This window comes from Strigops habroptila, chromosome 8 (genome assembly GCF_004027225.2).
Source record: "Strigops habroptila isolate Jane chromosome 8, bStrHab1.2.pri, whole genome shotgun sequence".
NCBI classification, from domain to species: Eukaryota; Metazoa; Chordata; class Aves; order Psittaciformes; family Psittacidae; genus Strigops; species Strigops habroptila.
The window spans coordinates 13,459,293-13,666,342 of NC_044284.2; the positions used below are offsets into that span (position 1 = coordinate 13,459,293).

Here is a 207,050-nt window from a genome sequence, read left to right on the forward strand (position 1 = left end):
TCTTCCATAAATGTCTAGATACTGACACAGTTAGGTTTTGATACATAGATATTTCTGCTTACTGGAAATCTGGTGACAGAAAGACTCTACATTTTGAATGGGCTCATAAATATATATTGAATTTAATTTTTTAATACACAAAATCCATTTTCCTATTGTTTGGTTGGTTTGGTGGCTGCTTGAGAGAAATATTTTCGATAAATATTTTTGTTTTGTACAACTAATTAGTCCATAAATCAGTACGTTGTAATATGGCAGAGATTACTCTCAAGCCAACAGAGAGCAACTGATTGAATGTACTTACCTTCTTCATAATTCAGCTATCACTAATGTCTCTGCATTTTCTTCTGCTGATTTCAGACACTGTCTTGCCACTTTTTTCTCTCTTCCCATCCTTCAAATATATACACCAGCCTAACCAATAAGCATACTTCCTAGTAAACACCAGTTTTTTCCTGTGTTTTGAACCAAGTGCAGTGGGGCTGGTGAAGTACATAAATAAGCAATAACCAGATAATCATAGATTAATCAGTTTGATTTTGTAGTAAGAATTTTTACATGCTTTCCATTTTCACATTATTTATTAGGGCCATTTACTGATATTAAAAATGTGCCAAATCTCACGCAAAAATGGTCTGTAAAAGAGGGGAAAGGAAAAGTACAAATGTAAAATTCCTGTAACAGATGTCAAAGACTAATTTAGAAGTCAGTTCAGCATGGCAACCATATTAAAAAGAAGTGTAAGCACTTGTTGAACTTGAAGCAAGTATTTTAATAACACGGAAGATCTCTTTCTCTTATTTTTTTCATCCTGATCTATAAAGCCTACTTTATTTTCCTCAAATAGCTTGCAATAGTTAAGAAGAGGTAGGACTGTTCTGAGGCAGTATCACTTGTGAGTTGCATGCTAGTCAGCCAGCCCTCTACAACTTTAAAAAACAAAACAACAAAACCCGAACAAACCGACAAAGACAGTCATGGCTTTGTCATTATTTCTGCTGACTTAAGTTCCCGAGTGGTAATTCTTGTGTGGCAATTAGTTGTCAGTCTTAGTACAGCTGCTAATGGAGACGTGCACACAAAAGCTATCAGTGTTTTTTCCCTAGCTGTCAATCTTGGCAAAGGCAGCCAAGTGGAACTGGAACTAGCCTTGCATCTCTCGAAGCCAAGCCTCAGAGAAGGAGGAAATAGATTGACAAAACAGTATTAGAAAACATAGAACTTCAGTGTACATGATGCATCTATTCTGTGGACAATTAGGATTCGTTCTCCACGGACTGACCAGTTTGCATTCGTTAATGACCTGCTCCAGAATCCACCAAATGCAAAGGAAAGCCTCACCTTGATTTCAACAAAATAGAATCAGGTTTTAAATTTGATTGAAAACTAATTTCAGGAAAGGAAAAAATAATCCCTTAGGCATTATCTCTCTGATCCTACTATAATCTGCAACATTTGTACAGTTCCATGTACTATTTATCATGCATTATTCTATCACAGTACTTAAATTATTCGCATTCGAATGTTTCCTCAGACCCAGCAGTTATGGTGATAAATGTCTTAATTTTAAAAGCTGGTCTGCATGGCAGGCACCATTTCTATCCAACAGAGAAAGGAACTCCCTAGCTGAAGCTGTTTTCACCAACAATTTTTTTGCCAGCAGCATGTTTTCCTGTTTAATCCGTGTTAACGTTTTGTTCAGAGTTACCCTAACTGGCACGTATTCTATCTGATAAGCAACTCCTCTCTTCCCTCACAGAAACATTATTTATTTATGATATTATTGTTACAGACAACTAAACATCCAAGAGGGAAACACATTTGCTTTTCTACAAATACCTGTAGAAAAACATGCTGTTGAACCTGCATCATTTTTCTTACAGAAACATCTAAAACTTGGTAAAAGGCTTCCTACCATGTCTTTGGTATCCACTGAGAACAAGAAACAGGGACAGACACATGCAGCAATACAAAATCAGCAAGGGTTCAGTAGAACAGAAGGAAAATAATGATGTTTCAGGTTGTTAGGCTGATATATGAAGCCTTCTCCTTTCCAGCCCAATTTGTCATGACTCCATGACTTAGTGAACTAAATGGACCCAACATAAAATGACTCAAATCAAGAGCAGCTTTCATTCATGTTCTATCTTTGCCAACATAGAAACTAGCTACTGTATTATCAGGAAACCAGTACCCAAACATACACACACAGAAATAGTATGAATCAAAATTACTAAAGTGGCAGAGAAGCAAATACCCTCAAATTCCCTCTCGCTTCATGAGTTAGTAGCACATGTTGGATCCTTGGTGACTTAAACACATATTCATTTACAAAAGGACTTGAAGACCTCCATCTGTTTCATGAATGATGCTGAAAGGTATAATGGGTCATCAATTTAAGTCACTATTCTGCTCCAGATTGAGACTGGAAAGATCCCATTTTGGAATCTTCACACCTTTAAAGATCCCATTCCATTCAGGGTTTGTACTTTTATCAATATATAAAGATTTTAGTGTGTCTACCTGTAGGTTTTTTACCAGTATTTTGATATGATCTTTGTCTCAAAGTGCAAGCTTCTTTACACATACATGTCTTCAAACTATGTGGCACAGCTCAAGACATAGCACATATCCTCAATTATTATTAACTGACATATTCTTGAATCTTCTGGCACTGGGGTCAGAGTTTTTCAGGTACAGAAAGGATAGTCTCAGCAAAAAGGCTAAAGTCAAAGGAGCAAAAAGACAAAAACTGGAAGAAATGGAATGCATAGACTTTTCACAGCAGGAAAAAGGCAACCTTTAAAGATGGACTCAACCGTAGGTGTATTATTTGAATAATACATACTTACATGCATTAGAATTATGTAGGTGGTATACTTGCATGCTCATGTGCTCATAGTATTTGCTAACCAATGATTTTACAGGGCTTACCAAATATTTCAATTCTGTTACCAAATGTTCAATTCAATATTTCAATTCAATATGCAAATACTTTCCTATGCAATACATAGGAAAGTATTTGCATATTATGTGAACATACACAGGTAATAACTGTGTTTGAGTATCTACCCACCTGCTTATTTGCAAATTACTTTCTAAGTTAAATCAACCTCATCCAATGTACTTTTTCTCAGCTAAAGGATGTTTTCCCCGTTATCTGCTGATCGGTGTAGAAGATTGAGACACCTTATAAAGTCCCTCATCAACAGAATCTGTTTCATCTGTATGGTCCTTTGGAGCAAAAAAGCAATGCAGCCTGGGAATATTAAATACAAGAGTCACCAAATACCCTTATTCATCCAAAATTATAGCTGCAGCATATAATGGTAGGATGGCAGCAAGCGTAAGAAGAAATTCTGTGTAAAACCTGAGTGCATACCCATTGTCTGTGACAGTTTTATGAACTGATGTCTGTCATTCTGAGCCTGTGCCTTGATTATAGTTACCTATGTTAATTAAAACAGAGAAAGAAAGTAGTGCTGATCTGTGCCACCAAAGCTGCACTCCTCAGAAACCGAGCCTGTATAGTACAGAGGAGCCACTGCACCACCTTTCAGCCAGGGATCACCATCAGCAGTGTGGGGCAAGGTGGAGAGGGTGAAAAGGGCCTGCCACGTGGACGGCAGAAATAATGGTTATTGGCCAGCCAAGGGGGGAACAGGTACACTTTTCAAAAACATCACAAGCGTCACTGACTAATCTAGAAAATTTTTAGTTTAGCCCCCAGTTAAATTTTTTTGCAGCACACACTACTCCTGAGAACAGGTCAGGTTGCTGATTGATAAGTCGTGTCAGCTTAATGTTTTTCTGCTAAATTAGAAGGGCCATGGAGCAAGTCTTACAAAATCTCAAAAAAAAAAAAAAAAACCCAAAAGAACTGCCACCCCTCACCTCCCTGTACAATCTAGAAAAACACACCTTGTTTCTAATACAACTTTCTAAGCTTCTTACAGCAGTGCTGAGCAAGTGGGAGATGAAGGAGGGGTGGCATGTGTTTATAAAACCTTCTTAGAACCAAGTGTTTTTGCATTTTCAGACTCATTGTTCGCATACCTCCACTCCCAACTGAAGTCACTGGGGCCACTGACTCAAAGGACAACAAGGCCAAACTCAAACTCGTTGCATTCAGTGCGCAGAACTCAGCACTATGCAGGCTTTCTGCCTATTGTGTCCTAGCACAAAAGAGGAAGGGCTGAGAGTTTTAAATCATTCTGAGGAAAGTGAGTATCCAAGTCTTTGGGCTTTAGAAAGAACTGATTGTCTGGCTTCCTTATATCCCTTTAAAAATCAAATATTTAGTCATTAACTTGATCATCATTTTTACTTCTATATACATACGCACAGATATACATAAATATATATGCATATATAGACCCACACCGTGCTCTAACCCCCAAGCACTGCTCCTTACTCAGAGTAGCCTGACATCTTGTGGCTATAGGGAACAGAACACTCCGTTTAGCCAAACCTCTCAACCAAACCATACCACCCGGATGGCACGGAAGCATAATAGTGCCTGTATAATTTAGGCAAATATAAAACAGCTCTTGAGCAATGCAAGACAATTATTTCACTTAATTAGATATGACGTGGTGTCAGCATCATGTTCTGATAAGGCAAGCTGGCATGGAATTGTAAAGACAAACGACAGCTACAAATAATGCAGAGCTTTGGTCAACTGGCCTACGGCAGGTAATATTTTGCAGGTAATATTTCACATTATTATCTAATCTGAAATAAGAACTGCCAGGCTCTCTGCAGTTGTTGTTCTGATACTGCCATGCTAAATATTACTTTGTGTTTTGTCACAGGAACCAAACCACTCCTGCTGCAAGAGCAGAACATTGGTGCAGCAGGCTACATGGGAAAAATAAACATCATCTTGGACGGGAAGATAAATTACTAAAAGAAGAATGCTTTGCTTACATATGCAGGCATAGCACAGGTATGTATGTGGTGGGGGGGGGGAAGGAAAACACCCATCCTGTGAAAAGTAGCTGTTTTTTCTTTTACTAAAAAAGTTGGTCTACTGCTTAATTTTCAAGAAAAATAACTTGAATCTCAGGGGAATAAAAAGATTTTTCCTGTAAGAAGGATTTGCTGCAGTGTCTGAAGGGGTCTGACGCTCACCTCCTGTTCTCCTTTCTGGCATAGAGAAGAACAATCAAGCAATAACACAGAGAAGATAATTTGTGCAGTTTGATTAGTTTCCACGCCAGATGTTCCCACATATACTCACATCCCCCTCACTTTCTCCAGCCAAGAGTGTGTGTGCAGCTGGCACATCTGTAGTCAACTCTAAAGCTATTTAACAGAGCTATTAGCAGTGGGGTTTACATTACGGATCCCACCACCCTTCTCTGGGGGCCTGCGCCTGTTACCATTGAGGCTAAGGCATCACCGTGCTTATTGACTTCAGAGAGAGCCAGAAAAGGTTGCTGGAAAAATTTTTACTCCTCTGTTACAGACACGCACTTTCACCTCTTCTAGCCTACGATTTTAATTTCATTTTCTCACTGGTACAATGAGGCACTGCAGCCGTTCACTGACCAACTCTGGACTTTCTTTTTTGGGATTTCAAGTAGATTCCAATGACAAATAATTTTATAAAGAATTGCAGCAGCTAAGAACTGTTGCTTATTTGTTATTGAAGTTTTAATGAAGACAGATCTCAGGAAATGGCAACTACAAAGATGCATCTGATTAATGTACCAGTGACTGAATAAACCTCAAAAATGGTGTCAGATGGACGTGAGTGTTCCCAGGTGAAAACAAGTCATGAGTTCAGACAAAATCCCCCAGGGCAAGGACTGGCTGTAAAGTTAGACCCCCATCTTTCAAATGGCTACATTACAAGAAATCCTAAATTCCTAAATCAGCTCATGTTAATTTATTAAAAAAACCCAACCCCTTAATAGTGACAGAAACACTGCCATAGCCTTGGAGTATTGGGGTTTGTTCTAATTACTCTGCTTGCAAGTGAGAGGTTTACTGTAAGATGCAGAAAGGAAAGGTTTACTACCCCCTCATATCTTATTAAGAAGGAAATTAGAAGGTTATGTACATTTGCATTTATAGGAACTCAGTACCTGTGCAAATTTTGCAGCCAGTTTTTCTTCACAACTTCTGTGTCTTGTTGCAGAAGACTCACACATAGGATTCTTTCATGAATGATTTATGCTTTCTTGATGCAAATTAAAGGTGATCTGAGGTGGAAACATGCTGGTGGAAACATTGCACTAACAGTTGGGAAGAAATCATCCTGTATACCTAGAATGCTGTCCATGAGGATGTTTTTCCACTAGGTTCTCAGTGTATGCACCCGAGGATCAGTCTTTTCCATGTGGATGATCACTTGGAAAATAATGTTGACAACAGCTGAAGGGCTCTGTTTATCAGCTGAAAACTGCTACTCTCCAAAAAGGAGATTTTGAATGTTTAGGTGCCAGGTTAGCTAGATTACTTTAGATGACTAAAAGCATAAATAACAAATACAGCTTTTAGAATGCAAGCAACTGCAGGAACTGGTCAATAAGAAATACATGATTTGAGAAGGTGGCGTGGTCTTTACCTACCCCTAAAGAGACAAGATGTGATACTGCACTATATCAGCACAGTAAGACTGGTCAAGTGCTGACAAGAGATTGAGGCCTGCCAGTGTGTTAGGATGCTTGGAACACTGCATACCCTCAGTCTTAAAATACATAAAACATCTTTGCCATGAGAATTTTTCTCTTCATAGGGAAATAAAATACATTTGCATCATACCAGCACAGTAGCTTATTCCCCTCCCTCATACACAGCTGATGCAAACTCCCACTCTTCTTGTTACAACAGAGAAAGCACCTGGGCCTTTTTCAGCTATATTAGCAGAACCTGATTTTTAAAGCTCCAAAGATGCAGATATGACATGGGATTCCCAAGTGCACTTGAATACTCTAAAATCTGGCCCCAGGTCCACTGGCAATGAAACAAGACACAGAATGTTTTATCATGTTGCAAGCCATTCTTGAGAGGTAGCAAGTGGAAACAAACATAATGTGAGCAGGGTAGTAGCATCTGGACAAAGCAAAGGCTATCTTGTGCAAGCTGAAACAGTGGAAGAAAATATTTGCTCCTTTCGTCCAAGTAAGCAGAAAGCTTTGTCATCACAAAGGCTTACAGAGACTATGTGGCAATCAAATGCTCCCCATTTTGCCCCCTTCAGCAAGCTCATTTCAGCTGCAGTTATAAAACACAACATAAAGACTTCAGTGAACCCAGGAGAGAGCAGATGTTAATTATAGCAAAATGGTATCAATGCCAAAGTGAAATTTGCTTTGGTTTGGTTTCACATGCTTAGTTCGGCAGTGCTCCTAAATAGTGTAAACTGCAGGGTATGAAAACCCTGACCACTTGACAAAGATACATGTAGGCTTGCCTATCCTCTGTAACCAAATGTCACCTACGTAGTTATTAGCAATTGCCCTTAAGCTAATGCATCATATGTCTTTTTGACAAGAGTAATGGCTGGGTTCTGACAAAGAATAATTGCCATTTCAATTGAAAATGTTAAAATGTAACTGAAATCAAACATGAAATTATTAGTGAAAAATGTAGGAGACATGGCAGAAGTGTATAACTTTGCTGGAATTATCAGTAGCTTGACTGACCTTAATTTAGTTCTAATAAGCCTTCAATGCAGTACCAGCCACAAAAGCAAATGGAAATGGTAGTTACAGGGCTTTGAGAGTAGGGTGCCCTCAGTGCCCAGTGAGCTTCAATGCTAACCAGAGAACAGAAGTCCTCCTAGTGATTTTCCATTACTACCAAATGTAGGCCTTAAAGGCCTAATTCTTCGGTTTTAAACCAATTTTAAACTGTTAAGCTATTGAAAACACCAAAGCTATACAGTGCACCAAAATGAGGAATAAGGCCATGTCCCCCACGGACAACTGCTGTGCTCCCCCAGCACACCCCTTCTGGGAAGAGGAAGAGGGCTGAACAGTGAGTACTGCAATTCTCTCCTTCCAAACCTCAGACTTTTACAGTATGCCATCATTTCACTTTCAGTAATTGAAATTAAGGTCTCTAAATATTCCAATCAATTAATTTTTGATTTACTGCCTTCCATGGCATTTTCCTCTTTCATTTATTGGTGCACTTGACTTGTATTTCCTATGGGGACATTGTGTGCTAGAATTATATGTCATTCTTTTAAAATGTCTCTTTCCTTCCAGTACAAGTTTAGGCTGTACCCTGTAGGGTGCCCCTGAACTAATCTCTTCTCTCCCCAGTCCTAGGCAGAGATCTCTGCCTCTCTGGATAGCAGTTTTTCCACCACAGTAATGATTAGAATATTGATCAAAAGCTTCACCTGAATCCCGTCTCTGCAGGACTGCACTAGGCATAACAAGTTAACAGTATTAAACATCTTCCAGCACGCATTTAAAACACAGCAGCGTCCAATTTCCTACATTCAAATGCACTGGTTGTAGTCCTTGCCTCCCTCTGAGGAATAATGGATATAAATCATGAGTTAACTTTAACCATGTATCCATAGTACTGGGCAATCCAGACTTTGAGACTGTTCCTTTTATGCTGGCCACTTAATCATTGCCAAACAAGCCAGAAGATCCTCCTGCCACCTGTGGGGCAACTGGGTGATGGAAATATCATTTGAGCAGTTCTTCACAATGCACTGACTACACATCACGTTAACGGATCAACTGTTGTTGGAAACTTCAGTGATTTCCTAAAAGTGAATTTAAAATATCCCTTTCCATTCTAACCAGCCTTCAAAATATTCTGTCATTCAGGCCCCTTGCTTTATCATCGTAACTCCCATAGATCATTTTTCTTGTGCACACACAGCCCTCACAACCCATCCCTCACAATATTAGGGGTCTTTCCAGCAATAGAATTCTCAAATTCTCTAAATCAATCAATTTCCAATATTATTATGAAGTGGAAGACCTTAAAAAAGAAAAAGCCTTTAGGATACTAACCTCTTCACTACAAGTATCTATTTTTCCCATGTATAAACGTTGCAGAATATATCCTTAAGTCTAAGCATGATGTTACTTGTTCTAGAAGTACCAGAAACTAATAAGGAAACCATGTCTGCTACTGTATTGATAATTCACAGGGCCAAAGGAAGAGACAGGATGGGGATTTTCTGAAATTTTAATTAAACTTAAGAGAATCAATAAAACCATTCGTTTAATTCTAGCACCTGTTTTTAGGCAATAATATCTTCATGCTGCTGCTTGTTCAGTTATGTTAGAAATTACACGATCTGCTCAGCTGCAAAAAGACTATTGATTTCTATGTAAAACCAGGCAAAAGTACTGCCTGTTTACAAGGGATTCAGTTACTGTGAATGGTGTCTGTAAACAGACACCTGACTCCCGTGCAACATGTCAGCATGACTCAAAGGAAGCAAGCTAAACAAATCAGCAGTTCCTATAGCACATAGGAACCACTAAGCTACTTTGTCAGTTAAGAACCTGGTGGAAAATGAATTGGCTGGATGGCCACATGCAGAAAGTTGCGGTTAGCAGCTCAGTGTCTCAGTGGAGACCAGTAACAAGTGGTGTCTCTCAGGGGTCAGTGTTGGGACCAATACTGTTCAACGTCTTTGTCAGCGACACGGATGGGTGAATTGAGCGCTCCCTCAACAAGTTTGCCGACGACACCAAGCTGTGTGGTTTGGTTGATACACTGGAGGGAAGGGATGCCATCCAGAGGGACCTTGACACGCTTGTGAGGTGGGCCGATGCCAACCTTATGAAGTTCAACCAAGCCAAGTGCAAGGTCCTACACCTGGGTCGGGACAATCCCAGGCACTGCTACAGGTTGGGCAGAGAAGAGATTCAGAGCAGCCTGAGGAGAAGGATTTGGGGGTGTTGGTTGATGAGAAACTGAACATGAGCCAACTTCAGTATGTGCTCACAGCCGAGAAAGCCAACAGTATCCTGGGCTGCATCAAAAGAAGCGTGACCAGCAGGCCAAAAGAGGTGCACCTATAGTAGGTATACAGGAAGGGCAACATGACAGAAAGCTGTCTGAAAGGTGATTATGTTTATCAAATTACTCTTAGGTACATGCAGAATCCTAAAAATATGAAAGCACTTATCTAACTACTAACCACTGAGTACTCACTGGTCCAAGGCACTCCAGGAAGCAGCACTCACTGGTCAGAAGTTTTTTGCCACTGAAAGAATAATAGTCTGCCCTTAACCTCTTCTGCCAATACTAGAGGAAGGAAACACAGTCAATGCAAGTGGAATCTGTCACAACCATTACCCTGGAGAGTAGAACTGTTCTCTGTGGGATTTAAACAGTGTCTTAGAGTCCTTGCTGACCATTTCTGCAATACCGATAAATTACGAATTCCCAGCAATATATAGTGTCTTTAAAAGTGAACATCTTGTCAGAGACTACAGTAACTGCAGTATCATAAAGAAATCTGAGTTCCATTCAAGTAAGCAAACTGCCCAAACACCTGTAGATTAAAATCATCAAATTTCATACTTCTGTTCACGTGGTGAGCGCATAACATTTCGACAAATAGAGCTACAGCTTTTTACTACTGGTAACTGCATTTCATTTCAGTATGTTCGGATCAAGTTAAAAGCTTAATTTGAACCTCTCGACTTGGCTACATGTAAGATAGTTGTTGACCATCTTTTACTACTGTGAAAGTAGATAGATTGGGGGATGGTTTGGTTGTTTTGGTTTTTTGTTGTTTTGTTTGGTTGGGGTTGTTTTCATTCATAACACTAATATGTTTAGTAAGAATGACATTAGTTTCTCAATGATTCAAGAACAGAGAAACAGAGCAGACTCTTCAGCTAACAGGGCTTTATTGCCCTTTGGGTAAATCATAAATGAATCATAGAATCCAACAAATGTGGAAATACTGGGGTTTGTTCTGCATTTACTCTTGGAATCAGAAACCCCAAGCAAGTAATACTCAGTGGGGGGATGCAGTCACAGTTAGTGCTTCTCAATTTTTTTAGCAGATTCTTCATCCTAGAGAGTTTTGTCAAAAATATCAGGCATCCAAATTCCTAAAAGCTGTTCTCAAAGGATTTCCTTTAATGGATGACAGAGCTGGGTAAAAGCAATAGATGATTTTTCGTCTACTTTATTTCTGACACTAGGATTACTGTAGCTTTTAGGCTCAGGCTTACGAATGCTTAGCTCCTACTGCAGTAATTGAAGTTGAGGTCTCTGTGCAACTTTGGGGTTATGTCTTTAACCTCAGCTTTCATGCATGTGGTAAAAGAATGCTGACATGTTCCTCCCTATGCACTGAAGATGAGTCTGCTTGAGATGCAGCTGGAATATAACCTTCTGGACAGTTATTTCATGTGATTGGCAGAAAACTATCTTAGACTTACTCTAAGACATGGCCTCAGGCACCATCGCTTCTCAGACTCATGCAGCTGAATAATTCTCAAGAACACACATCACAACTGATCCATATGCTTTCAGTTTGTACCAGTCTGTGTCCTCTTGCAAATGAAGGGTCCACAGTTACAACTAAATGTATCTGGTCAAGCTTGAGCTGCTTCTGAGGTTGTTGGTTATATTCTACATCTCTCATGGTCTGTGCTTCAGGCGTGTATTTCGTCTTAGAAGCTTAAAAGAAAATATGATTCTAGTGTTATACTAGGAAGTGTAAAAGTGAATTATGATCTTGAAAAGTAACCAGATATATTTAAAAGAGACTTCAGTTTAGAGTCTTTCCCCTCCTTATAAGAAACTATGCTGTTGCACAATCACAACAGATCACTTAAGTAGAACAACTATACAAAATATTTTGAAGTCCTATAAAATATCTGGAAAGTTCTATTACTTGATAGATTGTTGTTAAAATGAAGTCAAACCCAGAGTGTAGGTGAAACAGCAATTCTATTTTGGATTCTATTCTTATCAAAACAGTCAATATAGAATGTTAAAATAAATAAATACAGTATCTACAAGAAATGTTCACTTTCAAATAAAGAGGAAATGTTGATTATACTTGATTAAGTCTGTGTTTTGTCACTAACTTTGCTACTACCTCTATTTCATGGGGTTTCTAATATTTTATATAAATACACCTGTGTTACTATGATGGAAAGTGTTCCAAGCTACTTGGATGTGTATACTTGAAGTTGAAGTTAATGCTCTACTAAACATTTTTCTGACTGTAAACCACCAAACTTTAAATGTTTCTTTCACTGGTAAGTATAATAAGGGATGACTGAAGTATTCTTTTGCTCCTGTCATTAGAGGAGAAGGAGAGGAAGAAAGGAAACAAAAGAGTGTAAAAAACCAGGGAAGCAATACACAGGCAGTCAAGAGGCCTGCAAATTACATTAAAAGGGTGGGGGTTTTCAACAAGGTATTCACCAGGAACCTCAATCTCTGGAAAGAAAACCGATTCCTGGTCTGAAAAATGGAAAAATTTGTATACTTTTCGTAAGCATACTGGCTGCTCCAGTAAAATACTTAACTTTTTTCCCTAAAAGCAGCAAGATTCTAAATACCAGCTAACTACACAGACTGCGAAGAATGTTCTGTATGCACGTATGAATGCGTACTACATAATGTAATCTTACCAAACAGATACTGCAATCTTATCAAACAGATACAGCTGTAACTTCAGTATCCAGATAATACAGTTTTTAGAATTTAAAAAAAACAATAATAGATTAGTAGAGCAAATCCTGACATTTTACCAACTGTCTGAAGGCAGGGTAGAGCCACACAAGGACGCATTAATGTGAGCTCCAAAATAAGCAGCCAAAATGACAAGAGGTTCAAACACCATGTCAAAGCTCAGGCTGATGTGTCGTGAACCACGTCAGTACAGGTTCCAAACACCAGTCATGTTAACGGGTTCTGGATTTTGAACCCAGTTTAATTTTACGAGTGCAGACAGGCCAAACTCCAATGACACAGGGAAGAACAAACACGTCACATCTCATGCCAGTTGTTCTCCAGGCACATTCTGTTATGTCACAGGTTAATCATTGTCACTTCATGCAGCCACGCATCACATGGTCTATTAATTATTACTTAATGTCACTACACTACTAAATGGTTTGATGAATTCGATTAGTAATTAGAACTGCTAGTGCAGTGACATTCAAATAAAACATTTCTCTTCACAGTGCATTCCTGATGAACAGCCAGAAAGAGAAAATACCTGTTTATTAGTCTTACTGACTTGATGCTTTTTATCTGGACTACAGCTGTTTTCTGTGCTTGTTATTTCACCGATAAGTACAAAATACTCATGACAATCCAAAAATTGAGACTAAAATCAGCTCTGTGTAAGACAAAACATTGCATCTTTCTATACACAATTAGAACAGAGAGAAAGGATGCCATGCCAAAAGCTAACAATGTTATTTGTTATTTATTTAGAAAAAAGTCAAACAAGAAAAAGATGCATTCTGACACCAGGTAAAATTAATCTTAGCACTTGTGTTCAATCATTTGACATTTTAAAAAAATTGCAGTCAAGCTGATAGTTTCTTTGCCACTCTCTTTTATGGAGAAATTTTAATATTATAGTACTTTTGCAAATTCTGCAAGAGAACTAAATCAACTGGGTTTGGTTTGTAAAAATATAGTTTCTGATGACTTTGGGGAAGTATGCTTGAAGCAATCTCTCTCAGATCTTTCATTTGCCATCTGTTTGGAATTGAGTAGAAAGACATGGTACCTGAGCTGCCTTCCTCATTAACCTTCTCTGAAAACAATGCGTATTCAAGTAAAATTTTGATTTTGACAACACTGCATATGCTGCAGCACCTCTATGTTCCATCGAAAATAAACTTAGAAACTGTAATAATGATGTTTAGCTCATGCTTCTCATTGTGAACCACCTCCCAAGACTGGTTTTACACCATTTTTACACTACTGCGAGGTAAGTATGAGCCAACTGCATCCCCTGAAGAAACTGTTTTAATTCATAAACATTCAAACTCATTACATATTTAGCAACCTGCTAGCTCCGTGTTGGATGTTCACCTTATTACTTTTCCTGTATCTTTTCCTCTTCACATGGGTATAATATTTCTATGGGATTTTGGCAAACGCCAGCAGTTGGTTGAAGTGCTGCACAGCTGAAAGGCAATTACAGAAAGGTAGTACAGCAGGAGCTCCAAAAGAACATGTGGTATGTATCTTGGGAACCTCTACCTATATGTAAACTGTCCTTGACATACGTTTTGTTATCCATATCTTAAAAACCTCCAATGTTGGACATTCCACAATTTCCCCAGACAACCTGTGTCTAGGCAGCTTGATATTCAGAAAGCTTCCCTAAAGACTAAATTTCCTTGCTCCAGTTTAAGCTTGTTTTATTCTGGTATTATTTACACTGACTATAGAGACCAGTTCAGTCTCTTTTAAAGTTACATAGAACCTTTCACTTCTTTGGACACTATTACCACTACACCCCCTTAGCCTGAGCTGTATTTCAGTTCAAACAACTCCAGTTTCTTCACGCTTCCTTGTTAGTCTCTTCACGAGTATTTTCAATGAGACTATATATTATACAAAATTTAGTGCCCAAAGCCGGACAAAGGTTTTCAGCTGAAGCCTTACCAGAAATTAACAAGTTACTTCACATTATAGATCATGTTCCCATTACTGTACAACAAGACAGTATTTACCTTCTCCACAGTAAAATCCTGTTAACTTATGTTCTGTCCATGGTTCACTTTTACTTTTCTCCTTCAGTCCTTTAATACAGTACTGCTGCTTAGCCTTAGTCTTAACTGGTGTAGACATTTTTTCCACCTGTAAATGTAATTTCATAGATATTCTTATTTATGTCCTGTTTTCTATATTACCAATTTATCAGTATCTGGGTGAGTTAAAATCCTATCCTCCAGCCAACTTGCAACCCATGCTTGCACGACATCACCTGAAAATATTTTAAATATCTCTTCTAGACAAGAAAAAGTAGTGTTTGTCAAGAGTGTTTCTTGGCAGAAGGTCATATTTGAAACGGACATCGCTGAGCACAGTATAAAACTTAACCCCCTAGAGACAGACTGAGACCCTCAGAGATTTGCAAGTGAAGAATGTGCAAGTGGGGGGATCATTGATTTTGTAAGCTTATTTATTCTAAAGCCATATAGTTCTTTGGGGTAGCAGGCAAAAGAAATAATGTGATCAGATATATTTTCCGTAGAAATCTTTTCTATATTTGAGTGTTTACTAGCATGCCCCATAAGATAAAAAGGATTTTGTGCATCTGGCCTTATTGTATAAATGGAGAGGAGCTCTGAACAACTGTAATCAACCTCTGGTGTCAGGAAGATGAAGCTTGCATTCCCATTCATGTTCAGGAGAATGTGTAACAAAAGGTATGTTCCCCCAAAGTGTGAATCAAAGTTGCAAAGACCGGAAAGCTGTATCTTGATTTTTTTTTAAGGTTGCTGGGTCTTGATTTTCCACAACTTAGTATCTGGAAAAAGTCACAGTGACATACTGATTCGGAGAGCAAACTGCCTTTTAATATTCTAGTTCATATTTTTTACCCAATCCAACTGGATATGCTTACATTGCTACACAATTGCAGAAGCAGTAGATGTCTTTTTAAAATAAAAACTGAATGGAAGACCTGCTATTGTGTACTCTACTTGGAATTGTTCTTGGGAATACAGCAGTTGATATAATGGATAACGAAAGTCCCGTTCCATCCTTACTTCAACAAAAAAAATTAAGATTACCAAAATAAAAATTAGGCACGATTGCTTTTATAATTTGCCCATCTTTTTCTTCACTCCGTATTAATATTCCTGATAACTTATATACTTACGGGGTTAGGCATGTTGAGTTGTACCACACCTTAGTTGAATTTTATAACAGTCTTTATGATTTTGGGGGGGGAGAGGGAATGAATGAAAACAAGCCTCCCTGTCAGCATGTAGTACATTCAAGTGTTCTTTCAGCCAAAACACTCAGACGACACTGAAAAGTCACACCCAAAACATTATAGAACACAAAGTTCCAGGGAATTTAATCTTTCATCTGTCACAAACACCAGGCAGTCCAAGTTTAATGAATCTATATTCAGAGCTGTATCAGATCGAGAGAGTAAAACTGGCCTACAAATTCCTTTGAAGGTAGGTATTCTTCCCTCCTGCATTAAATCAAAACGTTTTCTCTATCATCCTTACAGGCATTCTGAATCTACTTAAGCAGTATGGAAGCAAATGGAAAAAGCTCCCAGGCCACTGTGTTCACACTGTATTTAGCTAACTGGCCTTTCTGAGATATCAACTAAGTAGCACTTGACAAGAAGGGGAAGGGAAAACAATGTCAGGATTAAAAAAAAAAAATAAATAAATAAAAAATATATATATATTTATCTGGGAGAAGAGATACAAAAGATGTTTGTATATTACCCAGCAACTTAGCAAGGTGGGGGCCTCCTGGTACATTCTGCATTATTAATAGCTTACAACCTACAGGGACACTGACTGTAAAACTACCAGAGAAAAAGGTTCCTTCAATAATACATATTTCTGTTAGGCTTACGCATGAGTAATAATTCTAATCCTAGAAACAATATTGTATCTCCTGAGGAAATCTTTTAATTGTTTTGGGGGAAAAATACAACTAACTGAAGACAGATTTATGGAGTTTTCTGGTAAGACTGGGACCAAGTCCAAGGGTCCTTGGTCCCTCTGTTGCATTAGCAAAGTCTTCTCATAGAGAAGCATTAGAGAAATTCTGTTTCCAATCCAATGCTATCAATAGGCATTTAATATTTTGGGCAATCAGCTAGAAAAGATATCACACACCAGTTTTTTTCTAACATATATGGCATGGTATCAACATTTTACTTCTTCTCTGATCTTCTCTATTTCTGTTCTATCTAAAGCCACATATTATGCTATTAATATGAAAAAAGAAAAAAACCAGTTCTGAAAGAAGCAAACCAGACTCATGCCCCTTGGCAAACAGCCACCTCCAAACCTGCCATTTCTTGTAACTGTGGGTTTATTTAAGGTCATATCGCAACATTTTAAAATTGACTCAGGTATTTTCTGAAAAGCATATTACCAGGTAAAACATTGTAACCCAGAAAAAGCCAGCAATAACTCAAACATTTCAGAAGGCTTACTAAATAAAATCTAAGTTCACAGTCATGTAAGCAGCAGAGATCCTTGTAATGAATGGACAGAATACACCACAGCAGATCAGGAATTATAAAACCAAATTAGAAGCCCAAATCTCATTTGCTATAAAAACAAACGGCTCTTTGTTCTTGAAAAGGAAGCTGCAAGACAATGCAATGAATCACCCTTCTGCAATTTCTGATGCTTAATCCTTTCTGTATTTCTATTAGCTAATTATACATGCATCATACATTTCAGCATTTTGTGAAAAAGCGGGTATGATTAACATCTCATCTCACAGCTTTATAAAGTTAAATTACTCAAAATTACTGTTCCCCCGTATAGCAGACATCTAGTTAAGAGTTAAATTTGCAAGGCACACTTCAAGAAAGGCTAGAGAATGTATTAACTTCTTTCTCTTAAATAAACACATTCCAAGAATCAAACTTGTATGCCAGCGATGACTCTACCTGAATTTGATGAGAACAGATACTGCTGTGGCTTGCTAAAGCACCCTGCATTACATACACACACAGCATCTCTGCCTGTCATTTTACCTTTATGCCTGCCGTACTGGGGCTGGTCAAGATGGTGTTAAACTTCCTTCATACCAGCTCTTACACTGCTGTGTTTTACATCCATGACAAAAACCATGCAGACAACACACTGATGCTTTAGCCTTCTCTGTTTCTTACTCTGTGCTCTGCTCCCCAGAGAATAGAAGTTGGGAGGGCACACAACCAGGTATATGACCCAGACTGACCAACGAGATACTCCACGTCATATAATGTCATGCTCAGCAATAAAATGGGGATGAGGGAGTACTTCATCTGTCACTTATATGGAATAAGCAGTGCCCTCTGAACAGAACAACTTGAATATCAGATAAAACTGATATAAGACTCTCAGCAGTGCAGTTTCTAGCAAAGAGACAAGAGTTAATTTACTGTTGTGTCAATACAGTTGGTGAAACTGTATGACAGTGCTGGTGCATAAATTATATCTGCCACTGCAGCTCTTTTTCTGAATTGTTGCAATACTGATCAGGAAATAGAAACAAACATTTTTACACTGAACATCAAAGTCAACAGAACAAAACCTGGGTCTGAGGCTGAGTATTTTGAATAAACAAGCCCTGCTTTTTTCTAGACAGCACCTCTCTCGCCTTTATGAACTGCTAAAACCTTGAAAATTGACCTTTTTTTCTCCTTTGTAGAGCACCTAGAATTTGCCTGTGAGGCAAAAGAGAAAGGTACCCTTGCTGGCATAATGTTCATTGTTCAACTCAGATTTTTTTTTTTCTTCACACTGAGATTTTCAAATAATCTTCCAACCCTTACAACTGAAAAAATTATTCAGAACACAGTCACAAGTGGTTCTTACGCCCTAATTACAGTGCTTTCTCAATTTCTCACCCATCAGAGGACACACGTCTCTTCTCGCATGTAAGGGGAAGGAGAACATTTGTGACAGAGTATGATATTATTAACAGGAGAATTTAATTGAGAAACATTTTTGCATCCCGCATTAGGTGTGACTCAGTTATGTGATATGTTCACGGGTGACAGGAAAATTATGCCTTACATCTGTAGAGATGTGTAAATGCCTCATTAAGTTTAATAATTGTCTGTTAGAAGGACAGTTCCAGAAGATAATCTCTGCTACTGAAAAAGTAGAATGAACAGAAAATAGAAAAAACAATGAAACAATATTGCAATTGTATCATCTCTGACCTCTCTGAATTAATTCACCTGTCCAGAAATTTTTTTATAAACATATTAAAAATGAAATACTATTAAAAATGCATGACTGGGTTACACCATGAAAAGGTTATCAAGTACTCCAAGAAATTAGACACAGACTATATTTTCAGGTTTGAGCTCAATTCAACCTAAATTTTTAAGTTAATTCACATATGACAGAGGAAGAAAGCAGAATGTGGGAGAGAAAGGACATTGCTATGAAACATGACACATAAAAGGAAATTTAAGAACAACTTTTAAATCAAAAAACTACAGGTATCATCTTTGACAGACAAAAATCAATACAATATGACTGATTCCACAATGTTCTCTATTAATAGAAAACAAAAAACTAACAAAACCAAACAAAAACAACAAAACCAAACAAAAACACAACAAAAACAACAACAAAAAAAGACCAAAAAAAAAAAAAAAGAAAAACAAAACTGAACAAACTAAAGAAACCCACAAAACAAAACAAAAAACCTCAACCGAACAAACAACTAAACAAAACCCAAACAAAAATCCCCACCACCTTCCTGGATGTGGCAGAAGGCAAGTTATCCTGACAACAAAAAGCTCTCAAGCAAAGCTATGCCATTCCATTTATATTGACAGCTCGGTTTTACAGCTAAACAAGGGTTATACAAAGCTGGGAAACCAAAACTGAACATTATCAACATCTCCTCACAATGAGGTGGTTAGACAAATGAAGCACAAACTTCATGCTAGCCAACTACGCATTTTGACACATCATTAAACAAAAAATTAGCCAGTTTATTATATTTAACATATTTACAAAATAGTACAAATTAAAGTACTGTAATTCCATTATCGCATGACAACAAAACTTCCATACAGGCAAAAGCAGCACATGAAAGAGACACTCCAGAATATTTAGGAAGTCTTTGGTACTCAAAATATAGTTTAAGATGCAGCATTAACTCAATCAATACAGGGCATTAAACACAGACAATGATGCATAGATTTATGCCAGAAAATAAGTTTAGCTATGGCTTTCATTCTTCTTAAAGGCTGATTACTGGACTCAGGAATTGCTTAAAAGCTTTACAGCAGCTTTAGAATGGAGACACTATTCAAAATTATTCTAAAACCAAGCTGTTGAAAACGACTGATATATTTCTCAACTCATATTCAATTAAACTGCATCTTCCCAGAACTATACGACAGCAAAGCACTAAACACTTCACAAGCCTAGAGCCTATTCCTCTACTCCTTAAGCAGGCAAAACTGTTAAAGAAGCAACTTTGGCTACTTAAGGAAAGTAGGGTCAAGCTCACAAGAGACAATAAAACTGCATGGCACAACATGATTAAAGACAGTATACTCTAGTCTACACTGCTGTACACATCATTTACAAAATATGTTTTATGCATAATCTACATATTTACAAATGCTCTCAATTATTCCATCAAGTAATGTACTCAACATAATCACAGTTTACAAAATTTTGAGGTAAATCTTTGAAAAGTTAGAGCATCAGCAAAGTTTCATCTGCAAGGCTGAATCTCACAAGTGGAGGATTTGTAATTAGAAGATCCTCTCTTCACCTGGTCACTCAGCAGTGTATGCTAGGTGTAGCAGATGGGTAAAATGGTTGCAGAGACTAAGGGGATTATTGTGCTGTGCTTGGTTCTTCGTGATGGCCAGAAGGAGGTCAGAAAGAAGCAAAAAACATGGAAAACAGCCAAAAAGAATCTGAAATATGTACTAGCGGATTCTGCTTTGCAGACAAACAGTGGATATTACGTTGCTTGTAGAGCAGGAAAAACTGCGGTGTTAAATTGTGCAGTGCCTATGCATGCTAATTGCAAGATGCCTATGTGAAAAGGGGATGGGGAAAGGCAAAAGAGAGGATGTGGGACAAAATGAATTAGCTTTCTTGATTGGTCCACATTACCCTAGAAGAAAATGCATTCAAGACCTTCATTTTCTTAGGAGTTTTTGATTCAATTTAGACATAATCTAAACATTCAAAACTGCACATCTGAAGACATCACCCACATTTATTTTAGCTTATAACTGCAGCACTTCTGACTCTCCATAAATATAATAAAACACTGTCTCCCAAAGGAGTGGACACTACTATACGAGGCTTGATGTTTCAAGCGGGCTAGCCTAGATGTATTTTTCCTTAGTAATGTTCATAAGAAGGCAACAAGACCACTCAGTCATTGAAATGCTGTTAACATCCCAGGGAACAAGAGAGGAAAGGGCAAAAAGAAGTCTGCAAGTTTCCTTTGCATTACCTTTTAAGAGCACAGATGGTGATAGAAACTCCTTTCTAACTAGAAGACAGTTTGCAGTTGAAAGCATCAGAGTTCATCTGAATCAATCAAGAGGTTAAGAGAAACAGTTTTGTTCTTGAGAAGTGGCATCATCTTGCATTAGCATATTCTCTTACAAAATAGGTTTACAATATTTAATGTTAGCAATGAAAAGTTTAAAACTCATCTTGTCATGAGTTTTAAAGTCCTCAGTTGCACTTTATGGTCAGCTGCTTAAATGAAAAAAACACTCACACAAAAGGACTTGGGATAACGAAGAAAGCATCCCACACTTCGACTTCGTGAATGCTTTTTTAAGCAATAATATACCACTACATACTTTTAAGATGTTGTCTTTAAACAATTTGGTAGATTTAGGCAAGACCTCAAAGTAGTCAGTCAACTAATTATATATGCAAATTATTCATGTTTACTACGTATTTCCTTCAGAATGTTTTTATGAGTGTAAAACTGTTTGTAAGGTGATAAGTAAAGTAGTTTGATGTTTCAAGACAAGTCTACTGACTATATTTTATACCCACTAGAATGACTGAACTCCATTTTCTGCATGCAGTGATAAGGAATAATAAGACTTCATCTTATACAATCACAGATGCTAGCTAGAAGAAAAGAGACATTAAATATTCAGCCATAGCTAGTATTTCATGGTGTAGTACAGGGTGAAATGAAAAGGAGGATAAAGAAATTTGTTTTCCAGAGATCTTGCAGGAAGGTAAGGGTTGGACTTTGTACTGATCCCCAGTGGTGGCAAACCAGCAGGTTGTTTCTTGCACAGCTCTGGGCAAGGTAATAATCTGTCAGCACAGACTTCTGTATAAATCCTAACATTAAGACTGTAAGGTTCAGACAGACAAAAAATGTTGCTCTTTAAATACTTAACAAGACCAATAATACTTTGAAGATATTAAATTTTTACAATCCCTGAAACTGCTGGTCAGCAGAGCAAAGTTTTTAATTCATTCGTCCTCTTCTACATAAGTTGATGGAAACCAGCCCACCTAAAAAAGAGAAAAGCAGAACAAAATACTACATGAGATGCACCTAAAAAAAAAAAAAAAAAAATTAAGACAAAAAAAAGGCTGAACTAGGCAAAACAAGGATAAGATTAAGAAGACAAACTTGACTGACCTGCTACAGGTCAGTATCTTAAATAACAGAACAACTTGCAGATATGATGATTTGGAGACTAAACACACACACAACCCCCACACCCCTATCCCCAGCCCAAAATATGCCCAACTTAGTGTTCAGAAAGATGCCTAGAAATGCCAGGTGCAGTAGTTTTACTACAGGCAGGATGCTGCTATTCTTTGAATGAGTTAAATATTTAACAGGCTTCAGTCAGGCCCAGGGAATCCTGTTACAAAGCAAATAGTGAGTAATTTGATTGCATTACTTGAAGTTAAATTCCATTGCCACCAAGAGGAGTTTTAAATATGACAAAACTGAAAGGCAATGTCCAGTGTTTTATACTTCATATGTTATAATACTATCTCCATTCTGAAATTATTTATGTGTCAAATAAGGATTATATGGGACATACAGGGAAGCATTGTCATGTATTTCCTCTTGTCTTATCTATTTGCTTTAGGTTTTTCACTCAGACTTCTTTATACCTAAGTCAATTTAACACTCATGAAAGACCTGAAAACCAAACCTAGAGAACTATTGGAAGGAGCAACTGCATAAATTTTGTTTGAGACACCTTTGCCAAAATATCTCCAGAAGCGAACTTAACGATCTCAAGTCCAGTCTGTGAAAGCTATAGGAAAGAATGCTGGCATACAACAGGGCATCCTTTAGTATGTGAGTAGCTGCATTAGAATGAGATGTTGTTTTCTTCACATGTAAAATGTATATATGGGATGACCACTACTTCTGCTTCCCTACTTCTTCTTGTCCAATTGACTTTTAAGATCATAACCAGGCTCATGTACATAAGAAAGTTCTTCAAATTGCATAAAGCAGTAAATCTGGACATCTACTTCAGCAGGACTTGCAACTTTAATTTCCACCTTCCAGCCAATCTTCTTTCTTCCACCTTGCATTCCTTGACCCTGCATCTCTGTGCTTTAGACATAGAAACAGTAGTCTCAAATACCTCTGACTAATCTGTATTAAGGAGCAACATACTAAGATTGAAACAATATAGCCTTTACAAACTAAAACTGAAACCTCACTTGCATGCAAGTCTTAGAGTGAAGTGCGAAGTGACTTTGTGAAAATACCTGCTAAATATGCCACTTCCTATGAGCCACATTCTTTGAGACCAAAGAAGCAGCCTCTATAAAAAGGTGGCTGATTCCAATACGCTGTAGTCTGATAGAAAGGTGTGGAAATCCTTCTGTCTTCAACTGCTAAATAGACTTCCACAGCACCAGAAACATGAGCTTTTGACCGCAAATACAAAGCAACACAGTTCAAAAAAGTTCAGCTGTAGATGCATTATTAATCCTGGATATTTTCCAACCATATTATCCTGCCCCAATATTCAGCCTGGTAGTTCACATTAAATAATCAGTTAATTTAGATGCTGGGAAAGCTGCCTGGCAAGAATTCTGCCTGGCTTGTATGAAACAAGGATGAGAACATGTTCTATCTTGTGAATTTAAATATACAAAGAAGGTTTGTAATTTAGGAACACACATTTTTTTTACAAAATCACTCAGTGAAGGCAGAAATAAGACAAAGGAAAAAAAACAAACAACCTTACCCTTCCATTTACTTCACCTCTCCACCAGCCATTCGCACTCATCTTGGTATAAATTTTCACAACATCCCCTTTTAGCAAGGATAGTTCTCTCATGTCTCTTGCACAGAAGTCATACCTGGCTATGGCAATGCCTATCACCTTTGGGCTTAGCACTGAAATGAAACAGATGTTGATACTATTAGAGTTTGTTAATTGAAGGCTACCGAAATAATGTAGAGAGCAATATTGTAAAATATAAAACAATGATTTTGCAGCAACGTACATGGCATTATTTTTATGAAAATAAGAAAGCATCTGTGCTAAACAGATCAAGGTTTAAACATAGGTGAATGGAGCAAAATTTGATAGGATTTTATATTGTTTTTATTCAATTGTCCTTTTTATTTTTAGAGAAGAATCAAACTACATGAACAGTAACTAAAATCTCCCACCCCACAATTGCTGAACATGTTCACAATTGTATTTTTGTGCTTCATAGTAAAACTTGCTACCAGTTACATGCAGCAACTTATTTTACAGGTCACTAGCTTCTTTCCAAAAGAATTATTAGTATTTATAGTTGATTTAACTTTAAACCTCTAATGAAGCAAAACAAACAGAATAAGGTGCTGTTCTTTCAAAGCCAACTCCAAGTTAAATATTAATGTACTTATAATTGGAAGCTAACATCAGCATGAGCAAAAAAAAGTAAAGAGTTTCCACGAGAAATTTGTATGGATCATTTGCTACAATCTGCATTAACATTGGCTGACATAAATCTACTCCTTTCAGGAGTTTATTCTGTAAATCACCAATGAATTTGTGCTACAAAACTTTTCATGAAGAAAAAAAATCCATATAAATTTTTTCCTAAGTTGCATTGAAATACTTTAAAATGCTAAGCTTCATCAATATGTAAGCATTTTGCCAACATAAAGCCAAGACATTTCAAAAAGTTGTGAAAAGTTATTAAATGCAAACGTGGGGGGGGGGAAGGATAATTTAAAAAAAACAACCCCCTACTCCCAATGTTATAGAAAATGATGATTTTAACCCTGCTATAGAATGTCCAAAGTTGCAAAAGAAATCCTTGAATCTTCCAATGAGAGGCAAGTGGGCATGGCACCTGAGAAGTAAAGGTCTTTGTCTTCAACAGTCAAGATTTTAGTTTTAGGAATGCCTTCAATGATGTAACACTAAAAGTTCATAGCTAGTTTCCTTTAATTCAAATTAGGAACACAAAACATGGCAAATGAGCTAGAAAACCTTGACAGTTTCATCTCTGTATTTAAGACTTCTTCTGACCCCACATTTCATGGAAACAGAGGCTTTTGCATAATTGTATTGAATATATGAAAATCATTATATACCCCAATATTTTTATCTTATAGAGACAATATAAACAATTTATTTTAAAATGAAAAATACTTTTCAAAATATTATTAGATATATCTAATAATAAAAATAATATTCAAAATAGTATTAGATATATCACAAAAGTGGAATACCTTAAAATCTGGTTTGGAGACATATTACGCCCTCTTTATATCATGCCATTAAAAGTTCATTCCAACATATCAGACTGCTTATGTGATCTATACTTATCAGATACTTGAAAGGATGTACAGGATGCTGTGTAAAAGAACCAGCATCTCCATTTATTGCTTATATTTTTCATTAAAAAAATCTAGGTGATATAACATTAAAGTTAAAACATATTTTTTCTCCTCTAAGCAAGTCAGATGTAAATGCTGCTTGCTTAGATCCTGACATCAATGTTATGCCCTATATCTTATCATCGCTGCAGTAATCAATTTTACAGGGAAAGAGCACGTCATGGGCAGGAATTGTTTTGGAGAAAGAAAACAAAAACAACACAAAAAGAGCAGTTATTGATTTTAAGGTCAGTAACCACTTATAGGTGTGCAGCAGTATCACTGGCAGATTTGGGGAAGCATCACAGGTTGGAAGGAGTGAATCTGGGGAGCGAGGTATTATTTCAGATTCTAGAAAGGAGATAAAGGGGCAAGGAAAATTACATGAGGCAAAGATGACAAATTTGGAAAAACATAGAAGAAAAGTACTAAGGAGGGAAGAAATGCATGGAAGATTCATGACAGGGAAAATATTGAGGAAAATTAGGATAGAAAATAGGGGCAGATCTGGGGGAAAGAAGGACTTTAACTCTTTTTCAAGTTGTGAAGCCCTAGAGGAAAAGGAGAAAGGAGCAGAAGAAATCAAGGAAATCAAGAGAAATCATGATAGGAAATATATAAAAGGAAGTCAGATGAATGGTGGAATACAGGAAAATGACAGTCTCAATTTTAGAAAAATTATCAACCATCTTTCTCTGGTGACATAGTCACAAAACCAACTTGAGTTGAGACTATCACTCCTGAATTCCCAATCAGAGCTCTCCCAAGATAAATGAAACTTGAGGGACAACACTCAGCATGTGGAAAGGACATCTGTACAGATGAGAGAGAGAACAAACACTGAGTGAATGAGAGAAAGAGCATAGCTGCAGAGAGAATGAGGAGACAGAGAATGGGATTAACAGCAGACACTGATGTAAAGAAAGTGCCCAACAGGAGAATGTGAATGAGAAATTAAAGATGAGAAAAAACAGACAATGAGAAAAGAAAGAAAATAAGCTATTGAGAAAGCAGTAATAAATAAACCTTGTGTATTAGGAGGGAGATACTCAGAGGATTAACAGGAAACAGACTGAGAAATCTCAGGGAGGTGAGTAAAAAGTACGGATGTGAATAAGAAAAACACACTTTTGCTTAACCTAGCCCTTTCTTCTGCAAGCAGGAGGAGGAAAAGAAAGGGAACTATTTACACCAGAATATGTTGGAAAAGTTTCTTATTGACAGGCAGATAGACGTGCTGCAAATGAATTTCAATACTAGTCTGGGCCACTGATGAAGGAACTGGGATACAAATAAAAGAGACCCCATGTGATCACAGAAAGCTGGTCTAGCTCAACATTTCTGCCTGTGCTTAAATTCCACAAGGGTCAATGTATCATTTTAAAATCTGTGAGCAGTTTTTTCTCTCTCCCTGTGGTATGGCCTCCTCATAATTCTGCAGCCATATGCCCTAAGGGTTGCTCTTGTGTATTAGTTTCCATGCTCCTTGAAGTAATGTGCATTTACTTGCACTGTTTAACCAAACCTCAGTTCTACTATACATGCATGGGCAGCACCTCCAGCAGTGCTCAGTAGTCAGCTTAACCCTTCTCCTGTGCTACCAGATTCCATATCAGCAGAACTAAGTCAGCTCTGAAGATCCTTCTGAAAAAAGTATTTGATATCATGAAATAAGTATTTGTTCAGTTATGTGAGCATGTTATTTGGCTATTTTTGAAAAGCTGGTTTTACTAAGAACTTTTTAAGTCATGTAGCCTATCTATTAGAATGAAATCCCATTCAAACAGGTAGATAAGCTTAAACTTAGGAAATTCTTAAATGAAGAATTACTAACCAACATTTTCCTTTAATATTTTGTACTTGTATAAAGCAATATTTTACACAGCTTATTGTGAATGCAGGAAATTGACTCTGTTACAGTTACTTCAGAATATTCTGATAAAGAAGTTTTTCACAGAAAAAAGGAATATAAATATAATTTGTTGAATCCATATTGGGAATATATGGCAATGTGTGATAGGCTTAAAGTAATACTGAGTCTCGTTTGCTGTTCTATTATTGTAGGCCACTTCACAATGGAACATATGGAACATGTTTTCATGGAACAGATACCAGTTTCACTAAGAATGGACTTTACAATCAAGTTTTCTGCAGCTGTATGAAAAAGGTCATCTTCTATCCTCACCCAAAAGGATAGAAACGCACAGTATTTACCTACAATCAAGAGCCAGAACTTAAGCCCTTTGTGTTCTTCAATTCAAATAAGGTGAGCGCTTTAGACGTTCCACTGAATGTCATGACCATAAAGTAAACAGCTATAACAGCATTCTATTAATCTTTTCTATAGATGTGTCCCTTTATATGTCAACTGAAAGAATGCCTGAAAGCTTGAATTCTCTGTCAATGTTGTGACTACTGAAAGGAAGGAGAAGTATCTGCCTCAAAAGAATCTGTATGTAAGGTGATAGAAATGGAAGAAAAGACTCCAAAACAGTGAACAACTGAGGGGCAAAAAATTCAAGAGCACTACAGGACATCAAGATTGAAATCCCTGGCATGAATCGAGGGAGGGCTCATTAGAGATAATCTCAGCACAAGTAAGCACACTACCCGTTCTACTACTGAGCTGCTACCTGCATCCTTTTACCTTCTAAAAACCCTAGAAAACCTTTAAAATCCATCTCTGAGCACTAAATAATTTGGATGACTTCCGTGGGGAAGGTGTAAAACTGCCCGCTCAGACCTTATGACTACATCCACATTCATGCGTACTAGAGAACTCCCTTTACCTAGGGCAAAAGCCAGCCTCAGTCCCAATTTGCACAATCTAGTTCTCCACCCCCTGTACACAGAGTTGTGTCAGTGTAACCTGAGTGAACACTGCATTCCCAACAGTAGTAGCTCCTTCAATATGCTCCTGAAAGGCATTCACCTTCCTACTAGCAAAATCCTTCTTCATTTGTCCAGCAGTGCAGTTCTCCTCTTTGAAGCACAGAGCAATTCACAGACATACTGATGCACCAATCAAGATTACCACTGCTACCACTTAAAGCATTTTTATGCAGTCTCTTAGTTTAAAACGTTTGCATCTATTAAAGCCAAAGATGGTTAAATGAGAATAAAGAAAACAGTATTTAGAAAAGTATTTAGATGGGTAAAATTAGTTAACAGTGTTAATGTAGAATTTAAAGAAAACATTTTCTACAAAAAGAAAAGAAAAAAAAGGCTATTGCATTCTAAGATGCTGCTGCAGTATGGTTTGCTGCAGGGAGGGGACGAATATATTATTTGTCTACGAGCAGTGAAATTTTCAGGTTTGTGCATTTGAGCAAATACATTAAAATACATATAGCTTATAGATGTCAACTACATAGCAAATTAACACGGTGTGTTTAAGTGATCATTAATTGAATCTGCTGTGACTATTGAGTTTTGCAACACCTATTCAAACTGCTTATTGTAATAGACACTTTTCAAAAGTTTAAGAGTTTGATTTTCGTTACACTCCAAGAATAACATGTAATAACTCAGGTTTTGGAGGCTGAGAAGAACTGAAGTATTAGATTCGTCCCTTCCCTCACTTGCTGCACACAAAAACAACAGAAACAAATTTAGAAGAAATATAAAAGCAGTAAAGCAGTACCTGACCAGAAAGGAGTGGAAGAAGGGGGAACAAAGCTGTAGTCTGGAGGAGTTACAAAAGAAAACCCACAGAACAAAGAAGGGGCTTAGAGAAAGAAAGAGAAAAAGAGAAAAGCAGAAGAACATTGAAATATTGGCACAAGATTTAAATAATAGTTTTTTAACTATATAATTCATCGATAATAAGGAAACTAAGGTTCCCTACTAAGGATGTCTGGAAGGAAATTGACTATAATAACTAGAAAATTTGGATCTATGATTTAATTTTTAATAATTGCATTTTTCAAAGAGTAAAGTAGAAAGAAGACACCCACATTCAGGGTTTCAGAGAAACAAATTAAACTGCAGACTCCTGCAAATATTTTCAGATTTAACAGATAATATTTTCTTCTTTGATTTTGTGTGTACCACTTCTTAGCAGTACAAAAGCAGGAACTCGTGCATAGGAAAGAATTCCTCTTGAGCCCAGGAAGACTAATCACACACCCTTAATTAGGAATACAGTTTAAGTACCAGTTGAATTGGGGTCTCATAATATGCATGGGAAAAACTATGTATTTTGCCCTGCCAATTACCAACATCAATAGGAATTCCACAGCTAAACTACATCCTCTAAGGCCCAAACAGTATTGCTCATCTTTGCAGTTTTTTCTGACCTGAGAGAAAAACCCTGAGCAAGCAAAAAAAGGATAAGTTTGGCCTAGGCAGAACCAGCACATCATTCTAGGCCGTATAACAGCTCTCTCAGATGAGAAGTCTGAGGTGCGCTCTACTGCTAACAAGCCTAGGGTCAACATATTTTTAAATACAAAATTAGATCAAATGAACTAAAATATCTTCAAATGGAACTACAGTTTGTTGACATGTTCTCATATTTTATTCCTCTTTTGAAGAGGCAATGAAAATATGTAATGTACAAAGTCTAATAAATTTGGAATCTTTGCTCCCAGCTGTGATTTGGAAAGGGAAGTCCATCCTCAAAAGGACAAATGATAAAAGTAGCCTCTAAATTTTGCCTAATAATACCCATAATTACTGATCAAGAGCGTTCCTTAAAAATGCAGCAGGTTATATGCATCACATATGGCTGCTTCCCTAAAATTATTCTTGTGACTACACATGAAACAAAACCACTTTGCTTCAAAATAGCTATTTTCAGGAATAATGACTAGAACTATTTCATGCAAAGAATTAACAAAGAATCCATGGCGGAAGTAATGATACAGTTTTGTGCCTCTTACCTGAATGAGAATAGATACATTTGTGAGAATGAAACTACCAGCCTGAATAAAAAACAAGACCAATGCTGTATTTTAATGTTCATAAGCTACGGGTTATTTGTTCAAAAATAATTTAAAAAAAACCCTACAACACAAACCAACAGCAGTTTAGGTTAGTATCCTGTAATAATACAAAAGAAACATACTCAAGGGCCTCTTGCACACTATAAACTCCCTTCTGATCCTTCATAGTGGTGTTCTTTTCCCCATCTGTAATACCCAATGGACTACCTGAGAATGCATGAAGTAACCTGAGGCGGTACTTTACACTAGGGGTAGTAACCCCAGGTGACAGCTGTGTGTGGAAATATTACACAAACCAAAAGGGCAACTCAACTGAAGTAGTGTGCCCATTCTTAGAGACAAGTAGCTGCCTTTGTTTCCACAGAAGTACAATGATAGAGTGCAAAAGCAGTGCACAGGAATAAAGACAGCTTATGTGCTATACAGGGGGTGGCTGATCCTTTCCTGTGTATACATTATCTTAATTTTTTGAGAATTTTTCTATCTGATATAACTGAAGGTTTGGGTTTATGTGTGAAATTCTGGACAACTAAATCTATGTGGGCAAGGAAATCCTACTAGACTTTTACAGATAACTAGTCTACTTTTAAACATCACTGATCAGGGTTTTGGAGTTGGCTTTTAAGGAGAAAGGCTGGGTTCTTTTGTTTCCCTAAAGATCAGGGTGATTTTTTTTTTTTCATTTTACTTTATTAACAGAGACTTTTGCACAGTTTATGCATTAAGTAGTAGAATGACGTGAAATAATTAGTTACTGTCCCTGGTCCATAGGTGATGAAAAATGGTCACTCAGTATTTGGCTTCATGATTTAAGTTACATTACAATCTAAATTTCATAAAGACTCTGTTTTCTTGATATGACTCTGCTCTGCATCAGCAGAATGGAATAAAGTGCCAAAAACTATTCTGTAGAAGAATGTCAACTTTTCTTCCATTTTTGTCTTTATTTCATTAAATGGTCGATCCCCACTCTAATGTAAGAATTAGTACTTTTCTGTGTAGCAAACTAAAATTTGATCATACTATGTCTAGAAAAACCTAGGACTGGAAAATTAAGAAGAACAAATGTACTCATTTCCCAGAATATCTTCACAAATAAATTGAATTTCTAGATTGAAAAAACTTTATGTCTGACAGCTTTTACAGCCGCATTAAAAATGTACAATAAATATCAGAATAGAGTGGGTGACTTATTCAAGACCAGGAAACTAAAAAGTAAAGTTCTAATTAAAGGCGGAAGTCAAGTTAACTGTCTTCATAAAATTAATTTTTGTTCTAAAAATCTAGTAGTTGTTGAAAGGAGAATCAAATTTGCTGAAAATTTAAGAAGTTTCAAGGTGATATATTATGATTCATATCAGAAACAAGTAAACTGAAATGATACTTGATTTTCTTTCCTTTGATGGGTAAATGAAAAACATGACAATTACAAAAGGTTAATATAATCCTCACATTATTCTAGAAAGTGGAATTTGATATTGCCGTTCAATTTCACAGCAGCACAAAGATTTTGGCAGCAGAGAATGATACAACGCTGTCAAAGTCTACAGTGGTTCAATTTATGTTTTTTAGAAGTACATTTGTTCTGTCAATTGTATAGGCTAAAGACCAGCTGCTTTGAATATGAAGCTAATGTTTTTTCAGAAGATGACCTCATTGAAAAATCCAGATACAGTCATGTGAGCAGTATAGTGCAAAATACTGAGCCGAAACCCTAAACCTCCTTGAAATCAGCTTCAAACTGCCAAAGTCCATTGCATTCACTGGTTTCAGCCCTGTGCTTGTTAAAGTATGGTGAATGTGACACTGAGTAGTTGCCCAACAGAAATAAAAAAAGGAAAGCACCCCTCTCTCTCTTCCACTGGCTTCTCTGGCTTCCTTTAAACAACTGTTTTTCTTGAACTCAGATTAAGTGGGAAGAGGTCAAAACCACAGCTGTGTGACAGTTCTCACCGAGAGCTGTGAAGTCAACTCAATGTCTAACTCTGCCTCATGAGTTTTTTCCTCTACTAAACAAAACTGCAGCCTAACGTTTACCAACTTCTTTCCAAATTCAGCTCAGCAGGATTCACACAGCCTAGGTATATAGTTATTCCAACATCAACTTGGTAAAAAAGTAACAGGATAGCTTTAAAATTGAGCAGTGTAACTCACAGGCACACTTAATCATGGAAATTTTCCTTGGAAAAAAAAGCAAGGGTTATAACATGTCCCCACACCCATGGAGACATGCCAACATGTTAAAAGAAAAATTGTCAAATCCATTAAATGAAAGTGCCATCCAGAGACAATACAGCTAGAAATCTATTAGATTTTATATGAGGCACTTGAAAATTGGGAGGTTTTTTGATCAGTTTGTCCTAAGACAAAACCAGCCAGTTCCCACCAGCATTGTTTGTAACATTAAATGACTGATATTTACTGCAGCAGAGAGGTACTTTCTCATCCCCTTGACTAAAGTAAGAGCATCCCACACTTATTTCTCTTACTCTTCCATATACTACCTATAAGACCTTGTCAAAGGAGATGTGTTCTTTTCTTTTGTATGTGGACTGAAGATAATGAAGATGTACCATAAGTCTTGTATCCTGTAAAGCATGAAACAATTGAGCTAATGCTCTTGCACACTGGTAAGTTGGTGGACAGTACAAATACATTTTAACTGGCCTAAGAAAGGAAAAAACACAAATTGGTTCTGCTTGCAGTCAGTAATAATTCAAACAAATGCAAAGCAAACTAAGTGGGGCATATCTTCTCAACAGTTAAAGGCTCAATGCTATGAAGAGGCAGGGGATGAAGAAAGCATGAGAGATGACAAGAGGAGGAAAGAGTCAAAGTGAGATTGCAAGCTAAAGGGAGAAAAAAGGATGGGACAGACAAATCACCAAGAAGGGAGATGTACTAAGATACAGCATAGCAGAGAGACAACTGGGAAGTCCAGGAAGCAGTGAAAGAAAACAGAAATGGAAGGAATAAAGAGGAGGTGGGAGATAGACTAAGTGAAATGCACCGAGACACACTGGTATCCTACAGTATCATCTGTCCTAAATTATCTTCATTTTAATTAGAAGAGGAAGAATGTCTCTAAAGTTATAGGAATGTTACGGAACAGAGGCAAGCAAGTAAACAAAAGCTCACAAACACAGCAAATGATAAGAACACATCCAACTTTATCATCACAAAGACAAGACTGGACTCTATGGTCTTTCACAGCAGTCTTCATATTGTTAAAATCCCCATTAATTTTTATTTTCCTCTTATTATCTGTTGCAGTACAAAGATACAGCCATTGTCTGCAGAACTACAAATCTAATATTTGCTTTTTGACAGAAACATTATATACTTTCCAGAGACCAGCCATGTGGTAGTTTTTACCATTAACACTGAACTTGTACATGTCCTAAAAATCATGCTAAATTCCACTGAAGTTATAACGCATTAAATAAAGGATAGCATGTGCATTGTAGATCTTCTGTATTTCTAAACTTCAAAACTTATGAACTGTTATTTACATTGTACAGTAGCTCATGAACTTTCAAAGCTTAGAGGCCTGTAATAAACATTTAAGGTTAACAGGCAGGCATAGAAATAATTATGATACAGTAAATCTAATGGTGGTTTTGAGAAGTTTATGTAATATTATTGAGAAGATACTGCATAAGGCTACACTACAAGACTGATTTATTTAAATCTCTTTTTAAGGATTAGAAATTGTCACAGATATTATTAACGCTCATAGCTGTATGTATGCAAATGTATGAAAAAACCTAGGCAGGATGCAAATTAATCTCTCACCAGCATGCTTAATAGATTTTTGACAATCAGGAAGATTTTAAATTTGGCAGAAAGACAAACTTGCTAGACATGTTTATAAACCTCCTGGCAGATCTGAATCTGCTTAGCTTCAGAAATTCCTAGCTAAAAGCATTACCACATTAATTCGTTATATGTCAAAAATGGAAAATGAAGATGTTCAAAGTACCTTGTCCTTTTAATATTTATATGATAGAAAATAATATACAAAAATTCATAATACTCACAGTTGCCGCCTGTTCTGTTACTCCTTTGTCCTGCTGAATTTTCAGGTTCTTTGTAGGGAAACTGAAGAGTAGTATCCAAACTTCGAAAGCCTTCTTTGAGAGAGTGGTGCTTATAGTATTCCACAAGTTCCTTTCAGAAAGGAAAAGTACTAGGTCATTGGAAACTGAAATCACATCCCTTTCAACATTCTGGTGTACAGTCAATGACAGTTTTATCACACAAGTAACCTTATTTTATAATACAACACCCCACAGTACATGTTTATTTTTTTCAAATCAAGTATCCTAAATATTGACTGCTTTTACACTTCCTTAACTGGTTTTTTTTAGTCTGGGGGTTTGTTGCGGCAAGGGGAGTAAATAAGTAAAACCTCATTGTCAGAGTCAACACTTACTGTGCCAGGCTGAGCATGTATTTACTTTTCTGAATTCAGGCAGAAGGCAAGGTCAGCTGCTCGGTAAGTATATAATGTATAATGGTAACTGTCTTTGTTTTCTCAAATTTCTTTTGCGGTGATAAGTGATGTTTATCCACAAATGCATTTGTAAGTATACACAGATCCAAAATAAAGCATAAGGCTTGCATATAAATCAACAGCAACTTAATTAACAGATACATGGACCATATAAAACTTTCAAGGCTCTGCCATTAAAATTCCGGGGAGCGGATGGTTGTGGAGGTGTTGTTGGTTTTTTATTGGTATTCTGGGGTTTTGGGGGTTTTTTTTGAGGGGTAGTTCTTTTAGATACTACGCACTGGCTGAAAAATACAACATTTCACAATCTCCTTGAGCCCAATCCAAAAATTTTTCTGTATGTGTGCACATATATATGAACATACATATGCACACATCGACAAATTTTGTATATATATATGCACAAATTTTAAATATATGCATGCACACATAAACAAAAATATAAAACTGTCTCAGTTTATGTAACCAGGAAGGTAAGTTACTTTAGTTTCTATTTTAAAGACCACCCGTTTTAAAGAAACTGATAGTTTATGCTATTTCCTTTGCAATCTTCAACCCCTGTTATTATCTCATACATTTGAATTAGCCCTAATAACGTCAATATCACGCAGTTTGTACACAGAGTAGAATAAAAGTGACCAGACAATTCAAAGCAAATTGTTTAATTTGATTAATAATATTTCAACTGTGGAATTTCACTGTTCAGAAATGCAAGCACAAAACAATGTATTTACTGTGAATCCTTCACTCCTACCAGTAATTCAGTCATTCCATTCTACTTACTTACATTTAGATTTCCAAAACCAAAGTTGACCAAGCTAAGCTTAGGTCAAAATAAAGAAATAGTACTGTGTTCAATCATTTCCTTTTAGTTAAAAATTAACATAATTATTAGCCTACAAGAGCCTACATCAGTGATATATTAATTCCAGCCAAATAAAATAACTCTCAAATTATTTAGTTTAAGATCTAGTACATAAACTGTAAGTTCTAGATAACAGTCTGAAGATAATCTTCTGAACTCTGGAGCACTTCACTCCCTGCACTGTGAGCTGTTGCATGTCTCTGAGCCTGCTTCTAAGGCAGAGTCCAAAGCTAAGTAAAATCTACACCTGCTGTAACAGTTCATAATCACAGACCTGCCAGGCAATAAAAGTGAGCAGAAAGGCCAAGAGACTAAGAACTGTTTGGGCTTTGTTGTCCAATATCAGCACAGCATGCAAGCTATAATGTCAGCAGCCAAATTTTCTGTCACATATAATCACCAAGTACCCAGACGTTCAAATAACCAAGGCAACAGAGAGGGTGATTTGCAAGTAAGCAGCATTCAAAATAGGATTTCTGGATAAACGGAAAAATTTACTCGTATGAAAATTTTGGGTAAGTCTGCAAAAATTATGCTGTTTGGTAAATTTAGTAACAATTTCAACTGGACGGATTTTATTTGTTGGCAAAATAAGTAAAATGGTTTCAAACTAAGAAAATTTTTACTTTGGGTCACAAAGATTAAGTTGCTTTTAAAAGCTAGTTTTTAATGCCATTCTTCCATGAAAACAGTAGACAAACAACCGGCCTCTAAAACATTCATTACACAAACTACAGTAGCAAGCTTACAGATAAGCAAGGTAAGTAGCCTCTGCCACTGTGGACGGGGTTCCTCAAGAGTCTGTCACGTTACTATGATTCACATCAGCAGCAAAGCTGAGCTTTCACTACACGTTGGCCTGCTTTACATACTCAGCACATTTTAATTACCCATTTGAAAGTTTTTCAAATGTACTGTGGAAACTATATACAACAGCTGTTCTACTTTTGTTACCTCCAAAGTAGAACAGAACACTGTGTCACTGCAGATCACTACTTCAGGCTTCCCTGGCTGCTGGCTTTGCCTCCCTTCTGCTCCTTGTTCTACTAAGACTGGATTTTTTTCCCCCTCTCTTCTTCCAGACAGTTTCTTTTTCTCTTGCATCTACCCAAACAAAGCAATTGTTCCACAGCACATGCAAACAGTACTTACGCTACCACTTGTCTACTTAACTCCCAAGGGCAGATTTCATAATACCCTAAAAACTGAGTTACGAAATGACTTTTTCGCAATTGAATATTAGCAAGGCTATATGAGCAGCGATGAGGCTTTAACACTAGAAATTTCTTTTATCCTTTCAATTCTTTAATGTAATGCATATGGGGTTTTTGTTTCATTATTGTGCAAGTTTGTGTCCTGTACTTCTATCTCTGATCATTGAGCTCTATTTTGAAACCTAAATCATTGCATTAAACTGCATCACTGCCACAAGCACATATCTGGCAGCATGCGACTCCAGCTCACACGCTTTGTCAAGATCCTGAGAGCACTCATATGTCCGACAAATCCATTAAGTAGTGTTTGCAGACTAAATAACCACCTCTTTCTTGCATTTGAGGAATACTGTGATTTCTGTTGCTACACATGATAAGGTCCCCAGCCCTAACACTAAACATTTGCTGGTTTTTAAGTGTCAAATGAAGACATTAGAGTGTGGAAACAGTTTGGTGCATTCTTTATCAGTAAATTTATGTTCTTCCCACTCTAACGAGCACTTATTTCAATAGGGTCAGGAAAAGCATAGATTTCTGCTTGATTTACCATAACTTGTAGGATGTTCTTGCTTTACAGAGTATCAGTGGTTAAATTAAAATAATTTCTAAGGCTTTCTGATTTTAAAGCTTCTTTTCCTACTGTTATTTTGCACTGTCCTTAATTTTTATTTATGGTTTTAAAGTACCCTGATGGGCTACAGTGTAAGTTTTAATCCAATTGATTGCACTAAATATATCGAATGAGCTTTCTTTAACCATGCATCAGAAAATGCTTAAGCAGTAAAATTTTACAAAGGCACTAAGGTAATTTATTCAGACACCTTGTGGTTTTGAGTCTTGTCTGAGCAAAATGAGCTATCAAGAAATTATTTCAAATTAAAGTTACCAAAAAAAGAAAAAAAGCAATTTCTTACCCGTACATCATGACTCTGACATAACATCGAAAACTGGGCAGTTACAACACCAAACTCTGATTTCCAGGAATAAAATATTCCTATAGTTAGAATGAAAGCTAGCAAAAGCCTACGTTTTGTGTGTGAGCAGTTTGCTGCCACAGAGTATTAAGTTTGAAGTAGCCACACAGTTGCTTTAATTTAGACTCATTGATATTGACTCCTGATTGCTATCATTCCGACAAGGATTTCTGAGCTATTAGCAGTTTAGACAGTCCCGTTCTCTAGCTGCACCTCTTTGCCTGGTGCATCAGGACCAGGAAGACTAGTCTCCCCTGAGCTTTTCTGAGCTCTCTGACACAGCTACACCTTATACCCTTCTCTCTCTGAACTTACACATTTATAGGCATCATTATGACCAACAGTACACGTGTACATGTGCTAGGCTAGGAAGGAACCTTCACCTAGCTACTTTTAGGGATCCTTACTTTATAGAGAAAATTGTCAAAGACAACAAATTCTCCTTTCAAGATTCAGTCTAAATCCATAATGGGCTGATGCATAGGATTCAAATTCCTCCTCTCTTTCACAACACTGCCAAGGACACAGTCCTAAGTATGTAGTTTTAAGCACATACTACCATCACTTGGAATCATAACTACCAAAAATTATCTTATTAGCAGGTATGGACACGATTCAAATCTCTCATTCTCACAGCCTTTTGTAATTTCACAAACTAAAGTAGCTCTCACTACCAGCAGCATCTACATAGAAAAATCACACTTTGTTAAAAAACTAATCAATGCTTACCATTAAATTTTTAAATTTTCTGTTTTCTGCAATGTGGAAAAAGCCATCTCTTGTTAAAATCTTGATGTGCTTCACTTCATTATTGTACCTGTGGGCAATGAATAACTTATGAATATAAATGTGTTTTAAATCAGATGCAATCAATAACTACCTGAGGGCATGCCCCACTAACACCACACAAATAAATTCTTGAGACAAAATGTATATCTGTGCCAAAGGAAAGCTGACATCTAATTAACCAAATATATTTATTAAAGTACAGCTGAAAAGGTAATTTGCATTCAGAAAAGAAGTCACAACTAACTGCTCATTCTATTTAGAAATTCCCATATATTTTTTACTTTTATATTCATGTTGAGAAACCACACAAAAGCCAAGAGGAGCCTCACAATAATTTGCATCCACAGAATTTATGAACCCACATTTTACTGTAAAGTCTGAGATGCAAAGGGCTTTCACAAGTTGTCACTGAAGTCAATGAAGTATTCTTATTCACTTCAGAGAAGCAGATCACATTACACTCCAAACACTTGCTTACTCTTACCAAATATACTAGATCATTTTTGTAGACCATTTTCCTACACCAGCATTATAAAACCATTGCTACCTTCCTACTGTAAATCCTGGGCATTTTTGTCAGTAACTTCAGTTTTCTTTTATTAACTCTTAATCCTGTGTATGATTATATAAATTGAAACACGGTTTTATTTTCCTTATTTATTTCAAAGATTATCTAGACATAAATGAGAACAGGAAAACTTGCTGTAGGAGATTTTATTCCACTTACTTAATACTAATTGCGTATTCTCCTGACTCCTTGGTCCTGTGCCGTACCAAGTAAGTGCTATTTACTCTGTTAATAAGTTCACTTTCTGCTTGCAATCTTTCCATTGCTCCTGCGAACCTGTAACAGAGAATAACAAAAACTACCTATAATTTTTTTCAAATCTACAAATAGAGGTCTATCAAATAGGCAATGCGAAGTCCCAGTATACTGCATATGATGGGGACCTAAAAATACGTAAGTTGCAAGTGAATACCATTTCCAGATCTTTGACTGAAGAATAAAATGCAAAAAAAATCTGCATGGCAGGGGGTGGTGGGGTACAACTCTTATTTAGAAAAGTACTTGTGCACGTGTTGAATATAGTGCCTGTTAAGGAAAGTACTTGAGCCTGAGCACAAGCTGAATGACTGCTGGCTTGAATAGCACATAAAGCCAAATGTTCTTCTGAATCACGTGTTGCAAGTAAACAATAAACACTGGCCCAGAACCTTTGAATCTCTCTCACATCTGGTGGGATTTATCTTAACAGAGTGAAGAATCTACCACTGGCAATTTATTAGGTCAGAAAAAAGACCCATGCAAAAATTTGGTATTCATACAAACATACTATTTTATTTGGCTTCATAATTATTCATAACCTCTAAAGGCTAGTGCAATGGGTAGACTGAACATCCACAAGCAACAACAAAAGAATAAAGTCATAATATATCCAAGTTTAAGAAAGCTAATGCTAAGAGTTGAACACTAAGACAAGTAAGGCAATAATTCTGCAACCTGATTGCACAGGCAGATTTGAGCCCTTGCTCTGCTTTGCTGGTTTGGGTAGGACTTCATGAGACATTGTCAGCAGATATTTATTTGCAAAACTAGAGGTTAAACTGTTAATTGAGTTAAGTGACCTGGTTTCCAGGGAAATTATGCTTATTTTACCATTATTTTACTTAGAAAGTAGTCTAAAGGCAGTCAACATCACAGATCATTACTATGTAAAAGTTCACACTAAGACTACCAATTACAAAGGAGCTTTAGATACAAAATAGTTATTTTTTGAAACATGTCAGGTAACATACATTTTGAGGTTTATCATAAAATACATTACTTGTTACAGCGTAGCAAGTTTCATCCTGAAGTCTTTTTTCAGTTAAGTCTTACAAATTCTTAAAAGATAAAGACTGATCCAAATTATATGCCTTCTTTTAAAGAAATTATAAATAAAGCATATTTCATTTAAAATACCAATTTTACATATTAAACATTCTATTTGGCTTGTTATTAAAAAAAAAAAAAAAAGTAACTGTTTAGTTCCAATTCTGAGTTCACTTTTGGCAAACTAAAGGAAATCATAACTCATGTCTAAATGACAAAGCACAAAAACCAGTGAAAACAAGTGATGCTTATTCTGTTCTCCCAGCATCACCAACCACGTCTGTTCAAGAAGTGAGCTGAATTCTGATAGAGAGTTCACACATTATTTAAGCCCCAGACCATCAGCGGCAGTAGTTCTGTTACACTCTTCTCCTTTACCTCCACATTTTTATGCCCCATTCCCTTTAAAAAAAAGGGAATGCAGAATTATTCACAAGACAAGATCTATTTAACATTATTCCTTCTCTTTAGTCACTTAACATGCAAGATCTACTTGCATGCTTCATATTATACTCGTTCTGTTTCAGACCTCTGTCTCTTAGGCTGCACATCTACAGTCTTGTAAACAAAATGTCAAAATCTTTAAGTACTTTATTATATCAGAAATGCTTCTAAGCAATTCATGGTGTTGTTTTCAAAGGCCTAGAAAAGTTAAACCGATATAAATTAAACCATAATAAATACAGTTGTCTTTCTATAACTTCTTCTTTTAAAGAGATTCTTGTAAGACTAGACAGGGACTCACCACAGTTGTGAAGAGTAGTCTACTGGTTTAGGAACCTAGGACATTAAGAGATACAGAGAATGAGGATCAAGATTTTTTTCTAATCAACACAAATCAGATAGCATTGATCGAATTGTCAATATCCAGATGAAACAAGTTAAAAGAAACAGATGATCTAACTAGTCTGCAAGTGTCTTTTCTTCTGAAAGAAGTTATAATAAAGGATAAATATACCGTACATTCCAAAAGCAGCACAGACTATTTTAACTCTTTTCTGCTGTGACAGATTGGATTTTTTACTTCATATAACTGTTAGAAGTTCCTCTGACAGTGTCTACATTAAATTTCCATACATAAAATGGTGCTACATACTGTTGAAAAGTATCATTCAAATGTGCAACAAATTTACCTTCACATGTATAAATGCACCTCATGTTGTCAGGATTGTATGGCCTTAGAAAGACTGTCTACTAGGAAATAGTATATGATCTTCCAAGAGAGTTAAGGATAATCCACAGACTGTATTGTATGACATAATTCATACCTTTTTATGTGACTTGGTTAACCCTTGTACCAAAATAAACGTGGAATTTGATTCTCAAATTCCACTTAAAAAAATTAAGCAAAAACACAGCTTGCAAAATATGTTTTATGTATACATAAACATACACATAGATAATGCTTATATGTGCACAAGATGCACAGTATAGCAATTCCCATGAAAAACAGCATTTCATTTTGACCATATCCCATTGGTATATGACAATTCAGTATTACTCTACTCTTCTAAAACCATGTGTGAAACCTGCAAATTGCCGAAAAATATATTTTAGTGGAAGCTTAGCATACATCTGCAGACTTATGACCTCATGTCATATATTCCTAACTAAGCAATTGCAGGTTTTTTTTCTTCCAGTAAAACCAAAGAACGTTAAAAACAAAAAAAACCAAACAAAAAAATCCAAACAAAAAAAACACCAAACAAAAATAACCCCCACACAAAACAGTGACATCCTTCTCACATTTTTTATTTATGATATATGGAATATCTTCAACAGAGATTTCCAAACACAGACAAATTCAGGAAGATTTTATAATACAGGCCTACAAACTTTAATTAAAATTGAAATCGATTACAACTCCCACTAACTTGACTTCAGGTATCAACCAAGATCTCTATCAAGTCTCAAGACCTGGCCTTGAAATAAACTCCGGTGACGGGACAAATTCCTCAAGAAAAGAAAAAAAAAAAAAAAAAAAAAAAAAAAAAAAAAAGCAGCCTCCCAAAAAACCCTCTACAAAACCAAACAAAAACATCAAAAAGTAACATGATATTATCAACTTGTGTTGATAACTTATTATCTTGCAACTTCCTCAAAAAAACCACATTTTTTTTTAAATTACTAAAGCATTGAAACAAGTAAGAATTTTTACAGTTTCACCATTTGAAGGCTCTCAGCTTCATACTAAGAGGCCTCAACACTAGAGTTACATAATGCATATACTCCAAACGCTTCACTTAGAGCACTGGCTAAGTATATTCTTGGTTATTTTCAGAATACTTTTTAATTGAGACAGCTTTCAAAAAACTTATTTAGGAATTAAATGAGTATCTCTCTAACTTCTCTCTCTCCATAAAAGTAAACAAAACTCTTCAGGCTTTTGTGATAGGATACCGTTTTGGGTAACTTAAAATTTACTTAAGGTGTAACTTCCATCCCTGCACTGTTAAGATACATTTCCATAAACCAAAATTTGCAGAGTTCACAAAGCTCTGGTTCCTTCATTGATGTAATAGTGACTCAAACTAAATACATAATCACTTACTCAAATGCCTCTCAACCCAGCACTTTTATGATAATGTTCTGAATTTTACAGGACAGCCTAAAGCTCACATTTTATTCTAAATAACACAGCAGACACTAGCGGGGAACACTAAAATTCTCTGTGATAAAAACAGGGTCACATGTTCAGCTTGCACATCAGTAAATCTATCCAGGTATTCAAGTCATTACTTTAGTCTAGCTCTTGAGAGAGAAAAAGGAAACATCCATTACTCCCAAATAGTGTAGATCAGGAGCTCTCAAAGAGTAACTTTTGTAGTGTTGGTAGTATGCAAACCCCTCTGAAATGTAGGGGGCCTAATACAGCCAGGTACTGCCTCTGACAGTAACAGTGGCTCTTCAAATCCCTGCAGCTACCATAGGCATTACTTGGGCACCTCCACTTCAAATGGCAAGACTTGGAAAAAGTTAACATATTATGAATATACTAACAAAGAATTCCTGTGAGAAATATTTTAGTGAAGCAACCAAATTAGATGTTTCAAGGCCAGCTAGGTACTTACAGAGTCATTACATGCTGTGAGATATTTCAATAATACATTTCACCTACAGAGGAATTGCACCTTTAATGATTTATACTATCCCCCATAGGACTAATTAAATAACATGCATTCTATCAGCAGCAGCAGAAGAAAGAATTGTTAAAAAGAAAAAAAAAATAAATAAAAAATTAGTTTTTCAAGTGGTCCTACTATGTTGGAAAGAATATAAAAATTCAAAGATATTTTAAGTCAATCTTCCAGAGCAGTTAAACAAGAGATGATAGCCCTTTTGACTAATTTTGAATAGACAGATATATAGAGAGATGTATATCAAGTGTTGTTTCATTTTCTTGGCTCATACTGTGCTATGTATCCAGTGCCTCTATAGAAATGAGAAAACTGAAGGAAAGCTAGAAGAACCAGATATTACTCAGCTGATGCAGAAAATGTCTGCTGACATACACTACTTATTGCTAAGAGGAAAAAATTGTTTATAGGTACATCTGTGAAAAGTCTGGAATATAGATATTCTGGTGCTCAGCAGTTTTTCATTCAATATTCATGCCTAAATTCTTTTGATATATGTATTTTATGCTGTTTCTGGGCATTTTTATATCAGCCGGTTGTAAAGACTGTTAGACTTAATAATAACAGTAAGAGTTATAGTATGTTTAAAACCTGATTGATGTTTCAGTATCTTTAATTGCATCCTTTATCATAATAAGATGTTTATATTTCATCCTTCCACGTTAACAGTGGTGAAGCATCATTTTATCTTTTTGTTCTGATCACAACACTAGTTGGAAACATTTAATGAATAATATTTATTCATTCTGTAAAACTGTATTATTTTCAATAGTCGTCTAAATAGTATATTTTAAATTTAGCAGAAAACTATATCACTCGAAAGCAATCTTCACAACAACCTAGTATTTTTCCTAGCTTTGGATATCCTGCTTCCTCTACTTAAAGGTATAGTGGTAGTTCCTAAAATATTGCTATTGTTGCTGTCAATGATACTATAAAATGACTGACTGAGTGGCTCCAAGAACCTAACACAAACACATAGGATCTACTGCCTGTCTCCAGAACAGTGACAACATGGCACAGAAAATCCACAATAAAAATCCACTTTTTCAATAAGCAAGGAGCGGAGGGAAGAAGGCTAAGTTCACATAACATTTTTCTCTTTATTCTAGACCTGTTCTCATACCCAAACATACAAATACTCTGTGTGTCCATCTTCAGAAAAACTCTGAAATGACTAAAGATGTCTCAAGATACAGTGCTGTATTTATAGTCTTTAGGATCTCAAGTATATTTGTTTTAGAAATAAAGGCACAATGTAAGCCTTAAAGGCATATCAAAATGCAGCCACTAACAGCTGATTCCACCTACCTAAAAACCGTTTAAGTGGCATATCTTGATGTTGTAATGAAAACAATTCTATTAATAAACCCAAACTGTTGTGAGTCAAGTTAAAAGAAGTTGAAGCTGCCTTAAAGCAAAGTACGGAATATGATTCATCACTGGGTTTATGAGTTTACATCAATTAATCTCGATGAAGAGACACATAGTGATCTGATGCACAGTGTTATGGAGAATGAAGGAGCAAGCATACAGTATATTAATGCATCCTCACATCTGTATACGAAATTCCTAAGTATACATGATTAAATAATTTCTTATTGTTATCCTGAACTTTTCTAGATTGAGAACACCCTTGTGTGAAATAAAGGCAAATAAGAACCTAAAGAGGAAAAAATTAATTGACCATCCTGAATTCAAAGTTTTAGATTGGTTTTATGCATTTTTAAACTCACTACTTATAGTGTAATCCCTCTCTTTAACCAAAGTGACTGGGAATAGATTAGAATCACAGTGTTCTTACCTTACTGCTAGGGAAAGAAGAAAGCGCGCTTGCACATAAATGTGTTTTGTTCTATACTCTGGAAACTTTTCAGACAGTTCAATTTATTAATACTCCCAAAAGATAAATCTGTTCTCAAACATGTTTGCTTGATATGTCCTGTTTAAATCTGATAACCAAAAGTTTTGGAATGTTTTATTTTCAGCAATATTGAACATACACGAAAACACTAAAGAACTAGAAACCGTATAATTTTCATAAGGAAAGATTAATAAAGCTATGGGTATGAACTAGGCAGTTTTTCTGTAAGATGACAAACAAAAATTAAACAATTGCACTTACACATGGGCTAGGCTTTACTGCATCACTTGGGAAGAATCCAAGCTCTCCTGTTGTTAGATTTCTGCCCTAGGAAAAAACCACACACACACCAATTTTCATTCTTGAAACATGGTGGGGATTAATAGCAAATAACAATACTCACACAAGGATTTAGGACAATAAAAGTATATCACAGAGTCTATAAAATGCAATGTTGTGTCAAAGTGTTACTCAACAGTTGTTATGGGTTTGTTATTGGGGGTTTTTTGTCGGTTGTTTGGGGTTTTTTTAATAGATATACAATTAAGTAATAATTATAGCTGATAAACCTGAGAGGTCTGAGAGATGAGATTCAAGACGGGAGCTCAGAGCCTGGTTTGTAATTCCCAGTTCTGTCAATGTCTGCCAGTGTCCAATATCTTCATTAAAGTTCATTATCTCCTTTCAAGTTACTTCCTTCTCAGCTGGCATCAATCTAGTGAGAACTGCCACACTACAATATTACAGATCCGCAAAATGACTACACCACATGCAGCAGCAGTTGCAACACCGGAGAAATCATGCTAACTCCAATAGGAATTTATGCTAATAATCCATCAACCAATTCAGACACAAAGTTCTATAGTTAAGGGTTTCCATAAGCAATAAAAATCACTGGAAATCACATGGGCACAAGAATACTAACAGAATTAAAGATTAACTCTGTCTATGAGATATTCACAACATAGAATCATAGAATGCCAGGTTGGAAGGGATGTCAAGAGTCATCTGGTCCAACCTTTCTTAGCAAAGCATGACCGACACTACATGTCCCAGCACCCTGCACAGCCAAATCTTAAACATGCCCAGCCTTGGAGAATCCACCACTTTCCTGGAGAGACTAGTCCACTGGCTGACTGTTCTCATTGTGAAAAATTTTCTTTGTGTTCAGTTGGACTGTCCCCAGGAGTAACTTGTGACCACCACCACTTGTCTTTTCCAAGTGAATATTTGTAAAAAAGGAACCTCCATCTTCTTTGTAACCACCCTTTAAATACTGACATATGGTGGCAATATCTCCCCTGAGCCTTCTCTTCTCTAGACCGAACAAACCACATTCTCTCAGCCTTTCCTCATATGGCAGGCTTCCCAGTGCTTTGACCATCTTTATGGCCCTTCTCTGGACCCTGTCCATCTGTCTACATCTTTCACATAGGAGGGAGCAAAACTGAGTATGTTGTTAGATGAGCCCATAACTGGGAGACCAGCTGCAGAAATGTATCCAGCATGGCCTAAACCAAGCCTTTTATGCAACACAACTGCTGCCCCAAAGTTGCGGGACCTCTAATTTATTCTGTGATTCTAAGGGCCAACGACCTCAGCAGCTCACAATTCACCACCAAGGTCCCCTGCAGAGCACCTCCTCAGACAAACAGAACAGCAAAATAGAAACACCTTTGGCTGACCACATTTTTCAAAGCAGAGCAGAACAGAGCACACAGCTAAAATTTCTGAACACAAATACATAAAATGAGGCATCAAAATGTCTATTCTGGCAATACAAAAAAAAAAGCACAGATTTTTGAAAGCACATAAATGCCTAACCTTCATTCATTTAATTTACTGCCTTAAACATAATATTCTATGAGCATTTAGTGATTAGAGCAAGAATGAGTACTTTACAAGCATTGTAACCTTGAAAATTTTTTTTTTTTTTTTTTATATGGCATACCTGAAACATAAAAAAATTAAAAGAGGAAAAATGCTTCAGGAACAGACATAGAATTTCTTTGGGGTTTTAGTTCATTTTTTTCCTATAACACTAAGCGTGTAATTGTACTCTAGTGTCACCCCACAAAACAGAATTCAGTGATTTCAAACAGCATGGAGCTGTTGAGGATTTATGAAAGAAAGAAAACAATCTTTTTGATACCCTAAACACAATAAATGAGTGCATCATTTTCCTAGGGAGATCATTATGCAATTTATCACACACAGCTAGTAACCTCAGTAAACTGCCATCTTCAGCAAACTCAGAGAGTAGTGCAGAGGAGAGAGAAAAGCAGTTATGCTGTATTTAAGCTATAGTATGCTGAATAGCAATGATATTAAAAAAAAAAAATAGAAAAATATGGTCAAACCAGTGATAGTCTTATATATCTGAACCTGTGTTCAGCAAAACCTCCTTGCCCTCTTTCCCACTATCTGCCTGAATACAGGTTACCCTTTGCATCCATATATTCTCTTTACTCCCAAAACATGAATCCCTCTCAAGTACAGACTTAGCTTATAAGCAGAGCTCTAGCACAGTCTCCCATCAAAGTGATACTTATTTACAATACTCCTTTCATCTGAATAACAAGTGCTTTCACAGTCATTAAGACCAGCCACTAAATGAAATATATTAAAGTCTCTGAAAATACATTGATCACACTTAGGCTATAGCTTAAGCCTTGCTTAGTAATTTGTGGTGTTTATTTGATGTACTGTAAAGAATGAAAAAATTATACTGAAACCACATGTACTTATCTATTACAAGCACTTGAATTTCTAAACTATGTGATGGTCAACTTAAAAATCCATTCTAGTATTAGTCTTGCAGGTGAGCTGTAAATTACTTTAAAACACCTCTCGAATAAAAATTACAGATTTTAATACAAATTGTTTTGCAGGTTTTTTTCTTAATATGCATCTTAAAATGCAGATGTCATTACAAGGCTTATGAAAATCTGTATTAAGCAGTCTGTGACAAGACAGCTTGTGAGAAAAAAAAAAATTTCTGATTGATGTTAATGGGGATGACAATTTCCATTAAGATTCAAATCTATTATGAAGGCTTCTGGGGAAAAAGCCTCATGCACTTTCTGGTTTCTGCTAGTTAAACACAGTGAGATTCTAGCTAAATTCTTTAGCTTGACAGGTACAAATAACATCTAAGACAAATTCCAGTAGATTGAGTTGACAGAGGTATATGAACATGGTAATAGAATCCCACAAGATGCCCATAATTCTGGCTTGTACTAAATGTATTAGTCAGACGATTACCTTCTAGCCAGTCCCAAATCAAGAGTGTGCATAAATGCTTCTCTGGATCAGAACCCAAGACCTTGCAGGGGAAAGGCTGTTATTTTGTTTGATTGTTGGGTTTGGAATGTTTGCGGTTGTTTGGGGGGGGGGGGAGGGGTGGTGTTATTTACATATTTTTTAATAGATAAAGCAAGTCTATTGTTATGTAAAAGATTATATTCATTAAATTATTATAGCCTCAAAGAAAAAAGAAAATCAGGAAGACAAACACAGGAACAACAAATCAAAACTACAACAAATGCTTCCCAGTTGTTGTTCTATTAATATCCTCAAAGTTCTTCTATTTAGCTCTGTTTCCATTTATCCAATTATATCAGTAGTACACAGGTCTCTAGTATGAACAATTAAGAAAACAATCAAGAAAAATGAGATATGCTTTAGTGCATTTATCTTTAAAGTGAATGTAAGACAGCATTTTGAATCTGTTTATAGCTGTCAGTTAAAAAGAAATTTCAGTAACCATGTGGGCGATTGAATTGTATTGCGTTGCTCAGTGAAACGTTTATGTAGTGGTGTATTGCTTGAAAACTTATTTTGCCATTAATAGAATATACTTTTCCCATGTACATAAATACCTGTGCTTAAATGAAATGAGAGGTCGTCAAGATGTTTAGGTGTTTTGTTTTGTAGAGCTGTTTTTCTCCACTATGAGTCTAATATTTGTAACTGGGTTTTGCCAATATAGCTTTTAGTTCTGCTGTGTTAGAGAAGCAGTGACTGAAAATTCACAGGACTTTGCCATTTATGTGCCAGACATTATCCTTAATTTTTATAATTTCACTGGATGGATTGCTACCAATACCATGTTCTTGCAGGCTTACTCACCATGGATTTTACTCTGAGGCTATGAGAGTGAAGCTTTACACAACATAGGAACTACTGGCGTTTTAAAAGTAAAAGCAGCTGTATTACACATTTATTTTGGGTAAAACACAAAGATGTTCTTCTGTTATTCAAAATGGAAAAAAGTTACAAGAGCAATATATCAGTAAGACTTTAATATCTGGGACTAATGGAATATAGCCATTTGCTAAATGATACAATACCTGCCAAAATAAGCTATGTGCATCTCCTCTAATTAGTTCAATAGTGTCACCAATCTGAATATGCAATGGTGGACCATCTTGTGTTGCTGGCTGTGGTATTCCATTGTAGTTTCGAATTACTTGCATTTTTGGTAAACCTGAACAAACAAACAAAACATAAGTCAGCATATATTTTCAATGACAACTTCTAAAATCTGAAGACCACAAAAGCAACCGAACAAAGAGACACTATGTCTTCAATATAACTGAGGCAATGCCTTAGTACTACACCACATATAACTTAATAGAAAAGAGCTACTAAGAGCTACTAAAAATAACATCTTTGTCCTCCCCTTCTTCTTGGGGTAAAGTTGATTTCATATCTGTGAAGGCTCTTTCCTCCACAAGTGCACCCCTGGCTCTACATAAGGTTCACATATTAAGGTTATCTTTGAAGTTCAAGGCAAAAATTACGATGATCTAATATTAAAAAAACCAATGTGGATAACCTCCTAAGCTTTAGACAACTATTACCAGAAAGCCTACTACTGACATAAAGGTGTTTGAGAGAGTAGAGAGCAACAATCTTTCTAGGCTACTGCTAAGACCTTTTTTTATTTTTATTTTCTTTTTTAATTTTCATGTTTTGACAGTATTTTTGGACACACATAGCAAAGCCTGGATCAATTTCAGGCTCTGATCTGTGATTTTTGTTTTGTGGGGGTTTTATGGGTTTTTTTGTTTGGTTTTTTGTGTTTGTGTTTTTTTTTTTTTTTTTTAAACAGCAAGCATTCCACAAAATTTTCCCGAAAGATTGTACAAAGAACTAAATCATTGTTTATAACTACACTTCAAGAATCTCCACAAGCATGTACTAAAAATGGGGCTGGATTTCAGCTGGAACAGAGAATTCTGGGTGCTGTACCTCCACATTCTTATAACTATAATGACATTTTTAAAAATGCACTTAGAGCATTATGGACAGGAGAGTACTGTACTAAACAAAGGTACTGCTGTATTATTAGAATACTTGCAATCAAGCAAAGCATGCACCTACTCCATAACAAACATAATAGACTTAAAATCTTTTAAAAAAGCATTTTTTCCATTCTTTATACTACCAAAGAAAGCATTATTTTAACAGAACAGTTCTATATTTAATTACTCGCCTCTATGTTTAAATAAAACTTCATGTAATCATTTCTGTGGTTTTAACTGCACATGGGGTGTTAAAAATTGCTACAATTAAGTGGGCATATCCATTTATAATCTTAACCAGAAACTTTTTGGTTAAATAAGATTGGTAATAATGTGTATTAATAAATACAAGTAAGAGTGAAAGCATGCAAAGCCAAAATAGTTGTGCTGCCATATTTAACCAGTTTCTTGCTGAAGGGTCATGATTAACAACAAAGGATCAGCAGGCCTACAAAAGACATTTCTGTTGCAAGATCATTATAATTTATGTGGCAAGAAATACAAACATCCATGATCTCCTCTAAATTGCATGAAACATAAAAGAGATCGCTTTTAATAATTACTAGTATCTGCATTTAAGAATACTAATCCAAAGTGCTAATGAAACATTAAGCAAAATAATACAGCTCTTATGTTACTCAACCCAAATGACACCATAACTTTTACTATTTCTTCAAGTTAATTGGCATACTTAAATGAGCACCTAATTATTAGTAAGCCATTATTTCACTTAGGTAAACGCTAGACTTTGCTTTGTTTCTCAACTGAAGGCTGTCATGCTTTCAAATACTGATTCAGCATCAACAAATGTTACATCTGTTGTACAGCAAATAGAAGCAATGCTGCATACAAATATCATCTCAACGCTGCTAACCTTGCCCTCATGCAAGGAAACTCCCTTATCACAACATAAATGATAGCTCTGTATATGTCATAAACAAACTGTAAGCATGCACTCATCTTAGAGACATAGTTTAAGTCAAATGTACAAAAAATTATTTCTGTTATGAAACCTTTAACAGATGATTTAGTTTATCAAATTTTGAGTGTGCAGATACAATATACTTGAAACAGCAGAAGAATATACTTAAAACTTTAGAAGATGATGAAGAAATACTCTCATGCACTTTTCTGTGCAAATCCTGGTTTGTTTTTAAAGATAGCATACAGGTGAAGTTATTAATCATAAAATAACTTCTATTTCACTGGTAATTACAATTATCCACACCAAAAGAACATTGGAAAAATATTGTGCTGCACTATCTAGCAGAATTTTTCAAAAGGTAATGTAGAATTAATCATGTTAAAATATATCATGCCTAGAATACTTGTGTATAAATTAATATGCTTAATTCCGTAAAATCCTACAGCATTTCGATTACAAAATTCCCTCAGTAGATACAATGGTGGAAGATTTGATCTAATGCCTCTTGACATCAATAGAAATAATCCTATTCATTTAAATAGGCTTTTGGATTAGTCTTAAGAAAGTTCATTACCTTGCTTCAGATCCATTTTTAAAACTTCTTTGTCGTAATGCCTACAGAAACTGTGATAACTAACAGTGTCGAAGTGCTACAGCTGCTCTCTACTATGGTAACAAACAAACCTTATTCTTCTACTGTAATTTTACTACCTACTTTTATCCAATTGTCTTAAGTCTACTTAGGAGTTCTTTGTGTTTGGTGTTGTCTTTGCTATGAATACACACTGCCTAGCACAATGTATACGGACTATCACCAGACCCACATAAATCAGCATCTGGAATAACAAGGATACATGGCTAGAATTCCCATACACTGCAATAATTCAGAATAACATTGTGATTTCATTAATTCACCCACTTTAGTAATGATATTGGGCACTAGCTTCAAGTCACGGATCAAAGATACATGTATTAACAAAGGAAAATATTTCTGGTGTTAATTATCTAAGCACACACTAGATTTGACTCAGATTCTGCGAAGTACTCTGCACCTTGAAGTGTAACAACTGAAAGTAAATTCACTCTCCAACAGTAGGAGTATCTGAGTCACAGAGAATATATTCATTTCAACATCAGCAATACAAGACATGCATAGACAGCCTGCATTGATTAAAGATACAAAAGCAGTCAATGTGCAACTTGTGTGTTTAAGTCATTGTATAAAAATATCATCAAAAGAACCTGTCCCTCTTACATGATTTGAAACATTTTTAAAAAATCTGTTCTTTTCAGGAATAAAAGATTAAATGCAATTATTGAATCAAATTAACACATCCTACCCTGCAACAGCTATTTTTCCATGTATAAATATTCTTCTTTCCCTTATATCACCATATAGCACTGAAGATATAAATGGGCTACAGAAAAGTTAATAAATTGAGTTAAAGAGTCAAAAAGCTCCAAAGAGAATACTCAACTTTCTTTTCACAGTGTATTACAGGTTTGATAGTAGTAGCTCTTAAAGAGTTTAGCAGATTAACAGTGAGATGGTGTACATTTAATTGGAGAGTCTTTCAGTACAAAGTATAGGGGTGTGGATGGATCAAGTCCCATCCATCCTTATCACAGTAACCAGGTCATACAATCTTGCAGCTGTTTAGCAAGCTTATCTTAAAACTAATTTGTTTATTTTAGAACCTTATTTTCTGAGATTTCGAATCTTCTATTTTCCAGTGTAAATTAGTTCACGGCTGACTTAAGCCCATCTAGAGGCAGCAGTCTGAATAGTTCTTTTCCTTGTCTGCATTTATTTTCAGAATGTAGTTATAGAGAGCAATCGTGCCCCGTTTAACCTTCATTTTGCTAGGCTAAATGAGCCAAGTTCTTTTAGCCTCCTCTCATAACAGATCAATTTCTCTGAGGCAGTATACCAACTGCTTTACTGAAGTTCAGACAGACAAGATCTAGAGCACTTTATCTATCCTGAAATTTCATTTTTCAGTGGCACATGTATTCACCACAAATGTACACATTAAGAATCCTGAGTATTTGCTGTAATATAATAGTGCAGACCAAAAAAAAAAAAGGTATGTTACGGAAACTTGGAATGTTTTAAGTGTAATTATGGATTATCCGTGATAGAAACAGTATAGAAACATTATGCATTAATGACTAAAATGTGCAATATGATGAGCATTAGAGACACTGCCATTACTATGTACATAGCTGCAGTACTGACAATTGCAGAAAACTGGAAACCTATCTGGCACAAAAATGTTATTCATGAATACACTTAAAAGCAGATAAAATTCCAAGACAAGGGACAAGGTCAAGATTTCAGTCATGCATTTTTATAATTAATGTTAAAAATCCCATTGACTTCCAGGAGGTGAGATTTCCACATGACTGAAAGCTTTGTCAGGAAACTAACTAATTTCAAGATGCAAAACCAGCCTGGCAGTTTCCAACCTTGAAATGAAAAAGCAAACTGATCCAGTTATTCCACCATTGAAGAGCTGAAATATACTTCACTTGAAAACCAGGAAAATCCCCAGATTCCCAGAAAAGTCTTCATAGCCAAGCTCTCGGTCACAGACCTAACACAAATTGATGATCTAAATCGTAGCTCATGAGAAAAACAGAAAGCATACAACAGTCAGGGTATAAAAATGCTCAGTTTGGCTACATTACAGAAAAAAAAAAAAGGCAACAAACAAAACAACCCAAACCAAAAGAAAAAAAAAAGGCAACAACAAAAAAAAAAAAACACCCACACACCAAAAAAAACCAAACTAAAAAACAACCTTTCATAAACCATGTCACGCATGAGTATTTAATCTCATAGCTGAATCAAAGAAGAAGGTTATATTTTAAAATTAACATAGTAAGTTAGAACACCCATTATATATGAAACGATAAGAACATACAAATGACTTGTATCCCTTACAGCAGCTCTGCATTTATGAATAGCACTGAATGACCCTCGCAGTTTCATGCAGAAATTCAAAAATGTTATTTTTTGCTCACAACATGCAGAATGCATGCCCTATGGTGACCTCTATCTGTTAAAATTGACTCCAGCATCTGTTATTTCCAAGCAACAGAGAACATGGTTTATGCATTGGGCAGAGATTATTTTAGCATACAGAATAATGATATAGAGTATGGGAGAGCAGGGTTCAAAGGTGAATTTGTGGATATACTATATACCATTAGCACATAAAAGACAAAACAGCTTCTTCTGCATTAAAATCCATTCCTAGTTAATATGAGCCTTGAAGAAAGACTTTCTTTTTCTCTAGGGAAAATATAGCCTAGTCATCAAATATTTGTAACTTGATCTAAAATACACTAAGGCAATGGAAGAAAGCCTCCTGACTTCATGAGGTTTTCAATCTGCATCAGAACTTTAGACTGTTTGACATGGCCACATTTTAATATTTCCAGAATCAAAACTCAATGACATTTGCCTTTCTTATAGGAAATAACATGGACTCTCACAAATTCTGTCCTTGCTTTCACCATAATGTTTTGGGTGTCTGTTTAGACAGTCTGAACTTGCTTTGAACCTTTTTGGCTTATATTTTTGTTGCTACAAAAAGTAGGGAATGCAACTCTGCTGAGGAACAGACTGACATTGACTGATTGATAAGCCTTCCATAGCAAAGACCAGAAGAAATACCCCATCTCACATCTCAGAGCACATGTAGCCGTCTTCACCCTCCAACAAGGAAATCAGGGCAAAATAACCCACTCAGTATCTCGTTATCTCATTGGATTAAATGCCTGAACAGTGACACACAGTGCCGTGAATTATCTTAGCAGCACAAACTAAAGACACACAAACTAAAGAGACATTTTTAAATCAAAGTGAAGAAATCCAAAATTAGTTTCTACACCATGGTAAGTAAAGTTAGATTGTAAAGGTTTAAGATCAAGGACCATAACTGCAGGTAATAAAGTGACAAGGATGGGGGGGGGGGGGGGCGGGGGAGAAAAAAGGAAAACACGTTAATAAGGCCAGCACTGTGAAGAGCGCTTATACCTACAATCTGAGCACCCATGGCAAAAAAATATCAACTTTGCCACTTTTTTTGCAACATGTTGGTTCACCACCGGTATCATCAAAAGCTAGTTACAGTGAAGCTCTATTCTGAGCATGGGCTATACTAAAAGAAGTCCTTTGGCATCCTCTGTATGTTCTTTAAATCAGCTCTGCTAGCTTTAGTGTTTAAAATTCCTGTTCCTAATAATTTTATTACAGAATTAACAGTAAACTGGATTCTCTTGCATTTATCAAGGGAGCTGCTGCTTAATTCATAATCAGCGTCATTCATCTGTCTCCACAACCAGTGGAAGTCAATAGTTTTGTATAGTTACTGCCAAAGGCAAAACTTGTCTAGAAGGACTTCTTAGCTGGTGAGGAGACAGGAGAGAAGCAATACTATATAATCACTTACAAAAAAACACTTATATTCAGTTTCTGGGGCTGTCTCTTAATAGCATGAAAGAAAATAGGTTGGTTTTTGAGGCAGGAGTTTTTTATTTTTTTACATTTAGGCCAAGGACTTACTACACAAATTATAGAACTGACGTATATGGAATATGCCAGCAGTGTTTTAAGTGCACTCTTCAGAGTGGCAATGATTTAAATAATTTACCTACTGGACAAATTAAATACAAAGAACTAAGTACATTCAACATACCTTAAAGAAGATACTTTAATTGAACTTTCAATTCTCCCAGTCTTGAGTCATTATTTTTTAATGTCATCAGAATTAAAAGTTCTATATTTTAGAAATTGCTTATAAGCCTTAGATTCAGCAAAATGCTGAAATGCTTACAGTACCTAAGAATCAGTTCTGAATGTTTCACTTGTTTGTCTTCTCCTTAGCTGTTTCGTCTTTGAGTACCACTCAAAGTCTCAATATTCTTCATATCACTAAAACACCAACCCCCGAGTTTGCTGCTTAACTCAATTTCAAGTCAAAAACCTTCAGAAGGCTGCTTATTAAAACATTTTAAGAGTTGCCGTGACCCTTAAGTAGCTGTTTTTAAGATTCTGCTTCTTTAGGTAATATAAGTAAAGCAGCCCTGGCAGAGCTTTACTCCATAAACAGAGAACTGGCTGTGGGAGAGAGAGGGAAGGGGGAGATGTGGATCTCCACTATCTTCCTTATTTAGTTGACAAGTTTGTAATGCTCTCCAAACCACATCTGATGAACATTCACATTTCTCTTCCACAGAAACAGAAGATTTCCTGTATGACTGTCATCATACAGGACAAATAATACTACTGAAGGTTTTGTTTGGGTTTTTTTGTTACAGACCTAGCCCCTGCTTTTTGTGACTGTCCTCCTTCAAACTGTTCTTAACATTTGTACCTCCTTAAAAACCTTATTGAAGCAACATTTGGGGTTCCCTCCAGTCCTTTACTACCTGTCAAATCTTCTATCAAAGACTCAGTTTTTCTACCATTTCTTTTCAATGCTACATATCTAAGTTGTATTCTTGGCAGAGACCTCTGCAAAAATGGTCAACTATCAACTAAAATGAAGATGAGTGGGAGGAAAAAAATCTGTCTGCTAACTATCTGATCAACAACTTGTTATCAGAAACAAAAACACCACAATCCAGGAAGTCCTTTTTCTTCTCTGGGATTAGTAGACCTGATCATTAGCAAAAAAAACCCCAAACCCTGATAAGTAGCTGTATCTCCATTTCCCAGTTAAGATCCACACAAAACTTGGAATTACATGGCAGATCATAGCAGGAGGTCATTACAAGGAAAATAAACAAGTCTAGCTATGTTATTCAATTTACATGGTTGCATTTTTGAAATTGTGTGACATGTGAAATATTTCTGTACAGATTTTTTCTTTTTTTACCTTACAGTAATTTATTTTGCTTAAAGAACAATGCATAGACAAATGGACATCTTCTCCTGCTCTGAACATCATACTTGACTTAGCTCAAATGTTTTTTTCAGAAAAGATATTTGAAGATAACTCTCTCTTTATGCTTACTGACAATATGAACAGCACCAGTAAAATTAGAATCTTGGGAACTGGACACTCACTTAGGCGGACAGTCCCCTCTCAGCAGCAGTTTTCAGGTCTTCCACGTCAAAACCAAAATTAACGCTCAGCTTAGTGCTCCTATACATACAGCTAGCATTTATTTTGATCAGAAATAAGCAATTTAGTAAGAAAATTCAGAATCCAAACTGAAGTTTCAGAATTGAATTTTTTATTTAGAAAAATAATGGAAGGCATTTTCTTAACTCCTAAACAGGGACATTTGGCACATCGCGACATTAATTTTAAGGAATTTGGAAGCTAGCCCCTTTGCAAAAAAAAAAAAGAAAAAAAAAAAACAGGCACTGCAGAAATGCTTCTGAACAGCCATGTTTTTAAAATTGATAAAGCCATAAGGGCTGCCTTTTGGGAAAGGAATGAACCTATCTTTATTTAGATGACCGACAACCATTTGTCTCTCATGCCGTTAAGGGTGGTTCTGCTCACAACACCCTCAAATTCACTGCTCAGGTTTAAATTTCTTTTTGTTTCTCAACACAACAGAAGGAAAAGAAACTGAAGATTCTGGGAAGTAGGGAGACAAAATGTTACAATAGAACAAAAGCAAGCTGAAAATTAGTTAAGTACACTGCAGAAAGAATCTACTGACATGCAAATGCCAACCCATTCCTGTTTGCACAGCAAATGTTTTCGGAAGCTCTCCTAGGCATCATTCAAACACTGGAGTCTTCTCTTAAAATACACATACTCGGGTTTGTACACCCATATGTAACCGCAGCAATAAAGGAACCGATTTTCAGAAATTGAAATACCAAGTACTAGAAAGATCAAGTACCACTAGCTTCAGCTGCACTGTCAATTTTTTTTCTTTAAAGCTTGACACAGAAACTAGCACATTTATTTAAAACACCTGGACATGCCCTAAATGGAAAACTGTGGATTGCAAACGCAAGAAAGGATGTTTAAAATACTAGAAAATTTATGTGCAATTCCAGCACCATGTCCTATCTTTTATAATCAAAACCAGGTACTTGGCATTTAAAACTTTGATATCTGCAGTTTGCCCTCTCTCAAAAGAGAGGACTCTCTCCAGGACTGCACTGAAAAAAGCAGAAGAGAGCCAGGAAGGTCACGGACTATAGTGGTCAGTCACATACATTTTGTGATAAAGTACAGTGAAAACTATTTTTCCTTTGCAGATAAACCTTGGTTTCCCTTTCATAGCATGTCTTCTTCTAAACAAGCATTAAAGACAAGCTCGTGTTTGTACAATTTTAACTTCAAATGCTTATTCAGGCAACTAGTCCTTACTTGCAGTGACATAGGCAGCTATATTTGTGAGAGAAAGGGATTTTGGAATTGTCTAGATCAAGAAGAATCTCAGCACTTTGAACAAAGGTTAGAAATTGCTGAGTGCTGAACATCTTATTATGTGAATAAAGATAATTAGGTTTCAAAAATACAGTTTTCATTTGTTTTGACAAAGTAATGAAATCTCATCATTTCAATTTTGTCTAGTAGATGAATTGGGGATATAAATTTTAAAAATAATGTTGCCTCAAAACTAAGCATCATCATTATTTTCTTTAAAATTGAGCAAACTAGAATTCTGGTATATGAATTAAATAGTTTAGTACATGAGGTGTTGCCTCTTTATAATAGCACACAGTATCAAAATTAACCAGTGTTAATTATCACATCTTTTAATGTGGTGCCATGGCATTCTAAAATGTCTATTTGTTCAAACAAGTACCTGCCCTGAGGAACTAACAACTTACACTGGGCAGATACTATAGATGAGCTATGAAGGTGTGTCCAGACAGTAGTAGATTACATGCAGCAAAAGGCTCTGAAAAACAGGGAGGAATCTTGGAAGATAAAAATCCATTATTCCACAGAAGTAATTACTTTGAGCTATACTTTTAATAATACCTTCTGTCTGCCCAGGGATTATTCTGCAGCAAGCAGTAAGAGGAAAACGGCTGGAGAACGAGAGCACCACTTTGGAAACTGAATTTGCTACTGTGAAACCTTGTATGAATCTTGTCCAGGACCAGATATTTTTCTGTTGTTGAGCATTCACAGACTAAATAATGTCAAAAATAACTTGGTAAGTTAAGTATAAACAAAGTTAAGTATAAACTTTGTTCTTCATAAAAAAGAAATATACTACAGTAAGAATACAATAGTCAAACCTTACCTGCAGCCTACCCGAAAGCATGGCATGACAGAAGGCAGCCCTACCTTTTAACAAGTCTATTCAGCACAAATGGAATTAGTCATCCTACTGAACACACTGTACACTTCAACGTACAGATACTGTACATAAAAATAATAATGTACAGAAAGATGGTAACTATGAACAATATAACCCATGAAAACACACACTTATGCCACCTAGAATGCTTCACAGGTCTCAAAATTTTAAAAGATACATGGCTGAAAACGTGCTGAGATTTTATTCAAGCATTGTAAAAATTAAAATTAAAGTATCTTTCATGCAATTTGTTTTGTGCTCGGTATTGACTAATAGCATCTGCCTCTAAAATAAATTGTTATTTTCCATTTTTGCTACTTACAAGAAATAAATCCTGTGACCAGAGTGGAATATTAAATTATTACACAATGTGAAGGTGAAGTGGCTGATGCCTAGCAAAGCAGGCAGGTTCCAGCAAATGACAGAATAATCTTGCCTGCACGCACCCTCTTCATAATGCTACATAATCCTTCCGCTTTTCAAATTAAATGCTCTTGTGATCTTCCCCTTCAAGCAATTTTTCTTTCCTGTCACCTTTACCTTGGTTATGGCAGATAACTCTTTTAGTTCCCAACTGACAGTTCTTAACCTACATGCAAAAAAATTTCAGGTCATATAGACCTTCTTTGCATGGAAGCATCATAGATGAATGTTGTCAAAAATTACGCCATTATATTAAACAACGAAAAGACACTTGCTTTGGCTGAAACAAACCTGCATTCAGAAAGCATGCCCACTGTTTTCTGGTTTGTATAGGTTACAGTGAATAACTTATTTTCTTTGGAAAAAGAGAAGAAAACTTGCTTTCATTACAAAATATTTCTGTTATAAAAGGAAAAAGGATGAGCATGTATTTCACTGTTACCACAATGTACTTGAAGTTGTTTATCCCTAAATATATAGTTGTGAATTTTTGGGGGGTTTTTGGTTTTGTTTTTATACAGCATACTTTGCACATCTGATGCATCAGCAGTCTACAAAAAAAACTTGTAGAAAATCCAAAAGGCATAGACACCTTCAGTTTCTTCGTGAATTTGTAGTATCCCTAGCCTCATTCAGTCAATATAAACAGACATGCAGACCAGATTTTAAGTATCCATTGAGTTTAAAAATGTATATATCATAGAATGAGTTCAAAAGGACCATCACACATATTATCTGATCTCATTGTCTTCATTTAGAAGTTACCTTTTCTTTTCTAGGAGGATTGGCATATCAAAAATTATAGACTATACTGATGCATTAATTTTTTTCGCAAACTCCCCTCCTTTTTATTAAAGAAAAATATTTTTGATTTTTAGTACAAGTTTTTTCGTTGTTTAAAAATTAATTAGCTTAAATTTCTACTACTATATATAAGTCCTTAACTTGAAGATGGATCACATGATAAATGAATAATAAGCAGTAAAAAAGTGTTGTTTTAAAGATAAAAATTAAAACATACAATAAAATCATCCACAATCACTTAATCTTTGTTGCAAAATCAAGAGGTTATTGGTAAATTATCATAGGCAATAAAGATGGGAATCAAGTCCAGTGCCCTGCTAAGATGTCAGTCCTGACATAACAATCAGGCTCCATCTTAAAACCTTTTTCTATTTTTCCTTCCCCCAAAGAAAACCCTCATATATTCATCTTCCCAATAGTGAAGGTTCTTCTTCTATTTTTCATTTCTAGTCTGAATGTGGATTATACACCACTCTGGCAAGCAGTGAGTAATTTGTTAGGACGTAAACCATACCGGAAAGCAATAAAGGATATGGTTGATGTTCTGTTTAACCCAAGATGCATGTATTCTGTCACACCCCCACTAACTGTGCAGCCTCAGGACTGAGCTGGTTCAGCAACCCAATCAGAAAGAAAATCACTTATTTCCCCATCGCTGCCACCACCACCAGCTCCCATGACCAGTTCTCCACTATCTCATTGAAGCGATTTAGCCCTGTAACTGGATGATCATTAGATTCAAAACAAAGAGCAGTGAAGGGACCCCTGGTGGGGAAAAGCACCAGACCTTGTGGCAACAACCTCTAGTTACATCAAAGAATCACCAGAGATCAAACTGACACCAGCAGAACACCCAGAGTTGATTCTTTCTCCCAGAAATACTGCCCTGACAAAGAATACCCCTTATGCACTTAAATACCAACATTGGCTCTTTGATTTCATTTGATCATTCAATGTTTTTCAGATGCCTGAGCCATGTACAGAGCAGGATTTAAATCAATACCGCCAGAAACAGACAAAGAACAAAACCATCACACAATGCACAAAAGAAGCCAGAGATTTAAGTCTCCATCATTAAACCTCGTAACTCTTTTTCTTATTTGTCCTCTCTTCTCCCCATAATAAAGCAAAAAAGGGAGAATGGGAAAATTACAGAGCAACCTGTAGGGACTTACAGGGGAAAAAAAAGGGGGGGGGGGGGATAAAAAAAAAGGAAAAAACAGAAAAAAAATTAAATTGTAGAAGATGTAATGGCATTAAGTGAATTCCACTTACTAAAATGATCATTGCTACTTGCAAGAAGGCTGCTACTGCCAGGGGTAGAACGTTATTTTGAGAGGAAAGCTGTGATCCATACACGCATACTTTTGTTGCTGTATCATATTTCACTCGATTTGTTGCTATTAAACCCAATTAAGGAAAAAAATCCAAAAGGAGTAAACACACTGTTTTATCACCTGAACGAAAATACATAGTCCCTCATGCTCTCTCCTCTCCCCACATCTCCTATTCCTAATGTGCTGGTTAAAGAATAGCTTCTAAGGTTAGTGGAACTGAGGCAAGACTTCAAGGTAACAGATAATGAAGTTACTATTTAATTCCCTGATACACACTAAAGCTTAAGAAATGCAAGTTATGAAAAGTGCAAGACTGAACATGTCTTCTATTTATTTGCAGGTCAGCAAAAGCAGAAATGAGGGCTGAACTCAAGTGCTTTCTCTGAATCACTTATAGAAGTACAATACCTTTTTTCCCCACCAGATAAACAATGAAAGGGTCAAAACAACTGGGTTGAATGAATTGATTCTGATGAAAATCAATCAGATCAATTTTTATGCTGTCACTACTTGGAAAGACTAAATACTAAATAAATTCTAATACGAAATTGCTGAGTTGTTTAATTGTGAACCGTAACCTATTTCTTAAAACAGCCTCAGTATCATAGAAATAGGAGGTTAAGTGTCAAAGCAATGTTTTAAAGCAACTCAGCTGTAATCAGTAGATGTCCCAACAGAGATATGGGACATCTGTACAAGTTAGTCTGGTAAAGCCTACTGTAAAAACAGAATTTGCAAATATATGAATAAATATAATGTAAAGACTAAAAATACTTTTAAAGGAAAATTGGCGGCACTGTTTTGAATTCTTTGCAGTAGAAAATGAACATGAGGATCAAGATTATGTATTAGTAAGGATTAGTAAAATAATTTTAATAGGACTCACGATGAGGCTCTCCCAGTTTTCACAGTATGAGAGGCAAAGGTTCCCCCGAGAAATAAGAAGAAAAAAACCCATGAGGTAAAAGGTTGAAACAGCAATATTTTTTCAAATAAAGGGTAATTTTCGAAAGGGTCACCCAAGGAATCAATGTTTGGACTTCTGTTGGTCAAAAAATTAATAAGCAGTATTGAAATGGGAGTAAAGGTGGATTAAGTTTTGTAGAAGGTGCAAAATTATTTCTTGAAAAACCCCACTAGTTGCAAATAATGGCTCTTCAGGTTACAAGAGAGATCACTGGAGAGGATATGACAGAGACAAGTCATAAGTGGCATAGAGACAGCGACCAGAGAAAGTGTTCATTATTTCTTCATTTATTATTCACTATCTTGATTCAAAAAGTGGAGGTGGCAAAGTAATAGGCAACAGGTTTAAAACAAACAAAAAGAAATTCTCGTTTCGCACGTAACTAATAAGGAAAGTAGCAGTTACAGGATGTTGTGAACGCCAAGATTTTAGATTGCCTCAAAAAATGGTAATGCAAATATGTGGAAGAAAAATCATGAGCCAAAAAACAAAAACACGAGGTAACGGGCAAGTACCACAACATCTTACCCCATATTCTATCCCTAAGCATCCATTTAATTGGCTACTGTTGAAGAAGGGATCCTGAGCTAGCTTGGCCTACAGCCCAACTCAGCCTCATTATTCTCTTCTCTGAGAAGCAAAAAGAGGCAAGCAGATTAAAAACTCTCCTGAAAAGCAGCATCAGTTTTTCTCAGGCTCTTGCCTCTGGCCTTTTTCACCAAGCTGTAAAACCCTCCTCAGGCAGAAGCAGTTCTGGGACCTTCTCTTCTGTGAATTTTCAGCAGTCTTTTTTCTCCCATGGGATGGCTGCTTTCAGTTTTACAATGTTTCCCAAATTCTTTGTGTGAGAATCACTTTGAAGTAGTGATCAAATACTGATTTAGTTAAATGAGTGAGCCACAAAAAAAGAAACCATATGCTTTAGAGTACTGTTAAAATTCAGTAACTTTTTTACTATTTTTAATCATTCATTGCATTATCATCTTTATTTTGCCTTCCAAGAATGACAGTACCCTGAAGATTAAAATCAGGTATGAAAATAGATGGGTAAACGTAATACTCCTCTTGAGGATGAGTAAGAGATCTATAAGTCCCAATAAACTTTAGCAAAATACTAGGGTAACTAAAGGCAACTTTGGGCTGTATGATTTCTGCACATGCCTCTTTTTTTTTTTTTTTTAATAATAGTTTGTATAATATTTATTTAATAGTGGTGTACTATATTGTGTATGTGTAAAATGCAAAACAAAGTATATTTGTTTTATTGATCATGCTTGTGTGCTCATTTTGTCCAACTGTACCTCTTTTCCTTTTTTCTGCCTGCCAGCTTCCTCATAGTTATCTGTAAACAGTGATGTTTTGTTTAGAACATGCTGAGTTCGGTCCATGCGGATAAAGTTGGGTTTTATTCAGAAAAAGATACTGTAGGTCTTTTAACTCACCTCTCTAAAGATTATGCTAATAGAGGCTGAGCATATATTAAACACCATTGCTTCTCTAAGAGAATAATAAAATATTACTTGTTCAAGATATAAAGACAGTCCCAAAAACACATCCAATAAGACAAAAGAGCCTAAATTGCTCAACTACAAACTAATCTTGCAATCCAACCAGACAACGATGAAAGAGTTTAACAAAATAAATATATTTCTCCCTGTGGCATCTGGGTCTTCTGATGTTTAATTAAAAAAAAAAATAAAAATAAAAAAATAAAAGGGCTAAAGGCTACGTTCTCTGAATGTTAGCTCTCTGCTGAAATGCCAAAGGGACAGGCGCCTTTCAAAATACCTCTCCCCAACAGGAATGTAAAAATAATTTTAATTTAAAGTGTAACAACCCAAATAAAAGTCATTAAACTGCATTTGAAATGCTTCATTGGAAGACGAAACTCTACTTTGCCTTCCAGAAATGCATTAATGGAAAATTTCTTGGTGCAAAACATTAAACATGTCCTTTCTTGTATCACAACAAAGATGAATTCATTATTTTGGGAAGCAAAAACAGCTCAGCACACAGCATTGGCACTGCAGTAAAAAAAAAAAAAAAAGAAAAAAAAACCAACAAAAAACAAATAAAAAAAGATCCTGAATGTAATGTGTATTTTTAAGAAATGTGTGAGATACATTAATTTGATCTCACAGATTAGGTCAGTGTATCTCTGCATGCACTGTTGCTGAGGTCCACTTGGAAGAAGCTGTCCCATTAACTCTTAAGAATGCGGTGATCACAAAGAAGTTCACTGACTCTCGTCTCAAACTCCAGCACCGTCCCAGCCACATGCTGTAAAACATGTCAAAACACATCTACCAATACTAAAAACTGCTCAGGTTACAGCTGCAATCCGAGTCCCTCAGGAACTCCAGAACATTCAGAATTATACAGCACATCAGCAAGCAGTGCTGCCTCTATCCTGCTAAGGAGTCTTCCTTTTGCAGCAAGAGTGCTCCTAGCTGCCCTGTTAAACCAGTTCTTACCCTCAAATCACCTGGTTCACAGAGATTCCTAGAGACATGCGCTGTATACTTTATATGCAGCTTGAACAAAGTGCTCAGATGCTGCGTAGAGAAGGAATAAGCATCCATAACCCAATAAAACCCACACAAAAGTTAAGCATATGTGTTTTATACATATATATATATGTATGTATGTATAATCAAAGCTCATTCTCTGTTCTGTAGCTTAATACATTACTATGTAGAGAAGTCTTCAGCCACTTGGGGAATCTAACGATCCACAAACTTTACAAAATCACCTCTGGGGAAAACACACGGAACTATATATACTTTGTTATGATTACTAATTATTAGACACAATTTACTTCCAAGATAAGTAGACATTTGAGCCCTTCAGGTCTCTAAAATAGTAATTTCTCTCTTTTTTCCTCTCTTTTTTCTTTTTAAGCCGTATAGGCCGCCTTTTTCCAGCCATGGGCTGTATCTTTATCTGTAATCAGAAATTGCAAAAACTAAATCAGAAGGACATAAATGAGCATGTCGTTCTGATTAGTCTGCATGCAGCACGTCTCCAAGTCCCCTGGTCAGTTACGGGATGTGATGGATGTTTTACTAGTATGAACTTTATTCGGTTATCCCATACCAGTAAGCAGTAGGAAAGACCTCAACCTTGTCAAACAAACTCTTTGCTAGAGAAAGTTTTATGAAACATTTCTCTTTCCTTCAGTACTCCTTCAGGCTTTCCCTGATTTAATTTTCAGCCAGCTGCTCCTTCATGTACATATCCATTTTGACTAGCCGTTAAAACCCATGGTTATGTTCAATGGAAACAGTAACTAAAGCCGAAAAGAATGTCATATGTATACTCCAGTATTTCAGATCATGCTGTCACATCAACTCCTCCAGAAGATTTTCATAGATATTTAACAAAGAAATAAACCTGTGAGACTCTGAGCAAAATCCTGAGGGAAGATGCAGAAACAAATGGCCTCTAATGGTTTGCTCTACTCAGTCTGAAAGGAAAGACAAGAACTATCAAAAAGGGATTGCTATTCACTCTTACATTTTGTTGACAGGAAAAATAATCAAATAACACTAACACATCTCAGCAAAACGTTTATCGATGTATTTCTTGATTCTATACACAGAAACTCCTTTACTAAAGGAAAAAATGCTACTTTGGTCTAATCCATCTTGAAGAAGAGAATCATAACAAGGAGATACTATTAGTGATGCCAGTCATCTCCTCCCTTCTCATCATAAAACTACGTACAGTGGTCTTGTTTAATACCGGATGTTTATTTTTGGTAGACATTTTTCTGTGGCTTAAAGCCAAGATGAATTCTTGTTCTCAACAATGATAATGACAGACAGTTAGCCGTGGACCACCAGAGATGCAGCTAGATTCACAGGTAGCTGCCCCCATTGCTGAAATGGAGAAATAAATTCCTAAAGATTTTCAGCATGAAGCTTCATCTTGCAGAGGTTATTTTTTCTTATCTATGAAATTGGGCCAAACAAGACAGACAAAAGTCACTCAAGACTACCAAAGACTTGCCTGGTGAGTTCACGAAAATGAGACACACAATTCAAACTCTGTTAGACAGTAGTTCTATCTATAACAACTACATGCTTGGCAAAGAATTATATGCACATTGGGGTATCCTAGCACTTGAATTTGGGCCAGATTTTGCTTTTGGCTGGGCATATGGTTGGAGTGGCACAGAAATAAAAATCAGAGTTAGACTTGCATATCGCAGAGCACCCTGTGTCAGAATTTGTTAAAATACCTCGCATTCTAATATACCTTATTCTTAACTTACAAGGAAATTTAAACTGCCAATATTACACTATCTCCTATTTTTTTTACTATGAAGATGAGATGCAATCATTACCATGCTACACAAACCTCTGAATATCTTTTCACTGCTTAGTAATCAAATACATATAACAATGACAAAACCTGGTTAAAAGATTCCACAATCCAATTTCAACAAAATATGAAGCACACAGTAGCTCATTTCCCACTATGTCTAATTAAATAAACATATCTTCAATGCTGTACATGTCCCTGCAGAGATTGTTTTTAAAAATCTATACTTGCTGCCATCAGCTAGTTATTCTGTTCAGATTTATTTTTTCTTTTTTTTTTAAATAATCTGCATAAAATCAATACTACAGGATCGTTTCACAAACCAGGTATGGACCAGACACCAACCAGAAATACTAATACCTCTTTCTAAACCTATCTGAACTTTGAACTCCCAGACTGAAAAGTAGCTTTGCACAAGCTACGGTATTGCATACATTACCTGTTAATATTGTGTCTCTGCCCAAAAAGGGTCAATATTTTACTTTTTTTGAAGGGAAAAAAGCTGTTCGTTTTGTCCCTCAATTCAGAACTAAGGTTTTCCAAGCTTTAATCCATGCTTCTAAAGAAATCAGCTAGTTAAGAAGCCAGGTAAGAAGTAAGAATATGCTCAGTGATGTTCTTCAGAGATCACATTTTGAGTTTAATCTGCAATGAATCTTGAATATAAGGCTTCTAGCGTTCTATTTTTACCAAGTTTATCCTTGTGATATGAAATACACTTTCACACTTTTCAAGATTAAAGTTCCAATGTTTATATTAGCAAAAGTGTTTAGGGTAAAACTAGTTTTAAAAACACTAAGCTGTGAATCTATCACATTTGGACACATCATACCATTAAACAAAAAAGTAGACAGCAAACATACACTGTATTATTCCAACAGCTGGGAAAAAAAATAATTTTTAGTCTTATTAAAATGCATACAAAATTATTTCTATTAAAAACATTAAAAGCTTATAAAATTTAAAAATTGGATTACATCACCCTTCTCAATAAAACAAAGCCTTTATCTTTATGAATATACATATAAATTTGTCATTTAAGTCAATAGTGCAAATCATATCCTTAATATTAAACACTAGCATAATTTTCATGATATGCCTTACACAAGGAATAAGATGTTATATAATTATCATGCCATAAGCCCATTCTAGGCAAAAAGTGACACCAATTTAACCACTTCTCAAATACATTTAAGCAGAATCCTGTTTTTCTACAGTAAAATACAAACTCTAGAGCAAATTTTTCCTGGCTCTATAGGTGCAAATGCATTTACAGGTTCATTCTCTTCATGGCTTTTATTATCTGCTGATTAATCCAAAGAAATTTATCTAAAACCTGTCTCCCCTAAAACTTATAGATGACCCAATTCAGGAGGGTTTCTACAACTGGACCACAAGCTGAAGTCACAGTGCACAGCATACAGAAAAGACAGTCATGTTTTCTTTTGATTTCCAGTTTTTTCTTGCACAATTTCTGCACACATGTATTTTTGTACAGTTTCTGCATGTATTTTTCACAAGTTTCATTTCCCAGGAATTTCTCTGCCTCATTATCCACAAATCAGTTTTCATTCTACCTTTCCTTCTCATTCAGCAGAAAGCAAATATTGAGGAAGAAACTATTATTGTCAAAACTTTTAACCAAACTTTAAAGGAAAACAAATGAAACAGCCATGAACAACTTATTGCTTTTAGGGTACTTCAGCTAGGTATGTTCCTCCATCAGTAAGTTTTACCAGTAGACTGATGGTAAAGATACTGAAGCAAAAGATACTTTAATCCAGTATCCTCACATTATTTTGTTTAAACCATCTTTCCACTTATAATACTTCTCAAAATTAAATGATTTTTTCATTCAGGTTTAAGCTGTATCAGTAAAAGTTGAATTTGGCTCCAACAAGCATAAAAAGAGAAGTACAACACATTAACTTGACTATGGTGTGCCAGCCACATTCATTATTTTTTACTAAAAAAGACAAAACCAGAAACAGACGAATCAGAACATGAATTTGAAAAGTTTGTGCTAAAATACTTGGAGCCCAAAATCATAGACTGTGATTCACAGATCACAGATTGTGAAAATAATTGTATTTATGTCTTATGTCAAACTCCATCAATATTTAGACAATGTAGGTGCTGGTTACTGATTCACAGCAAATGCTTGCTTTCCTAAACTAGTGCCCATGCTTCAGCACCATAACATGCAACAAGGTAGCAGCAGCATATTATACCTCCTAATGACAAATCAATCTGCAAACAAAACAATGACAAATCAAGCAAACTTTTTTTTCCTCCTTTTAAAATCAAAAAAAAAAAAAAAAAAAAAAAAAAAAAAAAAAAAAATCACACACCAAAAAGCACACATATACCCCAACTAAAATTTGAATGTTATCTCTGACTGCTTCTCCATCAAAAAGAGCAGCACAGTGCCAGGATTTCCAGAGATTTATATGCCACTGTTCTTGAAAAACTCAATGCAGTTATGTATGCCTGAAATAACTGATCTCTTACAAGTGTTGCTCTCTGAATAGCATCTTCTGTCTCTCAAGGCAATGTGCAATCGAACAATATTACTTAGAATATGCACAGGAGATAACAAGAGTTTACTGAAGACATTCATATATTAAAAAAATTATCTCCACCAAACTACAGCAGGAATCAGAACACATATGCTGACAAAATGCAAACTAAAAAACTCAATTTGAAAACTGACAAACTATATGTATGGAGTACGTTCTTATGTAACATCTTTTTTATTTATTGATTTAAAAAATTTACGTTGCCAGAAGGAATTCTGTAAGACAGTCTTCTGTAAAAATATCTCTAATAAATGGACCTAAACATAACACACATGTTCGGCATTTCTACTGGCTTTCAAAAATACAATGGGGACCAATAATTTTATTCAATAAGAATATCCCAACTCCTCAAAGAATTGTTCTGTATAGGTAAACACATGGGGTGGTGAGGGAGTAGAAACATATTTTAGGCATTGTTTACATACAGCTCTCAAACATCTATTTAATTCAATGACTCTGGAGATCTGAATGGTACTTAGTCTTCAATAAAACCTAATTTTAAAGCATCATTGTATATAAAGATACGTATATACTTCTATCAGACCTAAAAAGCAAGTAAAACTGCCAGTATACTCAAAAGGTTCTCAAAGCTGAATTTCTTAGCCTTTTAGGAGTCTACATGAGACAGCTATGTTTAAAGATCTGGACCTATAAAGACTATTCTGCAAGCACACATTACATGTCACTGAAACATATACCATTGAATGGGAAGAAATCACAACAGCCCCCTTGGACTGTTGTCATCCTTTTCTGCATTATTTGATTGATATTCTTGATGTTTTCCACTCTGACTGTATTAATTTTCAGAGTTACAGGGTGCTTTTTTTTTTTTCTTTTTTCTTTTATGACTTCAGTCAACAACACAGAGAACAATTTAGGAGCATCATGAAGCAATTTTTTTTGCTGGAGGGAACAAAGTGACGATACGTGTTTCAAAACATGTCAAAGGTACGTGAGTAAGAAAGGTGTGGTCTGCTTCAGCTAGTTACAACATTCAGACTTTCAGAGCCAAGGCAGCTGCAATGCTAGTGGCACTACCAGCATTCCTACTTTTTGAAAAGTGCTTAGCTCTGTCAGGCTGTAATGTGGTGTACAGAGTTGCCATTCTGTTTAATGTTTGACTCCAACTATTCTCGGGTGTCCACATCTAGAAATATTTAATAATCCACAGCTTAGTTTTGTTCCAAATATCTGCATAACTAATCTTCAGTAATTAAACTATATGAGAAACAAAGGACAGAAATGTAGTTACTGTAAAAAATGACACTAAAATCACAGTTACACTGAAAACCATTGAGTATTTTATAGAGAAACACAACGGGTCTCCAGAGAAAATGTTCCCCCACTTGAGTACACAGCCTATAAGCAAGCATTCAATTTTCTCAAGGGCTGCTGTTACCATGATTCCACAAAAGCATCTATTATAAACTAACAAAAAGAATAAAACCACTTTGAAATTCTACCTAAAACTGCAATTGCGTTATTTTGGCCTTTTAGAAGAGCAACTGGTATTCAGTATAGCTAATCACTGAGCACCACTACAGTTAGGGTTGAGAATACCCACAACTTTGCAGACAAGAGCCTAACCTTTAAAAGCAACTGTCTGTTTTTCATCACTTAGTGATTTTTTTTAAAAAAAGCCCTGTTGTTCAGGTTCATTGCTTAAAAAAAATAAAAGAAAGTAAAAAAAAAAAAAAAAAAAAAAAAAAAATTAGAGTTCAACCAGCTGACCTTACCTTCGAAATCTCAAGCAGTACAATCACTTTAGACTTTCACAATTTTAGCAATAAAGTTCTCAACATTTCATGGATTACAATAGTGTTCACAATGCAATTTGATAAAGTCAATTACAGCTTTCTCACTCTTTTTACTTAATGTTTAACAACTAAAAAGCCATGACACAAACCTGGGTCCACATGTCTAGAATTTCTTCTAATTCCATTCGTTCGTTTCTGCAGAGCAAAAATACAAATCGAGGATATGAATAAACATGTTTTCATGTAGGCACACTGCACTCCTGACATTCCCACAATCTACTAGGCAGAGCTGGTTTTCTTATTTTCCCCCAACCACTACCACAATTATCTTTAACTTGATGGAAGATCATATTTTGAAAAATATTCTTAGTAATGTAGACAGTTTTTTCATATGTTCCATTTTTTCTGATGCTAGGCTCAAAAGATTCTTAGTCCATAGAAGGTTTGCTCATACATCCGCATCTTTTGATACCAAGAACAGGGTTTTTTTTAAATCATCTATGAATAGGATAAGGGAAAATACACAGCTTGGCACTATCTGCCCCAGATAATGTCCACAAACATGAAAGTATTAAAGCAATGTAAGCTGCTTTGATAAGGTCAAAACTTTCGCTATTACTGCTTTGTACTTCAGGTAGCTAAAATTTCCTATGGAATTCTTAATTTTCTTGTTTTCTGGGCAAGTACTTAAATATATTTAGTAACTTGACTCCCTCTTTTTTTAGATTTAGATGAACCAAAACTGTGTGAAATCAGAAACTCTCCTACAAGACTGAAATTTTTTTTTTTTTTTTTTAATGTATTATATACTCCAAGACATTTAATATGGATCGCTGAAAATTTAAATGTGAAATAACACATATCTGTGAATTACTGATCTGCTTTTGCAAACTTGTTTTAACTGGTAGCTTACATGAAGGTTCATGCATTTATTTATTTTTTAATCAAACCAAGCAGAGAAAAGCATGTTGCATAACAAAGGGAACAATTAGGTTGCTCTGATTTACTTGCAGTTGATATAAGCTGATGCAGGACACACACTGAGGCAAGCCAAAAAGCAGTCACCTGAGGCACAACCAAGCCCTGCAGCAAGCTGGAAAAACCAAAAGCTTGGTATAAAAACAGCTTTCAAACTCCTGAGTCTCTGGATACATTCTCTCTGTGCCCCAGACTTCTAATTTAAGAAAGGATGCAACTTTTTTTCATCTGCATTGGAAAGTAGAAAAATCTAAAAGTGCTGCTACAATGAAGGTAATATTAGTGAATAAAAACAAAGGGCTCATTTGTATCCTAGATATTTAATTTTAAATGTAGGCTGCATTGCTGGTAAGGATTGATGTAGAGTGGTGAGTAACCACAGAATTGCACAGGAGAGGGAAAGGGGCAGGAGTAGGAAAAGCAAGCACAAAGGTAGATACAAAAATGTTTAGTTGAAATGAAAAACAAATATAATAATTCTATGACAACATAAATCATGTATAGTAAAGGACCAGATAGAAAAAATTATCACGCTGTATGAATACATGCTCAATACCTTTAAATATTAGTGCAGTACCAGTAGACTTTATTCCATTACTGGTATGAAAACTAAATAGAGATAGATCCAAAATCTATGCTCAAGTTTACTGCTGCACAGGGAGAATTAAAGCAGGCACTTAAACAAGAGTCTTGGTAAAAATGAAAGAAATCCTGATGTTTTAGATCAACTCAATAGCCAACTGCAAATCAGTAGGTCTAGAAAGGAAGCCATTTTCTCCCTCAGAAAAACACATTTATGAATCAAGCTAGAGGGTAAGAAGCCAAGGAGGAAGAGGGATTAAATACAACTAATATACATATTATCTTCGTCCAGCCACCATATGCTCACCACAGTTAGCTTTAGTGGGTCTGGCAATCTCATTCAGCAAGACCAAGCAATATGTTTACGGGTCCCAGCACCGCCTGTCAGCTGCAGTACTGCGAGTATTAGGCTGCAGTTTTTGTATATTAGAGTGCCCTTACTTAGCAGGTGTTTCTAGGCACAGGTATGAAAAGCTGGGCAGCACAAGGTAGTAGACACAGCTGAGGGAGCAGTGAGGAGAACAGGCTGGCAGCAGTGCCTCAGGCATGGTCTGTGGTGGACAGCTGTGCAGCCCTCTGTTCACCCAGAGCTCCTCCCGGGCCACCTTGCCCTGCTCCTGGAGGCCAGCAGCCAGGGAGCTCACCAGAGCGTGCCAAGGCGACACACAGTGACACCAAAACAGCTCAAACACCACCAAGCACAAATGTGGTCAGCCCTGCCCAGGAATCCCCCTGCACCAGTCATGTCAGCAATAACATCCTTCCAATTCCATCATCTGTTTTAGTGATAGCATCAAATACATACACGCATATGGAGAGAAGTAACATACACATTCATATGTTCTTCATAAGCAGCATGTCATTTAAGCAGTTTAAGCAATTTATTACCATAAACTTCTGATCTAAAATAGACACTGGAAACTATTATATGTTACGTTTGAATTGCAGCCTCTCCTTTGTCTGAAGTGACAGACAAAACCCAGCTGCCATGCCCTTCTGTACTCTAGTGGAAAGGCACCAGGAGTTGGGGAGAAAATACCCCAGGGTAGCTTACAGCCTTCTTGGCCTGACAGTAAAGTACACTATGTGCACAATGGTAGCTTCTCTTTACAGTGCCCATTTTACCATTCTCTCCAGATTATATCAACTCCATAACCACTGACTGGATAGCTCTAGAGCAACTGAAGTCTTCTTAGATGAAGAGGCAAACACTGCCCTGCTGATCCTTCATCACCCCGCAGTCTGGCAGGGCAAAGATTGATACACTAGCATGTTATTCCAGCAGGACTCTCTAGTATTTAAAAACAAAAATGAGACACTACTTTTAACTACTACCAGATTTGGTCTAGGGAGAGTAAGGATCTAGACACCAGCTGTGAAGCAGTGTATGTTTTTTACCTGTAACTTAAAAAAACAACTCATCTCTACTTCTTCCAGTGCTCTCAGCACTAAGCCATACCAACTGAAAATTGACTCTCACTTTGAACAGAATACATTTATATTTAATTATGAATCCATTGTTTTTTAGACAATTTCTATTTCCCACCACCCTCAAGAAATCTGTTGTTAAACACAGGAGAAAACATACCTGCTCCAACAGCACATGCACAACATAAATAAGGAGTTCTTATGTCACCAACAAAACAAACATTACATGCAAAGGAAAAAAAATCCTTACCTCGTGTTTCAGGTTCCCGTGTTCTGAAACATAAGTAAAAATTGGCATTATTGGCGATTGTAAATTGTACACTATTTATCTAGCAATCTCAGCATGTGCCGTGCTGCATTACAGAAACACCACTGCCTTCTTGCGCTACCTGATACCTGCAGCTGCCCTGGCAGCCCGGGGCTGTTGTGCAAACCCTGCTGTGCTCTGCTCTCCTCCCCGCCCTTCGGTCCTGCGCTGAGCCGGCCGGGAAGGCTCCTTGCTGCCAGCTACGCTGCACTTCCCAGCGGTGGCACAGCAGTCTGAATTTCATGAACTTTTAGAACTTTTTGAAAATACTTTTTAAATATTGAGTTGTTGGGAATTCAAAAGCTATAATCGTTCGCTGCGAGTTCACACCTTTTCTTGTCCCTGTCTATCGCATGCCAATGTATATCAAGATAATATGTACACCTTTAGCTTCAAAATTTTCTGTGTTTTCTGTCTTTAAGTTCAAATCAGCACTGTGTTGGCATACCACAGACTCTGAAGCTATTGGTGTTTCAAATGCCTCTTTTGCTATGAATTCACTTGTATTATTTAAAAATGAGGAAAAAAGATACAGTCCTGTGGATGGTCAGGACTGCATCAAGACAATAACACTTTTACACACACACCACCACCACACATCACATAAGACACAAAATGGGTATTTTCTACATTTTTCTTTGTCTGATCTGGAAATAGGTGTTTGGGTGTACGCTAGATTTCGGTTCTGTGCCTTATCAAACCATACACAGCTGTATTTAGCTGTATGTGCTCTAGCACTGCACATACTGCTGATGCAAAGCACAAACTGCACATGCCTGGTCTGTATATCATCACATTTGAAAACTTTTACGTAATATCTTGTAAACAATAAGCCATATTCAGAGTAAATCAAGTAAAAAGCTTTAACTGCACGTAGATTTTGTTCTGCTTAAAAAAAATAAAAAAATAAAAAAATAAAAATTGCATTAAACAGTAAAGTGTGGGAAAAAAAAATCTTTGGCATTTAAATTTTTTATGCAAAGATGATAAGGCATGCCAAGACCAAGCACGCCAGCTGAGGACTCCGGGCTGGGCCAGGGAAGCACAGCCACTGTGCACAGCCAGTTTACCACTGGCAGAGCTCTCTCCTCACGTACACTTTCAGTCACTGTTTCCTCTCTCATATAGTGCGCCAAAGACACATCATCCTGTCGTCCTCAGAAAACACTTTTATGGTTACAACCTTTCCAAAGGTATTAATTAGCATTTGTATAGTGAGCAAAGAGAAGAAAAATAAGCCAGCCCCAAAGGAAGAGATGCAGATACACTATTGAGGCTTCCTAAGGAGCCTGAGGGAATTAGTTGCCTAAATGCTGCTCGCATTCAATATAATTTTGATATTTACTTTGGCAATTTGATATGCCTTTCAGGACTTTTGCCAAAATCTGAATGTTTTGAACGTTTTGAACGTTTTGAAACGTTTTGAACGTTTCATCTCAGCATTATAAATGACTGCATATGAAGGGAAGTCATTTAGGTAAGTACTTGCAGGGTCGGCAAAACTTTAAATCCAGACTTAGGGGGTAGGGGGTTTCTGTTGGGGTTGGGTTTTTTGTTTCTTTGTTTGTGGTGGGGGTTTTTTTGTTTGTTTTTTAATAGCCTATATTTAGTTCAGCAGATCTTTTATCCAAAAAATGAATTGGAATTCTATCTTTCAATGGGAAGAAATTAATTTGACTTCTTGATTGCAACATCCCAAAATTTTTCATAATAAATAATTAAGAAACTAATTGATTAGTTTTCAATAATTGGATTCAATAAATCACTACACAGGCAGCTACTGAGTACACCTGACAATTTGCATAAAATAAAATTCATTAAAAGAGGGGGAGGGGGGTTTGGAAAAAAAGCCTTAAACTTCAGTAACACTGAGGGACCAAAAGGTCATTTGTGACTTCATTACTAACACATCAGGAACAAGAAAAATATATAGTATCTCTATTTCCACATAAAAGCCTATTAAAAATCAAAGACTTATGTTTATCTTGTTATTTCATTACAGTTTAAATATTCCTGTACTTCAGGATATTCCTTACTGAATTATGTGAATTGCTTCCTCATGAGAGATCTTCTTTTCAAATCTTTCACAAGAGGAAAAAAAAAAACCAAACCTTATTGCTATTTTTAGGAAAAAAATGGATGTCTGAGGATATCCACCAGCAGATATTTTACACATGACAATTTTAATTCAAGTTCCTGGTCATCACCAATGTGCCAGTGAAATTACTGAGTTCATAGTTCTGAGATCAAGCTACTTTTACTGCCATAGTTCAGCACAATTTTTAGGTTTTTTTGTTTATTCACTGAGGCCTTGATACCATTGGGTCACATTTGGATAATTATATTTTACTACAAAAGCAACAGGAGCAACAGTTGGCCTCAATAAGTGAGGGAGCACAGATCGGAAAATGGGAATAAGCTGCTCCACAGGGATGCAACAGAGCAGCTGGATTTACATGCTAACTAAATGGAGGGTAAATACAAAGCATCTGTAGTGAACTACTCACCTTCCTATTTCAAAAGAAAATCCAAAATATTTAAAATGCAGGAAATATAAAGCAAGCCACTTTCAAGGAGCTGTGGGGACTACCTGCTCCTTTCCGGTCATTTAGCCAGTCACTGCGTAATCAGAACAAAAGCAAATCATGACCTAGAAGTACCATAGTGTAGGACTCTGCAAAAAATATTAAGCCCCCAAGTGACTTTTGTTCAGGTTGAGCAAGGATGGTTAGTTACACAATACAGCACAACCTTTGTTGCAATTAAATACAAAGTGTCATAAGTCCAATGAATATTCCGGGATTTGAACATTTACTTGTCAATTCTGTTGATGTGATAGGTTTGAAGGAGAGCCAGCAATTTCACAACTATTGATCAAGCCAGCAAAAAGGTAAACAGTGAAAACTGCTGGTTTCTTTTTAGATGTCCAAAATACATGCTTTTTGTGAATAATCTCTAATGTGTTGTAGCAAGTAATTATTACATAAACAGCATGGACTGTATTATTGGGCATAAACATTAGCATATGAAAGCAACTCCAAACTTGACCCAATTTTATGATAACATTTACTTTCAAGTTCATCAAACAGTTGAAGAAACTTCTTTTCAAAGAAGCACTTTTTCAAATGGAATTATCCAGAGGAGAAAGGAGCCATGCATAAGTTAACTAAAAATTACTATTAAAATGCCCAGTTATTGTTTTTCTAATCGATTTCTCCCCCAATGAGAGATGTTTCTAACATTCCCTGGGAACAGCAATATAAAGAAGAAAATTTTGTGGGTTGGGCATGGTATTTAAAATATTCCAAACACTTTCAGATTCTAGAACCACTATTGGAGGCTCATCTACTTGAAATATTCAGTAGTCTGTGGAACCAGCAAATATTTGCCTGAAAACACTTAACTCAATATAATCGGATGGACTTGGAAAAATTACAGTCTGGCAATAGAAATAAATTGTTAGTTCTGCTGGTTTAGACTAGAAAACAGACTGAAGTTCTGTAGTATGTTCTGGGAAGAATGATACTGTTTCATCAACCCTGAAGACCTCTGCAAAAATTGCAAGGGCCACAGAATAACCTGTAAAATGACAGCAGGAATTATGGGAGAGACAGCTTCTCCTTTTGTCTGCTAAAAGCGTGTCTTACTCATGCTTATTTAACTATTCCCAAATGTAAACCCTTCCATCTAGACAACGAGCTTCACCAGATAAGTAAAATTGTCCTGTGCAGTGAAATAAGGCATAGGAATGCAGTTGAGATGCCAGAAGAGGTAGAAAGAGGAGACCCCCACATCAGCCACCAGAGAAAGAACACCACATATGTCCTTATAAATAGCCCTGACAGAAAATATGTGCATACATTTTATAATCCTTGTGATTAAGGATTTCATAAGGCCTTGTGTTTAAGGCTGCACAGACTTCATTAGAACATTAGCAAAAAAAAGGGGACATTGAGGATTTCAAGTCAAAGAAAAATTAAGTGATAGGGCATAAAAGTAAAATATGTGACGATGCAGAGGGCTACTTAAGCATGTACAGGGCAGCATTTCAGGGGGAAAAAAGTTAAATCATTAATGACAAAAATAAGCTCAGAAAATTTCAACCAGCACTGCTGATTTACACCAACAAGAGCAGGAACAATAACCAAAAAATCAAGAGATAAATGTAGACGTTTTCTTCTATTTATTAATTCAACTGATTAATTCCGCATCTATTATCACTGTAACTTCTACAGTCTGTTTAACTGTCCTTCTTTAAAGCAAAACATCTGAAGAGCTGACATATGTTTGTGTATAAGGCATAGCACGACAACACAGCAATTTATCTTCAGATTTTGTCAATGTTTCTCTCATAAGCGTATCATCTAAATCTGACACTTGTTAAATTTGTCGTTCTAAAGCTTTCATCTGTCTTTGGATATCTTTTGAATTTTCACAAACTGACTTGGAATGAAATCAAAAGAGATTTAATCCACTCGGAGAGGTTCTAAGCATCATTTCAGAACAGCTAGCAAAAGCATCTGCTCAAGGGTCTAAAAAGAAAACAAAAGCTTAAATTGTACAAAACCAGAAAATGTTGAGAAAAATTAAAATGCCTCTAAGAAACCTAATGGTATATTCTCATTGCCATGTTTTGAATTCTGATCACCTCTTTTCAAATAGACTTCTAGAAATAGACCTACAGAATAGGAAAGAAAATTGAGGTAGAGAAAAAGTTCCACTTATGAAGACATAATAGGAAAGATTTTAGACTAATCAGTTCAGAGAGTATACTAATCTGAAGTCTCGAGAAGTTATAAAATAATTTATCATACAGAAGCAGCCAGTCAAGACTTCCACGGACTCTTCTCACAAAAAGGCACAAAGTCACACATTAAACTAAAAAAGTAAAAAGGTCAAACATAACCCGGATAAGATATGCAACCTATGAAAACAAACAATAAAAAACAAAAGCCGAACAAAAAAAAAAAAAAAAATCTACAGAACTCACTGTTCCAAAACTCCTGAAACACAGTCAGGTTTTTCTATCAACAAAAATTAGGAAGCTATGCAAAAGCATTAACAAGATGTAAAATCTCTTAGAACTCCAAAAAGGCAAGAAGAACATTTAACAGGATTAAGATAGTATCATACCTAGGCTTTGACTACTACACAAAGAATTTACTCTTTCCTGTGAAGCATCTGGAATCAACCATTACCAGAATGACAGAACACCAGATTAAACAAACCACACATATATCATGGGGGGTGTGTGTTTGTGTGTGTGTGTGTATATATATATATATATATATAGAGTCCAGTTTCCCAAAAGGATGATTGTATTTTATATCCATTATACCCTGTGAAAAAGGCTATAATAGTCCCCTAGAAACAAAAGAAATATATAGCAATACAATAAATAGGCATTTTGCTACTGTAGAAGCATTCTGGCTATGCTCCACAACTTCTCAGTTGTGCTCTCTCAGGCCACCTTTGCTAATTTCCCACAGGAGCACCACTAGAAAAAATGAGTTTATCATAAATTAATTTCTCTAAAGACTTGAAAAGGAAAAGAATCAAAATTAGATGTATTTTAGCATTTTGCGCATGCAGAGCATATTATTTCCACAAAATGCAGAGAAAATGTTAAATTTACATGATTTGTGTTGGAAGGCACCTTAAAGATCATGCAGTTCCAACCCCCTGCCATGAGCAGGGCCACCTTCCATTAGACCAGGTTGTTTAATCAATTCCTTTAATAATATTTCATAACTTAACAAGCATGGCAGGTAACTTATGGGAGGCACAATTTCTAAGCATAGCTCTGGAAAAGTGAAAACATAGCTCCAGAAAATCATTCATACACAAGTTACAAAACCAGTATTCAAACGAGTATGAATTGTCCCATCCCCTTCTGGACCATATGGGGAAACAGGAACTGGTAAAGCTCCTCCTCCTTAACCTCTCCTTACTCAGTGCACATTGTGAATGGGCAGCACTGCTCAATCAGTAACACTTCTTTCTTTGAAAAGGCAAATAAAGATGGAATAAAGGCAATAAAAATGGAAAACAGCAGAGAAAAATCTCTAGATTTCCCTTCCTACTCCAACTGAGTAACAATGAGGGCCAAAGTCCCTCACCAGGTGGAAAAAGGACACATTTTCAGCAAAGCGGGCAAAAACATTTACCCTTTCCATACTCAATTCATTCATAGAGCCAGGGGGAAAATAGCAGGAATTGTAATTCAGATTTTGTTTCTGCAGCTATGATCTACTCTCAGAGCAGGCTGTAAGGAAGCCACAGCCGAGCATCTCCTGTCATTTTGCCTTATGAGCAGGTGAAAGATACACAAATCTTCTACCTTGTACTAGAGCTACAGAAAACTGGGAGCCTTTGCAGAGAAGAAAAATAGACTGAAAAGAGAAGGAGAAGTTTGAAGAGATTGCAGAGAACAGAACACGTGGGCATAAGCTCACCATGCAACCCAGAACAGTACCTTAACCATCCAGTTGCTTCCAATTTCACTAAAGATTCAGCACAGTACCATTTTACAAAAATCAGGGCAAAATAACAATCTGCTCCTTTGAAGTTGTAAAATGATAATTTATTCTATTTATGAAGAAGCAGTTGTGATTTAGGGAAGGTTGGGGGGGCTTGGTTTGGGGGGTTTTTTTGGGGGGCGGAAGTTCACAACATTACTTAGGTATATATGCAGGAAAACTGCAAGAAATCAGACTTTGTATTATCTGGGTATTTATGGTCAGTCTTATTTTGCACCATATGTGTCCACTGATCTTTACAAAGGAATAGAAAGACAAGCTCCTGCATCCTGGGGTGCCAGCTATCCTATTGAAATAAAAACTACAAAAACAATTAAAACAGAAGGAGCAAAAAAAAGAAAAAAGTAGAAGTAGGGGTGGTTTACACCAGGGAAGATAAACCTCTTGTGAAGACTGTTCGTTTTTCCACTCAATTAAAATGTAATTGCTATAAAATATACAAATTTTAATAGAATTTTAAATATTTTCTTTAGCCTATCTGTAGGGGGTCATATGAAAAACCTGTGTTTTCAATGAAAAATGCTGTGGTTGCTTTTACAGTTTTTGCATCTACAAAATATTATTTGTCAAAGTTCTGCACAGATGAGTAAGCTAAGGGCTATGAAAACCATTTAAGCTCATACACCAAAGATTAGATAAAGGGTGCCAATATCTTTATAGTTAGTTGACAATAGTCATCGGTTAAATGAAGGTCACAGGTAAGATGGCTGAGCGCTGAAGCATTAGGCTGTAGGCAGTTTTACAGAGGTTTGATTCCTCGTCTTAACTCTGTATTGAAGTTCAAGTTGAAATGCATTGATATGCATTGAGAGTGCATCAGTCTGGTAGGCAGAAGCCCTGTTGGTTTAAGCATCTAGAGTTTTGTGGGATCAAGACTCATCTGTCTAGATAAGATCTGTCTACCTTAATTAAAGCATCTGGGTTGCATACATAAGATGCACGTTAGTAACCTGTGGATCTTAGCAGAAACTAAGAGTGTTTAACTCTTGTTTAGGGCTTTGAAGGCATTTGGTTTACATTATTCTAAGTTTCTATGTGGTGGTAAAGATTGTAGGAGAGAGTGGTAGGAGATAGGGTAGTGAGGATGGAAACTAGGGTGTTAGCTGGCTTGTTAATGTGTCATTGTTTTATTTGGTTTGAGGAGTTGGGTGGGGACATAATTGTTGAGCTGTATGTGAGGTGGAAGTAAAAGAATAATCCTAAAGCACAGAGATTATTGTGGCTCTTGTGGTTATTTCTTGCTCACTGAGTTCTTGAATGATAAGCCATTTGGGCAGACTTGGATCATAGCATGAAAAATCACTCATACAGGAAAGCAACTGAGAAAACTAACTTCACTGACTGCACCAGAAAGTCAGTACCTGCCATCCTGATCATTTCATGAAAGAATGAGGCAAGCAAACAGCACAGTGAGCCAAAAACCAAGTAGAAGTCAGCAAGTAACACAAACAGGGACAAAGACATGAACAAGCTTTCACCATTTTGGAAGGACCAAAAAGCTAGAGGCAAAACTCTTGAAGCAGCATCTTACTGAAGAGCAGTGAAGGAAGCCATGATGTAATTCAAGCAGTGGGAGAGAGATTCTCTCTGCAACAGCATTTTGCAAAGACTGTATATAGTAATGTCAAAAATAAAATAACCCAATGGAGGAGGTTGCAGTAGCTTATGTGAGACATGCAAGAAACTTCACAAACTATTATGAAATAATTCTGTAAAGGATTGTACAGATTTTAGAGAATTCAGAAGGACAACTAATGAGAAACTTTGCCAGCATATACAACTACGCTTTCCAGAAATCTTCATACATTCTTCCTGCAACTTTTCTCTTTCAAACACATTCAAACAATAGGAATTTAACTGTATTAATGGGGAGAGAAATTCAAGGGTGGGAATGTGTATGTTTGTCAGTTGTGTCCCCCATCCCATCAGCACCAAATCATCTCTAGAAAGAAGAAAGAATAGTTAAGAACCCAGACAGAGGGAAGAGTCAAACACACTACCATTGTGTGACTTAGCTGGCTGGAGTGTAACAAACTCACTGCCACCAATTGAATAGGTACAGGGAAGGGTGGCAAATGATGAGAGCCAACGTTTGACATTAGCAGTGGGAGATCCAGAAGATGTCAGAAAAAGAGTTGCAGATATAATACTGAGCAGAAAGGGGAGAGTTCAAATTGGGAGTCATCTGAGAGAGACCAAATGGCAGCTGAAGTCAGAGTTCTTCAGGTCCCAAATAGTAGAAGAAGAATAGGGAAGTGCAAAGTGACAATGGCTAGGGAAGAAACTCAGACTACAGGAACTGATTAAAAGAAGAGGAAAAAAATGATCCTTAGATGTGGGAAGTAAAGAGCCATCAATCACCTTTTTGTGAATACTGTGAGTGGACAGAAACCATGGAAACCAAAGAAATGAAAGAAGAAGCTGAGGCAGGACAAACAAACACCTTAGGAGCTGAAAGGAAAATATGAAAATTGACATAGACAGAAAGGGAGAACCACAAGGATGATAGATGATATGCCATACAGTAAGTGTTACATATGAGCAGTCTATGATTAAAACGAGAGCAATTCCTTGCTGTATACAACATTGATGAAGAAATTGGGTTTGACCTATAACAGTTCTGTCCTGCTTTTGAACATTTCAATTTAATAGCAATAAAAATCCCTATGAATTCTAAATGCAACTCTAATTGTGCTTATAAATGGTAGTATCACAAGTGTGTATGTTACAATAAACACAGATTAGAGGTAATTTAAACCTTAATTATATCTAACAAGTTTTATGTCCTAATTAAAAATAGTATTCTAACAATAAAAATGACTTACCACCTGAATTAGCTCTGCCACAATTATCTAATCTTCCTAAACATTCTTTGTGTGCTCCAGCTCCACACTTAGAACATAAATAGCCTTGATAAAACGTTCCCCTGTAAAATAAAATTGGGTAGTAATACATTAGAGTGATAAATTCCACACATAAAGGAAATAAGAGACATGGCAGACGGTATTAGAAGTCATTTGCTGTTGTGCATAATAATAGTCCTTAAAGACTCAAGAAAAAGTGACAAGTGGCAAGCAGCTCATCTGCTTTTCATCTCTACTAGCCGTTTAAAAATCAAAACCAGATAGCTCTTCTGTACTACTTGTAGAATAACAATCTCTTTCAATTTAGCCCAAAGCAACTTTGTCTAAGTATGTCTAGTACACCTGAAATTGCACCATTACATATCTATCCTACTATAGATCTACAGTTCGTTTCATCTCTACGGGAATTTGCTTAGACGCCATGAAAAATAAGACCCATTTCAAGAGAGTTGTAAATTTGAATATATATTTAAGCATTAAGGAGTTTATAGGCTATGTTGCAAATATTTTTCTTGAATTTGTTCATAAAAAAAGGGGGGGGGATAGAAAAAAGCTTCAAAATAAGGAGTCACTTTTCTTACTCTTAATGTTCTCCAGTTGCCCTCAATGAATTGGAATCTGAATTTGACTCTGAGCAAATGAATTTATTTTCAGATTTGTGCATGGCTTTTCTCTTAGGTACGATTCACTGAATAGCGAACAGAGAACCTGGTTTTTCACATGTACCTCTGAACAATTCTATGAGTTCCATCAGTTGATCTATCTGCTTACTATTCACACTAGATTTGTCTGTCTCCAAGATTATCCTGACCAGTTTGGAGAGATTATACATCCTAGTCTAGCATGACACCTTCATCTCCACAGGAAAATAGGGTGCCTTGAATGGAACACAGGATTGAACGAGGTAGACCTGAATGAAATGCACAGCAACTGCTATTTAATACAATAGAAAGTATAAAAATGTTTTAACGCAGTCTTCCATTTTTTTCTTTTTCCTTAATGCTACCCAGGAATGCAAGATTCTTTAGATAATAATTCATAACAACATAATTATGTTCTATAGGACGTAACAGTATCCTTCACTACAGATGCTTCCAAGACAAGGTTCAGATTTATTCCTCCCCCCACCCCCACCCCCCCCCCCCCCCCCCAGTATTTACACATTAGCTCTTGTTTGGAAGTTAATAATATTTTAAAAGTGATTTAGGCACTTTATAAAGCTAAGTCCAATAGGCTTTCAATACAACTTAGATATCCAGGGACACGTCTATATAGCATAAGGTAGCACTTTGGGATACCCAAGCTATCTTCAAGCAACTGGCATGCCTATGCAGAACAAAGCATTATGTGGCCTGTATTCTGAAATAAAGACAGGTGTTTCTCAGCAAGAGCTGTTAGTGAAGTATCAGAGACACAGTGACTTCAATATACTGCTTCAAATTCAGAAATTAGCCCTGCCAACAAAGAAATTCTACAACTTAAAAATCTTACCTCAGAAGCATCTGACAGACTTTGCAAGACGTCACACGACTGAAGGTATGCATTTTGAACTCATGAAAGCTGGTATCTGCATAATCTGGCCGTATATTTGAGCTAAAAAAAAAAAAAAAAAAAAGCCAAATACAATCTGCTTTAAAGCAATGAAATATAGAACACAACACAGTATTCACAGCAGGAAAACTGAATCCATGAACTACTAGTCTTATTTATATTTTAATGTTTTTCACAGAGTTAAACGGGAAACATGGACTTGACCACGCAGCTTGAAAGAAAATCTAAATTACGATACTATGCAGACCTGGTCCTTAAAATACACCCTGTAACTACCTTAGCTGTCACAATACTTAGAAAACAACACATCAAAACAAACATCATCTGGTTTTTATTGTTGTTCAAGTAATTAGGATCATTTTATAGACCTTAAGAACACTCACTTTTTCATTCTCAAATATTTTATTATGTGGATGTACAAAAAAGAGCAGCTCCTACTGAGAACCACCTCATTTGAAGACATGAGCAGGAAATTCAGGACAGTTAAATCAGAGTTATGCAGGAATACACTGAATAACACAAGTGATTTCACAAGCAACTAGAAAATACTTACTGGATTTGGCTAGTCTTTCTTAAATGCATTGCCCAATGCCTACAGCTGTTGCTACACACACCTAACAAATAAAATAGAAGATCGCTATTCACACTGCTAAGATACCACCCACATGTATTGGCAGGCTTATTTCCAAAGATCAAATTTATATACAAAGCACTGGCCCATTACTGTACTGTTTATCCTCCCTACTGATCCCTTTTTAAAGCAAGAGTATAATTTAAAAATGACCCACTCATCATTTTGTTACACTGGTGACTGTTTGCAAGTTTATTTAAACTTTATTAAGTAATCCCTTCAATTTTTTCTGTCATCTTCCCCATTTCCAGGACCGGGGGTTTTTCTATTGATTTTTTGTTGTTATTCAATAACATTCTCAAACTAGCTTAACAATTTCACAAACAGTAACACTAAAATGCTAGGTGCATTACTTAATATTAAACTAGACTATCAGAAAAGAAAAAAAATATTCATGGATTTTTAAATATTTATATAGGAATGCTTAGGATTCCATAAATTTCTTGTATTTTTCTCGCAAAAGCAGAAGAACATGTGATACACAAAGGAATTAAAACAGGAAAAAATTCCTGAGGGTAGGAATTCAAGAGTCTATGACACTCCAAGGAAAGACCAACCACGAAATTTTCCAACACACAAAACTACAAATTCGTGCATTAGAGAGACTTAATAGATAAGTTTCTTTTATATGTATTATAAATAACTTTTAGACTAAAATACAGACCAGCCACAAATTGCAATGAAACATAAATATTGGTAACCATGCAATCATCAGCCTCTCCAGGACTGAATGAAAACACTCGCCAAAAAAAAAAAAAAAAAAAAAAAAAAAGGAAACAAAAAAAACAAACCACACCACATTCAAAAGAATCTATTTAAGTACCTAGTGTCAGAAAGGTCAGTCTTCTAATCCACCTGCTGAAAACAAATGTGCTGAAAATGAAACTGTACTCAAAAAGCAAATGGGATTTCACTTTTATGCTTGAGAATAACCTTACGCTCGGTACTGTTTTAACTACCCTATTCGTGTCTCTCCTTCAGCTATGATATGCAAGATGTCAGTACCAAAACTCCTGCTAACTAAAATGGGCATGGATACTACCATTACAGCAAGAAGGTACAGGTATCAGGATAAACGATAATCTTAAAAAAAGTAAAGAATGTTTTAAACCAAGAGAAAAACGTATTATGCATTTTGGGGCTGTTAACTCTTCAGAGCAAAGCCTGTATTTTACAACATGTTTGTCAAGGGGCTGCTAAAACCTCTTAGGGTACGTAATTAACTGTGGACAATCCTGAAAACTCCCTGGAACAAATTACAGTACTTACACTCCCATTTAGTTGACCATTTGGTTCAGACCAGGATAGCTTGCAAAACCATGTCAAAAAAATCAGCCTAATGTGCAGAGACTCATCAGATCTTAAATCATATTAAACTAATCCTAATCACCTGACCAATTTTCAAGAAAAATCAAAGAAAAAAATCCATTCGTTTAATCTTCAAAAATAAGTGTAACAGATGAAAAAATTGACAACTGCATACAGACAGTTGTTTAACACAAGCATATTGCCATATAACTTCCTTTCGTATATAAAAATTCTCTTCATCTCTCAAGCTATATTCCACAAAGACACAAATACTTGAACTACTGAAAAATATACCTCCTATTAGCAGAACAAAGATGATACGCTGTGTTCATTCTTCTTTATATTAAAAGTAATATTTGAGTTTCTTTGTATTTTGTAAAGCCATTCAGTTCCATTTTACAGTACTTAATAGGAAAAGGTATTCTTGAGAGGAAAAAAGCATAGTGCTAAAATGGCAAAGAATGAAGCTGTGCCTCACAAAAGAGCTGTCACAAGACATTCCACCCTTCAACATAAGTTGTTTTATTGCACCTATGGGCTAAACTATTGGATTAAAATGTCGTAAACAAGACAGCAGATTTATCCAGATAAACAGACTTAGAACTTCAGCTCTCTACTGTATGCTAAAATTTGGATACATTCGTCCTAATTGCATAAGTAGAGGAATACAAAACTGAAAACATGTAATACAAGACAAATTTTGGAAACCCTCCCCACACTATAGTTATAAAAATTCAAACGTTCTGAAGCAACTTCTGTGGCTAACATTAGGAAAATCTAATTTAGGACTTTAACTGCGTTCCTTCCCCATCACAGTGGAACAGTCACCAGTCAAACCCTCACAGGCCCCTCAGTCTTCCTTCCACGACAACCTCTACTATGTGGTGCACCAGGCTTATCGAAAATGAAATGTTTTATCTATTTCTCCTGTCAAACAATCTCGATGAATGGACAGAGCAGGAAGCCACACATATACAGGAAATACTTAATCTGAGCTAAATAATAACAGAGAACATGTTCTTCATTTCATGGTAAAACTGTCTTTTATTTTTACAAGCAGTGTGGGGAGTCAAAAGTAGTTTCCCTTCCTCTCTTCTACATTTTCCTCAGGCTGTTTTAACTCCTACACTCTAGCAGAGACAAAATGTCAGGATACAGAAACAGAGTGAATCTGCAATCAGGAAAATTTCTCCAGTTGTCTCCTCAGTTCAGGAGCAGAGTTTTTGTAAGGGGCAACCATGAATGCACTCTTTTCTGCACAGTGCTAGATCCCCATAACCTGGTTTACTCCAGTTGCTACAGCAACGTCCTTGGGCTGCTCCTGAGCCTTTTGAGTAAAGCTTTCTCTTTCCAAGTTACTTGTAGAATATTAGTCAGTCACACTGGGACCAATTCACTGCTACACCACCAACCCAGACACCTACAGATGCTTGTCATGTTAATCTCCATCATTTGGACATGCAATTCTCGTCTTTGCATCAGTCATCAAAGCCACCGTTCAAGGAGCAGAATGAGCATCTTCAGTCAATCCTGCATCTCTGAACAGATCTTTTGTCTGTAAAGATTGCGGAGTTCAGCATAGAAAAAGAGTTATCCAAATATCTTATTTGATTGCCCTTGATATCATCAGATGTCAGAGCACTCTATTTTTGCTGACCTTGGGCACATGAAACATACCCCTTTTACAAATGCTTCTTCACATTTGCAGTTCCACTTCATTCTATTGACTCTTACTTCTAAGAAGAAAAAATTGATCATAGGCCAACTCTGCCTTCAGCTATCCACATAATGCAACACCTTTATAAACGGTGTCAGGAAGTGTCACGCTATCAAGTCCCCCACAAGCTTTTTCAGTGTGAATTTATTCTAGCAATAATCTTCGTCTAGATTAATGGCACAGTTGACCAGAGAGTAATGCTATAGATTGCCCAAAATTATCTTGTCAGACAAGACATCTAGGTGCCTATTGCTATACCTACAGAACATGGAATAAACTCTCTCTACTATCCTGCCTGAAAATACCAAAATAATTGTGTAGATAAATAAAAATGAAACAGTTTAAGCTGGTTTTCTAACACTCCTATGGAAGTCGGAATAACTTGGTTAGTTCTTAACCCTCAGGGCACAAATATGTCACAATCAAAACACTAATTCTTAAACAGAAACAAAGCAATGAACCCTAGCAATCTTGACATATCCAGTGTAAGTTCTATACGCCATTTTACAAAACTGAACTTTGATCATCTTGGGTCTAAAGAATTTCAAGGGTGCATACTGCAATCAAAAGTGAACATCATCAATATGAAGCAGCTTAGATTGGATTTGTTACTGTCATTTCCTTAATCAAAACCATAATCTGATGAGAAAACTTTAAGATCAGAATGTGTCCATATAGCAATAGCATACAACAGGCATTCAATTACCTTGTAGCGACAATTCAATTTTATATCAACATTCTTACATTCATGTTTGTTTACAAGAAAAACTATACAGAGTACTTTTCACAAGAGGTTGGTCAGAACAAATTAATTGTAATTTCTTCGGTGGGCCAGGCACAAATATGATTTCTTGTACTGTCAGTTTAAGCTTCCTCTACGCAGTTATGGCGTTCAAAATAAAATGAACCAGGAAAACTACTAAACTTTCAGCACCAAAACTCTATGTTAACTCTCTACTAGACATATAATTACTACAGATAATGTGACCCAAGGAAATAAATAACAGATAAGAGATAGTTTACTTTAGTGCTATAGCTCCTCCCTCCTATTTTCACATGTGGAGAATAAATGCACTAAAATGGAAGTCTTCATTTCCAAAAAGGCCATGTTTCTAAAGATACAAACAATGAAAAAACCCTTATTTCACAAATTTTAACATAATGAATATATCTTCCCTTGCTTGTTTTGCCCTTCAGATGTTTCAACATTAGCCTTTAAGAACTATTGTCTCAGGTTTGTTTTGCATTGACTTATTACTGGAAGCCTACTGGCTGCCAAATCTAACTAAAATATAATAAAGGGATAAAGTATTCTATTGATTAAATTAATTAAATTCTTATGGAAAGTTTAAATTTTAAATAGGAAATTAATGGAATGAAGGCACACTTCCTCTACTGAAAAAGAGCACACAAATGAGAAGAGGTGATATTATAAAAATGTAGAATAGAAGCAAATATAATTTGCTGTCTTCGGCACCTGGTTACAGGTGTCAAACTCATAGCGCAGCACCAGCAGCAAGGATGTATCCAGCAGCAAGGATGTATCCAGCAGCAGACAGTAATGGAAATCTACCATCTTGTGGCTTCACATTCCACAAGGAGTTAAAGGAAGTAAAACTTGTAACACAGCACAAAGAAAAATTCTCCTCCTTTTTTTATTCTAAATCTATTTACTATTACCTTTAATGCTACCAGCTAGAAACTGCAGTTTAAATAACCTGCCTGAAAGGTCCAGTGCTGTCCTCCACTAGTGATCACGTCTGTCTTTCTTGCTGTATTTTGAGGGCCATTTCTTTGAATTGTTTCCTTGGCAGCTCTTTAATACTAGTTTGACTTCAGCAATTAAGACCTGTACAGATTCCCCCCTTCCTTAGGTCTCAGCCACTGAAAAGGTGTTGCTTATACCCATTATAAACATTTCAATTAATGCTGAGAAATTGCTTCGCTGAAGTGCTTAATTAACAACTCAACTTCTTCATGGACGTCAAGTAGTATTAAACTGAATTTATTTTTTCTTGAATTGGAAGGAAAAATTTATTACAGAACAAAAGAACAGGAGAAGGAAAAATAAAAAAAAAAAAACAAAAACGTTTTATATTCCTCAAATATATGCACAATAAATAAGGAATACTTCACACAAAAAGAAATGCAAAAGTAACCCTTTGCAAATGGATACAAAAGGAGCAAATGAAAGGCTCCTTTCAAAAGAGAACCAGCTGCAAAGCAAGACAAGGTATCAACAAGAGCAGGTGCTGACCTAGACACTGTTGAGCACTCAGTGAAGATCTCACAGAAGATCGCTGCTTCTGTTAAATACTGAGAAAGCAAAAACATTGTAAACACTGATTGAATCAAGCCATTCCTCTCAGGGGACCGATGATAAACATCACAAGTATCATTTAAGCCATGAGATGTTCTGCCAGATTGTCATAACTCAGTGGGACTGTAAATTTGGTTCGAAGAAGAAGCTTCGCTTCCCCCAGCAGCAATCCTATAAGAATGTTTTTCTGAGTGACCTGGATGAGCAGCAAGTGCCCAGGTATGGATGCTCTTGGATTGGGAACAGACTGTGCAGCAGAGAGACACAGCTTCTGCATAGCAGTACACCGAGACAGCTGCCCTTCCTTTGAGGTTGACAGTTTTGCCCCAAAAAGGGGAAAAACATGCTGGGAAGTTCTACTGATACTCTTACTTTTGGTTTTGACTCCTTTTTGCAGAAAGGTTACATATGCCAGGTTTTTAAGATCTTTTCCCCATATCAGTTCCTTCAAGAAATGCAGTCATGTCGCAAGAAATTACATAGGGTTCCACTGTATGCTTGCAAAATATCCCATAATTTAAAAAGTGCAATTTATTTAAAACTGAGTAGCAATTTCACTTGATCGAAACTTGGCTTTAGAGAATAGTTAATGTAGGTATGCCCACCTGTGAGCCCAGAAGCATAACAAATAAGCAGATGCATGAAGTATCAGATAAGGAGTCTGCAGTGAATTGCAACTGTTTTAAGTATTAAAGGAAGAAATACTACAGAGAGCTCAGATAAAAATCAATACCTTGAACTCTCCTCAATTCTCAACCCCAAGTTAGACCTTTGCATTTTAGAGCTGTTATTATTCTGCACTCCATGTTATGCTTATAATAATTTAAAATGTTCCATACAGAACTGTTCAGAATTCTGGACACCCTTAGCACAAACTGCTGAAGCACATTTTAAAATATATGACATGAATTTTGATGTTGTATTCATGCCGTATAGCCTATAAAGAAAATGGCACAGCTGAGCCATTACCTGAGGACACTGAAAATACTCATTCCAGGGTTACTTCTTGAATTAATATTTGACATCATGGCAGAAAATGCTTCAATAAACCTCGACCTGCAATAAGTATTTCTAAGTTATTAATTGCTAACAGAAATTTATTTATGCAGATATCCTAAGTTAAAATTCCTGGTTTGTGCCAAAGTGGCCTCCTTTCAAAATTGTAAGGACCATAGAAGTTAGCCATGACAACTGACAGTAAGCATCTCAGAAAGTTTTGGAACATATAACCTGGCAATAGCATATAGCTAACATTTGTCACATGTTCAAATGTTTTCTGTAATAACTTGGACAGGAGAAGTTAGGAAACAGAAAACCATACATGTTACTGTCAAATAAGACAAAAAGCTTTCAGCCAAACCTCATATGAAGAATTACATGCAAAGTTGGTCCCAAGAGATGTTCAACCTCACTTACTGCTTTGACATGCAGCATACTTCCCTTAGAATCCTGATCCCCACAAAGAGCAGAACCAGCCTTAGATTTGCACTATCCTTTCTTTCCACTCTAAATATTTTGGCTCAGTGCAACTATCACCATTTCAAGCGATCACTTCCTACAACATGCTGTCATCTAATATAAAGGCATTTGTGTAATAAAATGACATGAGCATGCAGAGACAACCACAAATAAATAATGCTTTTTAAATCTTTACAATAATTTTATTACTTACTAATAAAAGGTGAAGAGAGAAAATGACATTCTTAAGAGAATTATTCTCACTAAAGGTGAGAAATGCCATTCCACAAAGGATGATTTTCAGCTTCTTTTCTGCCTTCTCCTCTCAGGAGCAATGCTGATTACTTATAGCTAATTTATTTTCTCTGTTCCAGCTAGGCTGTTATATTTTGCAATCATCTTTGAAGATGCTATTTACTAAATTAATCAATCAATCAATTCTTCATATGCTAATACGCAAACATTCTGGTTTGTCACATCAAAGAGTCTCCATCAAGAAGACATGTTACACAATTAAATTAACCATATCACAAGTAAATTCTGCTTTTAATCAAGAACACACAACTTCTAAGACTCTGCTAGAAAATTTGCTTATTTGATCATATGATGAGTGGCTTTTTTGAGATCAAGGAAATTATCTTGTTAACTTTTTGGAAACGTACTGCATTGTTTCAAACAAGATAATGGCTTTCCTTTTTTTTATCAGCCTACTTCCCTGAAAAGCATGGAAGATGGACTGCTTTGAGCTAATCTATTCCTATATAACATTTTTAAACACTGCCTGATAGGAACAAGGCTCTGATACACATCAGTATTTGTAAATATTTGTAAAAATTTGTAAAAGCATCAATACTTTATATACCTTAATACATGACTGAAATTCTAAGTCTCACAAATACAAATTTACACCTAAATCTGCTCAGAAAAAAGGTAGAATTGGTTTGTAGGCAGAAACTAGGGCATCTGTTTATAGAGCCAAAGTATCAGGACAAACATGCAATACAGCAGTCCATGTTTAAAGACTGGAAAAAAACTAACACCTTGCACAGAAAACAATATTTAGATGGTGGTACTCTATTTTTATGATGCAGTGCCACTGAATTTTAAAGAAGCACATACATTTTCATTGTAATATACCTAACGTGTTGTCAGGCAAGTTGTAAATACATAAGGACTGAGAAATCTTTGATTTTCGTGAACCAGAAGACCTAGTATCAAACTATATTTATCATGTCCAGGTGTTTACCCATTTTTTTCATAAATTGTTTTGCTTTCATATTCTACACTGTCCTTACACTGTGCTTTTAATCATACACACACACAGTTCTTGCTGTGTCTGGAATAATCTAAAGGAATTGCATAACTGTAAATATGTTGTGAATGGTTGCTTACAACCCTGATAAACATTTGATCAAAATCAACTGGAGTCATAGCAAATGACAGGCAACCATTCTTCTTTGGCAGACATCAACTTGGCATTCACTTTTGCAGTACTGAAATATTTATACAGATGGAGAAGCCCAGGCAGACATGTTTGTTCATTGGTTTGGTAACCTGTGTGAGGCTGGCACAAGTGAAACATCTTTGCAGGCTATTTGAAAAATGCAGCAGATATCTAAAGCTTTTAAAGTGCTCTGATAAGAAAGCTTTAATTTAATATGTCAGTGTTCAATATGTCAGAGCTCAAATATTCTCTCAGAAGAAGTCTTAATGCATATGCAGTATTAATGCACTGAGGGAACAGATCTATTTGAGCTGAATCTGACCAATGTCATTAGTCACAGAGTGCAAACCAAATCTGGAAATAGGCATGGCAATAGGTAAGAGAACACTTTTCACCTACCTGGTTTCTTGTACTACTTTTCTTTAAAATTTAGAAAACCAATGAGCTCTATCTACAATTTATGTAGCTTGTCCAATCTAGGATGTTGCAAACATACCTATCAGGTTTGAGAATCAATGAATCTCAAGATTATTTCCTTACAACCAGGTATGTTCTGCATCCCTTGAGTTACAAGGTGTGGATTTATGTCTAACTGAAATGGTAATTTTTCAAAAACATGTTACACTGTACCTGAGCTGCTGCACAGAGTCTTTAGTGAACTAAAACTTAAGTACAGTGTAATTAAAACTAAAACCACTAATTTTTTTTTAGGGCTTTCATGTCTGCAATACTTTTTATTTGGATATTAAGAAAAAAAAAGTCAGACTCATTAACTCCATGCAGTTAATGAATACCCTAATCACTGTAATGATCATGTGTTTCCCACAGATTTTTCAGGCATTGCTAATTAGACATGGTGTTAATATTGCAATTTCAGTAACAATGTCAAAGCAGAACCACAATCATAGCACTTCTGAAGGTGAAATTTTAACTAAGTACATAAAAAAAAAAAAAAAAAAGGAAAAAACACCTGTTCCTCTGCCTGCGAGATGTTTTCATGCGCTTCTCAGTTTGTGAAAGAGAGATGTTGAGTAAAGACTAATTAAAAGGCATGCCACAAAACTGTTGCATGAAACCTTGCAATATTGGGTTTGTGTGTCTTGAAATCCAGCAGTACTAAACTCGAGCTGACAAGGGCCTGAGCAATTTAAGCCCTTCAGAACACTGAAGCAGACAATCTCCGCAGACCCCTTCCAACCTAAATTCTTCTGTGATTACACTTTAAAATGCATTTCTGTCTAAGATGTTACCATCTAAGAATATATACTGAAGCCAAGTTTGCTGATGGCCATTTTTAGAGTGATTAGAAAGCACTATTGAGAAACCAGAAGACTTAATTAAATTAGCAAAGAGGACATCATGATGACAAAATAAATTTGGCACAAACCAGTATAAGATATTGCATGCCATATTACACTAATGGATTCAGCTATTAAGTCAGTGGGAAAATATAATACGTGACCTTTCATGGAAAAGGTCTCTGCCACTGTGAGGAAGACAAGGATACACCTGGCTCCATGCTGTGATCAAGAAACAAACTGCACACAAAGAAATGTAAAGGGACCTGGGCATCCTGATAGACAGCGAGCTCAATATGACTGAACAGCATGCAGCTGAAGCAGAGGAAACCAACAGGATGCCCTCAACAAAGGCATCACCAGCAGAACTAAAGATGTCATTGTCCCACTCTATTCAGCACTTGTCAGGCCACACCTGGAATACTGTGTTCAGTTTTAGTACCCACTCTACATAAAAAGATGTGGACAAGCTGAGAAGGGTCCAGAGAATGGCCACAAAGATGATCGAAGGACTGGGAAGCCTGCCGTATTAGGAAAGGCTGAGAGAGTGGGTTCTGTTCAGCCTTGAGAAAAGAAAGCTCAGGGGAGACCCCACCACCACGTTGCTCCAGTATTTAAGAGGCTCCCTTTTTACAAGGATTCACGTGGAAAAGACCAGTGGTAATGGTCACAAGTTACTCCTATGGAGAGTCCAACTGGACATAAGAGGAAAAATTTCACAGTGAGAACAATCATCCTCTGGAATAATCTCCCCAGGAAAGTGGTCTCCAAGGCTTGACACTTTTAAGATTCAGCTGGATAGGGTGCTGGACATGTAGTCTAGGCCATGCTTTGCCTAGAAAGGTTGGACTAGATGATCCTTGACATACCTTCCAACCTGGCCTTCTATGATTCTATGAAATATTTAATGGATGGAAGCAAATGTTTAATGTCAACATGAGACAGCTGTAGTAATAGTCACAATAATTTTTCAGCATTTATTCTATCATCTCATGATGAAATAAAAGAGAATTAAATTCATCACAGTAATGACAAGAAAAGCAGTTGCCACATATTAAGAAAATGAACCTGATAATTAGTGAGCTAAATAGTTCCAAAGTAATATAACTGAGGTAAATACATGCAAACAATAGAGAACAACTTAAACTTTCTAGAGTTTTGTCTTTTAATAAAGAATGGTTAACATAAATGCATTGAAACATGTGTTAGTCAACTATTTTTAAAAACAAGCATTTTTAAAATAAGACAAACATCTGTAGCAGATATTTTGGGGGTAAAAGGGGAGGAGGAGAAGATACCAGTCAATGCTACCTTTTAACATAAAAATATCATTTTCTGTAATTTGTAGGTATATTGTGAAACATATTTGTTCTGATTCTTCTGGCTATTTTTAGTACAGGACAACAGAGATTAGACAGGATACGCTACTCACAGATCTAACAAAATTGTCTCTCACACTCCCAATAAGTTTTTGAGGTTTTTAATGCCTTATTTACTGCAAATAAGCCATGCACTTTGTCACATTGCAGACAAACTTTCACTTAATACATGATGTCTCTAATTTGGCTGAGTAATTTGGCTGTACACTTCTATTAATATTCTCTTGGATATGGAATGATTTTGCATTTAAACAAATGTTATTTGACATGCCAGATTAAATTTAAACATTCTATGTCTACTACAGTAAAGTCTTTGTAGTACTATCTTTTTTAGAAGCGCTTATTTACCCATACAGCCATAGGCTCATCCATTACTACAAGCAGAATTCCAAGAACAAAAGAGCAACTGCTTCAATAAATCACTATTGCTGTTACGTACTGCACCTCTTCAAGGGAATAAGCAGTTATGCTCCCCTGTGCATGCAAAGCTTCCACTCACATCAGCGAAGGAACAGGCACACCAAGAAAGAGCTTGGCCATTTGTGATATGACAGCTCCTGTTGAAACATCCTCCACAGGTCTCTGCCTGCTAGCTTTACAAAAAGCTCTCAAATTCAAATTCACTGGATTTATGAGTCCAATCACAGTTTCAGCTTCAGGAGCTTGAGTGTAATGTTAACCGTTCTTCCCCAGCATCCTACTTCATTTCATTGTCCTCTAGAAAATCCAGTGCTCCCAAATTATCAGCAATTTTGAACACACACACACACACACACAAAAAGGGGGGTGGAAGGATGGAAATCAGAGATGACCCAGTCTCAACTGTGCCAATTACCATGAATAGGTCAATAGAACCAAATTCAGTGCAGCTGTGCTACAGCATCACTGCTGCTGACCATGTAGTATATGAAAAGGCTTCATCAGTAAGCCTCATGAAATTCTTAGGCGAAGTAAGAATTACGTTGCTTTAGTATTATATATCTGCTAACTAAAGCAATAGTCTCAGGAAAAGAGCAAATACAGGCTGTAGCAACAGAACCGCCATATGAATAAAAACTATTTCCTCCATTTCTTATGACCAGTAACCCATCATTCCTAACCTCCCTCACAAAAAAACAATTTGCCATATACCACAGTAACAACAGAGCTGACTAAGAGGCAGAATATTTTCACATTTTTGCAAAACTAGTTTTCTAACAGAAACTTCAAAGTCTGAAAAGCAACACTCTGGAAATTGCACTGGGATTTCATCCTTCTGTCCTCTAACGGTTTTCCTTTTAACGTATTCCTGCCCTCCAATCCTAAACCAACTCCAGCCTCCAAAGTAGTTTTCTCCTCTATTTCATACTTCATCAGTAACATAAGATTCCCACAACTGGAGACAAAAATATAATCTCAATAACACCAGCATCTCAACAGCAGGTGCCTTTTCAGCAATATAACTATCACTGTAATTCATAAACTGGTATAAATATCTAAGCTCTTAAAATAAAGAAAAATAATAGAAAAATACAACCTAGCTAACATAGTTATGCCAATGAAACTGCTTTAGTGGCAACAAGGTTAATTCTTAATTTATAAATAATAAGAGATATGAATTTGTACTCATGTATTTATATTATCACTTGCACAGAGATGACTTCATACAGAATGATATCCCAAAGGCAAAAAAACTGCATTGAAATTTCTCTCTTGAACTCAGTAAACCTCATGATTTCTGATAATCAAAAAAGAATGCAATTCACCCCTTCAACTGGGCTGTTTTTGCAGTCTCAGTAGAATTCTCAAGTAATGAGAGGTATTCTGTCCATAGAGGTAGCAATTAGAATTGAGTATGATGAATAACAGCATAATTTCAATCATGGCTACTTTTCAAAGTAAAATCACAGGTGGACCAACAACCTCCACAGCAGACAGAAAGACGTATGAAAACAACAAATCAAACCAACCAACCAATTGTTCAAAACACTTCACTCAGTTTATTTCCCAATACAAACTCTTCTGCCTCAGCATGCATTAGGATATAATTATTGCTACATACACCAAGGTATATTTTAGAAGACTTGCTGAGGGAAACATGCTCTGAAGTCAAACTCATGTAACAAATTTGAGGGAAAGGTATAAAAAGTTCAGAAAGCATAAAAGCTCCCTGTTATTTTCAGTCCTAGTGGTTATAAAAATAGAAGGGAGCAAAAGCATTGCCCAATGCAAATAATGCCACTATATAATGTTGCACCTCAGCCCTGACCTGTAGCAACCCTGCTGCTCCAGCTCGCATGCCTCTGTGTTATAGCTTTTATTCACACAGGAAGAGGTTCAACTAGAGGTATGGTTTCATGAGAACATGCAAGACAGGGCTGATACCACCACTCATTTTCAATGACCAACTCCATCTACCCTAAAGGAGAACATAAATTTGCCAACACTTCAGGTCCTGTTTGTTCAGCTCACACAGGGCAGCAGCAGTAAACCATTGTTCTCAAAGGCACGCTCAAGAGCAGCTCACGAACACTGGCTGGTGCCTAACACTGTGTAAGGCTGTGTAGCTGCACTCACTCACTGCACACAGTGGTGACACAGTGGTCCTGCACAGAACCACAAAAATATTTGGGAAGAACTGAGGATATGTTCCTGGGAAAAATCATAGCTCTCCTACTGGTATCTTTACCTCCTCAGCTGATTTTTGTTTTGTTTGGTTGGGTATTTTGTACTGTGGGACAGGATGCCCAGAGTGATCAATAGTTGCAGTGCTAAAGCTGGTAAGTCGGAATTGCTCATGCTTTTCATTCACATTTTATCTATGTTTAAATAAATATCAATAATGACATTACAGGGAACGCAGCAGGGAGAGCACAGGGCAGAAAGAGGCAAAGTACTCAGCTTTCTGCACACGTATTAATGAAAAACTCTTCCCATCCCCCAAGTATGCTACCCCAAAATTTTTGCCAAAACACAGGCCATTTTTGTCATCAGTAAAAAAATCAACAAGATGGGAACCTTAGTCAGCACATCTTAGAGTATCTGTCCAGCCCAGGCTCTCCTTCCTTCTGTCTTCTTTTAAATCATTAGCACTCATCATACTATGGTTTTAAAAACATATATATAGTTTATGAGAAAGTTTCGCTCATATCAGCTCATAATAGCCTTTTTTCCAAATCCACATATCTTTACAATCACTATTTCTATTTCCACTGGGAGTATCTCACTCCCCCTCACACTTTGTTTTTTTTGTTTAACCATAAAGTAAGCATCACCCTGTCATCCAATTCCCTTGTTCACGTGTTTTAAATTTAATCAGAATACCTGAGGTGTCAATAATCATGTTGGTCTTTCTGACAAGAATCAGAAACGGAAATAAAGCTCATGCTACAGAACAATAATGTAATCTGCAATGCTGCACTGAACAACTTACTTTTCAAGAAGTCTAAACCAATCTCCTCTTGTAGTTGAAAACATATAAAGGAAACCAGCCTTTTGAAACTGAATTTGATAAGCCAAGCAACTTTATCCAAATTCTGAACAATAAATTAGTTAAAAGCCATCAGGAAAGATGCCAGAACACCCTCCCAAATCATCAGCATCACCTTTCAAAACCATATTTTAATTAATCAAAATAAAAATTATAGTGGGAAAATGTCACCATTAAGTTAGATATTTATTGCTAAATTGGTTGCTTAAGATAGTATTATTAAAACAGTCTTCGCAGCAAAGTTGCAAAGTAATTCATAGCCTAGAGTGCCCTCTTTCTTTCCCAAGAGGAGTTTCAGGGAAATATTCTGTTCTGAAGATGTCAAATCAGCCAAATAAAATAGATAACTAGTCTGTATTAAAAAAAAAAAAAAAAAAAAAAAAAAATCTAAACATGAAAGCAGTTCAGCATAATTTAAGCGATATCCTTCCACTGGTGATGAACATGATTCTACCTTAATAAAAATATACTTACAGAGCCATCTGAAACTGTTCAAGCCATTTTTTCTTCAAGTCTTTAGTTTTGCAATAAACTTCTAAACCATTTTCACCTTGGATATGAATGAGGTAGAAGCCATAAGACCACTGCATAAAAAGATTGACAATACAAAAGTCATCAGTTTTGAAGAAAGGAAAAGAAAGATAGGGAAGCAAAAAAGGGAAAAAAAAAAAAAGGAAAAAAAAAAAAAGGATTTCTATGTTCCTTTATTATGTTCTTCTATTCCCTGATTTAGGAACAGAAAGACCACATTATTGTGTTCACTTAGGAATGACTCACTCAAACATTTTATTAATAAAAAAAAGTTTAAATCCCTAAATATTCACACTTCAGCTTACATTAGAAACAATAAATTGTGAGTATATTCTGAACTCATGAAAAATGTTTCAAATTGCTGCTAAAAAAAATATACATTTTTATATGAATTAGCAATAAATATTTACCTTCTTATTTTCTTTATCGGTAGTAGGGTTATTTGTAATTTTGTATTTCTGAAGATCTATTATTTCCTTCATTTCATAATTATCACCTCTCCGTTTGCAAACAATTACTGCTAGATCAAACAAGAAGATGTGCCTATGAAAATACAATATAAGGATGGTTAAAAACACTCCAGAAATCTAATACTTAAAGTATAATTTTACACACCTTTGCTTCTGGCACGTAAATTTTTGAAGTGAAGAACAACTAAATTACTGCATAATGAACAAAAATCAAACTGAAAGTACTTTTGCTAGAGACCTTGTATTTGCAAGACTTAGATGATCTTAGATGTTAGCATATAATAGCTAACTTGCTGTGAATCACTTCGTAATTCCCTTAGTAAACAGTGGATAGGTTCTGTGAATGCACAGTGAAATTAAAAGTACTCTTAAGAATCATTGAGCTGACCTCAAATCTAAATAATGCTACTTTACAGGCTTTTTAATAGCAAACTCCAGGCATCATAACATCACCTGTCTTGCCTTGCACGTTTGTCTAATGTAGTTATCCTTATTTCCCCATCACCTTGAGGTCTTCCATACTGTAAGAGGGAATGATTCTGAAACAGAAGCAATATGCATGATTAAATACAGGAAAAGTGTCAAGATGATGACACATTCAAGTGTTAGACCACTTACTCCTTTTACTCCAAAAAAAGGACTTCTCAGGCCTGAAAATGTATTTTCCTTACTCTTATCTAAACTAGATACAATAAAGAATCACTCAGTTCCATTTTTGCCTTCAAATGGGAAAACTTCTCCCGTTACAAAACCACCTGAGTCAGTGTACAAATACAAACTTTTAACTATGTAAATATATTTAGCTACAGACTGACCCCCAAAATAGCAATTTCTGTACTTCAATATTAATGTTATTCTTAACTAAGCAAAGCATACTTATACTTAAATGTTTCCAAGAGTACTATAATATTATATGAAACGGAGAAGAAAGTACATCAATATGTTCGATCAAAAGCTATTTTAAAACTGTATATAAATGAAAAATATCACATACCAGATTCTCTATTGATAGTTGAAACTGTCTAATTTCACGGAGTGTTTCATTATCCCTCTTCACTTCATTTACATATTGAGCCAAGTCCTAAAGCATAAACAGATAAAGGGAGGAAAAAACTTTTCTGTAACAGGCCGCTTTCATACACTATTTTGGCAACTTTATTTCTATTTTTGTCTTTGAATCATTTGTGTATTTAGTAAATTAAAAAAAACCCATATCTCTTTAATGTTTGAGAATCATCAATATAGATGGCTAAATAAAGAGAGGAAAAAGCCTCTTCTATCTTCAATCTATCTACAAATTTCATCATCACATCTACTGAAACAAAAATTTAGTAGCAACAAAGAGAGAAATGTGATAAATTGTATAAAAGGGCTGATTTTTTCATAATTTCATTAATGTCTTATTTTCAAGATTAAGATGGAAATTAATTTGTGCAGCACACTGCCAAAAAAGTCAACAACATACAATGTTTGAGAAAAAGACAAAAGTTAAATGGAGCGTATAGTAGAAAACATGTAAGGCAGCTCAATAGCAGCATGTAAGGTCATGACCATACCATATATCAAAAGCATATATCACAATACGCACACATCATATCACACATCATAAGCCTGGGTGCTCATTAGGAAAGGAGAAGCTAGTGCCCCAGTGGTAGGATTTCACTCTTACTGTTGCACAGCACAGAGAAGTCATTACACATCAGATCTTTTAAAGGGGCTTTTAATGGGATTTATTACCCTAAGTCACAGGTTGAGATCATTATTGCCCCCTTTACCAGAACATGTACTGTACACATTTCACTAAAACCTTTAAAATGCTTTAATGTTTGAATAATAGTGATAATTTGCTGGGGCTTTTCTGTTTATGGCTAGAGATAAGGAATGAGCAGGAGTGGCTATTGGTAAGGTCAGGGGTGCTGAGAGCAGCAGTTGGAAAAGGCATTCTGATCTTCACAACTTGCTTTTACAGTATCCCTTCAATATGGTCACATATTTGGAGGGTGGGAGAAACATACATCTTTCTAGGACATATTTAATCCAAATCTAAGAATAGCTGTAATCATTATCCTAAGCATCCCAAATTAATCTGTGCAGGATATGTTCACATCAGTCTTAAAAGAGTTAGTGTAGAAATTAAATAATCTTTTTTCTCGCTGCTAAAAGAAATCTGATAGCATAATCCTTCCGAGACTTTTCTTTCTTGGGGAGCAGTACCACTTAGCTGGCAGTTTTTCCAAAGACGTTTTTATTTTCAAGCAGACACACCAGGGGTTTTAGAAGCAACACACCAATGCTGCACAGTTACATCTACTAAGAGGATACACTAAATCAGGAGGGAAGCAATGCTGCACCCTTAAGAAGAGATGCTCATACCTGGGGAGGGCAGGGGTATTTGGTCTGGGGAGTCAGGGGAGGTGGGGTGTTGGCTTAATTGGATGGTTATGTCCTGCCTGCCAGCACATAACTGCCACAGCCACACCAGCAGAGAGATTTCTAACGGGTCTTTTATTTGCAGTCCAACTGCCACCAAAAACAATGAAGCAAACCAGCAAACAAGAAAGAAAAAGTGGGGCAGGAGTAAGTGAAAAACGGTTATTTTCATAGCCAACTAGCAGCAGCCAGGGTGCATGGCTTGCCACTAGATGGAAGCAACAGTGTGCCATCCCATTTCAGGCATGTGTCCCTGGGAGATTATTGTCACAGCATGCTCTGCATTCACTGCACAAAAGCAGATGACAAAAAACGAGAACCAAAAATCTCAGTAGTGAGCTGGTCTGTATTCCAGGCATTCAAGGCAATCACCTAATACAAGACAACTGTGCAACCCAAAACTAACTTAGTCTGACTTCAGCATATTCTGTGGACCATACAGATTACAACAGAAGGAGATATGACCTTTGTCATGTTGACTTCTTTCCTCTTTTCCCCCGCAAAAGATAGAAAGAAAAATTCACAATCCAGCACATGTCACAACTCATGCTGTGAAGCCAATTGAAGCAGAACTGCGTTTCATTTCTGAAGCTGTGCAGAGGAACACATAATATATTACCTTATACATAAGGCAGAACACCTATTCTATAAAGCATTTGTTTGTACCAATATACAGTGACAGATATTCTACCTCCAGATGTTACTGCTTTCAAAAGTAAAGCTACAGAGCTCATACTAATAGGACAGAAAAAAAAATCTTGTAAAAAAGATAACTGTCTTCATCTCACTGGGAGACTACTGACCTTGATTAGGGTTGACTTACAGTAGTAGAAACATGCCTAAATTTTGGAAGCGAGACCAATATTGTTGAAACACCTGTTTTTCATCACATAAATGACAGAAAAATGATGTAGAAGTAAACTGAAGTAAGGAAGTTCCATTTTATAAACCCTCCACTTCAGAAAACTACTGAGCTTGTTTCTAGACTTGAGCAAAGCCCTCAACTATATGCTTACCCTGATATACTTACATAGCTCATTGTGACCTGTGAAAACATGTTTGATCTGCTGTGAAAAACATTATCTCCTCCAGGAAATACAGTTCTGAGCTAACATTTTAACTGCCAACAAATACTTCATTGCCATGAACACCTACCTTCATTGCATCAAGTGCCAGTTTTAGATTTGCCTTCTCCGTGGGATCAGTAGTGTGCTTTACAAGCTCCTGTGAACAGTTAAAACTTTTCACCTACTGTCAGTTTATAAATTGACATTGTCATTGCTCATCCCCATAAAAAAAAAAAAAAAAAAAAAAAAAAAAGGGCCAAAATCAGAAAAAACAACCTAAGAATTCAAGAATTCGCATATTCATCCCCATAGTGATCCCCATATTCACGTATTTCATCCCCATAGTGAGCAGCTTAGAACTGAGTGGGGACCACTGCAAACTGATAATTGACAAGTGTTTAAGAATTGTTGCTGTGTAGCCTAAACACTGACTTTAGCTGCTAATGAACCATCATTAGAAGCTAATTTGGTCAGTCTGGCACTTCGAACTTGCCAAGTCAGATCATTAATGTATGTGTGTGCTGAACACACAGGTAAACACTTGAGTTCATTTGCACATTACTATACTGTATATCACCCCATTCCGAAGCATGCACTTGTCTGCATAAAGGGATGTACACTGGCAGTAAAATCTCAGCTAAACAGTGCACTGCTTAAATGAAGTCACTGTCTCATTACACCTAAAATAAAGCTGACTCAAAAGACATATTTAAATGAAATGTAAATGTTTAAAGAATTTTTTTAGTCACTTCCCATATGGAAAATAAAGGGGCTGGTTTAGTTTTTATGAAGTGAATAAGTAACCTTTTGGGGAAATGGGTTATTTCTTCTTTATAATTTGAGAAGCAAATTAAACATTTCAACAAACATAACTTGCTAAAATCACAGGAAATGAAGGAATAAGTATTCATACTTCATATTACAATTTTGATAATTTACTGTTTTTTTCTTTCAAAGTTCATGAAAATATTTTTCTTGTACGATGTATATTATAGCTTCACATAGAGCATAGTGACATACTGGTTATCATCTTTTCATAATAGAGGTTGCTTATAAAATCATGACTCAGCTCTCTTTAAAAAGCAGTTGTACCATTCATTTTGTTTTTTCCAATTTTCCATTGATCAAAATATTGATGACTCATAGAAATAATTAAAAAAATTAATATTACATACTGTATGTTGCTCTACAGAGTTAAAATTATGCTTCACATACAAGTAGTAGATCTTTTTCAGATGACATTTTACAAGCATCAGCAGGGTTGACACTCTAATATAGTAATATATTTCTTTGCAGCTGAACTAATGAGTCTCCTGGCACAGCTATCAAATTAAATTTATAAGACTCTCCACCCTTATTACAGAACTAACTGCAAAATCTAATGCTTTGTGGGTTATAATAAGAAGCATTCCAAAGAAAGTATGGCTTTATTGTAATTCATGACAGCAAAGCAGCATCTTAAAAGTATGTTGTAAGTATGGTCCAGCTCCCTCTTTTTGGGGTGGACGATGGTTCACATTTCAAAGTACCATAATTATACTTTGGTACTACTAACCACGTTAAACGTACCAAGAATGAAAGGTTCAGATACTGAGGAAAAAATCGTGATTTATTCTTTTTTCCCGGACATGCTTCAGCTCTGAGGAATGATCTTGGAAAGAAAACCTGCGCTTGACTGGATTTTATTTTGTAACAAATCAGCCTCAAATCTATGGAAATGTCAATCACCTTCCTTTGATAAAGATCTTTAGCTCTCATTCTTACAATCTGCTGACGATAGCCCCCTTAAATTTCAAAAATAAAATACCTGGAGCAGTAGGTGGTATTTTAGCACTCTCTGCATTGGAACCACTAAAAGATCCCTTAACGTAAATTTCCCGTTATTGGCCCTTTTTGAACATTCCTAGTTCAAAGGCAAAAAAAGAATAAGACAAGAGAGTTAGAAAATAAAAATATTCATGTGAGACATAAAAAAAAAATCAGTGATATATGGGCCAAGCAACTGTATTAATCTTGATACAAAGAATGTCAACAAAATAAAGGAAACTGTTGACATGGCACATAGAGCTAAGCAAAAAAAGAAAAAGACTGGATCTAGACACTGGTTCTTAGATATTTCAACAGCATAAGAAAGAGTAGAATAACAAAGACAACAACTTGCTGAGGGTACACTCATCATTGATAGCAATCTTTACAAATGATCTGCAGGAAAAGACAGAGGACACCCTCAGCAAGTCTGCAGACAGCAGCAGATTGGAGGTGTAGGAGACACTCTTCAGGGTATGTCCAACAGGATCCTCATCAAGGCAACAAGGTGAAGGGAAAGTCCTTTACCTGGTGTGCACTAGCCAGGGACACACTAGCCCTCAGGGCTGACCAGCTAAGGAGCAGCTCTGCTGGAAAGGGGGTCATGGAAGATAGCAAGCCCTGTGAGGCTGTGAGGCCAGGGCTTGTTTAGCCTAGAACCTGTGTTCTCAGCTGCTACATTGGTGATACATCACCATACCACAGAAGGGTAAGACTGATGATCACTTTCCCCACCCCCCACCAAAAAAAAAAAAGAGACAACCTAACCCTTCTATGTCAGTGGCAAAACTTTCACTTCAGTGCCAGGACATGTACTGCAACAGTTCACATATTCATTTCATTGAAGGCTCCAAAAAAATGAAAAGGAAGAGAAACACATGCAAGTTTCAGTTAAGCTAGTTTTTCATCATAAAGTTTTTAGTTGGATGAAAGCAAGACATATTCATAGAAACACATGCTTTTTATATATATGTATAGATACAGTTAATACTAATACCTCTAGCTTCAGTTTAACATCTTCTTTTGTCTTAGAGATGTTGTCTAAGCACGATATTGCTATCTCCACTTGACTGCAGTACTGTCCATAAATAACCAATCTAAATCAAAGCAAGAGATAAATAATAAGAGGAACATTTCCATGTGTAAGACTTTATTTTTTTTCCACAAATACATTGTTAACAATCCTCCTTTCAAAAGTAGTGCCTAAATAAGCAAGGATAGGATTCAGACATAGGCTCCAAAGAGCAGCATTAAGGATGTTCAGAGGAATACAGTTTTTATATACTCTCAAAATGCTGTAAAATCATTGCAATACTCTTTAATATTCAAGTGTATGTGAATATGAAAGGACTCATTAAAAAGCAGTGTAACTGCTGTTTAACAGAGCAACAGTCATTAACATTTAGAACACTAGATCTTCAAGGTTGTGATGTATAAATTCTGTAACACGGGCTCAAGAGGATTAGTTACAGCTATCCTTTAAAGAACTTTTAGGTTGCCCAAACTGATCCATCTCCAACAATTTCTACCGGGTTATATCCTGTGAGCCCTCAGATCAAAATAATAGTGTGCAGGAACTCAAGAAATTTTCAATAGCTGTCAAGAGCAGCAATGCTTCTTGAAGGAGCTAGGGTTTATGACAGGAGTTTGTTGTCCCTCTTTGGAGTGCTTCTTTCAACTAGTCCCATTATAAAGAGTGCTGTTGCCTTTAACCTTTTTATACATTTCTTGAGGCTCTTCCTTCTGCATGCTTAAAATCCTTTTTTGGGGGTTCCTGTGAGCCTTCCATTGGGGTCTCCTAGATTTCTTTTTCTCTCACCTGATCTTTACCATTTTTTTTTCCCCATTCTTTTTTCATAGTTGAAGTGATTAAACTGATTTAACACCACTTCTGATTACTTTAATTACTATATGGTTAAGACCCTAAGTCTACCTCCATCTGGTTCATTTTTGTATAATATAAACTTGAGGTTTCCTCTCAGTGTCCTTTATTCCCCTTTTAGCACACATTTCAGAACTAGTTTTGAAAGGTAAGCATTTTCCAGAACAACTTCTTGTCCCCTAATTCACTCCTACAGCAGCAGAAAGTCTAACAGCTTGGGAAATAAATATGTCCTGCTCCAACATAAAAGCTGAAACAGAGGGTCTCTGAAGGCAAGACTGTTTGTGGGCAGCCTAGGACACCCTCCATACTCAGAAAACAACTCTACTGTCTAATGTTTTCTGGATGCTGCTGTCCAGTTTCTCACAAGCATGTTATTACTGCAACAATCCTCCTTCCCCATCACCCTGGAGCAAACCGAACTAGTTCCCACAGGTCTTTCCTGTTCCAGTCCCAGAAGGAACTGATTTTTAACCACAACCCAAGGGTTATGTCAAGGTAGGTCAACACTGTAGCCCACAGTACAAGTGTTTTTTGCCACGTATATATGCCACAGGCATGTAAGTTCATCTATACAGTCCAACAGCTGTTCAGTGCTGGCAGGAAAAAACAAATCTGAAAAGGTGAGTAAAAAAGATGGGCAACTAGCCTACAGGACATGGCATGCTGCCACAGCAATCCTGTTATCAGCTTGGCTGGTTTTCAGTTTGAAGGTAAAACATTAGCTTTACTATCACACCTTTGACTGCAGGGTAGGGCAAGTCCCTTCTTTCTTCTCTTTTGCAGTCTCTTCTGCTTTCTCTTCTTCCAAATTATGGCCATTTCTGTTTTATTTAACCTGGAATAGCCTTAATATATATCCTTGCCTTACTTTGCCCCTCTTCCACTTTTATAACATTTTAACTGTTAAACAAAGCAGGGACATGCTATAAAATACTCAGGATTTTTTGCATGGAAAAATGTTATGCAGAATAAGCTATTTTTGTTCAAAATATAGCTGTTACCTGTCTATGTAACAATATTGCCAAAACTGACCATAAGAAGAGAGAGAGTTCATATAGCAAATGGTTGAAAGTCAAACATTTTGACTTTCAGGCTCAAAACAACAAATACTAACTTAATAAGTATACTGACAGAAAATACAACCCAGTTTCAAAATTATTTATCAAAAACAAAAAAAAGGTAAAATACTAAATAAAGCATAAATTATCACAATTAGTAAGAGTGCATAAATCTTACCTTTCTTTGTAGTTGATAAAAATTTGATATAGGTTCTGATCATTTTTGTTAACAATCGAATCATTGATGTCCTGTGTTAGATTCCTGTGAATTTTCACCAAATCCTTAAAAACAGTAATGGGGAGGAGAAAAGGTTTTTTAAACCAGAACTTAAAGCTTTGAATATAAAAATTAATTATTTCATGTTAAATCCAATAATTTCAATAAACTGAAAAATAGATAATTTGAGAGTACAACCTCATTTTAAGGTTTGCCACATCTTCCCTATCATGCAACAAGAAAAACTAAACTTCAAGAACTACCTATTAGAGACTAACTTAGTCTAGCTTGGAACGTGTACTGTTAATTCATCTTCATTTTATAATGATAATTTTAAAATTAAGCAAGTCAAGTAAATGCTTTAGAGACAAGATAAAGTAATAATTCACATCCCTCAGCTGTGAAAAATTAGTTTTGGACATTACATTGGTCAATTACTGATGTTCTAGTGTTCACAGCAATCATAATGAGCTTTCTAATTCAGCAGGCAACTAATGGCTGAGCGAAAGGCACAGCTATTGCAGAAAGATTTGCTCTCCGAGTACAGTTGAAGCTCACCTTACCTGTTCACTATGAAACAAAAATGTGTAAGCAACTATGGAAAATTACATCAGCCTTAATACTGTATAGATACTGTCAGAGAATTCACTAGGAATTAACTCAAAACAAGTTAAAACATTTTGAAATCAAGAACTTTAAGCAGTGCACAGACTATAAAAAAAAAAAAAACTAAATAGCACTCAAAGAAAAAAAGACATTGAAGGTGGCTCTGAAAACAGCATTGCGATCGGCATTGTTTAACTTTTTTGTCAGCAACATGGACAGTGGGATTGAGTGCACCGTCAGCAGGTTTGCCAGCATGGCATGATCAACATGCTGAAGGGAACAGGTGCCATTTAGGTGGACTTTGACACACTTTGAGAGGTGGGCCCGTGCGAACCTTTAAGTTCAACAAGGCCAAGTGCAAGGTCCTGCACCTGAGCCAGGGCAATCCCAAGCACAAATAGAGGCTGTGCAGAGAATGGACTGAGAGCAGCCCTGAGAAGAAAGACTTGAGTGTGCTGGTCAGTAAGAAGCTTTACATGAGCTGGCAGTGTGTGCTTGCAGCCCAGAAAGCCAGATATATACTAGGCTGCATCAAAAGGCAGCGTGACCAGCAGGTCAAGGGAGGAGATTTCCCCCTCTCTACTCTGCTCTTGTGAGATCCCACCTGGAGTACTGTGTCCAGCTCTGGGGTACCCAACATAAGCAAGTCCAAACGAGGGCCACGTAGATGATCAGAGGGCTGAAGCACCTCTCCTACGAAGACAAGCTAAGAGAGTTGGGGTTGTTCATCCTAGAGAAAAGAAGGCTCCAGAGAAACCTTATAGCAGCTTTCCCGTACCTAAACAGGGGCCACAAGAAATCTGGAGAGGGACTTTTTACAAGGACATGTACAGATAGGACAAAAAGGAATGGCTTTAAACTGAAAAGACAGTAGCTCTAGTTTAGATATTAGGAAGAAATTCTTTACTATGAGGGTGGTGAGACACTGGAACAGGTTGCCCAGAGAAGTTGTGGATGCCCCATCCCTGCAAGTGTTCAAGGCCAGGCTGGATGGGGCTTTGAGCAACCTGATCTAGTGGAAAGTGCCCCTGCCCATAGCAGGGGAGCTGGACATAGATGATCTTTAAGGTCTCTTCTGATCCAAACCATTCTGTGATTAAGACGGTGTGGCAGCGTGCTCCCCTCCTCCAACCTGACCTTTATTTCCCATAACTCTGGCTCAAGTGAGAACCACCAGTATGGTGGGTGGTGGTTGGCCATTGGCCATAATGGAGTTGTCTGTTTGTTGCCTGCATCCAACTCAAAGTGAATTCAGGAGAGGGAGATAACAACACAATAGCCAAGGGCTAATCTGAGCAACATGCCTGCCTGCTAACCATAGTCCTGGTCAAGTTCTAACTCAAACCAAGTTTGGAAAAAACCTAACTTTTGTAGTCAGTATGCGAATGTGGCTATGAGTCAACTATCTTACTCCATAAATCGTGGACAGCCCAGGGCCCATTGAGCTCTCATGCATGGCAGTAGGCAGCAGGCCAGGATCTCCCCTTGAGCAGGAACACTCTCAAGGTTACTCCTCAAGGTTGAGAGATTCCTTACCACAACAGATTATTGGTAAGTGAAAAACAGCATGCTAAACTTTGAAATCTCAGCTAACTGATATAAAGGATTGATTTTTGCATATATAATCTGTTAGACATAGACTGTTGACCAAGTCTGGGACTAAGTGTGGGTGCAGCCACACCTAAACTACCCCCTGAGAAGTTTAACACACCAGAAGGTCCCTTCTGAACCTCATGACTAAACGTGAGAGTCTCCCTGACATTTCCCATTAGCTATCAAACTTGGCTAAATTGCTGTTTTGTATCAATAAACATATTGCTACTTCTCTATTACGAGTAAACTGCATCACTTCATCCACAACAGATGGTTTCATGTAGTAAATGATATACTACAAAAATAATACGCAATATTGAGTTGTGAACTAAGTGAACTTGACTCATCAAAGATGAGGAAGCAAAAACTTGAAACAGACTAAATTCAGTTGCTAGCAACTGTATGGCCATATCCTCAGAATCTTCAATTGCAGCAGAGATGTTACTATAGAAATGTTTCCCTATTAATATATTACAGAAGCACATTATCTCAGAAACAAACAAGGACTCAACTAAGAAACATCCTTGAAAAACAGCTTAAAGCTAAGGGGACAAAATGCCTTTTTGAGCTTCTATTTCCAATTCAAAGCCAAGCTTTAAATTTAACTGATATTAACATCTGTTGTGGTTTGAGCCCAACTGGCAACTGAAGTACCACACAGCTGCTTACCCACTCCCCAGCCTCTCCTCGGTGGGATGGAGAGGAGAATTAGCAAAAAGGTAAAAACCCATGGGTTGAGACAAGAACAGTTTAATAATTGAAATAAAAGTAAAATGTAATTCTCATTACTATTATTACTAAGATCATATGATGATGGGGGAAATAAATATCCCCCTTCATCCACCCGCTGGTGGAACATGGGACACTGAAAAGTCATTGAATTAGGGTAAGCACTACTTAGCAACAACTAAAACATTGGTGTGTTATCAACATTATTCAAAGCCAAAACACAGCACTGTACCAGCTACGAGGGAAAAAAAAAATAGCCCAGTCTATATAGGGAATATAACATCACTCCCATCACTCGTCTTTCACCAAAACCCTTTAACAGAGAAAAATTCATCCTGTTCTGAGAACACTGCACTTGCTTTCTATGTCACGGTTTGCTGCAAAGCTCTGTGTAACAGCTGTTTTTAGTCTAAAACAAGCTTCCACTGCCCTCCAGCCTTCCTGCTGAGGAACTGCCGCAGAGACAAGGTCTGAGCAGACAAAGCTTTTGCACATATTTTTAGCTTAGGCAAATTCTATATTTCTTTCAATGTTTTTGGATGCCTATGAAGTATTACTGGAATCAGAAATAAGCACCATCTCATGGCAGCAGAATACTGAATGCTGATAGCGAAAAGCAAAATAAAACAACCTAAATAGTTTATAACATGTCTTCCTAGGTTCAAGCAAACAGGTTTTGTTCCTCTTACTCCTCTTATCTGATCCCCCTATATTTCTCTAATGAGCAGTGATTAGGCCAACTCCTCAGTTTGTGCTTAAAGTGTGAGAGCCCTTTTTACACCCCTGTGCAGTGTTTCGCGTTGGCTGGCTTTACGTCTTTCAATGCACATAAGTCAACATGCCTGGGCACACAGAGCCTTAGGAAAGAGGTTTACGGTAAGTCATCAGGGCCTTATTTGCCAAGAATAAGAAATATTAATGTAGGACAGAATATAAATATGTTTTCAAAAGCAAAGGGATCTTTACAGGCAGCTGACAGAGTTCAAGAGGTATGGTCAAGTAGATTAGTGATATCTGTGGCAACATTTTGGACTAATACTCTAAGAGAAGGAAATTATAGCAACTGAGATTCAGAGTGAAAACTTTAACAGCAAAAGCAATATGGCCACACTCTGGGGACTCTTTCTTTACAGTGTGCCTCATAAAAGAAGATTCCTTTCATTTGTCTGTTGAGAGAAGCTTAGGACCATGTCTGATGTCTTCCTCTGAAGTCAGATAAAGACATCTGCTGAATATTTACATTAACTAAAAATATATGTAAATTGTCATATCATTAGTTTTAGGCCAAAAATAGATGGAACAAAGTAATAATCACAGAAACCTTTATGTTTTCCGTCAAGTATAAAAAATGAAATAGTGTGCACATCCTTTTTTTATCAACTACCTTAATACTTATGTAAGTACATTGTGCACCATACTTCAAATAATAATTTTGTGCAGTAACATACAACACAAATATATCAAATCTGTTCATTAAACATGCAATTACTTACAGGAATATTGATGAAAACAGTATCAAACTCTGATGCGGACAGAAACCTTTTCAATGGCACCATGAAAAACTGCAAGAAAAAAGTTTTTATACATCAGCTATGACATATTTTCTAGACTGTTATAAAAATAAGCAAGTTACAATTCTGTAAGTAGTATCTTACTTTCTCTATAGATTCCAGAGTTTCAGTGTATTTCTCTTCAGTTTGCTTTATTTCAGCAAGGCAACAGCTTCTTATGTCATTTTCAGTATATTTCTGCAATTACAATGGAGTCAAGTTTAAGTCATTAACAGGCACCTAATGGATAACAAATGTATTTATTTGTTTAGAATTAAGCAATTAGGATAACTGCTTCCTGAAATTTTCTGAGTACTGCAGCCTCCAAACATGACAGCAATAACCAAGAATATTTTAATGTGAAATGAGCTGATGACTCAAAGAGTTTTACTAAAATACAGCATTAAAGGAGTATTATGAAAAGTTAATGTTTAGACATAAAACACTGAACTCTCTGTATGTGCTTTGGAAGCTGAAATGCAAGGTCACATTTATTTTACATCCAGATTAAGAGATCTTATTTAAAACACTCAGCAGTTAATAATTCCATTAAACTTAATGGTACTAAATCATGTAAGTAACTTTGCAATGCCATAAATATTGGCTTCAGTCTAATCCCTTCACTTGTTTACAGTTTTCCCTTGTGGTTCTCAAGGGGAGCTTTCTCTTCAGACACAATATATGTCCTTCAATCAGGAAGTGCAGTGACCTTTATGTTCAGCTCTTACATATGTATGCATGGGTCTTCAGTGATATCCTGGGATTTTTCCATGTAAACCACCAGATTCATAGGTAATTGAAATCATTATCAGCACAGGACTCTATAAAATAGTTTACAAGCATTCTCACTGAAGATCAGATTTACAGTTACAGCTTCAATAATGTGAAAATTTGACTTCAAATAAAAGAATAAATTCCTGGAAGAAGGTATAGAAGCACTGTGTCAAGCAAGACTTAAAACATCTGGAGGCATACAGGTCAGCTTGGAGACCTGACAGTAGGTAACTCTTACAATTAAAAGCAATAATTGGTCCAAAATGTTTTCTCCAAGACCAGCAAAAGCAGGGGCTTAATAAGCAAAGTACTACTACATCCTTTCTGAAGCCTATTTATCCTTGGAAGGATGTGTAACATCCTTCCAAGGCCTCCTTCAGCATATCCATGACTGTATCTTACCTTTTTTCAACCAGTGTAGGGAATTCACATACTGCACATAATAGACATGATGACTGTTTGTTACTCAAATACAGGAAGAGATGGGACTAGAAATTTAGTACTAAAGTTCTTCCCATTCAGAAGAAGCCTTAGCCTCCAAACAAAAGACTTTTCTCCTCCAAGAATAGCAAAACTTTTAGATTGAAATTTTAACAATTAGCTCTTAGAGCTCTAAGAGCTACACTCCTTCCACTCCCCTCTTTGCTATCAGTCTACTTGACACACCCACTAAGCATATCACAGCAAATAGCAAGCTGCACTTATTAAACTGTCCACAAGCCACATACAGCACCTATGATGTTGTTTGGCCAGCTGTGAAGAGAGGGAAATGTATTCCTACCACCTAAACTGGATGCAAAGTTGCAGATCATACGGGCACAAAAGCTTCATCACTGTTCAAACTTTTTTTTACAGTTTTGACATATCTCCTTTACCCTTCTCTCTGTTTGTCCCCATGTGGCTCTAAAAGCAGCTCCTGCAACTGGAACATGGCTTCTCACTCTCATCTACCAGGTATGGCATTATCTCAGAAATCATTCTTCAAAATGCAGACTTTCATTATTGAACGAAATAATTATTGAACAACACAGTTGTTCATTTTCCCACAACAAACATTAAAGTGCCATCCTTATCAGCTGCAGACAGAAGTAACCATTTTGCAAAAATACAGTTTGTCATTACCAGTAGGAATGAACTTTGTAAGCATCATCTGATGATCAGCCTCATCTCAAAATCTATCATTTATTCCCAAAATCCTTGGCAGGGGGAAGCAGACACTGCCAGTTGACTACAGTTATTATCTCAAGAAAATATTAGAACTTTACGTTACTCAGGCTTCTAGTTATTTTTCACCTTTACATTTGGTGAGCCCAATACTGTTCTAAGTGCTTTCAGTATTTGCACCAATACAGAGCTTGTACCCAATAGGAGTTCATACCCATTTGCAAAAAGTGGGATTTTGTTTCACCAACTCTTGTATGAGCAATGCAAACAAAAATCTTGGGATTCCACTTAAAACCATTCACTTGAGTTTTGTGCTCACCTAACCCAAACAAATCATTCACGTAGGCACTTTTGGCAGAAATTAACATATCCATTTTCTATCTGTACCACAAACTTCCGGAATTTGAGTGTAGTAAATAAAAGGAGAGAGGAGATAAGAAATAATATGTGAATACCAGGACAAGTGAGGAAAACCTGACTTTAAAGGTCAGGTACTGCTAGAGAAAATTTAGCACAACAGTTTACTTCAGAAGATAATGACAATAAATCAAGGATGATGGAGATGCAAAGCATTCTGGCTGCTGTTGGAGAATTTGAAAAGTATTTGGTCGTTCTAAAAATCTACTTGGAGATTGTCTTGTGCTAGTGTTTCCATGTACAAGGAATTCTCACATAAGATTCAAATCAAAGTGCTGTGCAAAATTATCACATTAGCATGCAGTGTATTTATAAACCTGAGAGGAAATTATCACAAACCAGAAACAATTACCACAATCAAGAAAGCTGTCACAGTAAAACAATTGTAATCTCTCCGTTCATTACATGTTGTGGAAAAACATTTTGCTGTACTAATGTTTTTAATTTTCACTTATTTTCTATGAGAAACAAATACAAGTCTGTTCAATCTGAAGTATCTAGTCTAAGATGCAACTAAAATTAGAATGTGAGAGTTCCAATCGCTATATTAATCATTTGCTAGAAACACGGATGTACAAGAGTGACATTTGCAACAGGAAAGAATCAGAGAAAGTTTACATGCTACCAACTGCCAGAGATTACCAACTGCTACAGTTGAAGAAAGAAAAAGCCACCCACACTCATTATGTGAAACCCCAAACTTAACGCATTTTGAGTTTCAGTATAAAATAAAAACTCAAAACAAGATCACAATAAAGATTTCCCATGATTCAAACACTTTTTCTGAGACATCCTGAATGCAACTGAATGCAACTTCATGAGATAGAAAACAGTGGGGGTTTTCAACTGGATTTCTTGTTTGGCTTTCACTGAATAATCTAAACATCAGAGGGTAAATAAAGTTAAGCAAAATGTGAAAAACTAACATAGCTTTCTGCTTATCTTACCATTGATTTACATGCATTACCTGCAGGAATGTGTATTAAAAGAAAAACAATCCTGAAAACAATACAGTTATTTTCAAAACAATAGCAATCGAAACAAGGTAGTAACCTTCCCAAAGACAAGATAATGGTAACTTTGGGGAATCGTCATAAAAGCTGAGAACATAAACCACATTAGCTGTTGTCTTTCATTTAAAAATTACATTTCTTCCAAAAAATTACCATAGTTAACATTCAACCCTTTGCCAAAATGGACTGTAAAGTCTTACGCAGGAGAGACAGCTTCAGATGCAACTGAGTGTGAGTGAAGTTTCAGTGAAACAAGCTATAAAGAGATAATTTAACAAACATTAAGTTTAAAAATGTAACTGCTATTGTTCAAAAATAGATAGGAATTGGAAAAACATACAGGTTGCTGTGCTGCTTCATCTTTCATTAGGTCTTCATAAACCTCCCCACCTTCATCTTCTCCATACACGCAATCATACAACTCCTCATCTTCATCAACACCAGTTTCACTGAAAGGAAAAGACAAAAAAAAAAAAAAGAAAAAAAAAAAAGCTCTGCAAGGGACCACTCCTCACAGGAAAAGATTTCTACAGTAACCAAACAGATTAATTAACAGAACTATCTAATGAAAAGAACTCATTATGGAAATTAAGTCCATTCATTTTCTTGCTTCAACACATTTAAAAAAAAAAAATTATTGTACAAAATCAACACAACACTAAAGACTGCATGAATTTAGAACCACATTGAAACTAAACTAGGCACTGAAAGCAGCTTGTGAGGACAGTTTTGTCACAAGGTACTGCCCAGCTGCTCTCTTCATCCCTTTTCCCACCACATCCAGTGAAGAGGAGCTGCCTCTCCTTATTGCCTGGCATCCCGCTGCACTAGGATGTAAGACACTGATAGGTATCTCCTTCCTGCCTAAAAAAAGGATTATCTTGGGTAAAACACACTAAAGTATTTTGATCACCTCATGGCAACCCTTCAGCTACCCAAAAATGAAAAAAGCAACCTTTCAAACTGAAAAAGCAGTCAGTTCAACAAAACAGAGTATGCACAACAAGTGTCCTCCTGTTACCCAGACTACAGAAACACCTCAGCATAAAGTCAGTGCCTAACTGCACCCTCAGTTAATTCAGCTTCATCAGAGTCAATCCTGCTGGAGTTTTGCTTACTTTGCACTAGGACTGTACCAAGTCCACAATATCTCTTTCACCCGCATTTGTTAGGGTATGCCTACAAAAGAACTCTAAAAGATATTGAAAGTAGTTTGGTCATAATAATACAGAAACTTGACCAGGTTGAGATTTTTGCTGTTGGAAGACAACACTGAAATCCTTTAGAGTAAAAAACAAATTGAGGATCGGTCCCACCACCCTAAGAAGGACAGCCATTTCTATATGTGGACCATCAGTACTCAACAACAAGACATCAGAAGCTCTACTGGCAGAGACTGATGATTTCAAAGAAATCAAAATTAGCGAGAATTGCTACCAACACAGATGCCACATGGGCTATGTGGAAATGCCAGGCAAAATCACTATGTTTATAATTAAGGTTCTATGCAAAAGCCAAGTGAAATTCTTATTTCTCATTAAATATGTTTTGTTTCTTTCATTTTTTTTTTAAATCAAGGACATCAGAAGGATAAAGCAAACAAGTATTAGAAGTTTCAGTAGATGGAATGATTAAACAGATATATTTGGGGGATTCAACAGAAGATAAAAATTGCTCACATCCTTTTCCAACAGACACCATGCCCCAGGAGACCTAGAAAGCTCAGGTGCTTCAGGTTAGTCTAACATTTCAGCTTGCACCAGTGATGATAGTGTGCTAGCATTTCACGTTTAACACTACCAGCTGTGTCACATGCAGCACAGACACATTGCACTTTACCACCTACGCTCCAGGGAACAAAAGTTGACAAAAAGGCAGAGTAAGGATTGAAACATTTAACTACTACAGCTCTTTCTGACAGAAAGCCTTAACTTCATTCTAAATTGTAAAGACACCATTTAAACTCAGGGACAAACAAATTATTTTCAGTCGAATACTTACTAATTCAGAGAAACTCAAAGATGTGGGCCATTTGCATTGTTCACTGGCACTTTTGTTTCTTTTGAAACGAGTACTTCTTGAACTGTTTCCTCCACAATTAAGATAGCATGAAACTACCAAATTTCAGTGATGTTTGTGATTTGATGCAAAAAAGCTATGAATCTCAATTTCTTCAGTATGACTTTTTTTTTTAAATGAAAGACTGACTCCCAGCACTGAATTTCTATACCTATTTAAGAACTGATAGAAAAACTATTTTTTCAAAGAGTGTTAACAGCAACACATCTAAGAGTCAAAAAAACACCACCTCTAGCCCACGTGGGTCTCAGGATTCCACAACTTCTACCTTCAGCACACTCGCCTACACAGAGGAGAAAGCAGCTATCTATTAGACAGCCAGCCAGCTGCAGGAGGCAAGAACGAGCTTTGCAGGGAAGGTTATAAATCGAGCAGTGCCATCCACAGTGCAGATTCCCTTCTTTATAGGCAGTAAAGAAACAAATCCCACAATGTGAACACCAGCTACTTGACCACATCACAGCAAGTGGCATACAGTGTGGACAAAGCCAAGATAGAGCCAGATGGGCACTAGTGAGTTAAGCTTTGGGACAATGAGCTCTGTCCAAGTGAGGTCTTGTCCAAAATGATTCCTAAAGGGTCTTAATGAAATAGGATGTAAGAGTAGTTCTCCCTAAGAATTTTATGCCCAGATGTATTTATCTCACCTGTCTGCAAAATAAAGCTGCAATCTGTCATCCAATATGATACAGTATGTTCATGTCTAACTTGTACCTCAAAGCCAATGTGAAAATTGACAATAATTAATAATTCTGCATACACTTAACCAGAAAGATAAATACACTCATACAAAGAATTTAATTGGCATAAGGAAAACAACCCACTTGAATTATGATCCAAACATGCATTTTCTTTGCAAGTACTAGCCAATTTCCTTGGGTCCCTTACCACTGATATTGTAATTCTATGAAAGATTCTCATAGTACAGACAATTTAAGAACACATTCATGATTTACTTTGCTACCAGCACCCTCTATTAAATATGCTTCCTTGCATGTGTAAATATATTATGCTCATTCAGATAAGCTTTCGTAATTGCTTGTTCCAGGTCAGCATAATGTCTAACAGTATCTTTTAAAATCAAATAAATATCCCATTCTCATTAAAACTGTGTTCCATAACATAAATAGTAGCATATAAATGAAAGCCAAAATTATAAATTTAACTCAATATTTACGACATACTCTATTAAATCTGGAAGACATTTGTAGACATCTTCATCATCAACACTTTCTTCTGTAGGGAATGGCCTATAGAAAGAAATAATAGCATGAATTATAGACAGCACTAGTCTTGCTAAACTAGTCTTCGTCTTTCTAAACTTCACATGCATGTTAATGTTCCTCTCTTTCTCTGTTGAACAGTGTATGTGTATTTAGACATATATATTAATTGATACTTAATACAATTAAAAAAATGCTAGATAGGGTTGTTATAAATCATCACTAATACATATTGTCAGTTTTTCAACTAGAATATTAACTACTCTTTTTAGCACAGGACATGGATTACAGGACTGGCTGGGGGATTTTGTCTGTGTTTTAAAATACTATCATTCATTTATATATAATAAGATTGCCAAATCAAACCATTCAGAAAGATGGAGAACGCCAAAGCATGATGCCCTTCACCTTCTCTCACAGCCCAAAATTACAGCTCATGAGGTTAGGTTTGGTTGTGCTATTTTGGCTTATTTTTGAAAACGAGAATCTCACAAACTTGGCTGATTTGCTGGTTTTTAGCACAGAGAAGAGAAAGCCCATTTCTCTTTACATACATCAGCACTGCATCAGCCTGACTTATGATCAATGTGTCACAATTATGACACAAATTCTGTAATATTAACTGTTTGTTTGTTCACTTCATGTTTCAGCACAAGAAGTAAATGTACTTCAGGCACTTAAGTAAGAAGTAAGAGTACCAGAGGTAGAAAATACCTTTTAGGCTCTTCAGAGCTCCAAGGTCTTGGTTAACTAGAGAAGTTCTTACTAGGGAACACTGCCTACACTGCCTCTGACAACTTTTCTGAGGAGCATCATCATCCAAAAGGCATTATTCCCAGCATTCACTAGGGCAATAACATACCTTATTCCTGTGCCTAATGCAATAGGAGTGCGAGAAAGTTTTGAAAGTGTTTCTATCACCTGGAGAAGAAGGAAACAGAAACCATGATTAGTTGTAGAACAGAATCAATAAAACACTTTGGTCTCTATTTTTTAATTATCTGCGACAACATTTCATATCAAATCATATAAACAGACACAGAATATGGCTGTGCCAAAAACTGAGTGCAGTGAATTTCCACGTATTTCCAATGAGTTGGTCTCCAGTGCTTTTGCACTGGAGGATGTGATGGAAGCTCTAAGAGAGGAAAAGGGAAATTCTCTTATTTACAAGTTTTAGCACAAGCGAAAGCCAATTTAAGTGGATTTAAAAACAGGTATTTTTGTCACAAATCAAACCTACAATTTTCAGTTGGACTTGGATGGAGTTGTAATAAAATTTTATCTTACAGACTGCTCTGAAGATTTTATTTTCTTGTTGAAAAGAAAGAAAATCCTATTAATTTGAGGCTTTTCCAAGCAATGGCCAGAAGAGGGAGCTATATGCCAAATCAGCAAAAAGCTACCTCTCAAGGACTGCCTGCCAAAGAAAGGGAAAGTCGGATTAACCAAACAGTTAAAGCAGCAGCACATTTGAGCCCACAAACTTTGTATATTTTTAGAGGATGGCAGCAGTCTAGAAGATCTTATTCTAAGAAAATATCTCTCTTAAGTGCTCAAGGTTTTACAATAAGAGAGGGAGAACATTAGGGAGGGTAGAATATGCATACACATGATCACACGCAAGGAGTTATTCTGCTGTCAGCTATAGTAATACAAGAACCAACTTGTACTCTGCCTGGCATGTCCTGTCTGTCATGAGTATTTTCTATTACTTTGAGTATTATCGTATAGGCAAGTCTTATTTGCCACAGAGAGAAAAAGTGCCAAAATTACACTCTGTCTGAATTCCACATTTTCAATGACAAAGTTCCCTTTAACTTCCCAGAAGTTTCAGGTTGGGTCTTCACAACTTAAAATCCATATTAAGCTGAAGTAACATCTCTTTTCAGTAGTATCAAAATTCATTATAGAAATTCTACATTCCATGGGCATTTGGGAATAATCTCTGCAATTCAAAATGTTTATTTTTGAAGTTCTAATGAGAAAACTAACCTGACCATAAAACACAGAGTTAAAAGCACATCTCTCAAAGGAAAGACAACGAAATTCATACACAGGAGGATGACAAAGTAAAAATTACAGAGAATAATTACCAACTACAGAGCTTAAACTGAAGTTACAAAGCCTCCAAAGTGAACCAGGTCTCATGTAGATGAGGAAAAAAAAAATCAGAATGAACGAAGTTATACTGCTCCTGTGAAAGGAACATTCTGGGTTTTCTTAAGCTGCTGTAAAAATTAATGTCACACAAAATCCGGTTTTGCCTTACAGAAAATTCAAATAATAAAAGCAAATGAATATACTATGAACATAATCAAAGTTGCAGACATATCAATTCCCTATGAACAGAACTGCAATACAGTTTAGAATAAGTTTTGGAAATTGTGAACAAAAGATGATTGAATAAACCATAAAATTAAAAACTATTTCACCTAAGTCAAAAGGTCTGTAAAGAGTCTTGCTGTTGCAGGGGAGTTCTGGTTTCTGCACCAGACAAGAACCTGCCTCTGCACACCTGCAAGAATCCCAGTGCAGGACTGCAAGGCTGCATGAGAGAAGTATGGGAAGTCAGCTGAAAATTCAGCTGGCAAAATGATCTGTCCTGACAGATGGGTGAACATTGGTTGGCAAAATCACAGGAGAAGAGGTTTAATGAGTATTGCAACAGAGGGGGGGCAAGTCTGGTGAACTAAATATCCCTTCTTGTTTTTTTCCAGCACACAGAAAATCTTTTGCAAAATATTCCACCCACACAAACCCTTTTCCTTAGAGGGATTCTCACTTGTCTAGCACAATCAAACCCAGTGGAAGTATTTCTTACTCTTCACATGCTTCAAGATAACACAAAAAAAGCTCTATACAAAAAAAAGCAAAAAAAAAAAAAAAAAATTAATTTTAGGAAGATAACTAGCAATGTACCTCTAAATTACATGTTACAGCTACCAATATGAACACAAACAAAAGCAAGGTTTATAAATCAAAAGAAATATAAAAACCTTTTCAGAAACTGATATGAAAGCTTCAGGAAAGGGGATGGACGGGGCCCCTCACACAGTGGAAGCTGGAGAAGTGTTTATGAGAGCATGCACACACAGAAAAGGACAAAGAAAGGAACTAGAGGACGAGAAACAACTGAAGACTACTAAGAATTTTCACTGCTCTTACAATGGGGACAGTCTGGCACTGCAGGAAGGGCAAACTAATATGCTAAGAAGCCAACAGAAAAAAATGAAACACTGAATAATCCACTAAGAAGAAAATGGCAACCACCACGACAACTGTCAGTACCTCATCAGAAACACAGTGTTCTGCAGAAGTACCAAAGCATGGCCATGATGGCATCACAAAAGAGAAAAGGTAATGGGCAGAAATCACTATTTTTCTATTTCAAAACAAAACAATCAAGAACCTAAGACCATTAACCATCACGGTGTGTATTTAAAATACATAACTGAAAGCAGACGTAACTTCCACAAAATAAAGGTGATGCTTGCCCATTAATGACTCCTATTAAGGCAGAACTTAAAACATTGCTCTGTCAAGGAACAGAACAGTTTCTACTGAGAGGTCTTTTTCTTGCTTTGTGGTTTCCTTAAAGAATTCTGAGAAAAGGTCAGGAATCCTTACACAAGTAATAGTATGTGAAACTACTACTTCTGGTCACCACACTATTTCAACATCACATACATATAAATGTATTTGCTCCAACATGAATTGGAGTAAATTTCTTCCACATGGAATTTAAGTTCTTAGATTCTGACCCACTGCAGGAACTCTTAAGAGTTTCCTAATTTCTAAATCAATGGAGAAAGTCACAGTCACGTATGTAGTTGTCAGAAAAACAAGCAGAGTTTCAGTAGACATTCATCAAAACAATCAAACTAACCCCAGCAGAATGTCTGTTTTTCAACAAACTGACTTGGGAGTTTTTCAGAACAGTGCTAGTTTGAAGCCTCATGCAGTTTTTGTGAGGGAAGCTATAATATAGTGCAATTCTGAACTCCAAAATTACAGTGCACTACACAGTGCAGTCCATAACATTCAATTTAATGCTTTTCATGTGCTTTTTCTTGCCTTGCTCTCTTCCTTTCAGTGGAGCTTTAATCCATTTTACCCATTTAAGCCTAAGCAACTGACCAGTTCTATTCCACAGCAAGGACTCCGATAGATGCTCCTGTACCTTTGAATGAGGCTAAACTCAATCTTGAGTGCAAAAGTAGCACTCCTTGCTTTTACAAAGTCCAAAACAACAGGGCTTCTGTGGCTGCCTCTGCTCTGCAACAAGCACATGCACAAAAAGCTGTAGGGCTTTTGTGCACACACTCTGAACAGAAGCAGGCATTGAAACTACATACCAATTAAAGACTCATTTTTATGTTCTGGCCAGCCACCACACATGAAAAAAGAAACATTTATATTCCAAAATATCCTGCAACAACTATGTTCTTTCACACTTGAAAACTCCATAACACTATGACTCTCCCATAGCGAAGCTCAAACTGGGAGATGTTAGGTGGAGACTTTTAGGCATAAAAGGAAGACGTACCTGCACCCACCTCAATATAGCTCCTTTGCACTGACTAATGCTGTCAGACAGAGGTTAAGCAAGTCTTTAGAAGTCACATCAAAGCCACACTCACTTCAAGATGATGTGAACATCCAAGTTTGTTTTTCAGTATATAGCCAGTTTATGCAAAATGTGACATGAAATTCAAGTCTACGGCCCTGCAAGAGGAACCACAACTCAGCCCACGCCCTGGCGAATGGCTCTGTTCCTCACTCGTGCGTCAGGCAAGACAACGGTCTTGCACTACACTAACTTTTTACTTCATTAATTACTCTTACAGCAAAACTTCATTTTCTTGGTATTTATTATTGTTTTACTTGACTTACTCTTGTAGGTTAGACTCTTCAGTTTATGTAAGCACTTTCATTTCCTTGACCAAAATGTTACATTGTAATTTTCTGCAGCCATACTCTTCAGTAAATCACATCAGATACTCTTATGCATATTTACAGCAGCAGTACACCAGAGGGACTATTTTACTTCTTTTCATAGCAGTGGTGTGTCTGAGTTCGAAAACTTGTAAATCATTCAGTTCAAGAATAAAATATATTTTAAAAGTACTTTTCCACTTTTAGAAGAAACAAAAGTACATCATTTTGCAACTCACTGTCTCCCCAAACAGGCAACATTTTCTTGCTATTGACAGCTGCTGTCATATTTCTATTTCAGATGTTTACCTAAACTGAGAACATGAAGTGATCAACAAATGCCGATGGCATCATCAGTTTCATAGCTGATATCAATAAAACCTAGAAAGACTCACTTGTGGGTTAGATCTTCAAAGCAGTTGTTTCCATATATGCACTTAAATCAGGATGTGTTTTTCCAACACACAGTAGAAGTCACCAAGAATACACATACTACATGTCAAGTCGTCTATCAAAATTTGGGCATCTAGCTTAGTATTTGAGCATTTGAGTATTGCATTTGGTTGAAAACTTAGCTTTACTTCCTCCTTTTAGTAGATACGTAGAAACAGATTTAGCAAATACATAGAAACAGATTAGCATAACATACGTCAATTATTTGCCAATAAAAAATATTTCCAATACCAACCTACTTTCTGACATGCTAATTTTTGATACATGCACATAGATTTCTTCTCAAACATGTCTTACTTTACTCCATCAAATTTTAGGGAACAAAAAAAATAGTCTCCAATTATAAAGGAAAATTAGTCCTTCAGAGAGTTCATAACCTCCTTGGCTGTGGTCTGTCTCCATTCCAGTCTCTGGGTTAGAGGACTGATCTCAAGCACTCCTACATTTAAGAAAAGCCTTTGATGTCTAATGACATGTCCAACATGTCCCCTTATCAACTGACTTGGAAATCGTTCTCTTCGGCTGGCTGAATTTCAGTAATTCTAGAAATATATCAATATAAACAGCTTATATACCTGGTTTACGTTGAGTTGTAACTTCTTTCAAGCTAAGGTCTATGCATGATGAGAGCCTGATGGCTGCATGAGACTGGTTTAAGTACTACCACCTCAAAGGAAACTACAGAGCTTCTATTTGCTTTCTAGGAAGTGAGCACACCTGTACTTTGTTATGCAGAAAGAAGGATGTTGTTCTGTCCATGGTTGACAAAACCCTAGCATCCTCCACTTTTGCATACAATATCAGTATCATTAACTATTATCATTTCAAGAATCAATTCCTTCAAAACCCCATCTGGAGGACACTCAAAAATTCCACTAGCAAAGAAGGCATATGTTCATTTAATACAGGATATGTTACATAAAAGAAATACCACATTCCATTTTACCTTAGCTTCCAAATGGTTTTGAAGTAAAGTTTGTCAGCAAGACAACCATGAATATAAAATGGTTAAACATACTCACACGTAAGTCTACTTATCAAGGTTACATTACATTTTCTGTGGTTTTTCCTCACTTCATAACTTGAAAACTCTGATTAGAAGAAAAGCATATTGATTTTGATGTAACGAATACCAAAGGGTTTAATTTAGCAGGAGAAATTAACCCTAGAATCTTTTAGAGACTCAGATTGAGAGTATTGAAAGGTAGGGAGTCTCGAGATATGTATGTGCACATATTAATTATCTGCATATACAAAACACTACCCAGAGTTCCAGGCATATTATGAAAAACAAACAGCTAACGCAAACAGAAATCCAATGTTCCTAGAGAAAACAGACATAGATGCTCTGCATCACCAGGGTAAGGCTCTCATGTGGCCATTTCCAAGTGTCTCATATCCAGGACACTTCAAAGACAGAACTGCTACTCATACCAACATGCTGAGTGAGTTTTCATTAAGCTGTTTTCACTCATACCTCAGATTGGAGAGAAGTAGGGGAAGAGAAAAAGATAAAGCATTATCGTGTGTCTGTCATTTACAGATAAAATGAAATTGCTATACTTAAATATATCTTCAAATGACTTACATAAAGAAAGAAGGTTTATCATTTGGTACTCTGTAGTTTGCCAGGCCCCAGACAACCCTGGATCAATACTTGACTTGGCATGGGGTGGAGGGCAAAGAGAACATATCTTAATATTTTATCATAATCCATCATTAGCTTTTGAACCAAAAGACCTCTAGGAACAGTTATATTTACATTTAACTTGGCTGACAGATAGAAAAAAGGACATGTAGCCGGACAACTCCAGGGTGATTACACAGCTGCTAATCTAATGAGCATACTATTCCAAGAAAGGGTATTCCTAAGTTAAATCAAACATTTTCTCTCCCTGTGCCTTGTTCTGGTATCATGTTAGTACTCTCTGTTGGTTCAGGTTAGTTTTAATCAAACCACAAGCCTCTTGGGAAAGAGAAAAGATGAGGCCTTTTCAAGAAAGGCAGAATGAATGAAAACTCATTAAAAAGAAAAGAAAGGGGGTGGAGGGGAGGACGAAAAGCAAACCCTGGGTTTCACATAATGGCACCTCTAAAAAGCCCTTTAAAACAAACGGAAAAATTTCAAATACCAGCTCTGCAAATATGCCTCTAATAAATACTGCTATGGTGTACATTCAAGTGTCCAAGTCATACAGACACAAATACATCAAAGAGTATTTACAGTCTTCGCACCCCACCAACATTTTCTTAGGAACAGAACAGTCTGCAGACCTCCAGCAGAAGTTAAAATCTAATAGTCTGGTTCTCATTACGCAAAGCTTCACGTATAGTTGTATACTGATGCCCTGATTTTCATCTCATTCAAATCACAAAATCCAAATTTTAGGTGTAGGGCACTGATCGCTGCAATCCAAAGCAAAGTCATAAATTTACTTTCCACAGGGGTAATCACCAGCTGCGGGATGCTGCCTGTTTCCTCACTGAGGTCACCTTCAGCTACCCCGATCCTGGCATCTCTCGCCATCCATGTCCATTCTTCCATTTCCACTGAAATATATCCTCAGGAAATAGACCTTAGGACTACTCCAGCCTTCTTTACCATCAGGGCTTAGCGCTGGCATAGTGGCAGTAAGGAAAATAGTCCAACTGTCCAGGGGAACCATGGCAAAGAAATTCGCAAGCTGGAGTCAAGTTTTTTTGAGACTGACAGGAGCCTGCCGGCAACTCTGAAGCACAGTTTGAAACCAGGTGCCAAATGCTTTCATGCAGAGGCAGCAAGGGTAACATGACTGCTGTACAAGCTGGTTTTGGCAGTCTTGTGCCCTTCCTCCTTACAGAGAGCCCCAGCTCCCAGCTGGGAGAGAAGGGAGACGTTAGAGGTGCTGCTGGGGGGAAGCCTGCCTGGCTCCGGGCATGCAAACCCCTTGCCATGTATGCATTGCCCTAGGGAGGTCTCATTTGCATCCATTTTCTTCAGTGTCTCTCCAGTGACTTCACGGATGAAGTGTCAGGAATGTTTTTCTTCAGACTTAAAAAAAAATAGCCAAGACAAAAAACGTCCCGGGAGTTGCCTCTTTCTGTCTGTAGATAAGCTAACTACAGAGATGCAAACTGCTGGCACTTCAAAAGCCCCAGAGAATCAACAACTACAAAAGATGCTACATTTTCTCCAAAGCCTGGTAAGAAGAGGCGAGGCAGGAAAAGGGCAGTTTGGCAGCGGGAAGGCAACCAGAGCCAGAGAGACAGAAGAACAGAGTTTTCAAAAAACACTTCGGAAGATGTAAGAGGACGGATGACCTGACCTGTCAAAACGGGCAGGTTAAGGCTGGGCATATTTCCCCCCTTACTAAAAATAAACCACCTGACATTAAGATAGAAACATCCAAAACTGATAATTTCTGGTCTTATTTTCTTTTCACATCTCTAAATATACCAATGTCGTATGTTTACATTACAGATGTAAAGTATCAATAGCATTTTTCTTTAGGACAGCAGTTAAAATAAAAGCATAAATGTAGTTTCCAACAATAGCTAGGGGCAGGTTGGATCCCTCATTCGCCAAACCCCTCCTCCACCCTTTCTGCACACTGAACATTTTGAACATTTTATCCAAGCAATACCTCTGATCGTGCAAACTCCTGAACTGGAATAGCAGGGCTGGCAGATATGGCTTTGCAGGACTGCAAGCAGAACTCCTAAGCATTATTTACAAGCAAATGAGAGAGAAGCAAAACTGAATGCTCTCCAGGAATTTGTAAAACTTGACTCCATATTATTAGGGCTATAATGAGCAGGTCTTTAATTATCAGTATACAATCATGGACATAAATGTGTACACATTAAACAAATGTTGTGCTTAAAATCCTTTTTTTTTAACTTTAGGTCAGTAATGATGCTACAAGTTGGTAGTCCAAAAGCATGAAAGGTTCCCTAGACAGTTCTGCTCTTAGAAGGAACTGAAAAGTCCCAACTGCACAGGCAGCACAATCCTGTTAATCTCTTCGTTCATTTTGTCCAAAAGGCCAAGCACCTCACCAAAGGAAGAATGGGGGGGAAGGAGTGTTCACAGCCTCTTCCTGACTGCAGCTCAGTGGTTTTGGTTCTGTGAACACTTTCCAGCCCTCACCGTCCCTTCAGGGGGGCTGGGTTTGGGGTTTTGGTTTCTTGTTTAGAGTTTGTGAGGGTTTTTTTAGATGTTGCTTAAGGAATGACAACCTAACTTCAAGCACTGCTGTGATATAAGCAGAGCACTTGAACACTGCAGCTAATAGCATGAGTGCCTTAAAGGGTACTATCCTTGTGAAAGACTGAGAATTAAATAGGATTTTGCCTTTTCTGGTGCATTCATTACATTTTAGATAGGAATAGACAAATGAATGCTGTGTGTTTTTCAAAGATACATTTCTTTTGCCACTGTCCTTTAGCAGACTTTAAAAGACTATTTTTATATGTTTGGGAAAAAAAAAAAAAAAAAAAAAAACACCACACACCACAAACAAAAAAACCAGGCAAATTCTCTCAGCTTCCACCACCAGTCTGTACACTTTGTACACATTTTGGGTGTTCTTGACCTTGGAAGTTAAAAATTAGCACACAAATATTTTAGAAGGAAACAAGTGCTTTCATATTCATTATTGATTGCACCTCAAAAATATTGTTTTAGGTATATATCCTGGAGTTTAACTGAACTGTGGCTTCTTCACGCCCACAGTATTATTTCACTTTAATATTTAAACTTGATTCCTTGTCAATTTTTATATTAACGAGAAGGATATTCAAAGGAGACTACACAACGAAGCTTTTCTTCCTCTTTTCTACTAAAAACAGAGGAAGATCTTCCTCTTCCTGTCTTAAGTGAACCAGTCACTGCCACTTCCCCCTTTTCTGAATTTACTTTAACCATTGTCAGTATAAATTCAGCTAGAGATTTGCTCTGGCTTTGCTGAACGGTACCAAGTCACACTTGAACTATAAACTCCAAAACACAACATTGATTAGGGGTAAACACATGCTGTTATGCCCCCTTATTCTCTGAGAGAAAAGAAATTTCCCCCGCAACAGTGAGCAGTGTGAAGTGAGTTTCTCTCTTTGATGCAATTACCCTCCAACTCTCTTGCAGTGGCTTACAAAAGCCCCAGGCTACCTTTCAAGCCTCTCGCTCTGTAGGGAATGGGTTAGTCCATTGGAAAAGCATTGCACTTACTTTCAACCCTACAAAAAGATACACAAGATGACATAACTCATTTTCACTATCTTCCACTCTTATTTTAAAGATCATCATCTTTGATACAGGATAAAAAGTCTTCAAGTACCAACTTGAGAAGACATCCTGCAATGGGAATGGCAATACTATCAAATTCCTTTATAGAAACCTGATAAGAACAGTGGTTTGGTTTTCTCCACAATCATCTGTTCATTTAGACAAAAAAAAAATATAACTACACTTACAGTAGCGAAAGAAAATACAAGTTGAGGTTTACATTTTCATTACGTTTATACATAATTCTCCTTGAGCTGTAACCTTCTATAGAAAATTACAAAATGAACAAAAATAACTTGCTGATTTTGTTTGCTACTGCTTAATTCTTCTCTTGCTTTATTCCCTTCAACATGTAGCAACTTGCAGGTTTTATTATCTATGTATATATATCTTTTCCCTCAGAAAGAGTACTGCACTTTCAAAATGCCACTGCAGGACTGCACGAACAAGGGAAATGGGGATTCCTCTCTTATTTTTTTATGTTTGTAATATATTTGTGCTTGACAGTGATAACCTACAAATTCCAACTTCTGTGCTAGTCAGTGTCTGACATCATATCCTCCTTTGCACTGACACTGATGTTGCCTATGACAAAATTAAGCCAGACAGACCTCAGAAAGCTTACCACCTAAAAGATCAGTTAGAACGCAGAAGACAAACAAGACACTTAAGGGTAGTTGTTTTAAAATTACCTTCTTTTTATTTAATTTTCACTTTTATCTAAAACACACATCTATTTAAGTGAATGTAGCTCAATGTTTCTTTCCAAGACAGCCACCTATTAACATTGTAAAACAATGTACAAAAGTATTTGAACACAAGCAAAACAAAAGTATTTGAACATGAGAATAATTGTAGATCAAAAATTCCTCACCTCTGTACCAGGCATAACATCATATTAGGTGTTATGCCTATAATATTGAAAAACAAAGAGTCAGAACCAGATCTTGTAACAACTCTGCATTCCTGGCTTGTCCCGTCCCAAGTCCTCCCACCAAATATAAAATAGCGGTACAACTTAAGCACTTCACGCTCTATGACAAGATGTCATCTCTAGTTAAGGAAAGCAATATTTGCTTCAACTCTTGCTGTCGTTTTCCAGGGGAAGTGGCGGGGGGATTCATGGATGCTTTAACTCAACTACTGGGTTTCAGGCACTTTTTCTCTTACAGAGAAAAAAATAATAAAAATTAAAATATGCTTTAAGTATTTTGAAGAAAGCTTTGTTCTTCTGTTGCATCAATAACTGAAGACGCAAGGCAGCCAGCATGTCTGCTACTAGTCTAAGATCTGCAGAACCAGACCTAAACTGCAGAGAGGTATCAAATTTCTTTTTAATGTGTCTAACAATCTTAAGTGAATCACATGAGATGTCCTTCAGATAGGGACTTGCTCCTCAGTTTTCACCTGTCTGGAGATCTCAAAGATTTTGAGTTCTTCAAGTATGTGATAGGGATCATAGTAGGTTGTTTAGATGTAGATATTGTGACAAATGAGAGCAAACCACAGATACCTATCACTAGCCATTTAGTTATGTGTAACATCAAGATGTTTCTTGGGGTTTCACCATTGACTTCAGAAATTTCTGTCCTCTGCCTTATGCCCTTCATCTGCTTGTTTCTGCCCTGCACTTCAGTTTCCTACTGTCTTAGCTGTCCTAACCCAACTGTTAGCACAGTCATGTCATAAATTACATCAGAGAATTGAGGTGCAGAGACAGATAGAGGGACTGATTTCTTGCAATAGTATTCTAAAGGGTAGATGAGCTCCTCTGCTTATTTCCCAGCTCAGGCGCACCAACAAGAATGCCGGCATAACAAAGAAAGTACAGCAAAGGAAAGGCAGTAGCTTCTGACATTAATATTGCCTCTTAGAGTGCATAGGACTATACCCCACTTTTACTCTGTAAGGTTGGAGGCATTTCCAAATATTTTGTTTGGAATTCTGCTTGAAAGCATTTGTGAAAGGGCAGAGGACTGAACACATCCCATATTGGTAATGGGTTATAAAACATCTTCTAAGGCCAACTTCAGTGCTAATTATTCATGACAAAAACACCAGTAGCACATAAGAGTTCAATGAAACTCTTCACTTGGCTCAAGTTAGGCATTTCAGTCCAATACAAACACAATATCCAGAGTGTAATTTAGTCCTATACGGTCAATCTCAGCAAAGGCCTAACAGTGAGCAAACACAAGATCAAATCTAGGTGAGCAGATGCACCTAGATAACACACCATGAGTAATGGCTGAAAACTATTCTCTGTCCTGGACAAAAATAAGCTACCTGAAGAGGCCATGCTTTACAAACAACAGGCTCCCACATCTTTTGCACTCAACGCACAAAGTCATTTTGGGGAGATAAAACTGAGTAAAAGTATACTGCAATCAACAAACCTTGTATAAACGCTCTGGTTTTATCTGACATAAAATATGAAAGGAAAACTCAAAGTGATACCAGTATGCTCCTCAAGTTTGCCATAGGTATTATGGCATCATTGAAAGGTGATGGTTGTGGTAAAGAGAAGTACATTTTCATGGGTCAACTGCCCTGGTGGAAAAAATTTATTCCAATGGCTAAACCTTTCTTCAGGTCAGCAACAAAATTCATGAGCTTCACTATAAGCACAGGTTGGGAGTAAATATCTTCAAGCTGTAATCCATGTCCAGTAGCAGCCTAACTTGAGTTACAACTCCACCTTCTCCATTTTATAATATCAAACTTCAAATCTAAACCAGGGATCAGTTAAAATGTACACAAGTAGATAAATGCTAAACAAAGTGACTGAAACAGCCTCAATACCAAAATTTCAAAGAAGCTGTTAAGAACTAGTGCTTGTTAGTTTATTCCATGTTAACTGTAATGTTTCTTAAAATTGTGTCCCTCAATGTATCTCCCTTTTTACTTGACACGCACTAATTTTACTGTTCCCAGATATTTCGAACAGCATAGAAATTCCCTAGCTGCACTCATACCAAAAATAGTAGCTTCAGGGATGAAGCAGCATCAAAAACAGTGAAATAAAGCAATGCCAAACTGAGTCAGATGCATGAAATATAATCTTCAGACAGCAGTGATGTCAGAGGAATTAGGGAGAGAGAAGTTTGGAGAAATATGAGAGGTGTCAGAAGGAGAGAGATGTGAGAAAGGAAGTTGAGGAAGGGAGAGCGAAGCAATGGAAGAGGAGCAATCTCATTCTAGGAAAGTAATATTGTCAGCTTCTGAAATGGTTTGAGGTGACAAAAACATCATCTCAAAAGCTAGGAAACAAGATAAGTAAACTGAAACCAACCCTGGAAAGCAAGTGAAATATAAAATGAGAATAAAGAAAGTCACAGTTCTTTCAATGTTAATTTCTTTCAAAAAAGGTGCTGCATGTTATCCACAGAAAGGAACGAAAAATTTAATGTATGACTCAACATTGGCTATATTAACAATGTTTGTTCCTGCAGCTCAGCATGCACAGCACAAACAACGTAGATTTTGTGAGGTATGTGGATCAGCTCAGTACAAGGTACAGCATTTGTTCTGAAGTTAGATTTAACTTTTGGAAGTTTAAATTAATGATGTTCAAGAATGACACGACCATTAAAACCACTCTAATACAACATCTTTTGGTATCACTTGTACCGTAGACTATGGAGAAAAGGTTTTAAGACCTACATTGCAACAAATTGTACCTATTTCATATTAAGACTAAGATCTAGTTCTTAGTCAAAATTTAATTTTATATATGTAACAAACAGGCCAGGCTACTGCAGTACAAGTTTAGTTTTTCAGTGGATTTTTGATTACTGATGTACTTAGGTTTCCCACTGTCTGTAACACTTTGAACATGCACCACCACATGGCCTCCATCTTCAGAAGCCTACTACAACTTATTAACACTCAACAGAGCAGGCAAGGAAAAGGGCTTCTGGCATGATTCACTGCCTTGCTAGCCAAAGGCTCCTCTGGCTATATGAGAAGCTTCACAACAAGGGGATTTTTCCTTTAAGAAATTAGCCTGCCAAGTGAACCAACATAGGTAGATTTAAAGCCATCGTAAGATTTGAGGCACTCTGACAGATTCTTTACTACCAGCTGAGCAGCTTTGATGCAGTAGTACCAAGTCACGGCACTTCGCTGAGAATTCTGACCTTGCTTTTAACATTTCATCTAACATTGTGAAACAAATTTGTAGCAGAACTCCCCTGCATACCCAGACCTTTGCACTTGCAAGCATGCAAGGACACGCAAGTTACTTCGTTGCCATACCTACATGAATGATCAATTTCACTCTCTGAGCCAACTGTTTTCAACATGCACACAAATCGCAGAACAAGATCTAGTATTAGTAACTTTACTTGAGTAGCTTCATCTAATAGCTACTATATTATGGGTATGTTTGTCATTATATGAGGGGACTGAAAAGGTTATTAAAATCATCTCATGACTTAGCATAGAAAACCGCTGAACTTCTACATGAGCGTACATTATTTTCACTTGGCAAAAGAGTACTTCCTCTCAAATGCTTGTGAAAACAGCTACCTCTCAGCCAGCACCTGGATTCATCTTCACTTCCCATTTCTGGGAAACCAGTTGGTAAATAACATACTGGATTTTCTTTGTCAGAGTAATGCAATGAAGCATCTTTCATGCCTCCCAGAAAAATATATCTAAGGAGAAAAAAGCTTGTGTTCACTAGGTCTTATTCACTCTCCTAAATAAGACACATCTTTTCTCTTAGCCATGACCAGGAACATCCAGGCTACATTCCCAGTTGGCTTTCCTCCATACACTCCATCTACTTCAGCAGTAGGAGCTGAAGACTTGTCTTAGTATCAAACTGTGTCTATGTTATTAGGCACAGGTGCCCAAATTAAACAACAAAACAATGCACCATCATCCAAATTAACTTCTACACAAATGAGCAAATATCATTGACTTAAGCTATTTGTCCAAACCCCCACAAACTAGGCAGAGATTTGAAACCATACTAGCCCCGAACAGTAACACACTTAACCTTGATCTTAGAATAGTTATCCAATAAATGAACCATACTTCTGAGTTTGTACCATGAGGAGAGACATGTTCTGTTACCTGGTATGATTATTGCTTTGTTAATGTGACCTTTGTAAGTAGCACCTACTGTTTAGGAGACTACTCAAGACACAGGTGGACTACTCACTTCTACAAGGGAAACAGACATGAGGAAATATCTGAAAGCTCTACAATTTGAATAGAAATGTTCTCATACACTCCCATTTAACTCCACATACAGCACCAGCGTGCTTACTGCTGCTGAACCGATGGTTAATCTAATTAATACAAATACAAGATTTAAAATCAGTCTGGTTGTGGATCCTACAGATTCCAAATTTATGCCACCCACACATGGGTGGCAAATCTCCATTAAAAAAAAAAAAGACAATATGTAAATGTGAATTACTCTGTAAAAGTTCAAAATCAAAGTGCATGTTATGCTTAACTTCCCACTATTTGAGCTCTTTCACTGCTTTTTGGGTGATATTATCTAATACTTGCTAGACATAGGAAAATTACTTTGTCTTTCCCATGTTCTGAAAAAACAAAAATAAATAATTCATTTTCCGTTTTATTTAATTCTATAAGGAAAATGAATATATAAAGTGAGACCATATTATGATTTTTATTTATTTAAAATCAGAGGCTTGGTCTAGAATCCACTTTTTCAATCACAAATTACATGCTAAAGTGTGTTAATAGTATTATGTAATAAAAAAAATATTTATCCTAGTTTAAACTAACCTTGTACTAATTTGGCCAGGGAAAACCTGTTCATTTTCCGACTAAGGTGCAATCATGCTTTAAACAAACATTTTTGGGCCACAAAATATGCCACTGAGAAACACCATCTTATATGCGGTCTACATCCAGTCCCCAGTTAGCATATACAAAAATGTAGACCTCACCACTTTGAAAATGGTATGATGACATTTCTAATCAGGTCATTTACCACAGATCACACAGGCTGTGTCCATCCACTGTGCAGGGTACTCAGGTTGTCTAACCTTTCTTTTTAGCTAACTAAAAAACTCTAAGGGAGGTCCTCATCCACCCAAAATAAAAACACATTGAAACTCAGTCTCAAAGTAAACCCAGAACTACATCACTCAGCAACGTTTAGTATACCAAAATAAGCTCTAAGAGAGGCCACCATACACACAAGTGCTGAAATCTAAAAGATGTGTGTGTGTATATATATATTATACTTTTCAAATAAATCAGCAGTGACCAAGAGATAAGACATAAGACATGACCAAGACATAAGACATAAGATAAGACAAAATAAGACATCACAACAGCCAAATAAATATCTTAAACACAACAGAAAGTAATCTCGAGAGAAACATGCACAGCTATTCCTGGCTGGCCAGTTGTTTCAAATAGCTATGAAATTTCATTTTTCATTACCTATCCAAGTGAGGAAAATATTTAAAAGAAAATTAGCAGGTTTAAAAAAAAAAAATAAAATAAAATTAAGAAACTTGGTCTCACCGCCCATTCTACTGCTTTTGAAAGGACAGCTTCTGAATGCAAGGATACATCCTATGAGATCATTACACCACATGCAAACTACAACCTCTTATAAGGACTTTGACAGTGATAATATTTAGAAAGCAAGTGGAGCCCACTGTTTGGATAGTGGCTGCCACAAGCTTGACATTTTTTTCTTTCTCAATTCCATGTTTTAGTTTGCAAATCTTCTGTGAGGTGCTGAGTGATATCACCTCCTAGTCACCTCCTCAAGCCCAGACACAATTCCGAAGGTATATTCAGGAACATCAGTCAGAGGGCAATACGGCTACTGCTATGCCTCATAACACTCAGGAAGATTATTCTATTTTTACCTAGGACTGGGGGAGGATAAAGCTACATAACATACTACTGAGTCACGGTGAAATCAACAGCATCTTTGCTTGACGATTTAAACGGCACTGCGAGTGTCAGACAACAGCATACCCCAGTGAAGGCTGAATGGGAAATTATGGAAAACTCCCCACCAGTGACCTACATTCAATTTTTGGCTCTACCCTCCCTCACAGGCACAGACAGCAAAACCTCCCTCCAGTCATTTGCATATTTTGCTAAAAATGGGATTATATAGTGAGCTGAATTAGTCAGCTAGTATTAATTAGCCACTGCAGGAAACACACATCACGCACTTGCATATTTTTGCTCAAATCAGTTCTACTTTAGAAACACTTGTAACCCTTCAGCATTTGAAGACATTAATTCCCCCAAAATAAATTTTACGAGAACTAGCCCTCAACTGGTTTTCTTAAGCAATTCCACCAAGTGTCCCTTAGAGATTCACAGATCAAAATCGTTTTCAGTTGAAGATATAATCAGACCTATATACAACTCTAATTAGGGAATTTTGTTAAGGTTAAAATTTGTATATAAACATACTCTGAGTAACACCTTCCAAAAATTCAAATAATACTTTTGTCAGCTTCTTTACCATCACACAGAGTTACGCCATGTACCAATCTTGCTACTTCATATAAAAGGCTCTTTACAGGCAGTTTTCAACTGTAATTGGATGAAATCTAAGAGCTGATTTACTTGCAGAACTTAGCAGTAGCTGAAGTGTGTCATTTAGTTTCACTTTTGTTGATCATTTTCTTTGACAATACTTTTAATTTCTTCTGTAATACTACTTTCTACTTAGCAACTGACATTATTTATGACTGGTTTTAAAGAGGTTCCCAATATTATCAGTTATTACATTCATCATTACACTGAATGATTTAGTTATTTATTGAATGGTTATTTTGGAACCTAAATCCTCAATTTTCAACTATCAATACCTACAATTTTCACCTTTGAAATCTCATGAAGCCATGAAAATACCAACAATCCATTTAATAGAACTTCTCTAAATAAATCTCATCCCATGCTTCACAGCTAAAAACATGTAAGATCCAATACCTAAGATCCAGCATTTCTGCTGTTACATTTTTTGACCAAAAGAAAAAGCTATCTCCCTCAATAGAGTAGGTTTTGCATAGAAAGATATATTAATTTTTCCAGCAAGATAGTCTTTATGATCTCATTTGCCTATGAATGTCAACAGCTTTCCAGATTTAAAAGTAAGTTATACTGGAATACACTCTTTCGATTTGTTTGTTCATTACCAAACTATTTAAGTATCCATCCTTTTCAAAGGCATGCAGTAGCTGTGCATCTGAAATTAACACAACTACTGGGTCAGAAAGAAAAATAGCAGGACACAGTTCTTCAATAGCAAATACCTCTCTAGCCCTGTCACCAACAGGTTAAGTAAAAGCCCTATAACACATTTTGTAAACATTTCTTATTAACTCATACCTATTTCCTTTTCATGAAATACTCAAACGTTGTTTCCTGCTGCAAGCCATTCACTGCAGGTTTCACTTTCTATTGAAATTGGACAGAAAAAGCAGTGAATGAAATTACAACCAATCTCACTACCAGAGCATTCCTCAGGCTAACAGACCCTGAATTTTTAATACTTACAAAAAAACAAGCAGCAACTTTCAACTGCCTTTGAAAATACGTTATTACTTGGGACTTTTCACTCTCGCACATTTCTGCTTCAGACAGAACTGTCAACCATTAACAGCTGGCAGGCAGTCACCCACTTGCCTGCACAAAGAGAGGAACTCTACAGACTAAGCAGAAAAATCAGTCGTGCTTTCCACCAGCATACTAATATATCCTGGGTTTGACCCTGCTACAAACCCCACCAGTCATTAGCAGCTGGTCTTGGAGAATGCTTAGACATGCCCGACTAACTCTTCACAAGAAATCCCAACACTGCGTATAAGACAGTTTAAGCCACTATCTCCTTAGCTTGCAATTAGTACCTCTTGCGTAGAGTTCAAGCATGGCCCAAATCTCTCTGGTGCATGTTTAGTGCAGACACTCTTCAACAATGTTTTAAGGTAATTATTTATATTTTTTATATATTTGTGTGTGTATATATATATGCTAGGAGACATCTTTCAGTGAAAGAGAATTTTAGTTATTTCCGATCAATCCAAGAAAAAATATGAGGGGAAAAACAAACTTGGCAATTACAGGTTGTCTAACTTCTTTATATTGGAACAGAGCAAAGAAAGTCACTGAATTTATCATTTTAAAATTATGCATAGATAGTGTCTTAAGTTAATCAAATTGCTAATGTCATCATTAATGCATACAAACAAAAAGACATCCAGGTAGTTTGGGTAACAATATATGTTAATGGTAAAACATATATTGTTGCCACGGATGTTAATGTAACTTCGCTATAAGCCTTAAAGCTTTTATCTGCGCCCATGGCCCACAAAGCCAACCGTATCCTGGGCTGCATCAAAAGGAGCGTGACCAGCATGCCAAGGGAGGTGATCCTGCCCCTCTACTCTGCTGTCATGGGACCCCACTTGGAGTACTGTGTGCAGTTCTGGTGTCCTCAACATAAGAAGGACATGGAACTGTTGGAGCAAGTCCAGAGGAGGGCCGTGAGGGTGATAAGGGGGTTCAAGCACTTCCCCTATGAAGACAAACTAAGAAAGTTGGGGCTATTCGGCCTGGAGAAGAGAAGGCTGCGTAGTGACCTCATAGCACCCTTCCAATATCCAAAGGGGGCCTACAAGGGTGCTGGAGAGGGACTCTTCTTCAGGAACTGTAGCAATAGGACAAAGAGTAATGGGTTTAAACAGGGGAGATTCAGATTAGATGCAAGGAAGAAGTTCTTTACTGTGAGGGTGGTGAGGCACTGGAACAGGTTGCCCAAAGAAGTGGTAAATGCTCTACCCCTGCAGTGTTCAAAGCCATGTTGGACATAGCCTTAGGTGGCAATGGTCTAGGATGAGGTGACCTTGCCCATGGCAAGGAGGTTGGAACTAGATGATCTTAAGGTCATTTCCAACCCTAACCATTGTATAATTCTACAATTCTGTCTTCCCTACCTAGGTTACGGGAAATTAGTTAGGAAGCTAGAACAAATTACTACACTGGGTTTACTCAATTCTTGGCTAGGGAAATAAAAGGCTGATGTGCAATGAATGATCTTCCCCAGAGCTGAGATCATGCAGTGACACCAAATTCTCTTTCTTGCCCTCATCACTCCCAAAATATAAATGGAACTAACAGGAACTGGGGGAGGTGGGGGGGGAAGAGTTGGAGGGAAAACACACCAAGAAATCTCCATTACACAACGGCAATATTTTGTAGTCAGAATCTAATGCCTACAAGCAGACATGAGAAACATTAACAGAAAACAAATGTACCCCAACTCAAACGAGGCATAAAATCATTAAGTGAGTAAAAATAGTAAATCCTTTCACTCTACAACTGCTCCCTACTTCAGTCTATGACTTGAATATTTACTTGTACATTGATGATGAAAATACAAGGGCATTGGTCCAAAAATCAAGGACCAAACCTTTCTAAGTTCTGTGGGGGGAAAAAAAAAAAAACTACAAAACAATCTTGCATCTTAACGAGATGTGAAAGGCAAGCACAATTTGCAACAGGCTTTTTAGGCTGATGTCAAGCCTGTTTCATGTAGTAACTGGAAATATCAGAATGTCCAACAGGCCCAAGTAACTGTAACAGCCATATACTATTTGTTTCTTACATTGTAATTCAATGCCTATGTCATTTGAATCTCAAAATCCCAGAGCAGAGAGAGAAGCAGCAACATAGAACCCACGCAGCAAGCAGGAGATCTAGGTCAAAATGGGAGAAGGATTCTCTTAGAAATTACTGCAAGCGTGAGGGAGCACAGCACAGGTTATACAAATTGTACTTGAACTTCTCTTCACCTTCTTCCGTCTATCTGCTGTACTAACAGAAAGCTGTCATGGTTTTACACTTTGGAAGCCTCCAGGCTTTTCAAAAGAGGAAAGGAAAAAATGTGAACAAGTTTGGTATCATACAAAAAAAGATACACACAAAACGCTTAAAAGTTCATATGGACTTCATCTGCAAGTCACTCATTTATTGCCTTCTGGTTTTATTTATAGTTTATATTTGTGTTAACTTGACCAATATTTATAAGTTCAGGAACTTTCGTGTTTAGTTTTCAGTTTCACCATCAGCTTTTGGTTACTAAATGCTTGTATTGCAAATACTGCAGGGAATTAATTCCCTGTTTAAAAATAAGGCTTAAAATACTTCTATAAACAAATGTCTGAGAAGACACAAGTCTTAAGCCCTGTTAAACCTACTCAAGCTGCAACTGTCTTCTTCCTCCAAAACTTCTTCCACATCAAGGAGAAATGCATTCTACCATAATCCAATGCTGTGAGTTCAGTGTCACCAGGATACATGAATCAGATACACCTAACATTTGGGCAAGGTCATCTGAACAACAGAGAAAGATGCTCTGAAACTCAGTTTTACTCTTTCAGATTAGCAGTTTCTCATTAACCTTGACTTTCCAACCTTGGTCACATTTGCCAAAAAGCTGAACAGAAGCCTACATTGTATAAGGACCAAAAGTCTTCTGATACTTCCAAAACATCCCAAGCACTCCCTGGATGAGTATTTTTCATTAGTGATCAAATACTTGAGGTATGTTCAACAGTTTGTGATGTGGTCAAAAATTATTATTATCATTAGTTTCCATCAAATGAAAGTAAACATTATAACTTGAAAATTATGACAAACCTCTAAGAAATTCATGAGGATATATTTGGAAAGACTAGTGAGGTGGTAGTCTGCTAGTATGCTGTCATAAGAACATTCAAGACCAAATCCTGAAATATTCAGGCCTAACAGGTAGAAGCATAAAGTTCATGCTAATTGGTTTAGATTCATTATTTGTTACATATTATAGTTATATGCCTCACAATTTGTACAGACTCTTTGGTGATCATCACTGCAACAAATTATTACAGATAAGTACATTAAATTTGTCTAATGCTTGTAATGGTATTCACTGTCGCACAATGACATTCCATAAAATTTTAAGGACTTTTCAGAAAGGTGGTTTTGAGTTATACGATTTTTCATTCCACTTGCTCACCCACCTCATCACTTTGCCCAAAATTATAGTTTATGTTCTGTGGGGCTGGAAGTCATTTTTTGTTATGATTTAAGGGAGGCTTTTAGAGAGGCTATTGGGTGTTTAACCTTTATGTCTTGCAACAGTCTAGCGTTCTCTTGCTCATTTTTTTTCCAAAGCATTTCCACAGAGAAGGAAGCTGGAACCTGTCTGTATCTTCCATTTTTTCATTTCCCCCACATCCGCAAGTACACCTTGAAGGAGTTCAAGTAACATTCATTCCAAACCAGTCCATCTGACACACTTGAAAACATTAAAATGCTACTCCTAAAAGAAACTGTACAGCTAAGTTTCTTGAGCAAATCACTAAGCTCATTCTACCACTAAAAAAGCTTAAATAATGAAGACAGAGCTCTGTTTATAATTAAAGCCTTGGTTTTACCTGTTCATTTCTCTTTCTCCATTTTAATGTCTTTTTAAAACTATGCTAGAATGTCTTGGCATGTTCCCAAATGTTCTGCAGTTTTAATATGACTTTATTAGTGAAAGTGCTCGTATTTTGCTCTATTACCTCACTCATTAAATTCACCAAACATTCAACAACTGAGATTAATCTCAACTGCTGCAGTTTTATTGACTATTTCCTAAACATTTTTCCTCCTCACTCTTAATCTAATTTTTTATAATAACTGTTGTTCTTTGTTGTGTTGATTTTGGTGTGTGTATCTCATACACATCTGCCTGATCTTCCTGGAATCTGTTAAACCTAAGGGAATACTAACACACCAGGATTCTCCATTTCAGCATGAATTTCTGCTGCATCACAGCCTGGATTTCCTTTACACTAAGAGAGTGACTAAAATGATCAACAAACTGCATGACCTTAGTATATGCACTCAGTATTTTCACAGCAGTTGCTTGCTTTTACATAAACCAGCCTTTTAAGGGCAACTGGAGAGTTAGCTACACTAAACATTATGTTATATGCTTTCAAACAATTTGGTACTTGTTTGATTGGTAGTAGTTGGTATTTGATCCCTTCCCCTCCCCTCCCCCCTTTTTTTTTAAGTCAAGATTGAATACTGTATGTTATTTCTAGACATCTATAGCAAGATCCCTACTAGGGGAGTTTATGGCTGTGTTCATATTAGATCAGTTATGTCATAAAAAAAACCACTGCGCTCAGTTATATGTTGCTTAGAATATTTAAAAGCAGAGTACAAAAAGTTCTTTTTCCAACAATATCTGGACACTATTTTCCCCCATGAGACCTCAAACACAGCTTTGAGGCCAGGGAGCGTGTATTGACATCAACATGCGCTGGAACTAATCCTCAGTTTCCCATTTCTGCAACACATTAGTTGCAAGCTTCCTTCCAAATAGGAATAGAAACAATTTGTTGTGTTGTACCAAACAGCAAAGACTGCTGTTGAGGAGTGTGCAGTGCTCACAGACCTGAAAGAACATGTATCAACATTACTTGTTGATTCTGGCACACAGGTAGAAAGGAAGAACCTGACAACCCTCTGGCAGTAAAAAATGACTCTCCAGCATGGAATTCATAATGAAAATACTGTCTGGCACCCCATGGGCGTGGGAGGGCATGTCATGCTCTGTCAGGAACTTCACGCAGCAACAATGAAATTTACTGATAGAAAGGTGAGTGGGAATGGGTGAACACTGTAGGACTTCCAGGAAAAACAAGTTTTATGTCCTTTTAGAAGTATGATTTAAGAATCTTCCTGTTTCTATATAATGTCGCCCATCTTTATTTTTAAGCACAGTCAGTTTAACAATAAGAAAATCAGTGCTGTTATACATGAAACAGAAGCAAACCCTCATTTTGTAACTGCTGATATCAATATTCATACATAATATAGACATTAAAAACATACTCATGAGGTTACCTGCTTTCCCTGTTGCTTTACCTATTCTCTAACCATTTACATGTTGCCTCTGCAGCTTCACATCTGATCCCTATCCCCACCACACACACCATTTTTTTTTCCTCTGATCACTGAAAGATCAAAGAGTCTTTGCAAAATGGAGCACAAAGTCCAAGTCACATTTTCATACGTTATGTCAAAGCATCTGAAAACAGCTCACTTAGCCCTAGCTATTAAATCTAAGATTCACCATTACATCAAACATTTTGTAATCAGTATTTCACGAGGCTGCTAAAAGTCTGAAAATTATACAGGCAGCGTACAGCTGCTACTTCTACAACACACGCGGTTTTGCTGCCAGTTTCTTTAAAGAGTTGAAAAACATCAGAATATGACAGTTTCCATCACCAGGTCTCTCATCTCATTTTTCCTGTTAATCTTATTTCCTTGAAGGCTCATTGTTCATTTACAGTTGACATATTTCTCCTGTTCCCTTCACTAGCATGCTTAAATAGTCATTGAAATCTGTTGTATTAGCAGGATATTGCATCATACGAAGGGCAAATTCGGTAATCATTTCTTCATAAATTCAATTGAAGCGTTTAAAAGTACCAGATACATAAGGCTTATGGAGTGACTTCAGCTACGGTTTATTTACATCTCACCACTAATGAGTACTTGCCAACTTCTGACATCTCAAGACAGCTTTCGGTATATTCAAATGTGTTAGAGGTTATAGACATTGCACATACTCATTCCATCATCTATTTGGTTAACAATTTGGAAAACAGAGCATTTCTAAACCTTATTATGCTTTTTGTTTGTGCCTGTAATAATTTTAAGATCATTCATATTTTGTACACATTTAGAGAATACAGTTCACAAAACTCTTAGAAACAGCAGAATGACTTGGTTGCAGTAGCAGGCAAAGCCTTCAGCACTTGTTTTTTGGCCTTTTGCATATATACAATTGCAATTCAAGAAGGCTGGGGGCTCAGGACTTCATTAAAGTTGTTATTAGGAAAAAAAAGGTAATGAAGAGGAAAGTTGAGAAGCAAATAGCAACTTCAAAAGTATAAGCTTTTTTATACGCACTGCTGCTACTTGCAAGCAGAATTTCCAAAGTATATTACCAGATATGCAATTTAAATCCAATGCCACTTGACAGATATTCTTAGCTAACTGTACAAACAATATACTTACAACTACAGAAATAACTCAGCAAAGGGCTTACTGTACATTTTAATCAAGTTGTAATTTCCCCCTCCACTTTCTTAATGCCTTCAAATTCGCCAACTGCTTTAGGAAGCTGACTACACATTTGCAGAGGCTAGTAAACTCTCCAGATCAGCCTGTCCAAATACAGCATATTGCAACCTCCCCTTGTGCGTGGCAAGCTTCCATACAAGCATGCAATGGAAACAGCTGAACAGCAGAGCCATTATGCACCTAAAACCATGCCCAACACAGCTATTGCAATGATTGCACGGGCTTGTTCAATTTAGTATCTCCACCTCTGCACAAGCAGATGTTACCACGCACATAGTTGGCCTCATTAAAGGATCCCACACACCAGTCCCATTCAAATTTGTCACTGCATTTTTATCTGATAGCTTTCCAAGAAAGATGACAAAGGCCACAAAACTGCCCAAGACTAGAGAAACCTTTGCTTACAAGCACTATCACCATTGCTTACACTGAAATTCCAACACCAGGAGTAATTCGTATATTCCTGCTATACTGTGGCAACAAACATGGTAAAAAAAAAAAAATAAAAAATAAAAAAAATAAATAAAGAAATAAAGAAATCCATCTCTGCATCTAACTTGGCTTTGGAAGAGGGAAAAAAAAAAACTAATATGGATGGAAGATGTTTGGAGTTTTTTAAAGCAAGTAATTCTACTTACATAAAATTGAATTCTAAAATAAATTTTGTTAAAATTACAATTAAAGAGTGCCAGAAAAGTTTTTTGGGTTAAATTCAGCTTTAATTCTAAACTTGTTTACTGGGTATTCAAGGATGCTGCAATAATGATTTGCACTGCAAAGTACTTCAAAACTAGACTGTGTTAAAAAAACAGGCTGGTTATGTTTATGTGGCACATAATGTGAAACCCGCAGCAATTAAATAGAACATACAAGTGTTAAAAATTTCTGTGCGTTAGGGTAGGTATCAAAGATTTGAGGCAAGCATTAAGACACGCGACTTACTAAGGTCACATATCTAAAGATATATGATTAAATAAGAGACACCTTAAATAAGACATTTATAGTGCACCAAAAAAGTCAAAACCAACAATTTTAATTCCTCTGCTATTTGCACAAAACAAAATCTCATTTTTAATAAACAATCACTAAATTTGTAAATAAGATCACCTTTTAACAAAAGCTTTACCTAAAATGTAATTTAGAAGGACAAAATATGTTCAGCATAACTAAAGAACAAGTGGAATTAGTATATCCAATTATATACTCAGTGTACTTAAGTCAGACAAAAGGTTCAGAAAAATAATTAGACATTTTGGTTAACAGTAATCACTGAACCATTCCAAACAGGCATACTGCAGCCCTGATTCATGCTTGCACTCTTACATCATCTTTACCTCTATGTCTATTTATAAAAAGAGCAGCACATAAAAATTTGATAGTAAAATTACGATCTCTTTTAAAAAGCAATAATGCCTGAAATACACTAAATTTGAATAAGTAACTATTTTTGGTGCTACTTCAGGTAATTTTTAGACCTCTTCTGTGAAATTAGAGTAATGATACCCTATGACTTAAAAGCAGAAACCAAAGCAGAACTGCACATATGCTGGCAATGACAGATCAAACAGGTATGTAGGAGGTTGTGAACAACGGACTGGAAAAAGCTTTTACATGCAGAATAACTAATCATAGACTTACAGAATACATTTCAGGTTGTGTAAATTAGGATAGTCACATTAATCCACCATAGCTGTGTCTGAGCTTTACAGCAGGTTAGAAAAACCAACAGATTTTAAAACTAACTGTCAAAAAAAGAAAACTTAAAAGGGCTAAATTTACATAGGTGAATTCTGAGCACTTGAGACTACAGAAACATGTTCTGTGCCATGTGTCTACATTGTATAGACCCAGGGCTTCTGATTCCACACTATTTATGTCAAAAATTACTCCACCAGACAGCACTTGCCTAGTTTGCCATCCTCACGCATTTCATGTACCTTTAACTCAGCATGTTTCAAACAGGGTTTTTTTGGGTTTTGGTTTGGTTTTGGGGGGGGGGGGTTCTGGGTTGGTGGGTTTTTTTGGGGTTGGGGGGAGGGGGGGAGTGGTTTAATTTAATGCTCTTCACACCTTCAGAACTTTCCTACCAGGGATATTTCTCTGCCCACAATTAGCCCCTCTAATGTAACTCTAATTCTTCTGCTTTCTTAATTCTTCCACACTGCTTTTTTACTATTGAATGCACATCCATTAGTCACAACTTCTCAACTCCTACACCACATCTACCGTGAAAGTGCCCTATGCTCAAGCAGTAGAGCACAGGCGTTACTCAGGATAGAATTAAAAGGATCCTTACCTTTCCAAAATCTCTCACGTCAAACAAATCAAATGCTTCAAAAAGTTCACTTTTCTTCATCCCAAATATTTCACAACATGCCGAAAGAAAAGTCCTTATATTCTTCAAGCAAAGAAACTGCGGGAAAGAAAACAGACATACTAAGCATCGAGTATCAACCAGCAACTCGTATGCCCCTTTTGGTAACAAATATTCACTGATATAAAATATCAAGTGTCATTAGCAACTTGTGTGCTTGCTTTTGTAACAAATACTCACCGATACTAAGTATCAAGTGTCAAGTAACAACTTGTGTTCTCGCTTTGGTTACAAATATCCACTGGTACCATTATTTGTAAATCTGCACTTTCACTATGCTGTGATCTTCCACAGGTTCTAATTCAGCCATTAAAGTTCCCTTCAGATTTGAAAGCATAAACCAAATTCTGAGTAGACACTTTGTGAACAGAAACTTTTTCCTCTTTTTACATAAACAAAGGGAAAGGAGATGAGTGGGAAATTGTGCCTGCCCCATCCCTGGCAGTGTTCAAGACCAGGTTGGATGGGGCTTTGAGCAACCTGGTCCAGCGGAAGGTGTCCCTGCCTGTGGCAGGGGGTTGGAACTGGATGAGGTTTGAGGTCCCTTCCAACCCAAATCATTCTATGATTCTATGATAAATGACATTATGCTACTAGATACAAATTATTCTAAATACAGACTTACTTTTCATTTCTCTACAGACAGCATAGAACAAAAAAGTTACCTTAATAAAATTATACTGAGGGGAGGAAGTTATTCTTCACGTATACATCAAGCTCTTAAAAGACTGGACTGAATGTTTAATGAACAAACATGCACCATTTTAACACACTAAAAACATTATGAATACACTTTCTCCATCTGGAGCACAGAAGCAGATGAAATATTCAATCAAGAAGTCATTTACATCTTATCTAGTGGAGATTTAAGGTTCCCAAGCCACACTGATTTCTGTACTGAGTCAAAGTACAGAAGCTAACTAGCTTTCACTTGAAGTTATCCACATGAATCAATGATCATTCAAGTTTTGAAAAGCACAAAGCTTCTGCCACAGTGCTCTCCTTACAAGACTTTCAGTGCATTCTGCTGTAGACTCTTCAATTTAAAAAAAAAAAAAAGAAAAAAAAAAGAAAACCAAAAACCAAGGAACTATTAATAGCATTGCAGTAACTAAAGGCATAGCTAAATGGTGCAATATCCACTCTGGATAATGATTAGCACCATAAGGTACTAGTACCTTATAAGGACCCTAGCTCCATAAAGGTGCTGTTGAGGAGTCTTACGATCCACTATGCAGTACAGCTCAAAAGCAAACATGATATTTCTAAGCAACAAATTACCCAGCACTGTAATCTGAATATGCATTTTGAAAGTATTGATACAGCAACTCAATATTAAAACTGAGTTCCTAGAGTTCTGTATGTTATAGTGGATTTGTAAGAATGAGGATCGTTTACATTAGGACAGATTACAGAATTGCTATATATTCCAATTTAATGTTATTCATAAAAGCAGTATTTTTTTATATTAATACTGACCAAGTGTCACAGACATACCTTTCATGAGCACCAAGTAATCAATACCCAAACTGCTTACTCAGACATAATATGTCACTGCTTTACCTTCAGCATGAGACAACAAAATATCAATTCAACAGGGAGCCCTAATTCCTGTATCACATAGAACTAACCAGCCAGACACAAAAAAGGCAGAGGACCCGACAGATCCAATTTAGAGCAAGGTCGTACATGTGAAAGCTCAGATTCAACAAGAGACGCTTCATAGAATCATAGAATCGTAAGGGTTGGAAAGGACCTTAAGATCATCTAGTTCCAACCCCCCTGCCATGGGCAGAGACACCTTGCCCTAAACCACGTGGTCCAAGGCTCTGTCCAACCTGGCCTTGAACACCGCCAGGGATGGAGCATCCACAACCTCCCTGGGCAACCCATTCCAGTGCTTCACCACCCTCACTGTAAAGAACTTCTTCCTTATATCTAATCTAAACTTCCTCTGTTTAAGTTTGAACCCATTACCCCTTGTCCTACCACTACAGTCCCTAAGGAAGAGTCCCTCCCCAGCATCCTTGTAGACCCCCTTCAGATACTGGAAGGCTCCTATGAGGCCTCCACACAGCCTTCTCCTCTCCAGGCTGAACAGCCCCAACTCTCTCAGCCTGTCTTCATACGGGAGGTGCTCCAGCCCTCTTATCATCCTCGTGGCCCTCCTCTGGACTCGCTCCAACAGCTCCATGTCCTTTTTATGTTGAGGACACCAGAACTGTATGCAGTACTCCAAGCGAGGTCTCACGAGAGCAGAGTAGAGGGGCAGGATCACCTCCTTCGACCTGCTGGCCATGCTTCTTTTGATGCAGCCCAGGATACGGTTGGCTTTCTGGGCTGCAAGCACACACTGCCAGCTCATGTTAAGCTTCTCGTCAACCAACACCCCCAAGTCCTTCTCTGCAGGGCTGCTCTGAATCTCTTCTCTGCCCAGCCTGTAGCAGTGCCTGGGATTGCCCTGACCCAGGTGTAGGACCTTACACTTGGCTTGGTTAAACTTCATAAGGTTGGCATCGGCCCACCTCACAAGCCTGTCAAGGTCCCTCTGGATGGCATCCCTTCCCTCCAGCGTATCAACCGAACCACACGGCTTGGTGTCGTCGGCAAACTTGCTGAGGGCGCACTCAATCCCACTGTCCATGTCGCCGACAAAGATGTTGAACAGGACCGGTCCCAACACCGATCCCTGAGGGACACCACTCGTTACAGGTTTCCAACTGGACATCGAGCCATTTACCACAACTCTTTGCGTGCGGCCATCGAGCCAGTTTTTTATCCACCGAGTGGTCCATCTATCAAATTGATGTCTCTCCAATTTAGAGACAAGGATGTCGTGCGGGATAGTGTCAAACGCTTTGCACAAGTCCAGGTAGATGACGTCCACTGCTCTGCCCCTGTCCATCAGTTCCGTGGTTCCATCATAGAAGGCCACCAAATTGGTCAGGCAGGATTTCCCCTTAGTGAAGCCATGTTGGCTGTCACCAACCACCTCGTTGTTTTTCATGTGCCTTAGCATGTTTTCCAGGAGAAACTGCTCCAAGATTTTGCCAGGCACAGAGGTGAGGCTGACTGGTCTGTAGTTCCCCGGGTCTTCCACCTTCCCCTTCTTGAAAATGGGGGTTATATTACCCTTCTTCCAGTCATCACCTGACTGCCAGGATTTTTCGAATATGATGGACAGTGGCTTAGCAACTTCATTTGCCAGCTCCTTCAGGACCCGTGGATGGATTTCATCAGGTCCCATGGACTTGTGCATGTTCAGGTTCTTAAGATGGTCTCGAACCTGATCCTCTCCTACAGTGGGCCTAAGGTCTTCGTTCTCACAGTCCCTGCATTTGCTTTCCAAGACTTGAGTCGCATGGTCAGAGCATTTGCTGGTGAAGACTGGCGCAAAGAAGTCATTAAGAACCTCAGCCTTCTCCAAATCCATGGTAGCCAGTTCTCCTGATAGCTTCTGGAGAGGGCCCACATTGTCCCTAGTCTGTCTTTTATTTGCTACATATCTATAGAATCCTTTCCTGTTATCTTTTACATCCCTTGCCAAACTTAATTCTAGCTGGGCCTTAGTTTTCCTAACCTGGTCCCATGCTTCTCGGGCAATGCTCCTATATTCTTCCCAGGCCGCCTGTCCTCGCTTCCACCTTCTATAAGCTTCTTTTTTCCCTCTAAGTTTCCTCAGCAGCTCCTTGTCCATCCATGGAGGTCTCCTGGCCCTCCTGCTGCACTTTCTTCTAGTCGGGATGCAACACTCTTGAGCACGTAGCAGGTGATCCTTGAATATCGACCAGCAGTCTTGGGCCCCCCTGCCCTCTAGGACTGTATCCCATGAAACCTTACTAAGGAGGTTCCTGAAGAGGCCAAAGTCTGCTTTCTTGAAGTCCAGGCCAGTGAGCTTGCTGCACGCTCTTCTCACCGTCCTGAGGATCTCAAACTCAACCACCTCGTGATCACTAGAGCCAAGGCTGCCCTGGAGCATTACATTTCCAACCAGTCCCTCCCTGTTGGTGAGCACGAGGTCCAGCATGGCACCTCTCCTCATTGGCTCCTCTACTGCTTGAAAGAGGAAGTTGTCTTCCACACAATCAAGGAACCTCCTGGATTGCTTGTGCCGGGCCGTACCATCCCTCCAACAGATGTCAGGATGGTTGAAGTCCCCCATGAGGACAAGGGCCTGCGAGTGTGAGGCTGCTCCTATCTGTCTGTAGAGCGCTTTATCCACAGAGTCCTCTTGATCAGGCGGCCTGTAACAGATCCCCACCATAATGTCCCCTCTTGCTGTTTTCCCTTTGATCCTGACCCACAAACACTCTGTTACCTCATCACCCATCCCCAGACAGAGTTCCATACTCTCTAGCCTATCACTGACATAGATAGCAACACCCCCTCCACGTCTGCCGGGCCTGTCTTTTCTAAACAGCCTGTAACCTTCCATTCCGACATTCCAGTCATAGGAGCCATCCCACCATGTTTCTGTGATACCAATGACATCATATCCCCGTAGCCTTGCACACATCTCTAATTCCTCTTGCTTGTTCCCCATACTACGGGCGTTTGTATAGAGGCACCTTAGCCGAGCTCCAAATGCAGCCGACTCAATGGCTGGGGCGGCTGGAACATCTCTACATCGCTCCAAGCACTTATTACAGGTGCTGGCAACTGACCAGGAATGTTGGGATGGATCAATGCTCCCCTCCCCCAACACATCTAGTTTAAAGCTTTCTTGAACAGCCTGGCAAGCCTCCTACCAAAACAGCTCTTCCCCTTCTTTGTCAGACCAGCTCCACCAGCCTCCAGTAGATCTGGCCTCCCAAATGGAGCCCCATGTTCTAAATAGCCAAACCCCTGACTATGGCACCAGCATTCTAACCATTTATTAACCTGCCAAACACGCCTAGCTTTTTTAAGGTCCTCCCCTTCGCCCTGGAGAATCGATGAAAAAACTATCTGAGCTCCAGAGCCCCTAACCACCTCTCCCAGGGCTCTGTAGTCCTCCTTAATGTTTTCCAGGCTACTGCTATCTATATCTCTAGCACCCACATGGACCACTAGGAGGGGGTAATAGTCAGCAGGACTCACTAGAGCAGGCAGCCTCTCAGCAACATCCCTGATCCGAGCCCCTGGCAGGCAACACACCTCCCTCGAGAATGGATCAGGCCGGCAGATGAGTGCCTCTGTGCCTTTCAAAGTAGAGTCCCCTACTACTATGACCCTCCTCTTTTTCCTGGAGGCACCAGTAGCGATCCTCTTTAGTGGTGCATCAGCAGGGTGCTCATTAGGTGTGGTGGGTGCTTTCTCATTAGCCCCCTGCAGAACTGTGAAGCGGTTCTGGGTGGGGACATCAGATTTAGGAGGAAGCCTCTTGTCGTTAATTGTCCTCTTCCTCCTTTTTTTGTTCGTTTTTCTCGTGACTAATTCCCAGCTTCCTGGGTTGCTGCCCTCCTTCTTTCCTATATGAGCAGTGCTAGACGTTTGCAGCCCCTGCGCAGTTTGGGCCTGGAGCAAGCAGCCCAGCTTCCTCTCAGCTTCCCTGGCATCTTTTAGCTCTCCAACAGCCTCCCGCACCTCAGCCACCTGCTGCAGGAGGACCTCCACCAGGGCGCACAGAGTGCAGCCCTGCCCATTGCGCACCCTCGCCTCAAGAGACCAGTCGAGGCACTTTCTACACTCCGAGGTCTGCGCCGCAGCCTCCCCTCTCATCGGCTCTGTCTGGGTGCCTACGCTGGCCACCGCCGGGGCAGAGCTCCCAGAGCGGGCCCTGGTCCTGAGGCGAGTGCTCACCATCCCGCTCGCCCTGCCTGCGCGAACTGCCACGCAAACTGCCGCGCCACGCCCTGACTGACGTGCCACGCCCTGTTTGCCCGCCCTGGTCGCTCGCGCTCCCTGGGATGGGTTTTTACACACTGAGGGCTGGTGCCGTCACTCCTGGCGCCGCCCCCTATGAGTCACTGCTCGCGTGAGCTGAGCTGCCGGCTCCTGGGCAAGTCCTGTCGAGGACTTGAGGCTCCCTCGGTCGCTCTTGCCGCTCCGAACTGAGGCTCCGGGACGCTGTGCTTCCCCCCGCTCCGGTGTTAAAGGCGTCCTCTCTGGAGATACTCACCTCGGCAATTGGAGTAGACAACTCTACTAGATGGTTGTAAGCACCAAGACAACATCCAACAAACTCATTACTAAGCATCACAAAAGCAATCCTTGCACAAGCTGAAGCTCACAGGAAGGCATCTGTGACTGACAACTGCTACATTAAGTGTAAAGGGTCACAGATGTGGAGCTCCAGCTTCCTCCCCTCCACTCCCAACACCCCCATCTGCATATGCTTCCAGCTCACATGGGGCAGGCAGTACTGTGCTATATACTTGGCTGCTCAAGGACAAGACTGCATTTATGCCAGATTTCTTTCATACCCAGTGAAATTTGAAAAATTAGTCTAGCTTGCTTAGTCAATATCACAAGCTTCTCTATTTTGTAAAGATTATAATTTTCAAGTCAAAATTACAATGTTAAAAGACCAAGCAACGTAAAACGTATGTGCCATTTCCTCCATGATAACAACAGAAAGAACCAGACAATGAGCTGGTTTGGGAGTCCGCAGCTTTTAAAACAAGATAGCATGTACAGAGTGATTATTGTTTTCCAATTTAGCTTTTCCCTGGTGTTTTGTTTTTCTTTAAAGCCATCAAGGGCCACTAGGTTTGTCCAATGCAGGTTACTGGTTCAACTTGAATACCAATTTACTTTCTTCCATTGAAATTCCCACAACCATTGAAAAATTTTTTCCTCACTGGAAAATTCAGCTGCTTTTTTAAAACCCAAGTTTCGAGCTTATATTTGTCAGCCTGCTAGTGCAAAGAAAGTTTACAGCTGCATTAAGTTGTTTATCTCTCAATACAGCAAGAACTTAAGGGAGAGACAGAAGCTGTCATGGGTATAAAATCTGGCCTAGATTTGCTAGAGAGCATTTCAGTGAGTTGCATGTAGCTTCTTAATATAGCTAAAAGAACCATTTAATGTATTAGCAGTTATGCACACAGTTCACTTTTGCTTCCCATTCTGTGAAATTTTTCCAATTATTCTTAACAGATGTCTCCTACAAAAAAGATGGCAGCATTTATTCAAGAAGATTTACTGGTTACTTCAAATTTGGAGGTAATTTTTTGACATCAGCCTTTTATGTTTAAATTATGGATTTTATGCAAATAAATGGGAAAGCATATTACAAGAAATTATGTTTCTCTTGGCACACATATTTCAAAGGAAATGTTTAAGTGCCTACACTGTAAGTAGTAAATTAAATTTTTTGGAATATTCTAAACAGAGACACGAAAGAAGAATCTAATCCCCCATCCTCCCACCCCTTTTTTCTTTTTTAAATGCTCACTAGCTCATTAAGCAATAAAGTGCCCTTAACTTGTGTCATATGTTAAAGAGACTTGACATAATTATAATCTCATATTCCATAACCATATGACAACAGAGCAGTTATATTGCATTTCTTGTAGATTCTAGAAACCACAGACAAGCATTTGTCAAAACTACTTGCACTTGAAATGGGACATCACCGGCAAGCATGCGCCAACCAGTGCCTTTTGTGGAAAAGGCCTCCTGACAAAACAGTCTAAACCCCCACTAGTTCCAAGACTGCTTAGTGAGTTTAGCTGGACATCTAATGGTTCAGTATCCATCAATTTTCCCTTGTAAAATGAAAGGCTCATTGTTAAACTATTAAGCTAACCACAGTAGTTGCAAGGATAAAATTGTGAGACTAAAGACACCAAAATTGTGTTCATATTGACATGTACTCATTTGGCAATAAAACATATGGCCAATTGACAAACAAATATATTAAAAACAAAACAAAACAAACAAAAAAAACCACAAAGAAATAAAAAGAAAACAACCCACGCAACTTAAAAAAAACCAAAAAAAAAAAAAAAAAAAAAAACCCCAACCACCTCATTATATGCCTCTCTTGGTTTGGAAAAGTTACTTTATTATATTACCCAGAAAACTTTCGGAAATATTTCCAAGACTTTATATTGTAATCATCTAAAGAGACAATTTTCCTCAATGAAACCAAATATTTTTATCATTGTGGTTATTATATGAAGAAGTACAAATTTGTAAGAGAAACCTTCAAATTAAAAAAGAGCACACACCTAGAATCTAGGAAGTTCCATAAAAGACAACCCTTCTCTCTGGCAATAAGAAAAAGGCACCATTAGTCCGCAGTCTCTCATTAGTAAGTACAGTCCTCAGGATATTTGGAAACCAACTACATTATTGTGTTTCTTTTTCAAAGTAAAGCATTATACTTTGGCACACCACAAGGGAGATCATTAAAGACATAAAGAGCAGTTGGATACTCAGTTCTCAGAGATGCAAGCAGAGCTAGACACCCCTCTCTTGGCCTTATCTCCAAACATCTCCACAGGAAATGTTGTCGTTCAGTACAAGAACTGACTTTTCTGCATTAAAAGATAACATAACTAGAAAACATTCTCTTGAAAAGATTAATGATACCCTTTCCACCCCCACTTCCCCCCCTTTTTTTTTTTTTAATTACATGGCAATATTAGTAGGTGGCAGTCTGGAATTCTTCATACCCAGATCACTAAAAATACTGTAGTAGGGTAGTATAAGCCACAAGTCCAAAAATGTTTAAACTAGTGAAAAACACACTTTGTGTCTCACTCAGCTCCAGGTGTACCATCAGAGGATAGCACACCCAGCACCCAGAGACAGATCAACAAGACACCAGTCCATTGGAATTCAGGACCATTTTCAAGATGAACATCTACAGATTATCAAGACATTTCTCAAGCACTCTAATGTTTCACAGCATACGTAGTTACACATACTATAAACCAATAATGTTGTAATTGTCAGGGCTGAGGAAATCATAAAACTCTTTTTTCCCCACAAAAAAAATCACTATGTTTTTGTGGAACAGATTAGAGTTTTAGTGGCCTCTGGTCCATTCTGCACTGAATTTCATTTTATAAGAAGCATTAACACAACATTTATTCAAATGAAAAGCATATTTGGGGAAAAAAAAAAAAACAAAACAACAAAGTCTACCACCTAAACCAACTATGCTTTATTTAATTGGGGCTGCATCTGTCTGAACTTACAGGGAAAAATAGTGAGAAAGCCTGATTACACTAAGTTCCACAGAAAAAGCATGCCGTTTTCTACCATAACATTTGCCACTCACACAAAAAGAAACATTGATTTGAGGGTTTTTCAACATGGTACATGGTTATGTGTGCTGACAGAAATGTATAGAAATATTTTACAAAGGGTACCGAATAGAAATGACTAATTAGACACAAAAAGCGCAGGCAGGACTATAGCTGCCCACAGGGAAGAGGGATTTCTCTAACCAGGCCTCTAATGAAGTGAAAGATGAACTGCAAAAGGAAAAAGAAAACAAGAAAAAACATTTTCATATATGCTCTTTTCATATAACCTTAGAGGTATTTCTCAGAAAATATGTTTTAGCATTGAATTCCTTCAATGGAATAAAGGTCTGTTTGGTACAGGCTAATATTCAGTACCTAGATGTACCTTTTGTACTAAAAGCACTCCTAAGGGTGTTCAAAGACCAACACAAAGAGCTATAAAGATCAAATTCTGCCATGAGACATTTATATGAAATTCCAGCATAGCAACATCAGTCAGGCAAGTGAAAACTAAAAGGCGAAGAAATCACAGGTACTTAGGAAAGACAGAGTTCTAATCCACTTTCAACTTACTTTTCATTATCATCCTCAGTAGTGGAAAAACCAGCTATTTGTATTTATTTCAACTTCAACATCCTTTTTTATTGTAGTTGTTTAGTCACAAGCAAGGAAGAACACTTGGGTAGCTGGCAATTTCCTTGTCTTTGTATCTACATCAACACATTCATTCAGCAATTAGGACAAACCAGAGAACATACTGAGCATCTGAGATAGTCTAAATAGATGCCAAGCTTATAAAGGGGTATTAAAAACAAAATGAATCACTGTCACTATGTCAGGGAAGGTGGGCTTTTTCCCCTTAGTATGATTCGCTTTTGCTGACATTGTATACCCATCCCTTCATCATCATACTGGCCAGGCATTTTTGCATGTTGAGTTCATAGCCCAGCACAGACTTCAGGAGGTCCCCAATGACTGCACAAGAACTGAGGCCAGTCACTCCTAGCCACCATCACCTGGAAGCTACAATGAAAGAGTAAAAACATAGAAAAAAAGAGGACTTTGCTCAGCCAATTGTCCACAAAATCTGCTTTGCCTCTTGTGGGAGAAACAAGGCATGTCAATCAAAAGAATTCCAGAAATCTTCCCCTCCTATTCCTTTTCTAAATGGCACCAATTTATAAACTACACAGCTGCAGCTATTCGCCTTTGCCTAGTCTTTAAACAGCCTTATAGACATAAGCAAAAAACAATGGGATTTCATGTAACAGCAAGCATTTTATGACAAAAATAGTTGAGGAAAGGCCAGACATTCAAAACAAGTATATAAAAAGGAAGGTAATCAGATGAGCAAATTAGGCTTCAATTTATGCATCTCGGAAGGCACACTCACTTTCTAATTTGTGAAATACTGATGTTGTATGCAAGGAGGCACTCACAGACTTGTGACAATGGGAGATATCTTTATTAGTCATTTATGGCCTTAGAAATTACACCAGAATAGAAGGCAGAAGAATAGATCACTGCCATAACACCTACATGGTCTTCACACAACTCAGCGCTTACTGCAAAACATGGGCTCCTGACCTTTCCTGTCCATTTCTGGGATGCTGATGAGAACAGATTAGCTGGGAATATCTCATTTTGATTTCCACTCTGTTCCTGAGAAAATATGCAAAAAGTAATGCAGTTATACCTCTTGAGCATGAGAAGAAATGCAAAAATTGACTTAGTAGATCTAACTAGAATTGCTTTTCTGCATTTTGTCACAATTGATATCTGTAAGTTGTTTCAGCAGAACTTGTCTCCTGAATGTTTCCTTCAAAGAAATGCTCTGAGGGTTGCAGATTTTTCTCTTCTTGCTTGTTTCAGTATTGCAAAAACTGTGTCGATACGAGTAACATAACTTCCGTACTAATGCTGTTAGAATCCTGTTAAATCCAAATCCAAGAGATTCCTACTGTGGCCAAACAGTACTATTAGCTCTTCCAGCCACAAAGTCAAGATACTGTGACTATAGCAAAGCTATACAGCAGAAAGACCAAAATTGTACCTTTATCCTATATACACAAAAGTGCAACAGTAACTAGAGGGACAGACCCCAGGGTTTCACTAGCTCTTACGTAATATGTGTGCACAGGAAATGTCTAGCTTCCTTTAAATTCTTTCAGCCACACCCAATAAAGGAAGAATATTAGGTACTTACAGATACAGCTGCTCATATATACCAAGAGTTCATTTCCGTAAGCCAAGCTGGACCGTTGCCTGATGCATGACATCTCTGACAGACCAATCCCAAAAGCTAAGTTACCAAAATAGGAGGACATTATACTTCTATTAGATGACACTTTTTTTAGTATCTCTATGCCCATTAAAATCAAATTACTAGGCACTCAGACAAAGCAAGGGCCCATTGTGGTACTGACAGAATTGTACATTCAGGGTTAACAATTCAACACAGAAATTACTCCTGGCTCCTTCACAGATTTCAGCAGCCAAAGCAGATTAGATTAGTTCTGCTCTGCCAACAGAGTAATTATCACTATATGCAGTAAAAAATAGCTGTAAGGATTTCTAAGTGAACGATAGTACAGACCTGCTGATGAAGTCTTAATTCAACATCTATTAATGTCTTTTCCTAAACCAGCAAGAGGAGAAAGAGTCAAGAATATAAGTTTTAACATTTCTGTTGTCCCTATGTATGTCACTTTTCTTGTAAAGATCTTTAAACCCAGAGTCTTACTGAGGATAGGCAATGCAAAAGGGCCATAAGGAATTTTAAGACCAAGTCAATGCAAGAGGATGAGTACTCCTATTTTCAGTAAACAAGTTAAATATACAAGGCTGTCTACAGAGATTTTTGGGGGGTTTTAAGTGTCACAACACCACAAGTAAGCATTACTTTTCCTCACTCTTTAGATAAAACATATTAACTTTCAAATTACATTTTTAAAAGAAACTAAGGCACACAGGAAGAACACGTCTCTCACAACAAATGTTTTCAGTTTTAGGTTCTGCTTTTGGCCTTTTGTTCTGCTAACCATCTCCATCATTTAGATGGTCAATATTTTTAAAGCTCTAAGCAGGAGCAATCAAGCCAAATATTAAATACCTCCTAAGCTTTCCTCTCCAACAAGTTACTAAGCAGATAGGCTAATAAGGATAGAGGAGACATCACATTAAGTTCTGGAAGAGGCAGGCTCATTATTAACATCTCAGCAGCTTACAGTCAATACCTTAGCTCTTTGCATAGTGACTTAAGAACCATTTTTGGGTAACAAAACATGCAAGACTAGTACCATCACATAACTGTGAAGAGTTTTGCTGAGAAACGTGCTATGCAAAGAACAACAACAGACATTCCTTAATTCAAAGAACTAAGAAATAGCTAGGGAGATCTGTACTTTTATTAGCTCACTAGATGTGGTCATTCTTTGAAGGCCTACACAGCGCATAGGATGCTCTATGAACTGTAAAACATATTAAATTCCTTTGAACCACTGCTAACGCCATATGAATATTAATAGCATGTTCTTTATTTGCTCTGTTAATGTAGTAATTAAATATTCATAGAAAAGATCTTTTTAAAATTCCTAACTGACTACTATTCAATTGTGTTTACTGCATTTTGGCTTGAGTAGGAAGTTTTGTTTATGTATATTTGCTCTTCTCTGTGCTTCAAAGACAGAAAATGGAAATTGAAACTTGAAACTTGAAAAAAAGTTGAGGAAGAACAAAGGATACTCAGCTTTTATTTAGTACTGATACAGAGTGAACAGAGGGCAATACGGGAAAAAAAAGCTTTGGACTTGTTATGCATTCCTGACTATCTCCTTGACTATGCTGGCACTAGAGCATTGGTTAAGCAAGTGAGGATAAAGAAGCATTTGAATTCTGCGTTCCTTAAGCACTCCTACAGACCATGAAACTGCAATTTCTAGTCAATGGTCACTGAAACACTTTCAGCAAACACCGTCCTCGTCCTACCATGGGCATCAGGAGTCACTACGCTGCCAGAAGCAGCAAGAAATCTTTTCTCTTTACTTATTGCAAGATGAAAATTACGAGAGTATTTCAGAAAAGCACAGTCACTAAACAGATGGGAGCTCCAACTACAGTATTTCCCCAAGTGTAACTGGCATGAGGCCTGGGTGGGACCTCAGGGCAGCCTCCTCTTGCAAAGGCCAACTTTTTTGAGTAGCCTTTTGCTCCCTGCTAGCAAGACTTAACAGTCTACTCTGCAGTATTTTGTCAAAAAGAACAGCAATTGGAACACAGTACTAAGTATGCAGAGCACACAGATTAACTAGGGGGTTCCTGTGCTTAGTTACCTTTTCCAATGGCCAGTCCTATCTGTCTTACATCCTGAAGCTGCATCTCTAAAATGTCTTTTGCTGAGGATCTTGGCGACTTACAACCAAATGCAAAAAAGAAGGAATATGAAGGGAATGTGGAAAACAGTCCTGCCTGAGGAGAAGAATAGGAGGAAGACAGCAGTAAGGAAATGAAAGACCACAGGAAAAGAAACAGGAAAGTAACAGACACAGTGAAACAAAAATTTAAAAAGAAAATCAAAATAGACCAACAGAGAGACAGATCCAGTGAGAAAGGCCACTGAAGTGAAAAAGACTTAACTCACTAGATTGTGGGAGAACATGAAAGAAAAGCCAAATACAAGAAAATTATGTGTTAAAATTTTGGTGCTAAAATGCTTCAGGCAGAACTATTTATGAAATTGCCATTTAAAGTAAAACAGCAGTAAGTGTGCTGTAAATTGTATTTACAATTGCGACATGGACAACTGTCTCTGTAAGAAGCAGAACTGTAAGAGATGCTGATTTTCTTCTCTGATATCTTGTCATCAGTCCTAACATAGGTTTTTTAATCACTCACATTTCACCTTAGTTGATGAAATATTAGCACTTGTATTAAACAGTTTTATAGATAGACACAGAAACCTCATAACCTATACCTAGTTAACACATTTAAACTGGAAGGGAGTGACATGACCCTAAAATCATATCCACACCCAAACCATGAAAAAAACTTACAGTTATAGTATGAAATACAGATCTTCACATCATTGCTAGAGAACACCCAATGCATCTGTTTCATGTTGTTACGTTGAGCACACTAAGATGTTGCTTCCATTGTATCTTAGTATCTGACTGTGCTTGGTCTTTACAAGTTAGTGTAACAACATGAGAAGAAATCTTACTTTGCCCATAACTAAGCAAGGGAAAATAATTTGGTGGTGTAAGGAGCCCTATGGGGGTGTGGCAAAAAACCTGCCATATAGGCTAAAGGAACAGAATTCACCTGAAGGATCCACACTTGTCTTCAGTTCCATTACAGAAACACCAGCCCTTTCACTATTTATACAAGCACCATTTAATACATCATCTGAACTGGATCTCCTTGGTGAATAAACTGTGACCCTAATGCTCCGAACACAGGCCCTACAAAGCCAGACCTGGATCTCAACCATGTAATTCCTTTACGAAGGCCTACAGTGTGGATTTTTTTAGATCATATTGAAGTTAGCACATACTGGCTTGTTCTCTTCTAAGCACTTCTAAAAAGTCTCAAAAGCTGTCAACACTGAATCCTGCTTGGAAATTCAACACACCAAAGGAAAACAAAAAACCTCCACAGAGCTAGTCAGTGTCTTTTAAAGGTGAACCTAACCCAAGTAACTCCCATGCTCTTCTATGTCTTTACCAGCAGATCACACAGATCACGTACTAGGTCTATGATTTCCAACAGGAAGGAAAAATCATCTTATTAACATTCATTAGTGTTAATATAAATGATTCATTAAATACTTTAAATGTTTTCTTGACTTCCGTATGACTACTTGTCCTGGGTTCAACTGTAACAGTTATTTTTCTCCTTCCTTGTAGCTGGTGCAGTGCTGTGTTTCAGCTTTAGTCTGAGAACAATGCTGATAACACATCATTAGTTGTCGCTAAGTAGCACTTACTCCGGCCAAGGACTTCTCAGTCTCTCATGCTCTGCCAGTGAGGAGGGGCACAAGAAGCCAGGAGGAAGCAGAGACACCTGACCTGGTCATGGAATACCCTTCTAGCAAGGCCTTAAGAACCTAAGTACAGCTCTTTACAAATTGCCAAATACAAATACGGCTGTCCTCTAGTTACCTATTGTAAAAATCCACTGTTCTATTTTTACTGGTGTGTCACTTCAGGTTTGCAGTTTATTAGACCATGCTCTCTGTGGCAAGGACAGGGGTTTCTGATACGTTCAGAGAACACTTCAAGGATTGCAACTAAAGTAAGTAGAACAGCTAAGTCCAGAAGCCCAAACCACAAACCAGTGGGAATAGCCATGAATGAAAAACAAATTCCAGCAATACATGTGTAGGATTGGAAGCTAAAACTCAGTGGTCACAGAGTGTACAGATTATATTTTTACATGTTGTGATATTCTCTGACTCTTCAACATATTGACCTGGCGTCAAATGTCATATTTCATGCACTGAGTGCCATACAATTTAAATCTCACAAGTCAAGAAAGGAAGACAAACTCTTTTAACTACTCAAACTTACCATACAGTTGCATGGAGCACCATCTTATCAGGCTGATAAAGTTTAATCCTTCTGCAATCTTTATTACCACATATATTGCATCTGAGCATTTCCATATATGCATCTGAGCATACTCATAGTTACAATGAGTAATCTATTAAAAGCATATTCAGAGTTTGCTTTACTGGTCCCATATGCACATGTAGTTTTAAGTAGAGCAGTGGGTACCAGATACATCACCTTTTTCTGCTCAGTAGTAAAAAGAAATAAAATGACCCAGGCCAGGCCAGGGTGTGGGAGAAAACTCACCTTCATTCACACAGTAAGCACCAGTTGTTCCACCTGCATTTGTCCTCAGTGAAGTCACGGCTCAGACCAAGTGCTGAGCTCTTCTAACAGACAAGTAATCAAACCATGGCAGAAGGCAAAACAACTCAACCTTTTTAACTATTTAACAACCTTGTGATTTTTCTCCCCACTCTGTAGGAGGGGCTTGCTGCCCACTGCCTCATGTTAAAGAAAACAAAGAACAACAGACAGGCTGAACACTAGCCACAATAAAGATAAAAGGCCCTACTTGACGCAAAACCCTCCCAAGTGCCCCAGCAAGCCTCATACTTCGGAATTTTAGGAAACAACTTCTAAATAGCTGAAAAAATTGGCCGGGATGAGACAGGCCATCCCAAACATCCATAAACCATAGTTTTCCAAAATACCTGGCTCAGAGAGCAGAACCACAGGCAGTTTCTTCTCCCTCATCATGAAAGGACTCAGCCTAAACACTTCATGCAAGTTCAGGAGACCTTGCTGCCAGGGTCACCTACCCCTTAGGAGATTTTGTTGATCACACCAAGAGAATGGGAAGCCCAAGGCAATATAACTCCACAAATGTTTCATATTTCCAGATAAGACATACTAGGTAAAGCAGTACTGAAAGCAGATGGGTACTATACTACAATTCATTTTGTCAATGAGCTTTAAGTACATAACTCTGCACAGACCATGTTTTCAACCAGCACACACCTCGCCTCCAAGAATATGTTCTCAAACAGATGGTATCATCCCAGGACCTGCAGAATCCACACTACTAATAGAAACCTAGATATTTCAAGTAAAATACATCTATTTAATTCACCCTACAGTGAGGAAAAATATTTAATACCATTTATTCCATAGTTACAAAAATGTCCTAGAACTCTGATGCTTTGTCTTATACATTACCACAAGTCTTTCAGCAGAAAAATGTATTTGGATTAGCTCTAAGACTGAGTTTTATTTAGTCCAATCATTTGTAGTACTACGTTACCTCAAACAAGAGTTAGAAACAATTATGCAGTGTTAATGGCACAGCTTTTCAAAAATACTTAAAAGCTACTGCATAGGCTATACATAATTTGAAGTTTTGGTTTAATAAATAAATAAATAAATCTAGCAGAACACACTTTCTAAGTCAGTTTAGTGAAGAAGTATCCCCTCTTGCTTGCTTTGAATATGCTACCTACCACTCCCATTGGATACCCCTCTGTTTCCACACTGGAAAGGACAGCAAATAATTCTCTTTTCTCAGGATTCTCTTTTTCTCCTCCTATGTTGCCTCTTTTCAAAGCTGAAAACTTTTTTTATTGAGCTGTTTCTTATTGTTTCATACCTTCGAAAACCTCTTCTGCCCTTCTCTGTACCTTCCTCATTTTGTTACATCCTTTTTAAAACAGGAGACCACAACTACATAATGCAGAAGCACTGTGGCTTTTGCAGTAGACTGCAATGGTGTAATGAGCCATGATGCATAATAGCATAATGAATGTTTTGGGCACAAAACAAGCCTCTGAAAATGCACTTTGCAGAAACCCTTGGGTGCTACATCCTCCACAAATGTCTACCAAAACGGATTACTCTTCTGAGGGATCTAGTCTGGATGATAAGATATGGAAGTAAATGAAACAGTAGTTTGATCCACGACTGCAATTCCTGTGATAAACAGGACAAACATATTAACAGTTCTCAACTTTCAAAAAAATCTCTGAGGGAAAAATCAGTTAAAATACAACTCTAACAACATAGAGGCTAAAGTCTTTGTACCCACAACTGTTTTCCACAGAGTCACTCTGAAATCCATCCAGTGTTAGGCAAACCACTCCATTTCTTCAGTGACCTCCCTATTTAAGGAATTTGAAGTGAAATATTGATATAATGCAGGAATCGATAAGTCTTAGAACAATTTCTACCATTAGCAACAGTAATTTACACAATCACCTTAAAATCAGGAGACTTCTTATGAAGCTGCAGGTTTCCTTCCTTAAAAAGTCTGACAAACAATAAAAGGTCAACCTGACACAGAACATTTCAGCTGTACATCATCATAGGTCCTTGCTGCCTAAAAGGCTGCATTCATTCACCCCAGCTGTCTGCTGAAATGAAATGCATCATTGAAGATAGCTCAAGTTTGTGTGGGAGATGTGTCAAAATCACATAACCACTTACTTGCACTAGTATGAATTAACAGCTGTGATCATCTCAGCAGAAGCAAATGAGTGAATGCTCATGGAAATTCAACTGTCACCTCTATATGCAGCCCATTTGATGTCACAAATATGATTTGATGAATCATATTAATGCCTTGCCTCACAGTAACATTTGAAGTATGCCAATGAGTGGTCCAAAGCTATATTTCAAAAGAATGACAATTTGGCACCTCACAAAGTGAAACCTAAGTATGAGTGTGGTCTCATGAGAAGGAAGGGTATTTATGAAAAAAAAGAAAGAAAAAAAATTAAAATCCTAGAGCATAAGTCAGTATTTATTAGGCAGCCTGAAACAATCAAATGGTGAATAAACCAAATATTATGAAAGCTCTGCAGCAGAGTATAATTTAGAATTATCTGGACTTTCAGTCTGCTGAGCAATTTGCTACAGTACAATCAGGGTTTTAAATGGAGTACATGGGCGCCAGTGAGAAGTCTGCATTACCAAACCATACTATGTGCTGAGTCTTAAAATACTGACATCATATTTTTCTCCAATTCAATTAAGAAAATTATTCTTAAGTTACCATAATATAGATGTCTGTTTCAAACAGCTCATTATAATGACATGAAGGCAGGTTCAGTAAAGAGCCCAACATAACTGTTAAAAGATCTTGTCCTCAGTCAGCAGGTAAAGTCCATGGGAGACCATATGAGACCACACCTGAAAACTGCCTTTTCAAGAAGAAAGCAGCATGGAGCCCAAGACGGGTGTAAGCTTAATGCCTCCAGACAGACTCCAGTGTGCTGTCTCAGATCCCATAATAATTAAGTCCTTCAGCAGCGCAAAAGGCAACCAACACTCTGGGAAAAAAGCTTTTTTGTTATCTTATATTGGTAGTTCTGGCAATAGAGATTATAAAATCAATCATCCTTGAAAGAAGGGCTGCATAAATTGTTACCACTAGTTTCATGCTTATATTTTCATCTCTCAAATTTACAAATAATATACACATCACTGCCAGAAATGTTCTACCACAGAGGGGACCAGAGAACCACTAATGTAGGAAGTCCTCACTCAGTGCTCTGCTGGTCTTCTGAAATTCTTGAAGAGGGCTGGATCCTGCCTATTCTATTCATAAAACTAATCCTATTATAAATCATAAGGTGCTCATACACATAGAACAAATTAATTAAATATTTATAGTCTTAGCAACAGTGTATGCTACCTAGACACAATTTAACTTGGTTTTATACTTACATCACTATCATCTTAAATACTATAGAATTAGCAAAACTAAGTTAAAAAAGGCATGCTAACAACACAGCAGGATACTGGCTATTTGCACAAATTCACATTTAAAAAAAAAAAATTAATAATTCAACTGTCATTCTGGTCATGGCAAAAAAAAAAAAAACCCACACAAAAAAAAAAAAAAAACCCACATGCATGAGCAGTAACCTGTTACTGGTTTTGGCACTGGAGAATACATAAAGAAAAACATAGCAACATAATGTAAGGATGTGAAAGCATCTGCCTGCAAGCTGTAGGCAAATATTTTTTAAACCTGCTATACAAAAGAACACATACAAAAGCAATACAAACAGCTGCTAAAACATACTTTCAGACTTCTGAACACACCTCAGTTTATTGAGTTGCCTAACAGAAAAACACTGCCACACAAATGATTCCTTAGGTGGTTTTTTAAATAACGTATTGAATGCAAACGTTGGAGCTAAGCTGCAAGAATGTCTGGGAAGCCTAGATTTTCTCTAGGAAGCCTAGTTTTATGTCTGAATTTGTTTAGTATTATTTCATTCTACAGATTATTCAGCTAAATATAATGATATATAAATAAAATAGAATATGATCCTGGACAAGTTCTTATCTTCCAAAATGCACAAAAGCTTGGTGAGACAGCAAAGCAGGTAGAGATTAGAAAGAACAACAAAATCAATGTATCTGCAATTTGTAACTGGGAATTTATAACAACAGATCTTCCTCTGCCTCTCTACGAAGATGATTCTCAGCACAGGAGAAGCAAGAAGAATGACTTTCAGACAAGTGGACAAGATAATATTGCAAGACTGATTCTTTCCTTTAAGTCAGATAAGCAGAATAGCAGCATGGAGTCCCTGTAGCAAAAGACAAACTTCTTTGGTTTGCTGAAAGAAGATAATATAGCGTGAACTATTAGACAGAAAAAGTTATTCAGCAACATCTTTTTTAACAGATGAGAATAAGTGAGGTTATGTGAAACAAGGGCAGGAGAGTAAATAGGCAAAGCAATCCAAACAGACCCTTGTAAGCAGTTTTGTGGCTATATTAGTCAGCAAATATTTGTATTAAGATCCTGATTATTTTCCTCAGAAACAAGCATTTTTCCATTCATGACAATATGACGCTACTTTTCAATATGTGAAAAATACTAGCAGTCAGTACACAGTGAGGATCTGAAATATACAGCCAAATTATTTAACTTTTGCAGTGTTTATTTATTTCTAAATGAAACCACGAGAGCAGCTACATGGGTATTTTCTATACCAAGGACTGGAAACTCACAAGTTTATGACTCACTGTTCCCCAGCTGAGAACGGCTGTGCCACACACAACTGACCAAACTGACTGATCCTCTAAACGTGACTCACAGCTCTACGAAAACCTGTGTTGAGATCCACTACCAGCCATAGGCCAACCCTATCGGCAGGCGAGCATCTCCGTATGTATTTTTGGCAAACTCCCCCACAGCTTCCTTGCCCAAGCCTTCCCACCTGCGTCAAAAGTCTCCTTGGGGCAGCAAGGGGCAGCAGTCTAACTCGTGGAGACACAAGCTATCCAAACATGTGCTAAAGCCTGTTAAACTTACACACTGCCAACAACAAGCAATGCAAATTGAAGTTCGCAGAAGTCTGTTCTCTGTAATTCACAGAGAAAAAACACGCTGTAAACATGGCAGGGGGACTAAAAAACTGTCCACCTTCTATGTTATTTTTCACTATGTCCACCCTAGACACTTATGACAGCAAAACCAGAGTTAAAGAGTTGACTTCTCTGCATGGAATTTATTTTTGAAGTAAAAACCAAGCAAAATTATCAATCGGATGTCAGGGGTAATATCTATCAGTCTGTGTAAGCAATGAATTATAAATGTAACAATAGATAATTTTACTTAATTTTTTTTTTTTAATCACTAGATCTAAACAACAGGAAATAGTTTCATCTTCAACAGATTTTAAACTTTTAAAACCTTTGAGATAGGTTCAAAACACATTTCTGGGGAGAGATCAATTAGCATGATTGCTAGTGAAAAGTAGACCGAAAATAATAGATTTGAGGTCAGTCCTATAATGTCATCAGAGAGCTAGAGTAGAAAATCAGTCGTAGATCCTCTGGTTCAAATGAAATTCCCCTTTTAACATCAGTATGCCTTCCCACTGGAGGGTTTTTCTGATTTTTTTTTTTTCTGAACAACTGCAGAGAACTACTAAAAGGTAAGTTGTCCGGTCTCAGCTTCTGTCAAAGCAAGTCAAGTTACTGCCCAGTTTGTCTGCTAAATGTGTTAATTTCTTGAATGCAATAGAGGGCATAGAAGAACATGCATAAGAAATCCAAGGACCTCCTAACAACTGCATGGAAATCACTTCTCCACTTTATTGACCATTACTGTTTTGAAAACTTGAAGTTTGATGATTTTTTTAATCAAACCCATTTCAAAGCCAGCTGGGGAGCAGGGCAAAGGGGAGGAAAAGGAAACATCTGCCATTCACTTATCTGTTCCTTTTAATTCTTGGAAGAGTCCAAAGAAGGTTCTTATCACTCTAAGGCAGTAGACACAACTGAAATAATTTTTCAATGTTGACAGAAAAACCCATGAAGTATTTTGTCATCCTGTGCCCTTTCCAGTGAATCTGTAGCCACTCAGGATCTTTAGTTTACTTTGCTCTTGGGACATCAACAAACTTTCACTCAATAATATTTCAGGAAAAAAAAAAAAAAAAAAAAAAAGAAAAAAAAAAGAAAAGAAACACGCCAAACAAAAAACCCCAGGCACAGACTAGGTACAACATTATTTTCTGAAATGCAGAAGTACCTTCACAATGTCATAGCCCACATCTATCATGTTTGTTTACAGGAAAAGAGAATCCTACTGAAAATGGGACAACTCCACAGAAGCAAGTATCTGCAATTCAGTGAAACAGGCTAAAAGTGTAGGTGATACAGGAGGGACAGCATCCCCATGATAGAAGAAAAACAGTACAGTCACTCCTGTCCTCAACAGACGAGACTTACAAGACTAAACACATCAATAAGTGAATACAGAAACATGATAATGGCTGGAAAAGAATATGACTAAATTAAAGAGTACAATGAATTTTTAAAGGAGTTTCCCTAGTTAAAAATCACTCTCACAATTACAAGAAGTGAAGAAAGTTGATGGAAGCATAAAAGAGTGGGCCAGACTTTACAATGGAAAACTTTAATGATGGAAAGCACTGATACGACTAGAAAACTAAGCAAAAGCCACCTCTTTCCCAGCAGTTTATTTCAGTTCTGAATGGGCATGTGAGGAAAACAATTCTTCAGTTAGGAAGGATCCAATACTAAAATCAAAAATTACTGACCTGGATTAAGTTCTCATCAGTATCTCATCATGAAACAAATAGTTTAGAGCTGTTCTAGTACTTCAAATGATATAAAACCATAAAATCGGCTGGCATAGTAGTATGAATATCACAGTAATTATTTTTCAAAAACATGTTCTCCATTAAACCAAGAACTGCATGACAAAGTTTTAATTTAGTCATGAGAACTTTTAAATAAAAAACTCTCAAATGGTAATATCGAACCCCTTCACCCTCACAAGGGAAGAAATGATATGAACAAATCAAGACAAGAGGTGCATTTTTACAGGGCGGTTACTGTCCCATTATGCTTTGACCCTACTAAGCTTTCTTAATTACAGCACATCCTCAGGCTTTGGTGGAATAACCAGCTGGGCATTGCCTCTTTCTCTGCCTGCAACACCTATGAGTTATACCAAGCTTATAAAGACTGTGTCCGTTCACAGAAAGCAAGCAGGCAAAACTGCAGAAACCTGAAGAAACAAATTGTAATCTGAATAAAATGAAAAGAGTTTATAAGTAACCTCTGATACAGTTGTTCTTAAATTTCCATCTAACCTGATATATAGCTGCCATTAGCTATCAAGGTAATCCCTCAGGGACACCAAGTTGCAAATGCTTTCATCTCATAATACGGATACTTAGTTGTAGAGGTTGCTTTGCCTTGAGTATAAATAAACCTCTCACCTTTAGCCTGGTAAGCAGAAATAAAAATTATCATGTCTATCAGCCCCTGAAGAGCGAGTGGAGCTCACTGGGAAAAGAGAGAAAGAAACCATCGAGATTGATGCCCAACATGAGGGAGCTGCATGATGAGCATGCTGCCTAGCAAGACTGGCTATTTCTTCCTTGTAAGCAACATAGATAATCAATCTAAAAAGCAGTTAAAAATAACTACCAATCCCATCCCCACCTGATCCCTCAGGATGCAATCCCAGAATAATATTGTTCAAGCACTGCCATGGTGGCACAAACCTCCAGCTTGTTGGGAAGGGCAGGAATCAAGTGATGCTGCCTTTGAAAAGGACAAGCTTCTAGCATCAGTGACTGATTCACCCTGCAGACTCCCAGCACTAGTTTTCATCCTCACTGGCCCCTATTGGAGTGGTCTGCCCCATTGCCTGTAGCAAGCAGCAAAACAATTTTGGAGATGTGCTCACATATGTTGGAAACCTCTGACTGCCACAGAAAGGAGGCAGAAAATTTTTAAATAATGAGTAAAAAAAGGCAATCACCAGTTACAAAAAGTAGTCACTGAAAAGCAGCTTGAAACAGCCCAACATGCAATTGCTGTTCACGCACTGTGTGGTCCCTTGAAACCCCTGTGTTTTCTGGTCCTAAAAGCCTAACTTCCACTCAAGTTTTCCTGCCCAGTGCTCTCACCTATGTGGGGAGCATCTTCCGGAGGAGACATGCTCTCCTCCATAAAGGAAACAGATTTCAGAGGATCTGCAGAGGGGTGAGGCTGACAGGAACAGTGAAGACAACAGGGCAGGGAAAACAGCTGAAAGGAAAAAAGAGCATCAGGAAAGAAGCAAAAGAGGAAACAGATGCACTGGAGAGAGAATACCAGGGTGAGGCGGAAGGCAAATGGAGAAGGTGAAAATAGTATAGTCTAGATTGAGAGAGCACAAGCACAGAACAAACTGCAAAACTGAGATGAGTCAAAATGAGGGAGAAGTAGAGACAAGAAAGAAAGAAGTGGGGAGGAAGGGAGCCCAGACCTGTCAGAACAATACCTCTTACTAATCACAGAGCAGTCTGGGTTTCCAATAGATAAGATCAAGCCACCTGAGTCAAGATACGAAAATGTGAGAAACAGAAAATAGGAAAGACATTGTCACTCATAGAGCTGACAGGAAAATGAAATATCCTACAGAAATCCTGAGATTTTAAAATCTGCTGCTCATTCAAATCACGATGAAAAGCATTTTAAGTTCATTAAACTTTAACGTGACTTCACTGAAACACTGGATTTTGAGGCCAAACACTAATGATATTCAGCACAAAACAGGAAAAGCTAAATACTACCGCATTTCTTTTCCAAATAGCTTTAAGAACATCTCCCAAGAATAGCATTCCTGCAAAACCTTTTGAAGACTAGTTTTCCTGTATAACTGCTCCACCACAAATTTTACAAACATTAGATGGAATCACTATTGGAATTAAAAAGATACATCACTTTGGAGTCTTATTTCCAAAGATAAATCATTTCGCAAAATATATTTGTGGTCCTGCATGTTGAGCCACAAATTTTGAAATGCATTTTTGAGATTTGGAGAGCCATTCCCCAGGCCTGCCCTCACATAACATGGAAATGGCTATGAATTCTGAGCCACAAAGACCAAGTCCTTAATTAATATGACAACAACCATCAGGAGACCCACACAGAGAAGTCCCACCAAAATGCCAGTTCTGACTCCAAAGGAAACATCTCATCTTTTCTTCACTGCTAATCAGAGTCCACATGAATTCATAGGCACTGTTATATTATTGACGGAGTAAAGATCTACTCCTTAGGCCTGTTCCTAGCAAGGTGTGCTAAGAGACAACATTATGAAATGCGCTCCTCCCCTTATTTCAGAAGTTTTTTAGTTAGCAGCTGTTTTCTTGTGTTTCTCCCATTGGCCATGGCAAACCACTTATAATTTTCTTGAGAGAAAGAGAAAAAACTCAAAAAACTCACATACCTCCAGGAATACTTGTCATTGTAACTGGGAATCCCACACTCAACTCCAAGAGGTATTTTTATTATTATTATTTCATAATAGGTATTTTTAGCACTACAGAAATATTCCTGTTACATTTATTACTGCTAGAGCTTTGTGCTCTTAAAATAACGTGATGCGCTATGGGGCTTACAAGCTACAAAATCCTAAATTCTCAGAAAATAGAATGCAGATATTTTGAATTAAGCAGATTCCCCAGGGGTCCGTGAATCTCAGCAATGATAGCTGGGAAGACACACAGTTTGAAATATGCTCCAGTCTGCTACTCGGGAGCTTCTCATAAAGAGCAGCCCCCCCCGTTCCATGGCTCATCCATTGCTACACCTGCATCCTCTCGCATCACCATGTTTGCATTAGCATGCGAATCACATGGGTCTCAGTCAGCAAAGGCTTTCATCTTGGCTAATCAATTTAGCAGGGTCTTCCACGGAAAGGGAAATCTATAGGACTCCAATACAACTATAGAGGCATTCCAATAGGATTACTGGAGTAATTTCCAGAACGCTTCATAAAATCTGCAACAGCACAGAGACAGTAGCTACAAGCATTTTCTAAGGCACAGTCCTTTTAACCAGCAATATTGCTTAAAGGGATCACTGAGAAGAACAAATGTGGAGTTAAACCTTGGTTTTTACCAAGATTGCCATCTGTTCAACATACTTTACAGTGAAATCAGTGTCCTCAGCAGTATCCACAGAGAAGATGCATCACCATATTCAGTGCTGCCAGCTACAACTGCAAACCGAATGAACACGGACCCTGAATAACTTTGTCATGACTACTTGCAGTGATTCATATCTAGGCACAGTGGTAGGCAAATTCACACTGCCCTCTTTGTGGTAAAAACGATCAGACATAACAAGGATAAGCAGAATTCAAAACAAAATGGCTCAGGTGGACGCCATTTAGGACTCCCACAAAAACCTCAGGACATTCACACACCTGTTAAAAAAACATTTAAGGTTTTAATATATTCTGTGCTTTTTAAAATGCCCTGGGAATTCTAGAACTAACAAGCCTAAGACGACACACTCACATCCCAAATGAGCCCTCCAGGTAAGGCCCAAAAACTATTACTTCATGCCAAACAACCCAAAACCTAAGCGAGATCCACAAAGAAAGTAAGACAAAAAGAAGGTTGGGAAATCAAAACTCAGCAGGAATTTTCAACAATATTTAAAAATAAGCAATTGCAAATTCAGAGAAGTATGTGATACAACATGAAATCCTGTGTCAGTTTGCACACTCACATGGAGGGTAAACCACTAAGAGAAAGTGAAACTTAAATGCTTCCTCACACAACTTGGTGCAATTTAGTGCAATTGCTATGAAATGTGAAACTTGAGATGCAAAGTAACATGAAGACATTTTCAAAATATCTGCCTAAATACAAGCTAGGTTTTTAAAGCTTGGCAGAAATCCCTTTCCAACCAACCAGACATCAACTGACCATGAGCCCAAAGAGCCTGCAAGGGCACTTCAGGGAGTTTCAGTCTTTCTATTTTGAGAGTAAAAGAAGCTACAGGCAATAGCAATAGTTTGAACGTTTCTCTGGTGTTTCCTACTTCCTACCTATTCTCCAGGAAAAAAAGAAATTCAAAGCTTGATCTAAATCCTGAAGAGATAAGTAGGATTAATGAGTGTTTACCCTAAGCTAGGGTAGGTAGGACTATATGACACTATACCTCCATCCAGAGACACCTAAACTCTGAAGGGTACATTAGAGCAGTGAAGTGAGGTTTTCCATCTACCTTTAACCATGACTGCACTGAAATGAGACATATTCACTTATTGAGCCTGAGGAATTCAGAGGGAAAAAGAACGCAGACCTCATGTCCTTTCATCAGTTGCTATAAGGCATCACTGCTACATGAGGTAGCAGTTAGTAGGAATTTGAAGTCAGTAACCGGAGCACATAAGTATAATTTAAATCTTGGCTGCCAACGTGCAAGCAAAAACACAAGGAATTACACAGACTATGATGATGCTGTCATTATTATGCTATGAATTTAGAGTGCAGGCAGACAAAAAAAAGCATTAATTTTTTTAACCTACACAACAGTAAAGCAAGGCTGCTTTGACCATCAAAATTTTCAAGGGTCAAGCTCTAATCCTTCTGTTTTAGCTGATTATAAGGCTTCTCTCTATGTAGAAACAATGTGAATATAGGAACAAGCAATGGTACAAATTACCTTAAGTATAGATTATACAGTATATACCCTTGTATAACTCAGAAATGAATGGGTAAATTTGATGGTATAGAGGATTAAAGGACATATCTAAGGATTTTGGAAATATAAATAATCTTGTCCTCCTAAGCTTTAAAGCTAAAAATATGCTTTAAAAATATTTTGGTTTGGGGTTGGGGTTTTTTTTTTTTCAGGAAACACTTGATTATAGCAACAATGTCAAATATAAATTTTGTTTCTGCAAAGCAATCGCACCATATTCTCTATGTCACTTAACTTTCAAGTGATCTTTAGAGGAATAAAACCGGTGAAAAATAGGTAATGATAGATTAACTGAATCCCTACTGATAAATTATGAAATAAAATTCTGATTGAAAGTAAAGGCAATTTAGAGACCCAAGGTATTTTGGATTGTAATACAAGACGGATGAGCTAAATTTTCCCAGTTACATTATTTCATACTTGTAGGTCTGCAAGGGTGTTTTAAATGAGCGGCTTGTATACAAATTGCTACGATACCACTATATTACACAATTTGTGACTAAGGCTTCATGTTCTAAATACGTATAGAATCAAATATCTTATTAACACCCCTTCAGTTTCACGTTACCAAGACATTCACTGTTGTCATCTAATAAAGGATGAAAGAAAGGGTCATTGACAGATACCTTTCTAAAAGATATGTCACATTTGACAATGTTTTGAACTGGAGCCAGGAGCATCCACTGAGCTCTGACGGGGCATCTTTCTCCTAAATACAAAAATTCAAAACCTTACTAGAAAGATGTCAGTTCTGATTATATTTTACATATTGCAACTCTTAGCAAACAGCTGGTATTTCACAATGCCTGAAGTCCTAAACTTGGCTTGTCAAAGCAAGATAAGAGGAAAGAAAAGATAGCTCCACATGATACTGAGTAAACTGGAAAGTGCAGGAAAAAAAAAAAAACCCCATTTGACAAAGGACACATCAACTATGAAACAATTTTTGAAATACTGAAATAGCATGGTTTAAGATAGTAAAAAATATTGCTACGGAGTATTACAGAATAATATGGAAGTACTGCAACACTGTTTTGAAGCAACAGAAAGAATAAAAATCAAAGGGTTTTGATGGGTTTTTTTCATTTATTTTTTAAAGAACTACAGATGCAATTTTAGTTTGGAGGGAACAAGTTAAAAACCTGATACCTCTATATCAAGCAAAACTTAAAGTAAAATAAAACTGTCAGTGACCTAATAAAATAATACATCTTCCTCTGTACTCAGAGATACCCATGCAACACAGGGCACAAGCCAGAACTTCCCTGCCTGTGACAAGCAGTGACACATTCGGATCTGGAGGTGAGCTCCCCTTTCCCCCCAGCAAGCGTACAGAGGGGAGAACACTTGGTATCTTTGCAGCCACAGGCACTCATCTCATTCCCATCTGGGTCAGCTGCTGGTCAGGGAGCCAATATCACCTCAGCAGAAAACAGTCTTTTTCCCTGACTATCTGTGTTTTACCAGTATCGAACTGTGTTCCAAAAGCCCCCCCTGACCCCGCTAGCTACTGCTCCCAGTTAACTCTCTGAACACCCACACCAGTGAAGCCCAGGCTCAGCTATGCCAGAGTCAGGAGTTGTCAGGTCCCCACCATCATGGCCACAACGGATGCACGCTCCCTGTGGGCTCCTCCCCATCTCCCCTTGCCCACCAGCAGCTGCCTTGCTTCTCACCTTGCAGACTTTTCCTTCCTTACCCTCTTGTATTTCCTTCTTTACACCTATGATTTAGTCTTTACACCTACAATTTAATCAACTCTTTTGACCTACAAAGGAGAGGAGGAAAGGGATGTGGGCAAGAAATCCAAGATCCTCTATCTCACCAGTGCACAAATTGAAGCAATGTATTGTACTAACCCATCTGCACGTGCTGCAGCCTGGTAAACAACCTCCTGGACCTCACAGTCCTAAGACAGTGTGTTATAACAGAGACCAGCATGCCACCATTAAACGGTAACACCATTACCATTAAAGAATAACAGCATACCCCAGACTGGTTTTCTGTACTTACCTTGGGGTAAATCTTAAATAATTTTTTCCTGTCCTCTCTCAAAATCCTTAAGTGGCTTGCTTGCCGACGCTCCCTTCAGTCCAGCTTCCCAACGTTTCCTGAACATTCTCTCTAGCTCATATTTCTTTTGGTTGTTTTGTCCCATTTCTTATATATCATTCTTCTATGTTCCTCTCTCTCCACTCTAGCCCTTTTGATTTATTAGTTTTTTTCACAAGCAGTCCATCAACTTGTCACTATCACAGGTCTCCCACCTTTGTCAGACAAGGCTCAGAAAATAATTTGGCTTCTCCCACATGACACAGCAGCATGGCACACATAGACATTCATTTAAATTATCCACTGCTGGCACACACTATAGCCTATGTGAGAGACCACTACTAATATTTTCCATTAAATGCATTAGAAGGCTTCCAGCACACTAAAATCTTGTGCAGGAGGGGACATTTGAGACAATTCTTGGCAAGATGCATGTGTTGTATTTAAGAACTGTAGGATAAATATAGCACATAAAATAAGCTTTACAATACAACTGCAGTTTGACCTTCCCCCACCCCAAGCAAAAAGAACCAGTGTGAATCAATTAAAAAAAAAAAATAAAAAAATCTTTACATCAGTTTTCAAATACTATTTTCTCCATCTTAGGGTAAGAAAAATTACCTAGAAAAACTGGGTCACTGCTTTTTTGTCATCTGCTTTTCCTAGCACAAAACATAGAGGTCATATTAAGGTTTTGCTTTGAACGAACATTTGTTCAAAATATTCTGTCAAGTCCAACATGTATAAGATACACATACATACACACAGGTATACATAACATACATCTGGATAAATATATCTTTTATGTATAGTGCATCTTATGGATGTATCTTATGGCCAATACTGTTTTCACTTGGATGAATTTTGGAAATCAAGTTAAATGCGGTGAACAGTGGTCCTTTAGTGTACCAAAGGACCAGCAAGTAAGCAAAGATTGAAAAAAAATCTGAAAAGTTCAAAAAATATTTTTTAAATAATTACATTGATTATGCGCAGTCAGTTTTAAATAATTCAAAAAGATGGGGTTTTTTGGAGCACATCTCTTCTTTCTACACACACATAAAAATTGAACTAGTTCTCAAACTCTTGTTTCAAACCCAAGAAGTTTTGCAGTTTTGGAAAAAACTGTATTAATGTAAATGTGTCTTTGTACTTCCTTAACTCAATAACCTGGCACCTAACATAACAAGCAAACACAGAATAAGAGTTCTTTTGCACACCAGGTTCTTCAAATACCTCTCTGCCCAAAGAAAACAGGTTATCGGTGGTATCCCATGGCTCCTGGGAGGTGCCACCACTCCAAATCCCTTTTGTGTTCTCATTCAGCTCACCTAGTCCCAGACCTAAAGCACATCCACTCACATCTCACTTTTCTCTTTTAGATAACATGCAGAATCAAGAGACAATTCACGTTTCCTCCTTTGTAGAGCTACGTGGCACACAAAGATTGATACCCTGACATTTGGCATGCTCTCCTAGGCTAAAATTTGGAAGGGAGGAAAAAAAAAAAAAAAAAAAAAACGCCAAATCCAAGCAGCATGGCTGCAGGGAGGCAGGCATGGGGGAAAGCATGGAGGAAAGCATGGGGGAGCGTATCCACCTGCAGGAAGCTTGCAGACATGGGATGCACACTCACTGAGTTAGGGGCAGGAGACCATGGTTATTCATTTGTGAGGGTGGGGAAACTCTAAGCCAAGGGCAGGACCAAAGGAAAATCAGAGGTATGTCTCTCAGTACACCCACATCCTGAGGCTACCTGATGCCACTGTAAACAAGAAAAATAAAGTCCTGACAAAAGCTCAGTTGCCACACCAAAACATAACATGGATGACAAAGATAATGAACTTCCTTTGGACTACATGGTCACCACCAAAAAAAGTAACTCCCTAAAATTAAAAAACATTTGGACTTTTAATACCAAGTGAGGGATATTTATTTTTAGTAGAATAATAGGAAATAGTTATTTTTAATATTTAATCTATGTCAACATCCCTTTCAGTAAACTCCCATGCCAGTATTGCATTAAATGCAGCTTTCCTGTTTAGCAATCTCATAAGTTAACTAAATGCCTTGCAGAAACCATTTCAAAACTAGTTTGCAAAGTATTAAAGATAAAGGGTAAGCATTAAACAGACGACATCATCTGCAAATCCATCATAATCCATTGGTTTTTTTATATTTCTGGTGATAAATTATTTAAATTCTTGTAGGATTATGATTCAACAGTAGGATTAGTAGTCTCTGTTATGGATCACTTCTATTTTTGTTCTTTTCACCAGCCTACATTAGCCAAGAGGCAGCATCTAAGAAAAGTGAATTGCTGCAGTGAAGAGCTCCTATGGAAGACGTAGATGCTGAGCTGCAATGCTCCATCCTCCATCTCTGTCACCAGGCATTGATGCCACACTTCAGGGGAAACCCTGCAACACATTAGCATGCCAGTCACATCTCTGTGATTCATTTAGCACATTCCCTCTTCCAGCAACACTCCCAGTAGCTGCAAAGTTTAGTGTTTCTTCACATAGTGGCTGCTGTAAGACAACTTTCACAACACCAGCCCTCAAGTCTGTCTCAATCAGGCAGACTCCCCTAGAGTTAAGGACCAAAAGACATTGTTTGATCCATCATCCGAACTTTCTTTTCTGATGGCACACGCGCTGCTTCAAAATAGGAACTAATATTGCTAACTCATGGAAGTTCAAACAGCAAAGATGTTTGGGGCCTTGACACAAAACGTCTTAATAGAGCCGACACTCTGCTGTTCTGTTCAGTCACTGAGAAAAAAAGCCTGAACATAAATGCCACTGAAGCCGAAAAGTTTCCAATCTCATGCAAAGCCCATGTGTCATTTTTCACAGGGGACCTAGCACACCAACTTCTCAGACAGGAGCTAGGCAGCATTCAGCTGCCAACCTGGAGGTGGAAGACTCATTGGAAAAGCAAAAACACTGCTTATCCTTTATATATGTGAGGTTTATACGTTCACATCTGAGGCTTACTTTCTGGAAAGTGTAACTGACTAAATCAGCTTCTGTTCTTCAAAGCACAACTTCCACTAACCAAATAGAAATATTTTCATAAAAATACAGAAACACAGACAAAACCAGCCAGCATTCAAATAACTTCTAAACTCAAGGTTTCGCAATCTAAAACCAGTGAGACATTTGTTTTACACAGCCGTTGCTATCTCCAAAAAGGTAGAGAGGCCAAATCCACAGGTTTAAAATGCATGAAACAGCCCACCCACAACAACAGCTGTGACACAAGGTGCATGGCTGGTGGTGGGACAAAGGCATGCAGTTCCCCTGGCTAGCCAGCCCATAAAAGAGAACACATCCGCTGCCATTTGGTCACACACGTGTTTGTGTTGCAATGCTGAGCATCACCAGTCTCAATTTCTATTCCTGCCCTGAGAGCCAGCAGCAGTTGGGTGCTTAAAAGCAAAGCAACAGCGCTTCTATTTGACTGAATGAGGCTCCACCAAAAAGGAGCATCTGAAGCAGCATCATCAGTCATGGTCCCTCTACACTTCCGATGCAGCTTATAAGGGGCTACACCAAGGTCTACTGAGCAAAGCTGATGAGCATCACCGACATCTGATCTGCCACATTCATTCTGAAGAAAGTATGTAATGAAATGGAAGAGACTTGACTCTTTTCTGTCAGAGGCCTGACATCTACTACCAGGTCTGCCTGAGGCATCATCTCTCACATTCCTCTTCTTTGGCACTGCTGCATTTATAACTAGCCCCCAAGACATAAAAACTTGGTTCTCAGAAAGACATCTGGCAAATGTCAACAGCAGTAAGAGACAAAGCTAAAATCATACAGCCCGCCTTCCACAAGGCCCATTCCTGAAGCCCTCATCCATCCTTCTCATTCTCTGTTTTTATTGCTCAAAAAATGTGCGTGATAAGAATCCCCCAAGCCATTCTAAGATTTTGCAGCAGAAAAGAACAACAGATTAGGGAGACTGGGAGGCTTTTCAGTAAACCCTACAGAACCTCACTAAGATAGCCAAATCTTGATCTCACAGAAAGCAAAGGTAACATTCCTGGTAATGTTGCATAGAGTTATCCATTATAGGTTTTGATCCAGCAGAAGTTCCCCCTATTTCCAGGGTGAAATCACTGTAGGGCAGAAATGTACTATTGGAGAGAGCGGTCTGCAGCACCATGGGGTGCAGGTTCCTCAATCACAATGGAGACACACAGACAAGGAGGCAACTATCATAGCTGTGGAACAATTCCAGTAGCTATATTACACATATATAAAGCTCAAGTTCAAAATATTCATTATAAATAATCCAAAACGTACAATTCTAATCCATAGTTCAAACACACTTGAAGTAATAAATATTCACCTTGATTCCCAAACCTGCTCTAAGAAAGAAAAGAGCAGTGTATTTTGCTCCTTATTTTTAGGAAACAGAAGGAGACCACTACAGTTTCAATTCATCAAAAAAAAAAAAAGTGAGTGATATTGGTACAAGCAAACAACCTCATTCATCTCTAACCGAAGTTGGTTCAATGAGTTAACTATCCAGAAAATACTGTGTAATACCATGAGGATACCTTTCCAGCTAATAAAAAAAAAAAAAAAAAAAAAAATCTGATTCCATACTTTTTGTCCCTTCTAAGCAGGACCAGAAACCATTTCCAACAGTTTATATGTAAAATATTTATCGTTCTGCAAGCTAAACTGAAAAAGGGTTAGTTTGAAAGCAATCAATCTAACTGTAATGAAAATACCAACCAGGGCTCCAGTAGAGTTTAGCAAGTCCTGAAACTCTCACAGTTTGTACAGCACAGCAAGAGAACTTATCTGGATTTATTCCATTTGGAGGAGTCCAACCTCTGTGTCTCTTCATCGCTCAGATAAAGTATTGCCTCTGCATAGGCAGTTCAAGCAGGCACTTGAGCTCTCAAGTACACGAGGATAGCCTTTCTACCATTCAGACCCACCACATGCAGCGTCTGGGAGTTTGTATTCTGACCAGCTCAAACACACCCAATAGGTTTCTCCCTTTTTGCACTGTGGGCTTAGAAAAAAACGTCCCTTTGGTAGTAAAACATAGCTGCTAAAAAAAAGGAATTAAAACCAAAGAAAATAACTGGCTTCGTGAGTAAATGTGGACAAAGAATGTTCCTCCCGAAAGCTTAATTCACTACCATTGCTTTTTGCCAGTGTCCTAAACAGGAATGGCAGTTTTTATTCCTCCAGGTCTAAAACAGAATCATAACACTAATGTGTTACAATGTATCCGTTTCTCAATGGTTCCAAACACATCAAAGGCTCAGAAGTTTAGCTTCCTTTCAGACAACATCTGCTTGGGTGCTACTGTCTCTGCGGAGGCATAGGTGCATGTGAAGCAGTGACAGGAAGTCATGTATTGAGAGAGCCTCTTCTCATTGAATTATTAATATAATCTTATCTCGATATCTGTAACCAGCTTTATAAGGCACAGTAGTAAAACATCAGTCCAAACTAAAAAAAAAAAAAAAAAAAATGCATTTAAAAGGGGATGAGTTTGGAAAACATTTCAGTATTATTTAACCAAAATACCAATTTACAAAGCTAAATATAAAGAAAAAAAAAGGACGCTACAACACAGGCAAACAGCTGTCAACAACACGATTTCTCATCACTAATCACTCATTAACGTTCAACTTCACAGGTCGCAAGAAGATGTGGAGGCCGCTGGCGAGCGCTACCGCCGCTTCTCTCGCCCAGGTCCCCGCAGCCCGGCCAGGGCAGGCCCCGCGCCCCCGGCCAAGCCACCCGCCCTCCGGCGGCAGCACCACCGCCGCGCTCCCTCTTCCTCGCCCCCGTGTCCTCTCTTCCCAAGCTCCCGGTGCCTTCGCCCCACCAGGTAGATCCAGAACAACTATAAGCAAGAGATCAATTTCTACTATCAACTGTTCATATTGAATATTACGTACATATGCGCGTTACATGGCTGACTCCAGGACTACCGCAGGGAACTTGCCAGCGCAGCCACCCCAATGGGACGGGCCCGCGTGGCTCCTGGCGAGGGGCGCGGGAGGGCTCCCCCCAAGAAAACCGCCGCCCGCTGCAGGCAACGAGCTTCACGGGGGGCTTGGAGAGAGCCACCGGCCCGGAGCGTCGGTGGCGCACTCTCCCACCGCCCGGGACGCGCCGAGCCGGCGGGGCAGCCGCACCGCACCGCGCAGGGAGAGGAGGGGAGAGGAAAGGAAGGAAAAGGGGCCCGGCGGGAGCCACCCCAGGTCAGACCCGCCGCAGGGGCAGGAGCTGCGCCGGACGCGGAGGCTCCGGGCTGCAACCGGGCAGCAGCCGCAGACGCGTCCGACCTCCCGTGCCCCGCCATACCCGCTCCACGCCGCCCGAAGCCGCAAGACAAAGCACGCGGAGACCCGCGATCTCACCTGGGACATCTGCGGGCGCAGGTTGATCTCCTTGAGATTGATGGAGTGGCTGCGCAGGTTATTGAGGAGCTGGCAGAGCAGGACGCCGTCGCGCAGCGCCTGCGCCAGGTCGAAGACCTGGGCCGTGTCCCAGGTGACCCGGTGGTTGGGCGGCAGCACCTTGCAGCTGATCAGCCACTGCCCGCACTGCTTCCACGGCTCCATCCCTGCCACCGCGCCGCGATGCTGCGGCCGCGGCGGCCCCTGCTGCTCCCTCCCGCCGCCGCCGCGGCCGGCCTGGCCCGCCCCGCCCCCGTGTCCGCCCTGCTCCGCCCCGGCAGGCGGGTCCGGCACATCCCGCCCGGCCCCCGCGCCCAGCGCTTGCGGGGGGAACCTGTCCCGCGGCTTTTAGGGCACCCGCAGGCAGTCTCGCTTAAGAGGCAAGCGCGGATGCAGCCCCCCCAGGCAGCTCTAGAGGAGAGACCGTTCAGGTGCTCTTTTGCTTGCTCTCTGAGATGGCAAAAACGGAGCACCTGCGGCAGAAAAGGTGCACCTGTAACAAGTGAGTCTACAAAAGGGTATAATGTTACATTAATAAACATTTTCAGTCTTTTATCTATTCATTAAGAAAACAGACGAGTGCTCAGGAAAGGTCAAAGCAGCAAGCTATTGGGCTTTATCAAATATGCTCTCAGCTATTACTAGAAATTATAGAGAACATATCATGCCATAGCATTGTTTTCCCCTCAGCTCACCCCTAAAGAATTTTGCACTGACTTGATTTTATTTTCACTTTAAATGGTGTTTAAAAAAAAATGTAATAGCTTTCAATGTGCATTCAGGCAACTTCAAACAAAAAGAAACATACAAGTGATTTTATGTTACTGAAGGTAGCATTCTCAAAAAATAGATTATACAAAAGTTCACAATATCCTTTGTATCTCAAAAGCTGTTATTTCCCTTAGATTTCTGAAGCAGTGCGCAGGAGAAACTTTCTCAAAAAAAAAAAAAAGTTTCTCTCCTCTATTAAAACTTTTTTCTTTTTTAAACCAGAGAACACTTCTAAAGTACTGTTAATGTATAATTTACAAGGGAAAAAACCCACAGCTCAGGGTGAGAAAGCTTTCTAACAGCAAAAACACTAACATGATTATTCCAGAGTCCACAACTATCCCTGGTTTTCACATCTCCTCTGTTAAAAGCCAGCTTTCTGAGCTCAGAATAATCCCACAAATGCTTTTAGTAATTTCTGAAAGAATTGCTGTAGAAATTCTGGGAATTTATTTCAGAAGCTGAGGCCTAGCAAGTGTTTTGCAGGTTTCAGTAAGCTTAAAATGCCGCTTCACTCTTTAATGTTTTTAAACAGGTGACACATCTGCTATTCCAGGCATCTTCCTGAGCAGACAGTGGTATTAACTTTGCATCGTGAGTGCAGAACATGCCACAGGCCAGGTCACCACTTCACACCGCATTCACCCAAAAAGAAAAACATGGCTCTCAGAAAAATAAGTAGGCTCCAGCTCCATCATCTGTAACACCTGTGCCACCACCAGGCAGACGATGGGATGGGAGAGGCGTGACTTATCACCTAAGTAAAAGGGTTGCTCAAGATCATCTGGGAATAGCACTTGGTTCCACTTGTAAAGATGCACTAAGCTGCAAACACCTGGTTTGCTTTGTAGACCTCTGCTTGTGCTAGCTGCTCTCACGAAATAAACAGGCTTCCAGCTTTGACCCAGCACAGGTGGAGATCACAAAGCTGCTCCCATCCTGTCAAAGCAGAAACACATTTTAGCAGAATACAAACTCCAATTAGCAGTAAGTGGCTTTGTGTGGCTAAAAAGAGGGATGGCAGCACAACTGAGCTTAAAGTCTCCAGAATAACTCACTTGGGAGAATACCACTTCAGGCTGAATTACCTCAGCAATGTTTCCTTCCCTGCACTCAGCAGGTCCCTCCTGCCCCAGGCAGCTCCCATTTCTCATGAGAGATGTGAATTCTCTATTCAACCACCTCAGCCCAAACACTCAGTCACTGGTATAGGTATGTCTGCCTACTCAAGGCAACACTTGGACTGTTTTATGCCTGAGCAGCTGGATGAGAGGTAAGATTGCAACACAAACATATTGTCAAAGTATTGGACGGCCAGGCAGAATTAGAGAGAATTTCATTCTTAATCTAAATCAAAAGGGATGTTAACAGCCTGCATTGTAATCATTTGGATATCATCATCCATCAAAATTAACATCAAAGCAGTTTGTTGAGGAGTACAATAAAACACAGTCTTGTAGAAACATATTTTTATCTGTGACAAGTTAAACATGAAGTACTAAGTGACTAAGAATTCAGTTGCACCCACAAGCCATCCACTCTCAGACTGACAGCAACCGTAACACTGAAGCAAATTCAGAAGGCAGAAAAAAAAAAAAAAAAGATAAAAGAAATGGAAAACCATCTGCACCACATTATCCACATCCCCACTTCATCTGCCTCCAGCCAGGATCAGCGAGTGGTACAGCACCCTGAAAGCAGCAAACACTGTCAGGATGCCTTTGCGGAGATACAGAAAAACAAGCACTGTTCCAATTCATAAATAACAATACAAAAGAACTTCGGGCTAGGTGCTCAAATGGATCTAATCTTTTTTCATGGTTTAATAGGAGCAATCCAACACTCCTTAACCCAAACTTTACATCCAAAGAACGTGTATGCTTTATGGTGGTGGTTAGAATTCTAAGTATCTGGAACACCTACACTGCAGTTTTAAATTTTTTATAAAACTTATAGGCTGTTATACTGCAACATAAGAAGTAAATTTCCTTTAAAATACATAGGTTTGTTCCTCTGCTGTATCTCATGTAATCAACTAAGTGACATTCCTCCAAAAGGAAGAGAATCCATACAAATTCCAGAAAATTAGCTCTCTACAAAGAGTTACATGGTTGAGAGAAGAGGCAAATGGATTCATAGCTGAAATTCATGGTCAGGACAACCTTGATAGAGCAGAAGGCTGACTACTGCTGTGGTTCAAGAATATCTGCACACCCCCTTTCCTCCTCTCTTGCAGTACTCTTCACAACCTTCAGCTTCCTACCTTGTCCACAGTCATTTATTGGAAGGGAATTATTAAGGGAACATTTCCCTTAATTCTAATTTTGTTTGAGCTACTTTTATAGGGTCTTCATTTTGCTGTTAATAAACACAAAACGCAGAAAACCCTATAGCTCAAATATCAAGTACCTGAAGTGAAACAGCTGCTGAGGACACACTGGAAGTTTGACCTATTTCCATTCTCCTCATACTCCAAAAATTACTTACAGATCTTTCTGGTTGGAGGATCCTCTGGACTCAAAGGGGGGCTGGATTAAAAGTCAGTTCAGTCTGTCTTCCCCAGTTTCAATAGCACAGACTAACATTCATGAACCTGGCAGACAGATCTCAGTTTAAATTGCTCAAAAGGTTCAAATTATGTCACATACTCCTTTTTTTTAATGCATAATTGAGCCATTCATTGAAACAGTTTTATCTTCAGAGTTTTTAATAAACTGGTAACATTTCAGAAATACCTTCCCACTTTCAAAATACTGCAAAGCAGCAACATAAATACAAAAAAAGAACTCTCTATTAAAAGAACAGCAAGCCTGAAGAGGAACTGTTCACCAAAAGGCACCCAAAAATAGCTTTTGCATGGTTTTTCTCTCCTTCCAGGAGACAACTGTCTCCTTACTGGAGACATCATCATAAATTTATTTTTTTTACTTCTACTCTGTGCTGCATCTATGAAGGTGGCAACTTTCCAATTATATTCTTGTTGCTTTATTTCAAAAAAGAAACCAGATTAGTTTTATAAGGACACAATTTCAAGCTTCCCAAAACAATTATTTCCCCACTGTCACCACACTTGCTGTGTTTAAATTACTTACATTACTCAGCTTGGGGAAAAATAAGTAAATAGATCTTTAAAATTAATAAAACTATTAATGTGCACACATTTCCTCTTTTTCAATTACTCTTTCGCAACACTTGCCCATGTAACCTAGGCACAGACCCCCTTTGTGAGAGGTGCCAAACAAGGATAAAGAAATGGCAGATCTCTTCTCAAAGAGCATCGCACCTCACTTCCTTTTCCTACTTTTTCACTTAATCACCAGTGTGCTCATCAGTTCTTAAGTGGTGCTTAAAGTTTTCCTGCCTTCTGACAATTGCACGTGTGTGCATTTTTGGATGCAACAGGAAGAAAGCAGCACAAGCCCAAGTGAAGGACTGCCCTCATTTGCAGGGACTAAAGGCCCATGCCTTGGCGAAGTCAGCCCTGAGCTCGTGCTCAGTGTGTCTCAATTAGACCTACTTAATTATACCAGTAAGAAAATTCACTTGCACAAGGTCTGCAAGTAAGTGGGAACATGCAGTCTTGTGTGTCAGCCATTTATATCTTCTTCCCTTTTGGAGAAGCATTGGGCTACCATGGCTCCTGGCCAGAAGCCTTCCTTGAGCCGCTCTCTTTTCAGCTGGATGGGAATAATAGGGAGGTGGCCAGAATCCAGCATTTCTTATGTAACCTTTTTATCTTGCAGTAAAAGTAAATGGGGCTAAGATAGCTGACCAGAATTCTTCAGTAATTTCTGTCTGCTGCTGAAAATTAATATTAACACAGATCAAGATCTTCCAGAAGCATCTGGATGTACCCTATAGGTATAAGCTCTAGTTTCAGACTTACTTTGGGAACTTTGTGGCAGAAAGTGAAAAGCAGTGCTACTTTTGATCAATTGATTATCAATTACTTATTAGTGTTATCATGAAAACTCTTATACTACAAATCAGATAGACTTTTTGAATATAAACATATGTTTAAGGTCAGAAAAAATAAAGGAAATAGTTATGCATTACTTTATATATTTTAATAAAAATATCAAAAAGGATGGTTTCTTAGGAATTCAAGCAACTTGAAACAGTAAATAAAAACATAGCCTTCCTCATGCCTTAGCAGGTCCCATTCAATTTTTCTTGACACCTCTAAGCAATATACCTGTTTCTTACCCCTTTCTCCCAGCTCATCTCCATTTATTATGTTCCATAGGTTGTTCTCAACAGTTTGATGATGACTTTTAATGCAAAACCAGATCAGATGATGAGTTAACAATATAGCAAAAGCTCCCCACTTCACTCAAAACAGAAGTAAAGGGAGGTGCTGACAAAAAAAAACAAAACCAAACCCTTTTTATGGTCCCAGCTGACAAGAAAGCAATATTTTTTTGAAAAATCAAGGTGTTCAGGTGCATATGACAGAGAGATGAAAAGCTAGAAATTGGCACAAGTCAGCTGGGTTTATGTTTTCATAGTCCATTCAGGACCCTGAACAGAAAATCTAGAAAGATTTTCCTGTATCGTTGGAAGAAGATATCAATTGCTGAATGTGTGACACTTGCAGGAAACACTGTGCAGTGGATGACATCTGAATATACAGAAATCCATGGGAAAAAACCCCACGTTGAAATAAAAAAAAACTCTACCTAAAGTTTGGGAAAACGGTTAAGTGTCATGCATGAAATATCTATGCGAAGATTAAAAGAATATCTGGAGTAACATTTATAACTCTATTACTAACAGAATATTTATTTCAAAATTAATAGTAGTATTAATTCTGTAGGGAATTGAATTTTACATATCCTAAAGGCAAATTTTGCTATCAGTCTGTAGTCTTATGCTGTGTTAACTGTTATAATAAATAGGGCAGTCACACACAACCTATGAGACAATTTCCAGTTTTTCACTCATAATGTTAGATCTGTATTTACACGCTAATCTAAGTTTGGTAAATAAAAGTTTTACTTGTAAGCATAAAAGGGAAAATATTAATAATTTTTAATAGCAAAACATTCAGATTTATTTTTAGAGAACTCAGCAGTCAAAATATCTCTAAACACTTCAGCAGCCAGTGCAGCTTCCTCTCTAATGCTACCCATACTTGTCACACCTCAAGAATAAAGATCATAAATATTTTAGAACATGCTGCTGCCTGCATCTTTTTTTTCCTCACCTTTCGTAAGTGAGCATACTTGGGTATTGCTTGTCTAATGAGGCTGTGCAAATGCTAGACTGCAGATCAGCAAAGGCTGAAGTTATGGGGCCCATTATTCAGTCTATTGGGATTGAATTTGCAGCAATAGGGACAACAATGCTAGATTAGGGCCTGAAAGCAGTAGGGACCATGAACCCTGTCTTCAGTTCAGAAAAATAAGCCATCACAAGCTCAGGACACCAATTTTCAGAATTGTGCTCTGAACTGTGTACTTCTATTTCTCCAGGCTGTTTTAGACATGGCACAAGATCCCATTCCCTTGAGTGACAAGAATATTTCTCCTATTCTGGGAGGGTAAAGGGGGGGGGACACAACAAAAAAACCCCCACACAAATCTCACTCCTAATCTTTATTTTTAAAGCCTAGGATCCGCACTTCAGTTGAAGTCAGTGGTATCTGTGGCTACCAAGCAGTAACCTGGATTATAAAGTGTATTAGAGACCCTGTTAAAATAATGCCTAATAGTGTCTTAAGTCATACCAGAGATCATCGACAAGCAAGACAATGACAGACAAATTATGCTCTATCTCAAGACATCAAGTCACATCCACTATGCTGATATCAAAACTTCCCCAATACTAGTTGAGAAATGTTACTCTCAAAGTAAAATTATCAGAGTGAAATGATGACTTAGAAATGAAAAGATTTAGATTCATATCTACCATGTAGATTAATGTCAGAAACAAAATATGCTGCTTTTACTATATTAGAAACTGTGGTACGCATCTGCCAGTTTAAGGCATTAGAGATTTACCTCTCTGGTGAAAGTAGGGTGCCACACACAAGCAGTATGACCTTCCTTAGCTCTCTCTCCACATGTAGCAGTGGAAAGCTGACTTAGTAATATCTGAATAAAGACAAAGAACCACACAAATAAGCTTCTTAGTCGTTCATTTAAAGGCATGCTACACCTTAAAAGAAAACAAAACTGCTAATGCAACATTTCTGGAGAACACAGGAGTTGCTTCACTAGCAAGGTGCATTTACAGTTCAGATATACATTCAGCTGAGGTCAGAGTGATCCATGTGGCAAACCCACATTGTAGAACTATTTCACACTCCCACCTTTTGTCTTTCAACACTATACTAGGACTAAAATAGGAGTAAAGCTCCATTACTGTCTGCATAAAGTCCAACAGCTACCTCTAACTTATCTACACGCTTGTATTGTGCTTTGTGGGACATCATGTCACCTACAGGAAACTGGCTACTGGCATACAACAGTAAAGAAGCAATACTCTCTAATCAGACACAGTTATGTTGAAAGCACAGGGAAAACACAAACACGACTTGCCTCAAGGAGCTTGCTGAGATAATACTAACTTCAGCCTAGTAATATTATTGTAGGCCAAAGTTATGACCACTCAAAGACAAAAGCATAACAGATCTGTCTGCTAAAGAGCTGATTTAGTAGACAAAACAGAATGAATGTACTGCCCAGGGGTCACTTATCCTTCCTCTCATTTTTCTTCTTCCATGTTTCTTGCAATCAAACCTGCTTATATCATTGCAACATGTACTCAAGATTCAACCAAAGAAAACCTGAATTTGAAACACCTGTGTACCATGCTACAGCACTTCCCTTATCCTGTGTAGATGATCTTACAAAAGAGCCTGAAAATGCAAATACCATAGACATAATTTTAATGGCAACAAGTGCTTATATGATATCAGAAGGTTTCAGATCCAAACTAGATAAATAGACGCAAAGTATTCTTTAAAGGAGTAAAAATATGCCAGTAAGTAATAGAAAGACACAAGTATGACTGGCACAAATTCATGCCCAGCAGAACCAGTGTGTCAGCATGAACTGCAGCAGAATCTGACACTGCAATCATAAACAAGATATTTTCCCTTCCTCCGAGGGAAAGTTGTTCTTACCAATTGCTTTCTCAAACAGCTGCAGTTATATTAGCTCCTTCATTGGATTTACAAGTAGGATGTACGAATGAACCAGGAATTAATTACAAGGTTTGATTTGTTGACTTTTACTTCCCTTTCTCCCAAGGAGGTACTGAAGGCCAGATGAAGCATGGGCAGGGGCCAGGCAAAAGTCTGGCAGCAGAAGAGCAGTGCTGTGATCCTGGTCCCGAAGCAGGAACCACACCAGAGTAGGCAGAAGTACCAAACACCAGGCTGACCACCAAGCAGCCCCTAAGGCAAAGCAAACCACCAGCCAGCCCCAAAAGCCAGTCTTTAGTCTCCTGGGAAACTAATGGTGGCGAGTTGGTTCAGCCAGAGTTTAACTGCTCTTGAAGCCCTCACAGCCAGCTGTGCTAAACCAAACCTACTCAAACAGAATTCACGTGGGCTCACAGAGATCCCCGTTGGGTGTCTGGGGGAATACAAGTTGGGTTAAACTTGTCTGAAGGCTGCTTTTGGAGTGGTTTGGGTTGCATAAAACATGGAAATACTATAAACAAAAGCAAGGTGTATATACATAAAGGGAGACTTCACTGATCTCACACATTAATTGCACTAACCGAGGTGATTGGCAAGTTTTCTACAAATTTGTCTGCCCTGCTAGTTTGTCAACATCATCTTCATATGCAAATAAAGGTGTTCTTTTTTTTCTTCTTCAAAAACTTTTTGTATAATAATTACAATGATACAAGGATTTGTACTAATCCAGAATTATTCGGAACCATGGGTACTACATTGATAATCGATGCCTTTAACTTTTCCACCTGTGACATTCCCTGCAGCAGGAGACAGCAGAAAGAGGGACAGCAATTCCTCAGGAGATGTTGTTTGCAGGTGGTGCATATGTAAAGAGTCTGTCATGAATCTGAAAAGACAGAAGCATATTTCAGCCCCCGGGGTGGTGAAATGTGCTGTGTTTTAGCACAGTTGATAAGGTGCTATTCAGCTGTTGTTAAACTGGCTAAACCCTGCCTTGCATGACAATTTCTAAAGATCCTACCCTGTAGCTCAGAAACCCAGCCAGGTCTGCAAGGGTGAGAGAGAGAACTTAAAAATTCACTAATCTGAGAGCAGAGGATGCAAAATAAACAGATATGCACAGTGATCTGCTTACAGTGTCATTTGAATTAAATTTTTTAATTTATTTTACTAATAAAATAATTCTAATGAAATTAAATTTTTCTCCAAAATTAATGTGGGAAACATTGAATTGTATGGATCTAAGTGAACAAGCTCCCCTTCTGGATAGGAACAGTGTTGGAAATGTTTGGCATTTTCACCCCTTCTTTAAAACTCCTTTGCCACCGCGGAGTCAAAGCCCCACAGCACAGCCCGCAGCTGGCTGGATTTGCAGCTGCACTGGAGCATGGCTCCTTGTCACCAGCTCTCTACCTGCTCCGGGCACAGCCAGACTGTACAAGCCTTTTGGGAGAGAGTTTAGCAGATGTCAGCCTCTAGTTGCGCAGGATTATATTCTGAAGATGGTCTTGTCCTTGTTTTAGCTGCATACTGGGATGGTATTCAGAGTGATGAAAGATTAGCTGACTGCATGTTGGCCTCTTGCATGTCATGTTTCTCAACAGTGAACTCTCAGAAAACGCAGGACTGGAGAGGCTGCTAGTCCTCTGCTGCAACAGTCACCATATAAGAGGCCCAAGTTTCTGTTTAATTTACAATTAACTAGACTTTTAAAATATTTCCTGGCATATAAGAGGTGTCTGTTTAAATTTGTGTTGGAATTTCAGTGCCCATTACAAGAAGCATCTGGGCTTTTTTCCCCCATTTTCAGGATAAGTTGCTCATGGAGTTTAGCATAAGTCTCAGTTCCCCCTCAACAACCTCGCCCAGCACATGTAGGTTTTGTATGGGTTTGTTTGGGGTTTTTTTCCTAGGAGGGAGGTGGAAGCCAGGGAGGGGAACACTCCAAAAAAACCCTTATGTAAGCAACACCTTCAAAGCCAGGCAGTCAGGAGGCTGGCTGGGCAGCTATGTAATTGTGTTATGGTCAGGGCCCACTGCTAACGATCCCTCTGTATGCACTAAGGGCACTTCTAGATACTGAGATAAATTCGTCTCTGGTGAAAAGTGCTAATTTCAATAGTGTTATACTAGGCATGAATTTGAGTCACTGTGTCCTTTCAAAATGAGCCTATTGGGATTAGTTACAGGAATGCAGTTAAACAGTTAGGTATCAAGGCCACTGCTGGATCACAATTACAACTGAGAAAAAAAAACGCACTAAACAGATGCCAATCAAACATATGAAAATTAATAGCAATTATAAGTATTAGCTATTTGTAACAGCATGCTCATACTTGTACCTCAGATACCTTAAACAATCTTGAAGCTCAGCATCATGATTACTCTAAACGGGCAAAAGAAACCCCATGTTGATAATAGTTGTTAAGAGACAGTAAGGGTTTAAGCAGCTGGTAAAAAGTGTCAGTCTGAGGCAAAATATAGATCTCCCTGCTGTTGAATAATTAATGAAAAATTCCTTCTCCATTATAGCCACTGTAACTGTGTGACTGAATAGTCTCCATTTAATCAGGCCTCATGCATATGAGCTGAAGTCACCTCTTACAATCAGATTTTTTTCCAGGGCTGATTTCTGTTGTGCTCTCTCCCTCTCCTGACCTCTGCTCACAGGACAAATTCTGTTGTGCCTAATCAAGCAGAGCTTCCAGTGAAAGCAATCAAAGCAGTTTGATTTAGCAGCGCAGCCTTTATTAGAGAAATCCTGACCCCACTGAAGTCAGTTGGAGCCTTGACATTGACTTCAGCCATGCAGACATGCCATATTCTCAGTTTAATTGGATCATATCTTTCTGCTGGTTTACACCAAGACAAATGGGAGTTTTCTCAGAAAAAAAAAAAAAAATTACTTTGAGTATTACAATATATTAATTGGAAATGTTCAAATATGCCTGAACTAAAAAAAAAAATGAATCATGCAACCAGCTCTAACTTCAGGAATATTATTCTAGCATGTAGATTTTCTTATCATACCAACGGCCATGAACTACTGCCGCTATGTTCTTGCATGAATTTCAAAACAGAAGAAGGAGCCGGGAGCCTCAGAAGCCAGAAAAAAAATGGGAACATGAGATTAAAAAGGGCTTTCAAAAAAATGATAAGGAAAAGGAGGTGGTCAGAGATAGGCACAAGAGATTACGCCCTAACTTACCAAAAGCTGAAACACAGTGATGTAGACAAAGTGATGGGGCAGGTCATAAAAGGACATTTGAAACAAGCGGTTCAATGCCTAGCTGCAGTGCAGGTGCGAGCAGGGCGGGAGCAGAGTACCAGAGGGCAGAAAGGATCACTGCATTACCTCTGAGGGGAAAGCTGCTACTTCATCCTCTCTTTTAGTGAATTCATTTAGCTATGCTATTTGTCACAAAGTATTGAGTTTTGTCCAACCCCAGTGCTAATAGAAACTCAGAGCAGATGTCAAATTCTCCATGTACTCAGAGATTTAAGACCCAAAAGTCGCCTTTGTTTCCATAGGCAAGGAAGGCCAACCCACAGAGCCACACTCTGCAGACAGAGCAGGGAGCTGCCAGCTAGACAGAGCCTCTCTAATACCTTTAGTCTGTGACTCTCAGTCTCCATCACTGCCAGGGCTTGCATGCCCATCAGCTACAGGCCTTAGAATCTCAGTAAATGTAGCTGTTTTCTGCGAAAAGATAATATTGATGATGGGTGAGGACTGAGTGGTGAGGACTGCTCTCATTTCTTACTACAGCGGAAGTCACAACTAAGGGATTTCTAATTCGATGTTACTGTTTCTTTTAAAACAGGATGCTACTGCTTTTCATTACCAATGAGGGATGGCTGTGGTAGCCAGAGGGAATGCACCATTTACAGTGTCAGATCCATGCTAAAACAGAAGGCAACAGCCATTATGATTCACTTCTTGTGACTTTGCTGGGCTACATGAACTTCGCAGTGTAGCTCAGGATACTACATTAAGTGTATGCTCTTGCTACATTAAAGGTTTGTACCAGAGAAACAGAAGTTAAATTCACTTGTGTTCATGCAGGGTGGGCACATGAACACCAGACCTCTCTCCTTTTTGCTACGTCTGAGCTCTGGGGTGAGACTCCGAAGTCATGGGTCACCACTCCACTTCACTGGAGCTCACCAGCAGAACCACATAGACCACTGGTTTATGGCAATAAACACTAGTGTGTGGGATGAAGCTTCCATGTTCCCTCTTACATTCACCTTAACTTCTGAAACTAATGACAAAAAATGGTTTCACATCAGTGGGCATTTTATTCAGTCCACACATGCAAATTCCATTCAGCATGGCAGAAATGTAACATGGAAATATAAGCATTAAACATACTAAATTTTTAGTATGGCTGTCAGCGTACTGCAAGAGTTCTTTCTAGTAGCTGCTGTGAGCCAGATCCTGCAGGACATTAAATCTTAAATCTTCTCTGGGAGATAGTATACTAGCAGCTTTCTTTGCATAATTCTCACAGCTTGCCTTCAAACATGTGCTGCATATATAGCTCAGGGAAAGGAAACAAACTCAAAGTCACACTTGTAAATGATGCGATCATGCTATTCAGTGTTTGCCAAATTCTCTCATCTTTTTACAGAAAAAAAGGAGGTTTCCTGATGCGCTACAATCACAGCAAATTCTTTCCAGAGAAATCCTGAAGCTGACAATCTGCATTCCCTTGCAAGGCACAGCCAGGTGAAGAGAAGACACGTAACTTTGACCAATGCCGGCACAAAACACATAGCTGTATCAGTCTCAGGGAAACTCTGGGGTATTTCTTGCAGGTTGACTCACTTCAACTTTTTAAGAAGGAAAAGGCTCTCATGTAATGTTGCTGCAGTTTACAGAAGTAAGACACATTATTTAAAGACAGTGTTTCTAAGTGTAAGGGGTTTTTGTCATTTTGTCTGCTTCACCTTGCCTGAAGGCTCCAGCACCATTGCTGGGATAGGCATGGCCAGCCAGGCCCTACATCCCAATGTGGTTGTTATGGGGTGAAAACAAGGTTTGGTCAGAACCAAGCTGCAGAGGCAGAAATTACACCAGGAACTACCCTGGTCCCTATGTACCGCACTTTGGGCGTGAGCCTGCAGTAATCCTGGCTCTCATCATGTGAGCTCGCAGCAAGGGTTCTTCAGCTTTACAGGATCGTCACAGGAAAGAATTTGGCTTATGAAACAAAGTTTTCAGAAAAGTTCATGTTGGAAATAGAGAAAGATTATTTGAATCCTTTCAGTAATCACATTTTATGTTTAAGAACGCTATTAGTGTGGGGTGTTACCTAATCAGATTAGTAAAGTGTGTGCTGTCTTGAAGTCATTTAGTGTTCAGTGACAAATGATCTCACTTCAGCGGTGTTGACCCTGAGTCCTAAACACAATGGATGACAACCATCAGGTACTTATTAAAAAATGAAAGAGCAAAGACCAACCCAGGACTTCTCAAAAATCAGAAGGTACAGAAACCGACAGAAATGGCTGTGGAGGATAAAGCATTTGAAGTGCCATGCAAATGCACTCCATTCAAGTAAAATGTCATTTGGAGAGTCATAAACTAAAATAATTATTCTAACAAAAGGTAAAATAATGAATATTCAAAATTTTTAAATGCAAGTCCAGGCAATGAACTCAGAGATAAAGGATTGTCCATTATCTGTTGTGGCACAGGCAATTTTTGCTAATGCATGACAGCATCCTTCCTCAGCTGAATTTGCAGGGGAGCCAGGGATGCTCCTTTTGTCCTTTAGCACGCGAGCTGACTGCTTGATCTACCCAAAGCATGAGTGATGACCTATTTCCAACCATTGCTCTTCATGTGCATTAGGTACCTTCCTGGCATTGTTCAACCCTGACAAGCATAATGTTGGGTATGAAAGAGAGATCACTTTCCCTTTTCTTGGTGCTATCTTCAGCTCTAAAAGCCCATCGATTCAGTAGGAACAACAATAACAAACTCAGGTAATAGCCTGCAACCAAATGCTGCAAACAACAAGAACAAACTTCACATGGAATTTTCAGCCACAGTGCTAGGGCATGCTCAATGAGACTGTAGCTGAAAGCTGCCCTTTCTCAGGGTTGACCATGCAGTTTTAAATTGCTGTTCAAAAAGACAAGTGGGGCTTCTTTTGTCGACTTTTATTTGCCAAAGCTAGTTAAAGTTTCAAAGCAAGAGCTACAAATTCTCAAGATAATTTAATTCCTACCCCTTCTGACCCTAAAGGCTTATCCCTCTGGGTACCATTGGACACATCACAGGCCGCTGAAGCAGAACGGGTGTACATAGCTCTCACAGAAGCATACACAGCTACACAAAGCACACATTGGCAGAGAATCAGCTTTTTTGATAAAGGAGTGCTCAAAACGTTAGGAATAAAACGTTCTTGGTTTGAATTTGGGGATATAATTATTTTTTCTATCATTGTGAGCATTTTAGGCTATTTAAATTAATCTATGGATGAAGATAAAGGAAGTGCTTTTGGGAAGATACCAGTTTGTGCTGTATGTTAGTTATCATCAGAAACTGTAAGAATAAGGAGTGGCAGGTATGACTACAAAGGAAATGAATGTTATGCTTGTTTATTTTCCACAGAAAAATAACCTGGAAGCCTGCAGTGAACAGAGGAGAGAGGCATGATGCCCCATTGTAAGATATTGTGATGCTATTTTCCTAGCTAAAATTCTTCCCAGACCCAGTATATTATGTTAAATAAGCATATAAATATGCAATTTACCATTTTATACTGCACTGCATTCCATTTACTGACTCATATCTGATGATGTTTACAAACAGGCATTATACTTTAAATCTCTTGGGGTGGATGTAGAGGATGAAAAAGTGACAAGTTGAGAATGTGTTTATTACGCAATGTGAAACATCTGCTTCTGTCTTTCAATGCACACTTTACCTGTTCACAGCAGACACAAATTTATATTTACTTCACAGTTACACCCACTGAACTATTACAACTATTAATGCAATTATGGTATAAACTGTAGTACAGAGATTCAGCAGTTTCCTTAACCATCAAGGTATTCAGTGTCTGTAAAACCCTGTATGTTTGCTGTCTCCAGTGCATGTTTGCGTGTCTCACCATCTCAGCCAGCAGACCCCTGGGTAGTGATTTTCTTTCTACCTCAGAGAAATTCTACTGTTATTAAAAAATTGTTAGTCCTTCTATGTCTGGAAATTCTGATTATGTATCAAATGCTATGAAGGATGTGGTGCTTTTCACAAGCTGGAACTGTCCCCTTACTAACATGCTGGGAACACATATGTGAGTGTTTAACTTCAAGGGCAGCAGCAATCCTTCTCTGTACAGTGACTTTAGCAAAACTCTCTTAAATATTGTTATTAGACTTTGAGCTCTGAGGGCTCCTTTTACTCACCTGCTCAGTTACTGCACATAGATGCTTACCCTTTTTATGGCTGAAACAGCTTTCAGAGATCTGCTTTTATCACTGGCAAGTATGGAAGCTTAATATTATTAATATCAGTTCAATACAAGACAGTGCATGAAAGGAAAGAGAATTCGCTACCTGAATTATTTTCATTGATCATCACATTACTTTTTATTACAATGATATAATGTCATGATGCTATAACATAGCAACAATTCTGCTTTCGATGCCTTCCTTGATTTCCAATGCTCAGTTCCACTATGGATGCCAGTACAGAAATTCCTTGAGTCTTAGCATTAGATATTATAGGAATGTCCACCACAGAAAGGCCACTCACACATCTTTCACACAGAGAGAAAGCCACTGCTTGAGCGTAAGGCTGGTGCAGCTCCTGTCCTGGCACAGGGTATGAGGCTGGCACACAGCATTGCTATGTGCAGTGCAGTTCATAGCAACAAGGGTGGCACTGCACCTCTGCATAAGCTCCTATTACCTTCCAGGCATTCGAACTGCTGTTTTGCTCCTGGTATAATTCTAATGAGTGGTTACACAGCAATACCTGCCTGTGGTCTAATTGTACTGCTCACTTTGGAAAACAAAGAAAACCCACAAGCCTTCCCCCCCATTTTATCCTATGTTAACTCTGACAAATAGACAGCTAGGATTAAATGGTCTCTAGAGTTTGACAGTAGGTAAACAAAAGCAAACAATCATGTGTAAAGGTAATAAAAAAGACAAGCTAAAAGCGCATATACTAATGATTTCTTACAGTACAGAAACCTATTTCGATCATGAAATAACATTCATTTAAATTTTTTGGGGAAGCAACCATCTTCTAATAGACAGATAGCATATTTAGGACTTAAAACAGATTGAAAGTTAAAATTATGCCAAAATCGTTGGGGACTGTAAATCCTTGTTTAATTGACACTGTATGAGCTGCCAGGAATAATTAATAAGGCTAAATTTAACTGCTCTGGCAGTATTTCCCTTTCAGATGCAGATCATTTTGGCTACAGCCCAGGTGATCTAAGGCAGATTCATCTTTCCAGTCTTGCCAGGGAGGACCAGAGCTGGGGTTTAGGTGAGCTAGGCTTCTTTCTTTGGAAGAGCTGCAACCATTTTCTGCACAAGAGTGCTCAAAAGTAACTCCTCTACCATAAGGTGGTTTTTTAGACTGAAAACTCTCTTCAGCCCAGCTGCAAACCGGTGAAACCAGATGAAACCAAACAGGCAGGTTTACGGTTCTCTCTTGTGCTTTGGTGTGTGAGCTCTCATCAAACTTGTGTTCAGCTCAGGAAGGAAAGCAAAGCCAGATATCACACAGGCGAGCAACGGAGGGCAAGCAGTGCTACCCCGCTTTGGGTGCAAGCCAACTTGGTTTTGTGAGGTGTGCAGAGGCAAGTGACCTTTTCAGCCCAGCTCAAAGGTCTCTCTCACTCAATTTCCTGTCTCTTACAGCCACGTGGGGGAAAGAGCAGAAGAAACAAGTATAAACTTGTTATCCCCTAATTTAATTTTAACACTCTCTTCCCAATGCTTTTCCTGTGAGAAGTTCAGGTATTCACAATAATACTGGTGTATTAAGCAATGAGAAACAAACTGCTGAAAAGGCACTGGGATTCAGGCAATCTAACCTGTTACTTTCTGCTGGTAAAAATAGCTGCCCCTACCAAAATCTGCCCAAGATGCTGCTTTCGGCTCTCAAGGTGCAAACAGTGCATTCCTAAATTTGAAGGCAACTCAGGCTCCCCATAGGACATGAGCATGGCAATCCAGATGGCTCAGCAACAGCTTCAGCAGAGCAGCATCTCGGAAAAAAACTCAGCTCCAGCAGCAACTCAGCAGAGAAAACTGACCTGTCATTCGTGGCAGCAGGACCTGACCTGGGTGTTAGATCGTCAACTCATTTTATGTTCTACAACAGGAAAAGATGACTCCAAAACTCATCCCTTTTAGCTGGCAACTGCCAGCCCAGCCCCATGCACAACCTCAGCTTCTTCTTTCCCTCCTGTGTAATTAAAGAGAAATAAAAAGACCACAAGAATGACCCATAAAAGCCAATGGAGTGGCAGTTGACAAGTAAGTGCATTCACATTAATTACCACAGTGGTTGTCTGCAGGAGGAAGAGCCAGGCATTTTTATTGTTGTTGCTTTACCACCAGAAATAGTGCAAAGCTCATATTTGGATGATGCATGTAACTGTTCCTCAAGCTACAACGAAGAAAAGTACTTGTAGCAAAGACTGTCTTGTACAAGGTAAGAAAATATATATTTCGATGCACAGCAGGAGAAGAAAAGACTGCAGCTACAAAGCTAGTTATCTGAGCATCTAGGGAGCAACCATAACACAGCAAGTTTTAAATTATTTTAGCACTCCATTTAGGAAATGTTTTAAAATCCAGAATGAACCGTCCCTACTCAGAGAGAAAATTTGGTTTTGTGGTTAAGATGAAACTGGAAATTCAAGACACATGTTAATTCCTAGTCTGTATGACATGGGAGTAATTTGATTCTCTGTGTCCCAGTTTCTCACCTATAAAATAAAGCTGAAAATATTACCCTTTTTTTTAAAAGCACTGCCTTTTAGATTATCAGCTCACAGAGCAGGTGCTACATCTTGCTTTGTATTAGGTACAGCATTCAGAATAAAAATGCTATAATCTCAGATGAGCAAGCCTATCCTAAAAACTTAAAATGATACGGTAAGATTTTAATTTTAACTTAATTCCATGTCTTGCATTGTCTTACTTGTGATGTACTGAATTAAAAGACAATAATATCATCATACTCATGTTTCACACACTGTAATAACCCTTGGAAGAAAAACTTATCAAAAATACCAGCTGTGAAAGAGAAAGAGAGCTGAAATATGATTGTAAACCTGGCATGGACACAGCAAAAGCTTCACCTCGTCCGTACAAGCTGTAATTTGCAGAGCTGAGCCTTTTACTTTCAGTTGCTCCATCAGTGACCACCACTGCCATTCTCAGCATCCTGCTGTTGTGTCCTCACCTGCTTCTCAGCTCTCACGTCTCTACCACCTTTCATACCCAATGCTCTGTAGCACCACCAAGGGAGCCAAAAGCCAGAGGTCAAAGAAGAAGGGGTCTGGGAGGGAAGGGGAACATCCCTGCATAGCCCCCAGAAGAAGCACTGCCTCCCCTCAGAAGCTCAGGCTCTCACAGGGTCTTACTCTGCTCTACTTCATACCATCCTTCCAGTGTGGACTTAACTCCAGAGTGGGGGATGTCTGACCCCTTTGAACTGCTGCTCTAAACCTTATAGCCTGCAAAACCTCAGTCCTGCATGCCTGGGAACTCAGCTGTCAGCCTGAAAATACAGGGTTTCTAGGCATTCACATGTTACTTTGCAATTTTCAAGCCAAGATCCCACAAAACTGGCACAATCTCTCCAGGCCTTACTGCTCAGCTTGCAGCAACCACCCTCAGCTCCACAGGAAGCTCTGTATGCTCACCCCAGCCCTGAGCATCCTCCCTGCTCCAGCACAGCCCCATCCCTCACCCACTGAACTGGCAGGGAGCCACTGCCTGCAAACCGTCCTGCCCTGCACAAACCAGATGGGCTGGTTCCCCTCCCGGGGCTGGTTCTCCTCCTGAGCCACTTCCCTTCAGGTCCTAGTTCCTTTTCCGGGCCTCTTCCCATCCCAAGGCATACTCTACAGCACCCCACCCTCTCTTCAGGCACACTTTTGTTCTTCAGGCAAATGTAGGCAAAACCTCTGCCCACCACAGGTCATTGCCTCTCCCCATCAGTCCAAGCTGGCTCTGATCTCACCTCAAAGTGAACGCCTGACTCCTCTCTAGTGGGTTTCACTGGTTAACCTTGGGTTTAATGGGGTTGCCTATGGCATCCTATGCCATTTAATGACCAGGGTCTTTGTTTCTCTCCAAAGCAGTCACTCCTTATGGGCTGACTTTGAATGGGCTGCTTGAAGCACATGCAGTGGTTCCTGCTATCACCCACATAGAAAGACTGCAAGTGTTTCCACATTGGTTGCAATAGCTGAATAGCAAACTAGCCTCAAGCTGTTAAATTCCCCATCAGTGACTTTTAGGGACAATCCTGCTTCTACCTTGAAATTAATTTTTTCTGTTCAGAGCCCCAAACTGGATCTCAAACTCAGATTTCATATGTATGCAAAATAGGCTAATCAGCTAATTTATAAGAGGAACCGTAGAGGTCTGGATGGCTGGCAGTACACGCTAAATAATAATTCAGACAAACACTGCCTGCTTATGATTATAAAGGACAATTGCACAGCACAGGCAAATACATCCCAAATAGATTGCAGTGCAATCTGTCTCCGTACAGCCCCATGAGTCATGCTGAGTTGGAAAATACTTTATAAATGCTAGTAATGGCAGGCAATAATTTTAATTAGATATGGCCTAATTAAACAAGAATAGAGGCTTTTATAGTTCATGCCTCCCCAGTGTGCACTAGGGATCCCCACTGTTTGGCAAACAGGAAAAATGTTTGTATTATTTAATACGCATAATGCTATCAACAGAGCTTTAATACAGGATTTAATGCATATGGTCTGGCTCACCAGACTGAATGTTGACTGGTCAGTGTTCAGTCTAGATGGAGGAAGGCCACAGGCATTTCACATCTCTAAATGAGATCTCAAAATATCTCAAAATGATAAAGTATGCATGAGGAATTGGCTAACCCTCCTGGGTGTTTATTAAGCTGCATGTCAGTGCTGGGCAGAGTCGTTCAGATTTAGTAAAAATTGGCCTAAAGATGCAGAGTGACAGATACCTCAGGTCAATCAGCTTCTCTGCAGGCATCAAGTAACAAGGAGAGAGAAGTGATGCCAGTGCCCTCCTGCCAGCCTTGTGCCTGCCCTCAAGCCCACCCTCCTGCTTGCCTACCACCCTCTTCAAAGGGGACCAGGCATTCCCAGCT

General features: G+C 37.8%; 1 protein-coding gene across 5 annotated transcripts; it reads right to left on the reverse strand.

The window, feature by feature from the left end:
- Positions 1-15,904: 15,904 nt before the first annotated feature.
- On the reverse strand, positions 15,905-187,014 carry VAV3 (vav guanine nucleotide exchange factor 3). Of its 5 annotated transcripts, XR_003992906.1 has the most exons (29): positions 186,721-187,014; positions 150,413-150,529; positions 123,169-123,227; positions 122,268-122,333; positions 119,345-119,453; positions 115,742-115,834; positions 115,580-115,648; positions 111,120-111,223; positions 108,996-109,095; positions 108,000-108,095; positions 106,281-106,349; positions 103,690-103,776; positions 103,149-103,234; positions 102,636-102,768; positions 102,169-102,278; positions 87,224-87,274; positions 86,611-86,712; positions 85,081-85,181; positions 75,660-75,682; positions 72,571-72,616; positions 50,052-50,188; positions 45,961-46,026; positions 41,444-41,478; positions 39,553-39,669; positions 38,766-38,853; positions 34,508-34,637; positions 23,888-24,039; positions 21,747-22,172; positions 15,905-15,915 (listed from the first exon to the last, which is right to left on the reverse strand). XR_003992906.1 is itself a non-coding variant. In XM_030496166.1 (28 exons), the coding sequence occupies exons 1-28, from the start codon at positions 186,922-186,924 to the stop codon at positions 22,131-22,133; spliced, it is 2,625 nt and encodes an 874-aa protein (XP_030352026.1). In that variant the 5' UTR covers positions 186,925-187,014; the 3' UTR covers positions 19,622-22,130. The 5 variants fall into 5 exon arrangements, 4 of the variants coding, with proteins under 4 accessions (XP_030352026.1, XP_030352024.1, XP_030352023.1 ...); XM_030496166.1 differs by lacking the exons at positions 15,905-15,915; positions 87,224-87,274 and adding an exon at positions 29,165-29,248 and having other exon boundaries at positions 19,622-22,172; XM_030496164.1 differs by lacking the exon at positions 15,905-15,915 and having other exon boundaries at positions 19,622-22,172; positions 85,084-85,181.
- Positions 187,015-207,050: the final 20,036 nt, after the last annotated feature.

Coding starts and splice junctions, on each gene's coding strand:
- VAV3 (XM_030496166.1), bottom strand. CDS start 186,924: ATGGAGCCGTGGAAGCAGTGCGGGCAGTGGCTGATCAGCTGCAAGGTG. Junction 41,479..45,960: donor CAGTAAAGCCTAGCCCATGT/GTAAGTGCAATT, acceptor TTAATGTCCTAG/GTTCCTAAACCAGTAGACTA. Junction 24,040..29,164: donor TTCCACTCCTTTCTGGTCAG/GTACTGCTTTAC, acceptor GTTTCATTTCAG/TGCTAAGCCCAAAGGTGATA.